The sequence below is a fragment of the Vanacampus margaritifer genome, chromosome 17, assembly GCF_051991255.1.
Source record: "Vanacampus margaritifer isolate UIUO_Vmar chromosome 17, RoL_Vmar_1.0, whole genome shotgun sequence".
Taxonomy (NCBI): domain Eukaryota; kingdom Metazoa; phylum Chordata; class Actinopteri; order Syngnathiformes; family Syngnathidae; genus Vanacampus; species Vanacampus margaritifer.
In genome coordinates this window covers 18688683-18969271 of record NC_135448.1, presented here as the reverse complement: position 1 = coordinate 18969271, position 280589 = coordinate 18688683, and the positions used below count along the sequence as shown (strand labels likewise).

General features: G+C 42.9%; 19 protein-coding genes and 1 long non-coding RNA gene across 72 annotated transcripts in view; 9 read left to right on the top strand and 11 right to left on the bottom strand.

Moving 5' to 3' along the window:
* Nucleotides 1-516, bottom strand: part of crtap (cartilage associated protein) — a 6545-nt gene extending 6029 nt beyond the window's left edge. The window contains exon 1 of the mRNA XM_077549126.1: nucleotides 1-516. This exon is cut by the window's left edge and continues 342 nt beyond it. Within this exon, the coding sequence (XP_077405252.1) occupies nucleotides 1-108 (108 nt within the window). The 5' untranslated portion in view covers nucleotides 109-516.
* A 199-nt stretch (nucleotides 517-715) lies between these two features.
* Nucleotides 716-6016, top strand: fkbp9 (FKBP prolyl isomerase 9). Its single transcript, XM_077549124.1, has 9 exons — nucleotides 716-1273; nucleotides 1921-2066; nucleotides 2230-2419; nucleotides 2585-2730; nucleotides 2808-2997; nucleotides 3828-4163; nucleotides 4388-4533; nucleotides 4714-4877; nucleotides 4945-6016. Exons 1-9 carry the CDS (start codon nucleotides 1071-1073, stop codon nucleotides 5122-5124), a joined length of 1701 nt encoding a protein of 566 aa, XP_077405250.1. The 5' UTR covers nucleotides 716-1070; the 3' UTR covers nucleotides 5125-6016.
* A 2940-nt stretch (nucleotides 6017-8956) lies between these two features.
* Nucleotides 8957-29326, top strand: LOC144037189 (uncharacterized). 4 transcript variants are annotated; one of them, XM_077548451.1, is made up of 34 exons: nucleotides 8957-9115; nucleotides 10747-10815; nucleotides 10912-10936; nucleotides 11025-11042; nucleotides 11875-11940; nucleotides 12200-12336; nucleotides 12409-12468; nucleotides 12563-12620; nucleotides 12689-12736; nucleotides 12818-12886; nucleotides 14147-14181; nucleotides 14874-14942; nucleotides 15017-15107; nucleotides 15192-15245; nucleotides 15327-15466; nucleotides 15673-15792; nucleotides 15869-15926; nucleotides 18874-18930; nucleotides 19012-19160; nucleotides 19235-19336; nucleotides 19403-19451; nucleotides 20326-20406; nucleotides 20717-21832; nucleotides 22948-23069; nucleotides 23153-23263; nucleotides 24180-24237; nucleotides 24361-24465; nucleotides 25408-25932; nucleotides 26324-26386; nucleotides 26474-26607; nucleotides 26697-26831; nucleotides 26912-26969; nucleotides 27044-27100; nucleotides 27175-29326. In XM_077548451.1, the coding sequence occupies exons 1-34, from the start codon at nucleotides 9053-9055 to the stop codon at nucleotides 29190-29192; spliced, it is 6120 nt and encodes a 2039-aa protein (XP_077404577.1). In that variant the 5' UTR covers nucleotides 8957-9052; the 3' UTR covers nucleotides 29193-29326. The 4 variants fall into 4 exon arrangements, 3 of the variants coding, with proteins under 3 accessions (XP_077404577.1, XP_077404579.1, XP_077404578.1); XM_077548453.1 differs by having other exon boundaries at nucleotides 27180-27331; XR_013288855.1 differs by lacking the exons at nucleotides 26912-26969; nucleotides 27044-27100; nucleotides 27175-29326 and having other exon boundaries at nucleotides 26470-26607.
* A 3306-nt stretch (nucleotides 29327-32632) lies between these two features.
* LOC144037774 (uncharacterized) lies at nucleotides 32633-38057 on the top strand. Of its 2 annotated transcripts, none has more exons than XM_077549533.1 (12): nucleotides 32633-32806; nucleotides 33671-33738; nucleotides 33814-33885; nucleotides 33957-34102; nucleotides 34418-34543; nucleotides 35082-35139; nucleotides 35219-35461; nucleotides 35578-35717; nucleotides 35790-35897; nucleotides 35976-36033; nucleotides 36840-36902; nucleotides 36998-38057. In XM_077549533.1, exons 2-12 carry the CDS (start codon nucleotides 33717-33719, stop codon nucleotides 37522-37524), a joined length of 1563 nt encoding a protein of 520 aa, XP_077405659.1. In that variant the 5' UTR covers nucleotides 32633-32806; nucleotides 33671-33716; the 3' UTR covers nucleotides 37525-38057. The 2 variants fall into 2 exon arrangements, with proteins under 2 accessions (XP_077405659.1, XP_077405660.1); XM_077549534.1 differs by having other exon boundaries at nucleotides 32633-32818.
* Nucleotides 38058-38492: 435 nt separating this feature from the next.
* On the bottom strand, nucleotides 38493-40621 carry LOC144037431 (forkhead box protein H1-like). The gene is made up of 3 exons (XM_077548925.1): nucleotides 40337-40621; nucleotides 40158-40265; nucleotides 38493-39237 (listed from the first exon to the last, which is right to left on the bottom strand). The coding sequence occupies exons 1-3, from the start codon at nucleotides 40484-40486 to the stop codon at nucleotides 38656-38658; spliced, it is 840 nt and encodes a 279-aa protein (XP_077405051.1). The 5' UTR covers nucleotides 40487-40621; the 3' UTR covers nucleotides 38493-38655.
* A 16739-nt stretch (nucleotides 40622-57360) lies between these two features.
* sall3b (spalt-like transcription factor 3b) lies at nucleotides 57361-65295 on the top strand. The gene is made up of 3 exons (XM_077549220.1): nucleotides 57361-57591; nucleotides 60776-63648; nucleotides 64884-65295. Exons 1-3 carry the CDS (start codon nucleotides 57504-57506, stop codon nucleotides 65256-65258), a joined length of 3336 nt encoding a protein of 1111 aa, XP_077405346.1. The 5' UTR covers nucleotides 57361-57503; the 3' UTR covers nucleotides 65259-65295.
* A 1644-nt stretch (nucleotides 65296-66939) lies between these two features.
* atp9b (ATPase phospholipid transporting 9B) lies at nucleotides 66940-95166 on the top strand. 3 transcript variants are annotated; one of them, XM_077548879.1, is made up of 28 exons: nucleotides 66940-67072; nucleotides 68254-68427; nucleotides 70645-70795; nucleotides 72319-72432; nucleotides 73592-73700; nucleotides 74163-74221; nucleotides 75206-75257; nucleotides 76914-77008; nucleotides 77422-77502; nucleotides 79546-79621; nucleotides 80999-81075; nucleotides 84356-84516; nucleotides 84590-84732; nucleotides 85150-85262; nucleotides 86043-86276; nucleotides 87940-88101; nucleotides 89034-89123; nucleotides 89611-89694; nucleotides 89765-89935; nucleotides 90017-90115; nucleotides 90372-90606; nucleotides 91248-91312; nucleotides 91394-91549; nucleotides 91621-91685; nucleotides 91932-92098; nucleotides 93539-93742; nucleotides 93868-93900; nucleotides 94457-95166. In XM_077548879.1, exons 1-28 carry the CDS (start codon nucleotides 66990-66992, stop codon nucleotides 94591-94593), a joined length of 3390 nt encoding a protein of 1129 aa, XP_077405005.1. In that variant the 5' UTR covers nucleotides 66940-66989; the 3' UTR covers nucleotides 94594-95166. The 3 variants fall into 3 exon arrangements, with proteins under 3 accessions (XP_077405005.1, XP_077405006.1, XP_077405007.1); XM_077548881.1 differs by lacking the exon at nucleotides 66940-67072 and adding an exon at nucleotides 67082-67292; XM_077548880.1 differs by lacking the exon at nucleotides 93868-93900.
* Nucleotides 95167-102635: 7469 nt separating this feature from the next.
* nfatc1 (nuclear factor of activated T cells 1) lies at nucleotides 102636-132457 on the top strand. The gene is made up of 10 exons (XM_077549497.1): nucleotides 102636-102889; nucleotides 105702-106704; nucleotides 106776-106935; nucleotides 112475-112680; nucleotides 114779-114951; nucleotides 116453-116593; nucleotides 123462-123517; nucleotides 125799-125931; nucleotides 126216-126638; nucleotides 131460-132457. Exons 1-10 carry the CDS (start codon nucleotides 102868-102870, stop codon nucleotides 131513-131515), a joined length of 2373 nt encoding a protein of 790 aa, XP_077405623.1. The 5' UTR covers nucleotides 102636-102867; the 3' UTR covers nucleotides 131516-132457.
* Nucleotides 132458-136074: 3617 nt separating this feature from the next.
* Nucleotides 136075-138994, top strand: LOC144037532 (uncharacterized). Of its 18 annotated transcripts, none has more exons than XR_013288945.1 (15): nucleotides 136079-136199; nucleotides 136263-136385; nucleotides 136465-136780; nucleotides 136930-136981; nucleotides 137079-137124; nucleotides 137310-137422; nucleotides 137512-137563; nucleotides 137655-137703; nucleotides 137924-137997; nucleotides 138071-138150; nucleotides 138218-138291; nucleotides 138362-138476; nucleotides 138553-138633; nucleotides 138701-138792; nucleotides 138870-138956. XR_013288945.1 is itself a non-coding variant. In XM_077549075.1 (11 exons), exons 6-11 carry the CDS (start codon nucleotides 137354-137356, stop codon nucleotides 138976-138978), a joined length of 540 nt encoding a protein of 179 aa, XP_077405201.1. In that variant the 5' UTR covers nucleotides 136079-136199; nucleotides 136263-136385; nucleotides 136465-136780; nucleotides 136930-136979; nucleotides 137079-137124; nucleotides 137310-137353; the 3' UTR covers nucleotides 138979-138994. The 18 variants fall into 18 exon arrangements, 4 of the variants coding, with proteins under 4 accessions (XP_077405203.1, XP_077405201.1, XP_077405202.1 ...); XR_013288940.1 differs by having other exon boundaries at nucleotides 137901-137997; XR_013288944.1 differs by lacking the exon at nucleotides 138071-138150 and having other exon boundaries at nucleotides 137373-137422; nucleotides 137901-137997.
* LOC144037533 (uncharacterized) lies at nucleotides 136811-145405 on the bottom strand. 10 transcript variants are annotated; one of them, XR_013288952.1, is made up of 7 exons: nucleotides 144719-145405; nucleotides 143525-143621; nucleotides 142488-142567; nucleotides 141240-141309; nucleotides 140345-140447; nucleotides 138850-138907; nucleotides 136811-137545 (listed from the first exon to the last, which is right to left on the bottom strand). XR_013288952.1 is itself a non-coding variant. In XM_077549079.1 (6 exons), exons 2-6 carry the CDS (start codon nucleotides 143607-143609, stop codon nucleotides 139794-139796), a joined length of 372 nt encoding a protein of 123 aa, XP_077405205.1. In that variant the 5' UTR covers nucleotides 143610-143621; nucleotides 144719-145405; the 3' UTR covers nucleotides 136811-139793. The 10 variants fall into 10 exon arrangements, 3 of the variants coding, with proteins under 3 accessions (XP_077405205.1, XP_077405206.1, XP_077405207.1); XR_013288953.1 differs by having other exon boundaries at nucleotides 138850-138904; XM_077549079.1 differs by having other exon boundaries at nucleotides 136811-139827.
* Nucleotides 145406-146307: 902 nt separating this feature from the next.
* Nucleotides 146308-150691, bottom strand: slc52a3-2a (solute carrier family 52 member 3-2a). The gene is made up of 4 exons (XM_077549019.1): nucleotides 150257-150691; nucleotides 147900-148888; nucleotides 147472-147595; nucleotides 146308-146923 (listed from the first exon to the last, which is right to left on the bottom strand). The coding sequence occupies exons 2-4, from the start codon at nucleotides 148871-148873 to the stop codon at nucleotides 146714-146716; spliced, it is 1308 nt and encodes a 435-aa protein (XP_077405145.1). The 5' UTR covers nucleotides 148874-148888; nucleotides 150257-150691; the 3' UTR covers nucleotides 146308-146713.
* Nucleotides 150692-150800: 109 nt separating this feature from the next.
* slc52a2 (solute carrier family 52 member 2) lies at nucleotides 150801-157160 on the bottom strand. The gene is made up of 5 exons (XM_077549018.1): nucleotides 156888-157160; nucleotides 155605-156189; nucleotides 154950-155259; nucleotides 154599-154722; nucleotides 150801-153530 (listed from the first exon to the last, which is right to left on the bottom strand). The coding sequence occupies exons 1-5, from the start codon at nucleotides 157015-157017 to the stop codon at nucleotides 153321-153323; spliced, it is 1359 nt and encodes a 452-aa protein (XP_077405144.1). The 5' UTR covers nucleotides 157018-157160; the 3' UTR covers nucleotides 150801-153320.
* Nucleotides 157161-157726: 566 nt separating this feature from the next.
* LOC144037128 (uncharacterized) lies at nucleotides 157727-163362 on the bottom strand. Of its 4 annotated transcripts, XM_077548313.1 has the most exons (4): nucleotides 160857-160896; nucleotides 160607-160673; nucleotides 158597-160495; nucleotides 157727-158446 (listed from the first exon to the last, which is right to left on the bottom strand). In XM_077548313.1, exons 1-4 carry the CDS (start codon nucleotides 160863-160865, stop codon nucleotides 158004-158006), a joined length of 2418 nt encoding a protein of 805 aa, XP_077404439.1. In that variant the 5' UTR covers nucleotides 160866-160896; the 3' UTR covers nucleotides 157727-158003. The 4 variants fall into 4 exon arrangements, with proteins under 4 accessions (XP_077404439.1, XP_077404438.1, XP_077404437.1 ...); XM_077548312.1 differs by lacking the exon at nucleotides 160857-160896 and adding an exon at nucleotides 163344-163362 and having other exon boundaries at nucleotides 157727-160495; XM_077548311.1 differs by lacking the exon at nucleotides 160857-160896 and adding an exon at nucleotides 160995-161088 and having other exon boundaries at nucleotides 157727-160495.
* On the top strand, nucleotides 161591-166244 carry fbxl6 (F-box and leucine-rich repeat protein 6). Its single transcript, XM_077548314.1, has 10 exons — nucleotides 161591-161954; nucleotides 162438-162986; nucleotides 163380-163538; nucleotides 163615-163678; nucleotides 163783-163914; nucleotides 164270-164377; nucleotides 164444-164557; nucleotides 164911-165142; nucleotides 165511-165751; nucleotides 165960-166244. Exons 2-10 carry the CDS (start codon nucleotides 162481-162483, stop codon nucleotides 166087-166089), a joined length of 1686 nt encoding a protein of 561 aa, XP_077404440.1. The 5' UTR covers nucleotides 161591-161954; nucleotides 162438-162480; the 3' UTR covers nucleotides 166090-166244.
* On the bottom strand, nucleotides 164826-180714 carry eppk1 (epiplakin 1). Of its 2 annotated transcripts, XM_077548307.1 has the most exons (5): nucleotides 180657-180714; nucleotides 178297-178397; nucleotides 166772-177378; nucleotides 165497-165802; nucleotides 164826-165138 (listed from the first exon to the last, which is right to left on the bottom strand). In XM_077548307.1, the coding sequence occupies exons 3-4, from the start codon at nucleotides 177361-177363 to the stop codon at nucleotides 165733-165735; spliced, it is 10662 nt and encodes a 3553-aa protein (XP_077404433.1). In that variant the 5' UTR covers nucleotides 177364-177378; nucleotides 178297-178397; nucleotides 180657-180714; the 3' UTR covers nucleotides 164826-165138; nucleotides 165497-165732. The 2 variants fall into 2 exon arrangements, with proteins under 2 accessions (XP_077404433.1, XP_077404434.1); XM_077548308.1 differs by lacking the exons at nucleotides 164826-165138; nucleotides 165497-165802 and having other exon boundaries at nucleotides 166512-177378.
* A 2478-nt stretch (nucleotides 180715-183192) lies between these two features.
* LOC144037130 (uncharacterized) lies at nucleotides 183193-185512 on the bottom strand. Its single transcript, XR_013288823.1, has 2 exons — nucleotides 185269-185512; nucleotides 183193-183620 (listed from the first exon to the last, which is right to left on the bottom strand). It is a non-coding gene; the product is annotated as an uncharacterized LOC144037130 (long non-coding RNA).
* Nucleotides 185513-185798: 286 nt separating this feature from the next.
* Nucleotides 185799-253395, bottom strand: pleca (plectin a). 15 transcript variants are annotated; one of them, XM_077548291.1, is made up of 40 exons: nucleotides 252924-253395; nucleotides 252442-252479; nucleotides 249921-250943; nucleotides 249712-249843; nucleotides 249515-249634; nucleotides 249306-249437; nucleotides 246254-246467; nucleotides 215121-215182; nucleotides 213545-213634; nucleotides 213234-213269; nucleotides 212068-212145; nucleotides 211885-211977; nucleotides 209947-210113; nucleotides 207914-208029; nucleotides 207718-207824; nucleotides 207366-207485; nucleotides 207199-207294; nucleotides 206129-206256; nucleotides 205569-205662; nucleotides 204667-204821; nucleotides 204127-204493; nucleotides 203976-204053; nucleotides 203708-203869; nucleotides 203461-203565; nucleotides 203276-203371; nucleotides 202977-203102; nucleotides 202740-202892; nucleotides 202447-202601; nucleotides 202241-202367; nucleotides 201706-201889; nucleotides 201528-201548; nucleotides 200902-201059; nucleotides 200655-200833; nucleotides 200454-200592; nucleotides 199743-200099; nucleotides 198631-198714; nucleotides 198441-198545; nucleotides 198256-198354; nucleotides 193358-196705; nucleotides 185799-193284 (listed from the first exon to the last, which is right to left on the bottom strand). In XM_077548291.1, the coding sequence occupies exons 1-40, from the start codon at nucleotides 253084-253086 to the stop codon at nucleotides 187111-187113; spliced, it is 15381 nt and encodes a 5126-aa protein (XP_077404417.1). In that variant the 5' UTR covers nucleotides 253087-253395; the 3' UTR covers nucleotides 185799-187110. The 15 variants fall into 15 exon arrangements, with proteins under 15 accessions (XP_077404417.1, XP_077404418.1, XP_077404419.1 ...); XM_077548292.1 differs by lacking the exon at nucleotides 213234-213269 and having other exon boundaries at nucleotides 252924-253394; XM_077548293.1 differs by lacking the exons at nucleotides 201528-201548; nucleotides 213234-213269 and having other exon boundaries at nucleotides 252924-253394.
* Nucleotides 253396-253831: 436 nt separating this feature from the next.
* On the bottom strand, nucleotides 253832-259101 carry eif3eb (eukaryotic translation initiation factor 3, subunit E, b). Its single transcript, XM_077548607.1, has 13 exons — nucleotides 258963-259101; nucleotides 258138-258255; nucleotides 257786-257903; nucleotides 257656-257698; nucleotides 257457-257561; nucleotides 256850-256975; nucleotides 256650-256774; nucleotides 256365-256491; nucleotides 256171-256272; nucleotides 254851-254960; nucleotides 254507-254609; nucleotides 254292-254426; nucleotides 253832-254148 (listed from the first exon to the last, which is right to left on the bottom strand). The coding sequence occupies exons 1-13, from the start codon at nucleotides 259050-259052 to the stop codon at nucleotides 254110-254112; spliced, it is 1341 nt and encodes a 446-aa protein (XP_077404733.1). The 5' UTR covers nucleotides 259053-259101; the 3' UTR covers nucleotides 253832-254109.
* A 6081-nt stretch (nucleotides 259102-265182) lies between these two features.
* LOC144037661 (transmembrane protein 74-like) lies at nucleotides 265183-268244 on the bottom strand. Its single transcript, XM_077549299.1, has 2 exons — nucleotides 265682-268244; nucleotides 265183-265613 (listed from the first exon to the last, which is right to left on the bottom strand). Exon 1 carries the CDS (start codon nucleotides 266363-266365, stop codon nucleotides 265760-265762), a length of 606 nt encoding a protein of 201 aa, XP_077405425.1. The 5' UTR covers nucleotides 266366-268244; the 3' UTR covers nucleotides 265183-265613; nucleotides 265682-265759.
* A 4952-nt stretch (nucleotides 268245-273196) lies between these two features.
* On the top strand, nucleotides 273197-277849 carry trhrb (thyrotropin-releasing hormone receptor b). 3 transcript variants are annotated; one of them, XR_013288983.1, is made up of 3 exons: nucleotides 273197-274442; nucleotides 275353-275871; nucleotides 277243-277849. XR_013288983.1 is itself a non-coding variant. In XM_077549298.1 (3 exons), the coding sequence occupies exons 1-2, from the start codon at nucleotides 273669-273671 to the stop codon at nucleotides 275791-275793; spliced, it is 1215 nt and encodes a 404-aa protein (XP_077405424.1). In that variant the 5' UTR covers nucleotides 273197-273668; the 3' UTR covers nucleotides 275794-275797; nucleotides 277243-277849. The 3 variants fall into 3 exon arrangements, 2 of the variants coding, with proteins under 2 accessions (XP_077405424.1, XP_077405423.1); XM_077549298.1 differs by having other exon boundaries at nucleotides 275353-275797; XM_077549297.1 differs by having other exon boundaries at nucleotides 275353-277849.
* Nucleotides 277850-280589: the final 2740 nt, after the last annotated feature.

The following is a 280589-nucleotide window of genomic DNA, read 5'->3' as shown; positions in this document are numbered from 1 at the left end:
CATGAGTTCGCTCCGGGGGAAGCTTCGAAAGCTGTACTTCTCGTACTGGCAACGGACCGAATCGAGGCCGAAGAGGAGCACCAGAAGCGGCAGCGTGGAGGGTGCCATGTTGTTTATTTGGGAGGGCCGACTCGACTGGATTCAAGGAGCCGGACCGAGGCTCTCCGTGAGGAGGAGTTGAGACTCCGGAGCTGCTCCTCCCAAATCACAACGTTTTACTTTTTTATTATTAGATGAGAACACCATTAACTGCCTAATACGATAACGGGTTATCATTAGTCGAATTGTGTTTGTTTTTGGAGAAGATTTCTTTTTAAAAAAGGGCGGACATGATGGGTCTCTGTGCCTAATTATTAGAACCCCGGTGAGACTACAAGTTTGCCCCGCCCACTGCCACGTAGAGACATTCCTCCGCGCTTATCCCCGTCCCAAAAGTTCCAAAACACCCCAAAAACTTACTTTATCGCGCGTTAAAGCACTTTAACATGCTGTTTTCGACCTTAAAAAACATTATAATGTAGTTAAGTTTACCCAATAGCGACGTAAACCCGGAAGTGGGGTGTTACGTACGTCCGTGCGTGAGTACGTGGAGACCCCTACCACGTTGACACTTTGCCGAGGATCCACTGCGCATGTGCGATACGTGGTACCCCGAAAAAAAGCTGTCCCATTCAAGACTTGGGTGTGTCAAGGTTGCGTAGAGAGAGCTCGGCTAAACTCGGAAGTTGTCAAAATAAAACCACTATAAACTAACTTTAGGTTGCGTTTTGTTCGTCTGTTGCTCATGATAAATCCCTTTTGCGTCGATATATCAATTTCAATACATTGCATTCAGAAGAAAGCTGTTAAAATTGGTAATGGAGCTTTAAATTTTGGACGTTAAACCGGATGTTGTGATTGAGACTTGTAACTTGACTGCGGGTTCTTAACACGCAGGGACCGGGAAGGCAGAACTTTGGTCCAATTCGCCATAGACTGCAAGGAAACCACCCGGGAAAGGAAGGGAGGAAAGAAGGACAGAATAAAGAACTTTCACCATCTCCGCAAAGTCGATCCACACGGACAACAAAATGCAGCGAGGCGTAAACGGGTTCGGGTATCTGGCGGTTCTGGTGGCGCTGGCAGCCTGCAGCGCTCCCCTGGTTCCGTTAGACGACATTGTAATCGAGAAGACTTTTGTGCCCGAAAAGTGCGCGCGCGCCGTCAAAGTCGGTGACTACGTCCGGTACCATTACAACGGCATGTTCCCGGACGGCAAGAAGTTCGACTCCAGGTGAGCTTCGCGCGCACGCGCAGTTGGTGCGACGTGAGAACTTCTGCAAGGCTTGTGGGTTGGTACCGAGAGCCACGCAGGCACCATGTCTCAGCTGTGCATGGGGCACATATGCTCATGTAGAACACGACCCAAATAACACTTGCAATTTGAATTAATGCAGAATATGGACACTCGTACTTTTATTAAGAGCACTTTCTAAGTGGTCTGTTTATTAATGAACAATGTGAACACTTTGCCCTGTACTGTACAGTATTGCCTGAGGTCCATTCGTCCCAGAAGAGGACTGAGACAAAATGGGATGCCTCTTTGATTGAACTTACTAAAACAAATGCTCTGTGGTCTCAATTAGGTTTGCTTGATGTGATCACAAAGTGGTTTGGTTTAGTATCACTCCATTCAGACTTGGAAGAGAACGCTGGACCAGAAAGAAAATTGACTCCTCCTTGGATTCCATGTGGTCACTATTTGTTTTGTTTAATGTAAACGCAAAGTGGCTCAGGTTCACGCCGACTTGCATTTGCCTCTCAGACCTGAAGTGGATCACAAAGAGAACCAGATCCGCTTTCAAATTAGCTTCCAATGTGAACGCTCAAATGAATTCAATTCTGGATCCGTTCTAAACCAAGCCCCTTTTTGTGTTGCAGTTACGACCGCGGCAGCACCTACAACGTGTTTGTGGGGAAGGGCCAGCTGATCCAGGGCATGGACAAAGCTCTGGTGGGCATGTGCGTCAACGAGAGGCGGCTGGTCAAAATCCCGCCGCGACTCGCCTATGGCAAAAAAGGATACGGTGCGTTCACTATGCGGCGGGGAGAGATTTGGTTCCAATTGAGGGTTTCTCCTTGTCTAGGGTTTAAAATGCTTGTTTCAAGCCAGGAGAAGCATTTGAAACAAGTGTTAAGGTTTCAAATGAGAGTTTCACGTCGGGGTGTGTGTGTTTGCGCGTCTTTCAGGCGACACCATCCCGGCGGACGCCATCCTCCATTTTGACGTGCTGCTGCTGGATGTGTGGAACCCCGAGGACGGCGTGCAGATCAACACCTACCACACCCCCGCCGTCTGCTCCCGCAAGGTGGCGGTGTCCGACTACGTGCGCTACCACTACAACGGCACGCTGCTCGATGGGACGCTTTTTGACTCCAGGTGCATGAAATATGAATGACTTAAAAATGGCAGATTTGACTCAAATCGGGATATCCTCTTTCAAAAAGCACGATATTTTATTTTAAATAATATGTTTGTCGAACGAAAGTGGTCGTCCCCCCTTTTTTTGTTGACCAAACTATACAACCTCCGCCATCCCGCCAGCCACACCCGCCTGCGGACGTACGACACCTACGTGGGCATCGGCTGGCTGATCGCCGGCATGGATCAGGGCCTGCTGGAGATGTGCTTGGGCGAGAGGCGCATCATCACCATGCCACCCTCGCTCGGATATGGCGAGAACGGAGACGGTAAGTGCAGCACCAAACACTTTTTTTTTTTTTGTCTGTATCCCGCTGGAACGAACATCCAAAATGCTGTCCTGCAGGGAGCGACATCCCGGGTCAGGCGTCCCTGGTGTTCGACGTGGTCCTGCTGGATCTGCACAACCCCAGCGACGGCATCACCGTTAGCAACCAGCAGGTGCCAGAGTCGTGCTCCCGCAAGTCGGTGGAGGGAGACTTTGTGCGGTACCACTACAATGGAAGCCTGCTTGACGGCACCTTCTTCGACTCCAGGTGGGGCAAGTTGCGAGGGGTGCGCTTCCCCTGACAGCCTCAAGATGGCAGCATTACCCCACAACGAAAATTAAAAACGGATCAAAACCCAAATACTAACCTCAACCGTCCAGGGATACGCTATCTGCTGAGGACACGTAGTACTTCACTTAAGACCTCTTCCGTCAAACCGTTTAGTTAGCTCCGCCCCGACTGACTCAGGGTTGAGTTTATGTAATTTTTGTTGCTCTATAATGCATTTTTAAGAAATAACTTTACGTCATAAAACGGCGCTTCATTAAATCAGATTTTTTTTATTTAAAGCCATTTGGGGAAATCCGTGTGGGCGGAGTCAAGCGTTTAAGTCCACCTTCCGCCTCGAACTGCACTTTGCAAGTCTGCATTCAATGATCCAGGGCTACTTGCGGAAAGCTGCACTTCTCCTAAGAGCCTCAAGATGGCAGCATTTCTCCATATAGTCATTGCAATCATGCCGGTCACAAAACGTTGCATTTAAGGGGAAAAAAAAGTGGAATTTGGATAGGAAAGTGTATTTTACAATTGAAATGTGACATTTTTGCCCTTTAAAACGCCTAAATTTGCCAACCAAATTCAAATGAGGAATAACATTCATTTGGGTTACCAATTAAATGATAGTTTTCCTCAAACATGACATTTTCGAACAAATGTGTACAAAAATAAATAAATAATAGCACTGTATGATATTGTAACGAAAAATTAACTTGCTTGCGTAAAGTGCAGTAATAGACCACCCAAAAATTCTGTAGATGTCACTTTTAAGTCAATGTTCTATATTTTAATGAATATTTTTGTTTCCCCCCCTCCTACAGCTACTCTCGTAACCGCACGTACGACACCTACGTAGGTCGCGGCTACGTGATCGCCGGCATGGACGAGGGCCTGATCGGCGTGTGCATGGGCGAGCGCCGCACCATCACCATCCCGCCGCACCTGGCTTACGGCGAGGAGGGCACCGGCTCAAAGATCCCCGGCTCGGCCGTGCTGGTTTTTGACGTGCACATCATCGACTTCCACAACCCGTCAGACAACGCCACCATGACGGTCACCAGCAAGCCGGAACCTTGCGACAAGCTGACCAAGAAGGGGGACTTTGTCAAGTATCACTACAACGCCACGCTCATGGACGGAAGCTCTCTTGACTCCACGTGAGTGATTGTGTGGGAGAGAGGGGGCACCATTTTTTAAATTTATTAATCAACTATAAATGGAAGCAGAACTAATTGTCAATCAAATCATTTTGAATCGAAAATTGATTCTGAATCAAATTGCTGCAGTTCCCAAGCCTTCCCAAGGTGATTTTTTTTTTCTTGCCAATCGCGTAATGGTGGTTTTGTATAAATCTATCGTGTTTCTCTGTCTGTGACTGAAGGCACAGCTATGGAAAAACGTACAACATCGTATTGGGCGCCAATCAGGTGGTCCCCGGGATGGAGGAGGGGCTGCTGGGAATGTGCGTGGGCGAGCGGAGGCACCTCGTAGTCCCCCCGCACCTCGGCTATGGAGAAGAAGGAGTTAGTAAGTTACAAACACAAAGTACACACTGTTGCTTCATTTCCGCTTTTAAGCTCCGGCGAAAAACGTTCCCAGAAGCAATTTGAAGTCTTCTGATTTCATTTGCGGGAAGCGAACGTACCAATTGAGCCTGTCGAGACACATTAGAGGCTAAAGCTAAGCTAAGTGTAAACTTGTGTCTAGTTGACGAGGTTCCAGGCAGTGCGGTTCTGGTGTTCGACATCGAGTTGATGGAAATGGAGGACGGGCTCCCTGAAGGTTACATGTTCATCTGGAATGAGGAGGTGGGCGGGGACCTCTTCGCCCAAATGGACAAGGACAAGAACGAGGAGGTGGAAGCCGCCGAGGTACGTAGCCCCACGGCGGCCATTTTGTTGCCAATCCGCGGTACTGATTGGTCTTTTGTCCGTCCAGTTCAGCGAGTACATCCTGCAGCAGGTGAGCGAAGGCAGAGGTCGCCTGGCGCCCGGCTTCGACCCGCAGCGCATCATCGACAACATGTTCAACAACCAGGACCGCGACAGCGACGGCAAAATCACCGCCGCTGAATTCAAGCTCAAAGCCGACGAAGCTGCCTCGCATGATGAGCTATGATGCGACAAGGAGGGGAAGGCTTTTGGTGAAGGGTAGAGGTTTTTTTTTTTTTTTTTTTTGGGATTTTAGAGACTGGCAGGATGCTCAAATGAGCCAAATGAGATTTGACATCAGGGTGAGGAAAGTTTTCGCTATCGGAGATCATTTTAAGTCCTCCGGAGGCCGTACTAAATGAATGAAAAGAATCTGCTCCAGCAAATAACTGTTGGTTTTTAGATGGTGTTTATGTGTGTGCAACAAGTGCTTGAGTGTGTGTGTGTGTGTGTGTGTGTGTGTGCGTGTGATAACTAAGCCTCTTCCACTATTGTCTCTTTTCCACCACACGGTACCTACTTGGCTCAGATATGATAGTTTTAGTTCCCGGAGCCTTAGGTGGAAATCGCTGTACTGTCCCACCTGAAGTTCCGGGCTAATCTGAAGTAGTCCGAACTCAAGCGTTGACACAAACGTCACGACTTAATGCTCAACTATTTTAGTCGGTAGTACTTAGCCAAGCTGGTACCGTGCGGTGCAAAAGTGATCCAATCACTCCATTCATCTTTTAGTTTGGGGAGCTGCCATGAAAGTCATTTGGATTTGTTGTTGATTTTCTGTGCTTTGTTTTCATTTTGTCCGTTTTTATTATTTGCGTGCGTGCCGGGTATGAATGACAATCGGATATTAGTTGATCGTTATAGGCGACGGAGTGTTACGTTCCGAGGGGGCCCTTTTCTCCGCGTAGGGTGGTCCCGCCCCGGGGCACATGTGGGCGTGTCAGACCAAGCATGCAATAGGTGCAATGACTGATGTCTTTTGTGTATTTTTGTGTGAGTTGCGTTATTGTTTTTGTTATATTTTCAGAACTAATTCAATGCCATGTCACTAGAATAAATATAAAATGTGTCTAAAGGTGCATTTTTTTTTTTTTTAAGAAAAAGAAATGTGTAATATAAACACTGATCTGAATATATGACTGGATAGCCGACTGGCCAAGACTTTTGAAGTCGCGAGGCCGCCATATTGCTCCTCCCAAGAAACGTTTCTCGGCATACGATCCAAAGGAAAACTCCGCTGACGCCTTCAAATTGGTTCATGTATATAAAGAGCCCGAATGGGGTCGCTCCATCCCTTATATACAAGAGATACCTTAGGGTTAAAGCTCCCCTTTATCGCCACCCGCAGTAACGCGGTCGAAACCAAGGAGTTGACGGGGGCTTCGAGAAGGATTCGTTTAGGTCAAACCCCGGCCCGCGGGCCAAATACGGCCCGTTATGCGTTTCAATCCGGCTAGAAAAAAAAATCTTTTTTTTTTTTTTTTTGTTCAGCTCCGTGGCCGAGTAGTGGTTAGAGTGTCCGCCCTGAGACTGGGAGGTCCTGGGTTCAATTCCCGGCCGGGTCATACCAAGGACTATACTAGACTATATAACTTCTACACACCCGGAAAATATGATCACTGGGTCGGGGGTCTCACTGATAAGCTCGTTGTCAGGTTCAGATGTAGACATTCATCAAATAAAGAGAGAAGAAGCATCTGGTTCCAAATTTATTACTCATGAGGAAGAGAAAACTGCAGCCTTAGTTTGATCGGTACAGAGTCTCTTGGTTCATCATTCAAATAGTCCCCTTATATGTATTAATCGGGGCATCTGATTACATGCCAGAAAGAGAAGAAACAACTCTTATCTCACTTCACACTCTCTAGGTGCGGCATGCAAGTCCAGGAGCCCCTGGCGTTCACGTGCGTCACGTCTTCTTATCAGTCTTTAACTTTACGCCTTGAATTGAAATCTATTAACTAATCTTTGACTGCCAGACGTTTTCAGAAAAGGGATGCCGTGGGTGCCAGCCGATTTAAGCATTTTTGACTGATCTTTCAAGGTCCACAGAAAATTATGTGTTTGGACTATGGAATCACACATACTACCAAATGAAAGATTGGACTCTCATCTTTCATCAGAAAAAAAAGTTTGTTTCTACCTTATTCCGTTTTTCAGTAATCAACAAAAGAAAATGGTTAGTTTCACCTCTGTTTTGAAAAAAAAACGTCTTTTAACGTCTTTGGGATTCCTCCATAGGATTTTACTAAACGTTATTTAACGTTTTTGGCAGTCAAAGAGTTAATAATAGATGCAGTCACCAGGTTTGACAGATCACAGTGTATGTGCTATTATAATCTATTTACATTTCTCCTCCCACTTTTCCAAATAGTGTGTAAATGCCGCATCTTGCATATTCATTGAGGCAAACGTACTACCTGGATTAGGGCTATTTTATAATAATCATAATAATAATACATTTCATTTAAAAACAGCACCTTTCAGAGCACCCCAGGTCACTTTACAAAGCATAAAAACACCGCAAAAGTTGAGCTAAAACAATAAAAATGAAGCTATTGGAAAAGCTGTTTTAAATATGTGGATTTTGCACATTTGAAAAACGCAGTCCTAAGTGCACACTAGAAGTAAATTGGGTTGTACATTTATCTGTGTGTTTTTACTGTGCTATGAGGTCCAAATAGCTCCTGGTCCGGCCCATCTGTCAAAATTTCAAACCCATTGTGGCCCGCGAGTCAAAAAGTTTGCCCACCCCTGGTTTAGGTTCTCTCTCTTGTGGTGTCATAAAGACTCTTTATGTGTCGTGTCTTTGTATGTCGTAGTTGCTTTTTTGTTACTGCAATATCTAGTGGAGCTTGAAGACATTTAACATTTTCTATGCATATTTTTTACTGTTTATGAATTTACTTATAGTATATAGATGGCATATAACTGTGATAATGTTTGTGTGAAATATATTGGACATATAACTGTAGTGTAATGAATAACACTTTTCACTCCCTTCCAGCTGGTGAGATAGGAATGCAGTGGGGGGGGCATGTTCTCAGGGTGATAACACTGTGGGTCCGAGGGAGTCTAGGTCGCATGGTAGTACCTGTCCAATCATATATTTCCGGCTTTGGACGAAACTGGAGTAAACATGTCAGTAAATCACCTGTCTGTCTATTATAATTGCTAACCTTTTGTCCAGCCTCAGAGGAGGAGTATGCTTTTTTTCATCTATAAAGCGACTGTTGTGTTTTTCATATGGACACACTGGAGGCTTAACATCACCTTTGAACGTAAGCATTTACTCTTGTGTCTTTTAAGAGCTCTTAAAATAAATTCTTTATAAAGAAGGCTTTTTCATCAGATCTCATTTTTCAATTATTTTTGAACACGCAAAGATTACACTTAATATAGTAATCAAATAATACCTTCAAGCTCAATTTATCATGCAGAAACAAAATCCTGGTCAATAAAGATGATTCTGATTCCAATTCATCGTCGCTGTCTTCATCACCCTGAAGAGGTTCTGAAATCTGCCTCAACTGGCAAATGTTGTGTAGTGGCCTACTGCACAGGCTATGTGACCTCAACATGACCCCAGTTCTTCTTTCATCCACACCTTATTGCACAGTACTTGTTAAATAAGGTGAATTATTGTTACTGCATTTTTCTCAAATATGTTGCTGCGAATGATAATACAATGCTATAACATATTGCTAAAGCACATCATCAGCCTAAGCTAAAAATTATAATATAGAACAAGCTAACAGTGCCACACTACGTACAGGTGGCGTTTTCCTTTTGTATTTTCTAGAGAAAGTACAGTGATTTAGAATTACATCGTGCTGCTTAAAAAAAAAAAAAATACAACTGATGAAATAAAGGACCATAAATATGTCCACGCTCCGCCCCTAAAACTTTTACTGGCCAATCATCTGTCCGCACGAGGAGGAGGGGGGCGGGGGCACAGCCTAATCCCTCTATATTAAGCACAGACCCCCCACACGTGTTTCAAAGTCACATAAATCACATTTGCCAAACTGCCATACTTTCGGGAAGAGCCATTTTGTCCATCTTACGACTGGATTCGACGCAGACGTCTTCATTCATTTCTATTTTCCTCTACAATGGCCGCATTTTCTAACCAACATTTCGGCTCCAACAAATGGAGCCACGGTTTAGCTTGTCAGGTAAGTGGAGACTAAGACTGTTCAATTTTAGAAGATGATGCTAACTAACTGCCCGTGCACGATTTTGCTAACTAACATTTTTGAATAAGAAACTGTTCATGGCGCGTGTTTTTAGTCTTTTGGTTCCGTTCAACATGATGCTAACCTAACCGACCTAATTAGCGCTTTGCAGTTCTTGTCCAATGTCCCGTACTGGGCTGTGATGGTAAGTTTTTTTTTTTTTTTTTAAGAGATGGGACAATGAAGCCTTGTGAAGCTTTTGAGGCTTTCGGCTGATTGATTTGGAAAAAAAGAGTCGGAAGTTCCAAAGCCCCATAAGATAGATCGTACCGGTGACACCTGGTGGTCAGCTGGAGTCATAGCAGCTCTAATCTTCAAAAGTGATTCGCCTGATTGATTTATATTCCAACACAACACCAGTACATTCAGTCTTACATTTGTGTCTGTCTAATGATCATCAGGTACACATGGAAGTGTTGCAATATTTTGACACTGTACCAGTACTGCAGAAAATGTATTTTAATTATAGTGGAAAAAAATTGTGTGTTGAATTTACTCAATTTTATTTCATCAAGTGGTTGCAACCAAAAAAGTCATCTGGATTTAGAAACATATTTTAAGAAGATGTAGCCCATACGTTGTTTACTTTAAAAGTGTATCTGGAGCCTTATGAGTTTTATTTTGTGCAACCATTTGATGAAATAAAATTGAGTGCTTCGCCCCCCCCCCAGGAGCATCCTTCAATTTATTTACAATTATAAAGATGGTAATTGTGGGCAACGTTTGCACCAATTGTCGCAAGGGATGCCATTGTGATGATAACATGTAACTGTGGGTATTTGAAATTGGTGTTTTGCAAATTTGCATGGAGAAGGGGCCACTACACCCGAGCATGACGACGGCTTCAGTAGTTGGGGAGGACGACTCATGCCTGAGGCCACTTCGCAGTCTTTGTACAACTAGCAATTTATTTTCAACACGTGTGTGTGTGTATAGAAACAAATCTATGGTTTCACTTTACAGAGTCTTACAGTGAAATGAAGTTGGAATGGAGCATCAGCTCTTTTTTTTTTGGTCTCAATGGCTCGGGTGATGCTTTTGACTCTGGTATCACCCCACAGCTGCCATTTCCTGATGTGGGGATTGGTCACTGATAAGGCACGGAACATGGAGGCGTCTGTCTCCACACTTTGGCCTTGAGCACTTGTGTCTGATTTTGAGCAGAGAGAATAGACGATGAGAAATGAGTCAAGCAAATCTTTTTTTTTTATCGTGCGTTTTCAAGCTCGGTGATTTTCAAATGTTCCAAGTAAATCTATTTGAAGTTCTTACCAATGCTAGGCTAAACTAAATGGCATATATTTTTAAATTGGGTTCATGTATGTATGTGTAATGTATATATTTATTTATATATATATAGACTGTATGTTTGTCAATGTAAACTTCCTTGATGAACATGTGTTTACCCGTAATTAAAGTTGCTGCATGATGCTAAAGTGGCCTGGTGGACGGATTCCGATAAGAGAGTTGTTTCTTTTTCAATGTGATTCAAGGCTCACAAAAAAAGTGTTTTGAGTGTGTTTAATGCAAAACAACTTGTCATGTTGCCATTTTTTTTTTTGGGGTTGCAGGTGTGCCTCACCAAATGCAAAAAATTTGCAGAGTTCAAGGGTCACATATATTCGAAAGTGCATCAAGAGGTTGGCATTGACGTTCATTTGACATTCCAGTTACAAGTTCGCAAGTTGACTTTGCCCACCCCTCCCCCCCCCCCTTTTTGTTTTTAATCATTCCAGAAAATGAAACAAGTATTTCAGACAGGTAGTGTATTTTTGCTGGTGGTATGAGTCGTCTCCATTCATGTTCAAGCTTACCATTCTAACTAACCACTTTATTTTCTGTGCTTCAGAGTTCTTATCAGTTACTGGTAAGCCATCTTTTTTTTCCTCTCTCTCTCTCTCTCTCCATGGTCAAAACATGAAATTGGCAAATTGCAGGGATGTGATTTTTCCGCTAATTCGCGGAATTCCGCTTTTTTTTTATCTCCCCCCCAAAAAAAAAAAATCCGATTTTATTTTTATTTTATTTTTTTTAGTAGTTCATTGTGTATGCACATGACGCCGACAGATAACATCTTCTGCTATAACAAAGACATTTGTGGTATGCTCTAATATGAGTTACTTTTCATTTGGTCATGATACAATTATTTGTTCATGAAATTTGAACTCTTCAACATTATTTATGTGTTAACTTAGTAATCACATTAGTTAGATATGATGATATTCTCAGTGATAGTTTTTAAAAGCAAAGGCAGTCCAATGTTTTTGAATGTGACTGATTTTGAGTTGACTAAAACTGCCATTTTATATGGGATAGTTCAATATACATTGAAAATTTATGCTGTTGTTTTGTCTATTTCTTTGTCATGTGAGTGCATTGAAAGTACTTAAAAACACGGAAAACCCATGAGCTCCCTGGACCTAGCTGGGTCCCAGCGGCCCCCAGACCCCCGGCTAAATTTTCAGATAATTTCACTTTGGTCAAATCACATCCCTGAAATTGAGAGTCCAATCTGACTGCTGTCTGTGATTCTCACTACAGACAGACCGAGGTCGCAATTAATATGTAATGTAATGTAATGTAATGTAAAATCCAATTTGAGCATTAAGACCAGCGGTGTGAACGTAGTAGCCTCTGACATGATGATTTTAAAATGGTCATCAGTCACTCCCATTTTTTTTTTTTTCTCTCCTCTGCAGGCAAGTTGCCCCGCATCATCATTATGGAACGAGACATCCAATTGAGCGTACAACAGAACCCTTTAGGTTTGAAAGCTGTTTCGTGACATTGTAGTCCCCTGTGCAGCCATTGCTAGATTCAGATTCCGAAAGCTTGGCTTATCTTGTATTGGTACGCGGGTTCAAGAAAACACAAAGCATCCGGGGTCCAGCGAGCAACAATGTCATTTGGCTCCGTCCGGTAGTTGTGCTGCTTCATGGGGATTGCAATGATCGACTTTTATGAGGGGAAAAAAAAAAAGAGGTTTTTGCTTCGATGATGGCTCACCGTGAGAACTTCTCCTAGGATTGCAACTGCTGACGGCCTGTTTTACTTTGGGAGTCGACAAAGTCATGTATCTGTGCCACGCGTGCAAGGAAATTGTGCCGGACCGCGAGATAATCCAGCACCTCACCTCTCTTCCCCATGAATGCGGCTACTATGTAAGTCCAGCATACCTTTCAAATGAAGCCTACCTTTTGTATACAAATAAATGGCCTCCGCGTGTCTTTTAGAGCTTTGCAGACAAAAATAGGATGAAGCGTTTGAATCTCAGCAGGGTTGGCGCGCTTAAGGTTTGTCTCTGATGCTAATCAAAAGTCGTTTGAGCCTCAACGGGGCCATTGTTTGCATATGCTGACGACGTCATCCTTTCCCTCGTCTGTTTAGACTTTACATTTGCCTTGCAGGCTTATTTCCATGTGTGAATCCTTAAACTACGTCCAAGGTACGCAACCCGCCTCTCTCGTCGACTACTAATTTGGTACACAACCAGAATATGCTTCTTGTCGACAGTGACGCTCGCTCTCAGTGCGTACGAAACGCTTCCCCCGCTGCTTGGAGGTAGACGTTCACTGAAACCGAATCGGTCTTGAAATAGCTTGGAGGAAGCTGGAGCCTGATGTTTGTCTTTCATGCTGATAGATGGCAAACTCAATGCAGCGATGAGTAAAGAGGATGGCGGAGAGACCAAAAACATCTGTCCCGCCCTGAGTGAGTAAATGGCGTCAAAATGGAAGCCACGATTGGATGTTGTTTGTGAGGAAAAGCACGGCTTGCGTCCGTCTCGGGTTCTTCGGTCTTCTCACACGGCTCGCTTGAATACTTGCCATCCGGAAAACACAGGGCTTAAAAGTACTGCGGCACGGTGCCAACAGATTTCCGGCATAAGAGCCACTAGCCAATCAGAGGCAGAGTAGGCCTGGTCTTGTATGGAAACGGTGCAATGACAAATCCCAACAAATTAAACCGTTTACATTGTGGGGGAATATTTGACACGAGAAGGCCAGCTTCAAAATAAACCACCGCATACCAAGCGATATGTGGAGCGCAATGCCAAGATCAGCTTTTATTTTGAAGTTGTTGCCGGGAGCGTTTTGTCTCGTCGCGGCACAACAGATGACTTGACTCGTCTTGCGGAATCGTGTGTGTGCGCCATTCATATTGCCGGCATTAACTATATAAAAAAAAAAAGAGACTCCAATCTTTCTTTTGGTAGGTTCCATGTTTTGATAGCAATAGAACACAATATTCTGTGGGCCTTGCAAATTAAAATGAGTCGGAAATCCAGAAAAACAGCCGGGAGTGAAGGGGGCTGCTTCAGTGAAAATGGCTGGGAGTGAATGAGTTTAAGCACAATTAAAAAGAAAAAAAAAAGTTGGATTATCTAGAAATAAGAGTTGGTCGATCATTATTAACTCTTTGACTGCCAAAAACGTTAAATAACGTTTAGTAAAATCCTATGGAGGAGTGCCAAAGACGTTAAAAGACGTTTTTTTCAAAACTGAGGTGAAACTAACCATTTTCTATTGTTGATTACTGAAAAACGGAAGAAGGTAGAAACAAACTTTTTTTTCTGATGAAAGATGAGAGTCCAATCTTTCATTTGGTAGTATGTGTGTTTCCATAGTCCAAACACATCATTTTCTGTGGACCTTGAAAGATCAGTCAAAATGCTTAAATCGGCTGGCACCCACGGCATCCCTTTTCTGAAAACGTCTGGCAGTCAAAGAGTTAAGCAAAAATATATTTTAATCCCAATACCTGATTATTTAATAGAATGGGGGGGGGGGGGGACAAGTCATGATACTGTGGGGCTTATTTCAAAGATCCTGAGATCTTCAAGGTCCAGTTGAAGGGAGATCATCATCATCATCATCATCAGTATTGTCGCTGCTTTTTGTTGATGCTTACTGTGGAAGAAAGCATTTACATCTATTGGTGTGGAATCAATTGCTTTATTTTCTCTGGTAGGCGCATCTGAGAAGTCGTACAAAATATGTTGTCAGGTAAAGACGAAAAGCACATTTGCATCTTTTGGAACTTTTTGCTTTTCCACTGCACGGTACGCCGTTTGGCGAGTGGTATTATGTTGCTTTATTGACTGGAGCAACCATGAAAAATATCAGTTGGAATGTAACTTGCTGGTGGACAACCATGGAGGGCGAGGGCCATCCTAAGGAAACAGATTTTTAACTCTTTGACTGCCAAAAACGTTAAATAACGTTTAGTAAAATCCTATGGAGGAATCCCAAAGACGTTAAAAGACGGTTTTTTCAAAACAGAGGTGAAACTAACCATTTTCTTTTGTTGATTACTGAAAAACGGAATAAGGTAGAAACAAACTTTTTTTTCTGATGAAAGATGAGAGTCCAATCTTTAATTTGGTAGTATGTGTGTTTCCATAGTCCAAACACATAATTTTCTGTGGACCTTGAAAGATCAGTCAAAAATGCTTAAATCGGCTGGCACCCACGGCATCCCTTTTCTGAAAACGTCTAGCAGTCAGAGTTAAAAAAAAATTGTGTAGTTTATGGAGTATGCTAAATTTAGCATTTTTAGCAAGTTTACTCAAATAATCTGCCTGAACAAAGAGTGACCAGCGGTAGTGTACCAGGTTACCAGCCAGGAAAGTACCGTGCAGTGAAATAGGGGCCATTTGTAAGTTTATCAAACTTTGGATTTTGCCCATAATTTTCAGAACTGCAATATCCAGTTGGGCACGCCGCAGCAATATTTCCAGCACGTGCAAAATGAGCAACACAAAATGGTGCGTCTACACTTTTACGTTGAATCGCTGCGTCATATGCCATATGATGTCATCACGAAGAGTTTTCATTCCAGATGATGAAGACCATCTTTAGCCACGATAACGCAAACCCGCCTGACACGGGACAAATGCAGGACCGCGACCACAATGCGGCCGCGGCTGAAAGTGCGCAACGTTTCTGAGCCAGTGAGAACGTCACTTTCGAGCCGTTTGCTTTCAAAAGTTTCAATACATGCTTTGTCCTTTTAGGATTCAACCTCGAGCACGATATATTCAATCAACTGGATGAGTTCTCAGCGCCAGGTGACGAATCGGCTTCTCCGGCCGCTTTGGCCGTAAAAATTGTGTGATAACGTTGCTGCCGCTCATCTTTTTGCGAATTAGGGGCGTCCATGATGATCTTCTGTCACAACTCGCAGGCCGCGTCCGAAGCCGTCTGCGTCTGTTGCGCTTGCCAGGACGCTATTCCAAAGACGTCGCTGAAGGAACATTTGAACACGCATCGGCACCTCCTGCAAACGCTGGTCAGCTTCCTTATTAGCTCATCAGGACGCCGCCGCCCCCCGGATTTATTGGCCAGGCTCGAGTTGCGATGCAGCAATTTTGCATGGTTTACAGTCAATTATCTGTAGCAGTGGCCTGGATATCATCTAAGCGATCGGTCGATAATCTTTGTGTTGTCACGAAACTAGTTTTCAAAATATAAACAAATGTAAATGTCGTCTCCTAGTTGTATCTGAATCCCTGGCGACTGCCGTTTGGTTGGAAACAAGTTCCCGGACTGACATTATTGCAGGCAGAAGTGGATGCGGAGGAGAAGGAAAGATGGTGGAGTCGTGTGGTTATTAAGGTAAAGACGCCGAATATGCCGAAAAACATCAAAGTATATCTCGGGAGATTTACATTTGTTTCCCTCCCTTTCCCAGGTGATGGATTTGCCCAGCTCGATGTTAAATAGCATTAGTCCACCAAGTTACCAGAAAGGTCGGTATCTGAAATGAACTCGGAACTAACGAAACAATCTCCTGGCGCTTTTACGTCTCTTGAATTGATCAATGTATCCGCAGTGATGGACAGGCTAAAACCCCACCACGTCTTAAAACGCAACGGTAAACCCGTGTCGCCGCGACTCCCATTAGTGCATGATTTGAGATATTCAAGCATGAAAATCATCTTTCAGCCAAATTGATCATTTTGAAAGCATTTTTGGTGATCTGCGTTGCAGATCGATCAGGGGAAATTTCAGCGGGGTGACGTAGTGCGTGAACGAGCTCATTGCGGGCTCCGTGCTTGGACAGCTCAGTGGCCTAGTGGTACACAGTGTCCGCCCTGAGACTGGGAGGTCGTGGGTTCAATTCCCGCCCGGGGTCATACCAAAGACTATAAAAATGGGACCCGTTGCCGCTCTGCTTGACACTCAGCATTGAGGGTTGGAATTGGGAGGTTAGATCACCATATGATTCCCGAGCGCGGCTGCTGCTGCTGCTGCTCACCGCTCCCTCAGGGGATGTGGGTCAAATGCGGAGTATTATGTCAGTGTCAGAAATAAAAAAACAAATATCAAAATTTATAGAAACACGGTCTACGTATATAGAATTTTTTAACCTAATTCCGGTTACTTAATTCTGTCTGTTAGCGAGAGCCACTACATCGTGATAACTTACATTGATGTTTCTGCATTTGGCAATTTATTATTATATTATATTATTAGTATGGGATTTTTTTTTAATGGGCTTTAGGTGAACTGATGAATACACACACACTTGCACGCACACGCACATACACATACTCACCCACATACAAAAAAAAAATATATATATATATGCGTGTGTGTGTATATGTATATATATTTAAAAAAAATAATAATTAAAAAAAAAACATTCATTAAATTTTTTTAATTTATTTGTTTTTTTAAAAAAAGGAGAGCAATGATGATGTCAAATCGAATGAACAATACTGAGCTCTCCTGGAGAAAAAAAAATAATAAAAAATGCGGAGCACGAATTTCGCCCCACTTCGGTGAGTGTGACAATCAGTGAATCTTATCTTAATCTTACACCATAAATGAGCTTTAATGACACCCCACTTGGCGTTTACTGTAAAACAAAACGCAGCATGAATAATTACACACTTTTGTTTGTCAGGTTCACACCACCGAAGACATTTGAAATGCACAGACACAAGGATAAGAAGGCTCTCGAGACTCTTGGGTTCCTTACAAGGAAAGCAGACTAGCGCTAATGCTAAAGGGCTTGGAGGATCCAATTGAAATGCTAACGCAATTAGCATCGACTTCAGGAGTGATCAAATAACGAATATTCACACACACACGCTGTGGAAACGCACGCAGGGTAGTAAGCACCTCACGTGCCAATTTTCAAATATCCAAATAAAACACATTTCCGCATGGCACAAAAATACAATCGAGGTCCCTTGTTAGTCTACTAAGTCCCAAGATTGGAAACCTAAGATGAAATATGATGAAGAAAATGAATTGCGGGGGCAAAAGGGCTTGAATTGTGAACTAGTTCACGTTTGGAACAATGAACTTTTGTCGGAAACTTTAGTCAATTAAGAACTATGAACTGAAGTAGTTTCATGCCTGAATATTCGTACCTGCATGTGATGAATCACTGCTAATTTGCACATTTAACATTAGTGCATGTGCACGGCGTGGTGTTGCAGCTTGGGGGTGAGGGGGGGGGGGTGTAGCTAATTGCTTGTAGCATGTAAAAATGTATTGACAACCTGATATTCGAAAATTTACATTTATATATATATATGGTCCATGTGAAGTCAACCATGAATTTGCCAAACAGAAGCCATTTTGGTAGTGCACTCACAATGGCTAATACGAATCGAGCAGGATCATAACTCGCTAAAGTGGGACATTGCAGCGACGTTGGTCGGGGGTGTCGCTACGGTTGGTATTTGGTTAGGACGCCACGGAGTGGAGATTCCTCTGCATTTTTATGGCCATTTCCGGAACAAGGAAGCGGAGAGAGAGAAAAAAAACTTTGGCTGCCATTTGCGCGTCTTTATATTGCTCAGGGCCGGACTGGCCATCTGTACATACACGGCAGATGCCCGCTGGGCCGGCATCCTTTGGGGCTGATGCGGTGCTTTTTAATTATTTTCCACCGTTCCACAACCAAGAGACACGCCCACAATTTAGAGGGACTAGTCCATTAATCCTTTGAGAATATAGTCGGCAAACTAAATCCAACATCAATATCAGTGGCAGAACTACATGTTAGGCAGGGGGTGGTCAGAAGTCAGACTGGGACGGGCCGGCGGGCTTAAGTCAAAATGCCTGGGCCCATTTTTTTTCTGCCCGTCCTGCCCCGATAACGCCTCGAGCTTGCATCATACAAAATGCATATTGTAACATTTGAGCAGTGATCAGGCCAAACCGCCAGCTAATAATTATTTAATGACAACTTGCAATGGTTGCTGTCAGCCGTAACGCACCAAAACACAACACGCTACGGGCTTAGCAAACTGTTTTTGTTTTCCACTTACAAACACTTGTCGTCTTCGCTGAACGTATCCGGGGAAAGCCCATCGCAGCATGTGACTAAACGGGCCAATCAGGAGCAATGCGACGCCCCTCCGTAGAAGAATCGGCGACGTGCGCGCGGCACCGGCCTGTGAGCGGCGGCGCTCGTCTCTGCGTGATGTGCGGCGGACATTTACGCAAACGGGCTTCAGTCGCGATCTGCCGTGTTCCACTTCAGGGACTGTCAAATTTGACATTGCCGTGTGCCCTGTTATCTCAATGTGTGAAGCCGCAGTGTCGGTTTGAACTCCCAAATCCCGACGCAACCTCCCTCTTTGATGCATTTCATCTCACAATTAGAAGAAGCGCACACAACGGCATGCGATGGTTTTAAATCCCGATATGAATTAATTACTTGTTACTTCTCATCAGTGCCGCCATGCCGAACTTTCAGCCGATTCCACGAACACAACTCTTACCCACTTTTGGGTGAGTAAAGGAGCAGTGACAAAATCGAGAGTTGTTTTTCATCCCTGGGTGGTCTGAACTCTTTTTTTTTTTCCATCGCAGGGCGCAATTTTGTGGCGCTGCATGACGCCCACGACGCAGCCAACAACGCCACGTTTGAATCGTTGCTGTGTCTGCTGTGTGAAAGGCGGCTGTCGAACGAGGAGGGCTACGCGCACGCCTTCAGCTGGCAACACGTCACCAGGTTTCTTGTAAGTGCGCTCGCTCGTTTAAAACCAAATCTGATTTGCATTGAACGTCGATTTTGGTGGCGTTTCCGCTCAAGGAGCGATTCCATCCTGGCTCGCTGACCGCCGATTGTGGTACGAAGGTTTTGCTTGACCTGGCAAGCCAGGCTGCACGTATTCACAGCGTATCGTGTATACAGGTATGACGAAGCACACTTAGGAACCCGGGATGACAAGTCTCCGACTAACTCTTGCCTTCTGCGCAGAAAATAAAGTTGGATAAGCCCGTCGAGGAACCTTGCAGCTACACCAAAGGTGATTATTAGTGTTCAAATTCCAAAAGTGAGGTTTAGGGTGGCAATTTATCCTTTTGGGAAAACCAGTACGACGGCGTAAAAGTAAAAAAAAAAATTTTTTAGAGGGTGGGGACAATATTCAGAGAAAAAAACCTCAGCAATTTATGAGAAATACACGTAGCGTAGCTATAGGCTAATCTAATGTGAGGATTCGTTGGTGGTTAACTCTTTGACTGCCAGACGTTTTCAGAAAAGGGATGCCGTGGGTGCCAGCCGATTTAAGCATTTTGACTGATCTTTCAAGGTCCACAGAAAATGATGTGTTTGGACTATGGAAACACACATACTACCAAATGAAAGATTGGACTCCCATCTTTCATCAGAAAAAAAAGTTTGTTTCTACCTTATTCCGTTTTTCAGTAATCAACAATAGAAAATGGTTAGTTTCACCTCAGTTTTGAAAAAAAAAAAAACGTCTTTTAACGTCTTTGGCACTCCTCCATAGGATTTTACTAAACGTCATTTAACGTTTTTGGCAGTCAAAGAGTTAATGGGACACTGTTCATAAAATAAAAAGGCTGGATGGAGACGGATTCATTTTTAAATTTAAATTTTACCCGTCATTCACCGCAGCCAGAGGGACAACACTTCTTGGTCAGCTGACTAACACTAACCAATCAAAAGCTAGCATACTTAAGGTAAATGCAAGTGAATGACTGACAAAAAAAAAAAAGATATATTTATACGTGGCCCTAATGCCGTCATAGAAAGGAGACTAAACCCTCAAAACAAATATTTGGAGATATGCACACCTTTTAACGTTTAATGTGAAACGTGCAGGTGTGTTTTTTTTGTTTTTGTTTTGACATGTTCTTTCGCCATTTGCTTGCCAGTGAAATTGATCCTGAGTACAGCAAAGAGGAGGTTCAGCAAATGTTCGCTTATCCCAATCGTCCTACCTCAAGCACAGTTGGGTAAGCCAAAGAAGAAAGTTTGTGGTGGTTTTCATGTTGGGTGTGTGTCAGCTTTTTTTTTTATCTCCTTGTCAAAGTCAGAAGCTGCATCAAAAGCCTTCTGTTATGGTCTAGCATAAAAAATAAAAACGCTATGAATACGTTTTTGGGACCATGGCAATATTTAGAATAGAACGTGTTTATACGTTTTTGGGAGCAAACGAGTTAATCTGATTAAAAGATGTCATTGTTTGACAGCTCTGGGGGGGAAAAAAAAGGTAACATTTTCTGATTGCCGGAACTAATGGAGGGCTTTTTAACTGTGTTCAAGTCCCCAAAGGAACTGTAAGTTCACCAACACAAGAAAGGAGCGGTTATTCTTGGACGGAAAGGGGGCGAAAGAGGCTGAGGGATGCTCTGGATGAGGAGATGAGCATGAAAAGGAGCGCCACAGAGATGGCGCCACAGGAAGAAAAGCCAAAGATCAAAAGGGAGAATATTGAACAAACCATTGAAAGCCCCTCCAAACTCAAAAACCTCTGCACGACAAGCGCAGACGTTAGCCCTACGGTTGCGAGCGGTCAATTGACTGCACCGACCACCAGTTGCGCGACAAAGCTCAGGGCAGTGACGACTACGACCCCCTGTAGCGTCACAGCAACAAAGTTCACATCACCCTCTGCCAGAAGTTACCTCGCCAAGAGATTGACAGCGCCGAGTGTCTGTGAAACAAAATCCGGGGACGTTTCAACGATGTCTTCAACCACCAGGAAGTCCACCGCACCTGCTAGCAGTTGTGCTAAAACACCCTCAGGAGTTGCAGCAAGCAGCGCGAAAGCCACAACAGTGACAGTCAGCCACGGTGCGACACTCTCCACACTTACTGCACCTTCCGCTGCCGTCCACCACGCTACGATCTTCTGCGCCACACCTGCAACCGCCGCCCTCGTCAATGGTGCGAACGGCCCCAGTGCTAAAATATCATTCCATGCGCCCCAAGCCGCCTCCAAGCCCACGGGGGCCGTCCATGGTGCAACCGTCACCAAGCCCGCAGCACCGAATACCGCTCACGGCGCAACCCCCTCTGCGATGGCGGCCGGGTCCACCGCGCCTGTCGCGAGTTGCGCCGTCTCAACCTCCAAGTTTATAGCATCCGATTCCAGCCCTAAACCGTCATTCGCCAAGCCACCATTGGGGCCCAAAGTGCCAGAAGTTGGAGCGGAAAGAGAAGCTGCGTCAAAAACGTTGCTCCAGTCTCGGGGCGGAGCACCGGAGACGACGACGACGGCGGCGGCGTTGAGATGTAGAAAATCTGAAGACAAGAAAGTGAGCAACCTTGCTGATGCAGAACCGCGGGCCTCAAAGAGCCACCCTTGTGCTGCCAGACTGGCGACCTCAGCAGCCAAACCATCACACAGCAAAGCTAAGGCGACTGTTTTGAAAGTTGGTGAGTATTATTCTTCGGCTTCACAATAATCGGGTTTCAAATTTATAAGGGAATTTACTGACAATGAGCAAAACGGACATGCGACGTTTCTACCCGTTATTCGTTTGTCAATATTGAGAGTTGACTCCGCCGCTGTAGGTGGCGCTCTACACCATTAAGAGACGTGATCCACCAGTAATTTAAAAGAAGACGAAGACCAGGAAGCGACTGCGCGATGCGATGGCGTCACTTTTTGTAATTCTTGACCAACCGTAGCGTTTCTTTGCCGTTTTCCATCTAAAACGGCATTAATATTAGCTTCTTTAACTCTTTGACTGCCAGACGTTTTCAGAAAAGGGATGCCGTGGGTGCCAGTCGATTTAAGCATTTTTGACTGATCTTTCAAGGTCCATAGAAAATTGTGTTTGGACTATGGAAACACACATACTACCAAATGAAAGATTGGACTCTCATCTTTCATCTGAACAAAAAGTTTGTTTCTACCATATTCCGTTTTTCAGTAATCAACAATAGAAAATGGTTAGTTTCACCTCTGTTTTGAAAAAAAAAACATCTTTTAACGTCTTTGGCACTCCTCCATAGGATTTTACTAAACGTTATTTAACGTTTTTGGCAGTCAAAGAGTTAATTGACCTTACCATGGCATGCCCCTCCCCCGCCCACTAAATGCGGCGAGCAGCCCTCTCCGGCATTTTGGTTTTCTAGGTCATGTGGGCGTGGTTTACGGTAAGGTCAATTCATTCCGAAAAGATTTCGTTGTTTTGTCGTCCTCCCAAAATATACCTTACTTTATCGTCCGCCATTGCTGTGTGACTACAAACGTACGCGTGACGTGCTATACGGTCAAAACGTGCCACGCGTATCTCGTCTTGTCAGCGTTTATTCGCAAAACCTGTTTCCATAGCCAAAATTAGCATTTCCCTTTTTTTTCTCGCGTCGCTTCAAAATCCACCCAGTCAAAGTGTAAAAACATTTTTTGCAAATTTTTTTTCCTAGCATTTCCATTCCGTTTTATTTTCGCATTTCTTGAAAATTCTATTAAAAATGGGGTGGAGTTTGATGGAAACTCCACGACTTAGTCCGTGTGATGAATTTTCTTGTGCGTTTATTTTTAGGCCTGAGCTTTATAGTTGCGGTAAACAGCGACGGGAGGAAGCAGTCCTACTGCACTCTGTGCCACATCAGATTGGAAAGCTCCAGTCACCTGACAGAAGACGTTCACTTGTACAACTATCTGGTATGTGCCTCATTTTGGGGAAAGAACCTCATATTTAAGTGCCGGCAGAGATGTTCAGTTTGTGCCGTCGTGTCCCCGACAAGAAACGGAGGTTCCCGGAGTTGAGTGACGTGGGCTTGCTGGGCATCAACCAGGACAAGTTGATATCCAGCATGGCTGAGGTGGAGAAGTGTTTAGGACTTCGGAACATCCAGGTGAGTTCATCTTTCAGCCAATACAACACCAGGGATGTGATTTTTCCGCTAATTCGCGGAACCCCAAAAAAAATTTTATTTTATTTTTTTTTTTTTTTTAGTAGTTCATTGTGTATGCACATGACTCCGACAGATAACATCTTCTGCTATAACAAAGACATTTGTGGTATGCTCTAATATGAGTTACTTTTCATTTGGTCATGATACAATTATTTGTTCATGAAATTTGAACTCTTCAACATTATTTATGTGTTAATTTAGATATGATGATATTCTCAGTGATAGTTTTTAAAAGCAAAGGCAGTCCAATGTTTTTGAATGTGACTGATTTTGAGTTGACTAAAACTGCCATTTTATATGGGATAGTTCAATATACATTGAAAATTTATGCTGTTGTTTTGTCTATTTCTTTGTCATGTGAGTGCATTGAAAGTACTGAAAAACACGGAAAACCCATGAGCTTCGGGGGGCTTTGCCCCCCGTGTCCCCCCACCAGGGCACTGCCCTGGACCTAGCTGGGTGCCAGCGGCCCCCAGACCCCCGGCTAAATTTTCAGATAATTTCACTTTGGTCAAATCACATCCCTGCAACACATTTGGGGGTGTCAAAGGAGAAATGAGGTGTGTTCCCATTACCCTCTTGATTTGCAAAAAAAGCTAAACTGGTATTAGTTGAGACGCGTTGAAATAGTATTTGGAAAAAGTGGACTGGAAACACTTTCTCATTTCCAGTAATAAAAAGGGCAGTAGGAAGTACGGGGGTCACTCTCTTCGTGTCAGAACTGCTTCGGGAATAACAAGCGAATTTAGCTGTAGTGCCTTTTTTTATTTTGCGAAAAACTAGCGGCAACGCAGCTATACACTCCTTGCCTGTTGTCTTTTTGAGAAATTTGACTTTATCTTGTCTTTGTGCTTAGGAAATCGACGTGACCACCGAGGAGTACAATGACTTATCTAATCTTACAGTGGCCCAAGGTAAATGGAGAAACAAAAACAAAAAAAAACACAAAGTAACTTGGCTCGCCCGTGTGACCCTGATGAGGGTACAGACGATGGTTAGATGGAAGCCAAAATAATCCTTTTTGTTTTTGTCTGTAGCTTTACAGAGGTTGGAGACTCGCTTCCTGGCCTCGTCCAACGCGCCGGTGCATTTTCCACGCACTTCCCTCGTCTCCTGGCAAGGATCGTCAAGCCCAGAAGATGGTAATTGAATTTCAGTAACCTTGGGTAGGGAAAGGCTGAACTAACGTGGCACTTGTTGTTGAAAATGGATTGCGGTTAACTTGTTTTCATTTTGTATCAGTACCACCAAGACCTCCCCAAAGAATTCCCTGGTCGGGGTCACTGTTTCCCACGTTTCATTGTGTTTTGCTTGCATTTGATTCTATTGGATAATTTCACCTCGGCAGACGTGTTCGTTTCATTCAAGTTTTGTTTTTTATAGTTACTACTTATCAGGGATGTGATTTTTCCGCTAATTCGCGGAATTCCGCTTTTTTTATCCCCCCCCCCCCCAAAAAAAATCGATTTTTTTATTTTTTTATTTTTTATTTTTTTTTAGTAGTTCATTGTGTATGCACATGACTCCGACAGATAACATCTTCTGCTATAACAAAGACATTTGTGGTATGCTCTAATATGAGTTACTTTTCATTTGGTCATGATACAATTATTTGTTCATGAAATTTGAAATCTTCAACATTATTTATGTGTTAACTTAGTAATCACATTAGTTAGATATGATGATATTCTCAGTGATAGTTTTTAAAAGCAAAGGCAGTCCAATGTTTTTGAATGTGACTGATTTTGAGTTGACTAAAACTGCCATTTTATATGGGATAGTTCAATATACATTGAAAATTTATGCTGTTTTGTCTATTTCTTTGTCATGTGAGTGCATTGAAAGTACTTAAAAACACGGAAAACCCATGAGCTCCGGGGGGCTCCCCCCCCCCCCTTGTCCCCCCACCAGGGCACTGCCCTGGACCTAGCTGGGCCGGACCCCCGGCTAAATTTTCAGATAATTTCACTTTGGTCAAATCACATCCCTGTACTTATAAAAGCCAAAACAAGGTCCCTGTGGTTTTATTTCTCGCATATGGTATTCATGACAATCTTTTTGTCATTTCATCTTTCTCCGTTTAGGATTTGATACAGAGTCTCGGTCGAGCCCTGCGGCTGATCAAACCACTGAGCCGGCGGAGGCCAGTGGCCATAGTAGCCATGGATACAAATGTGGCAAAGACATTTCTGACAAGCGGGACTTTGATGCTCTCAAGTTGGCAGACGAGAACCCGCAAAGCGTTGAGCCCGCAATGTCAATAAGCCCTGATGAAGCACAGACCGGTGATCCCGCTTTAAAGGATGCTGGCGAGTCCTCGCCATCCGTATTAGTGGGGCCAGACCCTAAGATTTGTGATCCAGGTTTAAAGGCCATGGAGGAGAACCTGTCTGCTTTCAGCGAACCTTCGCCGCCAGTGCCATTGGACCCCGAGCCTCAGCGTGTCGAGAAGACCTCACCTCCAGACCGACACGCTTTGTCGCCGTTAAGACGCGGCCTGCCGCCTCCTGCGTCTGTCAACGTAGAACCACAGAGTCTGCTTGTGAAACGCAAGATTGAAAGACGGTCCAGCCCGAATAAAGGCATTTGTCGGGTTCCAATTGTTTCAGGTAGGTTGGCTTAACTCTTTGACTGCCAGACGTTTTCAGAAAAGGGATGCCGTGGGTGCCGGCCGATTTAAGCATTTTTGACTGATCTTTCAAGGTCCACAGAAAATGTTGTGTTTGGACTATGGAAACACACATAGTACCAAATGAAAGATTGGACTCTCATCTTTCATCAGAAAAAAAAGTTTGTTTCTACCTTATTCCGTTTTTCAGTAATCAACAATAGAAAATGGTTAGTTTCACCTCTGTTTTGAAAAAAAACGTCTTTTAACGTCTTTGGCACTCCTCCATAGGATTTTACTAAACGTTATTTAACGTTTTTGGCAGTCAAAGAGTTAATAACCTCGAAGGGTTGCCGTGACAACGCGATGCACTGATGCTGCTTTTGTGACAGGAAATGCAAGTAACTTGAGCACCTTTTTGTGGGTGCGGGGACTCTCCGACCAGCCAGTCATAGGTGCGTAGGAGCGTCACTCACAGCTACCTTAACCCCCTCCCCCAATATGCAACTCGGCTGCTAATGATGAAGCCATTGCCCAGTCAGGTCTAGCATCTGTGTACGAGTGTCGTGGGATTTCTAAAAATTCGTTCTACTTCTGCGAGAGCTGCGGCAAGAAATTCAGCGTCGGTGACATCTGCCAGCACATGCCCAGCGTGGATCATCAGCTTGCATACATGGCAAGGGGATTTAACGGTTGCCTCTGTTGCTCGCATAGTCAGAATAATCATGCTATAACTTGAAATTATTATTTTTTTTTTTTTGCCAGCTGAAAGCATTTCCTCATTTTATGGATTCCTTTTGGTATGATGAGGACGTACTAGATGAAATGAAATGGGATATCCTCAACGATTTTGTGATTAAAGTCGCAGCGCAGGAGCATTCCCGAAAGATGGACGCAAAGGTACGCTTTAGCATGCTACGCTTTAGCATGCTACGACAAATGTATCCTCATGCTAAATGTTTTTTTTTGTTTTCGCAAAGGTTTTATTCCTGTCTCAAGAGTTGTACGAGAATGTTTGGAACGCGCCGTTCAAAGAAGGTATTGTTGAACGTCACATGTGAGCTGTGAGAGTGCCTCGTACCTGTTATCAACCGTTTACGTCTGGTTCAAAGCGCTCGCCATGCTGCGGAGTGCCACCCGTCAGCCTGTGGACGCAGCGCAACAAAGTGGTAGGTCAAGACTTTTACATGACATTTTTAATTGTATTTATTCTGGACTTTTTATTTTTTTTTTGTCTTTGAAGCAAAGCAGACCTCTGAGAAACTGAGTGGACAAGACAAGGATTTGTGTGAGAATGCGGATTGTGTTCCTTCCGCTTCTCCAGCAAGCACGTCCGTCCGTCTGCAAGAGAATCGCACAAGCGCTCTTATTAAAGCAGAACCGCCGGTTCCCAGTCCCGTCTCCAGGACGCCACCGGTCCTCCAATTGAAAGATCGGGTGATGCGCAGGCCTCACAAAAACTTGGACTCTGTCACCAAAAGCCCCAGTCCCAGTTTTCATGCCAAGGCTCAACTGAAGCCTCCAGAATTTGAATCTCTTAAACCGGCTGGTTCAGTTTCCGAGAGTCAGCCTAGATTTCAAGTGAAGGCGGACCTGAGGCCTCTAGAGTCCGGCTCTGATGCAAAAGCTGGCCCCATTTCCCAGGAACAGCCTAGTTTTCATGTGACGGCTAAACAAATGCCACAGGAGTCTGGATCTTTTGGAACTTTTGATCCAATTGCTGAAGAGCAACCCAATAGTCAAGTGATGGCTGAACTGGTGTCACAAGTCTATGGAATTGCTGAAACTGTTCGTCCCATCCTTGGCGACCAGCTTAGCTCTCCTCCAACTACTTTGTCTGCGTTGGAAGTGCCACAGGATTGTCAGGCGAAAGAGGAACTTGACCCAAGCTCGGAAACAGCGCCTGTTTCTCGAGTCCGGGATGAAACTTTGCGCTTGGACAACAGGTCACCTGAAAGTTCTGGTTGCGTTTCCAAAACACAACCAAGTTCTCAAATGAAAGCCGAGTTGACACACTTGAAGCGCAGACCTCCAGTAGCTGCTTTTCCAGCCAGCAAGATGCCATCTTGTTTTCAGGTCAAAGAACAGACGCGCTCCAGAGGGGCTGCGCCTTCAACTACGAGTCCAATAATTCGTCAGGACGAATCCCTTCCCACCAGGAAAAGAGCATCCCATGACTCTCTGGACAAACTCATCAGGAGTTTCGCCAATAAGCCCCAAGTCTGTGACGCTCGGCCGAGCAAATGCCGACGCAAGTCATTGAAAGCCAAGTTAGCAACGTCTACTAATGTTAACCCTCCAACGATCCTAGTGGAGGCGGGTCAAGGCGGCTGTGGGTGTGGAAATAGAAACTCCGGATCCGATAGATGCTCACCCGAGGCAGTTGACAGTGTTGCTGCCGCCGTCGTCGGTCACTCTCCATCAAAAGCGCGTCACATGACTCCTGTGCAGCAGCACATCACCGGAACCGTGAAGAGCAACAGTCGAGAGGACTTGAAAAGTTGCCAAATCGGTCCATCGACGACGCCGGGGATGCGGCGCGTCACGCCCGATCGCGTGTCAAGTAGCTCGCCCCACAAGTCGGTCGTCGTGATGGAGAAGGCAACGACCACCGACGTGCCCCGTCACCCTGATTGGTCAGAAGCCGCTGATGTCAAACCAGCGGCGGATACGATTTGTCCAAGCGCCAGCCACGATAATGTGGCGGCGCCGGGATATGCAAATACTCATACGATGCCAATGCAAATACCAGTTATAACAAAGGGTGTCAAGAGCACTTGTGACGCTCTCACTGCTGCAGCAGCAGGTCCGAGCCAGGCTCAACCATCAAATACGGGTTCTTCTGGTCAACAAATTACTTGCATCTCAAACAGGTATTCCAGGTATGCTCCGTTCTCGCCAGCTGCGGGTAACTGGCGACCAAGCAGTTTACCGCCTGCAAATGAAAATGCAGGCCAGGCTTACCCGGTCCAGTTTTACCTCCCGCAGGCAGCAAACCAAGGGCCGATGGGCGGCTACTATCCAACGTCTGCGGGTTGGCTCAACCTGCATACTCAGCAGTGGCCTGCCGTGCAGCAGCAGCAGTACCGAGCGACGTTGCTTCAAACCACTGCAAATGTGACCAATGATGCAACCGTCTTTGTTCCGATTTCTGCGGCCTGCAATGGTGCTGCCGTTGCGCTTTTACCCGTCAACGGCCAAGGAAACGTCAGCTCGTCCCACGCCGGCGCACATCTCACAAAGGGGAGAAATGACAGTTAGGGCAATGTTGAAACGTGCGTTAGTCGCTACTGTTCAAAAAAATTTTAAGAATTTGCTTGGTTGTGTTTTTTTCTTTTCTTTCAATTTACCATTTTATATTTAATGCATATTAAATGTTATGCATCCCCTTGTAACTCTCCTTGAGTTTTTTTGCGTATAAAGTTTTCTTTCTTTGGAATTATAGCCAAATGGGAAGTTGAATTGACACTGTTTCACCACCATGTGAGAATATAGTTTATTCCAGAGATGGGAAGCAATAAAGTACAAATACTTTGTTACTTGAGTAGTTTTTATCAGTACTTGGTACTTTCCTAAGTACTTATTTTTTTAGATGACTTTTTACTTTTATCCGTACATTTCACAGGGATACTTGACTCAGCCATTTTCAGCAACAAAAAGTCAATAGTTTGTCCAGAATGAATTTGGTAACGTTATTATTTTTCATGTACAATGAATACCTCTTTAAATACTATTTTTTTCCACTTGCTGTTGACTGAAGAGGACATCACCTGTGCTGAGGAGGTAGGTAATGACCAATCCCAGAAAACAAGATTGAGATCAATGATTGGCGGGGAGGTCTCGGGTTCTGCCTCAGCCGAGGGAGTCGGGGACACCAAAATCAAAAGTCGAACGAGGTCGGGTCAAACAGGGCCCTTCTCAACGCTATTGAAAAGCTAACTGAGAAAATGGATACCATCGGTGTGCAGCTAGAAAACTCCGTCATGGCAGCTAACTGTCATGTTTATTTTCAGTCTTGTTTACTCCGTCATGTTTTCCTTGTGTTTTCCCCTTGTCTTGTCATTTACTGTTTTATTGTGAAAAGTCTGACCCCTCTCGTTTCTGGTCACTTGCCCTTCCTCGTGTGTCTGTCAACCCTGATTGTGTCCACCTTTCCCCATTACCCTCATGTGTCATCCAATCAGTGCCCTCAGCCAGGTGTGTCTTGTCATGTCATTAGTGTTGGTGTATTTATTCCGTTGTCTCCCCCCTGTCTGTCGGTTCATTTTTGCTGTTGCAACTGTCGTAAGTCTTTCGCCACGTCACGCTGACCTCTTCGCCTGATCAGGATCCATGTCATGTTGTTAGTCTCGCCTTAGTTTTGTCATGTTTAGCTTCATGTTTTGTTAGTTCAGTTTATTTTGTATTTTGAAGTTAGGTTTTTTTGATTAGATATTAAAACGTCTTTTGGACTGCACCTCTGCCTCCTTGCCCTGCCTTCCCGCATCTGGGTCCTAAAGCCCCCAGCTTACTGACACTAACGTCGGCAAAGCGGAGATAAATGCAATGGAGAAAGAGTGCAAAGAAATGATTTCAAGCGGTACAAGATGTGTGCCTCTCCTAATTAAAGAAAATGAGCTGAAAAGGGTGTTTTGAGATGGAGAGGTACGAGAGACGCTGGAATCTTCAAATGCAGGGCCTGGAAGAAAAAGAGGAACGCATCCGAGACACCATCATGGAGATCCTGTCCCAAGATTGCACGACGGTGGGCTTTGGGAGTCCGCCAAGTCGTCATCCAGTTCAAAATGAGTGCACCACAAGGACGCCTTTTGGAAGCCGTGCACGAACTGTCAAATATGCAAAGACTTGGGAATAGGTCATGTGGGGTACATTAATGACAACCGGGTGGAAATAGTCTTGAATTTGTTTACGAAATGTGACATGTTATTGACACGTGCCTTGTTTTCTTATGCATTAGATCGATCCATTGGAGAATACATTTGTATACTGTTCTGATTATTTTTTTGCGCACAGTTTTGTACTCCTACGGAAGCTCTATATTTACAATATTATCTCAGGGATATTGATACAAATGGTATTTGTTGAGTTTGGTCACTTTTCTAAACATTTAAATATAACTTATGCTTAGATTGTGTACCTAAAAAAAAATCTGACTTGAGTATGTGCATCACTGTTATAGTAATGTATTTGTAATGTAATATTTGGAAAAAAATATTGTTATAGACTAATATTACGGGGTGTTGACATTTTACTGTTTCAATTTTATTATAACTGTTTTGATTTTAGTTATAGCTGTTTAGATTTAGACATAACTGCTTTAACTCACTCAGTAAAGCTGGATGACGAAACGTTTGAAGATTCTTCCTTCCTTCTTATCTGGGAACAGAAGGTGTTAAAAAAAGGTTTCCTCTGTAAAGCTGTGTTTGATCTGAGGATGTGTCTGTTTAAGTGCTGTCAGAATTTCTGCTCATCGGGACCTTGTCTGGTTCCACATCAGTGGGCCAGTATCTGGGTTTGAACTAAATGTGCATTGGATGATATGCTGTAAAAGTGTAAAAAGTCTTTATCTGCTTCCTTCTGTCATGTGTATTGAACTCAGGACTGGGGGGCTTAAAGAAGGGGGGGGGTTTGTTTCCTGTGAGGGGAGTGAAGGAGGCATTGTAATACTTTTTCAAGATAGTCTAAGAATGCTGTGAGTCCGCTGAAAGGATGCACTGAGGGGAGTTTATGTGATCTGTTTCTTGTGCTTTTCCAAGCTATGCAACTCCCTTAACTGAATTAATGTTAATTATGCAAATTTAGAGGTGTACAGTGGGCATAAGTACCTTTGTGTATCATGTATTCAATTTAATTGTTAAAGGTTGTAGTTCTTCATATATGCACTTTTCCTTTAATACACTTTGCTAACTTGCCATAATTACTTGACTGGAGGTCAAGCGCAAGAATTACAATGTACTTGTTTTTAACCTGGTGTTTAATCTTTACAAAAGGCAGTAAACTATTCTATTTTATTCATTTAGCAATGATCAGCTCCCCCAATTGTGTGTATACATTAAGCATATACATAATCAACTTCCACAGTACATATGTAGCAGACTTAAGGAAGATGTAGCCATACAAGGACGTAATAATAATAATTATAGTTTATGTGCAGATAATGGTGGGTGGATTCATTATTATATTAATAAGTGTCAGGTTCAAATGTTAGTTCCTAGGTTACATGGGGTGATGCCTCTAAAAAGGGGGTGGGGTCATTCAAAAGCAGGCGTCACCTTGTGCTTATTTACATTTCTTGCTCATTAGTGGAATTCACACTTTCACAGCAATCCTTAAATGTATAATAAAACAATCAGTCAAATCATAATAAAATTATTTATTTTTGATTATTATTTGATAAATAATATGATTTGACAATGCTAAAATATCGCATAAAAATGAATATCACGCCACGTGAGTGTTTAAACATCAATGTTTATGTGTTTAATAAAATACATACGTTTTTACGTATGTTTGAACAGGGATGGCTCCATGTTTTATTTTTCTTTCCCGTGGAGAGAAAATCGTAGGGCTGAGAAAATAGTCCGTATATATATTTTTAGAGTATCAAATAAAACACCCTTCATGTGCTTTAACTGGCGCGACACATATTTCTGACGGGGCTTTATCACCTCCAAGGGTGGCTGTAGTGTCATCTCCGCGCATGCGCCGCTAGGAGAGTGGGCGGAAGTTGTGTCATGAAGTCGCTGCCACTCAGTAGTTGCCCCAACTGTCCACGCGGGTTTCGATTTACGCAGAAAAGGCCAAGGTTTTTAACTTTTTTCAGCCTTTTTAAGTGGTGGTAGCTGGACACAAACTAAAGGGTCAACTTTTCGGCGGTAAGTTGCAACTTAAGTGCTCACTTTTGTGCCGTTTCAGTTTGATAAACGCAGAAAAGAGCGGCTAAATGCAACGTAGTTTGATGTTTCAACTATAGGACATTCCTGACGCGAATTTTAACCAAGCCGATACAGTCAAAGTTACTTTTAATATTTCATTAATAGTCTAACTAACGAACTAATGATGACTTGAATTTGAGTTGTCCCCCCCTTTAAAAAAAACAAAAAAAAAACAGCAACGGTTCCGCTCGTTACACACGAGCTCAACAATCATATTTGTAAACTTTGTCCCCTTTACATTTCTCTTAAAATGACAACCCAAACAATTGAGAATATTAGCACCACTTGTGCGACGATTAAACTTTTACGATAAAATGCTTAAATTCACGCCGTTTTTGTGGAGGGGGGGTTGAGAGTCGATCGTTTTTCTGATGGAATTTCGTCGCCATCTTGTGAGTGATCGAATCACCTGCAGCCACAATGAAGTATTTGTATTGTAATTTTGTATTTGCAAGTTATGCTGCTTCCTCCTGTTTTGGTACCCGTTGGCAGACCTCAAACCCCTAGAGGGTTAAATGTATAAAATTCTGTTTTTGTTTTGAATATGTCATAATATGAACTTTGTAGCAGCTGCGATTTTTGGTTCCTAAATTACAATAAAGCAATGAATTACTTTATACAGTACACTCTCCTTTACTATTTAACTTTACAACCAAGCAAAAAAAAAAAAGGGCATTTTCAATAATGATCTTTTTAAAAGCAGCAATATCAGTCAAGCCCCAATCCTGATGTCAATGTAACCTACAACAGAGGCCACATAGTCGCTCACGTGTCATAATAAATATCTGCGTTATCTCTTATCAGCCTCCTCCTCGCAGCTGTCAGGGCCTTTTGTCCACATTTGAACAACATGCAGCATGGAACACAAAGCGGTACAGTACTCCAAATCATCGCGATGTGTTGAAAACCCCTTGACCGCTGACCTTGCACCTCGTGTTTCTTTGCAGGCCCGTCCAGTGAGCTGTTTGAGTCCTTAAAGCTCTACCTTAACAACAGCAAAAGACTGCAACCCATAATTGGTACGAACATCCTTAACGTTATCATTTAATGACATCAGAATGGTATTGCTTGACTGTCGCCTCCCCCGCAGGGCTGTGCAGCATCACGGAATGCGTGAAAGCGGGCTCGCACGGGGGTGGCGAGGCCGTGTACCTCTGCGAGGTGTGCGCATGCCGGCTGAGCAAAGGCGACATGCGCAACCACATCATGGGAAGCCTCCACCGATACAATTACACTGTGAGTACGGCCCCTTTCACCCTGCCGGCGTCTTTTTGTGTAAGGTACAAAGGCGCAATTGTGAGAGTGAAAGGAACAGCGTAGGAGGCCGTGCCTACCAAATTGGTGCCTCACAGTTTCACACAGAACCCACCGTGGTGGTATATTACTGCAACTGTGCGCTTTCACGCAGAGAGGCAGCGTTCAAATTCACTTAACGCCCCTTTCACATAGACACAGTCCACACTTGGATACTACCTACCTGCCAGGGTTAAAAATGACTCTTTTTAATGTAATGCATGGCCGCGCCGCATGACTAAGGTGTTTCCTGGACAGAAAGCCTGGCACCCCCACCTGCTGTCCGACATCAAGGAGAGCGGCACCGACATGTCTGCGATGGCCTGGCCCCTCATGGAGATCGCTAGGACGCTGGAGGACAAGGAAGGACCTGGGGACATTAAGGTCTCTACTCTTTTCATTACAAAAATGTTTGCGTTAGCATCGGCAGCTAACGGGAAATGTAGCAACACGCTTGAAACTTGTTGTTGGCCTTTAGCATGACTGATAGCAATACGTTTTCTTGCTAGCCTATTAGGTTAGCTCCTAGCAACAAATTCCACTTTTTCACCATTTTCTGTTTACTTGGCTTGCACATCAACTACTTGTGCTTCTTTCCACTTGTATCCCCGTTAGCATGTAGCATGTCTGGTAGGCTGTTAGCTTAGCTGTTAGCAGTAAATGGCACTTTTCCTAGCATTTTTTTTCTCCCCGATTTGTACCACTCCATTCGCGTATCACTCACAAGCGCTTCTTCTTTTTAGCCTTGACTGATAGCAACAACTTAGTTAGTTAGCTTAGCTGTTAGCAACAAATATAACTTTCATGCCATTTTGGTTATTGCTTGCTAGACTTTCTTCCTGTTTACATTTGTATGACCAATAGGAGGATGCATCATTTACAAACCTGTCAAATGATTTGTTCTTGTTTTTTTTTTAACAAGTTGTTGGCGGTTGAGGAAGCTACATTCGAGATGCTCAAGGGTGCCAGCAACAGCGAGGGTAATTCCGCCGCTCTTGAATGCATCACTTCCTGTTGTTGTATCTACCACCATGAAAAAATTGCAATGATGTTTTTAAGCGATACATTTGAGTAAGTTCCTCATGTACGGACCCGGCGAGCCCAAAAGCCACTTTTACGACAAGCGTGAGGAAGATAAAGATGACGAGTATGTGGACGAAGATGAGGAGCACAGGGTTGTCACCGTTGACCACCAGAAGGCACAGTTTGCAGATGGCGATGGTTCTTCTTGGGCCAAGGAACGCCCTTCGAGTTTTGGCCACGCCTTGCGCGATCGTTACAAGGGACCGAAACCTCTCATTGGTCAGTTCAAGTCACTAGTCCTGTTGTGTAATCACTGATTTATTTAATAGAACGTCATTTAATAACTCGTTGCTTAACCTGAGGTCGTGCCAGCTGACGCGTTTTGGTCCTCCCAGGTCTTTTTCGGGTAACCGAGTGCGTTTGCGAGGAGGACGGTCGCTCTTACTGCTTCCTGTGCCACTGCTGCCGGGTTCGGATCAACACGCGGGGCTTCTACAGCCACTTCAGCAGCTTGGGGCACCTGCGCAGCTACCTGGTCAGTACGTGAGCGAGCATGTGAAGGGAGAGCGTGTGAAATTTGGCGTTTCAGCCCGCAACTCCGTGTCAGATGGAAACACGGTGCGAGCAGTTGGAGGCGGCGGGACCGAACGTCGGTAACCGCGCTCAAGTGTTGGCCGGGAAGGTGGAGCGCGACGAGGGACGAGGAGACATGGAGGCGAGCCTTGTTGTGCTTTTTCAACTTGATTGTGTCGCTGCTTAGATTGACTCCAATGTTTAAAACGTGTGTTTTTAGGTGGTCAAAGTATCTCACTTCTTCTGTGGACGACTCACTACTGAAAGTTACAAGTGGTGTAAGTGCATTGTAGGGCTGGGCCATTTAAAAAATAAATAAATTAATTAATTAAAAATAAAAATAAAAATAAATAAAAATAATCTGATTGTTTTTTGTTTGTATTTTTTTCTTTGCATGTATTTTTTTTTTTAAACGAATCTAAGCAATCTGCAGTAGCCTACATAAACAATATCAGATGTACAGTATTATACATAAATGTTTTGATCTCATATGTTAGGCTTATATGTCTATTTCAATTAGAGATGTTATGTAATACGTATTGCATTCACTTGGAGAAAAAAACCCTCCTGGTTTTCTGAATATTTTTTGCGAGGAGCTTAGTTTTTTTTGTATAATTTTTTTTTTCTTTCTGTTTTTCTGAATATTTTTTCTGTCATGAAAAAATTCAGAAATACGGGAGGAAAAATTATTTAAAAAGTAAAAAATTAGTCAGAAAAACGGGAGTTTTTTTTTCCCACTCTAATTGAAATAAACTGTATAAACCTAACCTATGAGATTAAAACATTTATGCATAATACTGTATCGTTTTTTTAAAAATATATATTTTCCCCCCGTTTTTTGGAACTTTTTTTTTCTGTTTCTCTTGAGTATTTTTTTCTCCTGTTTTTCAGAATAATTTTCCCGTTTTTTTTCTTCTTCTTCAGATTCCCCCCCAAATAAAACAGAAAAAAAAATACTCAAGTTTTTTTCTCTCCAAGTAAACGCTTCGTTATACACTTTTATTTTTGTTGGGCCTAAATGGTGCCCGTCAGATTTTGCCTTTCATTGTGCTTCTTTCACTTCCTTCCTGTTGTTCCTGTCCAGGCGTCACCAGACTTCGGAAGCGGGGCTACCCGACGGTCCACAAGTGGACCAAAGCCAAAAAAGGTGCGTCTTTGTCTCTTCTTTTCTCAGTGGGCGACTCTTCCAATGCGTGTGGTTTTTGCGCTTTGTTTTTCCTCGTGTTTCTCTCGTCCCGGCAGGAGGCGCCAACGTCAGGAAGCACAACGAAGGCGGCAGAAGTCGGGTGGTGTTCAAGGTAAGCCTTCCGCTCACTGAAGGTTCACTGCTGCTGGAGAGGACGTCCTTCAGCCACGACAGTCCACCCCTGGAACCCCTCGAGACAGACTTTGACTGTGAGCCCATCGACCGGCGTGAAGACGCGCAGGAGCGTGCCGTTCCCGACGCTCACCACGGGTGGCAAACGGAGGCGCCCGTCACCCAAGAATGGGTCAATTCCGATTATGCACGGTGGCACGATTGGTCGCCGACTCAGGTTCAAAAGCAAGGAAATCCCTACCGGGCTAATCCGCCGCCAGTCGCTATGAATCCAGCAGCGCATCGCGCGCCTCAAGCGGAATTCCAAAGTATTCCCGTGATCCAGACGCCATCTTGGACGCCACTATTTGAGCCGGGTCCAGGTGACTTCCCGGGGTACCGGGGCTACGGCGCCCCGCCGCCATATTTCATTCCATCTGGGTCTCATCCCGCTGCGTCCGCCCTGCCTTGACCACTCTTGACTGATTGTCCAAAAGAAGATCAAATATGCAACACGTCAAGAGAGAGTATGCACATTTTATTTGCATTTTATGTAAATGCTGTTGTTTGGTCACCTGGTGTGAGAAAATTCAGTAAAAGTTCACGAATGCTTTCAAAAGGGAAGAATATCTAACGTGGAAAAAAAAATACTGAAAATGTAAACAGTTGACAAACTTTGTGAGTCCATTTTGTGTCTCAATGCCTCAAACTCAACTGTATTTTTTTCCAATTTGCAAAGCTGTTTAGAAACACTTTTTGATTCTTGGTTATGTTTTTTTTATATCTTGAAACCCATTCAAAGCAAATAGAATACATACATACATACTGAAAACAGTTGATTATCCAGGTTTTGTATGTTGTTAGGTGTGTTCTATGTTATCCAATCACAAGTGTTGCCTTTTGCACCATAAAAAGAAATGTGCGTACTGCTGATATAGTATGTTAATGACAAGTTTACGTGTTGCATTTCATATTTCAAACAAAGAAAATAAAGGGCAAAACCTATATCCACCATCCAGTGGTATTTTGTTGCAGCCCAAATGTTTTGTAATTGAATATCTGTTAGGAACATTATATATATATTCACTATACATTTGCTAAAACTTATTTAAGCGGTTTGTTGTGGAAATTTGTGCATTGTGCCTTTTGTCAAACCTATTCAGAGTTGTTTGCAGTGAAGAAGTGTTGGATGAAGATCACTTTGGACAAACGCATTGTGAGGCCCAGGAGACCCGAAATCAGATCCACGACTGACGCATTTATTCAATTTTGTGGGGGGCGGGTGAAAGGGAAATGATTTGTTTTATCAATTGAGTGTAAATGAACAAAAAACTTATGGAAAAATACATAACAATGGATTAAATACTTCCTAAAGTCAATGAAACAGTTAAGATATTGTATTAAAATATTTTGCTGCGGGTGCACAAATAAGACAAAGTCTTAAAATGACAAGAAATCATTTAATGTGAAGTCAGAGGCTGAATGCTGAGGTGGTAAAAAATAAAAATAGATACAAAAAGTGTCACATAACATTGCGTTACATGCGACACACGAGGTTTCAAACATACAAAAGTGCTTTTTTCCTTCTCTTTAAAAAAAAAAATCACAAACGAATGTAGTGCGGATCACAAGTAGGGTACGGGATGCATAATTGGTTGAAGTTATTGACAGCGAAGGTGGGCAAAGGACTTCCGGTGCACAGACGCTTGCTCATTTTCTGTTGAGCAGCGCCGCCTGCCGGACATGACACGGAACTGCGGTAGCGCACGGGGAGGCGATCCTCCGCATCCAAACCGGGGCGATGTTTCTCGACCCGCGGCGTGTAACGATAAAGATGATTAGGAAGATGATGATGATGATGTTCGCTTTGTACAGGCTCGCTGGGCAGTGGTGAGGTTCTGTTGGTCAAGGTTCTAGCGGAGGCGGGACTGTCTCGTTTCAGCAGGGACTCGATGGAGAAGGGCCCGCTGAACTTGACCTCGCAGCTGATCTGGACCGGCGGCGGCGGCGGCGTCGCCGCGTTCCCCTTGACGAACTTAAGACGGCCCTTCAGCTCGGGGAAGAAGTCCAGGATGTCCTGAAAGTGACGACGCACCATTTTGGTGGTGATGTGACTCAGGTCCAGTTTCCAGAAGTTACGCTGACCGCCCCGGCCCCGGCAGTCGCAGTCAGGCACCAAAGGAATCTGGAGGAGGGAGGAGGAGGTCATTATAATATATATATATATATATATATATATATTTTTTTTTTTTTTTTTGGGTGAAAACTTTGGTCAAGTACTACGTTTATTTTTTCCGTTTGAGAACCACAGATTTGTTCTATTTTACAGTTAACCAGTGCAAAGCTGTCTCACATAAGTCTGCTAGCTTAATGCTAACACACAATGCAAAACGCCATAAACAGACTAATGACACTAGCATTATGTTGCGCTACTTGTTTAGATGAAAAGGCCTTGAAGCAAACATTTCCATGTGACCAAACCCAGTAAACAGGTGAGCCGAGACGTTTTGCAAAGCGAGACCGAAGGCAATTTGATGTCGCGGCAATTCCAGTAAACGGCAGGGGGCAGTATAGAGCAAAATGGCAGCTCCTTGATAGTGATGAAAATAGATTTTAATTGTGCTTAATTCCACGAACACATTATTACTCGAAACTGTGTTTAGACTACAGACCAGAAATAGAAGCCAATAAGCATTATTTGGAGATTATATTTATTTTTTAGCAAAAGAGAACATTTTGGCATCAAAATACACAAACTCTTAACTTTCTCAAAATGCCTTTACACATTATCTTTGAGAATGTTTTAAAAAATTCTAAAAATATAAGTTTAAACTATAATGTAGGCACGTAAAATAGTTGGTGCCTATGTATTAATTTTTGCGATATTTACGTGTATATTAAACGAAAGACATTGGTTATTTGAATTTATCAAACCTACATTTAGAATTTGCTTTGGTGTTCTTGCCCCTCCTCCGCTTCCTCAGGCCATCTTGCTGATTAGAGATTTGTCACAGCTGGCACAAAAGTTGCCTTTAGTCCTCATTCTAGTTTTGTTTACTCCCCATGTTTTTATTTCATTTTAACTTTATTGCAGGACCGCCTTACCTTCACAAAACACTTGTTGGTGGACAAACACACCCTGACGTTGTTCTCGATGGACTTCCTGTTCTCTCTGAGCAGCTTCCTGTTCTCTCGGCCCATCTTCTCCATCAACTGCAAGACATCGCCTCCGGGTGAGAAACAGCTCCTTTCACGTGGAAGCTGATCTTATTGAAGTCTCTTACCTGCGTGAAGGTGAGCATTTTATCCGGGGCGTCCTGGAGGACGATGGCGATGCGGGCCAGATAGGTGGTGCTCCTCTGGAGGACTTTGCGGCGTGCGCCGCCAACGCCGCCAGGGAGCTGCGCTCGGAGCTTGTTGCTGGATTTCAGCATGATGCGTGGAGGGATGCAGCTCAGTCAAGTCAGGTATGAGGAGCTCAGAAGTTGGGCTGCACTTGATAAAGCCCACTGGGACAATAGAGGGTGTGTGCACACGGGTGCTAATGTGGACCTTTTGATACTCGGATGGGTCGTTAGCAAAGGTGGAGTTTTGTCGGCATGGACACTTAAGAAGTTCCAGCCATCGTCTTGGAAAAAAAAAAAAAAAAGAGTTTTCAAGTGGAAATACTCCATTAATGAAGTTTGCATTATGTAACATTAGCATAGCCGCTTAAGGAGTTCCAGCTGTTACCTGGAAAGTGCTCACATTAAACCGTATTATGGTTTTATCAGCATTGTCACTTCACGAGTTGCATCTTTATTTTATTATTATTATTTTTTAAGGTGGCAGTATTAACTCATTGTAGTAAATAAAAAAAATACAGATGTGACTGGCCCAAACCAGGATTTATAACAGTTTTGGATTTTGCATTATAATTTAGTTTAGTTTAGATTTCATTTTGACTTTTGTTTTTTAAATTCTGTGAGTTTTTATTAGTTGTATTTTTTTTAATGCTTTGTTTCAGTTGAGTTTTTATTAGTTTTATTTTTAAAATATATGCAGTGTTTGTTGTGTAAGATAGGCCTATATTTAAAAAAATAAAAAAATAAACTACATATTGTGCAATAATAAAGTCAACTTCAATTCTCAAATGACTTTTTGACCTTCCTTTTTCTGTAGAGACGAACGGCAATATCAAAATACATTTTCAATTTAAAACGATCCCCGAAAGCTCATGTATGACATCGACAAACAAGGGATTCTTTGGCTATTATTATGGTTAGTTTTAATTAGTTTTATTAATGTAACATAGTTCCAGGTTTAAAAAAATAAATAAATAATTTAGTATTTTATTACGTTAACAAAAATATTTTTTTTTCAAATTGAGTTATTTCGTTTGTTTTCGTTAACTACAATAACCTTGTTCTAAAAAAATAGGTGGTAATTATTACAGTACGTGTATCACATCAGTAGATGGCCTTTGCTTTTATATTGACTTAACATTTATTAATAAATGAGTGCTTAGGTGAAATAATGTGTTACTCATTGCTTCATTTTATTTTAGAACATTTTCTAATTGCATTCATTTAAAAAAAAATAACAAAATGAATAAATGAAACTATAAAAAAAAGATTTTTTTTTGTGTGTGTGAGACCAACTGAAGCGTCCATCTTGTTGTTTTTCTCCCAATCTCGTCCTTTTGTTGTTCCGTGTGCCGCATTTGCATCTGTGATCTCCATTCAGCTGGGTTTAAACTGCACACATAAAGACGTTAGGCCGTCAAAGGCGCTGCTTTCACTTACTTGCATCTCAAGCTGTTTGCACGCAGATGCGAGCGATCAATGAAACTCGGGCAAAATGTTGTATTTTTTGTTGTCCTGATCCAGCTGAAAGAATGCGGCTGCATCTTTTATGAGTCTTAGTTTGTATATTCTATCGTAATGTTTGTCTTGGCTGGTTTGTTTTACAAGTGTTGAACTAAATATAACAAATCTGCTTTTAAGTTAGTTTAGTAGTAATAAAAGTGCTGTAATGATTTATTTTTGAATACAATAATTAAAAAATTGAAACACTATTTGTTGGACAGTAACAATATACTTTTATGTAATATTTTTGTGTGTTTTGTTTGGTAAAATAAGACATTTCATAAATGTATTTTATATCTGATATTATTTTATAATGCATGCAAAATTGGGCAGAAAGTACACAATCCACTTTTAAGGTACTTCAGTAAAATAAAGGATTTTTTTTGGGGGGGGGTGAAAAATAAATATGATGAAAATGTATGATACAAAATAGAATAACTTCTAAAAACACCTTTTGGTGTTTGACGGTGATACTTTCAATTTCTACATTGCTCTACATTTGATTTATTTCTGATAGCTTTGTATAAACAGTTGTTGAAAAAGGTTATTTTGTATTTATGTTTACGATGTGGTAATTATTATACTATAGTGTATACATAAACATACATTATGATATGATGGTAGTGTGCTGAGTCACATTTTCCACCAACTTGTGTGCCCTGCATTACAATTGAATGTAAATAAGCTCACATGGTGTTCTTTGACCTTTCGTGAACGCAGCTGAGAATGAGGTGCAAATTACAGGAATGCGACTGAAGGCATTTCTTCAGATGCTTGTTGTGCGTTTTGTGGAGCACTCGTCATCTCATTTGCTGCAGCCTTTGTTTGCCGTAATGGGATTCTTTTCTCTCCAAACTCCAAAGGCAATCTGCCCAGATGGAAAAAGAGCACCGTCAGACGGCCTTTTAATCAATTGGGAATGATTGGGTATATTTTTCCAGAATTGTACTTGTCAATATAATAATAATCATAATAACTCTATTTGTATAGCGCCTTTAAAAACAAGTGTTTATAAGGTGCTTTGACAACCCAATGAATAAAAAAATCCAGATCATAAAACGCAAACAACTACAAAACAAAATAGATCGACCCCATGGGGCCTCTCACAACAGGTAGGTGTGGCGAACAGACAACAACGTCTCTAAATTGCCACATATTAACCACTTTCAAAGTTGCAAGTGACTCAGTAACTTGTCTGGCTCAATGTGTCAGATTTGAGGGAGTTTTACTGTAGAAGAACAAATGCTTTTATTATGGCTCGGATGCTTGTCAGTGGCTCACCACTACGCATGCGCACACAGGAGTTATGTCGTCATCAGTAAGCGCCAGGTATTCTAGTTGCATTCAGAAATGGAAGGTTTACAGTACAAACAAGTACATTAAGAGCTATTAAAGAACGCTATTCAAAATCACAGATTTATATATATATATTTTTTGTAACTATCGGACTGATTTGTGACTATGGCCGGAGAAACATTCCTGCGCATACGTTAAGGTGCGATATCATCGGTCAACACTAGGTGGCCAAACGTACACAAACACGGCGGAGATTTTAAACTACTCTTCTAGGATATTTTGGGGTCACTATGACGGATTTGTTTTTCTTTGTAATTGTCTACTAGTATTATTTTCCTAATCCTACTTATATATTTGTAAATGTAGTGTTTAAGTTGTCAATTGTTTTTTCCCCACCATTTTACTTCCATGAATTAATTACTAATAAATAATTAACTATCCGATGTGCATCGAATTCATTATAGCAACCTGTTTTTACTTTTGTGAAAACCGCCGAGAAGTCACTCGTTCTAGTTGTTTTGACACCATCCGTCCAGTAGAGGTCAGTCTTGTATAAAATGATATCAATTCCGTTTTACAGGTAGTGTAATTTCCATTTGTCATTTTCCCCCAGTGGCAGGGTGGTCTTCATTCATCCCCTGGGAAAGCCGCCACTACCTTCCACCCTCGCCTAATAAACGTGCCATAAACAGAGGTTAATTAGATTTAAATTGATTTTGCAGTAGTAGTAGTAGTAGTAGTAGTAGTAGTAGGTCACAGGCTCTTTCATCCATCATTCTTTAAAATCCCTTTATTAATAGATTATGAGGCATTATTGAATATGACTGTTATATGACTGCAGGATCTTATGGGGGGGGGGGGGGCTTTATTTACGTATGTGTTTCTTGTGAGTCTGTTAAACAAGTGACTTGACCTACAAGTTGCGGAAGTTCACCAGCCTGTCACCTCCACCACCTCTTGATTAATGACCTCGCTGGACCCCGTCCCGCCACATTGAGCGCCCCGGCTATCTCTCAGGGTCCACATGGGAGATTTACTGCCATCGGCGGGCTGGAAATGTGAGGAGCAAAGGCCCAATTTTGGAAGGAATCTCATTACAGGGCTGCGGAGATATGATCATCTTATTTAGGAGGAGGGTAGTATGGAGCAGCTCTTCCTGAAAGGACAAAATTGTTAATATTGATCCCCCAAATGAAGTGTCAATCTCCTTGGGTCAGATTATTTTCTTGTTTTAGAGTGTGATTAAAAAAAACAAAACAGTAGGGTTCTTCATTTTGGAATGACTGCACTTGATTCCTGCAGATAACCAACATCACGACCAAATAAATGCAAAAAAAAAAAAATGTTACAATAAAATATAGAATAATTACATTAAAAATGAAGATAATTATAGCAAAAAAGAAATCGCTACCGATAATTATTAATTTGATCAACGCTGAATGTTGACTGACTTCCTGATGTGCATCCAAACTGTCAGTAGGTGGCAGTATTGTCCAAATCCTGATGTTGTTGCCTCATCATTTAGGAGTTCATTCGGGTATGTGTGTGTGTGTGTGCGTGTGCGTGTGGGCGCGCGCGTGTGTGTGTGTGAGTCACACAAGTTCCACCCCTTCGATTGGAACGACTCGCCTCTTTAGTAAAACTAATGACGCCAATTTCAGCATTTTGTCGCCGGTTTTCCATCGTTTGTCCGGATTGGTCGTGTTGACTTTTAACGGTAGACAATGCATTATTTGACTTATCAATACGTCCACTAATCAGCCCAATCAGCATTTCCATTGCACTTAATTGATTGAAAGGGCCTCATTTGGACAAACGAGAGCGAGTGCTGCTATCAAAAGTGTGAAACGCAAGGACGACGACTGCCTCCAGCACTTTTTACTCTCCGTTAATTGCCATTTACAAAGTGTGGCCTGATCACTGTTTGTTTGACTAAGTTAGTCATGGCTGATGCCAATACCCCACCCCCCCCCAAGTTGACAATGAATTTGTCTGTAACTGCTAGACATACAGAACGCTAAACTGATATTACTAATTGTTCGCAGAGGATAAAGAATATATGCTGTTATTTTTCAGCCCTACCATGTTATCATATAGCAAAAATGTTGCATTTTATTTTATTATTATTGCATAATTCGTTTTTATATTGCAACTAAATAGATTTAAATTCACGTGTGTGTGTGTGTGTGTGGTGCTTGGGGGCAATCCATCATTTTGTGCTTTAGTTTTGTCCATTTTCGTCTGTTTGATCGCCACTTTTCAACTTTGAGCACCCGGCTTTTTATTTTATCGGCTTTTCTGCAACGACACGTCGGGCTGTTTGCTAATGATTAGCGGAGATTGTCTGTGCTGGCTTGTAAAAGCTGCGCTTAAAAAAGCCATATTTATTGTTCCATTTACACGTTTTGGGGGCTAATCGTTAGCAATTAGGATTGTGTGTGCGCGTGTGTGTGTGTGTGTTTGCGACGCTCACGTTTGTGTCCGTCACCCTCGGGCCGTGACAAAGGTCCATTACCTTGTCTGATCTATTAGCGTGGACTAAAAGCTGCATTAGGATGAAGTGGACACGCTCCTAAACGGGGAAGATTTTTCTTTTTTCTTTTTTTTTCTTTTACGTATGTCGAGCCTCGCCTGACTGCTTTGTGCCTTTCAGAGGTGGGAATTTAAAAAATGCAAATACAGTGCGACCTCTACATGCGAGTAACTCAACTGAGTTTTTCAAGATGCGAAATGTTGCTTGGTTAATTTTTTATTTATTTATTTTATTTGGGCAGAATATGATTGAAGTTTACTTTCAAAATAAACATAAAACAACGACTGTATTAACGGTGCCTGCAAACATAATGCTGACACTCCATTCAAAATGCTATAGACAGGCTAACAAAACTAGCATTGGTGATAAATAAGCCTTTAAAGATCTTATATTTGAAAACAATCAGTAGCAACATGCAGACACAGCGTACAACATTACTCACTTGCATATATTCTTTATGCTTTGCGAAAAAGAACTAATATTACTGCAGCTTGTCTTTTTTTATACTGCCCCCTGGTGGCAAAGGTGCACACTACTAAGGAAATTTACATTCTAGTTTATTCGGTTATTAAAATGTTTTTTTTTTAAATAATGTACACTAGCGTAGAGTGATTTTTCTTATGTATAAAACAAAACCAAAAAATTTTAAAGAAAAAAATTATAATTTTTTTTTATTTCTGGTGGCGGTCGATAAAGTCACGTCATCTTTTAAAGAAACTTTTTGCAAAAATAGTATATTTTTTGAAAGAATTGTGACACAGGATTATTTGAATTAGCTGGTGTCCTATTTCTGCCTATCAACAAGTGACCAACAATTTTTTTTTTTTGGGGGGGGGGGGGTGAGGTAATTGAGCCACCAATTTGGTACATTTTTCCTCTGTGCAAATGCGTTTTAAACTCGTCAAATCAATATGCGTAAAATACAAAATCTTTTCCCCCATAAATGTACAGAGTGTGCTTGATATCAAAGATCAAGAAACTCCATTCACTTACATCAAAGGTGGCGTGGCATCATTTATGCAAATGAGACTGACGCATAAAAGAAACGCCATTACGAGCTCGCACAACAGAGCCCAACTCAATGGAGGCGACTTGAAACGCGGCCGAATACATTTATGACGGCGTCATAATCAGCCTCATATTCAATTATTTTCTCATCATTTCTCAGCGCTCTTTTTTTTTTTTTTTTTGGGGTGGATAAAACTAGTAAATGGTAAAGATGAAAGAAGAGCGTTTGATATGCAGAGAGGACGGCGAGGCCTCGCCGCGTTTGAAGTGATCACAACCTTACAGTAAATGCAAATGGCCGCCCGTGTAAATTGGATTGAAATCAAAAGATGGCGGCAAGAAAAAGCCGCTAAACGACAAAAAAGGCCACGGTGGTCAAAGCCGAAGCGTCGAGAACCTCCTCCGATTGATATACTGCGCGGGAAGCAAATGCGACGAGTGTGCGCGTCTGCCACGTGATTTACGCCCGCTCGACTCGTTGACATCATCACTTTTCCTGATTGAGAGGCAGACACGGCAGATAAAAAAAAATGGAACGTTGCTAAAACTCCGCACCAAAGCCAAGATGGCGGTGTGACTTTACCTGGTAATGTTTTGACACCAAATAAAATGGTGGCACTCTAGAGAGCTTGTAGATCGACATATTCTTTTTCTCGGTTGTTTGCACCGTCACTTGTTGCTAGGCAGAATTCGTTCTTGGCTAATTGGCTGGCCGTCTAACAAACGGAGTCGGCAGACAAAAAACGAGTGGAAGGTGTGATGAGAAAATATTTTTAATCACGTATGATGTATAAAAAAATAAATTCTGGGCATCAATTACGTAGGAAATTCTTTCACCTGATTGGTTGGCGCGACCACTTGTTGCTAGGCAGAATTCATAACGGACCACTTTTCTCTCTGCCTCACACAGTAAAGAAAGGAAAGGGATAGTTGGCAGATGTAAATAAGTCATAAAAGACTACTTTATTAGATTTGTTCAAGCACTGCCCCTAATTCAAGATTTAGCAAATGTGATGATCAATTCATTTATAGAAATGATGGATGTCCAATTAAAAGGTGTTCACTAATTCCAATTTGGCTTTTTTTTTCTTCCTGCATTTTGGTCCATTAATTTGACAGTAACCTTTGACTTAAATGAACGTGTCAATGACCTGCAGGGAGAAATCATTTGTCTGCTTTTACCAAAAGTCTGTCGAAAGTAATTATGAGCAAACTGACCCCCCCCCCCCGTGTTGTATGGGGAGGGGCAGTGCCCCAATTTCCCTTAAATACTCGTTGCTGATTCAGACCCGAGTGACTGTGCCAAGCAAGTCGTAAGCAAAAGAGTTTTCTCATCTTCGGTGGCGAGTCCCTCGTAGCCACCGCTAATCGCTAACTCTTGCAAACCCCCCCCCCCCCCGCCCACTCCGGCGCATTTTGGCAGCGCGTCGGCGATCTTTTTTTGGCCGCCCTTCCGTGTTTTCCGCCGTTGTTTCCTGGAGGCCTGAATGGGACGGGTCGTTTGCGAAATGACAGGACACGCCAACAAATTGCATCACTTCTGGCTCAGCAGCCGAGGACAATGGCTAGCCATATGCCACTTGAGGTGGGGAGGGGGGGGGGAGGAGGGGGGGTGAAATGAAAGAATGGCTCTTATTTCAATGCACTGCCTTCTAAAGCCAGATAGCCCCCCCCCCTGCCCCCCCAACCTCTCACCTCCCAAACTGGGACCCCATGGTTACGGCAGAGGCTCATGCAAGGGACCTGGCTGGGAGGCCATCTTGGCCCGTGGCGTGACACAGACATATGAGCTGACGTGTCGCCCATTAGCGCAAACAAAAAGCACTCATTTCAATAAAAGCGCACGTTGTTATTTTCCCACATTCCCACACTATTTGCTCCGTTTGTCGTATTTTTGCACTTTGTCATGAGGTTTCTCACGTTTCATCAAAACTTTCGGCAGAGTTGGAGAAAGCGAGGGCGCCACATACTGCTGCATAATATATATAAATGTTGGATCATTTTAGTTTTCTGTCGTCGGATAATTCAGGGGTGTCCGAACTTTTTTTGTTTGAGGGTGAATTCTTAGACTTTCAATTATTAAACACGCTAAAATCAATCAAACAAGCAATTATATATTATTTGTTTTTTAGTTCATTTGATACGCTAAATGTGATCAGGCAAATAGTTAAGGAATTTTCAAGATTTTGGGGTGGTCAATGGCCCTTTATCCCACTAGACTAGATGCACCCCTGCACTGAACCAAAACGAAAGCAAATTGTAGTAAGTTGAACATTAAAAAAATATATATATAAAAAATTCCTGCACTCCTCGAAGGTATTAGGCCTACCCATCATTTCAAAATCTTTTTACTTTCCCCCACAATTTAAATTTCGATTCCTAAAATAAAAAGTTCAGCATTCCAGGGTAAAGCAAAAAAAGTTCAGAGGTAAAAATTTAACATTATTAAAAACATATAAAACATACTTTTTGTACGGGAGTGGATTATATTGTGTACCTAATAAAGTGTCCACTGTAGCAGTGGCGGAAGGATAACAGTCGGACCTTACCAAAATGGCCGCCTGTATCTACAGGAAACAGGAAGTGCAGGTTAACCAGTTTCGGTTTCCTGCCTGTTTGTCATGTGTTGCCAGGCAGATTTCACCCTTGGCAGGGAGGGAACACAACTTTAATTGTTCAGTACTGTTTATTAATTTGCGTAATTAGTTTAGTTGACATTTTATTTATTTAGTTGTTTAATTACAAACTTAAATGTTGTGATTGGTTGTCCAATTTTTAGGTCTTCTCTGATTGGATGATTTTCCCCTTAACTCATTTTGCCATTGATTTGACTGTAAATGAGGGAAAGAGTTCATTTTTTAGCGAGTTTCAATTGTGAGAACGTCCCATAATTAAGCATGCAGATATATTCCCTCAATCCTACGTCATCTTTTTTTGCTTTTGTTTTTTTGAGTGAGGGGGAGTCAGGCGGCTTTGTAGAGGGGCTTTGGGGTGGGGTGGGGGGGGGGGGGGGTTGCCTTGTGGATGATTAGCTTCTTTTTGTCCTCTGTGGGTTTTTTTTTTACCCTTGTGAGAAGATTAAATATTTCTGCATGAGAAACTCTTTTTAGGGTGCCACTGACTGCTGTCCTGCTGCACCCTCTCACCCCCCCTCCGCCCTCTCCCAGTCACCCCCCCCCCACCCCCCCACGACCCCCAGACCAAAAACACATCTCTCTGTTTGTCATTCCAAAATGTGGTGAAAAAAATGTAATCTTCTCACAAAGAATAGGGAAAAAAAGAGGCTATGGAGGAATTTTTTTGCAAGTGGCCTCTTTATTGGCCCCCCCCCCCCCACCCCCCCCCCCCCGCCCCTTCACAGTATCCACACACAACAGGGCTCCATATATCTGTCAAATAATTAGCCAGTGTGGCAGGACAAAGCTTGTGTTTCGTACATCAGCAATTGAATGCATCATCACTGTATTGTGACGACTGATGGGAACTTGACGTGGCAGGCCTTGCTTGGCTGCAATACGGACAAAATGTACTCAACTACTTTTTGCTGTTGTAGATTTGATATGTTTTGTAACTTTGCTACACGTATTTTTCATCTCTGATTTCTAAACTGGAATCAAAGTCAGTTGAAGAGTAAACTTAACCTAATAAAGGAATAAAAACATAATAATAATAATAATAATGATAGTAATAATAATAACAAAAATAGGAAATGTATTGGAGAGAAATATATATATATATATATATATATAGTTGAATTTTACAATTTTATATGTATTTATTGCACTGAGCTGTCTCCAATTGTCTTACAAATGTAATTATGCCATCTAGTGGCAGAAAAATGAGCAACACAAATCAATATCACCCTCGTTTTTTTTTACAGTACAGTACATCTTTTTAATTTTAACGAAAGTGCTCTATCATTGACTAAAAGATGCAGCCATATATATTTTTGCTAATTCGCCTCGGACATAAACGAGTGTCAGTGTCGCGGGCGAGAAGTTAAACAGGCTCTTGACTGTCATGTGACACAAATCTGTCTTGGCCCCCTCAATGTTGCTCTTTATTTGCACCCCCCTCCCCCACACCCCACCACCCACCCCCCAGACTGCGATTTATAAACACAACACGCCACACAATGGCCGCCTTGTTTGCTAAACGGGATAGCCTTAATGGAGACTTATATTTCCAGGATTATATCTGCATTCACTTGCAAATCATTGGTGGGAGCAGTGGGAGTTGGAAGGGGGGAGGGTGGGAGGGGGGGGGGATTCAGTGCTCTTCCTCTGTCTATGAATAATAGTATCATTTGAATTAAGTGGACACCTGGTGCAGCGGGTTCGGGCCGCGGAGGCGCGCCGCTGACCCGCAGCCGCTTGCCAACTTCCCGCTTTCCCAGCCTGTCCTTATCCGTCCCCTGCAGCCTCCAATTACCTTCCCGCTCCCCGCTAAATGCCACGCACTTGTAACTTTAGTCTCCCCGCGGCCAAAAAGCTGCTGGGAGCAACTTTTTTTTTTTCTTCTTTTTTTTTTTGGGGGGGGGAAAGAGCGCAGGAAGCAGGAGAAATTCTTATCCGTCTCCTCTTTGGATTCTGAAAGAGCCGGTGTCACGTTGCCAGGAAAAAAGTTCCAATTAAATACAGTAAAAAAAAAAAAAAAAAAAAAAGAGATAAAATGACAGCTCACCGGATACGCAACTAAAGCGCCTTTTGTTGATTTATTGTACATTAGTCAGCCGGCCGTGCACGTGAAAGGGGGGGGGGGGGGGATTCCATTTGTATGCGTCCCGCGTGCCCGCCGCAATCGGACCTGTATTGCAAATTTATACCAGGATGTCGTTTTAGTGGCCGGGACAAAAACACAAAGTTTTTTCAAGTTGAGTGTCTGCTTTTGACGGAGGCTCACAAACAAAGCTTTGTTTCCCAAAAGCTCGCAGATGTCCGGCCCGCGCACGTTCTTGTTCCTGCACAAAAGTTGGGGAAACACTCTTAAGGGTGCGAGCATCGCAATGCTAGCGAGCTACTTTTCGCATAATTAATAATAATAATAATAATAATGATAATAATAATAATAATAATAATAATAATAATAATAATAATAATAATAATAATAATAATAATAATAATGATGATAATGATAATGATAATGATAATGATAATGATAAATAACAACAATTTAGCAAATGTAAATATAAATAATATAAAAATGCAAATAAATATAAAAATAATAATATAAATAATATAAATATTTGGAAAGCAATGTTTTTGTTTTTTAACCCTGAAAAAGCTAAACGTATTGTATTAAATACAAGACATTTTGAGCCTTCTATTTCATGAGTATAATATCCCCCCTACCCCCCCCCCCCCCATCAAAACCCTGACGTATATGATCTGACACATGCATTGCACGGATAATCCACTAGAAGGCAGTAGTCACCCAGCTGATGGCTTTTCCAGCGACCTTGCAAGATTGTCCCAATTGGGAAAAGAGAGACAGTTCTTTCTGATTATCATTATATTTTTTTTACAGTTAGAAATGTACGAATTTAAAGCATTTTGTTTGAATGTATCAAATATGACACAAATCAAAAGTCATGTGGAAGTGTGATTTCCCCAAAACATTTTTTGTTGTTGTTGAAAAGGACAAATAAATACTCTATTTACAAAGAATCAGAATTTGCTCTCATATATTTCGTGGCTCAGGCTTTATAGGGTTAATTCGCTTTTTTGGTTCATTTTCATTTTGTGAAACATCCTGATAAACCTCCTGGTGTTGAGGTCAAAGGGCAGACCCCGAACAGAACCCGCGAACGCGCAACAAGTGGCTCACCGGCCGCGCTCTTTCCATCTCTTCCCACCCTCGCGTCGAAACGCATTTCTGCTGAGTCATGACGCGCGTCATCCGGCGCGCTCAGACACAACACAGACACAAAGCGTGACCGCGCGTTTTGTCACCGGTCTACCTCGTGTCATTTGTCTGTCAGGCAACGGTCATAATCTGACTCAGAAACATTTTCCCATCACGTTCTCCGCGCCGTCAAATAAACAGTGGCGACCATGACGGGGCGCAGTTATCCGGAACCTGCGCCTCCTGTCCTGGACTTTGTGGCCAGGGTCCGTTTGTCAAAATGAAGGCTTGGAAAGTGACCGAAATATGCACAGAAATTATAATGTTGTTCATGAGATCCCGGTGTTTTAAGCGGCCTCGCCAGTGGCTCGTTTTTTTTTCTTTTCCTTCCTCCTATCGTTTCACAGGGCTGGACGGGCACCCAGAAAAATCGGCCCTGGCATTTCGACTTCGGCCCGCCCCCGGCCCAGCCCGACTCTTGTCGAACGTTTAGTTCTGCCGCTGATGTTTATTGATGATGTTTCAAAAGAGGCAGTGGAATCGGTGAGCACAAATGATTCCTGGGAATCAATTCAGTGGAGCCGGTTCTCAAAAAGAACCAGCACCGGTTTTAGAATCCTATCCCTAGCGGACACCAACTCCAACAATTAGGGCATTATTTTTCTGTCCATGTACAAGCAAAATACGAGACATCCACAGAATCAGTTTTTCTGCGCCCCACCGAAATTGTGTAACATCACCTGCGCCCCAACTTAGACCTGGTTTTATCTGGTCTAATATCGAATGTATTTCCTGTCACCTGATTGTCAGATGTAATGGAAAACGCCATTGGCCCGCCGCAGTCTACCAAATTCCCAAAGCACGGTAAAGAAAATGAAAATGCGCCAGCTTTTAGGCCAAGCGTTCCACGTTTTCCCGAAATGTGGTGTGAAAAGTTGCAATGATTTTCCGTGACTCACAGGAAGTGACCGTTTGAGACCCAGAATTCCACACAAAAAGAACTCGCCGTCCTTTTTTGTTTACAGATGACACTTTCTATTTGTTCCCTTTTTGGGGGGATTTTTTTTTTCTTTCTAATTTCACAAGAATCTGCCGCGTCCCGCCCACGCAAAACCTCTCTGACCAAACACGATTCCTTTCGGAGGCATCGGGGTCGGGGGTCATATTTTACGGTCTCAGGCCAGAGCAGCTGTCATGTATTAATTAAAATCCAAATAGGTGGTATTGATTGTGTTATCAGGCCACCGCAGCCCGGACCGGGCCTATTGATCCCTGGTGTGATTTATGATCGTTTTCACACACGCAAACGAAAATGCCTTTGGTGCGATTTTATGAGGAAACAGAAGCTGAGTGAGTGTAATTTTTTCAGATCTCGCCTGACTAAACGGGGGCCGGCCCGCCCGCCCGCCCGCCCGCCCGCCCAGGCGGGAAACCCTCTCGGGAGACGAATGTTCTGCTAAATGTTGTTCTGATCCGGCGACTTTCATTGAAAAGTAAATCACATGAACAGGCGGCCTCCACATGCCGGAAATTTACAAGCTGTGTGCGACGCCGCGGAGATTTTTCTTAGTTTCGATTTTGCGTTTGTTGTCATGTCCAATTCTTACATCTTTACATACAACAGATTTATTTGTGTAATGCTTGAATGCGGGGATGGAAAACGTCTTACAGATGTTTTGATTAATAATAATAATAATTTAGTGTTGGAATAAAATAATTACTACTTCCCTATTTGCCATTTTATTGCGTTTTTCATTGTTCGCAATGTCTTTTATGGTTAGTTTGGGCACTTGCCGTATGTTATGTTGATTATATTTTAACTTCCACCACTGCCAATAGTGATCGGAAACTTTCTGCGCAACATCTTGAAGTGTTTACCACCGCAGAAGGCTTGCTCGCCGGCCTGTTGGACCAAGACTGGAATCTTCCATCACACTCATTTTTACTATCAAACCAGCTTTGTTTTTTTTCAGTAAATAGTTTGTAACCTTATGAAGCCAAACTTATCATATGAACTACAAGACATTTTGAGTCCTCTATTTCATGAGTGTAATATTTGTTTCCCTCCGTCAAAACCCTGACGTATATGATCTGACACATGCATTGCACGGATAATCCACTAGAGGGCAGTAATCAAAAAGCGTAAAAGTCCTATTTTTTTCCCTGTTTATTGCTATTACCAATCAAATTTACGGGAAACTCAACATAAAAAAAAAAGAGAATTACGCGTGTTTTTTGCCTTACAAACTTCTGTTAGCTTAATGCTAACACACAATGTAAAGTTCCATAGGCGTGCTAACTACGCGAAACTAGCTTTGATTCACTACTACGTTTTTAAACAAATTATATTTGAACACAAATGCTATCAACATATGCAGACAGCGCACGCAGCAATACTCACAGGCATATATTCTTTATCCTCTGGGGAAAACATCTCTTCTTCTTCTGTGTTTCATCATCAAATATTCTCCCGAAGTAGTGCATATTATACTGCCCCCTGGTGTCTGAGGCGCATACAAAAGACTTAATTGCAGAATTGATGCATGAAATCATGATGCACAAAATATTAAATTCTCTAGATTCTATTTAATTTTGTTGCCGTTAGTTATAATAATAATAATAATAACCATGCATCCGATGCCTATGTTGCATTTGCTTAGTTATGTCATCACAGATACTGTACAATGCTGAGCTCACAGTTGGAAGTGTGTGAGGAGATCACGGTCAAGTTGCGGCCGGTTTGATTTCGCCCGAGGGGCGACGGGACGACGCAGATTAGCAAGAATCGATATCAAATCAAGGATGCTGGGGCGTCCCGATAAGCGGCGAGCTATTCATCATAAGCAAACTTGATGCTTTCCCGAAGAGATGATTATCCGGCCGGGAGAGGAGAGGAGAGCAGAGTCGGGGCCTTATCTGCCCCTAACAGCGCAATTGAAGACGACGCGGCGATCAATAGCCGGCCGCTTGTGTGAAGTACGTGCAATTATCAACAGCTGATTCGGTCCCGAACACCCTCCTTCCGCCGCCACGTCCAACTACATCTTTTCACAGCACATGATTACAAGTTTCGGGACAATGTTGCTTGAAAAGGAGGATTACGGCTTTGTTGGCGTGAAGAAGTGCTCTTCATTCAGCATCCAAGAACTGAGAACGTCTATTTCGCAGATCGGCTGTAAGTCCACGACATTATACCGTGCAGAAAAAAGTCCAAAAAATTGATTTGAGCGTGAATGTCTGTCTCTCAGCACTCAGGTTTGTGATGGTTTAATGTGCAGTTGAAAGCATGTCTTAGCATTCACGTTCAAAATTGTTTCAGTTGAAAGCACGTCTCTATAGGAAATCAATCTTTTCAATAATGAAGTGTTGGCGTGGTTACTTGTTTCTCAGCATTCACACAAAAGAAATCATAGAAACATTTGATTCTTGAATAAAAGCTAGTCTCTCAGCATCCATATAGCCAAAAATGTTTGATGTATTTGCTGCACAGTTTGAATGCTCGTCTCTCAGCATTCACCCAATTAGTTCGAACTTTCTAATGCATCACATATTATTGGTAGGAATGCTTGTCTTTCAGCATTAATATAGTAAAACATGTTTGATGTATTTGCTATACAGTTTGAATGCTCGTCTCTCAGCATTCACCCAATTAGTTTGAACTTTTTCACATACTATTGGTAGGAAAGCTTGTCTCTCAGTATTCAGTGGTCGGAATGTGTAAATGAACTCTTTGACTGCCAAAAACGTTAAATAACGTTTAGTAAAATCCTACAGAGGAGTGCCAAAGACGTTAAAAGACGTTTTTTTTCAAAACAGAGGTGAAACTAACCATTTTCTATTGTTGATTACTGAAAAACGGAATAAGGTAGAAACAAACTTTTTTTTCTGATGAAAGATGAGAGTCCAATCTTTCGTTTGGTAGTATGTGTGTTTCCATAGTCCAAACACATAATTTTCTGTGGCCCTTGAAAGATCAGTCAAAAATGCTTAAATCGGCTGGCACCCACGGCATCCCTTTTCTGAAAACGTCTGGCAGTCAAAGAGTGAATGTGAATGCTCGTCACTCAGCATCACACAAAAATTTGATGTAGAACCGAAAGTGTGTTTCTTAGCATTCACACAACTATGAATGAATGTATGTGAATGCTGAGAGATGGGCATTCATAACCTTAATAATAAAAAAACAAACACATTTGATTCTCAAGTGAAAAGCCTGTCTCTCAGCATTCATATTATAAGGTTACATGCTTTGAGACAAATGCTACGTCATTTGATAGCTTCTTTTTGCTGTTGAAAAATTCTTATACACTATAGTATGCAAAATGACGTATGTTAATGCTCATCACTCAGCACTATTTATACACTTTTCTTCCCATTGTGTTTTATGGCGCCGAAAGTGTGGGAGGCCCAGCACACCTCCAGGCCGTCACCGCGTGGAGCTCCACGCCGAAACACCCCGAGAGGAAGAGGAGGCACCGGCCGAGGAGGGAGCCTCGTTTCGCCGCCTGCCACCACCGAGCTCACGCCGGACGTCAGCGGCTTCCCCCTCCCGGGACGGTGCGCAAAAAGTGGGCTTAAAAGGCATGTGCGAACCTCCAGGACGTCCCGCTCGGAGTTCGTGCGTAAAAGCAGCTGATCGCCGCCTCCGCCTTCCAAAGGGAAGTTATTGAACGTCATCCCTCATTTCCATACAAGTCAGCCAATCCCCCTTGAGCAAAAAGCACGACCCCCCCCCCCCCTTTTTTTTTTCGATCCTCATCACTGTCATCATCGCGCTGACATGCGCAATCGCCACCCGGGGGCTTCCACAGCGCAGCCTCCGTGTGCGCGCATTTCAGCCCCGCACGCGCTCCCAGCCGGCGGCTCACGGTCGCTGAAGGCGGACGACGGCGGGCCAGACGGCGGCGGCGTGCACGCGGCGACATGTCCCGGCGGAAGCAAGCCAAGCCGCAGCACCTTCGGACCGGACACGACGAGCCCCGGAGCGGCCTGCGCCTCCTCCGCCATGACGGTACGTCAACTGCCGCGGAAGTTGTGAGCGCAAAAAAGTGCAAGTAATGGGACTCAAAATACGACATTGAAGTTCATGTTACTCCGAAATATGACTTTTCATTTATTGGTAGTTTTATTATTGATGTGCTATTTTTTTTATTTTTAAATTTGAGCTTTTTAGACGTCAGGTATTTGGAAAAATGTTGGCTGAGTATTTAATCCGTTTATTTAAAAACATATATATTTATATATATCTGCATTCCCATTACAGTTTTGTCTAGAATTATTGATATTACTTCTTAAACATGATTTAAGTTTGCAATAGCTGAATGTTTGCGTGAGCATATTGACCTTTTTTTTTAATGTACTTTTCATCAGTTGCATAGTTCTACCTAGTTACACGTATATTTTTATTCTGGTCTAGTCACTTTTACAAACAGAGCAAAAAAATGTGAAGACTTTTTGTTCAATTATGCTCAACAACAAGCAGCCTCTTTATCTCAATACAATAATTACTATTGTCCTTTTCATACTGACTCTAATATAAATAAACAGATCTTCCCGCCTGCGTGTTATCGCACACATCCTATTTTCTAATTGCCATAAAATTCTATTCATTTGCTGGGCGAGCAGTTGTTATTCGAACCTTTTCGAGCTGCCAGGAATTGAATTAGTCATAAATAAATAAAAAAAAGTGCCGTTTTGATTGGAGAGTGTAATGTAATGTAAATGGGTTCGAATTGCTTTAGTGTAATAAAAGATCCATTTCAAGCCCGCCGGTAGAAAATGAAGTTTGTTCACATGCATGACGCTTAACTATTGGTCGCCCGTCGTTTATTTACGGCGTCCGGGCCTGTCAGCCCTCCTGGTGTCCTGCATCATAATACACTTAGTACATCAGAGGTTAAAAGGTCAAGCGGCGAGGAGAGTCCCGTCTATGGTCTCGCCTTGGAAAACCGCGCGGGCAGGACTGGCCGTAAATCTGCTGCTTTGCTCCTGTTATTATGGAGTGAATTACAGCGCTGGAAATGGACACGATGCATTCACGCCTTGTATTATATTTGGACAAATATTTCAAAGCTGGAAATATATAAAAAAAAAAAAAAAAAACACATTGCCTTTGTTTTCTCTGGAAGTAACTCATACAAAGTAAGCCTAGAGACTCGCCTTTTTTTTCTTTTTCTTTTTTTTTTGCCGGACTTGCTGGAGACCACCCACTTGGTGAGCTGCTGATTGTTTACCTCTGACAGGGCCCTACTTTGGCATGGATCGCCTTCACTCCACGCTAATTGCACACTTGTATTGTCAGGCTGAAAAAGTGGTAGCTATCTTCTTTTTTCCTTTTTTTTTTTTTTTTTTTTTTTTTTTACGTTTGTCAATGCAAACAAATTGTTTGCATTAGGATTTATCGACTCGCTTGCGACAGGTTCGGCTTCCGTTGAATGCGTTTATGAATGCAGACACTTGCGCTTAATGCTCTGAAAACACGGAGTGGTGTAGTGGTTGGTATATCGGCTTCATGCTGGAGGATTCTGGGTTCAAATCTCAGCTCAGGGATGCACAGTTGAAGAGTTTGAACACAAAAGCAGAGATCTTTGTTTTGTGAAATCAGTCAAATGAATGTTTTTATTTTTCTGGTTCAAGTTAAATCTAATCATTTGTATGGAGTGTATTCCAAGTTCATATAAATGAAGCAATTACAGTAAGAGGCTAATTTTTGAGAAATTCCAAGAAAATTATTTAGTTAAAAAACAGACTTTTCACTTGACTATAAAATTAACTTAAATGCTAAGTAATATGTTTTGTGAGTAAAAAAAAATAGCAGGAAAACTCATAAACGCAAATAGATTTTTTTCGCCTTAGTGTTCATGTTGACTTGTTTTTCAAGCTTTTTTTTTTTAACAGAAAACTGGCAGTTGGTGAAATGTTGAGTAAATCTGCCTCTCAATTGAGAGGACCCAGTTCGAATCAATTTGAGTGTTCCGACCATATTGGTAGTGTTCTCCAAGCATTTTCTGATTAGAAATTCAACATGAGGGCGACACGTTGTGGTAGTGGTTAAAATGACCGGCTCGCAGTGGACGGGTCCTGGGTTTGAATCTCAGCTCTGGCTGTTTTTCAAGCTTTTTCCCAGTAAACCTTCAGCATGAGGGCAGCATGGTGTGTCAGTGGTTTGCAGGTTTGCCTTACAGTTGAGAAGTTGTGAGTTTGAATCTTGGCTCTGCCCCCTCCAGCACCGAGTTTGAAATGAATCCCAAAAACACGCACATTAGCGTCACTTTAACGACTCGAAATTGTCCTGTAAGTGTGAAATTCCTCACGAAATATGTCCACATTTCCCCATGCGCAAATCAATTCCAAAAATCTCCCAATCTGGATCTGTTCGTTTATATTTATTTCCCGGACACAAGCTGGTGCGGCAAAGAATGTTGTCAAGTCGACTTTTTTCCATCTGCTGTTTTTTTTTTTTTTTTTTTAATTCCTGCAGCCTGCTTCTCTAATGGCGCGAAGCCCGAACAGATTGAATCAAAAGTCCTCGCTCAAAGTCGTCTATTAGCTGAATGTGGAGGACAAAGAGATTGTTCTTAAAAGTGCAGTCAAAAAGTGTCCTCGTTTCCTGTTTTCCATGCCACTGGATTAAATAAACACGGGGTGAAATCGATGCCACGTATGGACGTTGATTATGTGTGCCAAAGCACAACTGAGAGGTCAGATAACTGTATTGAAACTCATTGATTTTCTTCCGGCAGATTATTAACATCTGAGGACGTTTGAGTGAAACATTTGGGCAAGGCCGTGAACTGACTGAGGACCCCTGGGGGTCCGCAAGCTGAGCTTGGAGGTCCGCAAAATAATTAGCAATACATTATTGTGTCATATCATTTTTTTCCAAAGTGCAAATCTGCAACTTTACCTATAAACTTACAAGAATTTCTCTTCTAGTCATGTTTAACTCATTCACTGCCAATGACGGCTTTAGTCGTCAAAGATACATTTTAATTGGGCAGGCAGTGAGTGGGTTAATTGGCATCAAGATAAACGGAAAAAGCTTCTCCTGACCCAAAATGCTTGTGAACCCTTGGAATAGAAATTAGCTCTTGCACTGTGTATGGTATATCCTCTAAAATAGGTCAATTCTTGTAATTCTCCACACAACATGGCGGGACAAATAACTTATCCCGTGACATTCATCTGTCTGCCAGGCTCTGTGGAAGACGTGGAGAGAGAGGACCTCAGCGGGACAGGAAGTTCCTGCCGCGGCGAGGACACGCACGTTTGCCACCAATGCTGCGCCGAGTTCTTCACTTGGAGCGATCTCAGTGAGCACCGGAAATCCTGCGTTGAGGATCGCTCGGTCTTGATTGTGAGGGAAAGCAATGGCGGTGCTGCCGAGTCCCCGACGGGACCCTCGCCGGTTCCCAGCGTGGAGTCTGGTGACTTGTCAGCAGGGGAGTCGGCCGGCGAGTTGGCGGTGACCGATTGTGACAGCCTGGACGAGGTTATGGAGGTAGAACTTGGGCCACAGGACAAATATGCCTTCAGTCCTCCTCCGCCAGATTCCAGCGAGACCATGCAGGCGCTACCCAGCACCAACGTGACCCTGGAAATTCTGCACAGCACCAGGGTGGCCGTGGCTCAGTTCTCCCAAAGGGCGGGCGCTGGTGGGCGGTCGGCCTCGGCCGCCATCCCGGTCATCCTGGAGCACTTGCTGGCTTTGCAGCAGCAGCAGGTCCACCAGCTGCACCTGATTGAGCAGATCTGCAGCCAGGTGGCCACCATGAACAAGCAGCCGAGCAAGGAGGCCTTAAACCCGGTGTCCAGAGCCTTGTGCCTGGTGGCGAACCCCTACCCTCCTACCGTCATGCCACTGTCAGGAAATAAACCCTCCAACATCAATGGCCAAGCTGCTGTTTCGCTGTCAACCGTGCCTGAAAAATCACAAAACCTCCCCTCACAAACTGTATGCAGGCAACCGGTTTTTCGAGACGTCGCGTATACTTCAGCTTCTTCCTCGGAAAACTCGACACCATCCCTCTCCAGTTGTAGCAGCATCTCTGCATTAATGCCTCCTTACGCTGGATCGCATCCAAGCAGCAGCTCTCAAACCCTGAGCTCTCCGAATCCTCTCCCCCTGGGGCAGGCCAGCGTCCCCTACCTGCCTCACAGCCCCCCCAGCAGCGTCATCTTCCCCAATCCTTTAGCCAGCATCGCCGCCACGGCCAACGCGCTGGAGCCGCTGGAGGCCATGATGAAGCACCGGAAGGGGAAGCCGCCCGGCGCGTCGTTGTTTGAAACAAAAGCCGGCCCCGAGGAGCCCTTTTTCAAGCACAAATGCCGCTTCTGCGCCAAAGTGTTTGGCAGCGACAGCGCCCTGCAGATCCACCTGCGCTCACACACTGGAGAGCGGCCCTTCAAATGCAACATCTGCGGCAACCGCTTCTCCACCAAGGGCAACTTGAAGGTGCACTTCCAGAGGCACAAAGACAAGTACCCTCAAGTCCAGATGAACCCGTACCCCGTGCCAGAGTATCTGGACAACGTGCCAACCAGCTCTGGGATTCCCTACGGGATGACCGTGTCACCAGAAAAAGCCGTCTCTTCATGGCTGGATAGCAAACCTGTCTTAACCAGCTTGCCAGCCTGCGTGGGTCTTCCGCTCTCCTCCACTAGAACCGGCATCGTGGGCTCTAGTGAGCCTTCAAGTGGAACAGCATCTGCTCCATCCTCGTATTGGCCAGTTTCTGGTGAGTGCGTGTCACCGAGCTGGAGAGACAGCGAGGCTCAATTGTCTCCGGTTTCAGACACTCGAAAGTCCAACCAGGAGCCAAAGGGATCCAGTCATATAAAAACAGAGGAGGTACAAATGCCACAAAGCTGCATGCAGATCCCGAGAGGCCCTCAAGTAACCCAAGAAACCAGCAACACATCTATAGCTACCACGCCAGAACCTGTGGCATCAGCATCTCCCGTGTCCAGCTCCCCCTCGCCCATCCCGGCAAACGATGAAGATTTGTCCCCCGGCGGCCTCCTGGATTATATGCAAACCTCCGAAACCTCAAAGCTGCAGCAGCTGGTGGAAAACATCGACAAAAAGATCACCGACACCAACCAGTGCGTCTTGTGCAAGCGCGTCCTCAGCTGCCCGAGCGCATTAAAGATGCACTACCGCATTCACACGGGCGAGAGGCCCTTCAAGTGTAAGGTGTGCGGCCGGGCTTTCACCACCAAGGGCAACCTGAAGACCCACGTGGGTGTCCACAGGGAGAATCCGCCGGTACTGGTGCAGCACTCGTGTCCCATCTGCCAGAAGAGATTCACCAACGCCGTGGTCCTCCAGCAGCACATTCGCATGCACATGCTCGGCCAGATACCGGACTCTGCTCTGCTGGACCGGGTTCGGGAGATGGAGGGAGAGAATGAGAAGAACTTGTACAGCCCCAGTAGCAACGATTTCGCCGATGATGTCTCCATGGAGGGGGACGACGCAGAGGAAACACAGGAGGTAGAAAATGCGCTCAGTCCTCCTAGATCTTCCCCAGAGAACCATCTGATGGACTACACCATGAACCTCAGCACCTCCTCTGGGGATCAATTTCTCACAAATGGCTACGAAGACCAGATCCAGATTGAATGCTCTTTAACCGAGAAAGGAATTGAAAGTCTGGGAACCTCCAGCCCCCTTGCGACGCCGCCTTTATCACCTGCACAAAGTACTGACATTCAGGAACATTTGGCCTCGTCTGTGAAAAAAGAACAAGCCCAATCCGGAACTCAAGGCGTCCCCCACCTGGTGACCGGATCAATAAAGTCAGAGATGAACGGTTGCACCAAACCGTACCCGACATTTGCCGTCAACTTGTCAGCCACTTACCCGTCACTCGCTAGCCCGGGAATAGCCGCCCTGCTGGGACCGACGCCCCCTCGCCGGGCGCCGAAGCAGCACAACTGCAGCGCCTGCGGGAAGAACTTCTCCTCAGCCAGCGCCCTTCAGATCCACGAGCGCACGCACACCGGCGAGAAGCCCTTCGTCTGCTCCGTCTGCGGTCGAGCCTTCACCACCAAGGGCAATCTGAAGGTAGGCCTCACCCAGGGGTGCCGCACTTCACTGTGGGCCACATCGTAGTTAAGGTTATATTAGTGAAAAGGAAACCATCAAAAATTCAACATAAAGACAAAAAAATTTGAACAAAACCTTTTTTCTGATGGTTCTCTGATGTGTCAAACTACTGTCAAGGAGGATTTAGTCGATGTAGGAAAAAAAATTGCCTTAAGTATCGTATCAGTAGCTGGTATCGCCAGCCTCGGTGAGTACCCAATACTTTAAAATAAGGCCCGTATTGGCCCAATAGCAAAACCTAGTACCGGTACTCGTTTATTGTAAGTGAAACAGTAACAGCTAAAACAGGGCCATTAATTGAACATTTTTAGATTTGTAATTTTTAATTGTGTTTTGTTGTATGAGATACTGACTTTTATGCAGTTGTTTAAAGTTTGTAATTGCTACAAAATTGATGCTAATTTTCTTTAGTACATCTCTAATGCGTTACATGATATGTTAGCATTAAGCTAGCTAGCTTTCATTAGATGAATTTATATGGTTTGCTTGAACATTTTGGTTTTTAATTTTATGTTTAATGTTTGTATATGATGCTGACTTTGAGGCAGTAGTTCAAAGGTTTAATATGACTACAAAATTGATGCTACTTTCCTTTAGTAAATCTATAATGTTTTACATTATGTTAGCATGAAGCTAGCTGAGTTAATTAGATGAAATGATATGGTTATGGTTACATAGGTTTGTCTTTCTTTGTATGTGATGCTGACTTTGATACAGTTGCTTAAAGTTTATAATTACGGCAATGCTAATTTCCATTTGCCCATCTATAACGTTTTACATTATGTTAGCATTAACCTAGCTGTCTTTCATTAGATTAAATCATATGGCTCGGCTGATTAAACACACACAGGTTTATTAGGTTTTGTTTTATTTGTAAGTTTTACCAAAAAGCTTCAACTGGGAGAGACAAATAAAGAGCATGAATCAGGCACGCTTTGCTTGTCTTTGTTTCCTCAAAGTAATGTTGTACGATAGCCTCCCATTTCTTGACAGCGACAATGTGAGAAAAAACACTGAGGAATCATTTAAAATGTGTGTTTTAATAAGTATAAGTGTGTTTTGATATACAGTATTTAAGTGTCAGTCAGTGTGTTCTCATTTTATGGTTAGTGGATTTTGTCGTCAAACTAATGCTAACTTTGAAATTAGCATCTCATGTTTTGATGAGCGCCGTTTTTGTCGTCCCTTCACAGGTTCACATGGGAACGCACATGTGGAACAACGCGCCAGCCAGGAGGGGCCGGCGTCTGTCGGTGGACAACCCCGTGGCCCTGCTGGGCTCGGACGCCGTCAAGTTGAACCTGGCCACCCGGGCCATGCACGTGGACGCCGGCTTCTGGAGCCGCTACGCCAGCGCCATCACCAGCGGCCTGGCCCTGAAGAACAACGAGATCTCAGTGATCCAGAACCGAGGCGTGACGCCGCTGCGCTCGATGGCCGCCGGCGTGGACAGAGTGAACGGCGCGGTCAGGTCCATCGCGAGCCTTGCCAAAAACGGCGTGGAACTGGGGAACAACAGACATTTTTCTATGCTGATTGATGATGGTAAAGAAATTGGAATCAACTGATGCAATCTATTATGGACATTAAAGTATTTGTAAAACAGCTGGTTTCTTTTTACATACAGTGCAGTGAACGTTGTGTATGAGCGCATATACATAATAAAATCCTTAGCAAATGAGAGGTCAAGCCTGCATGCTTCAAGCTGTTGGTTTGTCACTTCTACTTGAATTTTACGTTTAACACAAAACTAAATACGGTCAAACATACGGCAAAATATTTTGCTTTGTGTTCAAATAGCCATTGCTTAAATTAAAGGCTTATAATAATGCGACACTAGCACTATTTGTTAGCGCGTCTATGGTGTTTGTTTAAAAATAAATATTATTATATATAGTATTGGTTGTTTTAAATACACATGTAATTATTTTCTCTTTTTTTTTTAAAGTCGTCAGTAGCTGATTTCACTGCCACCAAATAGAGGTTGTTTTCGCAAATTTTTGCTCGCAAGCAAAACAGTTTGTATCTCGAAAAACTCATGTATCTCAAGGCACTATAGTAATTTCAACGTTTGACAAAACTCTTCTATTTTAAAGCTAACTTATAATAAAAAATGTAAACTAGTCAGGCACAACTCTAAATTCGGAACGCCCGCCATTTTATCCATTGAGAGACTAGCTGTCGTTTTTTTTTTTTTTTGTTCTTTTGCTTTTTTTTTAACGAGCATGTGTAACTTCACACTCCGTGCTGAGAGCTGCTCAGAAAGAAGGGAACGTACTGAATGTTCGAATCAATAATGCAAAAAGTCTGCGCTCCTTCCTCTGGACAGCTGCCCAATGCTGCGAGCTGGTGCAAAGCACAACATATGCTCACCAAGACCCCCAACACATACAAAACAAAACCTGATGATCAACATTCTGTTTATTGTGGAAAAATTGTTGGGCAAAATAAAATGGGGAACAAATGCTCGCCGTACTATCTAACCTCCTCTTGGTAAACTGTGAGGTGATATGGATGATAATCGTGCGCTGAACATACACCTGGTTTTATTTCTTTATATTACATGTAGCCTACATGTGTCTAAAAAAAATGCAACAAATACTGTGTGTTTTAAATGATTAGCTTGTTAGATTGATTTGGAAATGAATCTTATTTAATAATCTATTTATACATTTTAAAAGTTAAAATACATTACACTAGGCCTCCATTTTCTTCTTCTTTTTACTGCAATCTGAAACAGAACCTATTTCATCAACAGGATACCTCAGACACAATTGCAAAAACTTTTAATAAGTAACATATCTCATTAATTGCCTTTTTTTCCCTTTTTACTTGTGCTGATCCCCAGAGTAATAATACTGTCAACATCTTGATCTATTTACTGACATTTTTACGTTGCTAAAGTCACTAAATATATTAATAATAATAGAGAGAACCCCCCCCCCCCCCCACACACACACACACACACCCCAAAAAAGTATTTAGTGGCCACAAATCAGCATTTTGTGCACGTGTTATAAATCACAATGAATCGCTGCCGTGTGTTGCCTTCATAAACCTCAGAATTTGTACACCCCCCCACCTACCCCCAATCGACTGCAGTCCCCAAAACTGACCAAATGAAACATTATGTATTTTGATTATCGACTAAACTAAATACAATATTTCACCCACAATGTAAACATCTCAGGGACGAAAAAAGAAAAAAGCATGTATTGAAATCCACTCGTGTTAGCGAAGGCGGCATAAATCCCCGCACCAGAGTGGAGTGACGTCACCGCGTGGACTTCCCGGCCAAGATGGCTGCCAACATCCCGTTAGCTCCGATGCGGAAGAGCTTGAGGAGAAGCCCCTACAACTACCACTCCGTTAGACAATCGAGGTATTTGGCCTCTTTTTGCTGCCATTTCCGCAGTTGAGTGATGAGATGACGCGTTAAAATGTTCAGGTTTCAGTTGCCGCTTCAGCCTGGCGTCACTGTGGCGTGTGTTTAAACGTGTGTTTATTGTGGCGACGCTAGGTTAGCTTGTGCGGCTAGCCAAGCATCCCCGGTCTTGTCGACTTCCGCTTCATTATGTTTCGATTTGGATGACCGGTGACAAGTAAGTTAGCTGCGATTAAAATTCATCATGTATTCACTATGATGTTTACAACATTGTTTTGTCTGTGCACAAAGTCGATGTTGCTTGCGCTGCGCTAATCTTCCTGTTGCGTCAGCTGTGACGTGTGTTGGACACTTAAAATCACGTGACTAATAATGGGCACCGCGTGGATATAAAAAGCCTACGCACCCGTGTTCAAATGTCCTGTTTTTTTGCTGAGAAGTTTCAAAATGATTTATGTTAGTTTCCCTTTCTCATGTAAAAGACAAACGTATAACAAATTAACACAAAGAAGTCAACAACTGGGCCATGAATGGCTTTTAATAGGTGAAAAATGTGAGGCACAATCTTTTAAGTTCAACTAGTCAGCTGCCTAAACAGGCTGTCAATCACATCAAAAGTAAACACCAAGAATTCCCCCGAAATTGAATTTTGATACTTTGCTGAACCCTACATTATTTGTTGTAAATAATTTCGGTTCGACTAGTCTTCTTCCTAAACAGGCTGCCACGTGAAGAAGACAACAAAAGGAAGCATTAATATTGCCTTTGAAGCATCTTGCAGCCCGTTTATGCTTCTATGGCTTTATTGCCTGTCAGCATTCACATGATTGATCAATATTTTAGAGAAATTGTAACTCCCAAGTTGTTTTGGTATTATAACCACTTTTCCAAAGTCTAGAAGAAGATCCATATTGTCAGATAAAATGTTGCGATAGTCAATCGATATTCACAATGTTGAGGGCCTCGCTCACCAATTTAGGCTCTGCTAAGAGACAAATATCAATAGTAGTCCATTACATCGGAAGGCAAGTGTTGCATTAGGCCGCATATTCCCATCATTCGCATAACAGGTTTCTTGAGCACACTGAGTATGTTTACTTGAGCTACAAAACAAACACTGCCAACGATGACTTTCAGTCCGATGTGAGCTCCATCGAGTGCGTTTTCAACCCTGACAGATTCTCCATCGACGATGAGCCGTCCAGCCTGGATGAGATGCCCCTGATGATGTCCGACGAGGCATTTGAGAACGACGAAAGCGACTACCAAACGCTGCCCCGCGCCAGAGTCAACCACAGACGGAAAGGCCTCGGCTGGTTCCTCCTCGGCGGCTGGAGAGTCCTCTGTGGAAGGTACGTCCGTCCGTGTCTGTTTACATGATTGTGCTGTACGCAGCCTGTTCAGGCAGCCAGCTAGTCGGGTATGAATCATTTTCATCCACAGAGTACCCCTGTTGTATTCTTTGCGTTTGCTTTTAGCGTGGTTGGCAGCCTGTTTAGGCACCTAACTAGTTGGGTCTGATTTATTTGAATTTTATTATTGATTCGCGTATTAGATTAAAATAATGCCTCACTTGTTGTCTTTTTTTTGTTTACTTTTGATGTGTTTTGCAGCCTGTTAGGTAACCAACTAGTCGGGCCTGAATGTATTTACGCCACATCATACATACATACATTATGTATTAAAATCCTTTAATACCCCAATTCTCATCTCTTTGTTTTATTATTTTTTTGGGATGGGATTGACATCCCGTTTAGTCTTGTGCCATTTGTCATTCTGTAAATGTGAAGCTTGGCATAAAAGTCGCGTGTGTGTACACGCGAGTGCCAGCTTGGATATCCAACGCACCGGTAGCTGTGCATGAAGCGCAAAGTCACATTCGAGGTCACCGTTTTGCCGCCCGACACGCATTCGCTAGCTTTTGATCCCCAAAAGAAAGATTTGACGCCCACACAAGGAAGTTTGAAAGAGCGCTCGGCGTTAGTTTGTCGCCAGCGGTGCGTCTCCAGCCGAATCGATGGCGGCCCCCAGCACTCCTGCGCGCACCCTCGCTAATGAACAAATTGGATTTTTCACAGCTGACCAGTTTGATGCTTTCCAGTAATTTTGTGTGTGCACTGCACGGGATTATAAAAGGCAAATAATTCACGAGCCGACTAAGCCGCCGCTGTTCAAATGGCGCCGTTATTTAAATAGCATTCATTTGCTCAAATAATCTGCCGTATGAATCTGCACGGCGAGCGCAGCGAGGCGGAGCGCCGCCGCCAACGCAAACACGACTAAAAGTTGTCACCGCCAAAGTTGATTTGAGGTTTTTTTTGTTGCTTAAAAAGGTGGAAAAGCCAAATCAATCACCATGACGATGTACACTGAGGTGACACTGCAGCCATTTTCATGTCGGGGGGGTTAAAAACTTTTTGGGTACACAGGAAAGATATTTGTCATTTATATTAAAGTCAAACTTAAACAAGGGAAGAAAGTCATATTGTTGTATTTAAATACCAATTAAAAAGTAATGTTAATAATTTATGCTTTTTATTCAGGAAATATTCCATTCATTTTTTAAAAATAATTCTGTTTTCCAATAAAATATGCTTTTTGTTTCTTTAAAAAAATAGGGTTTTATTTCTGTATTGATTTGTCTTTGTCTACGCATAAATTCCAAGGAATTACATTTTAAAGAAAAATGTTATGTCTTTTAATGCGAAAAAACTAATTTTTTTGTGAAAAGTGAATTTCAAAAATGCAACTTTAATCTTGTAATATTGTGCCTTATATTCTGGAAAAAAATACCAACATTTTCTCATCATTTTATTTTTTGAAGAAAGTATTTGTAGTAGTATAGTAATATGCCTTTTGTCCCCAAAAAAAGACTTCAATATTGCTACGATGTCAAGTTTATGTAATATGTTACTTCAGTTCGAGAAGGCCTTTTTCTGTTTGTATTTCATGCTGCAGATAAGCCACGCTGTCATTATTAGCAGGCGGAGAGATACAAAGTCAAACCTGACTTTTTGTTTGCCTCGCTGTAATAAATCAATCGCGTCGGCGGGGGGCTTGTGGCGGGTGGGCGGAACAGCCCGCGTGTTAGCGACGCTTGGCTAACGGCAAACAAGGATGAAATGTGTCTGGAGATGCTAGCAAGCACAGAGAGTGTTTTTTTTTGTCTGCCCAAATTGAGCCGTGAAGGTTTCCTCCCCCGGCTAAGACGCTAACCTTTTCACCTCGCCGCGCAAAACGCACCTCACGAGGAAAATAAAAAAAGAGCATTTGTTTTGAGGTGTGTCCAAAAAGATTGAATTAACACCGACTATTTGTAAATACCAAGAGTAGTGATGGATTTATGAATAGCATGAAATTTAGCATTTTAAATTTATTTTATGTATTCTTTTTTATGTATGTCTTTCAAGTATTTTAGTTGTATGCCAAACTAAGACCTCTATTGATTTTGAATTGACAAACTATGCAATGCAACAAATGAAGCGTCCTGTGACAAATACACTACAGCTGCTGTTGTCGTTTTGACGTCACGTACCGTTCCGGATCAAATTGTGCGCTGTCGCCCTCAGCTGCTGCGATTGCCTGGTCCGAATGTGTCGGCGGAAGAAGGAGCTGAAGGCTCGCACCGTGTGGCTCGGCCACCCGGAGAAGTGCGAGGAGAAGTTCCCCAAAAACTCCATCCACAACCAGAAGTACAACGTCTTCACCTTTGTGCCAGGGGTAATGGCTCGACTTGCGTAATACACTTTTATGGGGCGTTCCATGCCTTGCTCAAGGGCACTTAGGCACTTCCAATTGCTGTTAAATGCATGAGATGATCAGATGATTACTGCAAAAAGTTCAAATGTTGGTTGTTTAAGACATCAAGCGATTTTATAATAATAATAATAATAATTAGAACAATATTTTAAAAAGGGAGTCATTGTTTTCTAATTTGAACCTTTTGTTGTCACAAGGTAAGGCATTTAGTTAGAAAAAATATATATTTGAAATATTAAAATATATAAATGTAATGCATTTAAAAATATATAAAAAACATTTAAACAAATATAATTTTAATTATCACAAAATATGACAATGAAAAAATGTAAAAACAAATGTTTGATATTTTGTAGCATTCAACAATTTTTAGACTTAAAAAAATTGAATGTTATCTCACATTACTCTTATTCTTAAAAAAAAAAATTTTTTTTTTAAACATAATTGAATTGCACAAGTTATCACTATCTTTATTTTAAAACATTTTCAAGTATTGAAGGAATATTCATACGTGTCTATGAATGGTTGTTAAAAAATATGAAAATAATAAACTTAATGGTCAAAGTCTTGATTTGTTACAAGGCATCATGCTATTTTTTTTTTCAATACGAAAAATATTTTTAAAAGTTGATTGTTACAAAATATCACACAGATTTATTTTAAAAGTATCGTTCAATTTTGAATATTAAAGTTTTTTTTTTAATCACTTTTTTTTTAAAGTAAAAACAAATGTGACATCTTGTAACATTCAAAAAAAAAAAAAAATACTACAAATTAATAATTGAATGTTACTGGTTGCACTCAAAATGTTGAGTGGTTCATGTTATCACTATTTAAAAAAGAAGAAGTTTTTATTAGAAACAGAATTTCAAAACATAAAAAATGTTGAATGTCTAAAGATATCACACAAGTATTATTTTTGTCCATCACACTGTTATTTCAAAAAATAATGCAAATTATAAAGTAAGGTTTTTTCCCCCCTTTATGTGGCCTTCATCGGGGAAAACGTGAAGACGTCCCTACACTGACAACCGTCTCATATTATTACGCTACTTAGCAAGACTTGTCATTGAGTGTTGACACAAGGGGACAGTAGCGATCAGGCTTACTTATTGAAAAGCAAATGGCGCCGTAATTAAGAGGGTCACTCACTTCCCCGACCATAAAATGTCACCTGTCCATTGGAGACGTCCATATTCTGAACAAATGCGCCATTTGTCTCCCTGCACCTTGAATTATTAAACGCGCGCAAATTGAGTTTAGCGTGCGTTCCCCCCGCCGCCCTAAAGGTCAGGGGGTTCATTAAGCGCCTATTGATCGGGCCGGACGCCGCGCTCTCATTATTACGGGCATTATTCAAAGTGTGACCTTCGAGCCCATTAGCGAGCGCTTTGCTAGGTGTGAAGTCTGGTAAAGTTTTCCTTAAAAAGCACAGATGCGAGCTGTTGTTGCATTTTGATGACGTCTTCCGTCTTTGTCCGCAGGTTCTCTACCAGCAGTTCAAGTTCTTTCTCAATCTCTACTTCCTGGTGGTGGCCTGCTCACAGTTTGTGCCCTCGCTGAAGATCGGATACCTGTACACGTACTGGGCGCCCCTGGTAAAGTCTTCTCGTCTTCTAGCTCTGATGGACAAATACAGTCGTCTGAATTCAAACGAGGCGACATTCGGTAGGCCGTAATGTGCGTCATACTGAAGGTTTCTAATGTGCCGGTTCCTTTATTTGGCAAGACCAAAAAGGGACACGATTAGAAACAACTGGTTAGTACAAAGCAAGATTATCATCGTTAACGAAAACTAATGAAATAATTAGAACTAATAACTGAAAAAACATTTTTGTTAAAATAAAATAACGAAAATGCTTAAAAAAAACAAACAAAAAAAACAGGCTCTACACCTTGTCCTGTGGTTTCATCTTTTTCATTATTATATTGACCAAGTATTCCTGTTCATCTGTAGCTACAGGAAAAGGAAGGTAGTGCTTTAAGAATTGTACTTTATTTATTTTTTATTTTTTTAAATCTTGCGAAGAAGCATTCGGGGGGAAAAAAACTAACAAACTCTCTCCAAAAACGAATTAAAAGTAACTAAATTCAAAACAAAACAAAAGTCGAAGCGGATTAAAAACAACCTATAATGAAAAATCCAAAACTATTATAAACCTGTTACAAAGCTGACAGCACTAAGCTAGAATTGGGCGCAAGCGATTAATAAAATAGGTCGATTACAAAAATCAATCAATCAAAGCATCGGCCTCAAAATTTCCTGCTAACATTTAGCATGCCGCTAACCTGAGCTCACGACATCCAACTCTGCGCTCTCATTCGCCGGCACCCACGTCGCTCACCGGGCCAGGCCCCGCCTTTCAAAGCCACACACACTGAAAGTTGCGGCTATTATAGTGTGGAAATGATATCATCTGCATGTCACATCAACATTTTAATAATGCAAAATCAGTTTTTAGTCAGTTAACGTTATTTGAAGTAGATAAACTGTCTTTCCTATTAGTTTATGGTTCATTTATTTAAGTGTAACACCGAAACATTTCGTTATAACAAATCTGATATTGGTTTATAATTGCTTGGGTTTGTTAAAAAATACATAAGAGGGCCTTGAAAAAATAATTGCATATTAAATCGTAACCGCCATATTCGGGGGGGAAAAAAAAATTATCCGGTTAGTTTTCAAAACGGGCCAATCGGAATCCAGTGTAGGATGAGCGAATTTGATGTCAAGTGCAAATGTGTTGCCTCTCGCAGGGTTTCGTGCTGGCCGTCACGATGGTGCGCGAGGCGGTGGACGAGGTGCGGCGCCACCAGCGGGACAAGGAGATGAACTCGCAGCTGTACAGCAAGCTGACGCTGCGCGGTGAGCCAGCCGCCACCGCCGCCGACTGTTTGCTGACACCGTGACAGCCGATACTCCCCGCTATCACCGACACCCCCCTACCCCCCCCCCCCCCCGCGCAATTACCCACGTAACACAAGTCGTTTTTAAACGCCGTTCAAGATCATCTGCACCCCCCCAAATCCCCTCGTGTGATATCCTTGCCATTGTGCCGTCACACCTCGCGCACCGGCCGGTGTGAGACTTTGCCGAGGATATTGAGGCGATAAATATGAGAGTTATATCGGCCGGTGAAAACAGAAGGCGGTTGCGTCAGCGCGAGAATCAATCTCTCGCAAGGTGACAGAAAAACAAGAGCGAAATGCCACAAATCAATAGCGCTCGTCTATTAAAAGTGGAGACGTGGCTTGGATTTGTGTGCTGTCGTTGTAGGACTTGGCGTGCTTTTTATTTATTTTCTTTTTTTCCCCTCCGTTCCCGCAGGTAAAATCCAGGTGAAGAGCTCGGACATCCAAGTGGGGGACCTGATTATTGCTGAGAAGGTGATTTTAAAGCAATAATTGAAAGCAAACATTCAAGAAGTAAAATATTAAATACAACTGAAGTGTACTTAACAAATGGATTGGGGGGGAAAAAAAACTCGAACCACTGTAGCAGTTTCAACATTGAATTCTGTGATTCTTTTGCTGACCACTAGGGGCAGCCAGTATTCTACTTGTGGTGCTTCTACCACACATATTCACTGGGCTCGTAGCCATGTGGTTCTTTTTTGTTTACAGCCCTTCAAGTAATGTTTTGTCCTGCAAAAGTAACACGTTTAACTAATTCGTACTTCCTTTCAGGCTAGCAGTAATTAAGTATGTATTTTACGCTGCATGTTTAAAACTGCAGTATTATGCAAAAACTACTCACCCATTTTTAAAAAAAAATTCTATAGAGGATTTTTTTATGTATTTTCGTTTTTTAATAAAATGAAAAATAAAATGTGTTTTTAATATGTATTCAAATTATTTAATTATCGTCTCTCTTTACTGTGATAACATTAAATAGTATTTTTTTTGCTACACAGTTGAAAATTTACATTTTCTTTGAATATATTTCTATTGCTAAGAAAATAACAGTATACTTGGAGATTTTAGTTTTACATTAATAGTAATTTGTTGTATTTGTATATCATTTCTTTATATGTTTTATGGATATTTTTCATTATTTTTCAGTCATAATAGGATATTTCATTTCTCAGTTAAAAGTGAATGTATGTTAACAAAATGTCGGGTATGTGTCAAGGCTTTGGCTCGCTTGGCTTTATTTTCCATTTTTGCCCAGTAAACATGAATTTGTTAATTTGACGTTTTTCCTTAAAGTCTCTGGAAAGTGGAAAAGCTTCAATTTCTTAGCCTGTGTTTTTTTTTTATTATTATCCATCTTCACCGTCCAAGTCAAGTCCTTGTTGAATTATTCAGCCAGATTCAAATGACTTGAGCGACCGCATTGTGTAACTCTCCACCTTTTTGGTTTCTTCGCAGAACCAAAGGATTCCCGCAGACATGATCTTCCTGAGGACGTCGGAGAAGAACGGTGAGCGGAGACAATATCTCCCTTGAATGCCATAAAATGACTCCAACAGATGTAATAGTGAGTTGAACGCGAGCGGAACGCAACCAACGGCATCCCGTTACGTGCCTTGCGTGGCTCCTTAATAAACCGTGTCGGGTTTGAAATGTGACTTCCGCCCCCCCCTCTTGCTTGTTGACATGATTGGATGAGCCCGGCCTGTGATTCATATGATTTATGTCACATTGTTGGAGTGACGGATGAAGCGAATCAATCAATGCGCCGCATCCGATTCGCGTGAACGGGTGGGGGGGGGTGTCCGAGGGGAAATGTTCCTGAAGATGCCGTCCGTCCCCGTCAATCTATATAACAATAACATAACACACTCGGCCGGGGACTTGTTGACATCTTTATGTCCTCAACACGCGTGGCGCATAAGCACATATTTGTCTTTCGAGCGCCGAGCTGCCGAGCAGCATGAATCATCCTGGCCGTCTTCATCATGGCTACCACATCCCGACCCCCCCCCCCCCTCCCCGGGGACGCGTTACGGCCGCCCTCTCGCCCGCCTGTCAGATCGTGTCCCGCATCCATCACTTTCATACGTAATATTAGCAAAGATCAATGCGGGTCAACATCTTCCACCACTTGTCCGCCCGGGCCGTTTATTAGCGTCTTTATCAGCTGGGAGGGAGAACATGGCAGCAACAAGGACTCTCTGTTTAGCGGTGCAGGGAATGAAACATGAAGGCTTGAGTGCCTTCATTAAAAAACGAAACAAAAAAACAGCAGCTTCGCAGTTAGTAAACCATTCTTAACCAAAAAAAAATGATTCAAACTGTTTATTGCCACTCCTAGTTGAAGTTTAATGTCTGAACGTTTTACAAAGAGAATAAAAACAACCACATAGCTGTGTCTTTGGAAAGCTTATTTAGCTTGATGCTAACAACCAATGCAAAACACCATAGACGGGCTAATGTGTTGATTGAAGCAAAACTGGTTGAGTTCTTTACATTCGAATTAATTGTCATTAATTCATTCACTCCCAGCCATTTTCACTGAAGCAACCCCCTTCGCTCTCGGCTGTTTTACAGAATTTTGACTGATTTTGCAAGGCCCACAGAATGTTGTTTTATTGCTGTAAAAACATGGAACTTACCAAAACAAGGAATAGAGTCTCTTCTTTCATCAGGATTTTTTTTTTATTTGTATCTGTTTCCATATTGAAGCAATTAGCTAAGTTTCATCATGATTCACAAACCTGTTGAAAGCACTGGGGAAAATAGCTTTTTTTCCAACATGGCCCTGGTTGATCTCTTATACTCTGCTGTCACCTGCTGGCCGTTTTTTGTAATAACTACATTGCTTTAAGCAACCTCTTCTGGTCAGAGGGTGCATCAAAACCTTCTATATGCTCTAGCATATGGAGAAAAAAAACGTATAAATATGTTTTTGGGACCATGGCAATATTTTAAATAGAACGTGTTTATGCGTTTTTGGGAGCAAACGAGTTAATGTATGTTCTTTCATTATGTTTAACACCAAAATGTTCTACCAAACCATATAATTTCATCTCACAAAAAGTCTGCTATCTTAACCCTTTAAAAACAGAGCAGCAACACATATTAAGAAAGCATATAACCAAATTTAAAAGCATATATTTTGTCTGATCTGATCCAGGTACGTGTTTCATCAGGACCGACCAGCTGGACGGCGAGACGGACTGGAAGCTGAAAGTGGCCGTGGGATGCACGCAGCGGCTTCCGGCAGTCGGGGTAAAGATGATCAGATTTAAGTTATATTGGCTTATGAAAAGTTTTGGTTCCAGATGAAAATCCACACAAAAATGGGCCTGTAGTCTTAAATAGGTTAATTTTATTTTTTTATTTAATTAACAGGTTTTCCTCTGATACTTTAAAGCGTGAATATTATTGAAAATGGACTTTTTTTAATTGCTTTTGTACAAATATTTGGGTCTCTGTAGTGGCTGCCCATCAAGTGTGAAATTAAACAGCCAAATAAATATTTTATGTATAATCTGCTTCCCCAAAATTTTTAACATCGTATGCAATTAGTAAAATTTGAAGCAGGTATGCAAGCCAGATGGGCAATGTTGATTATTGAGTTTATTTTTATGATTTATTTTTTCATTTTTTATTTTTTTGTGATTATGTCCGTTCTTCCTCAGGATCTCTTCTCCATCAACGCCTTCGTCTTCGCCCAGAAGCCCCAGCTGGACATCCACAGTTTTGAGGGCAACTTCGCACGGGTACGCTTGTTTTATTTATTCTCCTGTCAAAAATAAATCCTCAACAGATAGTTGGCAAAGTGGTGAAAATGGCCGTCTTGTGGTCTTCACGCCTGTCTTCCGTCACATGCGCATGCAGGTCCTGCCGCTCAATCCTGTCTTGGTTGCTTGTTGCGCCGTTTTTTTTTTTTTCCCGTTTTTTTTATTTTTTTTTTATTAATAGCAGATTAGCACAGCCCCCACAGAGCGGAGAGTCGCACTACAAAGGCGGGCTTTGTGGTCTGTCTTCACTCTTGGCCACACACCAGGCTTAGTGAGCGAGCACTTCCTCCACTCATTCATCCTCCACGGCCTTCCTTTGCATATCGTGTGCTTTGAGTCAGAGCAGGATGGAGGGGAGGGAGGGAAGGAGAAAAAAAAAAAGGGTTCCCACAGACCCGCAGCAAATGAACTTACCTATTTATGAAGGCTTCTTTTTTTTTTTTTTGTCTTCCTCATCCTAGACTTTATGGAGACGCGGCGAGGCGATGACAATGTCAGAGCGGTCAAGCGTTGGGCCGCCCGCCATTTATTTTTCATGCACTTCTTCACCACTTTGTGACGATTGACAGGATGTGGCTGCTTGGGTGTCATAATTATTATATCAGGCCCCGACATTGGAGATGAAAGCGGAGCTTGCACTCACCGCTCCGGACCAAACCATTTGGCGTTATTTAAGAGAGCGGCAGTGAAACGAGAGCCACGCACGCACATACACACTCACAAGGGCCTTATTTATCTGTGAAATCTCACCAACGTGACCTTGCTGTGCTTTTTTTTTTTTTTTTGCTTCATGTGAAAGGAGGCCTGTAGTACAGTATTGATTTAAAAAAAAAAAAAAAAAAAAAAAAGTGCTACTGTATACGGCTAACATGTCAACTGCTTGTTTGAAATGAAGTCTTATCACAATGGAAACAACCTGTGGTCCTATAATTGTCACACATTTTCACATATAGTAAATCCAAGTAGTCAATTTAGTAGTAGTTGCCCATTGAAATGAATGAAAATACGATTAACTTATTTGCTCCCAAAAACGTAAAAATATGTTCTATTTTAAATATTATAATGGTCCCAAAAATGTATTTATAATTTTTTTTTAATGCTAGCGCATACAGAAGTCTTTGATGCAGCCTCTGAACTGAAGAGAACGCTTGAAGCAATGGTAGTTATAACCAAAACGGCCAGTAGGTGGCAGCAGAGTATAAGATCAACCCGGGCCATGTTGCAACAAGCTCTTTTCCCCAGTGTTTTCAACAGGTTTGTGAATAATGCTGAAACTTAGCTATATTCTAATGCTAATTACTGCAAAGAGGAAACCGATAGAAATATACTTTTTTTTCTTGATGAAAGAAGAGACTCTGATCTTTTTTTTTGGTAGGGTCCATGTTTTTTTTTGCAATGGTACACAATATTCTGTAGGCCTTGCAAAATCAGTCCAAATCCAGTAAAACAGCTAGGAGCGAAGGGGATTGCTTCAGTGAAAATGGCTGCGAGTGAATGAGTTAATCAACTATTTTTACGCTAATTAGCCTCTCAAAAACAGCCAACAATGTCACAATGTAAAGAATTCAACCGTTTTTGCCACCTATTTGCTTCAATTCAATGGACCCTGTGCTGCTCCGTCTGCTGTGTGTCTTGGCCACTTGGGGGCAGTATTCTACAAACGTAAAAGACACGCATGAAGAAGAGTTTCACAACCGACTCTGCAAGCTACAGTAATATGTGGTTGTTTAAAATATACAACTGGACAAAACTTACAAGTTGGGTCACTTGTATCTCAAGGTGTCACTTTCTTTTTCTTCTACGATGTATGTCTTCTTTATTGCTGAGACCTCATGACCGCATCTTGTGGAAACCGTTTAATTCTGTTATCAAACTCTTAAAAGGAAGAATTTGAGAGCCTTTGCCTTTCCAAAAAAAACGTTTGTTTGTTTTTTTCAACTTCCTCTGCATTGCCAATCCGTTCCATCCATATGATGACTTTGTGACGTGACTGTGATTTGTCCCGTTTCAATCCCCAAACAGGAGGATGCAGATCACCAAGTGCACGAGAGCCTGAGTATCGAAAACACGCTGTGGGCCAGCACGGTGGTGGCCTCGGGTGAGCAAGTTTTCTGCGTCCCCAGCTGAAGTCCCCGATGTCAGTTGAGAGCGTTTGCGACTCCCTCGCTCGCTCGCCATTGATTTGTGGTGACCTCCCCCTCTAACCACACTAGCCCCCCCCCCCCCACTCTACAATGCTCTGACCTTGACCAGAAGAACAAACACTGAGGCCTTAACTTACTGAATGAGCTCTTGCGTCATTGTTGTTGACGCAAAAAGCTTCTCCGTGGGCATCTTGGGATGTCCACGTAGAAGTTGTCTCTTTGTGCCGTATCGATACACAATATTGGGACGTGTCATTTGATGTCAAATTAAGACCAAGTTGATGTGAATGCCACTTTTCTTTATAAGAATAGAATAAGACATACATGCAATATATTGGGATTAGGCATATCGGCCAGGCCGATATTTTGTATTTTGACAAATATCGGTATCGGCCTTTTCAAAAAAAATTATGGCTGATAATAAATCCATATCAAACTGTTGACCTCAAGTTAGCTTTATAAGAGATGCTGCTGACCCTAGAAACTCTCTGCATCTTTTTTTTTTTTTAAAGTAAAACAAAGATACCTGAAAGTTTAACATTTTAGTTATTTTGGATTTAATTATTGTAGAAAACTTTGACATTTACTTGATGAGGTTTTCATTTAGTTTTTAAGACATACTTATGACCCTGGGAGCTCCCTGAAGTTTTTCTTAGAATTTTAAAACTTATATGAAAATTGTCTTAACATAAAAAATAATAATGAAAAAAAAAATCATTTTAAAAGTTGTTCAACAAACATGCTTTGAAGCATTCCAACAAAGAGTTGGAATTAATATTTAAAACAAATTATGCCAATATTTTTTCCTTTTGAATATAGTCTCCTTGACTAGTAATTATTGGTATCGGCCCTAAAAATACACATATCGGTCTATCTCTAATTAGGATAAGTGTGACAAAAATATGGTGCAATTATTTTTCCTATTTAGTGCAAAAGAAAAAATCATTTTGAGAGAATTTTATCACCTCTCCAAATCGTTTTCTTTTCTCTTTTTTTTTTTGCCTTAAACTCCCGCGGCCTCATTTAATATTCATGAGCTTTTAGTCCGCTGTTATAAGGCCACCGTAATGAATTGGCGAGTGAAGATGGCGGCGTATCGATTGGGCTTTATGAGTTCCCGCGCGGCAATCGCGTGAGGGCGCCCCAACGTATTAAAACGCCTGACTTGAGTGACAACAAGGCGCAACAACGCTTCTCGCCGGCCTTATTGCGTTTCCTCCCGTGCACTTCATCTTGCCAAGGTGTGTTTGTGTGTGTGTGTGTGTGTGTGTGTGTGTGTGTGTGTGGCAGTAAGCTAATGAGCAGCATTACTCGTCTTGTTTATCTGGCAGGCACCGTGATCGGGGTGGTGATCTACACCGGCAAGGAGACCCGCAGTGTACTCAACACGTCTGATGCCAAAAACAAGGTGACTGGCAACAATTATTTATTTACAGATAACTTCGAATATTATTGCCCAAGAGATTACACCAAATCACAGAATCAATCACTCCCCCGCATGCAAGGTGTTTTTTTTTTTTGTTTTTTTGGTAACCTTGACTTTCTTGATAAAGCTTCTCTCGTCAATGGGGGAAAAGGTCAGCACCGTTGGCTAATTACCCAAAAGGGAAATTAACTAAGAGGAGGATTTAAATGACTTTTTTTTTTTTTTTTTCTGGCGAGGAGTTAATCCGGCACAATCCCCCGTCGGCTGTTTTGTTCCCAGAGATTGATGAAAATGATTTTACAAGACTGAAGTTTGGAACACTCGTGTTTATGATTTGAGCGCTCTGTGTCGTATCCGCAGCTGTGAGAGGCTGGATTTACGCTGCGTGGTTTAAGTGACATCATTCCTCTTCCAAAGTGGATAAAAAAAAAATCTGATACGTATCCGATATCTGCCGGTGTGATTGCAACGTAAATACATACAACGGTGACGTATACAGTGGATATAAAAAGTCTACACACCCCTATTCAAATGCCACCAAACAAAAATGAAACCAAGATAAAGCATTTCAAGACTTTTTCACCATTAATGACCTTTAACCTACACAACTTAATTGGGGGAGAAAAAGTGACGAGAAGTAAATTATAAATGTAATATAACTATCAAAAGTGTTCACACCCTCATATCTGTTGCTGTGGCTGTGTTCAAAATGAACCAATCACATTCAAACTCCTCTTAAATGGAGTCGGCACACAACTACCACCATTGTACAAGTGCCTTTTTAACCCCAACTGGAGTTATTCTGTTCTAGTAGGCTTTTCCTGACATTGTGTGGCGGCTGATAAATAAGAAAAATAATTGCCAGCGCCGACCTGCATCACCTCAACCCTGCTGTTTTGTGGACGCTGGCTCCTGTCTGAGAGAAATCCAATATATCAAGGGGATGATGTCACAAGTGCCGATGCGGCGAGCGGAGATTGCGGGGCGTAAAAGTCGATGAAGTCGCGCTCGGCAATGTATTTGGCCTCAAATAATGGAGGCGGGACAATGATCTGCCTGACAGGATGCCGGATGACGATTGTCTCTTTGTGCGTGATGGTCGGACGTGGCCTCTCGGAACATTGTCGCCATGTCACACGCACACACAAAAATGTCATTGGGGCAAGCCAGGAATCAATGTTGGTTAATTCCGGCAAAGCATCTCAAGCTAAAAGCAATATTCGCCATTTTGACCAAACAGACAGCTCAAATAAAACCGTTGTCAAATGAAGCACTAAAGATAGAAGAATGTAGAGGTAGTAAAAGTAGCTCGGGGGAGGGGGGGATTGCAAGTACTGAATCGACCCTTTAATTAAGTAGAACAAAAAAATATATATACTGCAATATTATTATATTGTTTAATTAATAATTTGGCAGAAGAGCAGTTAAAAAAAAATGAAAGTACAGATACTTGTGTTGAAATGTAAGAACTAAAAATAATTTGTACTTTGTTACTTCCAATCACAAATGACCAAAAATAAATGGGAACAATACCAGTACTTGAGGAGCACCAATTTCACATGCTCGTTTACCCGCAAAGGCCCAACAAATCATTCCTCTTAATAGCATGGAGACGACTGAAGTGAAATACGTTCTTTCATTCACTGATCACATCTTTAAGGTTGAGGTAATTGAGCGCTTTCCCTTCACGACCCCCCTCCTCCCACCTCGAACCCGCCTTGACTGGCTGCATAATGACTTCATCCGATCCCCGGCCGGGCCTGGAGAACGTAGAGCGGCCATTGTTCTGCTTAAAAGGGGATCCTTTTGCTTTTCAGCTGTGCGCTCTGTCTTAATTTTTCTTCATTTTAATCCCACCGTGCCCCGCACCCGCACCCGCACTCGCACCCCCGCCTCCCCCTTTTCTATTTTTCTCAATAGCTCAAGCATGAACCTTGTAGCTGGGGCACCCGCCCACCCCGCGCTGGGCTACTGTGAGTTTGAACATCCACTGATAAATCAGTCACAGCGCTCTCCCCGGCCGTCCGCGCCGGTCCTCGGGGGGGAAATGCGCTTGGTGGGGGTCCCGTAGCGCTGGAGGAATTCTCCTTCTCCTCCCTCTCTGCCTGCTTCCTATTCATCGCAGCTCCTTGAGCGCATGGAAATGTTATGTTGGTGTTTTTTTTTTTTTTTTTTGTCCGTGCACTGCGTCACATGAAAGCCTTCTGTGTACACGGCCAAAAATGGGTCGGGCGGCTTCTTTTATTTGACATCTTTTTCCCACATGCTCCATTGGCTGTGAGACGCACTTGAAAAATAAAAGACAACTTTGACCCCCGCTACTCCTCATCCCCCTTTTTTGTGCTCCCTTTTCTCCCCAGAACCATCTCAATATGGGAACTCCTTTGACCCCTGATCGTATTCAATGGGGACAATGTAGTTTGTTAAAAAAAAAAAATAAAATGCCACCAATAACCTCGTTTATGTCGTACACGTCGATTTACATGACAAAAGCCAGCAGCTCAGAAGGTCTTTCATTGGTTGTCTTTTGGAAATAATACAGAAAGTCTTCTTTTTTTTTTTTTTAGATGACTTCCTTATTTTTGATATATAAATCAAGCTATTTGCGAAATGTGAAATGTGATACAAAATACAATCCAAATCATCACCCTCTTAAAATAATTGTCTAAGTTGTTTTTTTTTTTTTGTACAAAATAATTTTTTTGCCTAAATCATCTCCTCATAATGCAAATGATAAATTTTTTTGTGTTTCCTGCAAAATATGAACAATACGACAGTGTAATAGGGCCACGTATAATTCTTATTTTTTTTTTAGAGGGTGGGGCAATAGTCAGAGAAAAAAAACTCAAATTTGCCACTTTATAAAGTCATGAATTTGGCACTTTATAAACTCACAAATTTACCCCAAAAATTCTCGCAAATTTGACATTTTATGAAGTCGCAAATTTCCGACTTTATAAAGATTTTTTTTCTCGGAATAGTACCCCCCTCTGAGAAAAAAAAAACATATATACGACGTCGTATAAAAATGATTATTTTAAGAAGGTGTTGATATTTTGAATGAAAATCATAACACGTTGTGTGTAACGTGCAATGCAAAAACACGCTAATGTGTTTTGAGACATAATGAGCCAAGCAAGATTATTATAATCCTGTTTTTGGTTTAATGTCCTGTCTGACTTTTGTTTATTTCCAAATGCAAAAAACCAAACCTCTCATAATTGTTTCCTGTCCAGTCATTTTTTTCCTTTTGTTTTTGCAGGTGGGCCTACTGGACCTGGAACTGAACCGGCTCACCAAGGCCCTGTTCTTGGCCCAATTGGTTCTGGCCATCGTCATGGAGGCCCTGCACGGCTTCGTGGGCCTGTGGTTCTGCAACCTGTTCCGCTTTGTTGTGCTCTTCTCCTACATCATCCCCATAAGGTACCTCAGAGAAAGCGCTCGCATGTAAATTGAAATCAGCTACGTTAGCCGCTTCGTTGACCTTCCGGCGCAGCCTGCGAGTGAATCTGGACATGGGCAAGGCGGCGTACGGCTGGATTATCATGAAAGACGAGAACATCCCCGGCACGGTGGTGAGGACCAGCACCATCCCGGAAGAACTGGGCCGGCTGGTCTACCTGCTGACGGACAAAACAGGCGAGGCTCTTTTTGCATCACCTCTTAGCGGATGTCAAGGTGATAAATTCACACGGCCCTCTTTTGTCTCAACCCGCTGAACAGGGTGGGAATGGATTTGGTTTTAGTGCGTATTTATCCTGGTTGATGGTTAATAGAATGAGGAGTAATCAATCAGAAGGAACTGGTTAAACCCTGCGGCATGTTCTGGCAGCAGCGTCCTCGTTTTTGCCATTTTGACATTTACTCCGTTTGGGCGCGTTAATTAGAGAGGACAAACTGTCTGTATTGGCAATGAGATTAGGGCGGGATGTGGGTCATGTCATCTATTGTGATCTATTTTTTGTTCTCTGCGTCTTTTTTTTACCCCAATTTTCTCTGCTGCAGGTTGAAAATGTCCCAATACTTCTGTTCATATAGTGTCAATTTGATTGGCAGGCACTTTAACGCAAAACGAGATGATCTTCAAGCGGCTGCACTTGGGCACCGTGTCCTATGGTACCGACACCATGGATGAGATCCAGAGCCACATCATCCAGTCCTATGCTCAGGTCAGCCCTGTGAAGTTGGATTGTGTCATCCAAATAAAAAAGTCATAATCTTACGATTAATAGTTTCCTTTTTAGAAAAAAAAAGCTGAATTCGTATGACAGCAAAATTTTGTTTTTTTGGGGGGGTATATTTTCAAGATGATGCTATTCTTTGTCATGGACGGCTGTAGATGTTAAAGATCCATTTGAAATCATTTGATCCCAAAAATGTTCAATTTTAATATTGCTATGGTCCCAACAACGTATTTATACGTTGTTGTTTGAATGCTAGAGAATACAGAAAGCTTTAATGCAGCCTCTGAACTGAAGAGGTCACTTAAAACAATGGTAGTTATTACAAAAAAAAAACTGCCAGCAGGTGGCAGCAGAGTATAAGGGATCAACCAGGGCCATGTTGCAAAAAGTTCTTTCCCCCACATAATGATGAAACTTACCGGTAGCCTTTTCTAATCCTACTTGCTGCAAAACGGAAACGGATACAAATATACTGGTTTTCCTGATAAAAGAAGAGACTCTAATCTTTCTTTTGGTAGGGTCCATGTTTTTATAGCAATGGAACACAATATTCTGTGGGCCTTGCAAAATCAGTCCTAATCCAGCCGGCAGCGAAAGGGGATTGCTTCAGTCGAAATGGCTGGGAGTGAATGATTTTATATGGATGGATATTAAAATTAAAAAATAGACTAATTGTCTGCTTTATTTAAAAAAAAAAATTTTTCCTATTCGTATCATGATGATGTCAGCATTGAGTCCAAAGGAATCCCCGTCATTTCCTGCCAGGCCTCCTCCAGCAGCAGCGCCGGCGACTCCGCCACGGCGTCCCAGAAATCCCAGACCCCGGGCCCCAGAATCCGCAAAAGCGTGAGCAGTCGCACCCACGAGGCGGTGAAGGCCATCGCCCTGTGCCACAACGTCACGCCGGTCTACGAGTCCAGTAGCGATGCGGAGACGCCGGAGGCCGACCAGGACTTCAGCGACGACAACCGCACCTACCAGGCCTCCAGTCCTGACGAGGTGACCACCACACCCCCCCAAACCGCAATTCCTTTTGTTAATGTCTTTCCAGTGATCTAAATAACGTCAGTTTGTCAGTTTACGAGAACACAGGCGGAGGTTGTGAAGCTCCCGGAGGAGGTGAAGCTATTTAAAAGTCTCTATGGGCCCTTTTGAGAATTTATGATCTGAAACAGAAAACAATCCCCAAAGGCATCCTGGAGTGCGGTTCGAGTTTGTTGTTCGGATTCAAATGAACATATTCATGGAACGTGTATCCAATGAGGGAGCATTTTTTCGAAATGAAACTTAGCCACTTGGTATCCACAGAAGAAGATAAAGAATGTATTTACAAAAAATGTTTGGGACAGACTTGAATAAATTGATCAAATGTTAACGCTAAATCACAAAGACGAGCAATCAGAAAGTAGTTGAAAGTAAAGTCACATCTCCCACCATTTCCGCCTGTCCCGGCTAATTTATATATTTATTTACTTCCCCTCACCCACTACCACAGCATCCCAAATTCATTGACTCGCTTGGATTGATCAATATTTAATTTACTCTCAGAGGTGACAAGACCTCTCACCCCCCCCCCCCTTCTTCCTTTGTCTTTTGTTCTGTGACTCCCTTGTGGATTTTTGTGTGCTTCCCCCCCCCCCCCCCCTCCACCACCCACCTCCCCCACGGTCATTGAACGCAGCATCGCCTCTTAATGATCAAATGGACTCCGGGACTGGAGCGGTTATAAAACAAATGTAATTATTTTTTATTAATTACTCCTCCCTACCTTACCTTTTCGGCCAAATAAAACTTCTGCATGAATAAAATATTATTTTCGTAGCAATATGACTTTTTTTTCTTTTTTTTTTTCTACTTTCTAAAAATCTGCTACTTTATCTTTTAGGGGTTCACCTGTTATGTTCAACTGGCATTAGTATTCGGGGGTCCTTGGAAAAAAAATTCCTGACTCCAAAAGATTTGAAAAACCCTTAGTCTAATGTAAGCATTTAAATCAGATTAGATGCAAAGTGTCAAGATAAATTAGATGGAATAACTTTTAGGGTGTGTAGTGTGAGGATGCATGTGTGCAGCTATGCATACACACTGGATAATGATTCACATGTGTTGAGTAAAAAAAAAAAAAAAAAAAATCCAGCTCAAAGGGTGGGGGGGAGTTCCTGGGTGTGCGTTGAGAGAGGAGGGATGGATGACTGGGTATTAACAGGAAGTCCCAATTTGTAGGTCGGAGTATAATAACAACCTTTGAGTGAACAAAATTGAAAATGAAGCCATTGAGGGTTGTCGTGTGCAGCTGAACGCTCGCTGGAGGGGTTTGAGGGGGCTCGCAGTTCCTGCTGAGGGGAGATAGAGGATGGGGCGGGGAACAGGAAAACGCTTATCTGGCGGCTCAATGAGATCCGATGGACATCCCATAATGCTCTGATGTCTCAGCATGGAGTGCTTTTGTCTCGATATTTTACTGATGTGACTCAAATGGAACGTACAGCAACTAAAACTTTACAAAAAAAAAAAATCTTAACATTGTTTACCTACTAGTGTAAAAAAACAAAAAGTTGGCTCACTATTTAACAAGCATTCGGTCCGTCTCACGTCAGTTTATGACGTCATAAAAAGGGAACAAACTTCCGAATGAGCTGACAAGGCAATTGCGTGCCCACAGGTGGCGCTGGTGCAGTGGACCGAGAGTGTGGGTCTCACCCTGGTCAACCGAGACCTGGCCTCCCTGCAGCTCAAGACGCCCGCCGGGCAGATCCTGTCCTTCAACATCCTGCAGATCTTCCCCTTCACCTCGGAGAGCAAGCGCATGGGCATCATTGTCCGGGTCAGACACGTTTTCATTACCAAACACGCAATCGGGGAAGTTGCTATTGGACTTTTTGTTCATGTCATATCGTCGCTGCTATGTGAAAAAACACTTTTTGTCTTCATTTATTTTTTCCATTTTTATGTTTTTGGGATCAAACTGAATGCCGACATCCCAATTTTTTTTTTTTAAAAGACAAAAATGGACATAAGTGTTTTCCACATACCATGTCCATTTTTGTCTTTAAAAAAAAAATATATATATATAAATATTTTTTTTTACATGATTAGGATGTCTGCGTTCAGTTTCAATCCCAAAAACTTGTGTAAAAAAAAAACATGTACAAAAAAAAAGACAAAAGTATTTTTCACATAGCAACGATATACTCTTATGCAGCAATATAAATAACACTTCTCTATACTATAATCATGTTCAATCGCTCATTTTATTATCCTGTCATTGGTTGTGGAAATTGAACTTATCTTTGTGGCTGACTGGCTTTCTGGTTATTCATTTTTAACAAAACAGGAACACGCCTATGTGAATATATCTAACCAATGTTTTTAAATTTGTACAATATTATATAAATTATATCGATTGAGCATTAATTTTGAATTGACCATATTTGGAGATATGAGCTTTCTGCCGAACAGCAAAAAAACATGGGATTCGGTAAAAATGTTATAAAAATATTTTTTTAATAATTATGAATATTTTATATAATTACATATTGTATATTATATGTAATTATATATTTTTATATTTATTGTGTATTTTTTTTTAATACATACAAAGATCATGAAAAATCTGCATAAATGATTTTATTTTTTAAATAAACGATTTTGCATCAAATAAAAAAAGTAAAATAACCAAATGTATGTTTTTATTTGCTTGGTAATAGTTTCCCCTCTTTATCTGAAGGTTGACTAAGTCTTTTTTTTTTCATCCAGGAGTCAACAGGCGACATCACATTCTACATGAAGGGTGCCGACGTGGCCATGGCGAGCATCGTCCAGTACAACGACTGGCTGGAAGAGGAGGTAACCGTTCCTAGAAAAAAATCTCAGACCCAGCGAATGCATGAAAACGGCATAAATGTCACATCAAAAAATGTCCGATTTGATTTCCATCCCGCCGTCGATATCATCTAATCAGGACGGTCATGGAGAGATGAACGGGCCGCGTCGGCGCCGGGTCGAAGGTCTATGTTCATCATAATCATATTGGCATTATTGAGTCGTTTACCACCGGGGGCGGCTTTTGATTTAATTAGTGACCCAGATAGTGAGTAATTACAGTTTGTCATATTCTCAAACAACAATTGCTAACGATGCCGCCGTCGGGCGTGCTCGTCAATAACCAATTAAGGCCTCATATCAAAAAATGAAGCCGCATCCGTCTCCTTTTGTTTTACCGGCGGCCATTTTATTGCGCGTTGGGAACAATAGTGCTAATCGCCTTTACAGTATGTTGATTGACTTGAGTCTGAAATAACAAGTTCAACATTGTTGTTTGTTTCCTGTCAAGTGTGGCAACATGGCCAGAGAAGGCCTGAGAACGTTGGTGGTGGCCAAGAAGTCGCTGTCCGAGGAGCAATATCAGGACTTTGAGGTGCAAGTCTACTGTTGGTGGCGCGTTCCCATCGGGCCCGTAAGCTGACTTGTGCCGACTTGTGCCGCAGAGCCGCTACAACCAGGCCAAGCTGAGCATCCACGACCGCACCCTTAAAGTGGCGGCGGTGTTGGAGAGCCTGGAGAGGGAGATGGAGCTCCTCTGCCTGACCGGCGTGGAGGACCAGCTGCAGGCCGACGTCCGGCCCACGCTGGAGCTGCTCAGGAATGCTGGCATCAAGGTCGAGTCAGGAGGGAGTCAAAAATGGTGGGCAATTGCAATGGAATGAGAAGTATCTTTTTTTATTTATTTGTTTGTTTAGATCTGGATGTTGACCGGGGACAAGCTGGAAACGGCCACATGCATCGCCAAAAGCTCTCATTTGGTCTCTAGAAACCAGGAGATTCATGTTTTTCGACCGGTACGTCCTTTCATGACCCCTTTTCAAACATAAAAAGGGTTCACAAAGACATGCAGTACAATGGTGCCTTGACTTTAAGAGTTTAATTTTTGTTGAATTCCAAATCAACTTGACCCATTGAAATGAATGAAAATGTCATTAATTCGTTCCAGCCCTCCCCAAAAAACACATTTTGGTTTGATTAGATTTTTTCAAAGACCCTAACCTTTGGCAAGGACCGTAGTATATACACCTGCTTGTGCTTGTGGATGTTGAGGTGAGCAACCGAGGGGAGGCCCACTTGGAGCTCAACGCCTTCCACAGGAAGCACGACTGCGCCCTGGTGATCTCGGGCGACTCCCTGGAGTTGTGCCTGCGCTACTACGAGCACGAGTTTGTGGAGCTGGCGTGCCAGTGTCCCGCCGTGGTGTGCTGCCGCTGCTCGCCCACGCAGAAGGCCCAGATCGTCACGCTGCTCCAGCAGCACACCGCCAACAGGACCTGCGCCATCGGTGAGTAGCTTGGCACTCAAAGCTTATTCTTAGGGGTGTCGGGTGATTCCAATTTCAATCGTAATTAATTGCATGACTTCAATAGTAAAGTTTCTATTTTAAAGCTTGCTTAAAGCACTTGTAGTTATTACAAAAAAATGGCCAGCAGGTGGCAGCAGAGTATAAGAGATCAACCAGGACCATGTTTGTGAATATAGATGAAACTTAGCTATGCTCGAATGCTAATTGCTGCAAAACGGAAACAGATACAAATACACTTTTTTCCTGATGTAAGAAGAGATTCTAATCTTTCTTCTTTCTTCCATGTTTCATAGCAATAGAACACAATATTCTGTGGGCCTTGCAAAATCAGTCAAAATCCAGTAAAACCGCCGGGAGCGAAGGGGGTTGCTTCAGTGAAAATGGCTGAATGAGTTAACTCACGATTAATCGCAAATTTTATATCTGTTCTAAATGTACAATAAAATGCACAATTTTTTTTTTTTTTACGTTTTCAGACTCTTAACATAAAAGTGGAAAAATTGTTAAAGCAATAGAAATAAAACTCAAAATTAATGCACGAATTTTACTACTTCTTATTTTATTATGCATTTCTTCATACAGATTTGTTTATTCTTTGCGTATGATTTCATATGCGACAGGTGACGGTGGAAATGACGTCAGCATGATCCAGGCTGCCGACTGCGGGATTGGAATCGAAGGAAAGGTAAACATCATCTCGCACTTTTTTTTTTTTTTTTTTTTTTTGTTCTTTTTTCTGGATCTTATTTCGTGACTCGCAAAACAGGAAGGCAAGCAGGCGTCGCTGGCGGCCGACTTCTCCATCACGCAGTTCAAGCACATCGGCCGCCTCCTCATGGTGCACGGCAGGAACAGTTACAAGCGCTCGGCGGCACTGGGCCAGTTTGTTATGCACCGGGGAATGATCATCTCGGCCATGCAGGTGCGTTCCCGCTTTGCCCTCCTTTTCGTCTGACCGATGTGGTTTCATTTGACCGTTTTCTTCCCCGCCAGGCTGTCTTCTCATCCATATTCTACTTTGCTTCTGTTCCCTTGTACCAAGGATTCCTCATGGTTGGGTATGGCTTTATTTTCCAAATTTTACATGCATATTTACAGACAAGCAGTAAGTCAAGGCACCACTTTATTTCTTCTTGTAGGTCTTAATTACATTTCAATAGACGTCAGTGCTGACCGGAATTTTGTGGCGCTACATACTGAAGCCCTAAAAGCACTCGGGATCGCTTAAAAATGTGCAATCCTTTACTGTGGACTTATTTTTGGGGTGAAAATAACCCTTTGACCTTTGACCTTCCTGGATGCAGTTACGCCACCATCTACACCATGTTCCCGGTGTTCTCCCTGGTCCTGGATCAGGACGTGAAGCCGGAGATGGCGCTTCTCTACCCGGAGCTCTACAAGGACTTGACCAAGGGCCGCTCACTTTCTTTCAAGACCTTCCTCATCTGGGTTTTGGTCAGCGTGTATCAAGGTATCATGACATTTCTCATGTCCCGGCCACCGCCCCCCTTCTCGCCGTCAGACGTTCTGTTTCTCAGTGTCTTAAGTTTCCATCCGCCATCCACTGGTACAATGCGTGTAAAAGGATAGTTGTGTAATGGCTAAGCCGTGCAGCCAGTGGGAAAGGTCTGCGCTTCTGCTCAGGCATGACTTCCTGACAGCTCGGCCTTTTTTAATTAAAGGCCACGAGCGAGGGCGGGAGGGAGGTAGGGAGGGAGGGCGGCTGGATTCGAAGATGATATGAGCTCGTGGAGGGAAAATATGAAGGAGCAGACCGAGGCCATTTTTTTACAGAGGTTGACCCGCCGGAATGTCCTGCATGCAAAGCGATTATGCAATCAGGGAAGGCCGTTAGCTCCTTAAATGAAAAGTTAGCGACATACAGAAAGATTTTCACTTGAGATAAAGCCAAAATAAATCTGACATGAAAGTCCTTGTCGGCAGTAGTTGGCGCTATATTGCGGCAGTTTGGCACAACTTTGAATCGTCATCTGTGTCAGAAAGAAAGTTTTGGCATTGTATTAAATGACATTTATATTTCAATAGTGCTTTTAACTCATTTGCTCCCAAAAACGTATAAATGTGTTCTATTTTAAATGTTTTAAGTGTTCCAAAGACGTATGTATACTTTTTTTTTTTTTTTATGCTAGAGCATACAGAAGGCTTTGTTGCAGTCTCTCAACTGCAAAGAAGGGTTGAAGAAATTTTAGTTATTACACAAACGGCCAGTAGGTGGCAGCAGAGCAAAAGGGATCAACCAGGGCCGTGTTGAAAAAAAGCTCAATTACTCACAATTCTAAGTAGATTTGTGAATAATTATGAAACTTGCCTATATTCTAATGCTAATTGCTGCAAAACAGAAAAAGATGCACTGCAAAACAGAAAAAGATGCAAATTTACTTTATTTTTATTTTTATTTTCCTTTATCTTATTTAATATTTGGTCAATTTAGTATTTATGTAGTAGAGTAGTGTTTAAGCATCTTGTGCTTAATATTTTTTGTATTTTTGTTTTACTTTTCCCATCTTATCTTATCTTATATTTGATTTAGGATTCATAGTATTTAACTTTTTAATGTACTTTATGTGATGTCATTTTTTTTTAAATATTTTGTATACGGGTTCAATTTTATATGGTAGTTTTTCACAATTTATACTGTGTAGTATATTGTTCATTTATATTTATTTCATTTTGTACTCTTTCAGGTGTATTTTTTTTTATTTTAATTTATATTATCTTTCATTTCATAGTATTTTTTTTATATTTATAGTGTAGTTTTTAGTGTCCTTTTGTATTCAATATTTTCAGCATTTAAACTCATTTATTTTTTTATTTAATATTTATATAGTTAATTTCATTATTATATTTTCAAGATTATTTAGTATTGTATTGTTCCTGTGGCATCCACCAGGGGGCATCCTGATGTACGGCGCGCTGGTGCTGTTTGAATCGGAGTTCGTGCACGTGGTGGCCATCTCGTTCACGGCGCTCATCCTGACCGAGCTGCTGATGGTGGCGCTGACGGTGCGCACGTGGCACTGGCTCATGGTGGTCGCCGAGTTCCTCAGCCTGGGCTGCTACTTGGCCTCGCTCGCCTTCCTCAACGAGTACTTTGGTGAGAGAGACGCTACGTGTCCGCTGTGTGTGTGCGTGCGTGCGTGCGTGTGTCCGTGTATGCGTGTACTGTTGGCGTCCTAACTTTGCTGTGCTGCTCTTCTCTGGCTTGTGTGTGGGCCTCAGGCATAGGCAGGCTGTCCTTTGGAGCTTTTCTTGGTAGGTTGTCTCAAGTCTGTCATGTCGTCCGTTTTGTTGTGACGTTTGCATGGAATTCTTTCATTTGACTTCCGAGCATCTGTTTTGTTCTGCCGTCCATCCCGTACGTTTGTTTGACCGCCGCCATCGTGTGCAACTTCCTGTCTGATGTCAGTGGCACATTTGTTGAGTGGCTAAGTATGTTAAACAAAGCCAGTGTACTTCATTTTAGATGGGGCAAAAAATATTTAATTCTATATTTCTAAATTAATTTTTATAATTTGTATTTCATTATTGCAAAAAATATATATATACATGCACTTCAAATGCTTAACTAATTATTCATTTATTTTGTGTGATTTTTTTTTATTTTAAATACAATATCTATTTCACAAAATAACATTTGTGGATCATCTTTTTGCCTTGGCCAGCAGTAAAGTTCTTAGACGCAGTACTACTTGAATCCTCTAGGTGGCAGTCAAAGTTCAGTAACCTGCCTAATCACGCCTCTTGTCTTCTACGCTGTCCACTTAACTGTAGTTTGAGTGTATTTTTTTTTGTTTGTTTTTTTGGTCAGACTTGAGCTTCATCACCACGTGGCCTTTCCTGTGGAAGGTGTCGTCCATCACACTGGTCAGCTGCCTGCCACTCTACATCATCAAGTACCTCAAGCGAAAGTTCTCCCCATCCAGCTACGCCAAACTGGCCTCCTGAGACACGCGGAAGCCATCTTGTCACCATCTTCAATGCACTTTTTTTCCCCTTTTCGCCGCAATTCCTCGCCGCTGGATGTGGAGGTGAGTCAGCCACTGGAACAATCACATCAATTTTTTGTTTGTATTTTGGATTGACATCTTCTTGAGACTTTTTGGAATTACTTGAACTGAATGAGCACAAAAAAATGAAAAAGATCTTCTCAATTGTCACTTTTATACTTTTATATACATTCTTAAGTGTTATTTTTACTCAAAGTGCAATCAGGGTTGCCCGGAATGAGTTTTATGATTCGCGGCATCCCCGTTTGCATCTCTGCTCGCACATATCTTTTTTCAAGTGTTAAAAAAAAAAACATACCAGGCAATATGTAGAAAAAAGATGGAAAGTGGTTGTTATTGTTTTGTGAAACTTTCCAGAAAGTTCATTCGCGTGTCGGAATGTTGCGCTCTTTTGGAATGTTGTTGTTGTTGCTTTTTCCTAATGTCCCCTGCACTGCAAGTTCAAACTGCGTTGCTGCTAAATATGTTGTTTTTGCAATCAAGATTCAATAAAAAAAAAAAAATTACCTACTGAAAAGAGTCCTGGTTTTGAAGTTCTCGCTGCAGTGTTGACATTTGGCCATCTGATGGACACAACATAAAATATTTGACAGCTTCATTTTGACCAAATTTAGCAAGAGTATAATTTGAAAGAGGATGAGAGAAAAAAAAGCCTTATTTTCTGATGTGTACGCACAAAAATACATTATTAATATACATTTGAATGTGTTTTATTAGTTGACATGCTCTAATCTTAGCTGGTGCTAGCTGTCAAGAACAAAAGCAACAGACTTATTTCTTTCTAAGTCTAAAGAAAAAAACTAATTTAAAAAAAGAAAGGAAGCTAATGCAGAAACATTCAAGAATAAAACTGATAGAAACCTAACATTTAGACTGCACACAAACAACCTTCCATCTAAACGTAAATTTAAAAAAAGGTAGACAATATTGAGATTTTTGGTCACTCCCGACTTCCACTGAGGCTTGCAGTGTCATCTTTTGGCCCCTAGATGGAGACAAACACCAAATGTTTGCCTGGCACTTTTTTCTATTTATTTATTTTTTTAAATTTAAGCCTGGCGCTTTTGACGACTTAAATTGATTTGTTTCTCTTTTTTATTGGAATAAAATATTCTATGCATTTTTTTAAAAAAAAACTATAAAAAGGAAGAACATTTTACGAGTTTACGTTTGCTGCAAATGCTCCCTCTTTTTACACTATGGCCTGTAGTGTTTCCATCTGGCCACCAGAGGGAGACCAACACCAGGCATTTTGTGGATAAGAGAGCTGAATTTGGTTTTATTTTGGGACAAAAATGCTTTCGTGACATTTTTTTTAAATGACTAATACTATTCTTCAGTACTGTACTTAAAAAAACATTCAATAATTTAATAGAATATAAAGAACTTAAATGTTAGCGTTTCATGCATTTATTGAATGGCTACTTCTGGCTTGTGTGTCTTAGCCACCAGGTGGCAGTATATAACCGCTGCTTAAAAAATTACAAAATGTCATCAATTGATTGTTTCTTTAGCCCATCAATGGGGTTTTGCCTTGTTGAGCTAGAAGATTTTCATCAGATAGTTGTGTTTTATTTTGTTAAATACAACATGTAATTCTCGTTTTATCTTTTATTTTAGGTTTGTGAGCTTCCGGCAACGAGCTAACTTTAGCCGCCGCTATCTGATGCCACATACTCGCTAGCTTTGCAGTGTTAAAAAAAAAAAAAAAAAAAGAAGTCAGAGACAAACATTTCCAGACTTCCCTCCAAGGCAACAAGCTTCCCTCTTTGAATCTAAACAAAAAATGTTTGCTTTATGTGAAGCTAACTGTGCCGTAATTACAGATTGCGCCTGTATACGCACAGGCCTCGGAGGGCCGCTTAAAAAAAGGCAAAAAAAGATGCGTTTCGCATGTAATCCAAAGCAGCCGTGGGGCAAACGGCGCAATGTGTTATCAATTTGTGCCGAAAGACGAGGTGGAAGAGGAGACGAGGAAGTAGTTTGCGGCTCAACGTGATGGTCCGATGGCTTTTAACGCTTTCTCCGACATTTGTGACTTTTGTAACTCCTGGAGTTTCAGTTTCAGACTTTTTGTGCTAAACCATTAGCCTGCTAGCACTAGCCCGTCTTGTCTCACACACACACACACACACACACACACACACGCTCTCCATTTCACACAGCCTGCAATTGGGATGTAAAATTCGCTGACACAGCATAACTGCAGATGCATGGAACATCTGTTGAATTTTTTTCCCCTCCTCCTTTCTGCACTTTTTTCTGAAGGTTTTTTTTTTTTTTTTTTTTGCCAAAAAGGGAGAGCTGCCATTATGCTATTATCCTATCTAGTTACTAAGCAGCAGCTAAGTGGCCGCGCCGACCAAAAAGCGTACGCGCGTCCGTCGCGGCCGCTCGTCTTTATGAATTCCAAGAAGAAGAAGAAAATACAAGATAAAGTTACTGCTAATGATATTCCCTGAAAGGCTCCACCATGGGAGGACGGTTTAGACTAGACCTCCTTCTACCATGGGGGAAATTAGATTTATTTTAAACTTTGGCATAGTTTAAATACTTGTTTCATTCGGACCACATTAATAGTAATTTGTAGATGTAAAATGTTATTATTGTTTTATTTAACAATAAAATACTAATTATCTTCCTTTTTTTTCTAACATGTAAATAAAATTTGGAAATAATTATTTTGTTTATACTTTGTTTTTTTTTAGTTTTTTTTTTAGATATTTTATGTTAAGATTTCTTTTGGGGAAGGGTTTATTTTATCATTGGCGTCTTGCAATTACCAGTTACATACACACTTCATTTTCTATTCGACATTTTTTTTAGTATATTATAATTTACAATTTTTGTATTTTATAATTTATTTTATAATATCATTTATTTAAAAATATATATGTTGCCAGTACATAAATTCATTACTTTTTATTATACTTAAGGAATTTCATAATTATTTGTATATGTGCACAGTTTAATTTTGCTCAAATGTATCTCTTATTTTTTTATGTATATATTTTTATTTATGTATTAGATTTACATATTGTAAATATTTTATTATATTTAAATTATTTAATGCTTTACTTGTAAATGGCTAATTTGTGAATTTATATATTTTTTTCTATATTATTTCCAGATTTTTTTAAGTATCTTGAATCATTTAATGTGATATAAATATTTATGTTGTATTTTTTTTTCACTTTGTTTTACTTTAGTCTTAAATGTTTCTTTATATATTTCTGTTTAGATTCTTACTTACATATTTTAAATGTTTTACTTTATGTATTTGTTATATTTATTAGAATTATTATTATTATTAAATCATATATACGTATATTCTAATTGTTATAGTAATGCTGTTACTTTAACGACACCATTTTTGCAATGATTTCATTTGTCGCTTTACCTCTGCTGCCCCCTGTTGACTGCGTGTCATTTTGCAGCTCTTTTGCAAACATTTCCATGTTTTCAAGCCCGCATCAACGCGCATTTTGTTCACAACTTTAAACTGTGATGTCCATTATCCTAACTCGAGTCTGTTCAAATGTTCTGTGAGTCAGTGACAAACCTCAAAATGTGCCCCCCCCCCCCACCCCCAAAAAAGAAAACTGTCCTTCATGGGGATGAGTCACAGCAGCAAATTGTCTGCTAACCATTTGCTTGCGGTGCCGCCGCCGTGACACTGAAGCGCTGTGTCGGACTTGGAGCATTCTCCACGAACCCTGTGGAAGAGAGAGAGAGAGAGATTTTTTTTTTTTGATAAAAAGCTCCTCCCTGGCCAGGGCCGTTACCCGGCAGCGGCCCTCACAACAGGAAACGCGGGATTCCGTCATAGCGGCCGGAGAAAAAAGGAGAACATTGACGGGAGACAGGAAGTCTGAGCGCAGAGAAGCGAAGGGAGGGAAGTTTAGCCAGCGAGCTAAATAAAAACGCAGCCAGAGTGGCTAAAACGTGACCTCCGCCAAGGCCCGGCCTTTTGGTCTTTCCACATTTTTTAGAGAAATGAAGCAAGATGGGCAAAAATGCCAAGTTGATGTCACGCCTTCATTCTTTTGGCATAATCGACAGCAGCACTCGGCGTCCGCTTGCCAAAAATGGCCACGAACAAACGTAGCCGGTCATTTTCTAAGATTTATGCTGCTTCTACTCAGCTCAGCTCAATTTGACTGAGATGTAATAAATGTTTACAACTAACATCTTACTTTATACTGGGGTGCCTTGAGATAAGATTCCCTTTACTCAAATCATCTTTCCTGATTGAAATGAATGGAAAAGCCGCTAATCAGTTCCAGCCTCCAAAAAACAACAACAACAAATTGTAATCAGAAAAACAGCACTCTAGATTTGCTTTATAAAACATTACACAGTAAAGATTTAAACTGACTTCAGTCCAGTGGACATTTTGCTGCTCCTTCTGAAGTGCACGCCTTGGCCACTTGGGGGCAGTATAGTACAGACTTAATCACGGTAATTAGTCATTCTTCGCAGAGGATAAAGAATGGGATAAAGAATCCATGTCTGTGAGTTTTATTTTTTTGTGTACTTGTGTCTGAGCTCAAATTGAAAGTCACATTTTAAAACCCGACCTCAAAGTAAGATAGCTTGAAAACAACAAAAATGGAGTACTGAACATTTTTTTGCTTGTTGTAAAAGAGACTTTCACTTTTTATTGTATTGGGGAACTCGTCCAAACAAGTAAGGTGCCCCCAAAAAAATGGTTCGGATTGGCTTTTTTTTTTTTGGGGTACCCTTCCCGACTTTTAACAATGGAAACCTTAACAAGTTAGCACCGAAGGTCTTTTAAGGACGTGCAACCGTTCTTATTCATAAAATACACATTCATGAAGGTCTTTTTTTTAAATAGTTGCCAAGACAAGCAGGTGATGAGTCAGGAGCAAGGAAAGCACAACTTTGAAAACATCATCTAATGTTCCGTCCTGCTGAAGACACAAACCAGACTGTCAACGTTTTATTGTGGAGGAACAAAACCAATCGCACCGCAATCCACACAGGGGGGGGGGGGGGGGGGGGGGGGGGACATTTCGTATTTGGACCGCATGGACCAGTCTTCAAATGTCTTTCAATTTTGTGGCTGGAAGAAGAGCCTGCTTGGACGGGATACAACTTTTGAGAGATGCAGGAACGTTCGAGGCTTTGAAATGGAAATGGAAGTCAGCCATTTTGTTTGGAAGCAGCCATTTTGTTTGGAAGCAGCCATTTTAGAGGTTCACCGATCCATATGAAATTTGGTGACAATGTCTATTACAATAAGGCCCACAAAAAAGTATCAAGGACGCATGCCTGAAATTTAAAAGGGACTCTCCCATCTTAGTTTGAGGTCGCCATTTTCGTGGCGAATTTCAAGGCCTGAAAATGAGGGAAATGAGCCCAAGACAACATTTTCACAGATTGACTTCAAATTTGGTAGACATGTTTATCATAATGCAGCGCATGAAAAAGTCTCAAGGACCGATGTCCCAAATTGAGCAGGAAGTGGCCAAATTTGCAGGCTGTGGCAAATTCAGATTCATCATCACCATGAAAAATGGCGCACGAGGGTCTATTCTTTGCTCCTATTGTTGTGTCATGGTTTGTGACCTCCAATGTTCTGTTCTTGTCTCTCGGGACCCTTGTGGTCTGTGGTGGTAGTCGCCATGCCGACTAAATGGCCCCGCTTCCCCGCCCTCCCGCATCAAAGTGTACCGGGGCTATTTATGAAGAGCACGCCAGTGTTTACTGCACTAACACATGCGGACCCCCACCACGCAAATGAAACTTTTCCATGAGGTCAAAGAAATGACAAACATCCTTTGAGCGACTGCAGACATTTTTATGTAGGAGGAGATGCGCTAAATTGCTAAATAATGGCGAGGCTAATCCTTTTGGGAGCTTATTATGCGTTTTGCTGTTAGCCAAATGAGCTTAAGTAGCGTGTCGACATCAGGAAAAATACAGCGATGTCAATCAGCATGGAGAGCAGACCTCCTCCAAGGCACAAAAATCCAAATTATTTTCAAGCTGGCTGAGCTTTTGACTCGCAAAGCCATGCAGTTCCACTCCAGTCCAGTTGGAGCGCTGTCTAAAAAAGTGAGTGGAACTTCCTGCAGTTGCTGCTTTATTTTCTCACCAAAGTTTTGTAGCGTTAGTAGTATTTCAATCAAAACTAAACGTACCCCATTTTTGCAAATGTGACGGACATTGTACAAATTTATTTTGTTTCGGTTTAGGTAAGTAAATAGGTTTGAAAAATTGAAGAAAGCATGGAATGAAGTACATCTACACTTGTCTAACTTAAATTTAGGCCCAAAAATGCAAGCTGTGTTTTTTTTTTCTTTTTTCCCCCCAGTGTCATTAAATTATGCTCTGACCTTCAGGACCAATGAGGGGATGTCGTCACCCGAGCGGGAGAACCAGAACCACTTGCAGCTGCTCCCAACCGGGAAAAGTGGATCCAGCAGCCGACCGCAGCGAGCGTCCTCCGGGCGGAACCGCCGGAGGACCCCGCGTGCGCGCGTGTGCCGGGCGTGTCAAATGACGGGGTGCGTACGGTATATAAAAGACTTTGATATTTTTATAATGGCGGCATCCATAATGATGCGTTTGCCGGCCCGCAGGCTTAAACGGCCTCCCGGCAGCAGGAAACGCAAGAAGTAATTATTTGCCTTTGCAGAGCGTCCAGAACTCGCATCACGGCCAACTTTTATGCTTTTTTGATTTATTGATTTTTGTATGGTTTGTGATTTTACATCATGTCACACCCTTCAAAATTATGTTAAATTCAAGTTGCATTGATTGATTTATTACATCTTGTTCATTTTTTAAAAACATTTTAGTTAATATAAATGTATTTTGTATTTTTTTTATTACATATTCCATCAATTGGTTTTATTTTTGCATGTATTTATTTGAATGTTTATTGTATCATTTTACATTGTATCCTTTTTTTCAGTAGGGATGTTAAATGCAAATTTTTTTCAGACGGTTACCTCTACGATTTCATTTAACACAATGAAAAAACATTGAACAAAAAACTTTTCCTGACACAGATGATGATTTGCTGATTTGTCCGACTGCCGCAGTACAGCGCCAACTACTGACGAAGAGGACTTATACCATTTTCTTTGCCATATGTATCGTGGCTAGTATCGGCAGCCTTCATGAGTATCCAATACCTATATAAGACCGGTACTTAACCATCCTAGTATTTTTTTATTTCATGTTTTATATATTTATTCAGTTACACATTTTTTCACTAACATGCAATACATTTTTAAGAATTATAATTTTATGTAATTAAAAATTAATAACTTAATGAAAAATATTTTGACTGTTTCAATTAATATATTTATGCTATATTTTCATTTATAAATATATTATATAATGTATTTTATATTCTATCATTTATGTTTACTTTTTAATTGGTATTTGTTTATTCTATTTAGTTATTGTATATACATTTTATACTTGATGAAGGTATTAGATATTTTACTTATTGTATGCATATTTCATTCATTAAGGATTTTTTTTTTTTTTAGCAAATGAAATTTTAAATTGTTTTTAAAAAAGTCAACTATCCATTTTTACCTCATTCATAGCTGTTCCTAATATTGTGGTCGCCATTTTATGAACGTGTCTGCGCATGCTCACTTTTAGCCGACGTTCATTTGCTGTTGCTGATATTTTGAAGCTCATTTCAGCTCGCCTGTTTCTAATCGTGTCCTCTGGCCCGGTTCTCTCTCTCCTCGGGACTCCGCGCACTTTTGCGACTCCCGGCCGAGCCGCCTCCAGGATTCCCTGCCAGCCTCGCTCGTCCGCGCGCGGGCGCGCCACCAGGATCTCCACCGGATGGCGTCGGGCGCGCGCACGCACACTTACGTCACAGGCTCTCCGGCCCGGAGGAGGGCGGCGCCGAACCCTCCCGGGGAGGCGATCCTCTGAGGTGATCCCCCGGTTTATAAGGCGCTCCAGTTGCCGAGAGCAGCCCGAGTGGTGCGTCACGGTCACGGGCGACCCAACGGAACCAGGATCCCCCCCCCACAAACACCACCACCACTCCCACCCACTACAACCGAACCCATTTGGACTCCCCACTTTAGTAGACACGTTTTTGCCTGTTTTGAGAAGGGGACTATACTGTAACTGTTGTGCTTTTATGGATCACGAACCGAGCCAGTTTGCATCCGAAGTTTGACGTCTCGTTTTGGGCTTCAAAAAGGAGATGATGAAATCAGCCGAGGAGGGTGAGTTTTCACTTTTATGACTGATTTGATTCCTGGTTTCTTTCTTTTTTAAACTTCCCTTGACACATTTGACATGTCCGTGTGGCACTTGGCACACTTTCCAACACCGTTTGACACTCAAACTGTGACGATGATTCACTTTCTTGTAAAAATAAGAAATGCTTTTATGTCCCTTTTGAAAATATGTAATGCATTTGACATAGAAATAATCTAAAAAGCAATAATCACTAAGCAGGGACATAAGACAAATACTGAAAATTATTCTTGGAACTGATTCTGGGTCCTTTAAAATGGTCATTTTAAAATATATATATTTAACAGGATATTTGTTTGCTCCAAATGGATACCAACACTTTTTGAGACATCAAAATATAATACTGAAATTGCAGATCAAAACATGTTTATTTATTTTTTGTTTCAGTGCTATTTGAATATATGTAATCATGTACACAAGTGCCCTCTAGTGGCAGATTAAAGAATCACTGAATTAAATATTGAAAGTGCATGTTACAGTAGCTCAGTGTTATCGTTTTAAACAATACTGTATTGCATTTAGTTGTCTTTTAAAATATTTATTCAGGTTTAAATTGAACTATTTATGGTAATTTTCTTGTCCTATGCATTTTAATTTAATCACTAATGTACAGTTTTTAAGTTAGAGAAAAAAATGCAAGCAAAAGAAATAACATTAAAATATCACAAAACTCAAAATAAATTATGTAAAAAAAACTTGTTTGTTGTAACGACCACAACTTGATGAAGATTAATTAATTGAAACTGTTGACCCCCCAAAAAAAAGTTATTTGGAGCCCATTTTGGGTCTTCTTGAAAATGTGTTTTGTCTTCTCCTCATGTAATTTTGTACCTACAATTAGATAAAAGTATGTTCCAAGACCCAACATAAAAATGTCGTCTAAACTTAACACCAAAAATGTAGTTTTAATGATTAAAAAAAAAAATCAGCAAAGCAGCTTTAAAATCATGAAAAATCAAGCCACTCTTGAACATTGTGGGCGTGTCCACTGACGTGCTAAAACCACGCCCCACTCAACTGTCAACAGTCAATCAAATAGCACTAAGAACAATCTTCAAAAATGGATGCACTCGCAGCCAACAACGAGGCACTCTAAAGTGGACTCCAAAGTACGGCACGTGGCACCATTTTTGACACACCCCCCCAAAAAAAAGAGGAAAACCGAAATGCTCCACAATTGTATACTACATAGTTCTCCGTTTTCAGCAATTATCTTCCAACGTGTATTTAGAAGCGAGTCTCTGAATCCACTTGAGAGGATCTGGGCGAGCATCTTGTTACTACCTGGCGAGACGTTGAGGCGTTTTAAATTTAGCCGTTGAGCCACGAGTGAGAGAGAGAGAGAGAGAGAGAAAAAAAAAAGCCTCATTATGGTTTCAGCCTGCTCGGGTGATGTCATGTCAATTTACAGCAGACGGGAGCCTCTTGAGCTCGCTTATGTGACGTCTGCTTCCCAGGCTTTTTGGCACGGGACGGCATCCACGTAGACACCCCTCAGCACCGCTAACAAAAACAGGCACTGTTTCTACACTGCTACACTTTGTAATGGTGTGATTAAACAGCACACGTCTTGCAGTGTGAAATGACAGAGAAAAAAATAACATGTTGAGTTTGGTTGTAATGGCCCAGATGGAGTTTATTTTTAGTGATTTTATACAGTATGTGTAATTCCCACCTACCCACCCACCTGGTCTCCATTTATACGACTCAAAGCATTTGAAATGTTCTGTGTCATTGTTCTTGGACCAGGATGTAGCCAAAGCCCGGTGTGACTGGACATGCTGCGGTGGGTAAAACTGGCAACACAATCCAAGCAAATGTAAACAAAAACATGATGATTGGGCTAAACTTGTTTGTTTTGTTTGTGACGAGACATCTTGTCATTCCTCATGTCTTTCCCCGAATAACTGGTTGCATCCCTTACCAGTACAAATATGGTCCTGTTTACTAAGATTCGCTATAAAATGTCCCCAAATCCATTTTATTAATTTATTTTATGCTGAATTGGCCTTGTGTGTGGCTTTAATGCGAGCGTTGTTCGTGTTGTACATGAATTGGCCACTTAGGGGCAGTGTGGTTCCACGCGTTCAGATACACTCAGCCATAATAAAAAGTAGAAGAAAAAAGTAACGATGAAGTCAATACAAGTTGTTTTTATGCGGCGTAGGAAGAACAAACGCCCGTGAGTGATGTTAAAATGATTCTCTGCATACATACCTGCAGTGTTTTGTATGAATAGCCGTTCTTTTCGGTGATAAAAGTGCAGCGAGTAGCGCGCTAATTAGCGTTAGCGCGTCAATGGCGCTTTCCATTGGGCATTAGCCTTGAGCTAGCTACGTTCGGGAAACAAGATAAAGTGTCTTTGTATTTAAGTGTGTACTGTGTGTAATTCTCTGTGTTTTGTTTGTTTAGTTTAACAGTTGACCTCAATTTGGAGTGTAGCAAACTGCTTGAAACCAGCAACTTTGGACTCTTTTTGAGGGACTGTTTGCTATCTGTCAAACTCAGTCTGCTTATGTGGAGCAGAACATAACTATAAAAGCTATAAAATGTTATAGTTAGCTACATAGAATAGCAGTTGTGGTCCACACGCAGTTTTTGTGGAAAAAGGCACTTTCCTTACAATTCAAAATGTAACAAATGTAAAAAAAAAAAAATAAAAGGACACTTTCCATTTGTCATTCTGCAGTAAAATCCATTCTGAATCAAATTGAATTGTGAGACCGTCAAAGAGTCCCACAGTGTATGATAATCCAAATGGATGTGTTTGTCTTCCAGACGCTTTTGGCTACACGCCCAATGTCAGCCTCTCCCTCCCGCTGGGCAACCCTTGCCTTGCCCCGCAGTACCTGAGCCTCCAGTCCAGTCCCATCATCTCAGTCTCGGAGGCCCACGTATTCGACGGCCAGGACGACCTGAGCGTTGCCGGCTACTACTCGGTGCGGCCGAACGGCGCGCCCGCCCTGGAGAGCCCCCGCATCGAGATCACCGCCTACGGTCAGTTCCCCGAGACCGAGGCGGGGCAGGACAGCCTTCCCGTGGCCAAGCGGCTCAACTCCGTTGTTACGTTGACGCTCCCCAGTGCTGACGGTTACCGGGACCCCAGTTGCCTTAGTCCGGCCAGCAGCGTCTCGTCCCGCAGTTGCCAGTCGGAGGCTTCGTCCTACGAGTCGGGCTTCTCGTATAATTACGACCAATCGCCGCAAAACTCCCCCTGGCAGTCGCCCTCGGTGTCCCCCAAGGGTTCCACCCTGGCCCTACCCAGCGGCTCCCCACGTCACTCCCCTTCGACGTCGCCCCGCACGGGCATGACAGACGACCCCTTTGTCGGTCGGGGCGGCTCCAGGCCAAACTCCCCTTGTGGTGCCAAGAGGAAGTACAGCTTCAACGGCGGCGGGGCGGCGCACAAGCACTATCAGCACACGCCCAACCACTCCCCGGGGCCGTCGCCCCAAACCTCGCCCCGCCTGAGCGTCACCGAGGAGTCCTGGCTCCCCAACACCAACCAGTACACCAACTCGGCCATCTTGGCGGCTATTAACGCGCTGAGCACGGACGGCATGGCTGACCTCGGGGAAGGCATCCCCATGAAAGCCCGCAGGACCAACCAGGATCACAGCCCCACCGTCAGTCTCAAGATGGAGCCCGGCGGTGAGGAGCGGACGCCCGGGGACGAACACCCCTCCAATCGCATGCCTCTGAAAAAGGAGGCATACTGCGGCGGTTTCCTGGATGTGCCTCAGCACCAGTACTCCTGGTCCAAGCCCAAGCAGTTTGTCAGGTATCAAAACATCCCAAACTTTAGCATGTTGAATCCATTGAAGGCAACGACACGTTTCTCGTCTTTTTCAGTCCCTCCCTGCCGGCGCTCGACTGGCAATTGCCGTCCAGCTCGGGACCTTACAGCCTACAAATCGAAGTGCAGCCCAAGTCCCACCATCGGGCCCACTACGAGACCGAAGGTAGCAGGGGGGCAGTGAAGGCTTTGGGTGGAGGACACCCCATCGTACAGGTGTGGAACCAGAATAATGTTTTACACGTTGCCAGCACTCTGTTGTCCAATGGAGACCCTTCTGAAGTCACTGTTTTTTTTTTGTTTTTTTTTTATCATTCGTCGATAGAAAAAGACTTTTGTCAGGGCCAATACTGATATCGATTATTAGTCCTCAAGGACGCCGATGACCGATATTTGGAGCCGATATTCATTTTCAATAAAAGGGAAAATATTGGCATCAAAATGTGGAAAAAATACAAACTTCAGCTCAAATTTTTCCGTTGATATTTTAAGCATATGTTTATTGAGCAACTTTGAGGTTTTGTAAAATATTGGAGTTTAGAAAAAAATCTTAGTCAATAGACATCTTTGTTTAAAAAATCTGACAAAAAGTTCAGGCATCTCCCAGGGGCAGTAGTATGTGTTCAAAAGCTAAATAAAAATTTAAGTAAATATCTCCCTATTATTTTCTACAATAAATACATTTTTCCCAAATTTCAAATATCTCAAATATTCAAATTTTACTTATCTTAGTTAAACAAGAACAGAAGGCGCTGAGAATTCCCAGGGTCAGCAGCATCTCTGAAAATTGAAATAATTAGTTCCCTGAAGTTAACATTAAAAAAAAAAATGGATCTATTATCGGCCGTACGATTCTTCAAAATGGCCGATGCCGATATTCGTCAAAATGCTGAATATCGGCGTCGATAATCGTCCCAGCCGATAATCGGGCTATCCTTATTCATCCAAATTGGTTACTCTGATCGCAAAGTGTAACCTGGCTCCCGGTTGCTACGGCGACGCGCCCCACACACACAGCGTGTCCAGCAAACTGACCATCAACCTCGCCCCCTCTCACCTCCGCCATGTTCCCCCCGCCCACGTCGTCGTCGGTGTGTCAAAATCCAGTGGCAAGCTATTTAAAGATGTCACATTTCTGAATGGGATACGCTATTAGGTCGGCCAGTGGCTTCCTGTCCAGACGAGGGTGACTCACTGGTTTTTCCATTGCGTCCCACATGGCTACTGCGCGCACACACGTACACACACACACACACACACACACACACACACACACACACACACACTGCGAGATGTAGACTAAGCTCTGAGACCAGCAACAGCTTAGTCACATTAAGAAATGAGCGAGTAGGTATGTTCTGCTGCCTCAATCTGCTGACCTCGGACTGGCCGTAAACGCAGCCAAGGAGGCGAGCTTGCGTGCATTCCCATAATGCATTGCAGCGATCCGCAGATGCTCAGCGCAAAAAGGGGCTAGTGTGTGAAAGTCGTTTGTGACTTAGCAAGTTGTATGACTTTTTTTTTTGGACTTACTTGAGGAGAAATCCCATGACAAACATTTTGGAATCATCACCAAACCTGATGTACATGTTTTCATAAACATCAAAGACAAAAAAAAACATTAAAGTCAATTTCGGATCATCGACAAACTTGATCTTCATTGTTTTGTAAACAAAGAAAAATCGTCAACAAACCTGCTGTTAACTCTTTGACTGCCAAAAACGTTAAATAACGTTTAGTAAAATCCTATGGAGGAGTGCCAAAGACGTTAAAAGACGTTTGTTTCAAAACAGAGGTGAAACTAACCATTTTCTATTGTGGATTACTGAAAAACGGAATAAGGTAGAAACAAACTTTTTTTTTTCTGATGAAAGATGAGAGTCCAATCTTTCATTTGGTAGTATGTGTGTTTCCATAGTCCAAACACATAATTTTCTATGGACCTTGAAAGATCAGTCAAAATGCTTAAAATCGGCTGGCACCCACGGCATCCCTTTTCTGAAAACGTCTGGCAGTCAAAGAGTTAATGTTTTTGTAAACCGTTTTCGTAAACATCGGAGACAATTTAATTGAAGAATTTGCTGTACATCTTTTGTGTTCCTAAAAATGTTTGTTGGCCGCATTGAACCACAATAACAATCATACTGCCAAATGAACACGAAATTCAAACATTGCAAATTCATAGCCATCGTTCAAATGACGACCTTCCAGTTATTGAAATAAGCGAAGGTGCTTACGATTTAAGGACGGGAGGCAGTGAAAGAGAGTATGTGTATTCTCGCTTTAAAAAAAGAAAAAAAACTCAACGCCGCCCCCCCCCCTCCCCGTTCCCCTCCTTTTCCGCCGCCGCACAGACGTGTCTTTGTTTAGGAAAGTTCCCGTGTGCGATGGGCTGACATCATCGCGGCGAAACCACACACGTTTCTGGCAGGCGGCTCGGGCCGTGTCGGAGGGAGCCTCAAACAAGCCACTTCTGACCGCCCCCCCCCCCCTCCTCCCCCCCTCCTCCCTCCTCCCTTCCATCTCCGTTAGTTTATTCTGGAACATTCTGCTGTGGTTCCCTTTTCCAGAATCCAAGCGGGCAGCGTGGGCTGTTTTTTGTTCTTTTCTGATGCCATGGACCGCCGCTGCCCGCCTGTTGGCCGGCCGGCCGCAACCGCGTGCGCCACCCACCCTTACACCAGCACAAAGCCCACAACGGCGCTCGCCACACTTGGAAATTGAACACAATTCTGCACAGTGGGAAGGAAATTGCACATATTCAAGCAGATCCAGCCATTTTGTTAAAAGAATTTGCTTTTGCGATATTGGCTCGGGTCCACTTGATTTCATTCAGATATCAACAAACATCCTAAGACGTGGAAAGCGTGACCGCTCGGATTGTTTTGATCTGCCGCGAATGATTGCCTCTCCCTCTCCCTCCTCGTCGGTGCCTTGAGCTGCCTGCCGGAGTCTCGGCATTCCTCTGGTGGGCGATAATACGAGCCAGTCGGGAGGGGCCCCAAACTTCTAACCGACCTTTAATTGCCTCGCTCGAGTGTTGTCAGCTGGATCATACGTTTGTACGTGTGTGTGTGTGTACTTTGAGTTTTGGGCTCATGGCAACAGGAAATCATTCACCAGAACGTAAACCTCCACCAAGGCCCGGCCTTTAATTCTGGCGAGTTACAAATTTGTCTGTTAATTTTGCCGCATGTGTGTTATATTGTACATAAAAGAAACCGAGGAAGAGCCGAGGTGGCTGAGCGTTGGTTGTTCCACTCCAGTCCTGAAGGTGGCAGTAATGAACATTATAACTTAATTGAAAGTATGTTATTTATTACTTATATAATTTATTAATTTTTATTATTTGCATTTTTATGTAAAACTTTGAACTAAATTACAATTATGTTTCTATTTAAATTATTTTTTAATAAAAATATATCCCCAAGGATTCAGATACAATGATATTTTATGATTTAAAAAAAAAAATCAATTTATTTAAATTAAAAATTAAAACACTCTTACATGTATTACATTTTTGCAGTATCTTACAAAAATATAAAAAAATAAAATAATCATTGGCATGGATAGTGTTGCTGCTGCTAGTAATGGTTATGATATTAATTCAAATAATAACGTACAATGTGCAACATAACTGAATGCAGCGATGTGCTTGACGGGCCCGAGACCTCACTTGACACCACACTTAAATAAACAGCATTGCTAGGCAGCGGCCCGTTTCCTTACACAAACACACACACACGCGCACACACAGGAGATTTGAGCGGGATCCTCATGCTAATCACATGTTGCTAAGTGAAAAGTCGATCCCAGCCTTCCCGCGTGGCAGCTGGCTTGTAATTACGCTTTGCTGACCAGCATGCATTTTTCTTTCTCAATTTTTAATTTTTTTTGCCGCTTCCGGGCTTGAAGGGATGACGTGCACGTTGGTGATTCCTTCCACTAATCACACCATTTTATATTGAATTAAAAAAATATATTTTATTGTATTCTCTTTCTCATTTTTAAAAACATAATAATTACACATTTCTATTGTCAAAAGCGCACAAAAAATATGTTGCCTGCTTAGATACAATTTTAAAAAGAATTAATGAAAAAATGCAATGAAATGTTTCCAAATCGATGTCGTTTTTGCAAAATATTATTTTTTAAAAAGTAAAAAAACAAAACAAGATAATACAATTTTATATTTCAATAGCGCCAGTAGGTAGCTTGAATGATAAATACATTTTCAAAAAATGACCCCAAAAAATTGTAGCTTGATTGCTAAAAAATATGTAGCTTGCTTAGATACAATTTTAAAAAGAATTAATGAAAAAATGCAATGAAATGTTTCCAAATCGATGTCGTTTTTGCAAAATATTATTTTTTAAAAAGTAAAAAAACAAAACAAGATAATACAATTTTATATTTCAATAGCGCCAGTAGGTAGCTTGAATGATAAATACATTTTCAAAAAATGACCCCAAAAAATTGTAGCTTGATTGCTAAAAAATATGTAGCTTGCTTAGATACAATTTTAAAAAGAATTAATGAAAAAATGCAATGAAATGTTTCCAAATCGATGTCGTTTTTGCAAAATATTATTTTTTAAAAAGTAAAAAAACAAAACAAGATAATACAATTTTATATTTCAATAGCGCCAGTAGGTAGCTTGAATGATAAATACATTTTCAAAAAATGACCCCAAAAAATTGTAGCTTGATTGCTAAAAAATATGTAGCTTGCTTAGATACAATTTTAAAAAGAATTAATGAAAAAATGCAATGAAATGTTTCCAAATCGATGTCGTTTTTGCAAAATATTATTTTTTAAAAAGTAAAAAAACAAAACAAGATAATACAATTTTATATTTCAATAGCGCCAGTAGGTAGCTTGAATGATAAATATATTTTCAAAAAATGACCCCAAAAAATTGTAGCTTGATTGCTAAAAAATATGTAGCTTGCTTAGATACAATTTTAAAAAGAATTAATGAAAAAATGCAATGAAATGTTTCCAAATCGATGTCGTTTTTGCAAAATATTATTTTTTAAAAAGTAAAAAACCAAAACAAGATAATACAATTTTATATTTCAATAGCGCCAGTAGGTAGCTTGAATGATAAATACATTTTCAAAAAATGACCCCAAAAAATTGTAGCTTGATTGCTAAAAAATGCAAATTTAAATGAGGAAAAAAAAACGAATTATAATTTTTTCCTTGATTAATAAGTAAACAAAAGTGACACAACCTCCTGAAAAAAATTGTATTTAATACTATTGAGGTTAGCTAAATTGATAATTAAACAAAGCTCAGCCTCACCCAATTAAAAATCCACAGACAAATTTCTTGAACACTCGCTAGCTTAATTGCTATTAAAAAAAATAGGAAAATGCAATTGAATATCTTCGCTTAATTTCATGGTTAGTGAGTAGTGAAGTTGTTGTTTTGGGCTCCGTGCCTGTAAGCGCGTGTGTCTTAGGTGGTCTAGGCGAGGGGGGGGGGGGGGGCTGTCAAGTCTACCCCGCGTAGGTCTGGAAGTGCTTTGGACGCGTGGTAGCAACAACACCAGCACATTCGTCTTCGTCCTCCTGTGGAGATTTTCAGCGATAAACATCAGAGTAGCGTCAACATTCGGGAGCCCCTGTGGACGCCCCCCCCCTCAATTAGCACCCCCCCATCCTAGCAACAGCGCGTCAATCTTGTCCGAGTACAATGACCTCACAGGACGTTGGAGAATGTTGACCTCCTTCTTTTTTCTCTCTCGCAGCTGCACGGCTACGTGTCCAAGGAGCCGCTGACGCTGCAGCTGTTCATCGGCACGGCGGACGAGCGCCTGCTGCGGCCGCACGCCTTCTACCAGGTGCACCGCATCACCGGCAAGACCGTGTCCACGCCCAGCCACGAGGCCGTCTGCAACAACAACACCAAAGTGCTGGAGATCCCGCTCCTGCCCGACAACAACATGCGAGCCATGTCAGTAGCGCGCGCGCGCGCGCCACACTCGTCATACGCAATGCTGTGGGACGCCATGCAGTCCCAATCCATATTCCGGTGCCCTACTTGTCTACAATCAATTTGCAATATTGTATGGTATGACATCATCTATCATGTCATGCCATACCAGCAATTCCAAATCATATCATACAATGCTCGTCAATATTTGGCTATAATTGTGGCAATGCTGTAACTGACGAAATCGAAATGAATGGAGGGTTCTTCCAGATGACACTTTTTTTCCATATACATTTCAACTTGCTTCAAAAATTCACGCCTCCCGGGTTCAAGTGTTCTTGTTAATCATTTGTCTTTCAACTACGATGAATGCTTTGTCAATTCCACATCATTTATCTTTCAATTGACTTCATAAGCACTCAGCAATTCCCACGCAATTTCTGCAGAAATTGCACTTGGTCTGCCATCTTGGCCAATTGATTAGGTACGCCAAGGACTCTCTCCCCCTCGCCCACCTGGGTCGGCGGCCATCTTGGCCATTTGACTACTACTAAAATTACTACTACTTACTACTACTACTATTGCTCCAAGTACTACATGCGTCTTTCCACCTTGCACGAGTCAGCAGTCCCATTCAAAATTTCCGCGGCAATTTTTCTAGTTTTGCATATGATTTTGCCAGACCAGTCTAGTCACAATACTATGCAAAAGTAAATCCACTGGCACTTGCCATATACTATATTTGACTATTGTATGCAATGCTCCACACTATCTCGAGTGCCATACGATACCAAATCACTACACACACTAAACCATACGACTGTGTCGTATCGCTCAAGTCACAATCCCGTGCAATGCTATAATGTATACAAAGCACACAAAATCATCCCGTCATGGCTCGCACCCTGGCATGTTTTCACGCAACTACCATACAAGATGTCATGTAGCATAACATACCTACTATACGACTCCACGATGATTTAACGTACTGCGCTGTCCTCTTCTATGACCCCAGTTGAGTCTGGCTACAATCACGTATGTTGACTTCTATATATCTTTCGGTCATTTCTGCCATAAAAGCCTCAAAGTAGCAAAACTATGCACAAGGCAGCCTGCAGCGTTCATGCGTTTTAATTTACGCGTGTTGTTCCACACAGGCGTACTCGCGCACACGCATAGCAGACATGTGGTGTTGTCATTTTATGGCCTCTCGCGGCTCGCGTTACAAAACGCTCCGCTTGCGTCTGGACGGCGCGCGGGCGGCGTCAGCGCTTTGTGTGCCTCCCAACGCAAGCGGATGACGAGTTCACCTTTGCCGCCGGCGGCGTCACGGCGCAATCCACAAGACATTTTTTTTCTTTGTCAACTATTTGAAGCAACATGCCAGGCTCGAAACTGTACCTTGGACAAAAATACCCAAATATATATATATAAAAAAAATCCAATTATCTAAAAAACAAAAATATAATACCAAATGATTTTTCAGGCATTCAGCATTTGTGGCGTGTGACTTTTGTGCAGGGATGTGATTTTTCCGCAAATTCGCGGAATTCCGCTTTTTTTTATCCCCCCCCCCAAAAAAAAAAATCCGATTTTTTTTTTTTTCTTTTTCTTTTAGTAGTTCATTGTGTATGCACATGACTCCGACAGATAACATCTTCTGCTATAACAAAGACATTTGTGGTATGCTCTAATATGAGTTACTTTTCATTTGGTCATGATACAATTATTTGTTCATGAAATTTGAACTCTTCAACATTATTTATGTGTTAACTTAGTAATCACATTAGTTAGATATGATGATATTCTCAGTGATAGTTTTTAAAAGCAAAGGCAGTCCAATGTTTTTGAATGTGACTGATTTTGAGTTGACTAAAACTGCCATTTTATATGGGATAGTTCAATGTACATTGAAAATTTATGCTGTTGTTTTGTCTATTTCTTTGTCATGTGAGTGCATTGAAAGTACTTAAAAACACGGAAAACCCATGAGCTCCCCTTGCCCCCCCACCAGGGCACTGCCCTGGACCTAGCTGGGTGCCAGCGGCCCCCAGACCCCCGGCTAAATTTTCAGATAATTTCACTTTGGTCAAATCACATCCCTGTTTTGTGGCGGCAGGATCGACTGCGCGGGCATCCTGAAGCTGCGCAACTCGGACATCGAGCTGCGCAAGGGCGAGACGGACATCGGCCGCAAGAACACGCGCGTGCGGATGGTCTTCAGGGTCCACATCGGCCAGGCCGGCGGCAGGACCGTCTCCCTGCAGGCCGCCTCCAACCCCATCGAGTGCTGTGAGTGCCGCTCAACCGCCGTGCTCGGGAATGGAGCTGCCGCCGTTCAAACTTTGAGTTGAACTCAACAGACTCAGAGTTAGCTCACTCTGAGTAAGTCAATCTTGTGACGAGCTCTTTATTATTTCAGTTTTCAATTTTTTCCAATATATTTTTTGGTTTAACGTTTTCCCTAATGGCGCCTTAGTTTATTTGAACAGAAATAGAAAGCCAGTCTTAAATTTAAGTCTTGAAACCCTACTTGATAACTCAAGCTTTAGTTTGATTACGTCATTTGAAATTCTTGACACCCTATTTAGTAGGGCTCCAAATATGAACCCTTGCTTCAAACCCTTACCTGAAACCCCTAACCCTGACCCTGGATGGAGGTCTTCATGCTTGAAACGCTACCATCCAACCCTAACACAGGTCTGAAGCCATCATTCGACACCAGTCTTGAAATTCGAACCCCTTACTTGAAACCCTAACCCTGACTTGAAACCAGTCAAACAGAAGGAAATTGCGTCTTTCAATCTCGACAAGAAATTCAGTCAGCAAGTTTTGGAATGAGAGAAAAAAAAAGAAAAAGAGGAGAGAGCAAGCGGGCAGGGGAGTGCGAAGGTAAAAAAGAGGAGTTGAAGTCACGCTGAGGGAAAATATTCTTGGAGTAAACATTTAGGAGCAAATATCAATCCATCATTTGACAGAACACACAAACGCAAGCTGAGCCCTCGTCTGGATGCTCGGGGCCCGGCGGGGAACGGGTGCGCGTCTGCCACGCATTCAATCAAACACTCTCACACAAAATGGTGAAATGCTCTCACACACGACTGAAATGCTTTCACGCCCGACTGGAATGCTCTCTTTCTCACACAACTAAAGCACTCACACACGCGCTACCGAAATGCTTTCACACTCTCCTGAAATCTCTCTCGTGTCTCTGTACTGAAACGCTTTCACACACACACACAACTGAAACATTCTCACACGCAACTGAGAGACTCTCATGAAGTTATAAAAACACCTGAAAATGCTCTCACACTCAAATCTGAAACACTTTCACACACGCAATTGACACACTGATAAGCAAATGAAACACTCTCGCACATACACAATTGAAACACCAAAACACTCTTGCACAAACTAATGAAACACACACACATTGCTGAAAAATTCTCATACACACCTAAAAAAGCTTTCACTCACTACTGAGACACTCATACACACTACTGAAATCCTCCCATCCACTTCTGTGACACTCTCACACTCACTGCTGAGATTTTCTCACACACCACTGCAACACTCTCACACGGCACCGTTGAAATGGTCTCATAAACATGACTGTATTTTAGTCTATTATACTATATCAGTATTATGTGTGAGAGTGTTTCAGTAGTATGTGAGAGGAGAAAAAGCCTCAGTTGAGTATCAACCATGGGCCTGTGAGTTTATCTTAAAATCAGTCTCTTGACTCATATTTACCTCCCACTCTCACATTAACCTCCTGCTCTCTCACATCCAGCCCAGAGGTCAGCTCAAGAACTGCCCCTGGTAGACAAGCAGAGCTTGGACAGCAGCGCTGCCCCCGGAGGCCAAACCATGAAACTGGACGGGCACAACTTCCAGGCTGACTCCAAGGTGGTGTTTGTGGAGAAGGCTCAAGGTGAGCATGTGTGAGAGCAAGTGTGTGTTTGTGAGCATGTGTCTCCCCTGGAGAAACCCCAGGACTATTCCTCCGCCCCCTCCCAACAGAATCCCTTCCATCCTTGCCAGAGTGCCACATGTGGTGCACATTAATGTGCTGTATTTTTAACCCAGCACATTTACATTTGCACAACTTTCCATTGCCTTCCTCAGCAGGCTGTGTGTGTGCGCGCGCGCACGCGCGTACGTGCGCACGCGTTTCTGACTGGGAGCTATTTGGGTTTGGAGGGAACAGAGGAGGTGGAGGAGGCGGTCGGTTGGTTTACAAACAGCAATTTTCTTGATTGGCCTCGGCGGGGCAAAAACGTGACGTTTGCACGTGTGCTTCCAAAAAAAACAAGGGAAGCCTTTGCATTGTTCCACCGGCGGCACGGAGACGACCGGGCGAGGAGGGAAGGGAGGCAAGGGAAGGAACGTAAGGAAGGAAGGGTTACCCCCGCACTTGTGACTCACGGCTTCTTAGTGTCAAAAATGCGATAACAGGATGCATTTCGGTGACAAATGAACAAAGGCAACAAATGTAAACACACACCAACAGGTCATTTCATTAGGTACACCTGCATTATTCCAATTTAACACCCTAATAAAGGCTCGAAAACCCTCATTTGAGAGCCCTAACGTGGATTTGAAACTGGAACCTTTGCTTGAAACCCTCATTTGAAACCGTAGCCCTTGTTTGAAATACTAACCCTCGTTTAAGACCATAAACTGGGCTCGAAACCTTCATTTAAAAACCAGGCTTGAAACCGTCATTTGAAACACTAATTGAGCCCTGAAACCCTTTTTTTCTAAATAGAATTTTGAAATTCCTTTGAAACCCTAACTGAGTCTTGAAACCCTTTTTTTTCAAACTTGTTTGAAACTCTGAGACTTGAAAGCCTCATTTTAAACACTAAGCTAGGCTTGAAACCTGAATTTGAAATCTTGACTCTGACTTAATATCCTAGCTCTGGTTTGGAACCCTCATTTGAAGCATAACTTATTTGAATGTCCTCATTTGAAACCCTAACCCAGACTTGAAACCCTACCTAACCATAAGGTTGAAACCCTAACCTGACTTTAAACTCTTACCCATGCGTGCAACCCTACTTGGTTTCTCAAACGTTGAATTGCTTGAAACCCCGATTTAATATCCTTGACTCAGACTTGAAACCCTCATTTGAAACTCTAAACCAGGGTTGAATCTCTAAAATGTCAAATTGTAATTTGAAAGCCTAAGCCTGAGTTGAAACCATAATCTGAAACTCTAACTGCCGTAAAACCCGACTTTTTAAGCAAAACCTTATCATTGTTTGAATGATTTAAAGTGAACGCCGAGTCAATGAAAACGGAACCTTATCATCTTTGTAAGTGCTGGCGTACCTAATGAAACGTCCAGAGCGGGAGCCACTTGCCATCCATAAACACAAAGCTTGCCTGTCTTTTGGACCCCGGGCCGACCCGGCTTTGGCTCGGGCAGGCGCTGTCCTCGACGAGGGTTTCCCCGAGTTTGGCGCCCCGCGCCGCATTCCCGGGCAATCCTGCCATGGAAAACACCCTCCTGCCTTTTTAGCGCCTCCCACCACCTTTCCATCCTTGCACGCGGCCTTCCAAGTCGTGTCCTCACAACGTGACAAAGCCGCTTTCTTATTATATCATCATTCTTCTGCACTTCCAAAGAGGATTTTCCTTGCTGGACGTTCCCACAAAGCACGGGGACGCGCGCGTGTGTGTGTGTGTGTGTGTGTGTGTCTCAGAGTTTCCCCTGCACTAACACGCGTAGGCAGGACGGGGTGCCCCCGCCGCGTCCGCTCGCCCGCCTAGACGGGCGGCCAACACACAAAAACCATCAATTGTTTAGTTTTCTGCTTGAGAGGCCAACAATCTCCACTGTGTTTCCACTCAGATGACAAACAACGCTCCAAATGTGTGTGTGTGTGTGTGTGCATGCCGATGACTCACACAGGAGGAAAGCCCTGCTTTCCCCTTTAAGGACCTCGTGGATGTTTCCAGCAGAGTTGAAAAGCGGCCACTTCATTAAGTACACAAGCCCGTGACATTAAATACAACTTGCTGCAAGATCCACACAACAAAGTTTGAAAATGTTCAAACAGATTTGGTTTGCATTCGATGAAATTGTGCATTTTTATTCATACTTGTATAGTTTCATCTAAATGTAAATAATTAGCTATCATATTTGTATTATATTTTTCTTTTATGGCCAATAAAATCAATAAGGAAGTTATATGTATTATTTTTTTTTGTATTTTTTGTAAAACTTTGATTAAATATAATTTTTCATATCTATATTGTTTTATCACAAAAAAACATTAACACCATATTTTTAATAAAACAATTTTTTAAGTCAATATTATTCATAATAATTTAAATGCATATACTTTTTATATACCTATTTTGTTTATTTCTAACACATTTATAACATTAATTTTTACTTTCAACTAATAAAATACAAATATTCTCCACAGCCATTTTAAACTGTTTCCACAGAAAAAAATACAATTATTATTATTGTTGTTATTAACTCTTTGACTGCCAAAAACGTTAAATAACGTTTAGTAAAATCCTATGGAGGAGTGCCAAAGACGTTAAAATACGTTTTTTTTTTCAAAACAGAGGTGAAACTAACCATTTTCTATTGTTGATTACTGAAAAACGGAATAAGGTAGAAACAAACTTTTTTTTTTCTGATGAAAGATGAGAGTCCAATCTTTCATTTGGTAGTATGTGTGTTTCCATAGTCCAAACACTTAATTTTCTGTGGACCTTGAAAGATCAGTCAAAAATGCTTAAATCGGCTGGCACCCACGGCATCCCTTTTCTGAAAACATCTGGCAGTCAAAGAGTTAATATTATCATTCTGATAAACATCTTATACAACTACATGTATATCTCTATAAAATAAAAAATCGAATTGTGCTATTATAAAAACAATAGGTTAATTGTATTGTATTTTTTTTAAATTTATTACTTTCACTGCATGTCTTGTTTGGTAACATGAGACGATTAAATGATTAACTGCAACTCTCAATATGAACTCCTGAAAGTGAACTACAGCAAATCCATTGTTAAATCAATACGTCTCTGCTGGCGCTGATTCTCAATACTGGAGCTAAAGCTAACTAAGACTGTTTGTTACTGCGTCACTGTTGCTAATCCCGTGATACCTCCACCTGCTCATCCGCACCTGCAAACGGCCCCAACGTTGGCCTCGTCGCCAATGACGCCGATAGCATCGAGTGGCCCAGATGTTCCCGACGGGCCTCAGACATCGGCCCGTAATCTATGAAACAGCCTTCGTCTCTTTTCCCCTTCCCGATGCCGAAACCTGATAAGCGAGCGACCCCATTTGGGAAATTGCTGCTTTTTCGTCCACATCAGGATTTGTTGGGCGGTGTCGGGTTCTGCTGGAGGCGTCTGAGGATTTATTAGGGCGCTAAACAAAACAATTCAATGGAGGAAGGTGAACAACAGGAGACAAAGAGCAGATTATGGGATTACGACGCCGTCTGTGAATAAAACAAAGCCTTTTTTTTTTTTATTATTATTATTGTTTGCAGCAGGCCGAGCCCCCACAAATAGCACCGGGTTACCTTTTTCTGTCTTTGTACTCGCTCTCAAATCCCAGACGAGTTTCACGTTTTGTTTGTTTTACATTTCAAATAAATGGAGGAGTCGTAATGCTAAACGTTAGCTTTCATCTTTTTTTTTTTTTTGTAGCAATCCTAACCGTCCTCGTCTGTCTTTTCTTTAGAGGCTCAAAACTCAGCCTGGCTCGCTGTTATTCTTGGCGCTCGCACCATCGCACCCGGCCAGATGGGCCCGTCAACGATGACCGAGAAGCATCGGCCCGCGAGTGAAAGCCGCCATTCTGCTAGCGGCGTTAGCATTTTGAGCCGAGCGCGGTGGGTCGTTCCGCTTTTTTGCCGGCGTCGGTTCTGATGCGTTCACTGGACCGCCGCTTGGAATCGACGTTTTGCGGAACCGTGTTGTGTTGGCTTGGAAACGCTTCAGGCTCAAGAGGTGGCGCCACACGCAGGGTCCGGTTTGGGGTATAGGGAAGATTAGCAGGGGGTTGGGGTTAAGGGTTACAGTTGGGGTAAGGTTAGTGTTTGGGGATTAAGGCTTTGGGTCAGGGTCAAGGGTCACGTAGCCACCGTCTCCTGAGAGACCTTGTGCAGTTTTCGAGTGGCGTCGAGAAGGAAGAAGCGTAGACAAGGGTTCCCTTTGAGCTCACGTGTTTGTGTTGACTGTACCTTCCCACCCGGCTGCTGCTCGACTCTCGGCACCAAAGTGCCTCCACCCTGACCCAATTAGTCAGCACAAGGGCCCGTTTGAGTCCCTTTATGAAGCTACAGTGACACTTCACTTTACCGTACACTTTTGTGCGTCCGAGCTTGAGGGCTCGTGTCGGGAGAAGTGCACTGGGTTTATTTGGGGGGGGGAGGGAAGAAGTGTTGAACTCGGGATAATATTGGATGCGGTCCAGCACGGTGGGCCGGAGAGCTAAGAACCATATTGTGCTCTGAGGGAAAGGGGGGGGGGGAGTGGGGGTCTGGATCAGCGCAGCAGATGTTGCCCTCTTGCTCCGGAACATTCTGCGGTTATCAAATCCAGTCTGCGGTTATCAAATACGTCCTTTAATTCTTACTACTGCCGCAGACGTCCGCCATTACGTACCGGACCCGGTCCTCGGCAACGGAAACGATGAGAGACGGTTGGGCTGTCAGAAAGTAACACGATTGAACTTTGAACCCCGGACAAAGAGAGCACACATTGACGTGAAGGCTCTTTTGATGTCTTTGGGTTTTCAAACCGCAGCGGAGGTGAGGTCCAAATGAAATACACAAAAGAAGTTCACACACTTTCCTCCTGTCACATTTTGGTACCTGCTCATCATCAACCCGACTGTAACGGAGACAAATATATACACAAGCTCCCTCCCAATGGCGCCATCTTTCATGACCTCCCCCAAGGAGGGTTTCATCGATGTTTTTGCGGTTAAATAAACCCGCAATTTCCGCCAATCGCTGCGAGGGTAGAACGTGGGTCAAAATTCAGACATACGCAGGAGGTGGGCGCGTCCAGTTCGGTGCCGCTCCAAACTAGGATTGTTCACTCTCGGCGTCGGACTGCACCGCAAGTTCTTGGAACCTTCAAACACTCAAACACTTGTCACAATTAGTGGCCTACACCAGCAGAAGTTTTCGATGCTAAGTCCTAGTGTGGTGCTTCTCAACCCCGGTCCTCGAGTACCCCCTATCCAGCTTGTTTTCCATGTTCCCCTCAGCCAACACAGCTGTGGATCGTTATCAGGCTTCATGCAGAGCTTGCTCCGAATTAGCTGATCGTTTGAAACACCTGTGTTGGCTGAGGGAGACATGGGAAAACAGGCTGGAAAAGGGGTCCACGGTTGAGAACCACTGTGCTAGTGGAGTGTGGCTGCGGGTTCAGTGCCTTGCTCAAGGGTACAAATGGGTATCACTCCAGCAACCAGGCCTGGTTTTTGTCGCCGTTTGTCGGTTTGGACTCCCAGTTGGGAGACCAGGGTTTATTTGGGATAAGGACTGGTTACGATGGTTGGAGTTGGCGGGCTGCAGTTGGATTAAGGTTATGAGTTAGATTTGGGGGAGGATCAGGATAAGGGGGGGGGGGGGGGGCTATGCGGTTTAAATTGAGGATGGTTACGCCTTAGGGTTAGAATTGGGGGTTAAGGTTTGGGTAAGGTTATGATTAGGGTTCGGTTCAGCCCTTAGTGAAGGTTTCTTGAGTGCCATCAGGACCCAACAAAGCTCAGTGGAATATTGGCCAAAGAAAAACTCATGAATCCATTCGCGCTCAGCCACACTCAATTTGTGATTGACAGCGGATTGATCCATTGTGATCGGTCCCCTGTGACCCTCTAAGGAGACAAACACTACGAGAAACCGGAAGGGCAGACGTAACAGTGTCTGAAGAGCACAAGATGCGACGATGAGAAGGCATTCCGACATTGAATTGTTTGGTTGTTGGCATCCCGGTGGGGGTGGGGGGTGTGGGGGGGGGGGGGTGTCCTCGTCCAAGGTGGGAGATGCTTGGCGAGTGAGGTCACGGGCAGCTGGAAGTCCGCTCTGCGCTTGGAAAATTACCGGCAACGTGCTCGGCTTTTCCCGCATCCACAAGCTGTCAGTGGCAGACCCCCGGCACCTCGGACCCCCCCCCCCCCGAATGTCGATATATCAAACACTGGGAGCTGTTTGTAATATTCTGACCCCCGCATCCACAAAATACCGTTGCTCAAATGCAGTCTCTTAATTGCGACATTTTATTTTCACTTTGCTCAAGTGGCGATGTACCTGGCGAGCGCTTGAAACTGACATTTTGCCTTTGATCAACGCAAAAGTTGAGAAATTGTAGGTCAAACTAGCACTGTATCGACAACACTAAGAAGTGTTTCTAATATTCTGACCCTAAATCACCGAAATATTCCAAAGCTCCTCAATGTGACGCAGAGCAAAATGCAGCCCGAGCGTTTCGGAGGCGACTTTCCAGACGCGGCGGTCTGATGAGCTCGCCAGCTGCCGTTGGGATTCCACGCGCGTTGACTCGTCAAGGCCCCGCACGAGATGTCGCTCATCCCCTTGGAATGACTCAGGGCTTTTTTTTTTTTGGGGGGGGGGGGGGCATCATATTTCTGGCTCTCTCCGAGGGGACATGAGCTCACGATGGGTCAGACGGTGTGACGTCGCCTGCTGCTTTCTCCATCAGTGATGTAACAGATGATGATTGCGGCGCTCTTCATTTTGCTCGCACGTTTTTTTTCTCATGCGTATTTCCTTTCCCCTTTGCAGACGGGCATCACATATGGGAGACGGAGGCCAAAGTGGACAGAGATGCCTCCAAGCATGTAAGTCGAGCCAGTGTGGACCGTTTGGTTAGCATCGTCAAAAACACGTCTTTCAGACAGGACTCTGTTTACAGGGATGTGATTTTTCTGCTAATTCGCGGAATTCCGCTTTTTTTTAATCTCCCCCCCCAAAAAAAAAAAAATTCCGATTTTTTTTTATTTTTTTATTTTTTTTAGTAGTTGATTGTGTATGCACATGACTCCGACAGATAACATCTTCTGCTATAACAAAGACATTTGTGGTATGCTCTAATATGAGTTACTTTTCATTTGGTCATGATACAATTATTTGTTCATGAAATTTGAACTCTTCAACATTATTTATGTGTTAACTTAGTAATCACATTAGTTAGATATGATGATATTCTCAGTGATAGTTTTTAAAAGCAAAGGCAGTCCAATGTTTTTGAATGTGACTGATTTTGAGTTGACTAAAACTGCCATTTTATATGGGATAGTTCAATATACATTGAAAATTGATGCTGTTGTTTTGTCTATTTCTTTGTCATGTGAGTGCATTGAAAGTACTTAAAAACACGGAAAACCCATGAGCTCCGGGGGGCATCGCCCCCCTTGTCCCCCCCACCAGGGCACTGCCCTGGACCTAGCTGGGTGCCAGCGGTCCCCAGACCCCCGGCTAAATTTTCAGATAATTTCACTTTGGTCAAATCACATCCCTGTGTTTAGTAGATGAGGGATTTTATCGGGGGACCCGGTTGTGCGGAGTCAGTCCAACTCAGCCTGGTGTCAGTGCTGACCTCAGACAGGTCACATGCCACTTGATAAGGTACACAATAAGCGAGATCCCAAGCCCAAAACATCACATCCACCAGCACGGACTCCATTTAGAAAATCAACCATTTCATTTTGCCTGTCTCATGCGCCAGTTCCTTTTGTGCCGCTTGGGTCCAATCAGGCTCGGTGGCACTTCTAACCCCATACAGTTCATCGGCCGCTTCATTAGGCACACATTGAAGTGTCATCTATCATCTGTTTGTTTTTCGACGTCACGCCCACCAGCACGGACTCACTCCATTTAGAAAATGGGTTCATTTTACCGTGCGCCGTCCGTCTCTTGCTCCAGATCCATTCGTGCTGCTTGGGTCCGACCTGGCCCAACTCGAACCCAAATACTTCTAACCTCACACATAAATGCTCAATGAAACCTCTCACAGTTAATATTATCTTAACAGATGTCTCCTGTTGGATCTCAACAGGTGAGTGCAAGTGTACCTAACAGGGTGCACACGAGTGAGCAGATGAGCTCATATTTTATACACCAGCACCTTAAAAACAAAAAAAAACTTCCATAGTTCCCACCGTGGAGCCAGACTTTGTTGGTCTCCCATTTTCCACCTTTTTCCTGGTGAACTTCCTGCTTAGCGGAGACGCCGGTCCGGCGCACTGTGAGTGTGGGAGAGCCGGGGGGGGGGGGGGGGGATTAGAAGGTGTTTTTGTGTGAAGCGCTGCACCTGCTCCCGGCTTTCTGCGCACACGCACACACACATGCATATTACAGAAAGTGCTGGAACACTTGGCCGGCGGCGCACAATCCCTCACCGCCTCCGCCGCCCGCACGCTGCATTTGTTGTGATTTACTTCTTACTCTTACTATTAAAATGCCATCCATCACATCTGGGTGAGTCATAATTGTGCACAAAGCCCAATTTGTCCGCGTCAATCCTTCCTCCCTGCTCGAACGCTCACGTTGAAGGTCACAAAATTTCAAGGTGCGGCGACGGCACGCGCATTAAAAAACGCTGCGTGGCGTCGGGAAATGAGGCCATTTGTCATGAATGCGTCCGCTGTGTATGGCCGCGCATTTCACGGCTTTGTAATCACATTTTTTGTTTTTATAAAATGGCGGGCAGCCTCAATTGGCTTAATTGAGTCCACTTCAAAATAATTAAGCGTAGAAACGGTTAACACAAAGATGAATTAAGGCCGCAAGCGGTTAGGAATGTGCTGCAACTTGCCAAACTACGGATCCTGGAGTTTGGACCAAAAGCTTAAAGTCAAAATGGATGACTTCCTGTTTAATTCCAGGTGCGGGTCCGTGAGACTTTTTTGCGCGTCCTCTTATTGCACTTGGCCACCTAATTTTGCGTTGATCGGCAAAACTGGGATCAGGAGCTTTTTTTTTTTTTTTTTTTTTAACTTACTTTTACTTTATTGAGGCACTTGACCAAAAAGGCCGCTCCAAACCAAAACGGCAGACTTGTTGTCGAATTCCAGGACCTTGTCCTTGAGACTTTTCAGTGCGTGGACTTTTGTCTTTCAGAATGCGCTCCTGGTGGAAGTCCCGCCTTACCGCAACCAGCGTCTCTCCACGCCGGCGCACGTCAACTTTTACGTCTGCAACGGCAAGCGGAAACGGAGTCAGTACCAGCGCTTCACTTACGTGACTTCCACAGGTAAGCGCCGGTCACGTGGGTTGGACCTTACTGCGTAGTATGAGCAGGGTTTTTACGTTCTGGGCCTGGAGTTGCCATCTTTGAGTATGAGCGTGTCCTATATGAGGCGGCGGGAGGCAAGCGTGACCCAAAGAAAACAAGCGTCTGTTCTCCCGCTGCTTGAACGTTTTTGTGAGTCATCAGACACAAGGTCTCATTGATCGAGTGTTTGTTTGGGTCTCCTAGCCACAAGCCCACTCGCGTGCAAATGCGCTGACTCACGTCCGTCTTCTCCTTCCGCTCAGTTCCGACCATCAAAACCGAGCCGAGGGACGACTACGACGCCCCCCTGGTGTGCGCCCCCCTGGGGCCCGGCGGCCTCCCCGCGCACCCCCCCAAGCCTTACTTCCTGCCCCAGCTGACGTACACGCCGCAACGATCGGCACCCAAGCCCAACCCGGGCTCCTCCCCCAGCGCCAGCCCCGAACTCCACGACCTGTCGCCGACCGCGCTGGCCCCGCCCTTCCCCTTGCCCCCCGCGTCCATCATCCAGGAGACCCCAGGCCGCTTCCAGCCACCGTCTCAGCCTTCCACCCCCGGCGGCAGCCCCGCCAAGGTGGCGGAGAGCGGGGGGCGGCCCTCGGCGCCGGGTGACGGCAGCCCCCCGCCGTTGGGCGTCAGCATCAAGGAGGAGCCGCAGGAACTGGACCAGATGTACCTCGACGACGGTGAGTCGTATTTTTTTGGTACCTCCAAACAACTTGACCGCCACAGGCGCGGGTTCGATTGAAGCTCTCTGGTGCCGTTCACAAGGCTGGATACCGTTTAGCAGGTTGCGTCAGGAAAGACAACAAAAAAATGTGCACCCCAAAAGTTGGTAACCCTACACAAGGTGCCCAATTTTTTTTTTTACCAACTTGGACCTGGAAACACAAAGAATTATTTCCCCGTCTGTGATGCCAGTTTGGAGTTACAAAAAGTTTTTGCGATTTTGTACCGTTTACAAACATTTCCGTGGAAACATCAAGAATTCCAAAACGGTTCTAGTTGCCGCACAAAAATTGAGGGCGGTGCCTAATGGCAACTTAAGCTTTGACACCCCAGAAAAAGTTCCCCACAAACTTGGCATGGAACCGCAGAGGATTCATGAACCAACTGTGCCGCTTTTTCCACTTTTGGTGTAAAAACTGTCGGTGGTGCCCAAAGTCATCCAGCAACTTTAATGCTGCGGCACCCCAGAAGTTGGTACCCCAACACGGGGTGCCAATAGTACCCTTTTTTTGGTACCTTTTTTTGAAATACAGAAGATACATAAGAAAATCCACGCTTAACTGTGGTGATGAAAGTTTCATTTTCAAAACAGTGGGTGGCGACAAAAGTCAACTCCATCCAGCCAAACGTTAGCTCGGGCACCCAAGAAGATGGTAGCTCAAAATGGGGCCTCCAAAAGCCCTACTTTTTTTTTTTTTTTTTTTTTCTCCCCCAGAGTAACACAACCAAAGCCTGACTGCTTCTTGTTCCAGCTTCTGCACAAGCCCTTGTTGCCGGGCAGTGCCACTTCCTGTTTGCCGAGCTAGCTTTTTAGCTAGCAGGCTACTTGATGGGCTACGCATGATTCCAATTGCATCGGCAACTTTTAGCTTTGATGCCCAAAAGGCATGAGAATGCAAAGCATGTGGACCCAAAAGTGCGCTCCTTGTTTCCCGCTTGTGAACGAGTCCCTGTTGTGGGATTTGACGTCTGGCTGGCGACGCTCATGCAATGACGTCAAAGTCGGTGCCGCCGCCGCGACCGTAATGACGGCTTTCGGAGACGGCCGGCCACAATTTCTCCGCCGGCCATTTTTTTCATGTGGTGGGGTCACGTCATGAAAGCCTCGGTGGTCGGGTGGCCCGGCGGGCGGCACTCAGGTGTAGTAATCGTTCTCTCCTGGAATGGAACTCGTTAAGTTGAAAGTCAGACGCGGCAGCAGCTTTCAAACCGAAATGTGTTCTTTCGCTTGATGTGTTTTGTAGCCGTGACGCTTTTACAACTCGGGAGCGGACGTCTGCAGTTCGGGCCGTGCACAAACGGCCGCTACATGGAGTTGCGATATAATTAGCATCGTGTTTTATTACAGAAACGGGGTTCGTTTCTTCCACAATGTAAGATTTATTCGTTTTATTATATTATCTTTCAAAGTTATCTTTCAACATGAGCGTCTCGCAATTTAACTTTTGAGCCTCTTTTTACCAAAACAGCAGCACAATATGAGAGTATAACATGACTTTTAACTCTTTGACTGCCAGACGTTTTCAGAAAAGGGATGCCGTGGGTGCCAGCCGATTTAAGCATTTTTGACTGATCTTTCGAGGGCCACAGAAAATGATGTGTTTGGGCTATGGAAACACACATACTGTCAAATGAAAGATTGGACTCTCATCTTTCATCAGGAAAAAAAGTTTGTTTCTACCTTATTCCGTTTTTCAGTAATCAACAATAGAAAATGGTTAGTTTCACCTCTGTTTTGAAAAAAAACGTCTCTTAACGTCTTTGGCACTCCTCCATAGGATTTTACTAAACGTTATTTAACGTTTTTGGCAGTCAAAGAGTTAATGAACATAATATGTATAAAATATAAATGATTTCTAATAATTATTAAAAATAATAATAATTATTATTATTATTATCATTACAAATAATAAATTTGCATCAATATGTTATTGTTAGGAATGGACAAAGTACCAATACTGGCCTTATTATTAAGTTATGTATTTAATAAATAAACACTCATACTAAATAAAATATTAAATAAAGATCATAACAAATCATGAACAAAGTCATCTGATTAAAAAAATGTATACAGTGGAAATAATTAATTTCAAAATTAGTATCCAATAAATAAAATGCTGAATGAGCAAATAAAAATAAATATTTAATTAATGGATTAAAAAAAATCATCTAATAAAGGAGAAAAATACAACACTTTAAAAATAGAATTTAATTATTTTTTGAACCATATATATATTTATTTATTCAATATTAGTTTCTAATATCTACGTTTTCCCAAGATATTTAATTATTATTACAAATAATGATCAATATTGGTACCATTGAAAAGTTAACCAATGTATATTTTTAAGTAAATATGAAATAATGAAAATACGAAGATGTGTCATGTAATGTGATTCGGTGCATTTGCTTGCTGCTGAGCTAAAACGATTGCGCGTTTCTTCTTATGCAAGTCGCAGCTGCTGCAGACAGTTTGAAGAATTTTTTTTTTCGGGGGGGGGGGGGGGGGTGACGGTCTGTTTTCAACATTTCAAGCTAAAACAGACATATTCTCTGGCCTTTGTCCCGCCAACTCCGCCAGCGCTATTTTTACTGACATGTAAATCAAGCGCTAATGGCGCTCGGCCTTTCGGAGTCGCTCGCTCGCTCGCAGGCCAGACGGTCAAACGCGCGGGTTCCAGCCAGACGCTGCTCGTCGTGACTCACGCTTTCCGTGAGAGGACACCTGCCGTTGGACTCGCCGCCAAGATGGACGCCGCGCGCCAAGTAGATGGAAGGCTCGAAAACATCCCGCGGCGTCGATCCGTCAGCTTCTCTCTGGAACTTTCCACGTGATTGTTTATCATCGGCCGTCACAATTAGGCGGCCGTTGGGAGCCAGAAGACGTTCCCCCTTTCAAAAGCGCCTCTGATTGGACGGCGTGTCGTTTCTGAAAAGTGCGCAATGTGGGCTCCCTCTAGTGGCACTTGAAGGAATCACGAAATGAAATGTTCAAACGGTGCATGCTGTTAAGTGGCTTCAACATTTTTCATTTGATTTTTTTCATTCAGTATAGCTCGGTACAGTTCAGTTGTATTTAACTTTCAAACAATACATTTAATCAATTTTTTTTCTTTTTAAGAAACTTTTACTTTGAATACAATTTTAATTTTTTTTCCTATATTAAAGCCAATGATATTTAATATGATAAGATTAATGAGTTAATTAATATACTACGATGTTTAAAATAATTATGGACAATACCAAATTGATTCAGTACCTTTATTAAACTAACTAATGGTAACTAAGACATTAATTATTCATTTATTTTCATTAATATTCATTATTTCACACAAATTATTACTGGGGATGTTCGATACCACTTTTTTTTTCTAGACTGATACCAGTATGAGTTGTAACGACCAAAAACTCTGAGAGTATAGCGCCAACTACTGCCGAGGAGGATTTACTCAATGTCAGATAAAAAAAAAAAAAAAACGTTTTTACCTTAAGTATTTGTGACTAGTATCAGCGGCCTCCACTAGTAACCAATACCTTAATATTTGATGTATTTATTTTTTTCTCTCAATTGTAGCCATTTTTTATTAAATAAATTAAATTATATGATTAATGTAATACCTTTCAAATATAGCCTTTTATTTATTGAACATGTAATGTATTACATATTAAATGTTAGTTCTTAAATGTGTCACTCAATTATTTAAAATTGTATTTATTTAATGATTAATGATTTATTCCTAATATGACTCGAATTATTATAATATAATACAAAATAAAATGAAATTTTGGATCTTTCTGCCGTTTTGGGGAAAAAGCAGCAGAAGAAGCGTTGAGTTGGTGCTCGCAGCAACCCGGTAGGAGCCCCGAGGAGGCGGGCCAAGAACATCTCGCGGCTTGCGGTCTGGACCAGAACGCGGCAGTAAACTGGGGGGGGAGTGGGCGGGGCTCCGGGGTGCGTTTGTTTTATATCCTCGCTGGCGGCTGCTGTTGTTTGAAAGCCGTTTTGGCAAAGGCCGGCCGTGCCGTCCCCATAATTGTTTGGGAGCTCCTCGCCTGCGTGTGTGTGAGAGAGTTTGCACACGTGTGTGTGTGTGTGTGTGTGTCTGTGTCTGGACCTCCGTATCAGGCGGCGCCAGCTGCGGCGTGCATCCGCGGGACCGGAAGCGGCTTCCTGTATGACTTCATCTGAAAGGCCAGCCGCCGCCTGCTCCAACAAGGCAACAAGTCATAAGCGCCTTCGCTTTCCTGCTAACACGCTAAGTCATTAGCATGTCACTGCAGGCTCAATAACAAGCGACTTGTTCCCTTCAAACGTGTTTATTGACCTCGAGAAGAAGAAGAAGTAGAAAGAAATTGTGTAGCATGTTATTTCGGAACTCAAACAGAAAGCATTTCTTTGGTACCGTTTCCGAAGGTTGTTGACGTGGATGTCGCTCACAACGCGGGGCCTCTCGCCCGCCCTCGGCGTCACCCGCGACTATTTTGGGGCCGTCGATACATTGACGTCTGTTGTCCAATCCGATCGCGCGCCTGAAACGCGGCGGCACGATGAAAAGTAGGACACGGCAAACGGTTAGCGAGCTGGCGGGTCGCGTTCACATTCGAATGTGTGTGCGGGTTGGATGCAAAAGTCTACACACCCCTGAGCAAGTGCTGGGCTTTGTGTATATGAAAATGAAACTTTCTGATCCGCTCTCCCCCAGGAAGAGATGACGAGAGAGATCGAACCATTTCATTGATTTTTCCTTTCTTTCTTTTCCCTCTTCCTGGTCTTGCAGTCAATGAGATCATCAGGAACGACCTGTCCAGCATCTCGGTCCACAGCCACGCGTAGGACAAGAAGTCCAAAAGACACTTTAAACGTTGCGCGGTTTGGCCTCCCAACAAGAGGAGCAACTGCCATCGCTATTGACCACCAGGGTCCAACAACTCCTGCCTTGTTTTTGCTCTTTTAGTCCATTTCCATTGAAAAAGGACCAAGCATCATTTTGTCTTAATCCTGTGCTGCACTTTGTAAAGCATCCAGTGCCTAACACTTACAACATGTACATACAAATAGCGATATTCACAACGAAAAGTGCCTTTTAACAAAGTCAATACTTTGAAGTCATTCACTGCCAGTTAAAATTTAATCTTGGACGTCTGTGGCCGTCAATGGCAGTGAATGAGTTAAAAAAATGGCAACGTAGTCATTTGAGCATTTTTAAATAAAAGTGCTCAAGCTGTGGTATGCAATGTTTTTTTTTTTATGCTTTTATGCACTTCCTGTACAGATTTTTAATGTATTTTTACGCATTTAGACAATCTATTCTAAATAATATTCTGTATGACTACCAAAGAACAAAATCATCTCAAATCCAGCAAAGCTTGACTTCACACATGACCAAAGGAGGAAAAAATATTTACCCAGCAGCAATAAGTACATAGTAATATTATTTGGCGTTAAAACAAATATATTTATTCTGCTAGCATGTGCTTTGTGTAACCATGTTTATCATGCAGCCAGTTACTATTAGCTTACTCTTTTTTTTTTTAATCCATACAGCATGTATTTATGAGTCTTAATACATCTCATTGAAGTTTACCAAAAAATCCTTCTTAAGCCACTTGTTAATATAATCTGCTTTATGTTGGATTTGTATGTTTATTTGTCAGTAAAGCATCCAAACTATACCAACAAATAGCAGAGGGGAAGTTGCTTAGTTAGTCTTTTTTTTTTTTTTATGTGGACATGGCAACAATTTGTTCAAAGCAATAAAATGTTTTTTGTATGAAACTACTGTTCTCCATTTTATCATCGCTACTATAAATGTTTTTATTTCTAAGTTACAAAAACGGGTCAAAACACTGGTTTATTTACTAAATAAAACTAGTGTGCTTTGCGTTATTAAGACGAGGGAACAAAGCCATCATTTACAAATCAAATGTTATATACAAAAAAACTCAAAAGGGAATGCAAAACTCAGCTAAATGTTTTTATAGAACATCAGCGGGAGGAGGACGGAAATGATCATGTAAATAAAGTACGTGTGACAACAGCGACGCCGTGTGGTGACTTGTGCACACTACAAAAACAGCGCACATGGTCATAATACTGTAGTTTGGTATTTTTTTAATTTATAGTTTGATTTTATTTCGTTTTGACTTTTGATGTATAATTTTTTTTTTTGATTAGGTTTAGAACACGTTTGTTTTTACCTTTTTTGAAAATGCTTTGAAACGTACGCATACAGTTAGTTACACACACTAGACAAGAAACACGCACACACACCACCCACAGTGTTATGAAAATGGTGATGAAGGGAAATGAGGCGTCACTTCGTCATCTGGACGGCAACCATCAGAATCTGGTAAGCACGTACACCGCATCAAATCACATTCCTCGAATAGAAAATTAAAAACTCAATTTAGAATGTGGCTTGTTAATAGGGATTATAGTGCTTTAGACTTTACAGCATTAAAGCGAAATAGTGGACACTTATTTTGGTACACCTGCAAAATTGTAATCCAGTCCAAGATATGTGGAAGTTTTGAACTAATGCTCAATTTTGAGAGTTTATTGCTCCATCCATGTTTTTCACTGAACTTTGTTGACGTCATACAAGAGCTGTTCCTCGTATTTTGGTTCTAAACGTACGTGTGCTTGCTGGAACTGCAATGAGGTAACTTCGATCCTGAATAACTTCACAAAAATGGTGGATAAAATGTTTTTAAGTCACTTTTCTCATTCAATTGATTTACAGTATTGCAAATTCGGGATGGGCGAGTACGGATACCACCCGATAGGCTGATATTATTTCAAGGTATATTGGTGCCCTCTTGTGGCCGTTTTACGATCATGCGCTATTAATTAGAATGTAAAATAATATAGAATTGCCATTAATTCCATGCAATTATACGGAAAAAAATTCTATTGGGATATATTGGTCTTTAAAATGATTTGTCATTGTTGTTTTTGTTTTCATTTTTTTTAAAACAGTGACATATATTTTTTTTAAACCTTTATATCTCATTTAAAATTGTATTAATTCAATGGCAATTTTTGGCCCAATAAATTAAATTATTAATTTAATTAATGTATTCACTGAAATCCCAGTAAAAGTGTCTCGTTGACATCCACAACTCTCAGAGAATTAATTATAATCATGCCATAAAAAAAAACGCATTAATTGATCATTTTAAAGGAATAATTTTATTTACAACTAAAAAGTTGGCCTGCATGCATGGGCTAGGTTACATAATAAATAAATAAAGTCATTTTTCTCATTCTATGTATGTATTTTTAAAACATGGTCATGTTTTAAAAAACGCCTTACTATACATGGTCGTTTTTTAAAAAAAATTTTTTATAAACGCCTTACTATACAATATATATGTTTTTTTGTTTGTTTTTTAAACAAACAACATAAAACGCCTTGCTATACACATGGACATCTTTATTTAAATAAAAAAGCATATGCACCGACGCACGTCATCACGTGACTGCCCTACGGACGAAAGGAAATGAGTGTTGAATGGAGGTGGACGTGACCCGGAAGAACTTTGTGACTCAGCAGCTGTTATTTTACTAATTAAGCGGATGGGAGGCTTCCACTTTACCACCACGACCAGTGACTCGTGCTACCCCGCGACTGTCGCCCACACTGCAAAGGCCACAGGTTCTGTGGACATGTTTTAGGCGTCAGTAAATGTACTCCAAAATGCATCAATGTTGGTTAAGAAATTGCACACAAAAAAAGATGAATATTTGGGCTGTTGTAAGTTGTAACTGTCTTTTGCCCAAATTCCAAACCAATGATGTGCTGTCGTTTGCAGCTGATTGTAAAATGACTGGCCTAAGGGAATGCATGGCGTTCACTTATGAGACAAAAAAAAAGTTAGTTTATCAAATCTTCATGCATGTTCTTCTTATGCATGATTATATCTGTTTCATACGTATACCTTTGTGTATTTAAACATTCATTTTAAATATAGAGTAATTTTGAATTAATTTTGATAGACTCACATTGTCTTGTATTAAAATTTTAACTGACTTAATTCTACCTTAAAAAAAAAACATACTCCTATTTAAATACAAATATACATCTATGTTTAACTATATTTCGCTGATATTTAAGTTCTCTGCTGGCGCTTTCGTTCAAGATCGAGAGCTTTCCGTTAATATACTGTAAGCATGCATGAGCATTAAGCTTATTTAATTTTTGAAATTGATCAAAACTTCCGCTTTCTATTATTTTGAAGTTCATGCGCGCTTCCGCTATAGTACTCGCATGAGTGTTGCGGTCTCCAGAGTGCAGCGTTACACTCTTGGAAAGTTCAGAGACACGATGCAATACTGCCCTCCTGTGGATGACTGGGAAGGGGATTGACTTGTTCGTGATCTGTTGATTAATATATAGAACAATCGTTGGATTCATACTTGAGAATATTACATAGCTGACTACCAGGATGTGTATGCGTGAATTTAAAGTAATACCCATTAAAAAAAAAATATATATATATATATATATATAAAATGGTTGGTGGGGAGGGAGGTGTAGTTCGGAGGCGCCCATGAACAAACTAACGTTCCAATTCTGGATTACAAACCCCTACTCATCACCTTCATTAATTTTTGCCGAAAGGACTGTGAATTGATGGCAGATGGAATAAAATATCGACTCCCGTACCGGTGGTTGCGTGTTCGATCCCAGCTCTTTCCTGCATTTTCAATGATTTGATAAATATTCCAATAAAAGCGGAAAGTTTCTGGACTCGAACTCAGGTCTGAGGATACGGTAAGCTTTGTTGCAGACCACTTGGCCAGTGTCGTCCTTTGCCGACTTCGAAATCTTATTGTATTTATTGACTTCTCAAACCTATGTGGGGGGACTCCTACAAATACATAAGATAAAACGTCGAAAACCTTCAACCATGGTGGCCGAATGGTATAAAACTTTACCTGCGATTCAAGTGACCCTGGTTCGATTCTCGGTTGAGCACCCTCGAACTAACATGCATAAGGACGAAAGCTAAAGGGCAGAATACGAGGCTCGAACCAGAGAACGTGTAAAGCGAAGGACAAGTCGTATACCACTCGACCATCTCAACTTCGACAATTTTGGGAAATTTGGTTCTATTCATAGAATTAATGGTTGTATCATTTCGTCCAAATTTTTACTTGAAGGCATGATAATGACCTAAATGAGCGGAAGTGACATGTGAGTTTAGGTGAATGGTTAGCGATTTGGACTTTGATGCAGACGAGCAGGGTTCGATTCCCCGCCAAGTACTTTACTAATTTTGTGATGATTTTCTGTCTAGATGCAGTTGAAACACTTTTTTTGTTCTCTTGGTTAAATAAAGCTTTTAAAAAAAAACACCACGTGATGACGTCGTTACCGAAAATCTATTTAAGCTGTGACCAATTGAACGAGCGATCTTTCTTTTCTTCGCCAACCTGACAGCATCACGTCGACATCCTCCGCCTGCTCTTCTCCACTCCTCTAGGACAAGATGACCAAAAGCTTTGACAAGAGGTTTGTTAAAAAAAAAATTCTTACACTCGTAGTTGTAACTTTTAACATGTTTAACCTTTTCAGCGTGCAAACACCTTGCTAGCATGCTAGCTAAAATGTTTGCTCGATCGCGGTCAATTAACGTCAACCGCGTGCTAAAATGACACCAACGCATTTATTTGACATGTTTGGAAATAAATGCTCGCGGTAAGTAAAGTACTTATTTGTTAAAACTTTTATGAAACGGAATATCTTGAATAACACGAAGTTCTTTTTCCCTTTCCAGCGTCCGGAGAAGAGCACCGTTTGGCAGAAGGCAGCTTGCCAGCGTTTGTACATGAACAACTTCAATGAGAATCAACTCTTAACTTTCTTTTGTGTCCACAGGCTTACATCTTGAAGCGAATGGACTCCCCTTGAAATCAAGTTGCTTACTTCCCCTATGAGAGACTTTTTTTCTTTTTTTTTAAGCTCTACACTGGCTAAACGTGCTTGCCTGTTTCAAAGCCAACTATCTTCTGTTACCACGTCTTTCAGCCCAGCCATCTTGCAGCAGGCCATTGACACGGTCGGTGTCCAGCTCAGCCCTGTTCTCGCCACTGGTGAGACACAAACACTCATACACGTTGAAATGTGATATCACGTTTTAATTTGTTTTAGCACATGGTGAAGATGACTGAAGGAGGGTAAGGACATGTCTGGTGACTTGCACTGACCATTCCTAACGTCCTGCTTTTTTTTGTGTGTGCAGGTAAAAACGTCGTCTTGACTTGAGCCAGAGCTGCCTGAGGAACAAGAATTGTGTGAGGCTGGCCATCGCTGGGTTTGAGCTTGCTGCAAAACAAAATGGCTGACATGAACATTTGCTAAACATATTTAAACATCTCTATCTTTTTGTAGTACTAAAGCTGCATTGAACTGCGCTCCACTCTGGACCCTCAAAAAGGTACATTTACCTTTTTTGTCCCGACACGTCGTCTGCTTTTGGCCACTAAATGGTTCCAAAGCATCTCTGGGCCCTGGAGAAGATCAACCACTTTTTTGGGGGGGGGGACATGTTAATAAACTGAAGTAGAAGCTGGACTGGTTCATTGCTTATCTCCTGTTTGTGTCTGTTCATCCACTGCAAAGAAGTGGACGGTTCGAGTACGCCATGTCACTTCAATCTTTCCTTCATGGTCGGCTTCCTTCCAGCGTCATCAGTGACAGTCCCAGAAACGAGTCGCAGGTCCTCTTCTGCACTGGTGGGTTTCATCTTATGTCAAATTTGCTGCATTAAAAAAATTGTACTTGCACTGACCATTCCTAATGTCCGGCTTTTTTTTGTGTGCAGGTAAAAACGTCGTCTTGACTTGAGCCAGAGCTGCCTGAGGAACAAGAATTGTGTGAGGCTGGCCATCGCTGGGTTTGAGCATGCTGCAAAACAAAATGGCTGCAATTTGATAAACTTATTTGAATATATCTCTCTTTTTGTAGTTTCCCTAAAGCTGCATTGAACTGCGCTTCACTCTGGACCCTCAAAAAGGTACATTTACCTTTTTGTCCCGACACGTCTTCTGCTTTTGTCCACTAAAGCGTGCCAAAGCATCTCCGGACCCTGAAGAAGCTCAACTACTTTTTTTTTAAATTGTTGACACGTGTTAATAAACTGAAGTAGAAGCTGGATTGGTTCATTGCTCATCTCCTGTTTGTGTGTTTGTTCGTCCGCTGCCGTCGTGGAAGGTCACTTCAATGTTTTCTTCAAGGTCATCTTCCTGTGAATGCAGCTGCATCTTCACTGACAGTCCCAGAAACGAGTCGCAGGTCCTCTTCTGCACTGGTGGGTTTCATCTTCTGTCAAATTTGCTGCATTCAAAAAAAAAAACCTCATAACTTCCTTTTTGTTGTTGTAGAGTCCCCTCGACCAGGCAGTGACTTTTGTCCACACTTGTGTTCTTGGTGCTAAATTGATGCCAACAGCTTGAAGTTGACGGTAAGCTTTGAATGTTGTCGACTCGGCGAGCTTTTCCTCGATGTCTTCCAATGTTGTTCTGCTGCAGATGCCGAGGAACATGGCGGGCGTCCTGGCGATGCCGCAGTGTGAGCAATTTGGCCCGGATCCCCTTCTGTGCTGGTAGCTTTCATCATATTTGGAAAACGTTTGCTGTACAACAAGTTGACTCACTGATGTTGTTTTGTTTTAGGGCCGCACGATCTGCTCCCGCTGTTCAATGTTTTCTTCAAGGTCATCTTCCTGTGAATGCAGCTGCGTCATCACTGACAATCCCAGAATTGAGTCGCAGGTCCTCTTCTGCACTGGTGGGTTTCAGCGTCTGTCAAATTTGCTGCATTAAAAAAAAAAAAAAAACTCATGACTTCCTTTTTGTTGTTGTAGAGTCCCCTCGACCAGGCAGTGACTTTTGTCCAACACTTGTGTTCTTGTTGCTGCATTGATGCAAACAGCTTGAAGTTGACGGTAAGCTTTGAATGTGGTCTACTCGGCGAGCTTTTCCTCGATGTCTTCCAATGTTGTTCTTCTGCAGATGCCGTGGAACATGGCGGGCTTCCTGGCGACGCAGCCGTGTGAGCGATCGGCCCAAATCCCACAAAAGTTGTCGGATCCCCTTCTTTGCTGGTGGGCTTCATCATATTTAAAAAAACGTTTGCTGCACAACAAGTTGACTTGACTCACTGATGTCGTTTTTGTCTTAGGTCCGCACGATCTGCTCCCGCTGGCTCAACTTCACCTGCTGACCACAAGGAGACAGCAATCAAGTCCTACAACTTCAAGTTGTTTTTTTTTGTTGTGTTAAAAAAATAAAAAACTTAAAACAAAACATCTTTACTTTTTTCATTTTGTCATTTCAACATGTACTCTGCAAAAAACAACTAGAAATTTAAACATTTAAACTTTTCTGAACTCTTCTTGTAACATTACAAAACCTGCAAAAAAAAAATAAATTGAAAGAATTATAACTTTTCTGAACTTTGCTTGTAAAATTAAAAAAAACGGGGGAAAAAAATAATTGCTAAATAAAGGGGTGTGGCCTAATTGCATGGTGGGCATGGTTATGCAAATTATTGAGCAGGAAGCCATCTGATTGGTGGGTTCTGTAATAAGTGCCAGAATCTGATTGGTTGTCCCCATAAATGGGCGTGGTTTATGCAAATTGAACGGTCTAGGTTTGCATAAGTGGGCGTGATTTATGCAAATTAGGCCATACACCCAGTTTTCGGTGGGAAAGTGGGCGTGGTTATTTGCGTGCAGCCAGCTGATTGGTCAATCCAGAGAGGGTGTGGTCAGTTATGCAAATTAATTTGCATGCAGCCGGCTGATTGGTCAATTCAGAGAGGGCGTGGCCAGTTATGCAAATCATTGATTTTATTTTATTATTTTTTTTTTATTATTATTTATTTTGATTTTTGGGATGTCCATTCATTTGCATTTTGAAGCTTCCTCGTAGCAAAAAAGCATTTTTGGGCTCTTGAATGGATTGCAAGTGGATTGTTCAGGTTGTTCTTGAAGATGTTTTGGCCCCTGGTCCGAGCAGGCTTCCTCCATTCATGTTGAAAATCCCGCCATCCGGCCTTGAGAATGAAGCGAGAAAGCCGGCTCGGACGGGAGACCAAACGTCTTCAAGAACAATCCACGTGCAATCCATTCGAGGCCCTGAAAATACAAGCACAGTGCAGTTGGAAATCAAACACGGAGACGCTCATTCCACTTCAACAATATATTTGACTTGAGACAAGCACTTTTATGGACACAACAAGAATTTAATGTTTTAAATAAATAATGTACATGGATGCAGCAACACACAGCACCATGTTGTGTGTGTGTGATGTCACATGAGCACAAGTGAGCCATCGTCTCCGAAAGCCAACAAACACACTAAAAGACAAGAACATCATTCAATGCTTCTGGACATTTGTTTGAATAGCATCATTTTCAAACGTTGGCAAAAATAACATCCGTTGATGGATTTCAAAAGACCTTCATGTTATTTTGCCAAACATTTTCAATCATTTAGCCACAACAATGTCATTTCACAAAGCACATGTTCACAAGCTGCGAATGATGTTCTGCTGCGTGCGTGTCGGAAATCAAGCAGAGGTTCAAGCGCACTGAAAAGTGGCTTTGTGACATCCTCAAGCACACAACATTTGCCTTCAAATAGCGCACACACCTGTCCAGAAGCAGCTTGCTGTCAATGGAGCGCAGACCCATCCGACATGTCCCAAAAGTCTTGAGTCTGTTGGCTGCGTGGTGGTCCAAGACCTCCTCCCATCCTGTCGGGAAACAAAAACAAAGGGAGTCAGTCATGCTCGTTCACATCAAATTACTCACAACGCAGCTAAGTCCGATGCTACCCAGCTCAACCAATAAAAAATAAAAATAAAAAAACTGACAGTGAGTAAGCAATCATGCCAAATCGGCTAAAAATTGTTAACAAAGGTTAGCATGCGAAATCATCAGTAAAAGCAGAAGCAATTTTAGCAAATCTTTTTTTTATATATATATATATATATTTGGACACTTGATTAGGTGCACTTGAGGGGCACCTTGCGACTTTTCTATCTACTATCAGAACCTCTATACATTAGTCAAGACAGCAACTAGTTTGAAAAGTCATTAGGTAGATGAGCGCAATCAAAAACCAACGGGCTGACCCATCACTCGATTCATCCACAAGTGGAACCACACAACATCACATCATTCAATGCTCCTGGACATGCGCTATGAAGATTTTTTTTTGTACAAATTGCATTTATTTGAATAAGCAGGCAACATAATATCAACCTAAGATTTTTTTTAATATATTAGAAAAAAAAGGTTTTATTTTTGTTTTTAAGTTGTTTATATTTTCTAAATATTTCATTTTTCAATCATTTGAGCCACACCAATGTGATTTAAAAAAAAAAAAAAAAAAAAGCACATGTTCAGAACCATTGAATGTTGTTCTGGTGTGTGTCTAAGTACATCAAGCGCAAGTCAGCGCACTGACAAAATGGCTACGTGGCATCAGACACACCTCAAGCACACAACATGGCATCCTCGGTGTAAAAAAAAAGTACACGCACCTGTCGAAAAGCAGCTTTCCAATTGCATTCTTGTAGCGCAGACCCATCCATGGCCCAAACGGCCTCGATCCTGTCAAGAAAATACAAAAGGCAGCGGTGAGTAATGCTCATTTGCATATCGTAGGTGCCAATTTGCATAAAACACTCGACTTTCCACAATTGAAATTCTCTTAAATATTCGTGTCACTCGTTGATAAAAGTCATATTATTGAAGTTTTGACCACAGGCTGCCTGTTGATGATTTTTCATAGAATACAAGTGATACATGCAGTGAGCAAGCAGGTAAGTGCGTTCCAACTTAAGCCACGCCCACCACCCGCACAAGACCGCGCCTTTGCCAACCGCTGCTGCCCCGCCCTCTGGAATTTATGTTGCAATCGAGGGTGCTCGGAAATCGGGAACGCCCCCTTGAACTCGAAAATCTCTATTATTTTTCTTTTTTCTTTTTTTAAATCCCACTTGCGAAGTCCGAAAAAAAAGTACCCCGATTTCACCGACGGACTACAATGTGACGTCACTCTACAATGGCGACCCCTTTGAAAACACAGACCGTAAATGGTAAAAGTTAAAGTACCACTGATTGTCACACCCACCCACAATTTACTCGAGTATAACACTAGATAGCTTTTTTCATTCCTAAATATACGACATAACTATACTAACACAACGTACGTGGCACTTTGCCGCTATCTCCCTACATGAAATTATACGGTGAACTACTGAACTGTATAAAAAGCTTATGATATAAGATAAAAACATTAAATGAAGCTAAATTGCGAGAAGGTAAATTTGCTGGAGGACAAAATGAGTTTTGAGGACCAAAACAAAAAGACAAATTCATCACTATCCACCATTTCGGTTGTTTACTTTCGCCTCAAACACTTTCAGGTCGGAACTGAAAACACAACTTGGATAAATTCCGACCATCCTCGAATGCAGCATCAACAAATCCCACAACTCATCAGGAATACTGACTCATTAGAATATTTTCAAATGCTCAAACTGGATTTTTTTTTGTTAATCCTGATGTTATTTTTTAGTATTTATTATTATTATCTCACACTTTCTCGTTTTTGACAAGTGGACCAAATAAACACATTTTACATTTGACAATAGTATCGTGTTTCGTTAGTTTATCTAATAGTCAACCGAGGACACGCTAAATAAGAGACGATGGTTCTTTTTAAACTAAAATGTACTTTTAGAGGACCATGCAGTAAAAACGTAGAAAAGTTGAGCACGAGTTACCTTTTCAGTGGGTTGCCACTTTTCTTCAGCTGACGCGCAGCAGTCGACGTGGAGACAATATTCCTTTATTGTGGACGCCTCTGTGCATGTAAACAATCCAAAATTACCAACTAACGTAACTTGGAGTCGACCATGTGCTTAAAACAAAAACGCCAAACTAAACAATTTTTCATTTCCTTTTCCGGTCAGTGTTTAACTTCCGGGTTGCAGCTGAGTCCAGAACTAACTAGCTAAAATAATACTAATTATACTACTACTCATAAAAATGATAATAATAATAGTAATTATTATAATTAGAACAATAATACAAATAATAAACACCGTAGCGAATAACAAACCAGAGGGCAAATTTGTCATTAATGTGTGTGTTACAGGCCAACTAGTTTTATGGGGGATAGAGTATTGCAATGTCCCACTTTGGCACAGGGGGGCAGTGTGGGTCCAGTGAGTGAATGAGAGCGGTGGAGCTTGCTCTGAGCGAATTGTACGTTGGTGGAAAACGCTCAAATAAAGTTTGTGCAACGAAAAAACGAAAAGAGCTCATGTCACAGGATTTAACATGTGTCGAAGGGTATATCCAGTATTTAAAGTTTAAACTTTAAACATGTTAAATTACTCGCTCGCCCAACTAGGGGTAAAAAAGAAAAAAAAAAGCCTTACTATACATGGTCGTTAAAAAAAAAACACCTTACATGGTCGGTAAAAAAAAGCCATACATACATGTGTTTTTATTTTTTATTTTTTTATAAATGCCTGACTACATGGTCATCTAAAAAAAAAAAAAAAGCCTCACTATACATGGCTTGGACGTCCACACGCACATGCGCAACATGGTCATAATAGTTTGGTATTTTTTCCCCATTACAGTTTGTTTGTTTTTTTAAAATGCTTTGAAACATTCACACTAGAGACAGAGACACACGCGCGCGCACGCACGCACCGGGCGCACACACACACTCACGTACACACTAGACACACACAACCCAGTGTTATGAAAATGGTGATGAAGGGTGACATTTGTTTTTTCTACAGCGCACCTGCTTTTGGTCCTTTAGGGAAATGAGGCGTCACTTTATCATTTGGACGGCAACCATCAGCACCTGGTAAGCACGTACACCGCATCAAATCATATTCCTCGAATAGAAAATTAAAAACTCAATTTAGACTCCATGTGGCTTGTTAATAGAGATCGTAGTGCTTTAGATTTTACGGCATTAAAGCTAAATAGTGGACACTTATTTTGGTACACCTACAAAATTTTAATCCAGTCCAAGATGTGTGGAACTTTTAAACTAATGCTCAATTTTGAGAGTTTATTACTCCATCCATGTTTTCCCACTCAACTTTGTTGACGTCATACAAGAGCTGTTCCTCATATTTTGGTTCTAAACGTACGTGCTTGCTGGAAATACAATGAGGTAACTTCAGTACTGAATAACTTCACAAAAGTGGTGAATAAAATGTTTTTAAGTCACTTTTCTCATTCAATTGATTTATTGCAAATTAGGGATGGGCGAGTCTGGATACCAGCCGATAGGCTGATATTATTTCAAGGTATATTGGTGCCCTCTTGTGGCCGTTTTACGATCATGCGCTATTAATTAGAATGTAAAATAATATAAAATTGCCATTAATTCCATGCAATTTTACCGGAAAAAAAAATATATTGGGATGTATTGGTCTTTAAAATGATTTGTCTTTTTTTTTTTTTTTTACAGTGAAAGATTTATTTTTTAAAAACCTTTATATCTCTTTTTAGCTTAACATTGCAATAATTAAATGGCAATTTTCGACCCAATAAATTAGATTATTAATTTTATTAATATATTCACTGACATCTCAGTAAAAGTGTCTCGTTGACATCCACAACTCTCAATGGCAGAGAATTAATTATTAATCATGCCATTAAAAAAAAAAAATCCGCATTAATGATCATTTTAAAGGAATTATTTTACTTACAACTCAAAAGTTGGCCTGCATGCACGAGTTACATAATAACTAAACAAATACATAAAATAAATAAAATATCCAGTGCATTAACTTGCGATTGAGATTTTGTCTTGTCGTTTGGAGACCAACCTAATAAAATGTCTACAATTGAGCATGCTGCCTGGAAAATATTGAACCCGCGTAGATCATGTTTTGAATGATGGATGGAACGCGCAGGTGCTGCGATGGAGTCCGCCAACATGACTTGCAAGAGGAGTCCGGTCACAGAGGTGTTCATATACCTGAACGACATCGTGACGCTGCTGGTGGGCCCCCCGCTGGCGGCGTGTCTGATGTGGCACAGCTTCAAGTCCAAGCGCGCCCGCCTGGACGTGCTCAACATCAACCTGGCGCTCTTCCACGCCAGTCAGTACGTGCTGTGCGCCACGCACCTCATCTATGCACTGAGCTGGTCGGAGGGGCACAAGAACCTACAGAAGTTCCTGCTGGTCTACGTGCAGACCGGCGGCCCCATGAGCTTGTGCCTCATCTGCGCGGAGCGATACGTGGCCGTGGTGCGCCCCACCGCCTACCTCAGCCTGGAGCGGTACCGCGTCCGGGAGGTGGGCGCCGCCGCCGTCTGGCTCGTTTCCCTGTTCATTGCCGTGTTTTCGGTGGTCAGCGCAAACGTCTCGTCGTCGTGGATCCGGGGCATCCGAAGGAACGCGCCCTTCTTCTTGATGCTGCTCATGATGGTGCTGCTGTGGAGGAGCAGCAGCGTGGTGGTGAACACCCTGCGGAGGTCCGGCCCGGGCGGGGCGGCACCGCGGCCGGCCAAGAGGCGGGCTTATTTCGTCGTGGCCGCCACCTGCATCGTGACGTTGCTCTGCTACATCCCGGTGGCTTGCATGATGCACTTCAACCGGAAGCGGTGCGTTTTGACGCCCCTGTGCATCACCCTCCTGTCTGCGGCCAGCTTAGTGCACCCCGCGCTTTATCTCTACACACAACGTCGAGCACTTCCGGTCTTAACCGGCTGAAAATGTTTGAATGCTGTCCTCATCACAATCATTCGGTCACAGTTTTGTTTTTTTGGTGTGTGTGTGTTTTTTTTAACAGTATCCTTAACAACTAATACTGTAGTTTAGCCTTCATTTTATTGCGTATTTTTCATTGGTTGATTGTTGAATGTCCCACACACTGCTCTGTATTTGCTATTGGATATTCTATTTCCATAATCATATGGAACATTTTGCATGTGCCCCTGACGATTTTCTTTCTCCTAGTTGTCTAATAAATATTTACACCTGTTGTATCAATTTCACATTGTGTCACATTAAATTGTGCATTTTTTTTTCATTGAAATTGTGGACACGTTGAAGGATGGTGCCCAAGGTGAATTAAATGTGCTGAATGATTTGAATTTCAACTAAAAATAATTTGAATCGGTTAAATTTAATGCTGTGGCGTTAGGACACAAATAAGGCCAGACTGTAGACACACACAAAAAATCACGCTCGCAGTAGCATCTACTCTTACTAATACAATTTCAATGGGATCTGCAGAGTAACACTGCCACCTAGCGTTAAAATCCGGTAACACAACAAATGTGCCTTTGGAAATTAATCGTGAATTTTTGCTGGAGATTGAGAAATGTTTTTATTTATTTTTTATTTTGTGCGTGTGTAAAATATGAATATTTGTAATGAGAAAAATAGTAGAATTATTAGTGTGTGTAGATTTGGAATGATGTGAATCAGTGAATAAATGTGAAAAAAGAAGTGCTTAATGTAGAATGAACCGTGTAACTGTTGTCCATTCTATTTTTAATTATTAAAAAAAAGTTAAATTCTCAAACAAAATTAATAAAAAATAGTCATATATTCGATTTCCATTTTCAAAACAAAACATCCAGTTTAATTCCATTTTAAAAAAAGTTCTCTGGAAAAGCTTCTAGTTTCTCTATTTAAATTTTAATGTTCACTTTTTAATTTTTTTAGTCTGCTCAGTTTGATCCGCGGTGCAGGAAGATCATGAGATATAGAAATAAAAATAAAAAAGCATGCACCATTGCGCCATTCACATGAAATTGTTCTGAAATGTATGTTTTGTATTTCATTTTCACATCAATTGAGTTGCAAACAGTATTAGAAAGAGAGCAGCTGCAGTACAACATCGCTATTTACACCTCACAAACAAAACGTAACTTAATAATTCAACATCACATTTGCTTTCCAAGGAGGCTCAATGTCCTGTTAGCATGTAAACACAGTTAAAACAAAAAATCTCAGGCTCCTTCATGGACACCGGGTGTTGCAAGGGTCGCCCGATGCAAAAAGGCTGTACACGCTGACCATGGGAAACATGGCGACAGCACCCAGCAGGGAGCCCAGCTGCACCACCGCTCCGCACCACAAGAGGGCGCTATGGCCCTCGTCGCGCAGGACCACGCCGATGATCACCTTGACGTAGGACAGAGTGAGGACGAAGACGATCCACGCCAGCACCTGCCGAGTGTGAGGAAACGTATACGTCATGTTCAACAAGGGTTCACTGGACTCCGAAAAGTATGAAGGACCAAAATTGCCAACATTAAAATGTAATAAATGGATGAATAAATTAATAAAACTGAAAATAAAAATGGATATAAAAAAATAGTTAAAAAATGAAATACAAAAAATGTATTAAAACAATATATATATATTTCCATAAATAAAGTAAAAAATAAAAATTAAAAAAGAGATTTAGAAAAAATAAATAAATCTAAAAATAAGTCGAAATAAATACAAAAATATGCAAATAAAATTACTCAATCAATAAATAAAAACGCTGCGCCCAACCCAAGACACGCTTAGGACCGCCCCCTCATTTGAATTACATTTCATCCTGACAGAGGGTCTGCAGCATGAAATAACTAAGGGTGAGAGCAGAGCGTTTTTATTTATACATATAGTTCTTATATTTTTTTGCATTTAGTTTTTATTTCCATTTATTTTTTGAATTATATTTTTTACAACCGTTTTGGTCCTCCATAATAAAGATTTCCTGAACTCACCATGATGACGCTGCCCCAGACGTCATTCACCAATAGCGGACACGGACTCAGGGCGGCCATGCTCATTATAAAAGCCCCCACGCCGCTGCCTACCAATGTCAGCGCCCCCATCAGCCACAAGGATCTAGTCATAAATGAGATTATGCTTTTAATAAATAAAAAGCTTCCCAGGTGTCTCTACATCGGCATATGCATCACAGTCGAGAGGTCCCGGGTTCTAATCTCAGCTCATGCGGAGTTTGCTTGCCCCCCCGCCCCCATCCCTTGCTTGAGTTTTTTCCGATGACTGTCTTCCTCCCAAATTTCAAAACCATGCGTGGTAGGTTAACTGAAGACTCTAAATTGTCCAAAGGTGTGACGGCAAGTGTCGGGCAGGTGCAAGGGAGCAGCAGGTTTGATATCGATAGCGACACCGTGCTCGTACTTACCTTATTGGGAAAAACATGGCGATGAAGCAGGCCAGAGGGTTGGAAACGGCCGCCATGGTGGCAGACAGGTGATAGGCGTTGTTTCCGTACGGCATGCACGAATACGACTGCACCGACGGAAGCACCACGTTGGTCAGAGCGTTGGTCCACGCCAGGATCCCGAAGATGTAAAACACCTGCATCCAGCTGTAGGTCCCAACTCCAAAGCGGCTTTTGGGTCTTGAGGGTCTGTACGGCTCCATCATGGGCTTCTTCTCCACCCAGTTCTTATCCTTGACTCCATTGCTGTATTGGCCTTTGGTCTTCTCCCTGGCAACGGCGGGGTGATGGTTGAGCAGGACGAACGCCAACAGGCACACCAGCATCATGGCACTCAGGAAGTAGAAGAAGATCTCCGCTGAGAAGTTGGCCGGCTGGTGCTGAGCCCGGAACGTCGGGAGACCATCGGTGGCGTTTTGGCCCTGGGTGCCGTTGACGCAGTGAACCACACCGACGCCCTGAACCAGCGCCACGACGGCCGGCAGCAGGCCGCTCACGCCCTCGCCGATATAATAGGTGGTGAGGTACTGAGGCTTGAGGCGCATCATGAAGGGGAGGAAGGTCACCGAGGAGGTGCAGTCCACAACGGCGAGGGAGAAGGTGAGGACGAGCAACGCCACGCTGCGGGGCGCCCCCGCTACGACAAGCGTCTCCTTCCAGAAGAAGCTTAACAGGAAACTGGCAAGCGTTCCCAGTGCGATGATGATGTAAACGACCGCCGTCTCGCTGAGGGCTCCCGGTCGGAAACGGTGCATCAGGGTGACGAAGAGCGGGCCCACGTTGGCCATCTGGATGAGAACCGAGAGGTATGATGGGAGGTACCAGCCCTCGGGAATCTGGGGGACTATCAGGGGAAGCTCCACCCACAGACCATTAATGGACACCCAGGAACCCATGCCGAAGAGGCACGCCAGAAGGTGGGTGAGCGCAGACATGGCCCAGCTTCTTTTCTACAAGGTAGAAGGTTTGGAGTTAGTCGTGCTCAGAACAGGATTTGGATGGAAAACCAGCAAGGACGAGACCCAAGCTCTGGTACTAGGCAGGGTCCTAGATCAGGGTTGGGCAATCCAGGTCCTGCAGGTTTCGGCGCTTTCCTTCTTCCAACACAAGCTGATTCCAACCAACAGGATCTTTATCAGGCTTATGCAGAGCTTGCTGATGAGCGCATCATCAGCTGTGTTGGAGAAGGGAAACCTCTCAAATCTGCAGGACAGCGGCCCTCGAGGACCGGAGTTTGACACCTTTAAATGTTACCCGTTTTAAAGTATCCTATTCGGCAGGGGTTACCAACTCCGGTCCTGGAGGGCCCCTGCCCTGCATGTTTTATACGTTTCCCTCCTCCAAAACACTTGATTCAAATAATCGGGATTGTTATCAGACTTCCGCAGATCTTGCTGATGAGCTGCTCATTTGAATCAGGTGTGTTGGAGCAGTGGTTCGCAACCGCGGTCCACGAGTACAGCTATCCAGCCTGTTTTCCATGTCTCCCACAACCAACACAGGTGTTTCAAATGATCAGCTAACTAGCCAGCTGTGCACGAAGCCTGATAACGATCCTAATCCTCAGATGTGTTGGCTATGGGAGACATGGAAAACAGACCGGATAGGGGTACGCGAGGGCCAGGGTTGAGAACAAGTGTGTTGGAGGAGGGAAACATCGAAAACATGCAGGATAGGGACCCTCCAAGACTGGTCTGAAGATATAAGTAGCAACATTTTTATTTTGTTTTTTTGTGAATTAATGCGTGACCTGCAGCAGGAAGTGTTTTGATGCCAACTTTACGACAATTGTCATAGGTTAATTTTTTACTTCATGTAGTCGTGCATGGAGTACAGAACATTTATTTGGAAATTATTAAAAAAAAAAAAAAAAACTCGTTGCGCACGTGTCTAAGCAGTCAAGTGTGAGTTAACGTCAACATGACTTGCTATTACATAAAGTGGGAAACATGGGACTGAATGCATTGTTTATTATTATTGAGGCTTTACAAGACTGAGAGGATCAGACTTGGCCAGGGTGGACTTGAGACATTCCGGCCTCCCTGTGGTCTTCATCCCCACCAATTGCACTTGCATCCATAAAAATAAAAAATTAAAAAGTTACGTAAAAACTACAACAGCATTGTAATCTAATCATTCGGGGTTAGTACAATTAGTGAAGCATCAGCGGAGCCTTTCATACAGCAAAAGGCCAAATTCCTGTTTTTCCTTAATCAAAAAAGTGGAAGTAAGAATTGCAGAATCACTTGACCTGATGTTAGAACTACAAACACCATAAACATGGGTGGTATATACATGAAGGCAAAAGGCATACTCACAAGTTGTCCGGATGTCGTGTTTGGAGCGAGTGACTGAAGCCCGAAGTCCGGGATTAAGAGCCTTCTCGCTGAGAGTGGGCGTGCTTGCGTGTGTTCACGCTCATCCAGCCGTGACACGTGCTGGGTTTTGCTGATCACAATGTTTTTAAAAAGCGCATCCGTGTGACGCCTTCAGGGGGTGGGGGGGGTGTGGGGGTGGGGGCATCACATGTTGCCGTTTGCCACCACTTTGCCTGCGAGCCTCGTTTTTGACTGAACTCATTGAGGTTTGGAACAGAACACACACGGGCTCATTCATTTGCTAGAATTGCACAAGATGACGAGATCATGCAAGGGAATAGCCCACTGAATGCCAATTAATAATAATAATAATAATAATGAATGTTATCTTGTTAAAAGCAAGATGGATCAATTTCATTGTGCAAGTGTACCAATTATAATGGCTGTTGAAAATGTGACCATACTCTGGAGGATTAAAAAAAAAAAAAAAAGTTTAAAATATATGTCATTCATAAATCGGCTCAAATAAGACACTGTTGGACAATTGCCATTTAACAAACTTTTTTTAAAATTTATTATTACATCAGTTGTCATACATACTCAACAATACCGGTAATCTATTTTACCAAGCAACATATTTTTTTCCATAATAAAAAACAATTATGTGATTAAAAACAAAATATCCTAACCTCTAACAGACACTTGGTCTCCGAGGTTAATACAAGCTAATATTTAGAAATATGTTTATCAAAAAGTAAAAGACTACAAACCCATGTTTAAATGTCAGTTGTTGTTGTTTTAGCATTTAAATAAAAAAATAAGCAGAGGAGCAGTGTTGCTTTTGCATCAAACATACTTTTTGGATGGCCATAAAGTTTAACGTTATTTTCTTCAGGCCATTAAACATTTTTTTATGAGAGTTTCGTTCCAGTCCACTGAACCCAAGGTTGAACTTTCTGGCCATAATTCCAAAAGGTTTCTTTGGCGCAAACAACACTGCTCATCAAAAAAAAAAAAAAAAAAAAAAGTAAATAGAAAACAGTCTACTACCGAAAGTGAAGCACATTAGTGGCAGCATTGGGGGCTGTTTTTTTTCTTCCTTCAACTGCAACAAGAATCAGTGTTACTACAAAACAGTTTGACTTCTGTGAGAAAGCAAAACAAAATGACAAGAAAAGCCTACAAGAACAGCTCAACTTTATTTTTGGCTTACTCAGAGGCACTTTAAAGTAAATGTTAGCAGATGCGTGCCGAGTCGACCTCCCGTCTTGAATAGATAACTTTTAATCGAGTTGAACTTCAACATGTATGTCACACATTCACATTAATGGTGAGGAAAAAAATTGCAAATGATTTATCTTGGTCTCACTTTGTTTATATCACAAAATGTAAACTTTTCGTACGTCTTCATGACTTTGCTGTGTGACAACAAAAGAGTAATACACACACCAGCCATGTGATGTTACACATGTTACGTGCATTTAAAGGCAAACAAGAGTCCGATTGATAAGAAAGGCAACAAAACAAACATCAATCACAATCACAAGAGGTCGGACTCGCACCCAAAATCCCGATTTGCTGTTCCTATTGACGTTGGTGACAGAGTTCCGAAATGATTCATTCCTTTTGCAAAAAAAAAGAAGCCATCATCCGCCCAACAGATGAAAAATCCAATTTGTTAAAAATGAATTTACTTAATTACATATTAATGTATCTACACCAAATGATGGGTTACCAAATCAACTCACAAAGCCTGACAATCATATTTGAAAACTTCTCGTACTCAACACTTAATTGCCAAAACTTGCCAACGTTTTTATTTTATTTTAAATAGCGTACGTTAAGCAGGATGAAGCTCCGCATTGTGCCTAAAGAAAGGCATGGAGGACCAAAACTGCCAAAATTCAAAATAAATAAATGACTAAAAGTGAAAATAAAAATGCATATGAAAAATATAATTCAAAAATTAAATCCCCAAAAAATTTTGAAATAGAAAAAAATATATATCCATAAATAAATAAAAGTAAAAATAAAATAAATAAATAAAAAATTCACCTCAGTCCTTGACAACAAGTCGAGGTGACAGTGGTCAAGATTGTTGTACATTGCTGGAGCTCTCCATGCAAGCCAACGAGACTTCCTCGCTCGCCATTAAAAAGCAGTTTGCAACAGCAAAGTCCAACCCAAGGCACGTTTAGGAACGCCCCCTAATTTGAATAACATTTCGTCCTGGCAGAGCGTCTGCACCATGAAATAAATAAATGTGAGAGAAGAGCGTTTTTATTTGTTGATTGATATTTAATTGTATAGATATATATATATTTTTAATCTTGTTTTTTTATTTTGTATTTATTTTTTACTGTTGTATATATATATTTTTTTCTCCCCCCCATTTATATTTAGGATTTAATTTTTGAATTATATTTTTTTAATATCAGTTTTTATTTTCACTTTTAGTCATTTATTTATTTATTTAGTCATTTACTTATTTAGAATTTTGGCAGTTTTGGTCCTCCATATAAAAAGGTAGAAGCCGGGTTGGTTATTGCGTCTTTTGTGCCCAAATCAGGATCCAGCGTTCATTTTTCCACGACCGCGCAAATCCCCATTCGAATCACCAGCGACTTGTGCACAGCCCTATTAATTACAGTACAATCAATGCTGATTTAAAAACAATGTATAAAAACTGAAATTCCTTCTTAACATTAAAGCAGCACAAGCAATATTTTTTTGTTAAAAAAAAAAAAAAGAAAGAAAGAAAAAGATGGCAGCGGGAATTCCTTTGAGAAGATTATGAAACACTGAAGCAGATTGAAGGGTGAATCAATGAAGGGTAATGGGGGGGGGGGGGGTCGTGTCCCTGAGGAAATAGTGTCACATGGTCCAATGTAAACAACTGCACAGGTTAAATTCTCATGCTTTTTACAGCACATAACAGCCCCTTGGCCAGCGTGCGGCAACACAACACTCCCACTGTCATCGAGCACTTTGGACCTCTTGATGCTTCAGAACCACCTGATGCTACATGCGTAATAATACATATTTAAAAAGCTCTTATCTGGCTTTAATGGCATCCGTTGACGCAGTCCAGTCCCCGCTCAAAGACGTTGTAGATGTTGACCAGCGGGAACATGGTGAGAGCGCCCACCAGCGAGCCGGCTTGGATGGCGATGCCGCACCACAGCAGGCCGGCGTGGCCCGCCTCGTGCAGCAGCGTGCCGATCACCACCTTCAGGTAGGAGAAGAGGCCCGTGAACATGATCCAGGAAGACACCTGGCGAAGAAGGCACATGCAGGTTACTCATTCGCAAAGGATCTGAATGTTTAACTACTTTGTAAAAATTTATTTTACCCTTCAAAACAGTTTTTTTTTTTTTTAACATGGCGGCTAACGTGACATGTTTCGTGTGATATGACATTTAATGCCACACAACCAACTTAACTTAAAAATTGAGTGCAATATAATGTAACAGACGTGTGCGTAGGGTTCAATAACGATGTTTTCCAGAACTTATTTGCTCCGTAGAAGACAAAATGGGACACAGTTTGTCTTCTTATTGTCATCTGCTTAAGAAGCCTAAAAGGCTGAATGGAAGCAGAGTGCGCAGATTATCCAAGAATTGACAAAAAACTGACACATTGAAAAAAAAAAAAACTAATTTAGATTAAATTCACAAATATACAAAAATAACCACCAAATAATAATAATTCAAATAAAAAAAATATATATAAGAGGAATGAAAAATAATAAATTAAGTACATTTAACTCTGTCAGTTATGTGGTTTCTCAGTCTAAACACTAGGGGGCAATGTGTTAATGGAGTACATATAGTGAATAAGAGATGAAGAAATGAGAGACATAGCTACCTTAAAATAGCTCCACATCGCAGTGTGTTTTGTCAGCATTTTTTCAAGTCTGAGTACAGACGTACAGTATCATCACTGATAGGGCTGATTGATAATAAAGAAAATATTCATCACGAATATATTGGTATTAATTGAAATCACTATTAGGACAATGTTAAATTTTTTGGTACAAAACAAGAAAATATTATAATTATGCAAGTTCCTTTTGGATAAAATATGTTATTTTAAATAAAATAAAAAGTTAGCAAATGTATCAATTTAAACAACTCAATTAGTTGTTAATTTTTACGATTATGCTGATTTTGTAATTGTGGAGTGTAATAATTGAAAACGTAATTGAATTTCAATTAATTGCACAGCCCTAATCACTGATACGGATCCTGGTATCCATAACTAAAAAGTCTGTGATATTGTTGTTATCAAAAATATGGTTACCAACTCCAATAGGATTTCAGATGAAAAAATGCTCGCTCACCACTAAGACCACACCAGCAGTTTTCCCATGCAGAGGCGGACACGGACTGCGGACCGCCAGAGCCATGAGGTAGGCCGCAAAGACCCCGCCTGCCAGGGACAACATACCGAGACGCGTAGAAGACCTGGAATGCAAAAAACGTTAGCTCAGTGCACGTGCTGGATTCAGAGAGTCCAGATGAGCTCAAGAGTCAAGTTTAAAATGTACTCTTTTAACATCATAAAATATAAATAACTGGTTAATTATTACATTTTAAATATTTTTGTGTGTGTTTTCACCTCATCTATGATTCACCTGCACCCATTTCAAAAATCAACGCTACATTTGAGCACTAAAACGTGCCCACCTCACCTCAGGATGACAAACATGGCAAGGAAGCAGGCCAGTGGGTTGGCAATGTTGCCGAGCACCACCGAGAGGTGGAAGGTCATGGTGCTGTACGGCAAACAGGTGAAGCTCTGCACGGATGGCAGGACGCCGTTAGTCAGCGCGTTGGAGATGGCGAGCAGCGCCAGGAGGTAAACATTGTGCGGCGTCCAAAACGTCTGAGCGGGCGGCGCCGGCGCCTCCTCTAGGCGCACCTCCTCCTGGGACGACGGCGAGCTGCCGTTGCCGAGCGGGTGCGTCTCGTCACCACTCTTAACCGTGGCGTCCAGGGTTCCTACATATTTGAAATATGGAAATTGCTTTCTTTTTATAAATTTCCAGTATTTTCTGTTGAAAAAAATCTTATAATTCTCACTAAAAAATAAATAAAAATTTTAAAATTAATTTAAAAAAAAAAGTAAATCGTATCGTAACCATGCATAGTTGCATATTCAATTATGTAACTTACATAAACCTAAAAAAATTATTTAAAAAATCAACTTGTATATTTAAATTAAATGTATATTAATATTAGCAAGCGCATTCCTTTTGCGGACATAAATAACTGTGCAGTCTTAGAAATAATCCCCCCTCCCCATTTCCATACTTGGAAATTTTCAAAATATTTTTTTCCCCATACTTTCAATACTTGCGTATGATCCCCGTGGGTCGTCAGACGGAGGCGGGGTGGCTTCTTTCGACGCCGTCGGCCGGCGCGTCAAAGCCAAGAAGCTCAGTGCGGAAACCGACAGCATGACAAACAGGAACCAAAAGAAGTTCTGCGCCGGGAAGTTCTCCTTAAGGTAGTGTGGCTGCACGGTGCCATTGACAACGGGGCACTCTAGCTGGCCCACGCCCTGCCCCAGAGCCACCACGCACGGGAACAGGGCGCTCAGGCCCTGCCCGACGAAGAAGGTGCGGATGTACTGCGGCGGGTAGCGGAACATGAAAGGCAGGAAGGTGACGTTGGACGTGCAGCACACCAGCGACAGCACGAAGGTGAGGAGCAGGAAGGGCAGCGAGTGCAGCTGCCCCGCCACCATCGTCGTGCGCGACCAGAAGATGGCCAGCAGCACCGATGCCACAACCGCCAGTGCCTGGATGCAGTGGATGACCACGCGCTCGTTGAGGCGGCCTGGCGCGCAGTGGTGCGTCACCGTCACGACCACTGGACCAACATTGCCCAACGCGATCAGGACTGACAGGTAGGCTGGTAAATTCCAACCTGCAACCACAACACAAGACTGCTCTGTTTTTTTTTACGTCCTCATACTGCTACCAATTATTTAAAAAAAAAAATGCACTCACATACTCAAGTAACACTGACATATATTAACTGTCTGGCTACACGTAATTATATGTCTTTTTTGTTGTTGTGGAAATTTGATGTATCAAAAGTGTCAGTGGTATCGGTGCTTGGTTGGGGAACATCGGTGTCGATATTCAGGCTTTTTTATTTTATTTTTTTCATTGATCTGACAGCCAATACAGGATCAATTTAAATCTGTGTTAACTTAACTTGTGTTAAGAGACACTGCTGACCCTGGGATTTAACTCTCTACAACGCATGTTTTTGTTTGAAATTAAAACTAAGATAAGTGAAAATTTGACATTTCAAATATTTGGAAATTTGGGAAAACTTTATTTACCATAGCAGTTTACCGTCGTGTTTTAATTTAGTTTTTTTAGCCGCTTTTTCTGACCGTCTCAACCATTTCATGTACATGTTAGCAGAATCGTAGTATGCTATTTCGGTATGAATTAAAAGCAAAAGCGAACGATTATGTTGGTGTCAACCGCTAGCCGGCTAATTGCTAGCTTGTTCTAAAGTCCACCGAAATATTTCATGTCAATTCAACCGGTGAGCAAACTGCAAAGTCTTGTGGCTAGCCGAAGAGAGAACGCCAAGAGACGACCACTGACCTTCGGGCAGCACGCTGACGATGACCGGGAGCTCGACCCACAAACTATTGACGGAAATCCACGAGCCCATAGCGAACAGCGCCATGAGGCCGTGGGTCACCGCATCACTGCTCCACCAGCCCGCCGACATGACGCCGTCGACTCTGGCCCAAGGAATGGAGAAGAAACCACCGTGAACAAACGAGGAAGCGGTTCAAGCTACGGGGTTTTAAAAACGAATCACCGGCAAAGCTGCGCTTCGAAATGAAGCAATGGTGGACACTTATCAAAGAGTTCCCGCCCCTTGAGATGCCTTCAAGTACTCTTCGGAAAATAATGGCAGCTTCCCTTTCCACACGTTCGCGGCTGTATGAATGCAAAGTTATCTTATGTATGCTTTCCTTGAATGAATATTGAAGAACCCAAGTAACACAGTTATACCCATAAAATATATCTAAGACCTTAGTTATCATTGTGTTAAGTCAATTTTTTTCCGAAAAATATATCCAGTATTTTGAGAGGATTGAAAGCATCGTGGTTGGTTGGTTGATAAGAGACTGTTCGTTTCACAACCATGACAACCAAGGAGAAAGGAAGATCAGATGATAAGTTTCGTTCACTTTTCATCTAAAATCTTACTCGATGCGAAATGTAATTTGCTCACATTTGCGCATTAGTTGGCGAATACAAATACTTGTATAAACATGACCTCGAGTGACTGGGCTAGTAGCTTGTGATGCAATCACTTGATAACATTCAAATGTCACTGCAAAGCAAAGACAAAACAAACAAACACGTTGCTTAAACTCACAACGTTTGTGCACAATGAAAGAAAGAATGTACCTGACAATGACCAACTATGCAGATATGTATTGATGTTTTTATTTTTTCCCAGTAATACTCATGATCAGTTCAGTTGTCACATGTTTAAAAATTCATCTTTTTAAAATAAATCAAAGGAACTCTGCTACATTTATGAATAAGTACATGATCAGTTCCAAAATAAAGATGACCCGGAAATGACTAGCTATATATAAAAAAACAACAACATATTTTCCTTTGAGTGAAAAAGGCCGGCTCAATAATCTATTCTATATTTATTCTTTATAAATGAACGCTCATGATTAATTGATCATATTACACCTGTTGGTTTCCTTCAGCTTTGGGGTGGCTACTCAAACTGTCCCGCACGCTAGGACGCGCGCGCTTCATCACCGCAGTCTTCCTGGGGGCCAAAACGATTGAGTAGCCGGGCTTGAGGCGGGGCAGCGCCAGCTTCAGCTTCAACGTCATTTGGGTGGAGTTGCTGAAAGAGGAGTTGAGGATGGGGTCGGTGTTGTGCAGCACCATTTTCTGATAGGCAATCTCGCAGCGGATAGCCTCGCGCTTGGTCTGCCTGTCGTCGTCGGCCAAACGCAGCAGCATCTTGTCCACGTCCGGCTGGGTGCGGCACGGCCCCCCGTTCCTCTTCACGGTGGCGGTGATGTAATCCAGGTCCATGCACTCTGAATAGACAGTCTTAATGGCCGGACGTTGAACCATCTTCTGCTGCCCACGACCTTTTACCCATTGTGCCGACACTGAAAGAGGAGGAGATTGGTTTCCGAAAGTGTCTTCAGATTCAGATGAAGTCAATTCCTCCGAGCTATCCGAATATGCGGGGTTTCTTTTCTTTTTTTCTTCTGACGGGTGGCTGTAGGGATAGTCGGCTAACAGGATGAAGAACTTACAGCTCAGCAGCTTGATGTTCAACTCGGGAGACGGCACTTTGGCAAAATGTCCTCCTGGTAGGAAATCCATCAAGTGCAACTCAGCGACGCCGGAAATGGTCTTGATCATCCTCTTCAAGCAGACCCTGATGAGGTCCCTGTTGGTGTGCAAATCGGAACAGTAGTTGTACACGCCGGTGTAGGTCTTATCGTGCACTGCGAACTGCAGGAAGACATTGGTGATCTTTTCAGGCACCATCAGCTCGGAGGGGTCTTTGGACCATTCTAGGAACTTCTGGTAGAGGCACAGCAAGTACTGGCTGAAGAGGGAGTACTCACCAGCGCTCCTGAGAAGCTGCCAGTAGGGACCTACCACTTTGCAGTAGATGATTGCGAGAACGCACACGATGCTCTGGATGACAGAATCACTGGCGTCAGCGACGACGCTCTCGAGGAGAACGTTGGGACAATTGTCATTGCGGAGCGCCAGCATGTCAGAGAAGAAGAGCGCCACCTCCTTGTGGTGGTGAATGAGACCTGCGGCGGCTTCAAAGTAGCTGGTGAATAGCGTCGACGGCTTCCTGAGTAGCTGCGAGGGGTTGTCCTTCTCATTGCAGAAGGCAACCCAGTGTTTCTTGTAGCCAAGCAAAGCTCCCTTATCAGGGTCCAGCATGTCTGTGGCCATTTGGATGTAACGGGAGGTGGCGCTCTCGGTGAAGTTGACCACGTTCTTAAAAAGAGGGTGCGCGTCCCGGCCCAGCTTCTCACCTCGCGACTGGGTGATCTCGCCCTCGAAGGCTATAATCTGCTGCTCCACCGTGTCGTGCACATCCACCAAGAAATTGGCGTTGTGGTGGAGGAAGACCACCGGGGGCGCCAACGAGACCTGGTTGCCGACCGAGTGAAGAGTTTTCTCAAACGCATCCATGGTGGGGTTCTCCTTGCACGTTAGCGCGTACTGATTCATGAGCAGGTCCCAGGAAATCCTCTTGCACTTTTTGGTTTGCCCACGATGTATACTCGACAGCTTCTTGACGGACAACATGGCCACGTCCAGGAGAGATGGCAATATTTCGTCTTTCTTTTTCGCCGCGGCTACGCTGGATGCTTCCCCATTGTTCTCTGCACCACTGCAGACTGACACTTGATTTCCGACGAATCGAACCGAAGAATTCTTCTCTGACTCGTTGCTGGGAGAGATTTCGTAGATCTCGTGTTCCTCTTTGATCACCATCTTTTCACAAGATGACTGTGGGCGCTTCTTGACAAAAGTTTTGTGGTGGTCTTTGGACGTCATCAGCTCAAACGGACTTTGAAGCAAATTCTCCATCACAAAGTTACGCCTGTGACTTCTCGTTTGACAATTGTAGTAGCACATCTTTAACCTTTTGATCTTCACCTTCAAGATTTTGTAAGCTTTTTGAATTTTGCCATCTTGGCAGTATTCCGGGTTGAAGTTCCTCAGCCAGGTGACCAAGTTGATGGGAGAAACTCTCTCCCTTGTCACAAAGTTGTTCAGTTCCAGGATCAAACCGTTTGTGACCTCAATGGACTGCGCCCGCTCAGAAAAGTCTTTCATCTTTAGAAGGTGGTCTCGTTCAACACCAATGCTGTCGCATATGGGGCCCACAAAGTTAAAATTGACATACGACTCCAGAAACGCCTCCCTGGCACTGCCCGTCAAGCTCAAGGTAGTGGCAATCCCTCTTTCTATCAAGCACCGAAAGTCCGCAGAATGGTAGGCAGGGAAAATCCTCTTCAGCCAGTCGACGACGGAGATCCATGCGAAGTTATTGTCCTCCCTCATGAGGCCACTTTGAATCAGTAGTCTATTTCTGCAAAGTTCTCTGTCCAGATCCAAGCCTTCCCCCGTCTGAGGGCCAACAAAGTCTGCCACCAGCTTCCAATAATAATCATCTCCTGAAAAACAGAAATATTAGCAAATTATACATACGTACACAGAAAGGGAAATATAGGTACAAATACCAATTTAAATGTGAGCTTTCTTTAAATAAATGTCTTTAGACTTACTCAAATTAGCTTCAGTTATAGCTGCTTTTCCACAAAGCGAGTAATTCCCCCCAGACGCCATTGCCAGCTGTTGTGGTAGACAAACAATGCATGTTAACTTCTCATCAATACACTCCGACCTATTCTTTATTATTGGTGTGTTTAAGTGTCACTGGGATTAGTAGGTAACGGCGATTATACACAAACAAAAAATCTGTAACGCTACACAAGTTAATGTAAAGTCACGTGCAAAGCTAACGTTAGCAATTACTGTTTGCATGAAAGACCGCTCATCCGCGGTAACATCGGCGCCGCTGTCGCTAAGAAAATTTAAAATACACAATAATAATGATAATTAAAACAAATTACAACAAAATGCAAATTCATTTTGAAACGTTAACTGTTTTACCACGAAATCTCCAGTCACTGCAAAGCGTGTTTGTGCTAGCCCGGAAGTATATACAACCCGATGATTGGACGAGTAATGAAAGTAGTTGAGCTTTTTACCAATCGTATGGCCGCTTTGTTGTTAGCATTTTAGCCCATAGATGTATATAGACTAGATACGCTGATGCGCCAAAGTAGACGTGTCTATGGGACGGCCACCTTGGATGTGGCAGCGTTACCAATCTAAGGTTATGTATGAACTTTATTGAAATTTTATTTTTAATTCTGTTAACACAGTCAACACAGTAAATCATGCTTCATGCAACAATTAGCAAATGGGGTGAAGGGAAGCTCGAGTAGGTAATAAAATTAAACACACCACTGTTCAAATGGCAGTTTTTGTGGTATGCAAAACCCCCCAAAATAAATTATTTTAAAAGGAATTAAAAAAACAAAACACACATTTTATCTACCTACATCCCGTAACCCATGACTCAAAATATGAATCACGTGTACATAATGAAAACAAAGTTGGTTGTTGTTGTTTTTTTCTTTAGGCGTGACCTACTAGCAACAACCAATAATATTGCAGCAATGAGCGTACTCCAGCCAATCATGTTATAGCAGGGCGTAATATCCTGCCGCAAACCTGTTGGGATGAAAGCAACAACACAACAACAGAAACAGCAAATTCGCTCGAACTGTGGATTTGTAGAATAAATTGAAAAGCTTTATCTTGCGAAATATAACGACGCTAGTTCAACGTTGGTTCACACCTAATAGAATGATGTCTTTTGTCGTCGTTATACCGCTCGGCGTTGTTGACTTCCTTAGCTAACAGCTAGCTGCAGTGACGACCTAGCTGCTCAATGGTGTTTTCGAAGTCAATTGTTCCCGAGTTGTTCTGACTTTTGCCCACATTTGGGTCTGACAGTGTTATAATACCATAACAAAGAGCTGCTAATGCGGACACGGCTTTCAGGTAATAGAACAACACAGGTAATTCAGTTTGTATATTTGAAAATGGTGTCTTTATCTCCGTGATGAGCAATGGATGATTCAGTCATAAATAGGAATGACACTTTGAATTAGCTCAAATTGGGTAGTACATGTAATATAACGATAATAAGACACAAACGCTTCACACATGTACACATGCAAATAAAACACTGGACAGTTTAAAATATACATCTGTAGGCAAGGGTGCAAACGTGTCACTAAGACAAATCCAGAACAGGAGGGTAGATAGAAAGGCTTGATGATATAAGTAACTTCTCACACATTGTTTTAAACAGTCCAAAGATTCGGCATTTTGTTGCATTTTGGATTTACAGCACGCGTGTTAGAGAAGATCGACTTGAGGATAATGCTTTTACCTCTCCTAAAATTAGATTTGTACCTCTTGGATGCAGTACTTCCATGAGCCTCACAAATCCAGTAATTTACCTTTCTAACTGTTTTTCAGATTATTTGTGTTCATCGGCTTATAAAGACAAGAAAGCATCCTGATGATGGCATCCACTGAAGGGACGGTTGAAGATGCCGGGGCATCCGTGTCCACCCAGGGAGATGATGCACCAAAGCCAGCAAAAGCCTCACTGAAAAGGAAAACCGCTAAGCCCAAAAATCAAAAGGCAAAAAAGAAAAAGACTAGCGTGAACAGGGCGGCCTGGCCCAGATACACGGTCCACGAGGGCGAGGACATGCTCCTCGTCATATCCAGCAGCACCTCGCGGGATGACGGCTCCGTCTGGGCCCACAAGAAGAAGAAGGGAAGAAAGAAAAAAGTTACCAGTAAAGGAAAGGGTGGAAAAAAGACTACAGCGAAGAAGGAAAAGAGAAAATCTATTATTCGTACGTCAGCTGTTGAGACAAAAGAGGAGGCAACACCGCCTGTGTTTGTGGCGGAGAAGCCAAAGGACCACAGATGGGGACAAAGTCTTCCCGAGGAGGTTCTGGTCAATATTTTTAAGATGGTGGTCACGCAAGATGGTGCCGTCCCCTTTCTGTGCAGGTAATATTCAACCAGTGTTATAAATAACTAAAAAATGATATGAAATTTGAAATGTGACTACCTCCATGTTTTTTGAGGCAAATGAAATTTAATAGTTGAAAACTCAAAAAAGAATACATTTTAACACACAAAATACCTTTTTATTGCCAGTGGATTTCATTCTTTATGCTGAAAAAAAGAAGAAGGAAAACATAGCCAACAGTAAACCTCTACTCTAATTCAAAATGATGCTAACTTTTTTACACATTTCGTTAAATTTTTACATTTGAGTGAGAATTTTCTGTTATTAGGATACAATTTTGTCTTCTTCTTTTTTTTGAACACTCTTGACTTTTGTATTGATGTTGGCCTAATTACCAAAGTTAAAAAGGATGCGTTTCCTCCCAATGCTAGGGTGGCAAGAGTGTGCCGCCTGTGGAACGCCGCCGCCGCTACTCCTGTCCTGTGGCGGAAAGTCTCCGTCGGTCACTGCTGGATCGCGCCGGGCAAAAGTCAGCTGCCAAAAACACAGAGTCGGATTAAAGACACGTTAGACTGGCTGGCGCAGGACAGGTATGGTACTCCATGTTGCTATTTAGATTCGCTGTGTAAATGTCCTGTGTAAATATAGCCTTTTATTTTTTTTAAGATTCTCTCAGCTGCGGGATTTCTCCCTCCATCACTGGACCAAAAATGTGGACCACGCAGTAGACGTAAGTCAGCAGGTTTATTCACAAAATCTGCTTTCTAAAGTTTGTTGCATAGTTACACTTTAAGCTATTGATTTATTATTAAAAATAAATAAATCTACTGGCAGGTGGTGTCACAGTTCTGCCCTCACTTGAGAGCCCTCACGCTCTCCTACTGTACCGGCTTGACGGGGGCGGCCTTCCAGAGCCTGGGCCTGCACAGCAGATCGCTGCAAAGTTTAAATCTACAGTACACGGAGGTGAGCCGATGACCGCGGCTTGTGCTGTAAGATGCCATTACAAAAATGGCATAAAAAGCCTGCTAGAACTTCAGATTTTTACATTCGCCAGATTAAATGGTGGCAGACTTTCACTATGTATGAGTTTGAATGTACCTTATTACGAGGGTGTGCACACTTTTGCAACCACATCTCTGTTTTTACTTTTGAGATTTTTCCGATGTAAATAATGTGCCTTAGTTCAAAAAAGGTTGTGAGACACTAGTTTAAGATGCATACCGATTCGATTTTACACAACCGAGTGCATAAAAAAAAGACACATTTCTGTCAAATAACTTCAATAAAGTACATTTAAGAAGTGTTTGTGTTGCTGTAGTTTCAGGTGGAAGGTCTTCTCACTTACCTTGAAAGTCACGGCGCTCAGATCCGGCAGATTTGGTTCACCCACGGACTGAAGTACGACCGACTCCTCGCCGCCATCTCTGTAAGGAGCCACAAGTCTCGCAAATGTGGTGGAAGCAAAGCTTTAATACCGCGCTTCTGTTTTCAGAGGGGATGCTGTCCCGATTTGGAGTTGCTGGAGGTTAACAAAAAACTGGACAGTAAAGACGGCGAACTGCCCGTTTGCGTCCAAGCGTTACAGATGGCTTGCCCCAAACTTAAGGTAGAGGATGGTAAATATCAGAAGTGGGGGATTCGAGTCATATTACTTGACTCAAGTCAGGCTTAACTTGTCATTTGGTGACTGTGAAGTGGCTAATGTAATATATGTCGTGTGCCTGGAGATGGTGCTGTGGATTGTCCCTGAGGGACATAAACTGTATGAATCCACTTGCTTGACGTTTGATTTTGCCACAGTCATTTGGGACTTGCTAATACTTGAAGTTTAAGACCTGAGAATTTATTATGACATGTACATGTGTGACTCACTCTCACCTCTGGTAAATATTTTATTACGGCTTACTGATTTTCGTCCATTCAAAAAAAAAAAAACAACTCCATTGTACTTGTCATCAGACCTTCCGGATGCTGAACGTCCGCCCGCTGCACAAGAGCATGCGTAACGGTGCCGAATTGTCTCCTGGATTTCCTTTGCTGGAGGAATTGTGTATCGCCACCACGTCGTACTCCTACATGACCGACAAATACTTAGGAGACATACTCTTTGGCTCCCCCCGGCTGCGAGTCCTGGACCTGCGAGGCTGCTCACGTGTCACGTCTGCGGGTCTGACAGCGTTACCCTGTCTTGGTAAAGGGGCCATTTTTACTTTAATGTCTTGTTTTGCGGTTTGAAATTAAAGTTAGGGTTTCAGAATAAAGTTTTAAGACGGAGTTAGGGTTTCAGAAGACGGTTACCGTTTAAAAATAGTGTTAGGGCTTCAAGCCAGTGGGAAATTAACCAAATTTTAACAAACAAAATATTGATCAAAATTCAAACATATGTTTTTACAATTTAGTCATTTAGCAACTCATTTAAATTTGACCTTAAGTACCCTTACCCATGGGCAGTATTTTATTTTGAAATGGCTTGGTCAGAACCAACAAAAAGCCAAAAAATGGTCACAATAACGCCTAGGGGTTAAAAAGTTTGAAATGTGCCTACTTTGTGTCTGGCAGAGCTGGAGTGCCTCTTCTGGGGTCAGTATTTCAGCAGACACTTGGGCACATCCCAAAAGGAAGGCCTCCATGCTGTGATGCAGAAGTGGAGTCACACGCTGCGGCAGCTGGACGTGGCCAATCAGCTTTTCTCTGAGGAGGACCTGGAGGTGGCCATGTGTCACCTGGCCCGGGCCAACGACGCCGACACACTGCGGTCGCTCAACCTTAGCGGGACCAGAATCACGCCAGCTGCTCTGAGGTACCAGGAACCACTTCTTTGTTTACCTTTAGAACCAGTGATTCCCAACCACTGTGCCATGAGAGACCATTACACAATTCAATGAAATGATTCCATTTGACTGTCGACGTTTATATGAATCAAGAGTAAAACCTGTACCCTGGGTTGGGAAACACTGTTATATACCACAATGACTGATTGTATTTCCATCTTTCCTGTGGTTTTGCAGGCCTGTCATAAGACAAATGACAGCACTCGACTACCTCAACCTGTCCTCCTGTCGGTATCTTCCCAGAGGGCTGAAGAGGATTTACCGCGGACAGGAGGACATTCGCCAGTTGCTGGACAAGTTGGAGTAGAGCTAAAACCATGAGATACGATTGCTTCAATAATATTCCTGAAGTTTTTTGAGACCGCAGTGAAGCCTGGATTCACACTTTGTGTTCTGTCATTCATAGACAAAGTTTTTTTCCCCCATTGATTATTGGAAATAAATGTTTACAGTTTCATATTACCTTTGTTTGGTTCCTTTAATACGACACAGGTGATATTTGAGTTATAATCATGACACTAAATGTTTTTAGTCATTCATATATGAAGCACGTTCATTTTTTTCCCTTTTAGGTGCTTAATAAGCTAAAAGCTAAATTATCAAGCTTTTTGGAGTATCGCTTATCTAATGTTTACCTTTGACATGTACTCTAAATGCTTAATTTTAGGTGGAAAACCTGTTCACTGAGCAAATTAGAGTTTCAGAAAGCCAAATCCTACTGAAATAAAACAGTGTTTACATTCCTGTTTATTAGGTCACATTTTTTTAATAACAGTACAGAAAAATGGGTTATATGATCTTGACTTAAACTAAATAGGATTTAAAAATCATGTATTTATTTCAGTAGACCTAGCGCAACAATTTCCTGGCATATCAGTATGAAACATGAAAAACTAAGATTAAATCTTCTTGAGTGAAAAAAGTAGTGCTTACCTAATGCCATTTAAGCTTTACAACAAAGCACAAAAAACCTGAAAACAATTACTCACTTTTTGATCAAGGGGAGTAAACTTAGTCCAGTGAGGGGATCTATTATGCACCTCTGGAGCAGCTGGAAATAGGTGAGGTTCTCTTGTGTGTTGGGATCAAAAAAGCCCTTGGTGTCATCATCAGAGTCGGACAGAATCTGGTTCATTTCCTCGTCAAAGTAGCCTCTTTGGTAAGCCACCTGCACAGGAACTCTGTGGCTGTATACTGGGTCAATGATGCCTCCTGTGGCAATTTGAGCTTCCAGGAGACGAATTCCATGATCTTTGACAATCAAGTCTTTCTTCAGGGCCTGGAACAGAGATATTGTTTTTTCGGTGTAAGGGTCTCTGTATCCCGTGACAGCTCGTTCTGCTGACAGCAGTTTCTTTTGCCACTCATTGCCAACAATTCTCTGAGCCACAGCTTCCTCCACTGAAAGTTTCTTGTTGTTGACTGGGTCGATAACAAATCCGGTGGCAGCTTGGGCCTCTAGGAGCACAAGAGACGTTCCAGGAGTCAGCAGGCCTCTGGACTTGGCTTCGTGGATGCTCAGGGTCTCTTTGGTGGACTGCAAGTACACACCTGCTATGCAGTTGGTCCCTTCTAGATACCTACGGACAGAGTCCATTTCACTTATTTCCTTTACTGTGATTGTTCCTGTGTTGAGATCTTTGAAGAGGTCTTCATTGATGATTTTGGATTCGAGCAACTCTGTAGCACTGACATCCTTCCTAATACCATGAAAGCTTCCAGTGTCTGTGACTGTGGTGGTGACGGTGGTCTTTGTTGTGGTGCTGTCAACGATTGTTTTTGGTACGTGACATGTGATGACTGACGATGTGGTTGCAGTGGTGGTGTGCTGCTGAATGATCATCAAGATCATCTCCAAAAAGCGTTCAATCGTGATAGCACCAGACTTGTACTGTTGCACAAGCTCTCGCCTCTTTTCCTCAGTGACGTATCTGGAGTAGAGCAGATCCCACAGTGACACCGTGGTTCCCTGATACTTCCCGCCTGCTCTGGTGGTAGTTGTAGATTTAAGGATAAGTTTTGTGGCTTCGTCAACAAAGAAGTAGAACTCCCCTTTCTTCACGATAACCAACAGGCTAAGTCCAGTGATGGGATCTGTGATACATCTCTCAATCAGTTGGAGATAGGTGAGGTTCTCTTGTGTGTTGGGATCAAAAAAGCCCTTGGTGTCATCATCAGAGTCGGACAGAATCTGGTTCATTTCCTCGTCAAAGTAGCCTCTTTGGTAAGCCACCTGCACAGGAACTCTGTGGCTGTATACTGGGTCAATGATGCCTCCTGTGGCAATTTGAGCTTCCAGGAGACGAATTCCATGATCTTTGAAAATCAAGTCTTTCTTCAGGGCCTGGAACAGAGATATTGTTTTTTCGGTGTAAGGGTCTCTGTATCCCGTGACAGCTCGTTCTGCTGACAGCAGTTTCTTTTGCCACTCATTGCCAACAATTCTCTGAGCCACAGCTTCCTCCACTGAAAGTTTCTTGTTGTTGACTGGGTCGATAACAAATCCGGTGGCAGCTTGGGCCTCTAGGAGCACAAGAGACGTTCCAGGAGTCAGCAGGCCTCTGGACTTGGCTTCGTGGATGCTCAGGGTCTCTTTGGTGGACTGCAAGTACACACCTGCTATGCAGTTGGTCCCTTCTAGATACCTACGGACAGAGTCCATTTCACTTATTTCCTTTACTGTGATTGTTCCTGTGTTGAGATCTTTGAAGAGGTCTTCATTGATGATTTTGGATTCGAGCAACTCTGTAGCACTGACATCCTTCCTAATACCATGAAAGCTTCCAGTGTCTGTGACTGTGGTGGTGACGGTGGTCTTTGTTGTGGTGCTGTCAACGATTGTTTTTGGTACTTGACATGTGATGACTGACGATGTGGTTGCAGTGGTGGTGTGCTGCTGAATGATCATCAAGATCATCTCCAAAAAGCGTTCAATCGTGATAGCACCAGACTTGTACTGTTGCACAAGCTCTCGCCTCTTTTCCTCAGTGACGTATCTGGAGTAGAGCAGATCCCACAGTGACACCGTGGTTCCCTGATACTTCCCGCCTGCTCTGGTGGTAGTTGTAGATTTAAGGATAAGTTTTGTGGCTTCGTCAACAAAGAAGTAGAACTCCCCTTTCTTCACGATAACCAACAGGCTAAGTCCAGTGATGGGATCTGTGATACATCTCTCAATCAGTTGGAGATAGGTGAGGTTCTCTTGTGTGTTGGGATCAAAAAAGCCCTTGGTGTCATCATCAGAGTCGGACAGAATCTGGTTCATTTCCTCGTCAAAGTAGCCTCTTTGGTAAGCCACCTGCACAGGAACTCTGTGGCTGTATACTGGGTCAATGATGCCTCCTGTGGCAATTTGAGCTTCCAGGAGACGAATTCCATGATCTTTGACAATCAAGTCTTTCTTCAGGGCCTGGAACAGAGATATTGTTTTTTCGGTGTAAGGGTCTCTGTATCCCGTGACAGCTCGTTCTGCTGACAGCAGTTTCTTTTGCCACTCATTGCCAACAATTCTCTGAGCCACAGCTTCCTCCACTGAAAGTTTCTTGTTGTTGACTGGGTCGATAACAAATCCCGTGGCAGCTTGGGCCTCTAGGAGCACAAGAGACGTTCCAGGAGTCAGCAGGCCTCTGGACTTGGCTTCGTGGATGCTCAGGGTCTCTTTGGTGGACTGCAAGTACACACCTGCTATGCAGTTGGTCCCTTCTAGATACCTACGGACAGAGTCCATTTCACTTATTTCCTTTACTGTGATTGTTCCTGTGTTGAGATCTTTGAAGAGGTCTTCATTGATGATTTTGGATTCGAGCAACTCTGTAGCACTGACATCCTTCCTAATACCATGAAAGCTTCCAGTGTCTGTGACTGTGGTGGTGACGGTGGTCTTTGTGGTGGTGCTGTCAATGTTTGTTTTTGGTACTTGACATGTGATGACTGACGATGTGGTTGCAGTGGTGGTGTGCTGCTGAATGAATATCAAGATCATCTCCAAAAAGCGTTCAATCGTGATAGCACCAGACTTGTACTGTTGCACAAGCTCTCGCCTCTTTTCCTCAGTGACGTATCTGGAGTAGAGCAGATCCCACAGTGACACCGTGGTTCCCTGATACTTCCCACCTGCTCTGGTGGTAGTTGTAGATTTAAGGATAAGTTTTGTGGCTTCGTCAACAAAGAAGTAGAACTCCCCTTTCTTCACGATAACCAACAGGCTAAGTCCAGTGATTGGATCTGTGATACATCTCTCAATCAGTTGGAGATAGGTGAGGTTCTCTTGTGTGTTGGGATCAAAAAAGCCCTTGGTGTCATCATCAGAGTCGGACAGAATCTGGTTCATTTCCTCGTCAAAGTAGCCTCTTTGGTAAGCCACCTGCACAGGAACTCTGTGGCTGTATACTGGGTCAATGATGCCTCCTGTGGCAATTTGAGCTTCCAGGAGACGAATTCCATGATCTTTGACAATCAAGTCTTTCTTCAGGGCCTGGAACAGAGATATTGTTTTTTCGGTGTAAGGGTCTTTGTATCCCGTGACAGCTCGTTCTGCTGACAGCAGTTTCTTTTGCCACTCATTGCCAACAATTCTCTGAGCCACAGCTTCCTCCACTGAAAGTTTCTTGTTGTTGACTGGGTCGATGACAAATCCGGTGGCAGCTTGGGCCTCTAGGAGCACAAGAGACGTTCCAGGAGTCAGCAGGCCTCTGGACTTGGCTTCATGGATGCTCAGGGTCTCTTTGGTGGACTGCAAGTACACACCTGCTATGCAGTTGGTCCCTTCTAGATACCTACGGACAGAGTCCATTTCACTTATTTCCTTTACTGTGATTGTTCCTGTGTTGAGATCTTTGAAGAGGTCTTCATTGATGATTTTGGATTCGAGCAACTCTGTAGCACTGACATCCTTCCTAATACCATGAAAGCTTCCAGTGTCTGTGACTGTGGTGGTGACGGTGGTCTTTGTGGTGGTGCTGTCAATGTTTGTTTTTGGTACTTGACATGTGATGACTGACGATGTGGTTGCAGTGGTGGTGTGCTGCTGAATGAATATCAAGATAATCTCCAAAAAGCGTTCAATCGTGATAGCACCAGACTTGTACTGTTGCACAAGCTCTCGCCTCTTTTCCTCAGTGACGTATCTGGAGTAGAGCAGATCCCACAGTGACACCGTGGTTCCCTGATACTTCCCGCCTGCTCTGGTGGTAGTTGTAGATTTAAGGATAAGTTTTGTGGCTTCGTCAACAAAGAAGTAGAACTCCCCTTTCTTTACGATAACCAACAGGCTAAGTCCAGTGATGGGATCTGTGATACATCTCTCAATCAGTTGGAGATAGGTGAGGTTCTCTTGTGTGTTGGGATCAAAAAAGCCCTTGGTGTCATCATCAGAGTCGGACAGAATCTGGTTCATTTCCTCGTCAAAGTAGCCTCTTTGGTAAGCCACCTGCACAGGAACTCTGTGGCTGTATACTGGGTCAATGATGCCTCCTGTGGCAATTTGAGCTTCCAGGAGACGAATTCCATGATCTTTGACAATCAAGTCTTTCTTCAGGGCCTGGAACAGAGATATTGTTTTTTCGGTGTAAGGGTCTCTGTATCCCGTGACAGCTCGTTCTGCTGACAGCAGTTTCTTTTGCCACTCATTGCCAACAATTCTCTGAGCCACAGCTTCCTCCACTGAAAGTTTCTTGTTGTTGACTGGGTCGATAACAAATCCGGTGGCAGCTTGGGCCTCTAGGAGCACAAGAGACGTTCCAGGAGTCAGCAGGCCTCTGGACTTGGCTTCATGGATGCTCAGGGTCTCTTTGGTGGACTGCAAGTACACACCTGCTATGCAGTTGGTCCCTTCTAGATACCTACGGACAGAGTCCATTTCACTTATTTCCTTTACTGTGATTGTTCCTGTGTTGAGATCTTTGAAGAGGTCTTCATTGATGATTTTGGATTCGAGCAACTCTGTAGCACTGACATCCTTCCTAATACCATGAAAGCTTCCAGTGTCTGTGACTGTGGTGGTGACGGTGGTCTTTGTGGTGGTGCTGTCAATGTTTGTTTTTGGTACTTGACATGTGATGACTGACGATGTGGTTGCAGTGGTGGTGTGCTGCTGAATGAATATCAAGATCATCTCCAAAAAGCGTTCAATCGTGATAGCACCAGACTTGTACTGTTGCACAAGCTCTCGCCTCTTTTCCTCAGTGACGTATCTGGAGTAGAGCAAATCCCACAACGACACTGTGGTTCCCTGATACTTCCCGCCTGCTCTGGTGGTAGTTGTTGATTTAAATATAAGTTTTGTTGCCTCGTCAACAAAAAAGTAGAACTCCCCTTTCTTCACAATGGGGAGTAAGTTAAGACCTGTGTTTGGCTCAGTGACACACCTCTCTATGAGTTGGAGATAAGTGAGGTTCTCTTGTGTGTTAGGATCAAAAAAGCCCTTGGTGTCATCATCTGGGTCAGACAGAATCTGGTTCATTTCTTCATCAAAGTAACCTCTCTGGTAAGCCACCTGCACAGGCACTCTGTGACTGTATACTGGATCTATTATGCCTCCTGTGGCAATTTGAGCCTCAAGAAGACGAATTCCATGATCCTTGACTATGAGATCCTTAATCAAAGCTTGGAATAAAGAAATTATTTCACCAGTGTAAGGGTCAATGTATCCTGTGACAGCTCGCTCTGCTGAGAGCAGCTTCTTTTTCCACTCGCAGCTGACTACTTTCTGAGCCACAGCTTCAGCCACTGAAAGCCTTTTGTTGTTGACCGGGTCGATGACAAAGCCAGTGGCAGCTTGAGCCTCTAGAAGTATAAGAGACGTCCCAGGAGTCAGCAAGCCTCTGGACTTTGCTTCATAGATGCTCATAATCTCCTTTGTAGACTCAACTCTGACACCGGCTATGCTGTTTGTCGCACCAAGATACTTTTGGACGGATTCCATTTTGTTAACATGGTCTACAGTCACTTCCCCTTGTACGATCTGTGTGAAAAGCTCCTTTGAGATTATCTTTGACTCATAGAGCTGACTTGCTGAGACCTGCTTCCTCAGTCCTTTGAACTTTCTTTCTTTGGAAGACACCTCTGTAATGATGACTGTGAGTATTTCAATCAACTCTTCAACAGTTATGGTGCCGGTCTGGTATTGTTGTATGAGCTGCTCTCTCTTCTTCTGTGATATGTATTCAGACAGCAACAATTCCCACAAGGTCACATCTTTGCTTTGGAATTTACCCACATGCATTGCAACTGTTTTGTTTTTAAACTCAAGCTCTATTTGTCCCTTTGTGTGAAAAACATTTGTTCTATCCTCCTGCAGTGGTATAAGAAGCAGTCCCGTTTTAGGATCTATTTCACATCTCTTCATCAGCTCAAGATAGGAGAGTTTTTCCTTTGTGTTGGGGTCAAAGTATCCCTTTGCATTTTCAGGAGGGTTCAGCAGAAGGATTTTTAGTTGGTCATCCAGAAGTCCTCTTTTGACTGCAACATTAACAGGCAGCCTGAGACTTATGTTTGGGTCTACAATTCCACCTGTTGCTATTTGTGCCTGAAGAAGACGAATGGCATCACTTCTTTCAACCAGCTGCTCATTCATAGCCTCAAACAATGATATTGTTGTGTCGGTATAGGGGTCTTTATATCCAGTAACGGCTCGCTCGGCCAACAGAAGCTGTTCACACACATCTGTCCCAATGACCTCCTCTTTAACAGCCTCGTCTACCCTGAAGAACTTGTTTGTGAGAGGGTCAATAACCCATCCTGTAGAAGCCTGTGCTTCGAGGAGTAAATATGCAATGCCATCGGTCAACATCCCTTCTGTTTTTGCACCATATATGCTCAGGACTGTTTGCGATGGATACACTTTAATCCCAGCAATGCTCCTTGATCCATTCAGGTATTGTTGCACGCGCTCATCTCTGGTGGCTTCTGCCAAAGTCACTTTGTCTTCCATCACCTGGTTAAATGTGTCAATGTCGATAATGCCACAGTCGAGCAATTGTTTGGTTGAGACAAGCTTTCTCAGGCCCATTGTCATTTTGGGCGCTTTACTCTTCTCCAGTTTTTCAATGGCAGATACTAATATGGTGATGATAGTGTGTGTGGTGACCTTTCTTGCTCTGAAATTTTCCAGCAGTTCATGTCGCTGTTCTTCAGTGAAGTAGCCAGAGTGGATCAAGTCCCAGAGAGAAATTGATTTTCCTGCATAGCGTCCTAACGTTATGCTCACCGCTGTCTCTTCAAACACTTTCTTTATTTCACTGTCAGTGTACAGGCTCACGTTTGTTTTTGAGGTTTTTGGTGTGCTAGTCATTGGTAAGAAGAACAGTCCCGTTTCTTTATCTTTTACACACCTACCCAACATTTCCATGTATGTCAGATTCTCTTTGGTGTTAGGGTAAAAAAAACCTTTTGTGTCATCACTTGGGTTCAACAGAATTTGATTCAGTTCTTCATCAAAATATCCTTTCTTGTAGGCTACGTCAAGTGGTAAGTGAAGACACTTCAAGGGATCAATGATACCACCTGTCGCAATTTGGGCCTCGAGTAAACGTATACCATGCCCCTTTACAATGAGATCCTTTTTCAAGGCTTGGAAAAGAGAGATCTTTTGGCCCGTGTACGGATCAGTGTAACCAGTGACGGCCCTCTCTGCAGACAGAAGCTTTTCATACATCTGAGGACCAATTAACATTTCCCGTAGCGCTTGTTCCACGGTGAGCTTTTTGTTTGCCAGTGGATCGACAATGAACCCCGTGGCTGCCTGTGCTTCTAGGAGGCAAAGAGCTGTGCCTGGTGTCAGGATGCCAGTTTCCTGTGCTTCGTAGATGCTCAGCTTCTGATTGGAGGGCTGCAGTATCACACCGGCGACGCAGCTCTTTCCTTGCAGATAGGCTCTCACGCTGTCCATTTGCAATACATCATTACTCTTTAATGTTCCATCAATCAAGTTACAGTAGGTTTTTTCATCCACTATTTGAAGCTCCAGAAGATCCACGATGGAAACCTCCCCCCTGAGGGCTCGGAAGCGAAGGTCTGCTTGCTGTTTTATCTCCTTGCTCTCAATGATGACTAAAATTGACTCAATGATTTCCTCAATTGTGAGTCTCCTTGACTTGAAGAGTTTGAAGAACTCCTGTCGCTTTTCCTCTGACAAATACTCTGAATTGATGAGGTCCCAAAGAGTGGCGTGCTTGCCCTTGAAGCGGCCATACCGTACAGAAACAACTGTTCTTCTGAACAGTTCCTTCATGGCGTCATCTATGTTGATTTTGTGACTTTTGCCTTTGAGTGGCAGGAGACAGAGTCCCGTACTGGGATCTGTGACACATCTGGCCATGAGCTGCAAGTAGGTGAGGTTCTCATGTGTGTTGGGGTCAAAAAACCCTTTAGTGTCATCACTGGGGTCACTCAGGATTTCGTTCATCTCCTCATTGAAGTACCCACGCTTGTAGGCCACTTGGACAGGAATACGATGGCTGTTAACCGGGTCGATGATGCCACCAGTGGCAATTTGTGCCTCCAGGAGTCGAATACCGTGATCCTTTACGATGAGGTCTTTTTGCATGGCTTGGAACAGAGAGATTGTGGTCCCGTAGTACGGGTCCTTGTAACCTGTCACCGCCTTCTCTGCACAGCGCAGCTTTTGGCATAAATCTGGCCCAACAATCTTGGCTTTGACTGCATCGTCCACGGAAAACTTTCTATTTCCAATAGGATCAATGATGAATCCTGTTGCCGCCTGTGCCTCAAGTAAAACCAGAGCTGTTCCTGGCATCAGTTTGCCTTTATGTCTAGCTTGGTAGATGGTCAGGATCTGGGAGTCTGGCAGAAGAACACCTGCAATGCTGTTTTTCCCTTGGAGGTACACATGTAGGTTTTGATCTTCGATCACTTCCTTAACAGACTTCTTCCCTTTCTTTAGATCATCCAGGACCTCCTCGCTGATGATGTCAGCCTCAACCAGCTGTTTGGCTGTGACCGTTTCTCTGATGCCTTCAAAGATGACCTTGGTCGTTCTGACAGATGTCTCAATGATTTCTAGAACTGTTGTGACAATCATCTCGATAGTGAGCCTCCTCTCCCGGTATTTCCGTATAATGTCTTTCCTCTGCTCTTTATCAAAGTATTCTGACATGAGCAACTCCCACAGAGATACTGTCATTCCCATGTACTTGCCACATGTCACTTTCACCTTCTTCTGTTTGAAGGCCATCTTAGTTTGGTAGTCAATGAAGGTGAAGTTCATTTCATCGAATTTGTCTCGAAGAGGGAGGAGGCAGAGTCCGGTGGCAGGATCTGTGACACACCTTTCTATCAGCTGAAGATACGTTAGATTCTGCTCTGTGTTTGGGTCAAAGAATCCCTTTGTGTCATCTCCTGAATCTTCAAGTATGGCTTTCATTTCTTGGTCGAAATAGCCTCTTTTGTAGGCCACCTCGGTAGGAAGTCTGTGGCTGTGGATAGGGTCAATGATTCCCCCTGTGGCAATTTGCGCTTCCAGTAGGCGGATCCCATGGTCCTTCAAAATGAGATCTTTGGAAAGAGCTTGAAAGAGGGAAATGATTTCTTCGGTGTACGGGTCTTTGTATCCAGTCACAGCTCGTTCGGCGGAGCGCAGCTTGGCGTAATATTCAGGGCCAATGAGCTTGTTTTTCACAGCCTCGTCCACAGTCAACTTTTTGTTTTCTACGGGATCAATCAAGAATCCGGTTGCGGCCTGCGCCTCCAGCAGAACTAGCGCTGTCCCAGGCATCAGTATGCGGTGCTTCATGGCTTCATAGATGCTCAGTCTCTGATTGGATGAGAGTATCGCAATGCCCGCGATGCTGCCTTTGCCCTGAAGGTATTCCTTCACGTTCTCATCCAGCATCACTTGCTGGGTTGTGGTCTTCCCTTTCTGCAGGTTATCATAGATTTCTTTGTCAATGATTTTGGATTCAAAGAGTTCTGCGGAGGAAATTCCTCGTCTCAACCCCTTGAAAGTGATGAAGATGGGGAGAAGAAGCAGGCCTGTGTCAGGATCCACGATACACTTCTCCACCAGCGATTGATAGTTGATGTGCTGTTGTGTGCTAGGATCGTAGAACACCTTTAACTCGGACATCTGGTCATCCAACAGACCTTTTTCGTAGTAGCCTTTCTGGATGGCTGACTCAACTGGAACGTTTGTCTTCTCAATTGGATCAAACAGGCCATGCGTGGCGATTTGCGCTTGAAGTAGTCTCAAGCCGTAATCTCTGGGTACTAAATCTTTCCTCATGGCTTGGAACACAGAGATGGTTTGGTTAGTGTAAGGGTCCATGTAACCAGTGACGGCCTTCTCCGCAAAGAGGAGCTTCTCCCTCAACTCCGGTCCAACGAGTTCCACTTTGACGGCTTCCGTGACCGGAAGTACTTTGTTCATCACGGGGTCTACGATGCCTACTGTGGCAGCCTGCGCTTCCAACAGGGCCAACGCGGTTCCAGGTTTAAGGAGACGCTTCTTCATGGCTTCGTATATGCTGACCTTCTGCTTAGACTTCTCCAGGTAGACACCCGCCACAGGTCCATGGGTGTTGGGGTGGCCATTTTTCTTCTTCTCATTTGGATCAGCGGGCTCCATCTTGGCCTAGTGTAGCTGTGAAATGAAACGTCAGATAGAATGAATTGTCTGAAGGAGCGATTCTCAACATACACAATTACCAAAGTATTTACTGTTTTTCATTGGATTGGTTTATATTTAAGGCCTAGAAGTGTGTTTTTTTTCTCTTCCAAATATCTATGTACTGTAATTATGACTTTCACAAAAAATTCTGGTTACATTGCCATCATAGACTGAGGACCCCCTGCACAGTAAAATATTTAACATGCATTATTTGCTGTACTTGCCTTTTATTTGGAAAATAACATTTGATAGGTATGTGTCTGAAACTTTATTACTTGGGAGTATCCGTATCTTTACATGTATTCATACACATCTGTATGATACTGTATTAAAAAACATATATGACACTATAATTGTTTTTTTCCACTTGAGTTCAACCTTGGTGGAGGTCTGTGGTTAACATTCTAGTAATTTACTGCCATTACGGTATATTAATAAAACAACAACTGTAAGACATTCTCCTCAGTACTGCATTGGAATTGACTTATTCAGCATTTTTTGACATTTATTGCTTCCGTTCAATCAACATTGTGCTGCTCCTTCTGTTGTATGTGCCACGGCCACCTGGGGGCAGTATAATACAGACATACTGTACATGGAGCGGGTCACAGCTTCTCAGAATGTTGCAGTAGTTGTGCTCTGCAGAGGATAACGACGATATGCCTGTGGCTATATTTAAATAATCTTTTTACATGTGTGACTATGTGTGTGTGTGTTAAATACAAAACATGCAGTTCTCTTTGTATTATGCTTAGTTTGACAGTAATCCTTTAGCTAGGGGATTGCAATAAAATAAGAATTGTTCTTTTTTTAATTAAAAAAAAAAAAGGAAAAAAGGAGTAGTTCCCTATCAGCAAAACTGCAGCTTATAGTGTATATATAAAGGCATACCCAATTAGTTGAGTTTCGTTTTGAGTGTTGGCAGCCTTGCCTCTGATGTGACCTTCCAAAATCCAAAATTCCAGCGAAGGTTTATGGCACAATCGCTGCCCCTGCAGAGATAAGGCCTTCATTTTATCATTCAGTTAATCATTTTCCCATTAAGCCGTGTGTGACCCGGATCACAATACGGAATAAGTCGGTTGAAGACACAATTAAGAGCTCACAATTGACATTTTAATGCAAATGCCAGTCAAGTACTCGATCCTCGAACAGTCGCAAATGCAAAAAATGGCGGCCGTCACTCGTTCATCGTCATCCCGCTTGGACCCAAGGTGTGAATTTTTTGCGCCTGGGTGCCGCTCGGTGACATCATCACAATGAGAACCTACAGGCCCGACTGGCCGCGAGTCTGCACACAAAACACAAGCGAGTCGTGTTTGCGCAACAGCAGCTTGCAGGTGCCCAGTGCGTGCTCGCACACACCCACACACTTTCGTGAACGTTTTGAAAGCTGGCGTTATGTAGATTTGCTCCCATCAAACACAAAGGTTCCGCAATTGAGATTTCGCTTTCACATTAGACAGTAAAAAATCTTTTACAACTGCTGCACTTTTGTATGGCACCAATAAAATTCAACTCCAATAAACTTCTAACATATAATAAAAAAAAAGTTTACACCAAACATTAAAATGTACAAGTATTCATGTAAAGTGTAGGTGTGGTTCTTGTTTGGCATTTATATAAGTAAACTACTTTGAATATTCATGTAATTATTGCATAATAGCAGCTGTCATTGACAACATCGCAGTTCACCACCTGAAAAGTGAAAAGATTACAAAATAAAAGTACTTTGATGGCCTTGTTACTTGTAAACTTTTGAGGACCTTTCCAGAGCTGGAAAAGGAAAAATGAGTCAAATCTCCAGTTCACCTATCGTAGGAAATGTGATTAGACAAAAGGTGAAGTATTTTTTGTCCAATTACATTTTTAGTGATATTTTTACTTAAGTGGAGAATGTGATTCCAAATGTACTTTTACATTTTACTTTGACTGTTCGGTGAGTACAATGATGGAAAATCCCAAATAAAAGTGAGTTTTAAAGTACCACTGATTGTCACACCCACTTAAGTGGAGCGAAACTCTTTCTGCGCATTTTGACCCATCCCCTGAGGGGAGTGGTGAGCAGCAGCAGGAGCCGTGCTCGGGAATCATTTGGTGATTACATCACATTTTATTAAAGAAATTCAATAACACGTTTTTCAGATAATCGATACTGATACCAAGTACCCATACCACTAGTACTTTTAATGCATAAAATCCCCCCCCCCACCCCGAAAAAAAAATGACAGATATAATCAAATATATAAACGCAACACTTTTGTTTTTGCTCCCATTTTTTTATGAGATGAACTCAAAGATCTAAAACTTCTTCCACATACACAATATCACCATTTCCCCCAAATGTCAAACCAGTCAAAATCTGTCACGGTGAGCCCTTCTCCTTTGCCGAGATTATCCATCCCACCTCACAGGTGTGTCATATCAAGATGCTGATTAGTGCACAGGTTACCTAATGTGTACCTTATAAAATAAAAAGCCACTGAGAGAAGCCACAGTTTTGCTACATTTTCTGGGTTTTGTGGGGAGTTCCCAGACCCCCACAAATAAAACAAAATTGCACCTACAACCCTAGTATAGAGTATCAGTGAACTTTAATACTTCCCTCCACTCTTAATGCCAAACATCATACAATCAATGTGTTAAAAAAAAAGAAAAGAAACAATACCCAACTGCTAAAGCCAATTTCATTGTGATTTACGGAGATTTCCTTCCATAGTACTAATTGTCATGTTGCCTTCCTGTCATTGTGAATTACGAGTGTCGTGCAGCCGAGCGAAAAATTTGTCTGGGAGCCACCGAGGATGCTTGTCGATTGTCCCGTCGATCAAAAGTCAACAGCCTCCAAGCTAAAAAGTTGTACTACATTTAAAAAAAAAAATAATTAAGCAGTCAGTGGGAGTATTTATTCCGTCATAGTTTCTGTCGCGCTCTTACCTTGTGTCACCAAGTCAATGTCTCAACTTGTGAGTCGTAATAAGGTAAGAGTGATATTTGTATGGGTGAAAGGCGACCGGGGGAGGAATGTTTGCTTTCCTCTCTCTCTCTCTCTCTCTCTTCTTTTTTTTTTTTTTTTTAATCAGAAAGGGTGTTGTCTCACCAAGCAGGATACTGGCAATTCACTATCAGCACCAGAAAGTTAAAACATGATGTAAAACTGCTGATTCCAGTCATACAACACATTCCACTTTCCATTCGGTCTGAACGGAGACATTAAAGACAGGACAGGATAAGGCAATAAAAGATCTTACTTCTTGCAGAGTGGAGTCCAACTTCCTCAGCAGCCGATGTCATCTGCCGTGCTCACAAAATCTCTTCAGACGTCTTGCGGGGCGGCCGATTTAAGGCGAGTACAGCCCCCCCCCCCCCCAACCCATTCGCTTTGGAGGAACGTCCTCCCCCCGGGGAGGACCTCGGGGCTGTCTCGACCAGGAGACCGAGCCTGCAGGATGCAAAGGATTCCTTTGACGCGCCTCCATTGTGTTGTAAGACGATAAGAGCAGGTGCGCTTTGAAATGACTGCCAGCGGAAGACAACATTTCATGTGTCATACAGATCTGGAGATGTCTGGTAAACGGTTTACCTTCCAGCTGTTCTTCTACTGCAGTGATTCCTGACCACTGCGCTGCCACTCAACATGACTAAACCAGGGGCGTAGCTAGAAATTATTCAGTGGGGTGGCCAGGGTGACAAAACATCTCACCAAACACACTTTACCCAACAAAAAAGACAAATTTGACTGCGGCTTATGACTTATACTGCCCCCAAGTTGCCAATGTGTGAGCAGCACAATGGGGTATATACCACGGAGGAGGCGGGACTTCCGACTTCCTGGTTTTCACACATCAGTTTTGTTTCCGTTTCCTGTTTGCGACGTGTGGGCCGTGTCCCAGTTCTTGCGCTTCCGCCTTTGTGCCTCTCGGTTGCGCGTTCCTGTCGACGGGTGCGAGAGTGTAGTTGTGTCTGTCTCAGTTGTCTGAAGCATTTCAGAGAGTTGAGACATCGGCGGGAGCGCGCGGTCGGGGGGCGCGAGTGTTGGAACGCGGCCATCAGTGACCGGAAACGACGCTGATGTATGAAACCCGGAAGTCCGTGGCATCTATTCCATATCCATTGAAGCAGAAAAAAAAAAAAAGTATGAACAAATGTTGAATTATTTTCCGTGTGTAGTTCAATACTATTGATTGCTTTTCCTTAAAAAAAAATACATTTAAAAAAACATTGGTTATCTGAATTTTTTCTGCCAATCAATTTCAGTTAGGCCCTATTGTCCACTAGTTCAGTATTCTTTATCCTCTGCACACAAAAAAAAGACACATTTTACTGCGGCTTACTGAGTGACCTCCTCCACATTTGTCTGTTATACTGCCCCCAAGTGGCCAATGTGTGTACATCAAGAGGAGCAGCACAATATCCATTGAAGCAGAAAACATTTTGTCAAAAAATTTTGAATTCTTTTCAGTATGTAGTTTGATACCATAGATTGCTTTTCCTTTAAAAATATAATAATAAATCATCGGCTATCTGAAAAAATTTCTGCCGAATACTGGAATTAACCAACGTTATTTACTCACTACCAACATCTTTGCCAGTGACGCAAAGTGACGGGCATAATAATGAAATTTGTAAGTAAATTGAAACAAAATTGTCATTATGTCAAAATAATTCCGTAATCTGATATTGCCGTGTGTCTTGGTCCAAAAGTCGGGCAACCTAGTTTTACTGCATAGCGCAGCGGAGACGCGAAATCTTATCTCTTATGAGTAATCACACACACACACACACACACACATACACGTACATACATGACACAAAGCAGTCTTACGCATGCACAATTAAAAATGAGTAAAACGCCCCCAAGGAAGACATTACTCAGACAATAAAGCATGTTGGAACGCTAACGACTTTCAATGACGAGTGCTTTTACTAGCCCGTCGTCACGTAAACATGCACGGAAATTCCATTGCATCACCAACGAGTAGGAATATTAGTGCAGGTGTCTCATTCCGATCAGATAAGCAGCAATTGTTGTTTTTGCACTGCTCAGCACCTCCATTGAGTTGATATGGAGTTAAACAATGTGAGGACCTCATTTTTATGGCCGACATTTTTAGTTGGCAAGATAAGAAGAGGTGAAAGTGCAAAAAATTGTTAGTAGTCCATCAGACTCGGAGAGAATGCAGTACCACTCCAGTCCTGTAGGTGGCAATCATTACAAAATGCCCTGGGAGGGTTTGGTTTAACCCACCAAAAATCTTCCAAAAAAAAGACTGCTAAAAATTCAAGATATGCTTCCTAAGAAACATGTGTGGAAATGGGGGGGTGGGGGGGAATCAGCTTCCCTTTGGGCCAGAAAGTGGTTCCGTTCCTTCCAGATGACGTCATCCCGTTCAATCGATGCAGTTGTCTCTTCGACGAACAACCGTTTGAGATTTGGACTCGCAAGCCGTCGTGTCAGATTTACCTCACGATGAAGTCATGTTGCTACAAAGGAGAAGGAGTGGGACTCACCGGCACTTTTTTATTTATTTTAAAGGTCACTTGTTTAACCGGGAACAGGTCCAAACAAAGCACGGATGATCCTGCTTGAATCACAGCCAACATATTTGTAACAATAAAAAAAAAACATTAAAAGATTACCACAAATCTACAATATTAACATTTAAAGGACGGCCGACAGATTTTTTTTTTTGCCTGTGGGCTTTTTCGGCTACGCAATGCGGCCGTGTTGACTAATTGTTGCTTTACACATAAAATGTGGCAGTTGTGAAAGAGCACGGGCAGAAACACGCTTCTTAGAATTTTTTTTTCTTTCTGTGCCAACATACAAAAGGGTTGTGTGGCTCCTGTTGTTTTTTTTTACCCTTCTGTGGTAGATGGCCTAAATGCTTCTTTGAATATCGTCAGTTATATTTTCACACAAAAAAATGGCAGAATGTTGGCCACAAATTGGCTACATAGTTCAACAGATCATTCAATTGTAACCCTGAAATAAAATTATTAATAGGCTATTAGGCTACATTGGCTACATTTGGTGCAGTTTTTCACGTTTTCTGAAAAGGCCATTATTGTAGGAAGCTGACGATATTGCATGTTGTTGACCCCTGCCCTAAAGGATTCCCACTCCCAACCTTCCCCAGCCAGGAATGTTAGCAGCGGTGTTCCCATTGTCCACTGTTGTCAGCACCACACCCAGTTCACAAGTGTGTGGAATCCTGCAACAAAAAAAAAGAAACCGCAAAAGCTTACCCCACTCACTTATCAGGCCGTCAGACGCACATCAACGTCGAAAGCCTGGAGGCGTGGAAGGCCGACTGCTCGCCTACACGTTCCGCCGCAACACAAGGTGACGTAGCTTTAAGCGCATGCCATCACGCCGGGCAGGTTTTCAATCAATGTGCAATCACAGGCGCACCCGGTTTAACAGGGGGAAAAAAAGAAGCCTATTTGACAGACTTGTTTGCTTATCGGCGCTTGTCGAGACATGTTGACTCAGAAGGGGCAAATGTTAAACATTATTAAGAAACACAAATGTGTCTCGTTTTTCCAAAGAAGCTCAGTCAATACAGTCAACGAGAGTGGCACTCAGGAATGAATATACCTCTGCCAAGGCCAAACAATCTCTATTTGGACCGATACCTGCTTCCTGCATAGCCTGCGCCAGGTGTCAAATCCAGGTCCAGGAAGTAAAAACCCTGCCACAGTTTTGCTTTAGCCACAGGTGCTAGCATCTGTAGCTAAAGACAAACGGACAGGTGCCAAATCCAGGTCCAGGAAGTAAAAACCCTGCCACAGTTTGGCTTTAGCCACAGGTGCTAGCATCTGTAGCTAAAGACAAACTGACAGGTGCCAAATCCAGGTCCAGGAAGTAAAAACCCTGCCACAGTTTGGCTTTAGCCACAGGTCCTAGCATCTGTAGCTAAAGACAAACTGACAGGTGCCAAATCCAGGTCCAGGAAGTAAAAAACCTGCCACAATTTGGCTTTAGCCACAGGTGCTAGCATATGTAGCTAAAGACAAACGGACAGGTGCCAAATGCAGGTCCAGGAAGTAAAAAACCTGCCACAGTTTTGCTTTAGCCAGAGGTGCTAGCATATGTAGCTAAAGACAAACGGACAGGTGCCAAATCCAGGTCCAGGAAGTAAAAACCCTGCCACAGTTTTGCTTTAGCCACAGGTGCTAGCATCTGTAGCTAAAGACAAACTGGCAGGTGTCAAATCCAGGTCCAGGAAGTAAAAACCCTGCCACAGTTTGGCTCTAGCCACAGGTGCTAGCATCTGTAGCTAAAGACAAACGGACAGGTGTCAAATCCAGGTCCAGGAAGTAAAAAACCCTGCCACAGTCTGGCTTTAGCCGCCAGGTGCTAGCATCTGTAGCTAAAGACAAACTGGCAGATGTCAAATCCAGGTCCAGGAAGTAAAAACCCTGCCACAGTTTGGCTCTAGCCACAGGTGCTAGCATCTGTAGCTAAAGACAAACGGACAGGTGTCAAATCCAGGTCCAGGAAGTAAAAAACCCTGCCACAGTCTGGCTTTAGCCGCCAGGTGCTAGCATCTGTAGCTAAAGACAAACTGGCAGGTGTCAATTCCGGGCCCAGGAAGTAAAAACCCTGCCACAGTCTGGCTTTAGCCGCCAAGTGCTAGCATCTGTAGCTAAAGACAAACTGGCAGGTGTCAAATCGAGGTCCAGGAAGTAAAAACCCTGCCACAGTCTGGCTTTAGCCACCAAGTGCTAGCATCTGTAGCTAAAGACAAACTGGTAGGAATTTTATTTTCTGCACTTGGATTTGATACGTCTGGTCCTTGCCGTTACGATTCATGTGCTATTCATTGGGAAATGAAGAAAACCTTCCTGGATACTCACCAGAGTCAAGATCTTGAAGCCCCTTTCACCCTGGCTTTATCTCTGGCCTCAATGCAGGATGGTGTTTTCCAGCTTTTGACACAACAGAGGTGACAGAGGGTCCACCACCAGAGTGTGAAGTTTCACACCTGCACTTGTCACTGTCCCGAGACACTGATGTCTAATTACAGTAGGTCATCGGTTTTGTTCCCCTGAGTTGGCAGACTGTTCATCTAGAACAGGGTTCACCAATTCCCGGTCCTCGAGGTCCAGAGGTCCTTCCTGCAGGTTTGAGATGTTTCCGCCCACTAGCACACCTGATTCATATAATCAGCTCATCAGCATGCCTGATAACGATCCCGATCTTCAGTATCAGGTGTGTTGGTGAGCGGAAACATCTAAAACCTGCAGGACTCCGGATCTCGAGGACCGGAATTGGTGAACCCTAATCTAGAAAAACACTTGTTAAAGCAGAGACGTCTGCCAGGCTCCCAAATTATTATTATTTTTTTTACATCATGTTGATAAGTCTTCAGAGAAATGGTCACAGAATGTTTCATATCTTTGTTTATTTACATAGCGAGGGCGTTACAACTCAATTCCTTTTCAGCGTTTTTTTTTTTAAATTTTTATTATAAATACACCACGCATTAAAATATATCCTTCAAACCCCTTTGGTGCATCATCATCATCATCATCATCATCATAATAATACAACAAATGATTTAAAGGGTACAGCCCGATTCGTATTTGTTTTTTAAATGTTAGTAAATCATGCAACTGAGAAAAATATTGTGTAGGAAAATAAAAGGATATAGGCTAGATAATTAGGCTTTGCTTTACAAAGGAGCTTTAACATCAAAAAATACAAACACTGAAGCTGGTGGCAAAAAAAAAAAAAGAGCTGAAGAACGAAATAGAATGTGTTAATGGCTTCCAGCAGTGGCGCGTATACAGTACATACAGTCACGTCAATATTAACATTCATGAGTGTTTAATGTGGATTGTGAGATAAACCTGATCGCATCCTGCTCGTTCAGTCATGCAAGCGTCAAAACCACAGCACCGTCTTTATAATATGCGGCAGCCGTCCTCAACGTCTTGACATGGTTTTTTTTTTGCAGGCACTTTAAGGGTTTCTAACATTGAGCGAGCACAGGGTTAGTCGCGAGTGAGATTTTTGCATAAATTCCGGCTACAGTGAAAGTCCAGGTGAAGGTTTCTGGAAGACACGGGAGTACTATATCTAAAAAGGAGCACATGGTGACGTCAGGACAAGAGGGGCAAGACATTGGTGTCCTCACATACTAATCGGTGGGGTCCTGGAGAAGCAGCGACTACTTGGGTTACTTTGGTGTCAAGAGTCCAGAAAGTCAGATTGATGTATTGATGGTCTACCAGTGCATGGGAATGTGCTCTTTACTGGTTCCCATTGAGTTGTTAAGTCCAGGTTTTAAGAGAGACGTCGGGAATGGAGTCCTGCTGTAGTTTAGTAGGCGTCACAATCAAGGACAAAGATCTTGAAGCTTAACGTTGAGAGAGACATTCTTCATGTCAGCAATCGTGTCGAGACTCCTAATTCTGCTCTGCAGTGCGGCCTTCAGCTTTCAATATATTCATTGTTGGAGAAATATGTTCTAAGAATATGTTCTTTCGGTTGTCGTGTTACACTCAAAGCTAATTTCCTGTCTGTAACAGTGATTAAACAATAAAATATACACAGGTGAATGTATATAGGTCAACAAAAAAGTCTAAGTTGTACAAAATGAAATATCTAAAGTCTTGCAACAACCACATGCAGAGCAGAAACAAGGTAGTCTTGAGTCCACTGACATTTAGGCATCTCGGTGGCTTTGTCGATCCTCAATATCGGCGGCCATAACTCGGCGAACTGTACGAGGAGGAGGAGGAGGAGAAGGTGGTGGTGAAACTGGACCCAGTTGCGTCAAAGCTTCCTCTTCTGGAGCCGGTTCTAGAGCCTGAGCGCGAGCCGGAAGCCGAGCCTGAGCCGCTGACGCTGTAGGGGCTGTAGAGGCCTTTACTGGACTGGGAGGAGGCTTCCAGAAGCCTGAGGCCGGTGCCCTCCTCAATCATGCTTCTGTCCAACGCATCCTTGTAGGAAATTTTGAGTTTGGTTTTGGGACATGTGAGGTACTTTGAGTGCGTGTTGACGTCGCGGAGCTTCTGTGCGGTGCGAGCATCCAAGGTGCCCTTCTTCAAGGCGTCGTCCAGTGAGACTCTGCTGGTGACGTCTGGTTCAATTAAACCACCAGTCAGATATTGGACTTCTAGGAACCGCTGACCGGCCTCGTAGTACAACCAGCCTTTCTTGAGGGCTTGAGCCGCTGACATTTTGGTTTTGGTTCGGGGGTCCTCGAATCCATGGCAAGCCTTCTGCGCAAGGCTGATGCGGTCCACCATGATCTTGTCCACAAGCCCTTTGTTCACTGCGTCTGTGACAGAGAATTTTTCACCAGTGTTTGGGTCGATGAGTCCTCCAGTGCAGGCCTGAGCTTCCAGCAGTCTCTGACCGGTTATGTTATCCACAAGGTTTCGGTGAATGGCCTCGGTGACTGACACCTTCTCTAGCGTTTCCGTGTCCAAGATTCCGGCTACGGGGCCGCTTTCCTCGGTGGGGTCATTCCATGTGACAGGCGGTGTTTTTATGGAAGGCATCGGACTTGAGGTGTAAGAGGAAGTGGATCCAAAGGAGGATGACCGTGATCTAACACCGCTGGAATTTCCAGATAGCATGTCTGCAAACTCAGTGATAGATAGATTTCCAGAGCGGTATTGGTCCAGAGCCGACTTCTCAATCAGGCCGCTTGAAATGGCATCATCAATGTCGTACTGTCGTCCAGATCTCCTATCGATGATTTTGGATTTTACAACTCCATCAGACGAGGTGCTGGTAATTTCCTCCCATTCGCACTCCTGTTCTGCTAGCTCCAAATAGGTCTGGTGGTCAATGAGTCCTTTCTGGTAGGCCTCGTACACAGACATCTCCTTGCCTGTCTCCGGATCGACGATGACAACTCTGCGTTTGCGAACAGATGACTTGGAGGAAGTCTTCCTTTCCCGCTTCTTTTCCTTCAGCAACAGGAGAGCAAGCCCCGTTTGAGGGTCCGTCATGCATCTCTCCAAGAGCTGCAGGTAAGTAAGGTTTTCCTCTGTGTTGGGGTCAAAGAAGCCCTTAGTGTCATCAGATGGGTCAGTGAGGATCTGGTTCATCTCTTCGTCAAAGAGGCCGCGTTCGTATGCCGCTTCCACTGGCAAGCGGTGACTTTCCTGGGGGTCAATGATTCCACCCGTGGCAATCTGAGCCTCTAGCAGGCGGATGCCGTGGTCTTTCAAGATCAAGTCCTTTTTCATGGCCTGGAACAATGAGATGACCTTGCCAGAATAAGGATCCCTGTAGCCTGTGACCGCTCGCTCGGCTGACAGCAGCTTGTCTTTAAACTCTGGACCCACGACACCCATCTTAACGGCTTCGTTGACATTCAGTTTGAGATTTTTGATGGGGTCGATCACATACCCCGTCGCAGCCTGGGCCTCAAGAAGCTCAAAGGCAGTTCCTGGTCTGATCATGTTCTTCTTCATGGCTTGGTAGATGGACAAGCAGTCTTTGGTGGATTCCACAAAGACACCGGCAATGGAGCTGATGCCTTCGAGGTACTTCTTCAGGTCCCTGCTGGCCTCCTCCACGCTGATGGTGCCCTGAGTAAGTTCATTGTACATCTTTTGGTCAATAATCTGAGAACGAAGCAGCTCATCCACGGTGATTGGCTTCCTGAGACCCTTGAAGAGAAGTCTCCTGTCCGCTAGAGACAGCAGCTTCAGTCCACTCTCTTTGTCCAGCCGACATCTTTTCAGCAGCTGAGCGTAGGACACATTCTCATCTGTCGTGGGGTCGGTATAACCTTGCACGTCGGCGGTGGGCTCAGATATTCTGTCCAGTGTCTCTTTGTTGATGTACCCGCGCTGCATGGCAACGTCTGCGGGCAGGCGGAAGTAGTATTCGGGATCCATTAACCCCCCGGTGGAATTCTGGGCTTCCAGGAGCCTCAAAGCATAATCCTCAGGAACCAGATCTTTCTTCATTGCCTGGAAGAGAGAAATCACTTTTCCGGTGTATGGATCCTTGTAGCCTGTCACAGCTCTTTCAGCAGAGAGAAGTTTGTCGTGAAGTTCAGGCCCCACAAGCCCCTTGCGCACAGCTTCATCCACTGTGAGAAGTTCGTCTTTCACCGGATCGATGATAAAGCCAGTTGCTGCTTGGGCCTCAAGAAGTGTCAGAGCAGCTTCAGGCTTAATCTTCCCGTTTTTCATGGCTTGATAGATACTGATCTTGCTTGGTGTGTCCGACATAATACCAGCAATGGAACCAGTTCCAAATAGGTACTGTTTGACCGACGGCATTGCCATGATCTCACTAATGGTCATTTTTTCTTGTTTCAAGAGGTTGTAAGTCTGCAAGTCTATAATTCGAGCACTGTAAAGCTCCTCAATTGTAATCCTCCTCCTGATGATGTCGCACGACATGCCCTGCTCAGCCTTTTCGGCCTCCCTTTGCTCAATGATTTCAATGATGATAATGAGCATCCTGTCCTTTGTGATTGTACCCAAGCGATACTGTTCCATGAGGCGGCGTCTCTCCTCCTCGGGAAGCATGTTTGAGTTCATGATCTCCCAGATGGTCATGCTCTTGCCTTCGAAGCTCTTGTGCGGGATCTCAATTTTAGTGTTGGCCAGATCTGTCTGGGCTTGCTCCTCAGTGTACTCGTAGGACTTCTCAGCAGGAGGCGCCACTTCAGCTTTGGACAGTGGCAGGTAGCACAAACCAGAGTTGGGGTCTTTGACACATTTCTCCAGAAGCTGCTTGTATGTGACACTTTCTTTGGTATTGGGATTTGTGAAGCACTGTACGTCACCGGAGGATTCGTTTAAAGATTTGGCCATTTGTTTACTTAAATAGCCACGCTGAACAGCGACATCAGTGGGAACACGGTGGCTACCGATGGGGTCAATGATGCCTCCTGTGTTGAGCTGAGCCTCCAGGAGAGGAATAGCATGCTCCCGCAGCACCAGCTCTTTCTTCAGGGCTTGGAACAGAGAAATCTTATTGCCTGTGTATGGATCTTTGTATCCCATCACTGCTTTTTCAGCAGAGAGAAGTTTCTCATGAAGCTCTGGGCCAACAGCTCCGGCCTTGACGGCATCATCCACTGAATATTTCATGTTTTTGACAGGGTCCGTTATGAAACCAGTTCCAGCTTGGGCTTCAAGCAGTGCGAGGCCAGTGGAGGGCTGCAGAATGTTATTTTTCATAGCTTGATATATGCTCAGCTTTTCCTTTGTTCCTTCCATTGCAATGGCATCTATGCGCTCTGTGCCTTGCAGATACTTTTTAACTTTATCATCTTCACTCACTTCCTGAGGAGTCTTTGTGCCCTGTTGGAGCTGATCAAATGTGGCCTTGTCGATGATGTTGGCATCCATCAATGCACTGGCGGGAACTGGTTCCCTAAGACCTTCAAAGCAGAGTTTTTCTTTTTCCTGGGTCTCTTTTTCCTCCACAATGGTCATTACAACCTTTATTAACTTTTCTATTGTCACATGGCCCATTCGGTACTGACGAATCAGTTCAATTCTCTTCTCCTCTGTGATGTACGTGGAGGTGATGATTTCCCAGATTGTGACCTTTCTGCCTCTGAAAGGTCCATAGTCCAGCTCCACGGTGCTCTGGTTCAACGCCTCTTTGGTTTTGGCCTCTGTAATCTGTTGATCCTCTTTGGGCTTAGGAGCCTTCTTTGAGAGCGAGAGCAAGGGAAGTCCAGTTTCATTGTCAGAGATGCATTTCTTCATCAACTGTGCATAGGTGGCATATTCCTGTGTGTTGGGATCATTGAAGACCTTGGTCTCGTCCATAGACTTGCTCAAGTTCTTGCTGGTTTCCTCGTCCAAATAGCCACGTTTGCAGGCAACCTCGTGTGGGACGCGATAGCTTTTAACTGGGTCAATAATTCCCCCAGTGGAGAGTTGGGCTTCTAACAGACGGATGCCATGATCCCTCTTGATGAGACCTTTATTAATGGCTTCAAACAGAGACACCTTCTTGCCAGAGTAAGGATCTTTGTAGCCACTGACAGCTCGTTCTGCAGATAGCAGTCGCTCGTGAAGTTCTGGGCCCACCAAGCCCGACTTGACGGCTTCGTCGACAGGCACCCGCTCATTTTTGACGGGATCGATTATGAAGCCAGTTGCCGCCTGAGCCTCGAGAAGATTAATGGCAATCTCGGGTGAGAGAAGCTCTTTCTTCATGGCTTGATAGAAAGGCATTTTCTCCTTGGTTGGTTCGTTAAACAGTCCAGCTATGCTTGGTGTTCCTTGGAGCGCTTTCTTCACAGGATCCATTTCAGAGATCTCTTTGACGGTCATTTTGCCGTTACTTAGCTTGTTGAATACGTCTTTGCTTATAACCTTCGACTCCAGAAGTTCACTAGCGGGCACAGGAGCCCTAAGGCCGATCAACACGTTTTTGTTGTTCTTCTCCTTATCCTCCACAACGGTGATAACAATTTTGATGATCTTCTCCACCGTAATCTTGCCTGTTTTGTACTGGCGGATCAGCTCTCGTCGCTGCTCTTCTGTAAAATACTCGGAGTTGATCACTTCCCAAATGGTGACGGTCTTTCCTTTGAACCTGCCAAAGGGCACGTTCACGTTGGAATTGCTGAACACTTCTTTCATCTCAGCATCTGTGTAAGTCCTCTCACTTTGGGCGGCTTTTTCGGTCACAGGTAGAATCATCAAGCCTGACCCCGCATCCTTGGTGCATTTGTCCAGTAGCTGCTTGTAGGTGAGGGCCTCCTGGGTGCTGGGTTCTACAAACAACTTGTATTCCGGCATTTGTTTATTCATCTCAGTGTCGAACTGCTCCTGCTTGCAGGCTGTCTGCAGCGGGACTCTATGGCTGTTGATGGGGTCAATGATTCCACCAGTTGCAAGCTGCACATCCAGGAACTTGGTGGCCTGCTCCTTCTCGATCAGACCTTTCTTCATGGCCTCGAAAAGGGAAATTTTGTCTCCTGTGTAAGGGTCTTTGAAGCCTGTGGCAGCTCGCTCAGCAGACAGCATTTTGTCATGGAGTTCGGGGCCAATCAGCTGCTCCTTAACAGCCTCGTCCACAGAGAGGAGTTTGTTTTTAACAGGATCTATGAGGTAGCCAGAAGCTGCCTGAGCTTCCAGCAGCATTACGGCTGTATCGGGTGTAATCTTATTGTCTTTCATGGCCTGATAGACGCTCAGTTTCTCCTTTGACGGAGTCAAGACGCCAGCGATGCAGCTTTGGCCATTAAGACATGACTGGATCTTGTCTGTCTTTGCGAGGTCTTGCACTGAGACTTTACCCTTCTTCAGTTTGTCCAACTCTTTTTTGGTCAGGACGCCGATGTCGTGAAGCCTCTCAGCAGGAACCTTGTCCCTTATTCCATCAAAAGCCCAAGGTGAATCTTTCTTCTCGCCATCAACTTCAGAGCCGTTATAAATTTTCTTTGTTGTGACCGACACTGTGGCAGAGACTAACTGTTCCCCAGCATCCTTCTCTGTCTGGACCTCAATTTCTTTTCTTTTTGATGCACTTTCTTTGGACGCTACCTCGAGATTGTTGAGTTTTTCCCTCAGTTTTTTGTTCTCATCTCCCAACAGCTTCTCTTGTTCATTCCTTTTCTTTTCAAGCACCTCCATTTCCTTCTGCTTCTTCTTCATCTCTGCCTCAGCTTCCTTTTGCTTCCTCAAAGCATCATCCATGATTGCCTGTAGCTTGTTCCGCTCATCCTCCATCAGTTTTTGCTGACGCTCTTGCTCCTCTTTCAGAGCCTTGGCCCTGCTTACTTCATCCTTGAACTGTTTTTCCAGCTTTTTCTTCTCGTCTTCCACCTCCCTCTCTCTTTTCAACAGCAGCTCCTTCTCGGTGAGGAAGGTATTTTGAAGAATGACTTTCTGTTGTTCAATTTCCTCTTTTTGGGCAACGGCCATCTATAAAACAAGAAAAGAACCAGTAAAAAACTGTGAATTCATTAAAGAGTGTTTGTTACTTTTGTTACATTACCTCTTTGGAATTTTTCTGAAGTTCCTCCGCCTCTTTTTTCAGCTTCTCCCGCTCTTTTTCCAGGTCAGAGATGGCTTTCTTGAGGTCGTCGGCCTCTTTGGTGCTCTGCAGCCGTTGAGTCTCCAGCTTTTGCACCACAGTCTCAGTGGCTTTCTGTTGCGAGTCTCCAAGACGAGCTTTGGCCTCATCTGCCTGCTTCTTGAACTTCTTGGCCTCCTCCTGGGCTTTAGCCTGAGCATCACTGAGCTCTTTCACCTTCAGCTTCAACTTCTCCGCCTCGGCTGACACCTCCTGCTTTCTCTTTCGCTCGGCCTCCAGGGATTTCTGGAAGCCTTCGGTCTCATCGTCCAGCCGCTGCTGGATCTGCTGATTGTCCTCCAGGAGCTTCTTGGCCGCCTCCTGTGCCTTGTCCTTCTGCCTCTGGAGGTCCTCTGCCTCAGCTTTCAACTTGGTAGCCTCCTGGATGGCCTGCATTTTCTCCTTGAGCATTTTCTCTGCTAGTGCCCGCTGTTCGGCTAAGTCAGACTCTGCAGTCTTTCTGAGTTTGGCAGCTTCCTCGGCCTCCGCACTGAGCCGAGCTGCTTCTTCCGCCAGGGTCTTCATCCTCCCTGCTTCATCTGCAAGCAGTTTCTTTGTGTTATCTTTGTCCTTTTGCATGAGACGCTTGTTTTCGCTCTCAATTGTTATCTTAAGCTTAACAAGCTGCTCCATCTGAATCCTGACTTTGGCGAGTTCGTCCTCTACCAGCGCCTTCTGTTTGACGGCGTCATTGACCTCGCCCTTTACCCGCTGGAGCTCCTCGTCCAAAACGGCTTTCTGCTTGTCAGTTTCCTCCAACTGCAGTTTGATCGTTGACAGTTCCTTCTCAACCTGCGACTTCTGCTTCACCGCTTGCTCGGCCTCCTTCTTGTGCTTGTTCATTTCGGCATCGGCCTGCTTCTTTTGCTTGAGAGCCGCGGCCTCAGCTTCCGCTCGCTTGGAGGCCTCCTTTTCTGCCTCTTTCCGCAGTTTCTCTGCATCCTTCTGAGCTTTGGCCTGCTTGGCGGCTTCATCCTCCGCAGCTTTTTTCTGCTTTTCAGCCTCCTCGGCTTTCTGGCGGAACAGCGCCGCCTCTTTTTCTGCTTTCTCTTTGGCCTTTTCAGCTTCACGTGCAAGTTTTTTGGCATTCTCAAACTCCTCCTTCAGCTTCTCCTGCGCAAGATCGCCCTCTTTGTTCTTGCTGAGGACATCTTGAGCTTTTTGCTCAGCGGCGCTGCATTTCTGCGCGGCCTCCTTGGCCAGAAGCACCTGCTGCCCTGCATCCTTCTCGGCTTTCTCCCGCTGCTTCTTAGCTTCCGCCGCTTTCTTTTTCAGACGCTCCACCTCCTCCTGAGCGGCTTTGCACTGCCGCGCCGCCTCTTCCTCCGCTGCCGTGATCCTCTTAACCTTCTCCTCAGCTTCCTTTCGCTTCTTCTCCTCATCTGCAGCAAGCTTCTTCAACGTCTCAGCTTCCTTCTCCGCTTTAAGTTTACTCTTTTCCGTGTCGTCCGCAATCCGTTTCAGCTTCTTTAATTCATTCTCTAAATCGGATTTGTCCTTTGAGGCCTTCTCAAAGTTGATCCTAATGATGTGGATCTCCTCCTCCACCACTTTCCTTTGTCTGAGAGTTTCCTCAATGATTGTTTTCTGTCGATCCAATTCAGTGTTAGATGAGCTCTGCAGATGCTGCATTTTTTCAGCAATGTCTTGTTTGTGCTGAGCTGCCTGATCCTCCAGCAGTTTCCTCTGGTAGGCTTCATCCTCAGCTTGTCTTTTCAGCCTTTCGTTCTCGGCCTCTTTGGCTTTCAGGGCGATCTCGGCTTCCGTCTTGAGACGGGTTGCCTCATTAATGGCGGCCAGTTTCTCCTTGAGGATTTTCTCCGCTTCGGCACGCTGTTTGGCCGCCTCCTCCTCGGCAAGCTGCCTCTGTTTCTTGGCCTCCTCAGCCACAGACCTCAGCCTGGTCGCTTCATCTGCAAGTTGCTTCATTTTTAAGACTTCCGACTCGAGGAGCTGTTTGGTCTTTTCCGTGGTGGACAGCGTCTCCTTCTCTGCTTTCATCTTCATCTGGAGAAGTGCATCCATTTCGCTTCGTACCTTGGCCAGCTCCTCCTCCAGCTTCTTCCTTTGGTTTTCAGCGGCATTGACTTCATTCTTTAGACGCTGGAGCTCGTTGTCCAGGAGGCTCCTCTGTTGCTCGGCATGTTCAAAGTCGGCCTTGAGGCGGATGCATTCTTGCTCGGCTGACAGCTTCTGGTGGGCGATCTGCTCAGCGAAAGTCCTTTGTTTGTCCAGTTCTTTCTCGGCATTCTCTTTCTGTTTAAGGGCGGCCTCTTCTGCCTTTGCCTTTTTCTTGGCGTCACGCTCGGCCTCCACTTTTTGCCTCTCTGCTTCTTCCTGCGCCTGGCTCTTCCTCTGGGCCTCCTCCTCGGCTTGCAGCCTCAAGCGGAGAGCCTCGTTGGCCTTTTGCCTCCACGTCTCCAGCTCCTTCTCTGCCTGTTCTTGAGCTTTTCTGGCCTCCTCTTGCTGTTTACGGAGCTTCTCGGCTTCCTCCTGCAACTGAAGCACAGTGCCCTGCTCTTTCTTGAGGGACTCCTCAAGTTTGGTTGCCCTCTCATTGAAGGATTTGGAGGTGTTCTGCAACTGGACAGCAGCACTCTTTTGTGCCACCTCTTCCACCACCATGACCTGCCGGAGTTTCTCCTCCTCCGCCTGTTTCATGCGCCGCTCGGCCTCCTCCGCTTGCATCTTAAACTTCTGTAGGTCGTCCAGGGCTTTCTGCTTCTGCTTGGACGCTTCCTTCTCCGCATCGGCTTTGCGCTTCAGCTCGTCTTCAGCGTTCTTCTTTTTCTGAGTCTCCTCAGCCACCTGCTTGCGAAGCCTCTCAGCCTCCTCCTGAGCAGCTTTACGCAGCTTCTCAGCATCTGTGGCTCTGTCACGGAGCTGCTGAAGCTCCACGTCCGCCGTGCCCTTCTGCTTGATGGTTGTCTCGAGTTGGAGTCGGATGATGCGTATCTCTTCCTCGATCCTCGTCCGACTTATGAGAGCGTCCTCCAACTGAATGCTTTTTGTCTTGATCTCCTGCTCCGACAGACTCTTGAGCTGCTGCAGCTCCTGCTGGATGTTCTGCTTCTGTTTCTCGGCGTCCACGGCGACGTCTTGTCGCTTTCCGGCCTCCTCTTTCATCTTCAACTTGAGAGCCTCAGCCTCTTGTTCGGCCTTGGCCACCGACTGAGCTTGAGCCTTTGCCAGCTGCCTCTGTTTGTCCAACTCAGCTTGGATCTCAGCCAGCTTCTTCCGCTCCGCTTCTTTCAGCTTCTCGGACGCTTTCTGCATTCGTAACCAGTCAGTTTGGGGGTTAGAGAGTTGTTGAAAACATTGATACAAAAATGTCAGCATCATAAGCTATTTTCAATCAGAAAAACACACACAATCACTCCACAACATAAACACAAACGCACTTGTTTTCAGGCACTTTAACTCATTTGCTCCCCAAAACGTATACATTTGTTCTACATTAAATATTACCATGCTCCCAACGACGTATTTATACGTTGTTGTTTTTAAATGCTAGAACATACAGAAGGCTTTGATGCAGCCTCTGAACTGAAGAAACTGCTTGAAGCAATGTTAGTTATTACAAAAACAGCCAGCAGGTGGCAGGAGAGTATAAGAGATCAACCAGGGCCATGTTGCAAAAAGCTCTTGAAACTTAGCTATATTCTCATGCTAATTGCTGCAAAACAGATACAGATAGGAATATACTTTTTTCCTGATGAAAAAAGAGACGCTAATCTTTCTTTTGGTAGGTTCCATGTTTTTATAAAAATCGAACACAATAGTCTGTGGGCCTTGAAAAATCTGTCAAAATCCAGTAAAACAGGCGGGAACGAAGGGGGTTGCTTCAGTGAAAATGGCTGAGTTAAGGGCTTTATATTCATATATCCTTGATATAATAAGGAATAAAAAAAGATGATTTTCTAAAGTGCAGATTATGTTGCTTGTTTGCTAGTGAAGTCCATGGTCATCAAAATTGGAATTAATATGTTACTAACTAGTAATAACAGCCCTTCATGAGCTCTGTAGAGGTAAAAAGTACAGGAACGATACCAAATGATCCTGAACCCTAATTAAAATATAAAATGATGGGACATGATGTAAATCAGCCACAAGACAATTTAAGGATTGCCCTGTTTTCACATTGAACTAGACAAACGACTGGCCAGACATGATTGACAGCTCAAGGGAAGGTTCAGCATTTATATGACTCGGCAGAATTAGATGAGTGAGCAATAAATACTCTGAAATAACATGCCAGCTCAAATGAGCGTTTAAATACTGAGCCTTCACTTTTGCAATGAAAAGATGTCTTTAGGCAAGCACCTGCTTGGGCTTTGTGGTTAACTGGCCTCTTAAGATTAGTATTCATCGTGACAACGCGCTGGCAAGCAATTCAAAAAGGAAATGAGGATGAAAAAAAAGTAATAAATATATGTTAGGTGGAAAGTGAAAGTGCCCTGGGAAACAAGCAAAAGAGTAAGAAAAAAAGAAAAAAGTAAGAAGCTGGTGAAGGAAAACAATGGGAACATTTCAAAAGTAAATAAAGAGGAAAAATCCAAAGTGAAAATAGATGGAAGAGCAGTGTGCGTTGTATATATGTTATATATAAGACTGTATGTTCTGTTTAACTCTGGATTTTTTGTCGTAATTTAAGTTTTGTGTGCAAAACAGGCCCCGATTTTTATATGGTCCATATTGTGATCTTTACATTCGATGATAAGGTATCTCATGCTTCAATTTTGAATTGTCCAGGAATATTGACAAAAGTGCAATTCATCAACTTCCATTGACCAAACGTCACAATTAGAGCATGTAGTTACCTCATCGGCCTCTAGGCGGAAACGTGCGTCCGTGATGAACTTGATGTATTGGCTGACGAGCGTCAAGAGCTCGCTGTAGCGGGTTCTCAGCGCCACATACTGGCAAGCGACGCAAAACGGGGACAACGTTAGATGACTTTAATGATTATTTCAATTTATCGGCCATCTTGCCGGTGAAAACCTGCCTCTTGGATGATGTCATCGGAGGCGCACTCCATTTTGGGCTTCTTCAGTGGCGAGGCAGGCGGGTCTTGCAGGGCTTTGTAGGTCAGGAGCTGGAGCTCATAATCCTTAAAAGGACAAACATAAATCTTTTCATTGTGATCTTACATACCAACCACATTCATATATATACACACGCACACGCACACTCACCTTGACAGAGTCAATGTAGTCTTTGGCATTTTTCTGGCACTTGTCGATCTTGTCCTTGTTCTTCTCAATCTCGTCCAGGAGTTTCTGTAAGAATTGAGAAATAAAAACAATGTAGCCAAACATGTTGACGAATGACTATTTCTAAAACGTGCATGAGCAACATTTAGTTCAAGCAACATGTAGAGGAAATCATTTCTACTGTTTGAGCGATGGAATAGGACCCAAAATGGCTGCTTGAAAGGCCAATGGCCAACTTCCTGTTTTTGGGCATGTTTTTTTGTGCGTTATTTTTATATAGACGCGTCCATCAAACTCTGTGCCAATCGATAAAACTAGACACGGGGGAACGTTTTTTTTCCCCGCCAACTTTCAAGGCCTGATATTCGCCACAAAATGGCTGCTTCAAATATAAAATGGCCAACTTTCTGTTCAATTTCAGGCAATCAGGGATGTGATTTGACCAAAGTGAAATTATCTGAAAATTTAGCCGGGGGGTCTGGGGGCAGTACTTTCAATGCACTCACATGACAAAGAAATAGACAAAACAACAGCATAAATTTTCAATGTATATTGAACTATCCCATATAAAATGGCAGTTTTAGTCAACTCAAAATCAGTCACATTCAAAAACATTGGACTGCCTTTGCTTTTAAAAACTATCACTGAGAATATCAACATATCTAACTCATGTGATTACTAAGTTAACACATAAATAATGTTGAAGAGTTCAAATTTCATGAACAAATAATTGTATCATGACCAAATGAAAAGTAACTCATATTAGAGCATACCACAAATGTCTTTGTTATAGCAGAAGATGTTATCCGTCGGAGTCATGTGCATACACAATGAACTACTTAAAAAAATAAAAATAAAAATAAAAAATCAGATTTTTTTTTTTTTGGGGGGGAGATAAAAAAAAAGCGGAATTCCGCGAATTAGCGGAAAAATCACATCCCTGGGCAATGGTTCGTGAGACTTTTTTCTGCGTCCTGTTACGATAAACATCCAATTTGGTGAAGCTGGTGTCGGGCTGAATTTTTCTAACTTTCCAAAAGTGTGACAGTGACTTTGGGACTTCATGACATGTTCCATGAACACATTCGAAATACCTTCTCCTCTGCGAGCTGCTCCTTCAGTGCCGCTCCGTCCCCAACGGGCAGTGCCTGGATTTCCCCCTGGCGCTGCCTGGCATCTGCCAGCCAGCGCATGAGCAAGTCGTAGCTGTCGCGGTAGGCGCCCATGTGGCGCCGGAGCAGCTCCAGCTCCTGTTTTCGGACCTCCAGCTGAGTCAGCACCGCCTGCCAGCGCTCCTGCGTGCCGGCCACCAGTTGGCGGTAGTGCTCCAGCTCGGCGTCGCGCTCGCTGTGGACGCGCGTCATCTTGTCGTGGACGGCCGACGCTCGCTTGAGCTCGTCCTGCATGCGGTCGAAGACGGCCTGGTCTGCTTCGGATTCGGTTTGCATTTTCTGTTGGACACAAATGGTCAAAACTCCACTAACAAGCCTTCATTTGTACTTCTAGCAAAGTTACACTCTAGAAACAGTTGGGTCAAAAGTAACCCAATTATGGATAAAAAATGAACCGATCCACTTTATGGGTTAACTTGACCCAACTTTTTGGGTTGGTTTATACAAAATGACCCAATTTTTTGACCCAAGTAAAGGATCTGACCAATATTTATGAGTTGGTTTACACTAAAAGACCCATTTCTTGACTCAAAGTTGGGTCAAATCGACCCAAGTAGAGAATTGGTCCATTTTTACTTGGGTTATTTTTGACCCAACAGTTTTTAGTGTAGTTCACAAAAGTGCAGTTGATACCTTTATTTGGCTCTGTTGCTTCTCCGCTTCCTTCTCCTCGGTCGGCACTCTGTGGACGTCCAGAAGACGAGTCTCGTAGCTCTTCAGTGTCTCCTCGGCGTCGTTGGTGTTCCTGATCACCACGTCGATGGCCTTCAACCTGAGAAGAAAAACGTTAGCACCAAGACGATGTGTCTAAAATGTTAACTAAGGGAGGCTTACTTGTCCAGATAGATGGACGAGAGGCCGTAGACGTGGGCCGTCTTCTTCTGCGTCCCGTCCAGTTCCGAGCGCAGCAAGGGGCCGGAGCTGGACGCTTGAGGCGAGGCCAGGACCTCCTCCGCTTTCTCAGCGATGGCGTTTAGTTCTTTCTTCAGGCCTTCCAGCTCGTTTTGGACTTTCTGCCAACAGGAATGAGAATTGTTGAAGCGCCCACAGGACAAAAAATGGCTCCATTTTGGATTTCCACCATCTGCTCAGTGGTCTTCAGGGCGCAGGCTTTGAGCGGCTCTTTGTCGGCAAGCTGGCGTAGTCGCGTCACCGTTCGGTTCTCGCAGCCCTCCAGCCTCAGGCGGAGGTCCTTGAGCTTGGTCAGGTAAATCCTGCACACGGACTCGTCCTGCTCTCCTGGTGGGAGGAGAAAAACCGGGCAAGGGGCACTTAGCACGCATCCGTCAAATCCACAGTGACTTTGGATCGAGGATAAACAGTTTGAACAGGATTAAACATGCCCTCCATTCACGTTAAATCATGTGACAGATCCAGTCCGTCAGTCGTCAATTGACTTCATGCGTGATTAGGACGGTCCCGGTTTTGAAGGGCCGTTGACATTCAAAGCCATGACGAGTGCGGTTAGGAGAGACAACTCAGTGAAGATGATGATGATTGGTGAGGTTAATTAGTGAATGCATGAATGGAACTCGGAAGCACAGCAGTTGCCGTGGCGATCACAAGCTACAACACACACGCTAATTGCACGCGCTGGCGCATCCTGACACACACCGGCCCAGACAACAACACACCAGGACGCACTAAGACACAACCACAAACACACTGACACACTGGGTGACACTTAGATGTAGTCGAGCACCTTACCTGTCTTGGGTGGCACGTAGCCTGTAATTTGAAGCCAACAGTCAACTTATTCATCAATCGTGAACCATGAGATTGATTGATGCGTTTTATGGTCTTAAAACAACAACAAAAAATGAATTCCAGATGCTTTGCTAACTAAAAGCAGCCACGTGGCGAGGAAACCCAAAGGCGGACCAACCTTGTTCTGCGGTGCTGACCAGCGTGTTGTAGTGCTGGTTAGCTTTATTGTAGCTGGACTCCACCTGCATTCGGTCCTCGGCCCCGAAGGCCTGCGAGTCCTGACTGTCCCGCAGGAAGTCCTGGTAGTGCTGCTCCAGGTTCCTCAGGGCCAGCCGGTACTCCTCCACCGTCAGCGTCTTGAACTGGCAAAGAGAGGCGCCGTGAGACTCAACACTCTAAAAACAGTTGGGTCAAAAAGAACCCAATTATGGATCAAAAATGGACGGATCCTCTACTTGGGTCAATTTGACCCAACACTGGGTCAAAAATTGGTCATATTGTATAAAACAACCCACAAAGTTCAGTCAAATAATCTACTTGGGTCAATTTAATATAAATAAAATTTTCTATAAAACAGTTTTTTTTGCACACAAAAAAGGGGGAGGGGCATTTTGTATAAAACAACCCATACCCATACTTGGGTTAATTGGACCCAGTATTACAGAAATGAAATTTGTGTGTGAACCACCTCCGATAGGAAAGTTTGGCGTTACCATGGAGATGTTCCAGGTCTTGATGATATGGATGTCTCGCATGAGGTACTGCCAAGACAGGAGGCTCCTCAGATCCACAAATAAGCTCTGCCACATTGTCTGCAGCTTCTGCAGGTTCCCGTCCAGCCTGAGAACAACAGACAGCACGGGTCAGCGGTCATCGGCGTTTGCAAAGTTGCCATGACGACGCCCCCTGGCGTCCTCACCCAGCGACGCTGTTGACGGCGTCCTTGTTGGTGGGCGGCACCAGGAAGCAGATGGACGGCACAGTCGCCTCGTTGCCCTGCCGGTTGAGCACTCGCCACTTGTACGGTTGCGAGTTGTTGAGCAGGGCGCACTCGTCTCCCCGGTGGACGGTGATCTGAAGGCGGTTAACATGGGACAACATCAGCGCCATCTGCTGCTCAATAGGTGGCATTGCAGGTTGGGACAGGCACTCGGGGAACATTGAGCAAACACTGGGAGACATTCAGACAGAGTGTGACAACCAAGACTTTACCTCCATTTGCTTGAAGTCGCAAGCCGCCTGGATGGGCAGCTTGCTTTTGATGGCGGTGGCCGGGTTGCGCGGCTTCAGCTGCACCACGTTCTTGGCGCGCCTCTTCAGACCTTCCAGGTGAGTTTGGAACTCGGCCAGCTGCTCTTTCTCATCCTGGACACCAACCAGCGACACCGTAAGAAGTCAAGATACTTCCAGTTTGAGACAGGGAAGTAGCGGCTGTTAGTCGTAACGCACGGCAGCGTCCTGCAGGAGGTCCTCCAGCCTGGTGACGGTGACGGAGCGGTCGCACGTGTACTTCCTCTTCATGTTGTCCTGCATCTTCTTCAGCTTGTCCTCGGCCTCTTTCGCGTCAGCGAAGAACTGCGAACATACAAAGCCATGCTGTGTTCAGGAAAGCAACCGTAATCCAACATTCAAGATTTAACAGAGGATCATAAAGCATCAATGCATTACTTCTAGCATGCACACCAATCTTGAACCCATTCTAATATAGAAAATGGCAGACTGGATGGCTTGTGATGCGTTGGACCTACCTGGAAGTAGGCGGTGTTTTCCTTCAGGTGGCTTTCGATGCAGCAGCACAACTGGAGGATCCAACTCCACTGAGTCTGCAGGGCGGCGGTGAAGGCCTGCGGAGGACCGACCGTGACATCGGCGTAAAAAACATCAGCATCTTGTCTATTCGGGGGTGAATACCCGTCCGGGCCTGGGGTCTTACCTCGATGGTCTTCCTGCCGGGGTGTCCGTCCCTCAGCAGCTTGTCTCCCGTCACTTGAACGGTGCTCATCTTCTTCTCTCGCAGCTCCAGCTCCCGCATCAGACCCTGAAAATGCACCAAGCATATGAATGAATATACAGTGGGTAGAAAAAGTCTACACACCCCTGTTCAAATGCCAGGTTTTTGCGATATAAAAATGGCCAAGGTAAATCCTTTAAAAACTACAAGGCCATGTTGTAACTATTACCGAGTAGTTGTCCTTCTTGGCCGCCATGTTGGTGTTGCGCTCACTCCAGTCATAGTTGACCTCTTCCTCTTCCTTCTCATTGAGCCACATCAGCTCCTTGGTGGCGGCCGTGATAAAGGTGTGCAGCTGCTCCAGGTGGCGCAGGCGAGACTTGGACGAGTTCTGAGCGCAGGTGGTGAAAAATGTGTCAAATTATCACAACAAAGCTTTTCGACCCTGTCTTTAATAAGTGTCCAGGGATACTGTTTGAGTGTTTGGAGTGACTCACCAGGAGCTTCGCATACTGTTGGTCCAGTTGGCTCAGGTAGTCTCTGTAGGCTGCCTTACTCACAGGTGAGATCTGACTCTGCAGCCAAGAGGTCAAAGTTTAATGCTACGCACATGTTAGCATAAAGGAAGTAACGGGAATGGTAACGGACCTCATCGGCCTTGGCCCGCTCCACCTTGGAACGGAACTCCTCCACGGAAAGGTGCAGGCCGCGGTGGCTGCCCAGGTGCGACTCGACGGCGGGCAGGTCGGCGCCCCACTCGCCCTGGTCCACGCGCCGCTGGTTCTCCTCCACCCAGCCCAGCAGGTCCTGGACGTAGCGCAGCGTCACCTCGTCCAGCTCGGGACGCAGCCTGACGGGGGCCTGCTGGAGGACCTGCGAGGTGTGCACCTGCGTGGTGTGCACCTGCGTCATGGGCAACTGCGCCGCTGGCACCTGCGCCACGCTCACGCCAGACTTGAGACGCAGGTTGTACTCGCTGCGCAGGTTCACCAAACGCTCGTGGAGGCGATACACTCTATAAAAAAAAAAAATCACATTTTAGATTTTGTGACTAAGTCGTTGGCTAGTAGTATATCTATTAATTATATATAATATGTATAAAACTAAACATATATATATTTTTTTATTGCTATTGTAAGTTGAAATTGACTTTTGAGGCTAACAATATATACTGTGTATTTGGAATACCTGCGGTACATCTGCTCGGCCTGAAGGTGGCGCCCATCTTTAAGCGTCTGCACATCGTTGAAGAGGAAGCGAATCATGCCCTCCGCCTTTTCCAGGTCCGCCTCCACCTCCGCTGTGTGTTGGGCCGGTTTGCCGGAGTTCAGCAGCCGCACATCCTGCAACGCAACACAAGTTTTGAATTTAATTTGATGCTTTACCTAATTAAATGCATTTTTTATTTATTTTATAAAAAATAATTTAATATTTTGTTATTTTATATTTAAAATTTTTTTTTATTTACTACACATTTTCCAATGTTAGTTTACTGAAGTGAACACAATTCAGTTTTACTTCATACATTTTTATTTGATTAAATCAAATTTAATAAAGTACATTATATTTGATTGAATGTAATTTATCAAATCTTTGTACATGCACAATAAAATTTGGTACATTTTTTTATTACATTCTTAAATATTTAAAATTTGTAATTTAGCACATTCTAACAAAATTGTGTTTTTTTTCCTATCTTTTTAGGTAATTTAGTACGACATTATGTCAATTATTTTGTATTTTTTTTACTAAATATTTGAATTAGCAATGTTCTATTATTGATTTTAATTTAGTACAATTTTACTGTATTTTATTATATTGAATTTACTGAATTTGTATTTTATTATATTTTAAGTACATTTTTATTGTATTACTTGAATTTAATACAATGTTATGACATTCAATACATTTTGAATGTTATTTTGTAAAATTGTATTTGATTAAAAAATATTATATATTAATATAATCTATTTTATTTATGTATTTACTTACTTTTTGTGTTTTTCTTCCTTTTTGTAAGTATATATTTTTGGGGGCTTTTTGCTTTTTTATTGTGTTGAATTTTTTTTCTTGCATTTTTCCCCCCTCACCGTTTGCAACAGCGCCTCCACCTGGTTGAGCTGCTCCTCGCACACGCCCGACTCCATCTGCACCTTGCTGACGACCCTCTGAAGACGCTCCAGCCTGCATAGCGAGAGAAAGGTCAAAGTTCGAGGGTCTCACAAAGACAAGACATCATCGAAAAGTGCTCACTGTGTCCTGTGCCGGAATAAAAATTTTAAATCATATCCCTGATGCAAAAAGGCCATGATAGACGCCCGTGAAGCCAACGCCAAGACGAAACTTTTTGAAATAATGTGAGTGGAATGATTGAAGAAGTGAGATGAGTGAACCGACTGCCTGCTCAACTTGCGCTTCTATGTGCAACTTGTCTTTATGATCGCGTTTTTGTTGGATTATAGCTCTGCCTGCAGCAATCATGTGCTTCCCTCTTCATTTTCTCGCCAAAGTGGAAATGAGTCATCTCAGTGGTCACACTGTGCCACTCGTCTCATGATTTGTACTTTTTTCTCTTTTTTTTTTAAACGCATTTGAAATGAATGTTAATGCTGGTATTGTTTTGGTGCTGTTGACGCGGGGGGCGACTCGCCTCTCGAACTCGGTCCTTAGCAGGCGCTCGCGCTCCAGGATGGCCACGTGCAGGCGACCCCATTCCTTCTCCACGTCCAGCGGGTGGTAGCCCGGCGGCACCTTGACGTGGCCCGCCTGCACTGCGCCCTGACACACAAACAAATAGGGCAAATATTTTTGCAATGTGTTTACAATGACAAAAATAGCACTAAAAACATACAGTGACACTATAATTAAATAGAACGGAAATAATGTAATCAATTCGCTGTCTTGTGTTTAAGTATCCGTTGCTTTACTCATTCAAACCCCAAATCATATAAACACGTTTTTTAATACTTTGTGCTTCACTCCCAAAAACGTATTTATACTTTTTTTTTTTTTTATGCTAGAGCATACAGCAGGCTTTGATGCAGCTTCTGACATAAAGAGGTCACTTGAAGCAATGGTAGTTATTACAAAAAATGGCCAGCAGGAGGCAATAGAGTATACGAGATCAACCAGGGTCATGTTGCAACAAGCTCTTTTTGACAGTGTTTTCAACAGATTTGTGAATAAGGATGAAACTTAGCTATATTCTAATGCTAATGGCTGCAGAACGGAAACAGATACAAATATACCTTTTTTTTCCTGGTGAAAGAAGAGACTTCCATGTTTTTATAGCAATAGAACACAATATTCTGTGCACTATTGCTTTCGTTAGCACCTCTATTGGTTTTGCACTGTGTTAGCATTAAGCTAGTGTACTTTCATAAGACAAAGTAATAAGTAACGTGCAACTTTCTTTGTTTAATTCGACACATTGCAAACAGTACCACGCTGCTGGGTACGAAGGTTGCAGCCATCAAATATTTTTTATAACCGTTTAATCTCATCAGATAGAAATTGATGTTGTCTTACGAAACGAAATGTGCACGTGAGGTGCAAGCATCCTTGTTTTCCACTTCGCCATCTACTCTTTGGCACTCAAAAGGGAGCCCCCCGCCCCCACCAAAAATTTCATTTGATCCCATTTTCAACATTTGACAACATAAGTGAGCAATTGCTACTTGGTGATGGTCCAGTAACTCTAAAGTAAATGAAAAGCCTCACCTCAAAGGACTTGAAGATGTGTTTGGAGCGGTTCTTGTCAGCCTCCTTGGCAGGGAGCTCCGTTTCCTTGAACTTGAGAAACTGACGCCAGAGAACCTGCGGCAGAAAAAAAAAAAGACCTCAGTCGAGTTTTAAAATGAGGTTGAAGTTGAATGGGGTGCCGCTACCTCGATCTCCTCATAGCTGGTGGGGAATTTGCGCTCCTCAAAGACCAGGATGTGGTGTCTGATCCACTGCAGCAGCATGGTGACCAGCTCGTGGTACTCTTGCCAGCGCAGCTCGAGTTCCTACAAAGTGGATTTCAGTCACACCATTTATTTGAAGCCAAAAAACTGCAGTACACAAAATGGATTGCTGGATATACAGAAAATGATTTATTTCCCGATTTTCTGGCGCCCTCTAGCGGCCAGAGCACACAGCATATTAATGGCTAACTGGCTCTGGATATAATATTGAAACTTTTTTTCGTTTTTTTTTCCCTAAATCATCCCATGACTCATGACAACATTCCATGCTCACGTTAGCCTTGACGCCGTCCTGAGCGTCGGGCACCCTGGGCATGGCGTCGTACAGCGACGACACGTACGTAATGATGGATTTCTCGTCGGGATGCGGCACGTCCACATCTGCGGGCAAACAGGACACGGTAGTTGCCGTTAGCATTTCCATTGGGTCTGGACATTTGATTGGCTGCCGACGGCGCCGCCCTCCTCACCCTCGGGGTCCAGCAGTCTGGTGACGCCCAGCTCGCGCTCGGCCACGCTGAAGGCCTGCTCCAGGTTCTGCTGGTTGGTCTGGCGGCCCACTTTCGCCATGTCGATGAGGTTGGGCCTGCGGGCACACCAAGCGGGCATTTCTTAACTTTCTCGCTACAATAACATCGAATAAACTTTTTAGGATTAAACCTCTGCCTCGTTTTTATGAACACTTACGCCTACGAGCGATTGCATTTTAATGTTGCTTATTTTGGTGGTCCTCGAAGTATTTTTAGGTGATAATTGCTGCAAAAAGTTGAGGAAACACTGTTGTATATCCCACACAGTCGTCTTGTGGCTGCAGGCCAGCGCGGTACGAGCCAGGACACGAGCGCTAATACCACAGAAGCTTCACATTCCCAAAATGGAAGCAAAAAGCGGCGACGTCAAACTAGCGTGCAGCCACAAGCTCCGCTTAGAAAAATATTCTTCATGTACATGTGCAGGGTCCAGTCCTGCTCCTGGTAACAGGCGCGTCGATAGGACAGCCTGTCCCTGCTCACGTGAACCACGTCCGACTCAGGACGCGCTTCATGGCCCTGGTGCTGTGAGGTGTCGCCCCCTAGTGGCTCCTCGTTGCTCTTCGGGCGCCTCCTGGAGCGGAACTTCCTCTTCGGGTTCAACATGACGGGGGGGGGGGGGGGACTGGAAAGCTCCTCGGCGGTGTTGGAATCTCGAGCCTATGGCGGACGGCTCGGAGTTCTGTAGCGCGAATGGGCGCAAAGGAGGTGGTGCGCCGTAAGCCGCGTGATGCAACAACAGATCCATGCCAAGGCCAGACTGAGAGAGACTCCACCCGAATGAGCTCAGTAGGAGGATGTTCCAGAAGATAAAAGAGGAAGGAATTTGAGATACTTTGGAGGTCTCAACCCATTGATTTTTTGGGGGGAGGGGTCTTTAGCATACTAAAACTCTTAGAATTTTCATCTCTATTACTACCAAAAAAAACAAAAAAACTCGACCCCTGCAACTAACTTCCTTGATTAATGCAAAATGTGGTAGGATTGACATGACAGGACAAATGAAAACGTCTCATGTATTGTAAATAAGCCCTAAAAAGAACAGGAAGTCGGCCATTTTGGTGAAAAGTGGAGTTTTTTTCTCCAATTGCAAGGGTCTTACTTTAAAAAAAACTCTTACTGGAATAAAGAAAAATTCCCTTCCAGACAACAGCTTTATTGAGCAGTGTGAAATTTGGTGGGACTGTCTATCATGACAGGAACTACGAAAAAGTCTCAAAGACCCGTATTCTAAAATGGACAGGAAGTTGGCCATTTTGGGCTAAAAGTGGATGTTTTTTTTTTTTTTCAATTCCAAGGGTCTTATTTTAACCCAACTCTTACTAAGATTAAGAAAAAAATTGTTTTCACTATTGTGACAGGATGCACAAAAAACGTTTCATGGGCTAAAAAACACACACATCAAGTCGGCCATTTTGGGCAAAAGTGGAGTTTTTTTCTCCAATTGCAAGGGTCTTACTTTAAAAAAAACTCTTACTGGAATAAAGAAAAATTCCCTTCCAGACAACAGCTCTATTGATCAGTGTGAAATTTGGTGGGACTGTCAGGACAGGAACTACGAAAAAGTCTCAAAGACCCGTATTCTAAAATGGACAGGAAGTTGGCCATTTTGGGCTAAAAGTTTTTTTTTTTCCAATTCCAAGGGTCTTATTTTAACCAACTCTTACTAAGATTAAGAAAAAAATTGTTTTCACTATTGTGACAGGATGCACAAAAAACGTCTCATGGGCTAAAAAAACACACACATCAAGTCGGCCATTTTGGGCAAAAGTGTCGACGTTCCGCCAATTTCAAAGCGTCAAGGTGCAAAGACGCCTAAAAACATTGCCACTGCAATATTTGGAACCCATGAACCAAAATGTACAGGAAGTCGGCCATTTTGGTTAATATTTTACATTTGTGGCCACATTAAGATACTCCTCCACGGAAATCCAACCAAAAGAGTCCAAATTTGATTTCTTGGACGTTCGCACCTGTGTCTGTGTATGATGGCATTGAAGAGTTTGCCATCTCTCCAGTTGCCGGTGAAGTTGTCACAGCGGAGACCCTGGTAGCCCTCCACCATCCTCTGCGACCACAGCAGCAGACGCTCCTTGGCCGTCATGTCGTCCGACTGGCCGTTCACCTGGATGTCGGAGATCTGCAGGGGTGGGGGGGGGGGGGTTGTTGGGGGGCGCAAACACGTGATTGGATTTATTTTTGGGCTGTGCGTGTGTACCTAATAAAGCCACTTGAAAGTCATTATTTCCACATAAGCAGCCTTTTCTTCCGCAGAACATTGCATGAGTCAGTCGAACCGCAATTAAACTTACTGTTTCCAGACTTGTACATGAACACACAGTTTACAAAATTCACAAGAAATGAATCACGCAAGCAGTTTCAAATAAATAAACCGACATTAAAGTCAATGAGGGCAGCTGCAAAGGAATCCTGGTATGTCGTCCCCCCCCATGCCTCCAAGGTTTGTTTTTTTTTTTTTTTTGTTTTTTTTTTTAAATGAATCGCACAGCAGCAAAATGTAAATGAAAGCCTACAAGGTCGATTGTGTGCTTGTTTTGCTCGGCTTTATTTGCCACAAGGGTGGACTTTACAACATAACCTGCAAATACAATCGCAGGAAATGTGCTTTTTTTAAATACCTGTTTTACTGCTCTTTGTTTTTCTATTGTTTTTAAATATCAGTCTGTTTGATTAGCAGAGTTTCAATGACTCACGGCCAACTTTCTCTTTTTTTTTTGTAGGAAAGGGGAAGAAGATGGGGAAACCCAAGCATAGTGATTCAGACCCTGAATGGAAAACGGACCTCCACCCAGTTCCTTCTAAAAATCTGCACATTATTTTTTTTTTGGTTGCTTTTTTGGCCTTGAAAACATGAAAGCTGATTAAAAAAATGCCAGCCGGGGGGATTCATTGTGGTCGTTCCCACTGCATTTCGAAGCAATCACGCCCACGACTTTTCCCTCTGGCATCCCCCGGGGAAGCACTGACTCACTCAGGAAAATGAAACCCGCATCCCAACGTGACCATTACGCTCATTATAGCTTCAAAAAGGAGACGAAAAAAAAAAACCAGATGATTCCTTTACTCCCACTGCTTTGGACTCAAAGTTTCCAAACTATGCTGCTCCGTGAAACGGCTCATTCTTGTATCCTGACATTCATATGGAAGTGAGGAACCCTATTAACCCTGTTGTTACCTGAATCCCAAGAACAACTCTAATCCAACTCCAACACCAACCCAACAACCCTCACCCAAAACAGGCCCTTGAAACAAAAACCCAACATGAATCCTGCCCCACTCTTGAATCAATAAAGGATGATCTAAAGCCTAAGCTCACCTGATAAAACTAAGAAAAATGAAGTCAAGTGAAGCGAGAGAGAGAGAGAGAGAGAGAGAGAGAGAGAGAGAGAGAGAGAGAGAGAGAGAGAGCGAGATGACAAAATGGAAAAGGAGAGTTGAACAGAGTTAGAACAGCTGAAAAAAATATTGCAAGTACCAAGACAAGGGCAGGCAAAACTCTCAGACCCTCCGCATCCTGGTCACCACCTCTTCCAGCTCCTTATATTAGTTAACAAAAACTAACGGAAAAATACTGAAACTAAAATTAAAATAAAAGTAAATGTCTTACTTTTTTCATTTTGCCATGGTGTTTAGTAAAAATTGCACAATACACACAAAAAAAACTAATACTGAAACTAAAACTAAACTAAAATTAAGCATTTTTCATTTATTATTTTTTATTATAATTTTTTTTTACTTTTGTTATTTAATTTCAATTTATTATTTAATTTAAATGAACTAAATTCAATTTAAAAAGTCTACAATTGTTTACTTTCAAACTCGGCTTGTAGCAAACGTGAGTGACGTCACGCCTAACCTGAAACACAGTTTGAATAATGGCCACCGCGTACCTGGAAGTGCAGGATGATGGTCCATATAAGCCCCAGGGTCAGCTTGGGGTTTCCGTCGGCGATGTCGTCGTTCCTGATGTTGACCAATTTGACCTGCGAGGGTTGGAAATGATCCCGTTTCGGACACGTTTCGGAGACTAACGAAAGGTTTGCGTGCCAATTGGATGAGAATTCCTTGCCCACCTGTCTGTGCTTGAGGAAGTCCAGCGCGATCTGAACATTCTGGAGCTTGTGGAAGCGCATGCGGCCCTTCTCCCGAGGCTGAAAGAAACCAAAGGACGCACATATTTGGGAAAAGCAGCCAATGGTGGGCAAAGTTCTGCATGACCTGGATGAAGGTGCGAGGCCATGTGAGCCGGGCGTCAGGTCCGCACGAGAGCACACGTGACCCGGGCAGGACGTCGGACGGGGATGGCCAGTTTATAAACATGCACGTTAAGTGCTTAACGACCAATCAGCCGGCAGTGATTGAGGGGACTCGATGATTACTAGCACTGGTGTTAAAACAGGTGACGTATGTAATTAAAGTCCGTCAATCAAAAATAACTGAGATGCAGCATGGAATTATGGGATGTGCAGAAAAGACATGTGAGCGATGAATTCATTTTTGATGTCACAACATAGCATAGCTGCTAATGAATACGTTACTGAAAGGTCTTAGATATATGGTAAATACGATCATATAAATTAAATCCATATCATCAACATCCAATAAAAAGCAGGTATTTGTCATTTTGACTTTTTTTTTTTTTAAATCTAAAAACACAAAAAATATTATCTATTTCTCATTTTTATCTAAAGCAAAATGAAAAGAAAAACAGTTTTTTGGCTTTAAATAAATTTGAATGGACTTTTTTTTTTTTACATTCATTTCATTTACAATATATTAAATATTGATACAGCCATATATAAAATAATTTTTTATTCACATTTGATCGGCTATTAAATTATTTAACATTAATTTTAAAATTTTATAATAAAAAAATAATTAAACAATTAAATGTAAAAAAATGCATTAAAATTAAATGGAAAAACACATGAAATTTCTATAAAAAAAATAGAAAATATTATTTTTTAAATGTTAATAAAATGAAATCATCTTTCCAAGTCCATTAATGAGTCGCTTTAGTCTTATCAAGAACTAAAGCTCACCACCTAAAGTGTGACTGAAATCCACTTGTCGTCGTCCACTTTTCATCCACTTCGCACCCGATATGACACCTAATGACTAACATCAAAGCATGCACTGCCAGTCGATGTTTGGGTGCAGGGGTTCATTTTAGGGGAGGCGGGTGGCGGTCGTGCGTTGACACATGCCACGCCAGAGCCAGCGTGCAGGCAGCACTCACCAAGCGCACGTTCCTCACTAGGTCACGCTCCCTCGGCTAGCACGGCAAGAGCATCACAGGGAGAAGGACGAGGCGGGGGAGGGCGGGGGGTGTCGTAAGGTCGTTAGAGCCCAAAACAAATGAGTCAACAAGATGGCGGCCAAGAATGAAAATTAGTGTAACAGGAGAATCAACACATGCCACACAACAGTACAACAACAACAACAACAACAACATCGAGAAGAGTAGAAGACAACACAAGAAGCGAGGGAAGAGGAGGGAGGGGGGTAGACAGGAAGTGAGGGTGGGGTGAAAGGTCAAAGGTCACTCACCAGGGTCTCTCCGGAGAGAGCCTCCAGCAGGGAGATGAGGTTGTGGCCATCGCGCAGGTCCTCGTACAGGTCACTGACATGTCGCTGGGCCTAAAAACACACAAACTTATTTAATTAAATAAAAAAAATAAAAAAATATAAGCAGTTAAGGAGTTCTGGGTTTGCACGCCAATATTCCCCAAAATTAAATTAAATTAAAAAAAAACATGCTTGTTAGGTTTATTATAGACTCTAAATTGTCCATTATGTGTCAATATGTTTGACTTCTACATGTGTGACACTGACTTGCTTCATTTAATACAGCAACATAGGTCATAATATTAGGTATAGCCGGGTGGAAGGATTTCAGTTGGGAAGGCACACTGACCAACCGTTTTAGCGTTGCACTGCAGTCCATGCGTTTAGCATTTAGCATTTATGCCGGGGCCAAAAAAAGAACCTACCTCAGCCTTCCAGTGCTGACGGGATAAAGAGGGACAGACAGGACGTGAGGTGGATGGAGGGGAAAACAAAAGATTTGACAATAAAAGATTATCAAAAGAAGAAGCTTAATGGACAGATGATTTTGGATTAGCTGCAACCTTAAATTGAACGCAACTGAACGCACTCCGTAGCTAGCTATTAGTAAGCGGAAAAATGAATGTAATAGTTACTTTTTGTTTGTTTTTACTTCATTCTCAGAAAAACGAGTAGCTAATTCTCTGTTCTTCTCTGTTTTGTTCAGTAATGTCAAAGTAGAAACAAACTGATGTAAGCCGTGCTAGTTAGCTTGTTATCCACCCCGGTAGCAAGCATTTAGCATTTACCTCACATGCTAACTCTCGTAGCTAGTAGCAAGCGCTCATTTCAAGGCAGCGTCACCGTAAAATTAAGATAATCTTGAATTTGTTTGTGATATCATAATGGAAATATAGCCTCCTTATATTCGTAAGCTAACTTTTTTTTGCCAAGGGCGGTTCACAACAACAAAAAACGCTATTCTGATGTAAGGTTTTCATGTTTTTTCTTCTTTCTTTCATTTTTAAAATGGCGGTACACATTGAAACTGGAATGATGTCCAAAAAAAACCTGAGAATGAGTCAGCTCCCGCATGGCCTCATTTCCATGGACGCAGACTCATAAAAACACACAATAACAACACATCCTGGCCCGTTTGTTAGCCTGATGCTATCGCAGGACGCACATGGCGGGGCCGCGGCACCCTGCTTGGCTCGCTTTAGCTTCCTTAGCATAACACATGACATTAACGCAACCAGGACAACTCAAAAAGATTTTTTTGGTGTGTGTTTGTGTTGCAGTTGCTACATGAAAACAATGTTGTTGCTCTTGTGACTGGTGTGTCACAAGACTTTGACACACAGTGAAATCATTGATATTGCTAAAGGGGAGGGGGGTGGGAGGGGGGGGGGGGCTGGATACCAACACTTTGGTGTGAGCCAGTGGCGAGACGTCAAAGCCACATGTTTTGAAATGTCCTCCAGATAAGAGATGCGTCATGGATGTGCTGTTTTCATTCTTATCAAGCGATCAGTCTTCAATCGGTAGGCAAGTGAAAGCATGTGTCAGTGTCTCGTACCTTCACGAGATGCTTGTTGACCCATTTGGTGAAGGTCTTCTTCTGAACTCGGTCGCGCTCATCTGTAAGGGGAGAAAAGAAGACTTTCGTTGAAAAGACAACAAAGCTGCTGCTTATTTTTTGTTGTTCATCAGTAAGACAAGTGATTGAATGAATTACAGGTCTCAATTTTTTACAAATTTTCAGCTAATTTACGTAATAACCACCCAGAATGCTGACTTCCTCCGCCCATAAAATTATGAGGTTGGGTGGGCCAAGATCCAGAGCCACTTTCAAGCAATGGTCTGACTTCACTTCATTTGAAGTACTGTCAGCAGAGCTTCATTATGGCAAAAAATGTTCCTTTGGGTAAATATTCTTATTAATAAAGACACTTGGGAGCCATCTTTAATTATGGTGAGGTCAGAGTTGAGTCAATAAAAAAATGTCACAGGAGGTTACAAAACAGAAGGAGGCTTGAATGAGATCTGTCATGCTGCACAGCATTACGTGTACAGGAACATGTTTCACCATGCAGGACTGTTCCTGCACACATTCCTCAGCATCGGGACGTAAAACACTCAAGACTTCGACATCAGCTCTTGCGCTCACAAAGTCCAACGTGGATCCATAAAGTTTTAGTCGTACCCGGGGACGATGAGAGTGACAGCTTTAAGTAAAGCAAAATGAGACACAAGCTGCACGACAAAAACAAAAAACAAAAACATACGTGGACATCTCAAAGGTGGACACGCACACACACACACACACTCTGCTGCAGAATAATGTAACAAAAGACTATTTTTCTGTTAAGTTTATTTTTTTTTTGAGTGTAGTAGAAGCTGAGGGTTTTTAACAGCCAAAGACTGGAGAAAAAAAAAAATAAAAATTACATAATTATATAAATGATGAACATATTAATGTCAAAAAATATTATTATTACAAATAAAATTAATTAAAATTCACTGAATAAAAATGAAACAAAGCTATTGATGTGTTCATCACAAAATGGAGAAATTAGTTTGAATGTATCGTATGATGAATCGAATGACAAGTGTCAAAACAAAATAAACATTTTTACATTTTTTAATGATAAAAAAAAGCATTGTTATTAAACAGAATGGTTTAAACAAATCAATGCAGATGAATTTTCAATTAAATTGACTTAAATTTAATTTGATATGATAACTACAATAGGAAAAAAATGAAAAATAAATTATACTATATACTTACGTAAAAATAATAGAAAAATAATTAGATTTACTCCTCTTATAATGAAGACATTTCATTTAATGTACAGTATCATATTAATGATAGTCGTAAAAATGCCTAAGAAATAAAAATGTAAAATAAACCATTTAATGCATTCATTCATTCATTTAATTTGTTAACAACATAATAATACAAACAATCTAATATATAGTGTATTTATTCAATTTTTTGAATATATGAAAAAAGAATACATAGACTAGATAATTCAATTTATTAATTGAATACATTTAATTCTACATTAAGTATAACTCTAATAGCAAACTAAAAAAAAAAAAACTTAAAATGAAATCTTCATCCGAAAAAATTAAAGTGCATTTTAAAGCATTACTATCAGATGTCCTCTTCAAGTTTATCAGCACCCTCCCCATTAAAAGACCAAACTTCAAAACATATGAAGGGGGAGTGGCCTGTTTGAAGCCCACCACCAACATGTTGCACACACAAACTTGCTTGTGCTCCCAGCAGAAATGCAAACAAAGTGACTGTCAACCCGCGTCTACCTTTCCTGCAGTCCATGGACTTGAGGATGCCCTGGTAAGGCGAGTCCTCGATGAACACGCCGTCGCTGCTCAAACTGTCGGACGAGTACTGTCGCAATATGCCCTCCATCGCAAAACAATCCTCGTCCGGAGAACAAGAGGAAACAACGGCTACCTTCGACTGCTTTGAAAGCGACTGCCTGCTGCGTCAGAGTCAGCCTGCTCCGTCCCTCGTTGACTTCCTCTACCCCCCACCGCCACCCCCCCCCCCCCCCCCCCCCCCCCTGCGCCGCCACGCTTTTTGTTCCCCACGCGCACAAGCAAGCGCGCCTGCGGGCGACCGTGTCACTCAAGAAGCAACACGAGAGGTAAGGGGGAAGAGACGAGAGTCTTCTTCCCGGCCCGGCGTGGTAAAGGTGCGCACCACACCCTGATACAACAACAAAACGCCTCCCCTCCTGCTCCTCGGGTCCTCAAAGACCACCTGACACATGGCGAGTGTGTCTCAGTGCAACCGTAATGACCGTCTCCACGCATGGATGACTTTGAGGTCATAGATGCACAGGTGTGCTATTGTTACCTCAACCAGGGAGGATTGTGTTTCCCTCTGAGTCTCCTTTAGGGATTTAGGGATTATTTGAATGGCGGTGGCAGACATTTTTCAGTAACAAATAACCCAACTATGGGTCAAAAATGGACCAATCCTCTACTTGGGTTAATTTGACCCAACTTTGAGTCAAGAAATGGGTCTTTTAGTGTAAAACAACACAAATATTAGTCATATCCTTTACTTGGGTCAAAAAATTGACCCATAAAGTGCATTGGATCCATAGTTGGGTTACTTTTTACCCAAGTTTTTTTTAGAGTGTTACAGGCAGAATTTAGTCTACCACGTGTACCGCATACCTCCAGTCCATGTGGTCCAAGGATTGTTCCAAAAAACAGTTTGGTAGGGTGCGTAAAAGAATGCGAAATTTAAGTTTGCCAAAGAAATTATAGTTTCATATGGTTTTGTCTGTGGTGGCCGATGGGTAATGACGAATCCACCAAAAAACTTGAAAGTTTGCGTTGAGGACATTACAGGTTCTGTTTCCATACGCCACTCTCGGAAAAGTCAAGAGTAGACTCGCACCTTGGCTCAAAGAAGAACCCACCAAATGTACGTAGATCCAAAGATTTTTCCATAAAAAGTCTATGGACGGACAAAGGGAAGTTTAGTCAAAGGTTGACAGAGATTTTGGTTTCATATCCATTGGTCTCTTTGGTTAGGTTGGCCCAGGGAAGGTCAAGAAAAAACCACAAAATGTTGTGTATAGCTGAAAGTCAAAGTTTAAGAAGGTCAACATTAGTTTTGGGCCACATTGACATTGGCAACATTTTTTGTTCTTTACGTCTACCAAGTATTCGTCAGTCTGTATAAAAATTTAAAAAAAAATCATCCCAAATCTTCTAGCAAACGCCCTCTGAATTTTCGGTTTTGCCTCATGACACTTAAATGTCAGGTCACGCGGCGAAATCGATTTAAGATAAACCATCTCTTTGTCCGCAGTAGAAACAGTGAACAGAGGCAAAAGTCCGTGTGTGGTGGACGTCTTCCACAAGGGCTGCGAAGCGCACATGATGACCATGAGTCAAGGAACAAGATCATTCTTCATCACACAAAAACTCCCAGCGTGGACTCAAGAGTTCCAGTAGCAACATCTGCACTTTGGAAAATCTGAAAGGTTTTCCCCTGTTGCTCTTGGATCATTGCCACTTTTTTTTTTTTATAAAAGCTTCTGTTGTAAGATGCTCGAAACAAATCAAACAAGGCAGCCATTCAGTTACATCTTCAACTGTCGATTTGGCGCCTTGAACTAAAAAAAACAACAACAAAGCATCGACTCATTCACGTTTCATGAATTCCTGCAAGAGCTTTCTTTCACCGTCGGAAAAGAAAGGATTCCTCAAATGCTTCCTCGGGGAGGAGAGGCTTGTCAGGACAAGAGGAGCAAGAGGCGGTGGGGTGGTTCCATCTCTCCCACTCGACCCCTGACCCACCTTGAAGACACACCTTAAAGATCCCCTTAATGACCCACATACTGGAAATACAAGAGAAAAGATCCATGGTAAATATTGACGTCAAAGACCGTTCAAATAAAGCCACCTCGAAGATTCCCCTGTTTGATCCAGCTCTAAAAAACTGTCTCAAAGACCCACATTAAAATATCCATCTTCAAAAACTTTAGAAAGACCACCCTCCTTAAACTTAGGCCTACCTTAAGACCAACAAGTTTTCCCAAAGACCAATGTCAAAGACTTTAAAACCCATTTTTAAAGCTCAATGAATACATTCTGTAAAGACTGACCTTATTAACGACATATCTCAAAGACTCTTCCAAAATTACAACCTCAAAATCTGTGACACAACATAAAAACATATCTTAAAAACGTCAAAGACAACCTCAAAGACCCACCACAGCAACCCTGCCAAAAACCTTGATGACTAACCTCAAAGACCTTTAAAAATCCAATTTGGAAAAAAAAAAAAACCTCAAAGCCCCTCTGTAAACACCCCTGAAGACCATTCTCAAAGACACCACATAAAAAAAATAATCCCTTAAAGACAAATGTCTGATAGATCTTAAAATAACCCTGTCAAAGATCTGTCTCATCTCAAAGACCCCCCTGAAGACCAACCTCAAAGACCCACCAATTAGCAACATGAAGACAAAAGACGAGTGTGTTGATTAATGAATTTATTTTTACTCTTTCCACAAATTCACAACAAATGAGTAGAATATATCCTTCTGGCTGTCATGGATGTTTTTGGCTTTGTAGACCGCCACACTTCTGCATTCTAGAGGAGGGCGAGCCCCCCCCAACCACCCCCCCCCCCCCCACCAGCCCACCCTATCACCCATATCACTCCCACCATGTAAAAAAACAACAAGTGTGCAAGTGAAAGCATGCGTGTCCATCACAGAAAGAAGAATGCGCAGCAGCGCCAGGTACCGTCTGGCCCCGCGGCATTATGGGGCGGTGCCGAGCTTACACACTGCTCGTAGTTCTGTTACTGTTCAACACTGTGGAATGTACTCCCCTCGTAAACATTACTCATAAGACATTTGCAGGTGAAAAATTAACTCATTCAGTAAACAACACCTTTTTCAGTGCTGTTTTTGTCTCCCTCTAGTGGCGATAGGGGTGCAATGACACTTGAGCTTACTTAAGGACAGAGGGGAGGGGCAGGGACATTGTGGTTTGGGTGGTAGCCATGGCAACACTGAAAACACATGCTTCTGTTAGCATTGAAGTATGCCACTTTGTTGCTGCAACCGTTTCCTGATGCTAAAAAAAAAAACAAAAAAAAACATTGTTGTTCAAGACCAAATGCACACAATGAATTCATGAATTAGTCATATTTTGCTGGACAGGCTAAAAGAGGAAATAGAAAATAGGAAGGTGCGGTCATTAACCAACTGCACAAATGATTTCACCTAAAGACAATGTCAATTCAGTCAATCAATCATTAAAAAAGGACCACCTCAAACACTCACTTCCAAGACCCCCCTCAAAGAGCAAAACTCAAAGATCCTCCTTAAAACGTCCTTTAAGACAATCTCAAAGACCCCTTCTGACAGACCAGCCTTCAAGACCATTCTCAAAGACCGACCTCCTAATCAAATATAAAGACCATCCGCAAAAGCTTAAGTCAAAGACCCCATATCAAAGACCCTCCTCAAAGAGTCTAATAAGAATGTTAATAATTTCTTCAAGTACCCTCTTTAAAAACAAAGCTCAAAGATAATCCTCAAAGACCTTGCTTTAAAAAACAACCTAAGAGACCCAAAACAAAGACCCCCCCCCTCAAAGACCACTCTCAATGACCAAACCCAGAGACCCTCCTCAAATAACATAGACTCTGTACCAACCTCAAAAACACGTCGACCCCTCCAAAAAAAACCTTGAAGATCCGCCTCAATATCCTCCTTACAGGCCAATATTAAAGTGCAAGTTCAAAGACCAAACTTCAAGAACCAGTCTTGAAGTCCGACCTCAAAGACCATCTAAATACAATGACATCGTGGCCACACCACCACAGATGCCAATTAGGCTAATTTATAACCAGTACAATGTTATTTGTTATTAATAACTAATCAAATTGTTAGTTACAAATTTTACATACATACATTTGTTTCCACTCAACATGCGATTTAATGACTATTTAGAGTACTTGCTAACCAGCTAACATAATTAGCTCACTGTTAATTGAAGTAAGACATGATTAATCAATCTCACATGGACTCAAAGTTTCCAGCTTCCACTTTCGTCACGCACACACCCACTCATGCCGCGATCAGGAGGATTCGCTCGAGTTGCCCCAAACTGCATCGTGAAGCAAAACAAAACAATGCACAGAGCGCATGCGTGCGCCAATCCACCTCCTCCTCTTCCTCCCCCTCCTCCTCCTCCTCTTCCTCCTCCCTTGATGAAATCCGCCTGCGGGGACGTCAGCGAGCGCGCGCAAACGCAAACGTACCTGCGCAGCACATGCGGCTGTAGAGGTGCGAGCCCACTTCCTCGCACCGCATCTCGTGAATAAAATTCATCGTGCGGTACGCGAACACGCGCTCCGCCACTGCGCCGTCTTCCACGCGCGCCTCCATGCTGCTGCCGATCGACGGAGATAGAAAAGCCCGCGTGGATTTTTTTTTTTCCGCGACTAACTTTTTTTGTCTCTACCCGAGCTCCATTGAGGAGGAGGAGGAGAGGAGAAGTGTCGTCTCGGATTGCACCCAAGTCCAACCCACTGCGGCTGCTGCGTTCAGCGGCCGTGCGTAAAAAGCTGCCATTTACGCACAGCCACGTGCACGCGCCCGAGGCTACCCCCTACCCCCCTCCCCAAAAACTTTTTTTTGTTTTTTGGACATGTGTGACATCTGCACCGCCCACCACTTGCATAACCCACCCCAGAGCTCCAATTAAACACACGCACGCAACACACACACGCAGATTTGAAGCACAAAAACAGCAAAGCTTGGGATACACTTTTCCCATCGCCGTAAATCACTTGTAATAAAAGTCAAATTAAACTCAGTTACTTATAAAACGACAAAAAATACACATTTTAAACAAAAACAAACAAATTAGAATTACAAAAAATATTCAAATTTAAAAAAATATATACAATAAAATCTGTATTAATATTGCAAATGATATGTATAAAAAAAAATGTTTAAAAAGAAAACATGCTATAATTTTTTTTAAAAATGTGATTTTGTGAGTAGTTTTTTGACCCACCCAGGCCAGTTTAATGTCGCCAGCCACCAGTCGAACAACCCTCACGGTACAGAGTGCACATTTTTAGCCTCACTTCGGCCATGTTTGCAACAGCTGTGCATCATAAATAACACACACACACACACACACACACACACGCACACACACACACACACACACACACACTGAAGCTAGACTATTGTTGTCTTGTGTGCAATAGTGCTCAACCATTCATGTCCTTCACAGCATGTGGAGGAGAAACACGCAAACGCAAGCTGTGGGAGGACTCTTGAATGGAAACGTTTGTCTACAGACAGTAATTTTCTCTAAACGGGCACATACAGAAATGTGTGGTCGTGGACCACCACATAGTATACCCCGGGCATTTTCGGGGTGTTTATGATACAGTAAGTTGTTCAGGAAAAACGGATTTGAGTTTTATAGCTTGTTTTGAAAGAATCCTGGTAAATAGACAAGATGAGCCAACAAGTTGCAGCTTCAAACCACCGTGGTAGACTTCCTGTGTCTTTTTGAGCATGGCTTCTTGAGACTTTTTTGTGGGTCTCCTCATGATCAATATGTCTACCAAGTTTCATGTTGCGAATTAAAACAGGCGTTGGGGGCTGAATTTTCAAAAGGTGACTTAGTTAGTTTCATGTTTTGTTTTTGGCAAGTTATCAAAAATGGCCACTTCAAACCATCGTGGCAGACTTCCTGTCTTTTTTTGGGCATGGCTTCTTAAGACATTTTTGTGGGTCTCCTCATGATCGATATGTGTACCAAGTTTCATATTACTCAATGAAACGGGCTTCAGGGGATGAATTTTCAAAAGGCAGAGTTAAAGTAAGGATTTTTTTGGGGACAAGTCAGCAAAAAAAGCACATTTCAAACCACCGTGGCAGACTTCCTTTATCTTTTTGAGCATGGCTTCTTGAGACTTTTTTGTGGGTCTCCTCATGATCGATAGGTCTACCAAGTTTCATGTTGCGAATCAAAACAGGCATTGGGGGCTGAATTTTCAAAAGGTGACTTAGTTTCATGTTTTGTTTTTGGTAAGTTATCAAAAATGGCCACTTCAAACCACCATGGCAGACTACCTGTCTCTTTTTGGGCATGGCTTCTTAAGACGTTTTTGTGGGTCTCCTCATGATAGACGTGTGTACCAAGTTTCAGATTACTCAATGAAACGGGCTTCAGGGGATGAATTTTCAAAAGGCAAAGTTAAAGTAAGCATTTTTTTTGAGGCAAGTCAGCAAAAAATGCACATTTCAAACCACCGTGGCAGACTTCCTTTATCTTTTTGAGCATGGCTTCTTGAGGCTTTTTTGTGGGCCACCTCATGATAGATATGTCTACCAAGTTTCATGTTGCTAATGGCAACAGGCCTCAGGGCTTACATTTTTAAAACCACAAACCAAAGTTAGCAAGAACGAAACTTTGTTGTCTTTTTGTTTGCGTGCAGCAAAAGTGGGCTGCTCTCCCCTCGTCAAGTGTGTTATTAGTGAAAGGAGGCATCAGAGTGAGTCACTGCAGCACGGGATACAAAGCGCACTGCAGTTTTGGGTGCGGCTCGCCACCAAATGGACTCGGCCTCTAATGGACTCGGTTGCGGCTTGACGATACGAACGCTGTAAAGCCTTGAAGGCTTCTGTTGAGGAGTTTGCCGTTTGAATCTTTTGTTGTGACTTCTTTGTCTCCAGGATACGACGGCCGACAAGCGGCGGTGTCAAGTTCGCCGCCTGGCGCGCAACTTGCCGAGCTTTTTTTAAACGCCGCCACGCACCTTCCCACTGGGTCAAAGGCACCTTGGGCTCCAACTTCAATGACACCGATTGAATTCGCCCCAGCGGGACGATAAGAATTAATAATTATCCCGGAGAGGAGTCACGTTGCTGCGCGGTACACGCTTTGAAGCTATCGAATTCAGACGTGACATCAACATGGCCGCCGGTGTCGTCTGTAACGCGATACCTTCGCCAGTGCAAACAGGCCCAGTATTGACACTTGGGTTTAATATTTGCGCGTCATTGCAGTCAAAGACCGTCTGGATTTAACTGCACGGCTTCCAGGAAGCAGATGTCATTATGATACATAATCATGGTGATAAGGATGATAATAAGCTCTGTGCTGCTATCACATGAGCAGACTTTCAGCTTTTCTTCATGACCGCAGACTCGCACACCCGTGAAGAAATAAGTTGTCACAGAACTGCCTTCTATAAAAGCACATCTACAATCGCCAACACAAGGCAACATAAACATCATTAGCTAATCGAATATAGCCTGCCACCGCCAGTTAGAACATATTGTAAGAACCCCATTAAGTGTTGGTGCACTTTCTATCACTTTACTGAACTAACGATGACAAAATAAACACGTAATAATCATTAATACACAATAGACAAAACTAACGAAGCTAACTGATAGCCGGTCAACAGCTAGCCGCTAACTTGAGCTCACAACAGCCTAGTCTACAACTCTACACTCTCCATTCTCTGACACCCATGTCACTCACCAGGCTTTAAAAGTCACACACACTCAAAGTCACAGATAATACAGTGCGCAATATGAGAATCGCGACCCCAAGTGGACAAAAATGTACCTGAAATTCAACATTTTGTTTAATAATAATAATAATAATAAAGCATACATTTTATTCACTAGATTAGATGATGGGATAATTGGTAGAATAACTGACTCGCAGTTACAACGCCGTAAATCGTAAATAAAAAGTTCTTGCATTTATGATCGTTAAGAAAACAGCAGAATGCACATTGATTGCATCATCAGAATAATAAAAGACACGTAAAACAGTTTAATGCGACTTGTATTAAGTATTTTGATTCATGCGTCAAATAAAAAAGGTTCATTTTTAGTTTAGGTTTAATTCCTGGATTGAATCTATTTATTACATCCTGCATCCTATCATCTCTATCAAGCTATTTACTGTACACGATTAAAATCCTCCTTGGTGGAGGTAATTACGAGGTCTCTCGTTATTGTCGTTGAAACGGGCGTGTCAAAAGACAGTTTTTCTCTCGCCAAAAGGTGTGTCCCGTCCTCTTCCTTTTCCGAGAGCTTTTTATGACCCCAATTGCCCCGCCGGGAACGCTAAAGGAAACGCGGCCGGCCTAACCTGCTTCTCCCTAGCAAACAATCGCTTCAAGATGGCCGCCGCCCTCACAGCAGGACGACAACAGCAATGGCTGCGGTGGCGACTTTGCGTTGAGGCGGTGGTTCAAACCGGTTTGTCCAACATGCAAAACAATCATCCTCCCTTTTTGACTCGACGTCGGGTGCGCTCGTTTGAGGGCCGCCATTTTGTCGCAACACGTCCAGCTTCCTCGCTCCCACCAAACCTTCAACGATTTCCACTTAGAAGTCGCTTTCAAACTAGTTGAACAGGTAGTTGCACTTCAGTGTAGATTTGAAGTCCATTTGAAGATGTTTCCCTCTAATGACTATTATTATTTTCATAAGCGCTTAAAACTATGCAACAACAGGGAAAACGAGTCACAAACAAAATGACAACTTAGAGCGCAGAGACTAAATGTACATTTAAAAGTTAAATACAACTGAACTGTACATAAAATAATGCACTGTACCGTATTTTAGGAAGTTTCGAGAGTTGTATGTTGTCCATTTTATTTGTATTTTTAATGATGTGATTCTTTGTGTACCACTAGAGGGAGCCCATGTAACACGAATGGGAATCTTACGCACTTTTCCACAGAGAAGGTTGCATAAGCCGTAGCGTTTTGAAATCTTTGAAAAAGTTTTGATCAAAAGTTGCTTTTTAGGAGAATTTTGTGTGGGGGAAATGTATATATTTCATGATTTTTTTTTTTTAATGCAAAACTCGTTTATCACGAAGTTACGACTTCATTCTGAAAATATCCACTGCATAAGTTTTTTTTTAGTTAAGTTTCTCTTAAATTTATTTTTGATTTTTTTGTCTTATAAACAAATATATTGTAGTTTGTATCAACAACTATTAGGATATTGTGTGATATTTAATTTGTTGTGTATTAAATCATAAGAAAAAATCATTTTTGCAAGTTCGCGTGAATTTGTAATGTGCATGTAAAATTTGTGTTCTGTTTGTATGTGTTGCTGCTCCGTTGATAGATGAAATCATGTGATTTGTTTGAACTTTTTGGTGTTTAAACATACAATGTTTAATTTAGTTGCGCTTCAGTTTTGCCCTAAACTTTCTCTACAATGAACAACTGAAGATACGAGCAGCCTTCCGGAATGTAACTTGTTCCAAAATAGCAGCTTGTTGTCATGCCAACGCACCCAAAGACGTTCTCGGCGCAGTCTGAGGAAGGAAAACTGACACGCGTCCAAAACCAAAACTAAAAGCAGATGCCGCCGGCATTCACGGGGTTAACTCCGACACCGTCATTCCACAGGAAACTGAGCCGAGGGAGGAGCAGAGAGGGGAGGGGGGCAAGGGGGGTGGTGACGGCAGACGGGATAAGAGAGCAGTGAGGACAGCGGCGAAGACCGAAGCGAGCGAGCGAGCGGTGGAGCAAAAGTTTCCGTCCTCGGAGTTCAAAGCGGCAAGGTCCAAACCCCCCGTCCCTCCCCCCCACCCTTGAGTTGCCCTTGAAAGTGGCACGGCGCTTACCTTGCTTCCGGCGCAACCTCCAGCGCCACACCAGCAGCAAAGTGACCAGGTGGCCCGTCGCCACCAGCGAGGGGAACACATTTCCTGGGGGGCTCGCCGGCATCGGGCCTGGTTTCGGAGTGCGGCGATCGCGGCGGATTTGTTTGCCCACGCGTGGGAGGGCGCGAGGGGGGGGGGGGGTTGACAGGTGAGGAGGGGAGGGTAGGAGTAGGAAGGAAGGCGTGGAGTGGAAGGGGGGGAGGAAGGGGGGGGGGGCGCTTTAGGGGTGTGTTGCCATCCGGGACGTTTGAGAGCTGCAGCCAACTCCTCCGGTAGTTTTTACAAAGAGAGAGAAGTGGCGGCAGGAGCACGCCTCCCTCCCTCCCTCCCTCACTCTCACACCCTCCCTCCCTCTCTCTCTCTCTCACCCCTAACCCTCCCCCCTGCACTCACTCCTGAATGATAGCGAAGTAGCAGTCGGTCTTACAGTCGGATCAGCGGCTCACTTCCTGAACGACTTCCCCAAGAACTGCGCTCCGGTCGCTTTGCAGCTTATGAACATTCATGAACAAACAAGACTTCCCCCACCTGTTCAAAAAGGAGACGCGTAAGAGGCAGGGGAGTGTCTTTCATCTACTCCCGCCCTCCACCTGTGTTCACCATTGCCACTAGCGGCTCAAAAGCACGCCTGCCGCTCACTCCTGCTACTCCACATCCACCCAAAAACTGCATGGCAACAACTTCCAAATGTTGGCGAAGAGACGAGACCCCAGCGCTAGTTTGTGCGAAGAAGTGATCGGTCTGAAGCGCTCACTCCTGTAGCTCACTTCTTTCACTTCAGGACTCACAAGGTAAAACACGTCGGTCAACTACAGAATAAACAAGATTGTGTGAGTTTTACAAAAGAGTGATGACTGACTGAGCAGGAGTGAAACTTCGGCCCATTCACTCCTTCACCTTGAACTCACTCCCGCCACTCTGCAATGGCTCCTATGATAGTTTTCACACAAAAATAACAAAGCGGGAGTGAAACTTCCTCGCATTCCCTTTTCACCCTGCACTCACTCCTGCCACTCCACTCCTCTGCATGTAAACAACGTATGAATCTCACAGAATAAACAAAAGTACCGCGACCCTCGTGAGAATAAGCGGTTCGTATAATAATGGCTGGATGAATAAACAAAACTCCTCTCCGCGTATTTGCAACCATGAGGTCAGTCACTCCTTACACTCACACCCCCCCACCACCCCCCCCATATCCCAAGCTGGCCAGAATACACCAAAATAAACAGGACTCCTGCCGCCCTTCTGTGACTCGGCCTTGCTTGACAGACTCACTCATTGCAGTCTGTTAATGATACATGAACACGCACACGCCCGTGCACGCGCACACACACACGCACGCACACACACGCACATGTTCAAGCCAGATAATCAGCCAGGCTCAAACTTTCCTAACTCCCTCAAGCTGCCGCACTCCCTTTCCCATTTCAGGATCATCCCAAGATGATCCCCTTTCCTCCCTCCCTCTAATGTTTACAACAGAGCCATTTTTTTTTCCCCCACCCCTGCCCCACTTCACGCCTTAATCCCGCTCTCCCAGACCCGTTATGCAACTCCCGTCAAGGCTAATTGCGACCTCATGCTACAGCTGGACAGCAAAACTCTCCCCAAATTCTTCGCAGCTCGTAAAACGATAACAACAGAAGCCGGAATGCTTCCATCCCCCCTTTTTTTTTCCAGCCCCTTTCACACTGCACGTCATGTTGGTAACAATCGGGAACGGCGGGGCCGATTTCCCGAATTCTGAGGGAGCATCAGAAGTCAGCATGAAAGAGACTTTTTGTTTGCGGTGTCACAAGCAATTCACTGCAGGCGGAAAAAAAAAAAAGGGCGTTGGCGCGGCTTGGATCGATCCAGAGAACATTCGAACATGGAGGGAGGAAGGAAAGAGAAGATGATGATGCGGTTTTGTCTCGAACAGGAAGCTGACACGGAGACGACGCACGCACGTGTTCTTGTTGTTAGTGGAGGTATTCGTGCTCATTTTTGCAGGTATTCAGTCAAATATTTTGGCATTAGAAACATAAATACCAAAACAAATTTAAATAACAATCAGCGGAGGCCTGAGTGGTGCCACTATGATGATTGACACATGAAGGCGGCCAATGGCGGCGGCGGTGCAAATCATGCCGCTACTGTCAAGTTTTATTGCGACTCATTTCATCGTTTTCAATGAAATGATGCCTACTTGTTGACAAAAAATGTATGTCATGAAATTTCATTTTGTTTTGGATTAAAAAACAATTAAAAGGAAATGAAAGTTTTTAAAATAGTTTAGGATAGAAAAAAATATCCTAAAAAGTTGTTAAAAATTTTTTAAAGGAAGACATTTTAATTTTTTCCCCCATAGATTAAAAAAGGCTATTTTATCCCCTCAAAAATTGAGTTAAATAAAAAGAAAAGAAAAAAAAACATTTTGATTTTTTGATTAGTAATAAAAAGTAGTAAACAAAATCTAAACACATATTTTTGTGTTTTGTTTAAAAAGGGGAAAATAACTTTAAAAAATGAGTTATCAAGCCAAGATTTATAAAAAAAAAAATTCTTCGTTTCAGATTGAAGAAATAAAACTTAGAAAATGTGGCTCAGCAATACACAAATAAGTTGTTTCTTATTTTTTTTTGTTTCTTTTTCTTCTTTAATAAAAAAAAAGGGGGGGGGGGGTCATTAAGATTTCATGTCAAATTTTTGGTTTCTTTACTTAGAATTTTAAAAAATAAAATGACAAAAAAAAGCACATTTTGAGATTTCATCCCGAAAATGTACATTTTAGTTTTGCTTTGTATTTAAAACACATCCACACAGACACACACAGACACACACCAAATGTGGCTATTAATTAATAATAGTTTGTTTAATTCCTCCACTCAAAATAAGGTCAACATTTTCGTCTCAACTTTTCTCTTTTAAATAATGAAATTAATTCAAAAACAATTCTCTCATGGTACCAATCACAAGTGAGCATTATCATCTCTGTGGAGGCCCGCCATTTACATTGAGTGCCATTAGTATTTAAGTGTACCTAATCAATAGACTTGTTTATATTCAACATGCCAACCTGTGAGGCACATATTGCAAACATGAAACCGTAAACATTTGACTAACAACAACGCAAACCAGCCTCAACGCGGTAAAGTTCTGTCTAGCTCTCTGAGCCATCCTGGCTATTTGAGCGGAACAGATGTGCGGAATTCCCTTTACCCCCCCCCCCCCCCCCCCACCGCTCCAAAAGGGAGGAGTCGGCGGCCGCTCCCACATGTGCGACGACGCGCCGACGCTCAGCATCCTCAACCGCTCGTTCACTCAATAAACCCTTTGGCCAATGAGCCGATGTAAACACCGCATACACAAGACGATGCCACGCAACTAAAAGCGCTTGGAAGTGGACTCAACAGCAAAAGAAAACAAGAAGTCAAAACGTACCACGTGGAGATCCGGGACAAACGCAGCAGCACAAATCCATCCTGCCTCGTTGCGTGCAGCTCAACACTTTTCCACAAAATCTTCCTCCTCAGACCTCAACTCTCCACATTGTGTCTTCTAATCAGAACCCAAAGGGAGGCGGAGGCGGACGGGAGGGAGGTAGGGAGGGAGGGAGTGAGTGAGGGAGGGGGGGCGTGCTAGGGAAAATAACGGGACGAGAAAAAAAAAAAAGTGGAGGCTTGTCAGCCGGGAAAGCGAAAAGCAGACGGGCTGGAGCGCTGTGAGTGGAAAGAGCATCTCATGCTTGCTGCTTTTCGCTGGATGGCGTCCATGTGTTGCAGGAAGAAAAAAAGAAACATTTGGACAAAGGGCGGAAAAGGGGCCTGACAAAGAGGCCTCTGTGGAGGTCGTAAAAAAAAAAAAAGAAAAACGCTGCGTCTCGTCCGCATGATGTGCCTCATTTTCCTTCCAGAAGCGTGACAGCAGTGTTTGTGCACAGCAATGCTTCGGTCTGGCCGCATTGATTAAAGCAACAATTTGGGACAACAGCTTCAAAATCATCACGGCGACTGAAAAAAAACACCCAGTTGAGCCGTCTCGAACCAGCAGTGGGTCTCAAACCTCCAAAAATACTTTGCTAGCCAAGTAGCGCCAACGCTCACTAAATCGCTGCCAGACCAGTTCAAATGGATCTTTGACGTCCGTAGCCGTCAATGGCAGTGAATGAGTTAAAAGTGCAGCAGCTAGTAGACCTCAGTGTTCACCCACGACACGAATAATGCAGCAAAATGTTTTCGTCTTTCTGACCATTTTGGGGGGTTTGAATTGCGAGCAAAATGGTGGCCGTAAACTCGATTCAACTGACTTAACTGTCAAACTAAATACAGCACAAATAGAATTACACTTTGTGTACATAAAACTACATAGTTTAGTCTTAACAAAGTCTGCTTATCTTAATGCTAACAATAATACAAAACAACATAGAACCGCTAATAAATAGCATATGTGTTGTGACGTTATCGCTCTTAAAGCGACAAATATTTGAACTCAAACAGTGCAGTAGCACACTGTGGAAAAACTAATATTTTTTAGCTGTGTTGGTGTTATACTGCCCCAAGTGGCCTAGGAATGAACAGCACAAGGAGCAGCACAATGGCTAATGAATAGAAGAAAAAAAAAGTGGCAAAACTTGAGCATTTTTTTTTTACATTTTGCTTAATTATGTTATTACTGTATGATTTAATTAAGCACTGTTTTACAAAGTACCATTTTGCTTATTAAGAAGCACTTGATTAAAAAAAAATGTTTTGAAAGGTCAGAACAGGCATTTCCATTCAAGATGATTAAAAAAATAATAAAAATAATACATTAAAATAAGCTTCTTGAAAACTAAAAGAGAACCAAAGACAAGTGAGCCTGGTAAGCTAACATGACTTAATGACTCATTACTACCACCCGAGGCCAAATGTGGTATTGCATCTTTTATCAAAAAAAAATGTGAACAGGATTCAAATAAGCCCAAAGCTAATTTTCCCAAAGAAAGTCAACAATCTGCTCCGAGATTAAGCATAGAAAATAAAAAAGTGTATCCGACATCAAGACGGAGGCCCGCAGCAGCCACTCGCCACCAAAAAGCGTTTACGTGCTGACACCTTTTGGCAAAAACACTGAACTGTCGCCGCCTACCTTGACCGTTCTGAATCAAAAGCTCCATGAAGTCTCGGCTGCGCGTGGGCTCCATCTCGAGACTCCTTTGTCACGTCTGGACGCATGACACGGCGAGGGAGAAGACCAAAAAAGCCAGTCGGCCTGTGAGACGCGTGGAGGGGGGCCGCTGCCTGCCACATGTTGCGCCCGCTTCCTCGCCCTCCCTACCAGACGCACCGGCTGGAAAACATGAGCCGGCCTGCACCACACCAACATTTGCCATCTGCCGCCTGGCTTGCTCTTCTTGCGTGCGGACACATTTTGTTTTTATTTGTATATTTCTATCAAAAAGCAAATCACACTGGCCTGGATGCAAAGAGAGTTTCTGTGCAGCAGGGGGCAGCAGAGGGAAAAACTCAAAATGCGTACCATCAAGCAAGTGAGTTCATATAATAATATATATAAAATATGGGCAAAAAACAAAGAATACCCAAGTGATTCCTGCCAAAAAAAACATCTCTTCAGCCAAACTATTTATAACCATCGACTTGATGATGGTGGTCGCTTTCCGCCTGCTTCTCATTTCGCCGCATTGAAAACGACAAGCTCATCACTTAAACGGCTAGCAAATCGTATTATCAGCTCCCACAAGATGACTTGAGATGATAATCACAGACGTAAACAAGGTCATTAACCCGTTAGCAGGTCAATGAACAGAGCGCTACATGTCAAACACCCTGGGGGAGGTTCGGGTCTATAAAAGAGCAGACTTGAGGACGGTAGCGCTTGTAAACATCTGGAAGCTATATAGGTCGCGATATCCACCCGAAAGCCTTCAGGATCATATATCTTCTTAAGTGTGCATTGAATTATGTAATCCGCCATCTTTAGCATAGCGGCGGGCGAGATTGTTTATGTTTGAAATTTTAAAGACTTCATTTGTTTTCACTTGAAATCATCCTGATGGGCTCTGCGGCGACAACAAGCTAACGCTAAAATTAGCTCCGAAATTTAAGCTACGGTAAACAAAGCTCAAATAAAGCTAATACGGGTATAACAGGGATTCATTGTGTGAAAAAAAATGCCCGTTTGAGGCCAATGAATCCGTCAGCCGTGAAACTTTTGAGCATGTGCGGTTTTCTTTTGGACCCGACGAAATATCACGCAGCGCGTCACACTCATTTCTTCCCATTCACGACAACAATTGCGCTGGTGTTCCTTCCGAGGCGACCTCCTCGGGAGCTTGACTTGGAAGGAGCGCGCATTCGAGGAGGTGCCGCGGTTGTTGGCGGGGCCAAAAATATACGCGAGGTTTGGAACATATTGACCTTTTTTTTTTTTTTTTGTACTCCTCCCCCGTAATTTGCTTTTAAACACACTGGTGGACGTGCGCCATCCTCTAATTTTCATCCGTGCAGACGCCGCATTGCCACGCCATCACTGCACGCTGCTTTCTTGATACGAACAACACCCAAAAAATGATTTCCTGTGTCTTTTTGGGCGTGGCTTCTTGAGACTTTTTTTTTTGTAGGTCCGCTCATGATAGATGTGCCTACCAAATTTCATCGAGTTATGAGTTTCGTGTTTTAGGCAAGTCCAAAATGGCCGCTTCAATCCAAAGTGGCAGACTTCCTGTGTGTTTTCGGGCACGGCTTCTTGAGACTTTTTTGTAGGTCCACTTAGACACATCTGCTCAATTTCATCTTGCTAAGTTCAACTTAAAATTGATTAAATCACACCTGCAACCAAATTCCTAACTTTCACAGGCATGAATTTTTGAGCACGGAAAAGCTCAAAATCCCGATATTAAATCATTCTGGGAAAATCCCAAACATGGGAGATCACAAGGATGCTTCATACCTTGACGGTCTGGGTTGAGTTATATTTTTTTTGGGGGGATGGCGCGAGCAGACCTTCACCACGTGCTCTTCATCACCTGACATGCGTCATACATCAAAGTGAAAGATTTATGCCATGCGAGTGCGTTGAGATACTTTTAGATCTGACAGTATAATCCAGCGGTCCTCAATAGGTGGACACGGGAACTGAATCTAGACCAAGTACAGACTAGATCATTCTGGGGAACGCTCATTATGTAAACCTGCAAATCTTTTAGGGAATTTAAAAGTGGATTATTGCAATAATGAGCACTTCCTGCCGCTGTTTTGCGTTTATTTAACAGCGGTTGCATTCAGACCAACCCGCATTCCTGATGAGGTTTTACGACGAGTGATTTAGGACACAGGGTTGTCTTCCCAGCCTGCCTGGGAACTCTTGGACCCGAGCTTCTCCCGTATGAGAAACATCTGGGATTAAATTGTTGGGGAGCGTGCCAGCAAGGATCGTCTTCCAGCTGATAAACACACCCGGAAAATGGCGGCCGGTGATTGGCTTGTGCCAAGGTACAAATGAGCTACGCGTACGCTACGCAGATGTGTCGAAACATGTCAACAATAGCTTGTAGCAGAAGATAGTGAAGTATTAATTACAGCGGATCGAGAAGTGAGCCCTGTGGCATTCCATGTGCTTTGGTTGGGTTTCCCTGCAGCATGAAATAAGATGTGCCGCATAATAATCGGATCAGGTATGTGTGTTAGCAAACGTTTATTGTCTCGGTATCAATATTTCAACTATAAGCAGCTAACGGGAGCAGCTCGCCAAGTTTTGTTTACAATGTACCAAGAAATGAGCCCTTTGTTTTGGTTGCCTCTAGAGTCAAAAGTATGAAATATGAGGATGAAGCACCCTACAATAATCTAACCGATTATGTATGCTATCAAATTAAGTGACGCTGCTAAACATTCCAACAATAACCAGCTACTGGTAGTAGCTTGTCAAGTTTAAATGAAAGTGGGCTGAGATGTGAGCCCCTGCGGGACTCCACATGCACAACATGGAAGAAATATGAAATATGAGTATGAAAATCTTAATCGAGATGCGTGACATGAAAGAGAAATGTCAACATCAAGCAGCTCGTACTGTAGTAGCAGCTTGTAAAGTTTGAATTACAACAGGCCGAGAAGTGAGCCCTGCGGGACTCGACATGCTTGGCTTTAGTGTATGAAATTAAATAATAATCTGACAGATATGCAACAATGTGGCACGACTCGTCTTTTAGTTTGAATGACGTCGTGGCAAATTGAAGCAACGAAGTCTGAATGAGAGGCGCTAACGGATGCTAGCTAGCAGGAATTTGCCCTCGGACTGCCTCAAGAATTTGGTGTAAAGGTGACTGAGCTCAAGTTTATGCGAGTGTTTGATAAACCGCTCCTTGCCATGAATAATCCAAAAATGTCGGTAACCACGGCAACGTGACCTTCCATCAAAATATGAGCAAACACCGTTGAGGCAGAGGCGCTAGCTTGGCAACACTTAAAAAACAACAACAACAAAAGACACGTACTTCCTGGTAGTGAGCGTGTCACTTTTTTTTTTTTTTTTGGGGGTGGGGGAGTAGTTGTTTATGCTATACAATGTTATGCTATTGTATGTTATGCTATTTTTATGCTAAGCTATGTGCTTTAGAAAAAGGTTTTAATATGATTTAGCGTAAAGTGCAACCATATATAAATAAAGTTATATAAATAAAGTTTGATGCAGATGCCATAAAACATCTTGCATCAATATTGATGTGTGTGTGTGTGTGGGGTGGGGGGGGGGGGCTCTGCCCCTCCCTGGATGCCACTATAGGAGTCAAGACTCGGGTGGCCTTGTCAACAAGATATACCAGTTCATACATAACTGGACCCCTTTTAGAACCCGCAGGTCCCGTTCCTGTCTTCAGGCATTTGAGGAAAAACAAAAATTGCACCAGTGAAGCATCCATCAGGGAAGTATAGCACTTAAACTTCACAATAATACCAATAGAAAATATTACAAGGGCAGTGCAAGAGCATCTCGCAACGCAGCTTCATGAGCAGGTCCAACCAAGAGCACCACCTAATGGACGCTAGAGGAACTACAGACTAGAAAACATTGGGTTCCATTCATTCACTCAATTCAGAGCTTTATATATTTTTTTGCAAACTAGAAATTACACTAACTGGACACTTAATTAGGTACACCAGTACATTCCAATAAGCTCCAGAACCAGCGCTCAATATTGCCATCAGATTGCCTCACGTTTGTGTAGTCAAAAAAGGCAACCAAATTATTAGGAACAGCTCTCACGATGACACTTTCCAGCTCACTACGACATATATTTGAGATTTTTCAACTGCGTTTTCACACTACTGGCGTGGCTGCGGCATTCCCGTCGCGGACGGAAGCAGGTGAGGAATGTCAGCCATTAAACGCCGGCACCTCAAATTAGCAGCGGAAGCACGCGAGAGCCGCACAGTGAAACGCGAGAGGTGCGAATGTGCGCGTCAGCAAAAGTGCGCCAATGCTGCCGTCTTGGTGGAGCGTTTACACAATTACGCAGACACAACGTTGTAAATGTTTGAAGGCCTCCCTTAGGGCACTTTGGAGAATCACTTGCCGCTAGCTAATTCCAGGACAATTTGCTAATGCAATCAATCAATCATGGCCTGCGGACGCATTGCAAAGGCACAAGTAACAATGCAATACAGTATATAAAAAATGTTTTTGCGTGATATGGTCTGCTTGCATTGGGGCCAAGCGATGACCAGATGTAGCCAATGGTGAAAAAAGCTTGCAATTTCATATTGTAATGCGCATTTATTTCCACAACCTACAAGACTCGAATGGATCATCATAAATCATTTTTTTAACTGCTAGATGGACATTTGTATTATTAATATTCCTCATTAAAATAGAATTATGTAACAGCTGCAAGCAAACAAATTGACTGGACAAGATTCATTCCATGAGTGACGATCAGCAAAACAATACTTTCACATGCTAACGCGGCTAACGAGTGCACAGTGATCGCGTCGGTTAGCTTCATTTGCATTTCCTGGCTGCTTTGCATTTTTTTTTTTCCCCCATGTTGTGGTTTGGTCATTACATGACAAAAAGAAGTGGATTAATCATCCAACGCTGCCCCTGAAAGTGGAACAGTAAAACATGCTTCGGGCTTTCTTTCTTTTTGGACGCTTGGGCTAATTTGCATCAATGCTGTTTTAGCTAACAAAAACATGTCCAGCTTCTGTTTTTATGTTAACTGTCTTTTGTTTTTGTTTTGTTTTTTATGTGTGATTTTTACTCAACGAGAGTTGAGTTACAGTTTTTCCCGCGCTAGGTTTATTAGCACTTTAAGCACGAGTGTGTGTACACCACAAACTCCGTACACGATGAAAACAAAAAGGCTGCACAACCTGCACGTGTTGCGTGGCAAGCGCTGACCTTTGTGGCACCGACTTAAAAGATTGTCGTGCTTAATGCCGAGTCATCAGACTATGCCTGCCAAAATCTCAAAAATTTCCCCCCCAAAATAAGTGTGATAACTTGTAAAAATATATATTTATGTAACAAACTGAATCTTTGGCCTTTGCTATTTACCAGATCAAGACCGGAAAAACCCCCAAATAAGCTGAGAAAATTTAGGTCAAGAAGCGAGCCAAAGCGGTTTGGAACTTTGGGCTGATCTGTTCAGAAGAAAGCGGGATGAAAGTTCTGCTGCTGTTTACTAATCAACTCTGAAGAGAAGTCCAATGAAGCCGGGGAGTTTTTGTCTGTGGATTCCAAATGCGAACCGCCCCCGCCTTGGCACGGCCGAGCGGGTCAGACAATTTCACATCCCTCTTCAAAGACCTCCAAATCAGCAAACACTCAAGAAAAGAAAAGAAAAAAACTTTAGGTACACCCTGCAAGGGTCAAATTCATCCTGATCCAATATGAGCTGGTTGAAAAATTCAGATAATAGTACGTTCATATGCAAATGAATCCGTTAGTTATGTCACAAGTTAGTAAATAAGATTGTTACAAACTAGTTCAGCATTTAACTCTTTGACTGCCAGACGTTTTCAGAAAAGGGATGCCGTGGGTGCCAGCCGATTTAAGCATTTTGAATGATCTTTCAAGGTCCACAGAATATTATGTGTTTGGACTATGGAAACACACATACTACCAAATGAAAGATTGGACTCTCATCTTTCCTCAGAAAAAAAAAGTTTGTTTCTACCTTACTCCGTTTTTCAGTAATCAACAATAGAAAATGGTTAGTTTCACCTCTGTTTTGAAACAAGCGTCTTTTAACGTCTTTGGCACTCCTCCCTAGGATTTTACTAAACGTTATTTAACGTTTTTGGCAGTCAAAGAGATAATAACAGTCAACTTGTATTGAGGCTGAATAAAATAAAAAAAAAACGGAGGGATTTTTTTCAACTTTTGGCCGGTTACAGTCAACTTGCATCGGGGCTGGCTTAAAAGAAAAAAGTGTGGCAAGAGCTGCCTAACATGATGGATTGTTTTCAAGGTTGTCTTCAATACACCGACACATCCATTGAACGAGAAGGCAGGCGAGCGCCGGCTCCCGATTGGACGCCCGCTCATCGTGATGTCACACATCCCGGGGACAAACACGCCCCTTTAACTTAAACAACACGTGGTTCAAAACAACTAGTCAAGTCCACACTGTGCCCACGACGACCTCGTTGCTACGGCGATGCTGCATTGCTGCTCCACTTTGCCGCATGCAGCAGCAGCCCCCCCCCGCCCCCCCAACCCGCCTGCGGCCCCTCTCCGAGCAGGACACAAAAGGCAACAAAAGCGACGGAATGATCCTCATTCCTCAACTATTTATGAATCGCCGGCCACGGATGCATTGTGGGAAAACGAGCTAACGTCGCTAATGGGGCGAAGTACCTTTAAGGGAGCTGATCTCGTGCTGGATGGACCGGGCTGGATCCATGCTGGGCTGGCTGGCTCGCTCGACCCCAAACAGCCGGTCTGAGGATGGAATAGTCTGAAAAGTGCAACAACCAGCCTATCCCCTGCTACTGCCTCCTCTCTCTCTCTCTCTCTTCCCTTCTCTCGCTCACTAGTTGGCAGCTTGGTGCAGGTTTTTGTCCCCTCCTGCCTCGCACACAATCCCTTTCATTGGAGAGGAAAAAAAAAAAAAGTGTGAAAAAAAACAAGCACACCTCCTCTGGCCCCACCCTGATGGTGCGACCTCATCTTTCTCCTCCTTCAAACGGAGGTGGCAACCTGCTCTATCTATACGGCTAAAAGATATGATTGATGCTATAGAGTTAGCTTTTTTTTCCTCCTCCAGACAGTGACTCAGCATTATTTGCTGTGGAGGTAGGTCATTTGTGCATCCAACAACAGCGCAGCTCTGTTTAGGATTTGGCTTTGATAGTTTGTCCCCGGGGGGCCAATATTAGCGCTTGTAATGTTTTTTTGCTGGTTGCTTTTTTTTTTTTTTGTGCTTAAACACATTTTTGTACACATTAATACATTAGACAAGATAAAGGCAAAAGGTTAAAGGTCATAAATCTATTATTTTAAGCTATCGCTATCAGGAAATAGAAATTAGAAATCAGAAGAATTGAAAATTGCCATTAATTTCATGCAATTTTAGCTAAAATATATATATATATATATATATATATAAATAAATTTTAGCTAAAATTTATATATATATATATTTATATATATATATATATATATATATAAAATTGTTTTTATTTTTTATTTAGTTATATATTTTTAATTAATCAGTTATTGCAATTTTATTCTCCCAAATATAAATCGGCCTAAAGAAATTCAAACTGGTCAGGCCGTGTTAAATAATTAACGTTATGAGTGTGGCAACTTTCGACTGAGTGATGAGTCAGCGTTTTTAAAAAGGCACACAAGTTAGGGAGCTTTTTTTTTTTCTTCTTTCTGTGTCCCATAATGGGATTAATCAAATAGCTTTGACCGTCACATGATTGCCGGCATGCGGGCTGCGACATCGTTATGATGACGTCAAATGTTCTGTGGTGAGTTTTGATCAAAGGCCTCACAGCTGCTTTCCATTTTATGGCATAAATGCCAGACATTTTTCACAACTTGGCCAATCAGAGAGAATTATGTTGGAGCAGTAAATTATGACCTGAATTTTTTATTTTATTTATTTATTTATTTTCCAATTCAACAGCAACACTGAGAGCTTGTTCACTCGAAAGCAACCATCAAAATTTTGGACTGAAAGCTTCATTTTATATACATGGCGATTTTTTGACCCGTTTAAAATTGGCAGCGTTGTTAACAATCGTGAAACGTTGAAAATCCGATCTGGTTTGAATGATCTCGTCCGGAAGAAGGGGCGCAAAGCTGTTAGCATAGTAGAAGTTGCACCGATGACAAAAAGCCTTGGGGGAGGTCAGTGCTCATTCAACGTGGATGACTTGATTGAAATGAGAGTCATTAAAGTCGAAAAAAGCTGACAAAGCAAGTTGGGTCGGTGGCGGCTTTTCTTTTAAGCGGCGCCGGACCCGACGGGGGGGAAACGAGGACGGTCCAACGACTGGCATTCCGCGCGGGAGTCGGGCTCGCTGTGGCGTGCCTGAGCCCGCCCGGCGTTAGCGCCATTGTTGTAGGGATGAGCGGGCGGCAGACACACATCATCGTGTTTACCGTTGACATCATAAGGTCTTGGTGAAGCAGCATGTGGCTCATTATACAAGGTTATTTTTGAAACGCCTCGAGTACAACAATCAATTCGTCAAAAGACTTTGCGTTCGTGTATTAATCTTTAGTTTAGTAATAGTAATTACTCCTTTCCTAATACAGCAACAAATCAATAAATCAATCAATCATTAAAAAAAAAAAAAAATTTTAATAAATGAAAAATAATTACAGGTCAAAATATAATTAAAATAAGTGAATTATTTTATTAGAGAAATATTCTAAAATAAAAATGAATATACAGTATAAATATGAAATATAAAAATATAAAATATTTTGACAAAGCATTTTCTATCTTTGATAAATTCACAAATGATTTGATATAAATGTAAAACAATTGTAAATGATATCTTTAACAAACACATGTATTTTAACAAACCATTTTAGCATGAATAAATTAACTAAAAACTGTAAATTATTTTTAAAAAAAAAGAAAAAGAAAGTCATTTTAAGTACTTTTTCTAGTTTTTAGCTAAATTAAAGCTAAATTTATTTAACATATGACAGGACTTGATCATGTAAAAGTTTGTTGGTCCGGATTAAAGAGCCGAGACCGCGGACCATATTTTGCCCACCCTTTCTCGAAACAGTTCCCAAAACAGAAACAAGTCCGGGTGCAAAACTCTTAAAAGTGTGCGTTTCATGACCAGAAATTGTCCAAAAGTGGACTTTGACGGACGATTTTGACCTTCCACTTGTAAGTCTGTTTTTAGGAATCGGTGTTGTGTGTGTGTGTGTTGTGTGTGTGTGTGTGTGGGGGGGGGGGGGGGGCATAATTAATGTCAGCTGTCTCAAAATCTCATGCCCGACGCTCCTCTCATCAGATCCATTTCAAACCGCACTTCCTACTCTGGTTCCGATTCACGTTCACTTTGCACCCGACTGAGGAGTCCATGATTGCGTCCTGTTGCCTCCTAGTATTATTATTATTATTATTATTATTATCAAAAGTATCGGGACACAAATCAAAATGGTCCCAATACTTTTATCCAAGTACGTTTTCAAGTGTCCTCTGTCGCTTTGGGCTGAAGATAACATGGCTGAATGATTGCCTTCATGTTTTACACCTTGCAAAGGTTCGAAGAACATCTCTCACACGGGGAGCAACACAAGTATATTTCCGTCGTTTTTACGCGCTGCCGCCAAGTCTCGCATGCGGCCGAGAAAGCTGCGCTCACATCCAAAGTGAAGCGTCGGTGTCAACATGCGTGGAGATCCTTTACGGGCAGGACGTCTGTCGCTGGGGGGGCGGGGGGGGTGATCACGCCGGCGACCCCACAAAGAAGACGGTTGCAACTGAACCGCAATAAATATTTGTATTCGTATTGTTATTGTGTCGGTCCACACGTCGCACCATTTGTGCTCAAATATCAGTTGGGTTCTAAATACAGCGACGCGGATGATTTTTGGATTTTGCTTTTTTTATTTTGTTTTTAGCCTGTCTATTGCATTATGTGTAAACATTAAGCTAGCAAACAAAAGTAAAAGTGGTTTGGTCAAAAAACATGTTTAAAATCTCTTTGATGAAGAACTGCAGCCGAGTGTGTGTGTGTGTGTGTTACTATTTTTGAGCTGCATGAAAGTGATCTGAGGGAAGCACGGCATTAATGATGTGGGGGGGGGGGGGTATATCATGTGTGTGTGTGTGGGGGGGGGTTCTATACACACGCTCCCAAAACAAACTCATCACATCGCCGTTTTAGACATGAACCTTCCTGGCATTTGCGCATGCACGCACGCACGCACACACAAGTTTGTTTTACTATCTTTGTGGGGCCATCTCATTGACACAATGCATTTCCCAGCCCCTTCCTCTTACACCAACCATCACAAATGATTGCCTACCCCTATTCCTTACCCTAACCTCAACCATAAGCCAATTCAAACCTAAACTCAAAACCAAGTCTTGACCCTTAAAAAGAGGTCTAAATTTGTGGGGCCCAGCAAAACGGCCCCACGTGGACGGGTGGGCCCCACAACTCTGTGAAATCCCAAAACGCTGGCCCCACTATGTGACAAAAACAAGACCACACACACACGTTAAAGCAGGACACACACATGGCTGCGTATTTCCAAGTGTGTATTTCGGGTGTCTAAGAAGTGGGCGGGGCACATTGCATGCTGGGATGCATTTAGACCGTCGCGTCTAAATGCAGGAGGCTCTGTTTGCTTTGCACATCAAAGATAAAATACGTTAAAAAAAAAAAAAGTCATTTCTTTTTTTTTTTTGGTCTTACTTTAAGTAATTTAATTTCATTCACTGGCCACTTGATTAGGTACACCTCCAATACAATGCTTGACATATGCAAGTGTGCCTAATGAAGTGGCCAGTGCACGTGAGAAGAGCGTAAACATCACAATAAGTTTGAGCGTGATCTCCCTCTGCCGTCATTTCCGAGCCGAATGCTTTGATAACGATTGCCTGCGATTACGCCGGCAACTGAGAACTCCGTTTCACCTGCTGCAATAAGTTATAGAGGGACAGCTGGCGTGTTGAGAACAACATGTTCACGGCGGCCACAGGCATCAACGCTCGCCATTGGTGGTGCTGAAAAGGAAACGTGGGAGTCTTTAAAGAGTAAAAGTCGAAATGGTCCCAGCGTGGAAACATGACGGTTAACTTTCATGTAAACTAAAAAGTAGCAGCCTTGAAACAAATACAGCCATAAAAGTAGCAGGAAGTGATAACATGGCAGGATTAGTGGCAGGGAGGAGGTCGTGGGAAAGAAAATAACAGATGGCAAAGACTTCCCGATCGGGACCACGCTGTGGAGGAGTCTTTGTTTGTGTTTGTTTTAGTGACCGAAAGAACCGGAACTACCTGATGTCACTTTGCACATCCAACAACACTGCAGCCCTGACGGTATTTCCAGAATGTCTGACCAAAATGTAGATAATCTCAACGGTCTACTTCAAAGAAAACACAAAATGACAGTGAAAATAAGTAAGATGGTATTTTACTGTGAAAGTATTCCACTTCCTGTTCACCCAGAAAATCAATACGAGATGGCATTTTACTGTGAAAGTATTCCACTTCCTGTTCACCCAGAAAATCAATATAAGACGGCATTTTACTGTGAAAGTATTCCACTTCCTGTTCACCCAGAAAATCAATATAAGACGGTATTTTACTGTGAAAGTATTCCACTTCCTGTTCACCCAGAAAATCAATATGAGATGGCATTTTACTGTGAAAGTATTCCACTTCCTGTTCACCCAGAAAATCAATATAAGATGGCATTTTACTGTGAAAGTATTCCACTTCCTGTTCACCCAGAAAATCAATATGAGATGGCATTTTACTGTGAAAGTATTCAACTTTGCAGCAATTAGGCCTCACCTGTTCTGACATCTGAGTTTGTGTGCCGCAAAACTGCATTTTACTATGAAAGCATTCCACTTCCTGTTTGAATGTGAATGTGGGGACCCATTAGTGTGCCACTTGCTTGGCAGATGGGCGTACTGTACTTGTTGTGACATAGATTATCGAATAAAAATGAGATTTTACAGTGAAAGAGTTCCACTTCCTGTTTCCCCACCAATCAACAAGGGACCAACTCAAAATGGCATTTCACAGTAGAAAAGTTCTACTTCCTGTTTTCTAAGCAAACTGATGTGGTACCAATTCCTCTCCCTTGACACGTGGGCTTACATGTTGTGGCATTATTTATGTCCTAAAAATGAGCTTCTATTTCTCCGACCAATCAATGTGGCATCAATGGTCGCCGGTCCTGACACACGGGCTGACATTCTGACACAGGCCGCTCATCTGGTCCTAATAAAAGTGCTTGGTTGCATTCCACTTCCTGTTTCCACAGCAAACCGGCATTCCCTCCCCTCGCCTCACCTTTATACTTCTCCCTCACATTCTCGTAGGCTTGCATGTAGTCCTGCTCCTCGGGCAGACGCTGGCCCGGGGTGAGCACGGCGGGCTGGGCCCGGCCCGGCTCCAGAGGACGTATGCTCTCCTTGACGCTGGCCACCGCCTCGCTTGCACTCGCGCTCATCTTGGCTCAAAAGAAAGTCAAAGTGGGACAAAGCCTCCCCCGCCCCTGCCAGCCTGCCCGTCCGTCCGTTTGTGTGTGTGGACGCAGACTCAGCCTGGACTGCGTCTCGCCCCTCCAGACGCACACCTCAACACACACACACATCATGTCATGACATGTCAGACCCTCCTCTTAAAGGCGCAGAACGCATGCTTCTGTGGGGGGGGGGGGGGGGGGGGGGCTGGGAAGATGACACGCGTGTGCTTCTAATCGGATGACATCAGAGGTCACTTGAGGTCTTTCTGTTGGACTGCATTCACAAAAATTGATGACTCAACTTTTGGTTTGTGGCAGCCAGTGAACACGCTGTCGTAAGAACAGTTTTCGTTGTTTTTTGGCTACTTACCTCATTTGAAACACTAAATACGAAACATTGCCTCGAAGCTGTAACCCAGGTTTGGAAACTCACAAACTTGAGTTTGAAATCCTACTCTGAAACTCATAGACAGGCATGGAACCCTACTTTAAAACCCTAACCTTGGCTTGAAACCACAGCCGAGGTTTAAAACCCCAAAACTGGTCCTGAAATCCAATTGCAAACCCAAACGCTAAACTTTATGGAAACCCTAATCTTTGCTTAAAACTCTCATTTTGAGACCCTGACCTTGTCTTAAAATCTTAACCCGAAACCTAAACGCAGGCTTGAAACCCTAACCCCATCCTGAAAGCCAACTGAAAAACAAAGGCGAGATTAAAACCCTAACATAAAACCCCAATCCTGTCTTGAAACCCTAATTTGCAACTCTAATCCAAATTTGAAACCCTAACCATAGTTTAAACCTATAACCCTGTCTTGAAATCCTAACTTGGAACTTGAACCTCAACATGATTGCCAACTTGAAAACCTACTCCCTCATTGAACTTGAGTCAGGCTTTAAAACCCAATTTTCAAACCCGAGGCCTGCCTTGAAACACCAATTCACAAGCCCAACCGTGGCTTCAATCACTAATCAGACACTTGAACCCTGGTTGAAGCTAACTTGATTTCCAAACCCTGGCTAGAAACCCTAACCCTGGTTTACAACCCTACCCCTCAGTATGAAACCTTAATTTAAAACCCAGCTTTAAGCTCTTAACCTAGGCTTGACGCCCTACTCTAAAACCCCAACTCTGGCTTCAAACCCTACTTTGACAGCTAAGAACATACTTTTAACAGGACGTGCCAGAAAACAAAATGAACAATTACAGCGAGTTTAAAAGTCCTAAAGTGGATAAAAAATAATCCGTTTGTTTGTTAACTTCCTGGTTGGTGGAGGACAATGAACCAATCAGATTAACTAGACTCCAAGATGACTGACTTTACTTTCACAACAATGAAGTAGCCCTAAAAATAACACACTTACACACAAGTGAGGTAGCATGTTATTATTATTATTATGATTGTGTGTGTGCTTTCTTGGCTCTTCTGGCAGCCTCTCAACAAGCTCGATAACAAACGTTCCTGTTGCCGTGAGTGCTGACATCAAGTCTCGGTTCCATCCTGATGTGCGTGCGTGCGCGTTGCCCTTGACGAGCTTGTTGTGTCATCTGCATGACATCACACTGCTGCAGTACCCCACCCTGATCAATCAATATCGGGGACGGGGGGGTCTTATTTCATACCACACGTCCGCTTGTAAATCGATACACGCATACATCCACCGGCCGCTTCATTAGGTACACACGGTCTGACAAAACGTCAATACATGGAATACAAAAGCAAATGGACGTTTTTGCAGCATATAGAATCATTTGAACCCGCATCCAAGGAAGTGGCCATCAAAACGGACGGTACCTGCGATCCGGATGACGGCGCGCTCGGCCGGGTCCAGCACGTCACCCGAGGCCGACTTTGAGCGTTTGATGCGCTGATGCTTGGGCAGGTTCCAGGGCAGCGTGTCGCCCGGGGACGGCGAGCCCCCGAGGGGGTACGTGTCGGCCGTGCTCTCCTCCGACGCCGCCCGGACCAGGGGCCTCCTTTTGGGCTGGTCCTGCACCTCCTCTATGGCCTGCGGGCAGGGATGCAGAATTACTACGCGATCTCGTACATACAGTCCAAGATATAAAAAGTCTACACCCCCCAACCCCCCCCCCGCCCTTCAGCTGAACACAGGGTGTGCACACTTTTGCAACCACTCAGTTTAAATAATCACATGTGTAAATAACTTTAATATTACAACATGATTAAGATGATTTACTGTATTAAATAAATATTTTGACACGCTATTAACCTCAAATAAATGCAAAATTTGCTGAAGCCGATTACGGTGAAACATGAAACGAGTGGCGTGCGCCTCCGAGTGCACGCGAAGGGCTCGCTCGTCTTGACTGTGCTGAGTCACCATCAGCAACGGAGCAAAGCGCGCACGCTGCCTGTCGACTGGGCGCTGGCTGCGCCATCACACACTCTCTGATTGGACGGGAGCCAGCTGGGAGTTTAAAAAAAAAAAAAAAAAAAAATCCCCGAATGGCATCTGTCTGCTTCTAGACACAACTACATTATATCTAGAGTGTCCTATTACACATCCCTCCAGACTGTTGCTAGACTAACATGCGGCAACACTTTTATTATCTATGGAAAATGAACGCGAAAGAATTGGAATAGATATGAAGCATAAAACATAGATAACACATCTAAAACAAAACAGATCTAGTTCGATGTAGTATAGACGGATCCGGGATGCGTAGCAAGATGGATCTAGAAAAAAGAGCAATGGACGCCTACAGATCTAGAATACAATCAACCTGGAATTGATCTACATTTTCTAGAGACGTCTGTTTGTTTAGGCCTCGATTATAAAAAAAAAAATAGCCCAGCAAGTGGAGAATAGAATATCTAGAAAAGATGCATCTAGAATAGAATCGCAAGAACCAGATTACTTCGCTCGAGACTAGCCAGTTACGGTAGAGCTGCAGTAGAATAAAAATAGATGGGATAGATTCAGAAAAGCCAGATTTCGTATGGATGCCATTTCTAGAAAAGAGGTCTCGATTAGACTGGTAGATCAAGACGAGCTAGTTCTATAACGGGCGCATCTGGGACGGGTAACTAAATAGAGCTAGAATAGACTGACTAAAAATAGAGCTAGAATAGGCATAGAGAGAGAAAAAAAATCCAGAATGAATGGATCAAGCTACGTTGTGTTATTTTATATCTAAAAGAAATAGCACTAGATTACAATTAAATGTCAGATAACTATACGCCAAGCATAGATCTAGATTTGAATAACAGAGGTAGAATAGTTAGAAATGTCATCCCCTACAATGGATAGATCTCTTTTTTATAATGATTACACTGATTATGAAATAATACAGAAGGTATCACTCTAGATTACAATGTATAAAACTAATATCTCTAGGTAGCGAGACAAAGCATAGATCTAGAATACATGAAGTCGAAACGCCGAGGATAGCTGGATCGAGGATGAATCAACAGATCTAGAATAGCTAGACAGCACAGATAGTTCTAGATTGTAACAACAGAACTAGAACAGTCAAAATAACTAGGCCAAGGATAGATAGAAAGATCTAGGCTTTTTTTTTATGTATTATAATGGTTAACAAGTAGTATCTAGACAACATAACTCTCGATTAAAAATAATGATCTAGAATATGCATAAGGGCTGCATTTAGCATAATTACAAAGGTCAAGGACAGAAACACTGTTGTTTGCTGTCATTAGATTGTGCAGGTGTACCTAATGAAGTGGCCTGCAAGTGTACCGTACACGTCGTTCGCAGAACTTAACGGGAAACTCATTCAACATTGACTGCCTCCAGAAGAGCAATCACGTGACCACTGACGTTTGTTTCATAGGAACACTTTTCACATCCATCACGCGTTAACGGCGCGTTCTAATTAACCTCAAGCAGGCCGCCCTGCACCTGCGAACAACCTTCCCCCCTTACTGCGCGTCCGAACCCACACGGAACCTGCTGCCGACGTCATCATCATCATCATCATCATACTCACGGCAGACATGTCCACGGTAGCGGCGGCGGCGGCGGCGGCGGCGTGGGGGGGCCCACGCAAACAGTGCGTTAACAAGCGTCGCATGCAGGAGTTGATGGCACACTTGAACGCGCCTTCATCAGATTCTCTGCTGCAGCAGCAGCGGAGGAGGCGCGCATGCGTGCTGCGTGACTTTTCAGGGAGGGCGGTGGGGGTCCGTCCCGGGCTGAACCCATTGCAAAACTTCGCACGATGCTATTTACGCTACTCGGAACGTAAAATCATACCGCGCCGAGGATGGGGGTGACTTTAAAAGTAGATATCGATCCGGGATTGCCAGCACTTGATTGACAGATTCATCCATTATACATGATTCATTATTAAATCAGTTCAACGTGCAAGACATTTCTTTGCTCCGTAAAGAAAATAATAATAATAATAATAATTCCCTTCACCATGACGAATGCACTAGATCCAGATATCGCGAAGCAGCCGTAAATAATAATGAATTAAGAGCAGTGTGAAAGTGGATTTTGATGAAAGGGGGGGGTTTTGCAATATTTGACAACCATTTTTCTCATTTCTAAAAACGTGTGTACTCCTAAATGAAGTGCAGAGAGTCGAAACTAAAGTTGTCCTGCTGTGCGAGGTGGCCTAATGAGCGAGCATTGTGTTTGTGTTGGTGTGAATGGGCCAGTGTTCTGCTCCACTTTTGTTCCCATCGAATCCGCATGCCATCGCGGCGTCTCGTGCCAGCTCCGAGGCCGCCATCTTCATCCCTGAGGGACCGACTTCTCAAAATGATTCAATGAGATCAGACACAAAATGTCTGCCCAGTGGTGTACCCAATGTTGTGTCCAGTGAGTGTAAATGTAAACAAACCGACGACAGCTCACCTTTTGTCCCCTTCGCCGCCGCCTCTTCCTACCAGACGGTGATGATGCTTCCGCTGAAGATGCCTCAGATTCCTTCAGTGGCTCATCAATCACTTCCGGGATCACCTTCAGCTCCTCCTCCTTGTGTGGTGTCTGCCCAGTGGATTGCAGAGATGTACCTAATGTTGTGTCCAGTGAGTGTAAATGTAAACAAACCGACGACAGCTCACGTTTTGTCCCCTTCGCCGCCGCCTCTTCCTTCCAGACGGTGATGATGCTTCCACTGATGATGCCTCAGATTCCTTCAGTGGCTCATCAATCACCTTCAGCTCCTCCTCCTTACCTGGTGTCTGCCCAGTGGATTGCAGAGATGTACCTAATGTTGTGTCCAGTGAGTGTAAATGTAAACAAACCGACGACAGCTCACCTTTTGCCCCCTTCGACGCCGCCTCTTCCTACCAGACGGTGATGATGCTTCCACTGAAGATGCCTCAGATTCCTTCAGTGGCTCATCAATCACTTCCTGGATCACCTTCAGCTCCTCCTCCTTACCTGGTGTCTGCCCAGTGGATTGCAGAGGTGTACCCAATGTTGTGTCCAGTGAGTGTAAATGTAAACAAACCGACGACAGCTCACCTTTTGTCCCCTTCGCCGCCGCCTCTTCCTTCCAGACGGTGATGATGCTTCCACTGAAGATGCCTCAGATTCCTTCAGTGGCTCATCAATCACTTCCGGCGCCACCTTCAGCTCCTCCTCCTTTTGTGGCTTCGCCTTCTTCACCTCCTGGATCACCTTCACTTCCTCTGTTGTTTCCTTCACCGGCTTGACTGGTTTTGCCTTCTTCGCTTCCTCCTGGACTGCAGTCAATGCCTCCTTTACTTGTTGGACAACCTTCACCTTTTCCTGGGTCACCTTCAGCTTCTTGACTGGTTTTGCCTTCTTCACCTCCTCCTGGACCATCGTCAATGTCTCCTTTGCCTGCTGGACTAACTTCATCTTCTCCTTCACCTCCTGGGCCACCTTCAGCTTGACTGGTTTGGCCTTCTTTGACTCATCCTGCACTGCAGTCACGGTCTCCTTCGCCTGCTGGACTGCCTTCAATTTCTCCTTCTTGACCGACTCAGACTTATTCACCACCTTCTTTGCTTCCTGGACCGCCTTGACATCCTTCTCGTGGACTACCTTTTTGCCCTCCTTCTCTATCTCCTTCACCTCCTGGACGGACTTCTTGACCGCCTTTGACTTCTTTGCCACCTGTTGGAGTGGCTTCTTGACCTCCTTCTCTATTATCACCTTCACATCCTGGACAGACTTCTTGACTGCCTTTGGCTTCTTCACCTCCTCTTGGAGTGGCTTCGCCTCCTGGACCATGCCCTTCTCCTTGACCACATTTGCCTTCTTGACTATCTTCTCGGTTATTACTTTTGTTTCCTGGACCACCTTCAGCACCTTTTCCTTTACCTTCTTTACTACCTTCACCTTCTGAATCTCCTCTTGATCCACCCTCACCTTCATCTCCTTTGACTTCTTGACCTCCTCCTCTTGATGCTTCTTTTTTGCATTTGGGACCACCTTGGTCTCTTTTGCCTCATCCTCCTTGACCACTTTTGCCTTCACCCGGTTGGTCTCAGCTTGCTTGTCTTTGGGCTTTTTCCTCCTCTGAAACGTCACAAAAAGTTACCACTTAGCACTTCACCTGCAGTTTTTGTCAGTTTCTAAATGACACAATTGGCGCGTATAGAAAGCATACAGTGTGTACTGTGTGCATATGTTGGAGATGTCCAGTATTTGGAAAGTTTGTGGCATTTGCACGCACAAGCCTCTCATTCACTCACGACATCGTGATGGAATGACGAGAACCACTTGTTGGCTCTCATTGTGTGCCATCTATGCCATGACATTTTTTCATCTTTGTATTCGTGTTGGCAGCACACAAAGAGCTTCATACATGTTGAACACACACACACACACAATCAAACTCCACACTTTTGAAAAACTGGCGGCAGCGTGGCCGCCACAGTCCGGACTCCAGGTGCGAGCACGCTCATTGAACATGATGCTCAGGTTAAAAATAAAAGCACTTTGTTCACCCGCCGTCAAAGTCAGGCCAGCTCTTGATTTATTGGAAACACAATGAAACACTTTTGACAGTTCAGGGAATAAGAAACTGAAGATTGCTCGATTTTATTGCCAAAGAGAAGGTTTTTCTTGTCAGTTCTGGTAGTTTGGAGTTGGTACAAGTGTATTGGTCCAGCGGTAGAGCTCCAGACCAATAGGGTTCGAACTGTAACTGCTTATAGGCCAAACTACTAATGCAACTGTTCATTTCAGTGAAATGTCAAGTTTTAGAGAGGAAATTATTTACCTCTCAACAACCCTAAAAAGGACAAGCATAGATGTGATTGATATTTTAGATTTAAAACAAAAAACATGCATTACTAGATTTTTGTTGTTGTTACTATAACAATTTATTTTTTTTAAGGTTTTTTTTTTTTTTGAAGAAGAAGAACTACTTAAATTGATAAATCACTTGACTATTTTAATTTACCCATTGTAAGAAATATGTACAATGAGCAGTAATTTTGTTACTTTTTTCTATCACATTTAAATCAACGCAAGTTCTTTCAGTGAAAAATATTTTACGGACGAAATACCATAAAATCTTTTCAATTGTTTGCAGGCATTTTGGACACGTCTTTTAAATTTGTTTTAAAAAAAACAGTAAATATTTGATTGAATATACAGTATTTGTTTAAACATAAATATATAATAATAAATAATATGCATTGTGCATACTTTTTGGAAGAGAAATTGGAAACAGCTTTATGTAAGCTTTTTTCTTTTGAATATTTAACCATAAAATGACATGAGTAACTTAGGTGTATAATAAAGTATCATGTGAGTCTTTGTTTTTTTAGCCCCAGTACATTGCTAAAAACACAAGCCCGCTTATACTTGCCGGGTCAACTTTAGCAAAAGTACTTTAACGTGAACTTCATTTTGAGGACATTCGTCATGAGAACATTTTCAGATGGGATGTGGTTTCGTGACGTCATCGGGCCCCAGGAGGACAACTGGAGGGAAGTACAAGCAAGCAGGGACCCCTAAAGTCCAAAAGGAGGAATTACATCACAGTTCCTGGTCACACTGGTCTCACCTGAGCGGGACCCTTGGAGCCGGGCGGCTTCACCATCACTGTGTGGGAGGGGGGAATAAACACATTTACTACCTTGACTAACGAAAGGAGGATAGTTCACATTGGGAAAATGTGATGGAGCACCAACAAACAAAAATGTCAGAAAAAGCAGACAATCAGTCGCATGCAACAGCAGTTTGTGTTCAAAGTAGTGCGTTTGTTTCGTATATGAAGTACGCTTGCAATACCTCCCAGAATGAATGCACTGTAAATGCGAGCGTAAAAGAGCCATTTGTAGGCATCCAAGCCGGCCAATCAGCACTTTTCCAACCACAAAGTAGAAGCAGAGCCAGTTCAGTGGCGGAAAAAAAACGCCACAGGAGCACAAGTGAGTCAGAGTGGAAACAGGAAGAGTCTATCACGTGGGCCGGGAGGGGACGGGAGGAAGGGAAGGAGGGAGGGAGGGAAGGAAGGAAGGAGGGAGGGAGGGAGTGTCCACCTACCTTCCAGGTAGCGCTCCATGGAATCCGAGGAGGAGCCCCGGTTCCACGTGTAGCAGCAGAAGGAGAAGAACCACACCAGCAGCGTGGCCAGCACCAGCGCCAGGATCCACAGGATCCGGACCACGGCCGGGTCGGTCGCCACCCAGGCCGTCAGCGTGTCCATGGTTGTGCAAGTAGTCACTCCGGAGAAGGAAGGAGCGGAGGAGTGGAGTCAGGAAGTACGAACAGCACGCTGATGGATTCCAGCTGCCGGGGCCCACGTCAGCTGCAGGGAAACAGCAGAAAAGGAGAAGAAAAAAAAAAAGGGGAGGCGGTGTGGATAGGCCCCTCCTCCAAGACACATCAGAGGGAATCCTCACTTGAATAGACAAGTCACAAAAATGCACCTGAGGCACTTTGCCCGCACACAAAGAAACACATTAATTGGCCGCAAGTATTTAGCAAACCAGTTTGGGAGGAAAAAACAAAACAAAAAAAAAGTCTCATAGTCCGCCGACGCCAAAGCTTAACAGGTTTCACTTGACATTATCAAAGGCAAATATTTGCATGGTGAAGGCGGATACAGGTCAGGTTTAATATTCAGAAAGTGTGGCTATAGGCTAACAGCCACACTTCCCTCTAATGGAATACAATAAATTCTCACCTGTATTGATTAGTTAACAATAATCAATAGTCCCCACATTTGTTCACGTCGGGATCGACAAAGCCATTGGAATGCTGCAGACGGCAATCAATCAGACAACAGCGACATCTAGTGGACCAAAATGCAGGTGAAACCAACTCGTGCTAAGATCGGAGGAGAAACCAGACACTTGAATGCTTCAAAAATTTGCAATCAGCACAAAGCTTAGACAACACCGACACCTAGTGGACAAATTGTGAATCGAGAGGAATAAAAGAAAAACAGCAACAATTTTGCAGGGTTTATTTTCCAAAGAGACAAAAGTTTTAATGTTGGTTTGACTTTTTTTTTAATGTTGGGTTAACTGCTTCAAAAATATTGGACCTGGAAAAAAAATACTAATAATCCAACAATAATAATAATAAAGTTGACATATCTGAAAGGGCAGCAACATGATTCAAGCAGCCAGTTGGAATGACGCAGGGGGTAAACTGAGTCCAGTAAAAAGTTGCGATTATTTTCCAAGAACCAACAGTATCCTCTTTTTGTCTTCTTTTTTTTTTTTTAGTAGAATCCGGAGTCTTGAGCAGCCCAGTTTGGAGTCTGTGGAAACAAGATGAGACAACATGAAGAAAGATCCAAAATGGACTCTCGGGCACAATCCTCAACTCATCCTAATGTAAGTTTTATTTATGCTTTAAACAATAAACAGGCAATCATAATGTTTTTTGGGGGGGGGGGCGTACCTCGTTCCTGTTGCTGTGAGCCACCTTCTTCTCAATGTTCATGGCCAGCATTTGGCTGCGGAAGGACAAGCTTTTGGTCTTCTCGATGACCTGCTGGTAGGGCGACACTGCGTTGTTGCCCATCACCACGTGACCCTGCGAGGCGCACACGCAAGATGCGGCATGAGAACGGCCGGGCGGACAAGTTGCGGCCGGCACTTTCTGCCGGCGCTCACCAGCTTGGAGTCGATCTTGGCATCCAGTCGGGCGTTGCGGATGAGGTTGACGATCCACCTCTCGGCCTCCTCGGGCGTCATGTTGAGCTTGTCGGCCAGCATGCTGCGTGGAAACAACGGCTCAGTCAGGAAAATCATGTTGGAGGTGGTTGGTTGGTGTTGGACATTTTAACTCTTTATGTGACATGGCTTCATGATTGTGTACAAGCAAGCAGCATGTTGCATTTTTTAAGTGCTTTACCGCCATCTTGTGGCAACTACATGCAATTACAAATCCTTACGGAGGGGGTGGATTCACAGTTGGGCTCGGTGCCTCAAGGAACGAAAAAATTTGATGAACGTACTTGATGCTGATGCACTGATGGATGCGGCAGAAGGTCTCGAAAATGAAGAGACGAGCGTTTTCAATGAAGTCCTCCAGACATGCCACCAGGAAGAAGTCGTTGACGAGGACCTGGAGGAGAACGGACGGCATCATCGTCATAATCCGGTCAGTGGCCAACAAAACGGCATCAACAACATTGAAACAAATTCCGCCATTTTGTAGTGCATTTGATGATTTTGCAGCGTCAGCTTATTCTTAAAGGGCTTAAGCTTAAAAGTATGAAGGTATTACGTGTCTGACAGTTTGAAAGCCAAAGCTGTAGACACCAATATGACACTAAAAGACTAATTTGCCACTCCTCTCGTTTACATATTGTTAGCCTAATAGCATACTTGACTCACTAATTGTCACTATATAAAATATAATTGCTGTCAGATAACAGTAATTTGCAAACATTGAATCGAGGCATCGTCAAATTGTTTTTTTTCTTCTTCTCTCTTTTATAAATGTCTATTTAAAGATTTTGCCAACCAGGGATGTCTAAATTTCACAGGCTGTAAATGAAGCCAAAAAGCATTTTTGGAAAAGGCACAGCAACAACAAAAATGGCAAACGAAGGAATAATGTGTTTAAATTATAGAATGATAGAAAATTTAAAATGCAAAGTGCAAACATTTAAAAAATAAAGACCAGTAATTACATGCGATTGCGTGGCAATGTTTTTAACTAAATAATATTTGCTAGCCAACAAAATCACATATGCACATTGTGAATTTTCTTTTCATCTAAATAAAAAGAAAAAAAATGTTGGTCACTTCTTGCATGAAAACCACAAAACAGAGAGAAATGCTTTACATTGGCCAAAGACCAAATATTAGGACGCTTTTCTTTTTGCAAAACACTAAGAATTTCGTCTTAGTACTTTGTCGACATTTGTTTTTTTTTATTAGTTCTAAAACCAAGTCAGCATATGGATACAAACAAACAATCAAGCTTCCACGAGGACCTTCGGACCAAGAACCCCGTGGCCAAAAAAGACAAACGAAATCCCAGAGGATGCGCGCACAAGTCGCCGTGCGTGACAAGACAAATGAAGCCCGTCACTGCCACAAACATTCTCAAAAAGCAAATCTGAGCAAAGTACAAAGTGGTCCCAAAGCGGAGAATTAAAACTGCAGGCTGGCCCTAAAGCTGACAGCGGTTCCGCTTAACAAAAAAAAAAGAAGAAGCTGAATTTGAAAAGGATTTAACTGATTGGATTCGGTTGCAGCTGCCTCGGTCAAAGCTAAACAGTCGAAGTGTGTTGACGGCTGAGAAAAAGCAGGAAAAGTTCTCTCACCGACTCGCACTCCCTCAGCTTCTTCTGGGCGCTGTCAAAGTCAAAGTTGACGTAGAGGCACTCCACAAACTCCGTGATGGGGTCCTTGTACGTGTACGACTCCTGAGATGAAAAAAAAAAAAGAGAAAGAAAACTGCAAATGATGAATCGGCGTTCTGGACGCGTTTGGTCAAATAATGTTGTGGCGCTCTCACCTGCTGAATGACCTTGACCAAGTCCTTGAGAACTTGTCTGCGCTTGCGCACGTCCTTGTTGGTGATGACGGCGGTGGTCAGGTAGCGCAGGATGTGCGGGCACATGGTCTGGATGGCGTTCAAGTACCTGCAGGGGGTTCAAATGAAGATTTGAGGAGATTTTAGCTCATTTACGATGCATATAAAAAGTCTACACACCCTTGTTCGAAGGCCATGTTTTTTTGTGATATTAAAAAAAGAAAAATGAGCTCAAGATGAATAATTTGATGCACGGCAAGGACTCACTGGGGCTGGTAGAGGAAGAGCTCGATGATATTGTCTCGGCCTTTGGGGTGGTTGAAGAACACGAAGAGGGACCAGTGGATGAGCCAGGTCCGCTGCTGGAGCGACTGGAGAGGCGAGCTCACCGACTGCGCGACGGGACAAAGAAAATCTCAGGGCAAACTTCCAGGAGGATCCCATCAAAGAGCTTTTCTCGCACTCACGTTGTTGTCGATGGTTTCCCTCAGTCGCGTCAGGTCCTCCATGGCGGCGTCCCAGTTCTGCATCAGGATCTCAGAGGCCAGTTTTCCCCACAGGGAGCTCAGAGCGTTCCTGTCTGTCGACGGAACCTGAAACCCACAGCCCAAAACTGAATGTACAGAGGATATTAAAAAGTCAACACCCCCCCCTATTTAAATGACGAAAAATAATGTGGCTGCAAAAGTGTACACACCCTCTTGTGAGAGTGAGTCAGCACAAAGCTGTCACGATTTCAAGTGCCTCTAATTAACCCAAAATAAACCTTAGTTGTTCTAGTAGGGTTTTCCTAAATTTTGGGGTTTTGTGCCAACATTGACTGCTATTTCAAATGTTTCATACTTCCTTCCACTTTATCCAAGGCATCAGTTCCCGCTTGTTTCCAGTGATTGACTACTCTTTACCATATGACTATGAATGTTAATAAAAGTTTGGCTGGTGCCAGTTTTACATTATTTCCTATGTTTCAAAATGTAAACCAAAACACACTAAAACAATACTGACTCCTCTATTTATTTACTTCTTCTTCTTTCTTTTTTTTTTTTAAATAAATGTTTGTTTTAGTGTTCTTACCAGGACACGGAAGAAGTAGAGATACTCTGCCGCGCCAGAGTAGTTTCCACACTCGTACTGGAATTTGGCGTATCTGTACAGAGTGTCCAGGTACTCTTGGCGGAACTAAAGGAATCGCAAAATTGTTGAAAATTAACAAGCATAATTTGCAACTCCCTCAGAAAATGTGTGAATGGTGTGAATAAATTCAAAAACTCACGTTGTGTTTCTCCGAAAGATAATCAAAAAGCATCCTCCCGTCTCTGTCGAGGAAATGATGAGTTAAAATTGCACTGCTAAATCCTTAACACTAGGCTAGTGCCTGATTGTCAATAATATTTTAGAAGGACCTGGTGGACTGCATCTGCCTCGTCGTCTCGGGGTCCTCAAACATCTTGACGATGGGCTCCGTCTCCAACTGGAGCTGCTTGAGCTGAGCCACCACGGTGCCTCTCTTCTCCCTCAAGGCTACAACGGGGAAATGTTTCATCAGTGAGACGGAAAAAGTACATCTAGAAATCTAGCTCCACTGTTTTTGTGTCGCTGTTAGTGCAAGCAGTGTTTGATGAGGCGACCTTTGAAGTACAGGAGGAAACCAACAAATCATCCTGAAAAATGAAGTCAATCAGCCAGCATAAGCTATTTAAAAAAAAAAAAAAACACAACAACCATGGAACAGGCGGAAACAGCACATCAACTTACAATGTGGGATCTCCTTGTCGGGATAAAGGTTCTTGTATACATCCATGGCGAAGTCCACCATGTTGGTGTCGCTGAGGAGGTCCAGCTTGCCTTGGAGTAGCTCCTTTTCATTGTAGATCTGTTGCGAGGCAAAACAAAGTGTAGTCTGTTAAAGATAATGTTTACAACGGTATCGACATAAGATGTTTCGAGATCACAAACTGCCGGGAATTAACCAGTTTTAATGGGCAGTGCAAGAAAGAACTACAGGGCACAAGTCACGCTCAATTAGCACCATACTTATTTTTTTTATTAGACTATATAATATTTTTGATAGCTGTTTCATGTTTTGCAAGTCTTTTCTAAGAATAATACATTAGTATTTACAGTGCAAAGATGAGTGAAAATGTATGGTCCTGTTTTGTGCTCTTCAGTTTCTTATTAGTAGGATGTCGACAGGTATTTTTGAACAAGACATTTTCTGTACTGTTCGTAACTTTTATTAAAATCAGAAGAATGCTAGCTGCTCCCTTAGATACAAACCAAGCGAAGCTAACAGGAGGACACTGCGTCGCCACAAGTCTAATAGCGGTAGATTACAGACATAATGTTATTGCTCCTATACAGAAACACGCTAAAACGCAATTTAATGTGTGAACTACTAAAATGAATAAATCCCTGAATTAGCATCGTCTAAGACCGCTGGCTAGCCAACGTGACTGCAAGCTAACGCTAGCCCGGCTGCGGTGGCTGCTCGCCGGCTTTAAACGCATTTACAGGTCCAAAACACAAAATAAAAATAGCTACATTTGAATAAAATGTCACCCGACACAAACATTGACGTACCTCTTTCACGGAAAGGAATTCCAGGAGGGGGAAAACCAAATGCCGGTCGAGAAAATGTGCTATCTTGGTCGTAAGATCGTAGTCCGCCATCTTGGCTGCTTTGAAAAGAGGAACTTTATTGACAATGTGATCGGAGAACATAGCAAAATATGACGTCATACACATTTCCACACGACCAACGTTTAAAAAAACGTCTCTAGCTGTGTTGGGTGTATTTCTGTTAACATTTTTTAAATCGTATAATTTTGTTTGTTTCTTTCTTTTTTTTAACAACTACAGAACAACAAAAATAGTTTGTGACGAGTTAAAATGGAGGGATTTGACTTCAGTGGCAAGAGAAGAATAAACTTGCTTTAAATAACGATAACCATTCAAAGGAAACAGGTTTAATGCAAAGGATATCATGTTGTTTTTTAAACCATGAACCACAACACCACTGTGGAAGCAAATGCAGATTAAACTAACAAACATCCCTTTAAAACATGAAAAGACTACCTGAAGTCAATTTCATAAACTGCTGTTTCACAAATGTCCAATTTGAGTGGGAAATAGTCTCTCTCTCTCTCTCTCTCTCTCTCTCTCTCTCTCTCTCTCTCTCTCTCTCTCTCTCTCTCTCTCTCTCTCTCTCTCTCTCTCTCTCTCTCTCTCTCTCCATCCAGCAATTAAATCCCATCTGTTGACACCAGAGGCCATGAAATGCAGGAGAGGCCTCAGATTTAAAATCGCAAGAACAAATCACTTGCATGCAACACGGAAATCAGCAGCAGGGTTAAAAATGCTGTACAGAATATCCTGCACCCTCTGTTGAATAATGTGCTCTTATGTCGTGCGAGCTTGCTTCAAAGCCGGTGAATTTCCATGTCGTGGCAGCGGTTTTAGGGCGAAAACAGCATGGGGGAATGACAGTGTGTCCCGGGGACGCTCCCGCAACTTCTCAGTCGGTGCTTGCCGGGCTGATTTTGACTTGAGCTGCAAAACACGCTGCGGCGTCTCAGGTGTGCTGGCGGGCGACATTGATAAGACGCTTTCCTCAGGCTTAAGTGACACTAAGAATAACGTGGCGGCAGTTGAAATGAATGCAAAGAGGGCCAGTCACTTAAAGCACAGGGATGAGTTATGAAGTTCTTTGTGCAAACAAGTCACGTGACTCACAGGGTGGCATGAAGTTGTTTTTACTTCGTGATGTGGACGAAACACTCACATATCCAGAAAGCTCTCATCGAGTGCCTTAATATGTGATTTGACTCGATAGGGGTCGGTCCAAATTTCATTTTGTGTGGAGTTTGATTCCCTGAAGGCCAATGTCAGTCACCACTCAAATTGCAAATCAGATGAGAAGCGAGCTACCAAACTGTGAGACCATTGGGTGAAACCCCGCCCCCACGCCCCCACGCCAAAAAACAAAACAAGTTTAGTCATACATCAGCCTGTCAGGTTTACTATAAGATTGAAGGCAAACATATTGCTTTATTGTGTTAACATAATTGTATAGTAACAAAATAATCACAAAAATGCAAAGCCCTTATCAAGGGCTTTATTATGAGATATGACTTGATGTGGTTTGCTGCATATTAATTTTGGATGACCTGTCACCAAATAAAGATCACCGGACGTGAAATTGAAGCATCACGGGCCTTCCTCAAAGACACTCTAGAGCTGTGGTCACAAAGTAAACGGAGCTCATGTCACCATATTTCATTCAGAATCAAACAATAAGTCTACGCCATTTGAATTCACTTGACTAAACCGCCTTTGAGAGAGCATAATAGCCCCGTGGCTTGATAAAAGCCAGCCAGATTCAATTTGTGTCACACCGCACATTTGCTGTGTATACCGCAATTGAGGTTTGGCTGCGCACACGCTCGCACGCGCACACACGACACGCAGTACTGATGCCTCGGGAGACCTAATTAGATGAAGCGGCTGAATGGCGACGTTTATGCCCAGCACACTCGCGAGGGTGTTGGAGTGACATGCGGTGTACAGAGCGTGCGGCTCACATGAGCTCATTGTTGTCGAATGACAGACTGAAGCGCGTTGACAAAGACCGGCCTCGCATGAGTCACTGATGACCAAAATGCTCCCAATGTGCGCTGTTGGACTGAGACGTTGCGTCCAAAGGAGCGAAAGCGTCCCCGGAGAAAGCTGCGATGTCATCTTCAACTTGTTTACATCGTCGTCAACAAAGCCGTGAAGGGGCTGAATTCATCAACATCCACTGCAGTCCTGCAGGTGGCACTAATCGAAAAGCATATTTGAGCGGACATGAACAACACAGCACAGTTCCATCTGCTGGGTCACGCAATCACTTGACCCCACTGCAAGCTGAGTGTAACTGCAAAATCTTACAAACTAACTACTTACCTACCTACACAACTGTCCAACTGTCTACCCAACCAACCAACCAACTACCTACCTACCGACTGTCTAACTACTTCTCTAACTACCTACTTGCCCAACTATCTACTTAACCAAACATCTGTCCAATTACCTAGCTAGTTAGCTTAATTACCTACATGCCCAACTAACTACCAACCAACCAACTACTTACCTATACCCGACTGTCTAACTACCTATCTGCCCAACGATCTACTTAACCAAACATCTGTCCAATTACCTAGCTAGCTAGCTAGCAACCAACCAACAATCTTGTTACCCACCTGACTGTCTAACTACCTGTCTAACTACCTACCTGCTCAACCAATCTAACCAACCAACCAACCAAATATCTGTCTAATTACCTAGCTAGTTAGCTTAATTACCTACATGCCCAACTAACTACCAACCAACCAACTACTTACCTATACCCGACTGTCTAACTACCTCTCCAACTACCTATCTGCCCAACGATCTACTTAACCAAACATCTGTCCAATTACCTAGCTAGCTAGCTAGCAACCAACCAACCATCTTGTTACCCACCTGACTGTCTAACTACCTGTCCAACTACCTACCTGCTCAACCAATCTAACCAACCAACCAACCAAATATCTGTCTAATTACCTAGCTAGCTAGCTACCTACCTAACCAACCAACCACCTACCTCACAGTCCAACTAGCTACCTGTCCAACTATCTACCTAACCAACCATCTGCTCAACTACCTAGCTACCTACCAAACCAACCAATGTCCAATTACTTACCTACCTATACAACTTTCCAACTATCTACCTAACTAACCAAATAACCACCTACCTATCTACCTGAATGTCTAACAACTTACATGTCCAATTACCTACATGCCCAACTAACTACCAACCAACCAACCATCTACCTACCTACCTGACAGTCTAACTACCTACCTGTCCAACAACCTCCCCAACTGTCCAACTACTGTACCTACGTAGCGGCACTTGTATTTCACACCTGATTAATGACAATGTAAAAAAAAAGAAAAGAAAAAAAAAAGCTTTATTTAATGTCACAGTTCTTTTCCAGGCAACTAAACGCAATTGTGGTGATCTTTACTGCATCATGCGCATATGTCATAATAAGTGGAATAATAAAAATTGAGGAAGTGTGTGTGTGTGTGTGTGTGTGTGTGTGCGTGTGTGTGTGTGTGTGCGTGTGCGTGTGTGTGTGTGTGTGTGTGTGTGTGTGTGTGTGTGTGTGTGTGTGTGTGTGTGTGTGCGTATCACCAATGCAGGTCTGGGAGCAGGTCGGCGCCGTCAGTTAAATGATGTAAGAGGAAGGAGAGGCGCTGCCGAAGCTTTAATTGGTGTCTGTGTTTGCTTTGCCAGGGGAGCCTTGCAGACATGAAATCAAACCTGTGACACACACACACACACACACACACACACACACCAACGCATTACACCAACACGCACACGCACATCCAGAGTAATCAGTCAGTGTTATAGGTGGCAGCAGGAAATGGAACTGGATTGCTCACGGGGTCAAAAGCTCGGACGTGGTCGGCAAGCAGGAAGATGGACAGCCTTAGGGGGTCGCACGCTTATCATGGCGGTGGTTCTCAAACTGGCGTTTGCGAGTTGTACATTCTGCAAAGGGTCTGCAAAGTTATTTGTAATATATTATTGTATGGTATTGTTTTAAAAAAAAATACAGTATGTGGACTGAAACTCCAGAAAAATAAACACAATAAACCGATTACTGCTCTCTACCTTAACTTTGGCTAAGTTAGCAGTTAGCGCCATTAGCCAATAACCCTGGTTAGACGACTTTTTAATCCCGACGTGATACGTCTTTGATTTTGTAAAGATGACAAGATGATGCACTTGTGTGTGCCGCTGATAATCGGTCGTGCGCCCGGAGGCCTCTTGAACTTCCGTTAATGATTTAGTCGATAACGCTTAGGACGTTGTCGCGTAGCAACCGAGCGGCTTGCGCCAAAGGCAAAGCGACTCAGCTAATCGGGGGGATGTTTTTAAGGAAGAAAAGACAGACAGAGCAAGCCAGCAAGTAGGCAATAAAATGAAATCACCCTCCTCATCGTTTAGCAGCTTTATTCCTTGCGCTCGGGAAGGATTTCAAGTGCAAATCCTGCACATACGCAGCACTCGACTTTTAAGAGGAGATACCTGAGCAAAATGCTGACAAATTGCAGCAGGGATTCATTTTCTGTTAAAGAAAGACACAAATACGGAATTGAAACAGTTCACGGATGTCTTAAGGCTGCACTTGGTAACAATTTGCCCAAAAAGATATTTACAAAAGCCTTTTTTGGACCATTTGTTACTAAAACATTTATTTATTTATTTTTTTTTTAAATAAGGAGATTAACACCATAGCTCCTGTAAGCCTCTGGCCAATAGTTTTCAGACTGGATTCGGGTTCGAATTAATAAATAATAAATGTAACTTTTTAAACTTGAAACCTTTATACAAATTATTTTTGATTGAAATTGACAATTATTTTAAGTGTCTTAAATTTGTAATGAACAAAAAATGTCATTTGATAATTATTATCCATGCAGAATTATTTTATTATTTTATTTTATTTATTGTGTTATTCATGTAAATTGGATTGACCGGTATTTGTATTATATTTCTATGGTCAATATATAAATATATTTTTTTAATGATAAAAAAAAAAAAGAAGGAAAATGCAGTTTCATTTTCGGCCACAAGAGGCAGTAGCGATTTGAAATTACATTTTCTGCGTTATATACAAATATCTTTGATCAAAATAGCCACAAAAATGTTTAAGGGGGGATTTGAAACGCAACTAAAAGGACTTGAAAGGGTCATGGGGGAATCTTGAAACAGAAAATAATACATTTCAAATCTGCACTTCCTAATATGATATCGACTGAAGTCCAAGCTGACCCGGCCGGAATATGGAATATTTCGTGCGTGGATGGAAAACGAGCAGGACGCAACACCCACAAGATTCCTGGTGGGGGCCACCTGCTGAGGCGCTGCCCACATACTGTACATCTTCCTTTTCCTTCTTCTTTCTTGCCATTGTCGCGCTGGAAGCAAAGCAAGGCAGGACATTACCATAGCAACCAAGTCGGCCTGTTGCTACGGAGAAATCACGGTGAAAGGAGGGGGGGGGGGGGTCTGCCTTCCTACACTTGTCATCATCAGCGTGTGTGCGTTAAATTCTCCTCGGGTTGTGTCTTCGCCGCGTGTTTGACATCCTTTTAAGATGATAAAGGATTGAAAACTTGATGGCGCTTCAGGAGCGCTAAGTGCATTTATTGCGCTGTTCGGCTCTGCCAAAATAATGAAAATGTGTTTCGACCTCGCCAAGTGCTTCGGGAAGTTGACACTTGTTTGTTTTGAAGAGCTTCTCGCGGAGGATAAATGCTTGCTTAAATGATCCCAGATGATCGTAATCCTTTATCAGCATGATTCAATTATTATGATGACCTCATTGAAATGTAAGGAAATGCTATTAATCCATTTTAGCTTTAAAAAAAAAAAAAACATTACACAATGAAGACATAGTAATGATATAATTATGAAGACGTGAGATTGAAAAATGACAAGATGTGGACCAAGAAGGGCGCCCTGAGGAACTCCAAGCTGTTTTCTTTGAGTTCAAAAGCAGTTTTTTTTTTCCTTCTTTCCAGCAACATAATTATTTTGGTTCCTTTTAGACTAAAAGTGCTTCAAAAAAAAAGTTGTATATACTTTAATTAAAAGCTGAATTATTGATTATTTACTTTTTGAATTTTGACGACAGCTGTTTTCAGTCCAAAAATAAAGGCCTCAGGGAAGTACAGTATAAATACAGACATGCAACTTGCGATAAATGCAAACTTTTTCACATTTTTATTTAGGCTCATAAGAAAGAACATTGAAAGCCATGCATTCCTAAACACAAATAATTCATAAATACTGAACATTTGCGAGCATAATGACATCCAACCGTGAGTCACAACCTTCAAGGCGCAAACACAACCATTCATGTGTCGATTCTTTAGCCGACTTGTGAGTCATTTCAAGTCTCCAAAAACATTTGAATGACTTTAAGGTTACCATTTTGGAACTTGATTGTCTGCATTTGATATTGATCTGCTCTTTATCCGACGGTTGATGCGCATTTAAGTCAATAGCGAAAGAAGTTCATGAGTCTCCGGGCATCATTAATTCATCAACAAGCACCCCAGTCCTGCTGATGATCGATTTCCGATGTCACGCAGCTGCAATTCTCGCAGAAGCACAATTACATGGATACAAATCTGGGGGGGGAAAAAGAGCATTTTTACTTGAATCAATTTATATTTTTGTATCGGAGCTGTGCATGTACCTAATAAAGTGGACACTCCGACATCTCAAGCTCAGCATGTCTTTAAAGGGCCCTAAAGAAAAAAAAAGTTTCACCATTTCAAAATTCAACCCAGTCATCAGCAAGGGCGGGCAAACCGGCCCCGGGGTCCGAGTGGCCCCTGCGCCCGATGGCCCCGTACAAATTGTGCTCGCGCTTGGCCGCGTGCGCCCGCAGGGCCCTCCTGCGCATCATCTCCCCCTTCCACATGGACGCCATGAGCAGGCTGGAGAGCAGCACGCCGCCCAGCGTCAGCAGGCACAGGCCGGCGATGACGCAGCGGTCCAGGTGGGCGCCCAGCCGCGCGCGCTCCCGCTGCAGCCGCTCCATCTCGCGCGCGGCCACGCCGCCCTCCTCGTCGGGGGCGCGCGCGTCCCGAGGCACCGCGTACGAGATGGCCACCAGGGAGATGCCCGTCAGCAGGCAGCAGACGGCGGCGATGAAGCCGTAGTCCACCGAACCCTCCGAGGACAGGTCCGAGTAGTCATCTTCATCCTCCTCCTCTTCTTCACATCCACTCATCCGCTCCTCCTCTGGGTCTTCTTCACCCGTCAAATTGGCCTCGTCCTCGGCTGAGGGACCCGGTGCTCCCGGTGCTCCCGGTGCTCCCGGTGCTCCCGGTGCTCCGGCGCGCGACTCCCCCCCCGGACCCGGCATCACCCCCATGGAGGAGAAGGAGAAGAAGACGCAAAGTTTGCCAAGTGGCGCTCATTTTACGCGCGCCGCACGAAGGCGAGGAGAAAAGCGACAGGAGTCATTTGCACATGCGAGCTCCGATCCGCCTCCGCCGCCCTGTCAATTAGTGGGGAGCTGGTGGTGGGCGGACCCCTCCCCTCCTGCACGGACGCGCACCCGCGCCCGCATGGGCTCACGCGCACACGCCAGGATGCGCCAGCGGTCAAATATATGCATGCGGTCGATTAGCGGTTAGATAAGACATTGTTGGGTCAGGGGCGGACAGCCGTCATCTCAGAAGGAGGGGGTGGGGGGTAAGGGGGGGGGGGGGGGGGTGCGAGTAAGCTAACTTTTAAAATCAAATGATCATCCTCTTACAAGAACACAATAACCAGACTTGGAGGTAAAACATATGCAGATAAAAAAAAAAAAGATTTCTTTGATATTGAAATCACAATTACTAAACACGATGATTCACTGATTTCAAAATGTTGTCATTTAAAAAATAAACCAAAAGAAGAACGGTAAAATCAAAAGTGTACATTTAACCACCACAGTGTTAAATTTAACACTTTCCCTGAGTTTATGTTCTCACCAGTTCCGAGTTAAATTTACACTTTCAAAAGTGCAAAATCTCTCTTGGTAGAGTGAATTTACAACACCCATAGTGTTATTTGACACATAAAGTGAACTTTTTTACACTTTAAAGTGTTATCTACTTTCACATCATCAGTGTTATTTTTTAACACTTTAAAGTGTTATTTCATTTCATTTTTTGGTGTTAATTTCCCACAGTTTTAGTGTTGTAAGTTTTCATTTTCCAACCCAAATCGAATTATTTGCTCACTACCAACGCTGATATGTAAAGCACAAAAATATAATCATGATTACTTTGATATTGAAGTCACAATTAATAAACACAAATATTCACTGATTTCACAAATCTAGTATGATTAAGTCATTTTAAAAAATAAGCCAAAAGAAGAACTAAGAAATAAATTAGTAATAAGTAAAAAAAAAATCTGTTAAAAAAAAAAACATCTGCTGTGCACACATTGGCCTCTTGGGGGCAGTGTGGTGCAGTGCATGTGGAAATATTGCACACATTTACATTAAAGTGAAAACTTTTGTTTTCAAAATAGTTTGGCACCCGTGGATTCACATATTTGTTTCCAAATTAAATTCATTACTTTTAATTTTATTTTTACTTTATCTATTTATTCATTTTTTTGGAGGAGGGGGTGTCAGGGTTTTGCCCCCGTAATTTTTTCATGTATCTTGGGAGAAACGTATGGTTGACGTTTATTAACATTTATGAATAATTTTGGAGAGTTTAATATTTTATTTATTTTTGTATTATTTTTCCTCTCCAGTGCATTTCAATTATGCGTATTTTCGCAATTTGCGGGCCGGCTTTGTCCCCATCAAATACCGGGGACCGACTGTACTTTATGTTCGCCCACTCTAGTCTAAACACGCCATTCTGATCAATATTTTGTTTGCGGAATAACAGTTAAGCCACCGTTTTCAGCCACCTCAGGAGGCTGACTTTGACTGCCAGACGTTTTCAGAAAAGGGATGCCGTGGGTGCCAGCCGATTTAAGCATTTTTGACTGATCTTTCAAGGTCCACAGAAAATGTTGTGTTTGGACTATGGAAACACACATACTACCAAATGAAAGATTGGACTCTCATCTTTCATCAGAAAACAAAGTTTGTTTCTACCTTATTCCGTTTTTCAGTAATCAACAATAGAAAATGGTTAGTTTCACCTCTGTTTTGAAAAAACGTCTTTTAACGTCTTTGGCACTCCTCCATAGGATTTTACTAAACGTTATTTAACGTTTTTGGCAGTCAAAGAGTTAACGCAGCACCGCCCCCTGCTGTCCACCGAAAACTGACGTCAAAATGCCTCGAGACTTGTGTTGCATGTCACAGCTCACCTGTAAAGAGTGTGAAAAAAAAAAAAATCCAGGAAAAAGAACTGAAGAAAATGTCACCGTGCAAAATTTCACCAGTTGCTGATAAATGAAAATAAGCTGGGATGGTTTATAAAAATGTGGCGGGGGGGGGGGGGGGGGGAGAGGATTTTCCACTTGCTGAGCTCCTTATGGAAAGCCTCCTGCCTCCTGCATGTGTGTGCGTTGCAGATGTAGGTTACACTTTGCCAAAGGTCACAATTCAAAAAAACAGTCAAGTCCTCGTTCTGCTGCTGCTGCTGCCTGGCGGAGAACAGACAGGAAGTCGCAACGACTACTTTCACGACTGTCCGCAATTGGACACGCCGCGTTTCTTACTGGCACGTGCGGAGGTGAAAGGAGGACATTTTTTGCGCTTTATTTGGCTTCTTGCTGCAAAGTGTGAAGCGGCGGCAAACTCACACAAAATTCGTCCTTCCTTCCTTCTTGCAGCTCCAAAAGAAATGAAACAAAGAAGACAAGGCGCTATTTATTTTTTTCATTTTTTTAAGCTCCTATTCAATTGTTGTTCTGTTTTGCATCAATGAATGCGACTGAACGTCCCCGAGGCGGCCCAAAAGCAGAAGCTTGTTTGTTATTATATTCGGAGCCACGTTCATCGTTTACACGGAACTGGAGAATTTACATTCGGACCGTTTCAAAGCACAGTAGGACGTATGAGCAGAAAAACTGGCACGCTCTCACACGCACTATGGAAACTTTTCTCGCTCATGCACCACTAAAATACTCTCACACACTTAACTTTGTTTTCACTATTACACATTATTGAAACGACCTCATAAGCACTACAGAAATATTTTTTGCTCACATACAATTTGAATGCTCTCCCACACACACATCTAAAACACTCTCATACACTACTGAAACACTTTCAAACACACACATTAGTGGAATACTCTCACGCATGTGGCCCAATTTTTTTTTGCTCACACAAGACTGAAAGGCTCACACACACACTACTGAAATGATCTCATGTCAACAAATTTTAAAAAACTGTCTTACATTCACGACTGAAACACTCTCTCACACTGTTACCAAAATTACTGAATCACTCTCACACACTACTGAAGTATTTTTTTTTGCTCACACACCATTTAAATGCTCTCACACACTACTGAAATGCCCTCACTTGACTCCAATGAAACACTCGCTTACACACTCACTAAATAATTGCTCCGTTATATCTCATGACACGACTGAAACACTGTCACACACAGAGCTGAAACATTCTCACACACACTCCTGAAATGATCTCATGTAAACTAATTTTAAAAAACTGTCTTACATTCACTACTGAAACACTCTCTCACACTGTTACCAAAATTACTGAATCACTCTCACACACTACTGAAGTATTTTTTTTTGCTCACACACCATTTAAATGCTCTCACACACTACTGAAATGCCCTCACTTGACTCCAATGAAACACTCGCTTACACACTCACTGAATAATTGCTCCCTTATATCTCATACACTACTGAAACACTGTCACACACACAGCTGCAACATTCTCACACACACTACTGAAACACTTAGACAGTACTGAAACACTCTCAGTCACACACATTAGTGAACTACTCTCACACTATTACCAAAATATTTGTTCACTCACACACACACACACACTACAGAAGCACATGTACACACTATTGAAATGCTCTCACACTCACTGGTGAAACTCACACATTACTGAAATGTGTGTTTTGCTCACACACACCAGAAATGCTCAAACACCACTAAAATACTCTTGTGTAAACTAACTGAAAGATTCTTATACAAACTATTGAAATGCAAATTTCAGTGAGTATATCATATGATATGAGCGTTTTAATTTGTAAAAAGGATTTCAAGAACCTGTGAGAGCGTTTTGGTAGTTGTCTGTTTTTTCCCCCTCTTTGGATTAGATCTCTTTCAAGGTGCTTGAGCTTTTCCTAATATTTCAACCCTCTCATGTATCGGAATAATGACAATTCTCTTTTTAAGAGCAGAATTTTTCACTGGATGTCATCAGGACGCGTGTACCTAATGAGGTGGCTGCTCGAATAAAAGATGACATAAGGCTGCCTCTCATACATAAGCATGACTGCCAGTGCCAGCACTCGCGCACACGCAGGCCTGAGGGGCATCAGTCCAATATGGCGCACACACACACACACACACACACACACGCACACACACGCACACACACACACACACACACACACACACACACACACACACAAAATGGTGAAAGACGCCTGAGAAGAAGCTTTTGTCACGAGTAAACGTTGTGCTTTGTTTGATTCAGAAGAAGCATGAATAAAAGAATGAATGTTAAATATACATCTGACGCATCTCAAGTGTGACGTTACACAATCTGGGGGGGGATATGATGACATGTATTTGTTATTAGGGAGGGTTGGTTTCAGATTTTAGGGTTATGTTGGATTGAGATTATTGAGGAATACAAAAAAATAAATAGAAATGGAAATAAAAGCAACAAAATATACCTGAAAGAGCGCGCCCAGTATGAAATATATATATCAATGTATTTATTTTTGTATTTATTTAAACAATTATTTTTATGTTTTTAACCTTGTTATTTATTTTTTACTTTTATTTATGGATATATACATAATTTTTTTGTTGTTTTTATTTCCATTTATATATATTTTTTTTTAATTAAATGTTTGTTTTTTATTTTTTATATCTGTTTTCATTTTCACTTTAAGTCATATAATTATCTAGCTCTTTGACTGCCAAAAACGTTAAATAACGTTTAGTAAAATCCTATGGAGGAGTGCCAAAGACGTTAAAAGACGTTTGTTTCAAAACAGAGGTGAAACTAACCATTTTCTATTGTTGATTACTGAAAAACGAAATAAGGTAGAATCAAACTTTTTTTTTCTGATGAAAGATGAGAGTCCAATCTTTCATTTGGTAGTATGTGTGTTTCCATAGTCCAAACACATAATTTTCTATGGACCTTGAAAGATCAGTCAAAATGCTTAAAATTGGCTGGCACTGGGGACAACCCGTTTCTGAAAACGTCTGGCAGTCAAAGTTAATGATCAATTAATTTCTTTATTTTTAATTTGGGCAGTTTTGGTCCTCCATATGGGATTAGAGGATTCAGGATAAATTTAATGTAGGGTTCACGCTGGGTTATAAATAACCCAACATTGGCTCAATGCCTGTTGGACCCAGCACTGGATTAGCGAGCGCTTCGTTTTGACCCAACAGATTGAAGCGTGCACATATGAGGGTGCACTTTGCAGAAAAGAGAAAAAAAGGAGAACATTGATAGAGCATGTTAACATTTACACGGGATCACGGGGTCTTAGCGTGTACATGTGAAGACTAATGTGTTCTGTCTGCGAACGTAATGGAGCGCCCATTAAAGCGCGGCAGGTCAGGGTTGGACCACTCACCGACTGCTTCCAGCTCCAAAGTTCAAAAGGTAAAAAAGAATTATTTGAAAATAGAATTTATTGTATATAAAATGTGTTTTAATTAAAAAAATTTTTTTTTAAAACGCAAACATAATAAATTAAGTGTAAAGACAGAGGCCTTAAAAAAAGACAGAAAAATGTTAAGTAAAATTTGCACTAATTCTTTGGGGGAGGGAATACAATTTTATTTTCTATTTAAAAAATAAGGAGGAAAAGCACATTAAAATAAAGGTAAAATGAAACTATACAGGTATTAATCACACCAATTTTTTCCCCAACAAAATGAAACAATAATATATATCTACCAGACAAAAAAAATACAGCAATTTAGTGTCTTTTTTTTTCTTTTCTTTTTTTTTAAAGAATGATGAAAATGTTAAATGTGTAATGTTTATCTGTGTCCAGCAGGTGTCAGTAAAACCTTGCGGACATATTGAGGCGGAAAAATACTTTCGAAAGCATGATCAAATAAAACATATTTAACTGTTGTTTTGTTTTGCTGTTTTATTTAATTCCATTTGTGAACTCCTCACCTGTTAGTTTTGCAACCTCTTAGAGGGAAGAACTTAAGGCCTTTTGCTGCGTGGGTCCACCTGAAAACCACAACAGAGACAATTCTGGTGATTCAAGAGTAGTTGTTTCCGATTTTCTTCATTTCTTAGCTGGTGTGTGCGCACAGTTGGTGTGTGGAGGAGCGTCCACCGCCTCCACACTGGCTGGCCTCAGCAGAGAGAGACATGTTATTAAAAATAATAATAATAACGACAACAACAGTTGTGCCTCGCTCGCTCGCTCGCTGCCAGCCACCAACTCAAACGCTGCAGTTTTCTGGCTGCCAGAATCAGTTAAAAAGTCTTGTCTTGGTTACCCTGCCTTCGAATTTGGACCTTACCACTTGGAAACTCCGAATTACGACTGAGTTCTGTTCATGTGCTTTTGTACTTAAGGCAAAATACAAAAAAAAATAAAATTACACGTAGCAGCTGATGTACTCTTTGCTTGTAAAACCGAACAATTACAGTAAATAATCATTTGTAAATGACAGGACATTAAATTATGTATGCTACGTAAATGTGTAGATTCTAAAACAAGCTGCTAGTGGACGTAGTGTTAATATTTCACGAATCCTTCGGCGCTGTCCGCCATGTTGAAACTTGGAAAGTTCTCTCAGCTCGGAAACTCGGGTATCAAAATCAATTTCCAGTTGTTCAGTAGAAAATGTGACATGAGGGGGCGATTCACGTGCAATTTCCAACTCGACATGTGGTATTTACCATAATGTCCATACCACGTGAAGGCAACATGACGAAAGTACAACGTCACACAAAAAAAATGGATTTTAAGGCAGAAAAATCGCAAAATGTCCACTTACATGCATGTAGTCGTACGTGTAGGCTTCGACGAGTTGATTGACCAGGAAACCAAATATGGCCAGGAGGAACACGTTATAAATGACGTCACAGCTGCGTGCGTAATGAGAGCTTGTGCAAAAGGGAAGCAACAGAACAAGGGCGGCAGACTTTTACGCACAACTCGAATGGACAAACGCTTTGGTGCATCGGTGTAATTTTTCCAGTTTGCATTTTGACGCGCAATTCCGGAACTCTTTTCAGATACATTTTTACGCATCCCTGCTTTGATGGTGTAGAAATGGACTTTTACGCACAGCTTTCGTCCAAGAATAACAACGTGAAATTGCGAGGAGATTGACTTCTTAACTCCTTTTACGCACACATCCTCTCCTCTGCGGGCACGCGCATCCCACATGCGCGCGCGCGCCAGCACACCATCCCGGCAAGCAGCACCGGGAGCGCACCGCTCTTGAACGCAACCCCCCAACCCCACCCCCTCCACCCAAAAAAAAAGCGACTCTGCCAGGCCAAATGGAGAACTCGACCAAGCAAACTCTGGGCGTGTGGACGGACTCGAGCGTGCAGTACAAAGTGATCGGCACGGCGCTGCTGCTGCTCACCTGCTTGGCGGGCCTGGTGGGCAACGTGATGGTGGTGCTGGTGGTGCTGACCACCAAGCACATGCGCACGCCCACCAACTGCTACCTGGTGAGCCTGGCCGCCGCCGACCTGATGGTGCTGACGGCGGCCGGCTTGCCCACGGCGGCCGACGGCGCCTTCGGGTCTTGGGTGTTCGGCCACTCGGGGTGCCTGTGCATCACGTACCTGCAGTACCTCGGCATCAACGCGTCGTCGTGCTCCATCACCGCCTTCACCATCGAGAGGTACATCGCCATCTGCCATCCCATCAAGGCGCAGTTCCTGTGCACGCTGTCCCGCGCCAAGAAGATCATCGTCCTGGTTTGGACGCTGACTTGCGCCTACTGCGTCATGTGGTTCTACCTGGCCGACCTGCAGGTGCTGGTTTACGACAACGCCAAGGTGACGGCGTGCGGCTACCGGGTGTCCAGGAAGCTCTACCTGCCCGTCTACTTCTTCGACTTCGGGGTGTTCTTCGTGGTGCCGCTGCTGCTGAGCGCGGTTCTGTACGGGCTGATCGGTCGCATCCTCTTCCTCAACCCGCTGCCCTCGGACCCCAAGGAGCAGCAGCAGCTGCAGCAGAGGCACAACAACAACGAGCACGGGGTCAAGAGGAGCTGCAGGAACTCCAGGCACTCCAGCTCCACCGCGGCCTCGCGGAGACAGGCAAGTAGTCCTGGATGCCGAGTGCAGTCCGAGGTAGTGCCTCAACGTCGGGTGGACTTAAACGCTTACACGGATTATTATTTTTTTATTAAATGGTTTAAACTATTTTTTCCCTAACAAAATTATGTCTTATGAAGTAAAGTTTTTTTTGTTTAAAACATATTATGGAGTATCGAAAATTACAAACACTCAAGCCTCGGTCAGCCGGGGCGGAGCTAACTAAACAGTTTGAGGCAGAGGCGGAAGTGCAGTACTACATCTTCCCAGCAGATGACGCATCACTGGATGGTTGAGGTTAGTGTTCAGGTTGAGGTCAGTTTTTCATTTTAGCTGTTCAATAAAGTGTTCAAAACATACCGTAATCGTTATGTGGTAGGGTCATGGTTAGGTTTAACAACAAAGAAAGAAGGCGCTTGAAGGTCGAAAATCCGTATGGGCGGAGTCAAACGTTTAGGTCCACCTGACGTTGAGGCACGCCTCCAACTGCGCTCCGCATCCAAGGCTTACTCGAGACAGGTGGGAACTTGATGCACACACGGTCTAAATATTAGGGACACTGACATGCCAGATTTTGGGGGAAGCCATCCCTCGTGGATCACAAAGTTTTTTTTCTTTTTCTCGTAGAGCCTGAAAATGAAGTCAGCAACTGTGTCGATTTTGGGATCGCATTGTGTCAGTTTCGGATTAAAATAAAATAAAATAAATAAATTAAATAAAAACACTTAAATAATTGAAAGCTATACAGGACATATTTAAACTTGGGGTGCCAATGAATGACTTAAGTCAGTGGTTCTTTTATGGACCACTAGAGGGAGCTCGTGTACCACTAATACAGGCCTCTGTCTGAAATGGAACATGGTTGTCGTTCCAAAACGCTGACTCGGTCCGCGATGTGTGCGATCCCCATCAGGTGACCAAGATGCTAGCAGTGGTGGTGATCCTGTTTGCCGCGCTGTGGATGCCGTACCGCACCCTGGTGGTGGTCAACTCCTTCCTGGACCGCCCGTACCTGAACAGCTGGTTCCTGCTCTTCTGCCGGATGTGCGTGTACCTGAACAGCGCCATCAACCCGCTCATCTACAACGCCATGTCGCAGAAGTTCCGCGCCGCCTTCCTCAAGATCTGCCGATGCGGCCGCAGGAGTTCCGACAAGCCGGCCGGGGCTTACAGCGCGGCGCTGAGCTACAGCGCCGCCAAGGACTCGTCGGTGGCCGAGAGCGTCGACCACTTCGCCACCGACATGGAGGAGGTCACCGTCACCGACGGGCTGCTGGCGGAGCACAAGGCCGTCTTCGCCGGATCCCCTTCGTCACCCTCCTATGGGAAAGTGGACTTCAAGATGGCGGCTTGACAAGGTGGCGGACCAGAGGAGGATGTTCTGCATGGAGTCAACATTCGATTACAGTTTCCCAACCTCTATTGCGCCAAGGCACTTATTTTATACTTAAAAAAATATCACTTTATATTATTAGCGTGTTGCTAGTCAATACTATCGATGAGCCTCATTTGAATGTGATTTGTAGGGGTGGGAATCTTTGACTGTCTCACAATTTGATTCGATTCAAATTCAGATCTTTGGGCCCGCGATTCGATTCAGAATCAATTTTCGACTCTTGATTCAAAATCATTTGATTGACAATGATTTCTGCTTCAATATATAAATGTGCAAAGAATCGTCATGATGTCCTCTAGTCTGGTTTGCTAGACACAATGACAAATGTGTCTACTCTTTCTGTTTTTTACATTAATGAAAGTTTTGAATTGTAAGGAAAGTGCCCCACAAAACCAGTGTGTGGCAACAACTGCTACTCTATGTAGCTAGCTAGCTATAAATGTTATCGCTTTTACAGTATATTTTGCCCTCCCTAAACAGTCTAACTACAGTTTAGCAGACAGCGAACAGTCCCTCAAAAAAAAAAGAGTCCAATGCTGGTCTCGGTTTCACCCTGTTCTGTTTTCACTGATCATACAGAGTGGACGATTAAAGCAGTGACTTGTTTAGCTTGTTTCCCCGAACAAAGCTAGCTCAAGGCTAACGCACAATGGAAAGTGCCGTTGACGCGCTAACGCTAATTAGCGCGCTACTCGCGGCACTTTTATGACTCAAAAGAACAGCTATTCATACAAAACGCTGCAGGAAGATATGCAGAGAAGCATCTTAACATTACTCAGCGGCATATGCTTTTCCTACGCTGCAAAAAAAACAACACTTTACAAGACTTTCCTTCTACTCTCTAATGTGGCTACAATTTAACAGTGCATCAGAACGTGCGGAACCACACTGCCCCTAAGTGGCCAAATCGTGTACAACAATAAAGGCACACACAAACAAGGGCAAGACAGTATAAAATAATTTAAATAAAATAGATTTTGGGACATTCAAAATTGATTCTGAATCGTACTAAATGAGAATCGCGATTCTTATGAGAACGGATTTTTTTTTTGGGCACACCCCTAGTGATTTGTTTGTGTTGAATAATTTACTGAACAGTCATCTATGTAACATGGGCTTCATCATTGTGGTCACGCTAGATGTACGGCTTGTTGACGCTTTGCTGATTATTCTTTGTCTGACTACGTAATTAATGCCAGCTAATACTTTTGATGAGACTCAGGTTTGTTTGAGTCGATCAATTGACCTATTGAACACACATGAGTGTGGACATGCTAGCGGCATGGCGTGGATGCTAATTGTTAGCCCGTGTCCAAGACAACAGTAAAAAAAAAAGAAAAAGTGCAAATCCTTTTTTTTTTTTTCTTTTCCATTGTGCAGTTGTTAATTGTGCCTTTTCCTTGAAAGACTTTCTTCAGGCGTCTGATTGGCTAAGAGGACCGTACACATGACAACTTACCTGGGAAACGCCTCTTTACGCGAACCTTTCCTTTCTCCGCCGTCGCCGTCGCGGAGGCAGGCGAAAGAAGGCCGCCCGCCGTCTCCTAGCAACCGCATCCGATTGGCGAGATGCAAATGAAGGTGACGGTAATTGAAGCAGTCACGCGTATGGGGAAAAACGCCGTTTCGTGTTATATGTTCACGTGAACTTTTTTTTTTTTTTTCTCTCCCATCGAGCCGAGAAAAGCGTCTTTTGTTGAGCTGCTGTTCTGGTGTTACTTGTAATCCGCGGGATGTAATTGGCTGTCGGCAGCAGCGGGAGATGCGGCGGCGGTGGAGGAGGAAGAGGAAGATGAGGAAGATGCTGTGTTGCTGCTGATAAACTGTGGTTATCTTTTGTGTGTGTGTGTGAAGTATGTGTGTGCATTGGTGCAAGCTTGTGGTTTTAATGTGTGTGACTTGTTGAAAAAAATATTTTTATATTGATTATTGGCCATCTTCACAAGTGGATGTTGTTTAGTTGCTGCCGTTGGTGGAAAGTGTGCTGCTAATAAAGATGTTTGTGGAAATGGGATTGAGGCTTTTTGTTATTTGGACTTTTTTTCCCCCCCCAGACAAGACTATTCAAGTTAGAAGATAGTATTATAAAAAAAGAAATTAAATAAAAATCTATACTGTGGGGGATTGGGACATGGCTGGCCTGCAAAAATCTTAAGTGATGCTTATTATAAATGCATTGAGTAAATTTAATATAAACACACACATATATATAAGCATTTTCCACGAAAAACAACAGTTGGTATTAAAAAGTTTTTTTTTTAAATTATATATATATTTTTGGCAAATGTGTGAAAAGTTGATTTTACATTAAAAAAACGTTTGAATCTTATGAATATTTATTTTTTATAAATCTGTCTTTTCCAGGAATTTTTTTGATTTGATTTTTTTATTTTGAACATGCATTAAAAAAAAAATACATAATGAAAATGTTTTTTGAAGCCAAAACTTAAAACATAAACAGCAAAAAATAATAAGAAAAAAAAACAATTGGAGCAAACAAGAAACAATATAAACATTATTTCTACAACTATTTATCAAGCCATTTTTCTATTTTCAATTTTTTTCCCCTCAAGAATTTACAAAACAAAACAATAATTGTATTTTTGGAGAATATTTTTGCTTCTTTTCAAATCATTTTATACTCTATTATATTACAAGAATAATAAGAGTCCAAACATTGTATTCTGATAAATATTGCGTTGTAGCATAAATATCAAGCAGATTAATCTCATTTGACCGTCTTCTACCGTGGACTGAAACTGACGTCAAAATGCCCTCGGGCTCGCACTGCGAACATCTCACTTGACCATACTCGGAAACACAGAAGAGGCGTGGTCAAGTGGCGTTCACCTGCTCTCTTATTAGCTCTCATCAGACAAGTCAGGTTAATAAAGATGTTTGTGGAAATGGCGATTGAGGCCTTTTGTTTCCCCCCAGACAAGACTATTCAAGTTAGAATATAGTATTATAAAAAATAAAATAAAATAAAAATCTATACAGTGGGGGATTGGGCCATTGCTGACCTGCATAAAACTCTTAAGTGATGCTCATTATAAATGCATTGAGGACATTTAATATAAACACACACATATATATAAGCATGCGTGAGCCTAACGTTGTGCATGTTACGTTGCTGTTTATGCGTCCTTTTACTGTTGTCGCATGGCTGACGTGCGGCTCTCGTTGGACGTGCAGGGTGAAAACTCACTGATGAAATCAGTCTTCTTCTCAGGCGCGAGACGAGGTGACCCTGTGTCAGTCGCCTGGCGTGGTCCACGTGCATAGAACTTTATTAGTAAGAGCGTGTCGCCGGCGGGCGCAACTTTTCAAATACGTGAGGGAAATGAGCGAAAGGCGACCTGCTGACTCTGAAGGCCTCTTTGCACGTCTACTACGGGCCTGCTAATAAAAAGAGGCAGGGAGGCGAGATTCAATTGCACGCCGCTAATGACATTAGACGTGGCTTCTCCACAACAACAAAACACAACGAGACGACGGGAAAAGAGCCAATTGCAACAATTTCTGTGGGACTTCGTGCACAAATGAAAACAGCTAAAAATAAAAAAAAAAGCCTGCCAGGCTTGATCTCATACGTAAGAGTAAAAATAAAAATAATAATAAATGACTAAATAAATGAATAAAAGTGAAACTAAAAACAGATATAAAAAATAATTCAAAAATTAAATACAAAAAAATAAATATATATATGGAAATAAAAGCAACAAAAAATATATACTGTAAATAAAAAAATAAATGTAAAAATAAATATACAAAAATAAAAAACGAGATTCAAAAAAATAAAAATTAATATAATAATAAATGTCGAAATAACCCAACCCAAGACACACTTAGGACCGCCCCTTCATTTGAATAACATTTCGAGCTGACAGCGCGTCTGCAGCATTACATAAATAAATGTGAGAGCAGAGCGTTTTTATTTATTGATTGATATTTAAATCTATTGATATATTTATTTTTGTAGTTACTTTTATTTATTTAGCTATATATATTGTATTTAATTTTTGAATAATATTTTTTATATCAGTTTTTAGATCCGAGTTGGGATTACTCTACATCTAGAATAAACTCACAAGAATCAGGACAGATTTTATGTGAGGAAGAAGTTGTATTTTTGCAATTAAAAAAAAAATTGGTGGAAAATGACAAGAATTAAGTAAATTTTTTCCCCTTAAGAATACGGTATTTTCTATCCTGAAAGATGATTATATTTTCTTCTTTTTTCCCCCCCAGGAAAAGTCAGGATCACGTCACATTTTTATTTGTATTTTTTTATTTTTTTTTATATCAAAGAACTACGAGAGACTCAGAGCGCCAGTCTTGGACAAAAATCTCCAAAATGATTTCTGATTGCGTATCGATAGGCATCATGAGTGAGAACGACGCGCAGGGTGAAAACACTCACACGTCGTCCATGTGAGCATCAAACAAGTTCCCTATTCCGCTGATACGAAGCTTCGGGTCAGGCTGCGTCAAAAGTGGTCATGCAAATGTATGCAAATGAGCGCAAACTATCAAAAGGAGCAGAGCTGAGGGTTTTCCACCTCACCACGACAGGAAATTAGGAATGTGGTGGATTATTGGCGGGCGTGGAGGTGAATAATAAATGCGCATGAGCAAGTGGCGCCACTGGAGACTTACAGTATGTTACACGAGAGCGCCCAGTTGACGTAACTCAATTAAAGTTGACGTCTCATTACTTCAATATTGTCTTTTAGAAGCAGGCGCTTGAGACA

Coding starts and splice junctions, on each gene's coding strand:
- fkbp9 (XM_077549124.1), top strand. CDS start 1,071: ATGCAGCGAGGCGTAAACGGGTTCGGGTATCTGGCGGTTCTGGTGGCG. Junction 1,274..1,920: donor GGCAAGAAGTTCGACTCCAG/GTGAGCTTCGCG, acceptor TTTGTGTTGCAG/TTACGACCGCGGCAGCACCT. Junction 2,731..2,807: donor ATATGGCGAGAACGGAGACG/GTAAGTGCAGCA, acceptor GCTGTCCTGCAG/GGAGCGACATCCCGGGTCAG.
- LOC144037189 (XM_077548451.1), top strand. CDS start 9,053: ATGGCCGCATTTTCTAACCAACATTTCGGCTCCAACAAATGGAGCCAC. Junction 18,931..19,011: donor CAACTCTTACCCACTTTTGG/GTGAGTAAAGGA, acceptor TTTCCATCGCAG/GGCGCAATTTTGTGGCGCTG. Junction 26,387..26,473: donor CTCCGACCAGCCAGTCATAG/GTGCGTAGGAGC, acceptor TTGCCCAGTCAG/GTCTAGCATCTGTGTACGAG.
- LOC144037774 (XM_077549533.1), top strand. CDS start 33,717: ATGCAGCATGGAACACAAAGCG. Junction 35,718..35,789: donor GGCACCTGCGCAGCTACCTG/GTCAGTACGTGA, acceptor ACTCCGTGTCAG/ATGGAAACACGGTGCGAGCA. Junction 35,898..35,975: donor AGGGACGAGGAGACATGGAG/GCGAGCCTTGTT, acceptor GTGTGTTTTTAG/GTGGTCAAAGTATCTCACTT.
- LOC144037431 (XM_077548925.1), bottom strand. CDS start 40,486: ATGCTGAAATCCAGCAACAAGCTCCGAGCGCAGCTCCCTGGCGGCGTT. Junction 40,266..40,336: donor AAATGCTCACCTTCACGCAG/GTAAGAGACTTC, acceptor GATGTCTTGCAG/TTGATGGAGAAGATGGGCCG. Junction 39,238..40,157: donor CCAACAAGTGTTTTGTGAAG/GTAAGGCGGTCC, acceptor TCCCTCCTCCAG/ATTCCTTTGGTGCCTGACTG.
- sall3b (XM_077549220.1), top strand. CDS start 57,504: ATGTCCCGGCGGAAGCAAGCCAAGCCGCAGCACCTTCGGACCGGACAC. Junction 57,592..60,775: donor GCGCCTCCTCCGCCATGACG/GTACGTCAACTG, acceptor TCTGTCTGCCAG/GCTCTGTGGAAGACGTGGAG. Junction 63,649..64,883: donor CCACCAAGGGCAATCTGAAG/GTAGGCCTCACC, acceptor GTCCCTTCACAG/GTTCACATGGGAACGCACAT.
- atp9b (XM_077548879.1), top strand. CDS start 66,990: ATGGCTGCCAACATCCCGTTAGCTCCGATGCGGAAGAGCTTGAGGAGA. Junction 81,076..84,355: donor CGTCTGATGCCAAAAACAAG/GTGACTGGCAAC, acceptor TTGTTTTTGCAG/GTGGGCCTACTGGACCTGGA. Junction 91,550..91,620: donor TGATCATCTCGGCCATGCAG/GTGCGTTCCCGC, acceptor CTTCCCCGCCAG/GCTGTCTTCTCATCCATATT.
- nfatc1 (XM_077549497.1), top strand. CDS start 102,868: ATGATGAAATCAGCCGAGGAGG. Junction 114,952..116,452: donor CTCCAACCCCATCGAGTGCT/GTGAGTGCCGCT, acceptor TCTCACATCCAG/CCCAGAGGTCAGCTCAAGAA. Junction 116,594..123,461: donor GTTTGTGGAGAAGGCTCAAG/GTGAGCATGTGT, acceptor TCCCCTTTGCAG/ACGGGCATCACATATGGGAG.
- LOC144037532 (XM_077549077.1), top strand. CDS start 137,354: ATGGTCGGCTTCCTTCCAGCGTCATCAGTGACAGTCCCAGAAACGAGT. Junction 137,423..138,217: donor GCAGGTCCTCTTCTGCACTG/GTGGGTTTCATC, acceptor GTTCTGCTGCAG/ATGCCGAGGAACATGGCGGG. Junction 138,477..138,552: donor GCAGGTCCTCTTCTGCACTG/GTGGGTTTCAGC, acceptor TTGTTGTTGTAG/AGTCCCCTCGACCAGGCAGT.
- LOC144037533 (XM_077549079.1), bottom strand. CDS start 143,609: ATGCGGTGTACGTGCTTACCAGGTGCTGATGGTTGCCGTCCAAATGAT. Junction 142,568..143,524: donor CCCTAAAGGACCAAAAGCAG/GTGCGCTGTAGA, acceptor TTACATGCACAG/AGGCGTCCACAATAAAGGAA. Junction 141,310..142,487: donor AGTGGCAACCCACTGAAAAG/GTAACTCGTGCT, acceptor TTTTCTTGACAG/GATCGAGGCCGTTTGGGCCA.
- slc52a3-2a (XM_077549019.1), bottom strand. CDS start 148,873: ATGTCTGCGCTCACCCACCTTCTGGCGTGCCTCTTCGGCATGGGTTCC. Junction 147,596..147,899: donor GCCATGTTTTTCCCAATAAG/GTAAGTACGAGC, acceptor ATTTATGACTAG/ATCCTTGTGGCTGATGGGGG. Junction 146,924..147,471: donor TCTGGGGCAGCGTCATCATG/GTGAGTTCAGGA, acceptor CACACTCGGCAG/GTGCTGGCGTGGATCGTCTT.
- slc52a2 (XM_077549018.1), bottom strand. CDS start 157,017: ATGTCGGCGGGCTGGTGGAGCAGTGATGCGGTGACCCACGGCCTCATG. Junction 156,190..156,887: donor CGTCAGCGTGCTGCCCGAAG/GTCAGTGGTCGT, acceptor TTGTGGTTGCAG/GTTGGAATTTACCAGCCTAC. Junction 155,260..155,604: donor ATCATACGCAAGTATTGAAA/GTATGGGGAAAA, acceptor TCAAATATGTAG/GAACCCTGGACGCCACGGTT.
- LOC144037128 (XM_077548310.1), bottom strand. Junction 160,496..160,606: donor TATAACTGAAGCTAATTTGA/GTAAGTCTAAAG, acceptor TCTGTTTTTCAG/GAGATGATTATTATTGGAAG.
- fbxl6 (XM_077548314.1), top strand. CDS start 162,481: ATGATGGCATCCACTGAAGGGACGGTTGAAGATGCCGGGGCATCCGTG. Junction 164,378..164,443: donor GACTCCTCGCCGCCATCTCT/GTAAGGAGCCAC, acceptor TTCTGTTTTCAG/AGGGGATGCTGTCCCGATTT. Junction 165,752..165,959: donor ATCACGCCAGCTGCTCTGAG/GTACCAGGAACC, acceptor GTGGTTTTGCAG/GCCTGTCATAAGACAAATGA.
- eppk1 (XM_077548307.1), bottom strand. CDS start 177,363: ATGGAGCCCGCTGATCCAAATGAGAAGAAGAAAAATGGCCACCCCAAC. Junction 165,803..166,771: donor TTACTCCCCTTGATCAAAAA/GTGAGTAATTGT, acceptor CTCATGGCACAG/TGGTTGGGAATCACTGGTTC.
- pleca (XM_077548291.1), bottom strand. CDS start 253,086: ATGGACACGCTGACGGCCTGGGTGGCGACCGACCCGGCCGTGGTCCGG. Junction 203,103..203,275: donor AAAACACCGCCTACTTCCAG/GTAGGTCCAACG, acceptor GTATGTTCGCAG/TTCTTCGCTGACGCGAAAGA. Junction 198,355..198,440: donor CCGATGACATCATCCAAGAG/GCAGGTTTTCAC, acceptor GTCGCTTGCCAG/TATGTGGCGCTGAGAACCCG.
- eif3eb (XM_077548607.1), bottom strand. CDS start 259,052: ATGGCGGACTACGATCTTACGACCAAGATAGCACATTTTCTCGACCGG. Junction 257,904..258,137: donor CGACAAGGAGATCCCACATT/GTAAGTTGATGT, acceptor TCCCCGTTGTAG/CCTTGAGGGAGAAGAGAGGC. Junction 254,149..254,291: donor CTCACAGCAACAGGAACGAG/GTACGCCCCCCC, acceptor TTGTTTCCACAG/ACTCCAAACTGGGCTGCTCA.
- LOC144037661 (XM_077549299.1), bottom strand. CDS start 266,365: ATGGGGGTGATGCCGGGTCCGGGGGGGGAGTCGCGCGCCGGAGCACCG.
- trhrb (XM_077549298.1), top strand. CDS start 273,669: ATGGAGAACTCGACCAAGCAAACTCTGGGCGTGTGGACGGACTCGAGC. Junction 274,443..275,352: donor CCGCGGCCTCGCGGAGACAG/GCAAGTAGTCCT, acceptor GATCCCCATCAG/GTGACCAAGATGCTAGCAGT.